Source organism: Pieris brassicae, chromosome 2 (genome assembly GCF_905147105.1).
Source record: "Pieris brassicae chromosome 2, ilPieBrab1.1, whole genome shotgun sequence".
NCBI lineage: Eukaryota > Metazoa > Arthropoda > Insecta > Lepidoptera > Pieridae > Pieris > Pieris brassicae.
Genome location: NC_059666.1, coordinates 15,248,287 through 15,478,038, shown reverse-complemented (window position 1 = coordinate 15,478,038; position 229,752 = coordinate 15,248,287). Strand labels below are relative to the sequence as shown.

The 229,752-nt window shown below is 34.8% G+C and overlaps 30 protein-coding genes, 1 long non-coding RNA gene and 2 other non-coding genes across 57 annotated transcripts; 16 read left to right on the top strand and 17 right to left on the bottom strand.

Annotated features, from left to right (window-relative positions):
• Positions 1-614: 614 nt before the first annotated feature.
• LOC123720561 (U4/U6.U5 tri-snRNP-associated protein 1) lies at positions 615-8,541 on the top strand. Its single transcript, XM_045677223.1, has 15 exons — positions 615-899; positions 1,707-1,812; positions 2,146-2,285; positions 2,619-2,754; positions 2,917-3,022; positions 3,262-3,396; positions 4,191-4,304; positions 4,760-4,960; positions 5,142-5,270; positions 5,490-5,577; positions 5,779-5,909; positions 6,591-6,755; positions 7,172-7,452; positions 7,624-7,855; positions 8,208-8,541. The coding sequence occupies exons 1-15, from the start codon at positions 761-763 to the stop codon at positions 8,328-8,330; spliced, it is 2,226 nt and encodes a 741-aa protein (XP_045533179.1). The 5' UTR covers positions 615-760; the 3' UTR covers positions 8,331-8,541.
• Positions 8,542-13,009: 4,468 nt separating this feature from the next.
• Positions 13,010-14,338, bottom strand: LOC123720692. The gene is made up of 2 exons (XR_006756075.1): positions 14,281-14,338; positions 13,010-13,276 (listed from the first exon to the last, which is right to left on the bottom strand). It is a non-coding gene; the product is annotated as an uncharacterized LOC123720692 (long non-coding RNA).
• Positions 14,339-15,326: 988 nt separating this feature from the next.
• On the top strand, positions 15,327-17,012 carry LOC123720617. The gene is made up of 2 exons (XM_045677307.1): positions 15,327-15,496; positions 15,571-17,012. The coding sequence occupies exons 1-2, from the start codon at positions 15,388-15,390 to the stop codon at positions 16,800-16,802; spliced, it is 1,341 nt and encodes a 446-aa protein (XP_045533263.1). The 5' UTR covers positions 15,327-15,387; the 3' UTR covers positions 16,803-17,012.
• Positions 16,925-25,008, bottom strand: LOC123720616 (WD repeat-containing protein on Y chromosome). 3 transcript variants are annotated; one of them, XM_045677304.1, is made up of 17 exons: positions 24,705-25,008; positions 24,333-24,636; positions 24,080-24,237; positions 23,831-24,007; positions 22,616-22,795; positions 22,093-22,326; positions 21,735-21,987; positions 21,347-21,483; positions 21,150-21,238; positions 20,559-20,753; positions 20,158-20,280; positions 19,220-19,386; positions 18,724-18,935; positions 18,158-18,339; positions 17,598-17,739; positions 17,276-17,473; positions 16,925-17,143 (listed from the first exon to the last, which is right to left on the bottom strand). In XM_045677304.1, the coding sequence occupies exons 1-17, from the start codon at positions 24,960-24,962 to the stop codon at positions 17,003-17,005; spliced, it is 3,150 nt and encodes a 1,049-aa protein (XP_045533260.1). In that variant the 5' UTR covers positions 24,963-25,008; the 3' UTR covers positions 16,925-17,002. The 3 variants fall into 3 exon arrangements, with proteins under 3 accessions (XP_045533260.1, XP_045533262.1, XP_045533261.1); XM_045677306.1 differs by lacking the exon at positions 24,705-25,008 and having other exon boundaries at positions 24,080-24,251; positions 24,333-24,398; XM_045677305.1 differs by lacking the exons at positions 16,925-17,143; positions 17,276-17,473; positions 17,598-17,739 and adding an exon at positions 17,884-17,938.
• A 599-nt stretch (positions 25,009-25,607) lies between these two features.
• LOC123720673 (28S ribosomal protein S21, mitochondrial) lies at positions 25,608-26,126 on the top strand. Its single transcript, XM_045677379.1, has 2 exons — positions 25,608-25,864; positions 25,933-26,126. Exons 1-2 carry the CDS (start codon positions 25,691-25,693, stop codon positions 26,047-26,049), a joined length of 291 nt encoding a protein of 96 aa, XP_045533335.1. The 5' UTR covers positions 25,608-25,690; the 3' UTR covers positions 26,050-26,126.
• Positions 26,127-26,306: 180 nt separating this feature from the next.
• Positions 26,307-28,088, bottom strand: LOC123720672 (out at first protein). Its single transcript, XM_045677378.1, has 6 exons — positions 27,870-28,088; positions 27,672-27,785; positions 27,461-27,595; positions 27,095-27,275; positions 26,860-27,002; positions 26,307-26,626 (listed from the first exon to the last, which is right to left on the bottom strand). The coding sequence occupies exons 1-6, from the start codon at positions 27,951-27,953 to the stop codon at positions 26,474-26,476; spliced, it is 810 nt and encodes a 269-aa protein (XP_045533334.1). The 5' UTR covers positions 27,954-28,088; the 3' UTR covers positions 26,307-26,473.
• A 290-nt stretch (positions 28,089-28,378) lies between these two features.
• LOC123718296 (WD repeat-containing protein 26) lies at positions 28,379-36,712 on the top strand. The gene is made up of 10 exons (XM_045674728.1): positions 28,379-28,943; positions 30,299-30,470; positions 30,974-31,402; positions 31,526-31,659; positions 32,357-32,474; positions 32,794-32,922; positions 33,350-33,483; positions 34,339-34,439; positions 35,134-35,249; positions 35,537-36,712. Exons 1-10 carry the CDS (start codon positions 28,801-28,803, stop codon positions 35,693-35,695), a joined length of 1,635 nt encoding a protein of 544 aa, XP_045530684.1. The 5' UTR covers positions 28,379-28,800; the 3' UTR covers positions 35,696-36,712.
• Positions 36,713-37,601: 889 nt separating this feature from the next.
• LOC123718305 (trafficking protein particle complex subunit 4) lies at positions 37,602-39,484 on the bottom strand. The gene is made up of 4 exons (XM_045674734.1): positions 39,153-39,484; positions 38,648-38,739; positions 38,390-38,576; positions 37,602-38,058 (listed from the first exon to the last, which is right to left on the bottom strand). The coding sequence occupies exons 1-4, from the start codon at positions 39,325-39,327 to the stop codon at positions 37,859-37,861; spliced, it is 654 nt and encodes a 217-aa protein (XP_045530690.1). The 5' UTR covers positions 39,328-39,484; the 3' UTR covers positions 37,602-37,858.
• A 610-nt stretch (positions 39,485-40,094) lies between these two features.
• Trnas-uga lies at positions 40,095-40,176 on the bottom strand. Its single transcript has one exon. It is a non-coding gene; the product is annotated as a tRNA-Ser (tRNA).
• Positions 40,177-43,650: 3,474 nt separating this feature from the next.
• Positions 43,651-55,553, top strand: LOC123720309 (DNA-binding protein D-ETS-6-like). The gene is made up of 6 exons (XM_045676863.1): positions 43,651-44,019; positions 46,176-46,318; positions 47,238-47,373; positions 54,707-54,810; positions 54,911-55,057; positions 55,162-55,553. Exons 1-6 carry the CDS (start codon positions 43,947-43,949, stop codon positions 55,282-55,284), a joined length of 726 nt encoding a protein of 241 aa, XP_045532819.1. The 5' UTR covers positions 43,651-43,946; the 3' UTR covers positions 55,285-55,553.
• An 881-nt stretch (positions 55,554-56,434) lies between these two features.
• On the top strand, positions 56,435-60,189 carry LOC123720476 (neuronal acetylcholine receptor subunit beta-3-like). Its single transcript, XM_045677095.1, has 6 exons — positions 56,435-56,525; positions 56,790-56,980; positions 57,512-57,826; positions 58,281-58,534; positions 58,946-59,153; positions 60,001-60,189. Exons 1-6 carry the CDS (start codon positions 56,477-56,479, stop codon positions 60,109-60,111), a joined length of 1,128 nt encoding a protein of 375 aa, XP_045533051.1. The 5' UTR covers positions 56,435-56,476; the 3' UTR covers positions 60,112-60,189.
• On the bottom strand, positions 60,009-67,026 carry LOC123720474 (ionotropic receptor 75a-like). 2 transcript variants are annotated; one of them, XM_045677091.1, is made up of 11 exons: positions 66,913-67,026; positions 66,424-66,587; positions 65,069-65,377; positions 64,806-64,921; positions 63,795-63,962; positions 63,088-63,317; positions 62,106-62,314; positions 61,767-61,889; positions 61,306-61,454; positions 60,563-60,790; positions 60,009-60,123 (listed from the first exon to the last, which is right to left on the bottom strand). In XM_045677091.1, exons 2-10 carry the CDS (start codon positions 66,499-66,501, stop codon positions 60,571-60,573), a joined length of 1,602 nt encoding a protein of 533 aa, XP_045533047.1. In that variant the 5' UTR covers positions 66,502-66,587; positions 66,913-67,026; the 3' UTR covers positions 60,009-60,123; positions 60,563-60,570. The 2 variants fall into 2 exon arrangements, with proteins under 2 accessions (XP_045533047.1, XP_045533048.1); XM_045677092.1 differs by lacking the exons at positions 60,009-60,123; positions 66,913-67,026 and adding an exon at positions 66,706-66,787 and having other exon boundaries at positions 60,715-60,790; positions 61,311-61,454.
• A 689-nt stretch (positions 67,027-67,715) lies between these two features.
• LOC123720475 (riboflavin transporter 2-like) lies at positions 67,716-70,047 on the bottom strand. The gene is made up of 2 exons (XM_045677094.1): positions 68,453-70,047; positions 67,716-68,177 (listed from the first exon to the last, which is right to left on the bottom strand). Exons 1-2 carry the CDS (start codon positions 69,515-69,517, stop codon positions 67,971-67,973), a joined length of 1,272 nt encoding a protein of 423 aa, XP_045533050.1. The 5' UTR covers positions 69,518-70,047; the 3' UTR covers positions 67,716-67,970.
• A 752-nt stretch (positions 70,048-70,799) lies between these two features.
• LOC123719961 (solute carrier family 52, riboflavin transporter, member 3-A-like) lies at positions 70,800-77,236 on the bottom strand. 4 transcript variants are annotated; one of them, XM_045676309.1, is made up of 3 exons: positions 76,769-77,236; positions 75,053-75,156; positions 70,800-73,880 (listed from the first exon to the last, which is right to left on the bottom strand). In XM_045676309.1, exons 2-3 carry the CDS (start codon positions 75,142-75,144, stop codon positions 72,575-72,577), a joined length of 1,398 nt encoding a protein of 465 aa, XP_045532265.1. In that variant the 5' UTR covers positions 75,145-75,156; positions 76,769-77,236; the 3' UTR covers positions 70,800-72,574. The 4 variants fall into 4 exon arrangements, with proteins under 4 accessions (XP_045532265.1, XP_045532267.1, XP_045532266.1 ...); XM_045676311.1 differs by having other exon boundaries at positions 75,053-75,134; positions 76,769-77,234; XM_045676310.1 differs by lacking the exon at positions 75,053-75,156 and having other exon boundaries at positions 76,769-77,234.
• A 1,441-nt stretch (positions 77,237-78,677) lies between these two features.
• On the bottom strand, positions 78,678-95,091 carry LOC123720708 (reticulon-3-B). 7 transcript variants are annotated; one of them, XM_045677426.1, is made up of 7 exons: positions 93,960-95,091; positions 89,504-89,539; positions 82,313-82,520; positions 81,828-81,929; positions 80,987-81,093; positions 79,507-79,612; positions 78,678-78,921 (listed from the first exon to the last, which is right to left on the bottom strand). In XM_045677426.1, the coding sequence occupies exons 1-7, from the start codon at positions 94,657-94,659 to the stop codon at positions 78,867-78,869; spliced, it is 1,314 nt and encodes a 437-aa protein (XP_045533382.1). In that variant the 5' UTR covers positions 94,660-95,091; the 3' UTR covers positions 78,678-78,866. The 7 variants fall into 7 exon arrangements, with proteins under 7 accessions (XP_045533382.1, XP_045533386.1, XP_045533384.1 ...); XM_045677430.1 differs by lacking the exon at positions 93,960-95,091 and adding an exon at positions 92,719-92,876; XM_045677428.1 differs by lacking the exon at positions 93,960-95,091 and adding an exon at positions 89,613-89,742.
• A 480-nt stretch (positions 95,092-95,571) lies between these two features.
• LOC123720237 (serine palmitoyltransferase 2) lies at positions 95,572-106,891 on the top strand. 2 transcript variants are annotated; one of them, XM_045676776.1, is made up of 7 exons: positions 95,572-95,802; positions 98,008-98,202; positions 104,558-104,712; positions 105,099-105,303; positions 105,377-105,604; positions 105,736-106,313; positions 106,451-106,891. In XM_045676776.1, the coding sequence occupies exons 1-7, from the start codon at positions 95,638-95,640 to the stop codon at positions 106,554-106,556; spliced, it is 1,632 nt and encodes a 543-aa protein (XP_045532732.1). In that variant the 5' UTR covers positions 95,572-95,637; the 3' UTR covers positions 106,557-106,891. The 2 variants fall into 2 exon arrangements, with proteins under 2 accessions (XP_045532732.1, XP_045532733.1); XM_045676777.1 differs by lacking the exon at positions 95,572-95,802 and adding an exon at positions 97,874-97,905.
• Positions 106,892-107,322: 431 nt separating this feature from the next.
• On the top strand, positions 107,323-119,165 carry LOC123720615 (SID1 transmembrane family member 2-like). Its single transcript, XM_045677302.1, has 17 exons — positions 107,323-107,491; positions 108,328-108,397; positions 108,503-108,602; positions 109,329-109,427; positions 109,548-109,678; positions 110,507-110,617; positions 111,469-111,555; positions 112,423-112,620; positions 113,868-114,033; positions 114,553-114,627; positions 114,714-114,835; positions 114,953-115,412; positions 115,839-115,961; positions 116,384-116,500; positions 116,939-117,059; positions 118,163-118,409; positions 118,931-119,165. The coding sequence occupies exons 1-17, from the start codon at positions 107,421-107,423 to the stop codon at positions 119,063-119,065; spliced, it is 2,433 nt and encodes an 810-aa protein (XP_045533258.1). The 5' UTR covers positions 107,323-107,420; the 3' UTR covers positions 119,066-119,165.
• Positions 119,166-121,105: 1,940 nt separating this feature from the next.
• LOC123720766 lies at positions 121,106-123,399 on the top strand. The gene has a single exon (XM_045677525.1). The coding sequence runs from the start codon at positions 121,240-121,242 to the stop codon at positions 121,750-121,752; it is 513 nt and encodes a 170-aa protein (XP_045533481.1). The 5' UTR covers positions 121,106-121,239; the 3' UTR covers positions 121,753-123,399.
• Positions 123,400-123,882: 483 nt separating this feature from the next.
• On the bottom strand, positions 123,883-126,209 carry LOC123720765 (chitinase-3-like protein 1). The gene has a single exon (XM_045677524.1). It carries the CDS (start codon positions 125,873-125,875, stop codon positions 124,520-124,522), a length of 1,356 nt encoding a protein of 451 aa, XP_045533480.1. The 5' UTR covers positions 125,876-126,209; the 3' UTR covers positions 123,883-124,519.
• Positions 124,121-133,134, top strand: LOC123720764 (blastoderm-specific protein 25D). Of its 3 annotated transcripts, XM_045677522.1 has the most exons (7): positions 124,121-124,406; positions 127,195-128,373; positions 128,760-129,038; positions 129,362-129,588; positions 129,955-130,243; positions 130,588-130,716; positions 131,772-133,134. In XM_045677522.1, exons 1-7 carry the CDS (start codon positions 124,356-124,358, stop codon positions 131,964-131,966), a joined length of 2,349 nt encoding a protein of 782 aa, XP_045533478.1. In that variant the 5' UTR covers positions 124,121-124,355; the 3' UTR covers positions 131,967-133,134. The 3 variants fall into 3 exon arrangements, with proteins under 3 accessions (XP_045533478.1, XP_045533479.1, XP_045533477.1); XM_045677521.1 differs by lacking the exon at positions 124,121-124,406 and having other exon boundaries at positions 126,789-128,373; XM_045677523.1 differs by lacking the exons at positions 124,121-124,406; positions 131,772-133,134 and having other exon boundaries at positions 126,787-128,373; positions 129,955-130,274; positions 130,588-130,673.
• Positions 133,135-136,092: 2,958 nt separating this feature from the next.
• Positions 136,093-139,503, bottom strand: LOC123718046. The gene is made up of 8 exons (XM_045674407.1): positions 139,158-139,503; positions 138,683-138,852; positions 138,237-138,525; positions 138,029-138,158; positions 137,689-137,936; positions 137,218-137,502; positions 136,886-137,102; positions 136,093-136,817 (listed from the first exon to the last, which is right to left on the bottom strand). Exons 1-8 carry the CDS (start codon positions 139,404-139,406, stop codon positions 136,690-136,692), a joined length of 1,716 nt encoding a protein of 571 aa, XP_045530363.1. The 5' UTR covers positions 139,407-139,503; the 3' UTR covers positions 136,093-136,689.
• Positions 139,504-140,084: 581 nt separating this feature from the next.
• Positions 140,085-149,479, top strand: LOC123718032 (protein phosphatase 1 regulatory subunit 14B). 2 transcript variants are annotated; one of them, XM_045674388.1, is made up of 6 exons: positions 140,085-140,169; positions 145,211-145,390; positions 145,811-145,942; positions 146,316-146,408; positions 147,121-147,162; positions 147,739-149,479. In XM_045674388.1, the coding sequence occupies exons 1-6, from the start codon at positions 140,143-140,145 to the stop codon at positions 147,778-147,780; spliced, it is 516 nt and encodes a 171-aa protein (XP_045530344.1). In that variant the 5' UTR covers positions 140,085-140,142; the 3' UTR covers positions 147,781-149,479. The 2 variants fall into 2 exon arrangements, with proteins under 2 accessions (XP_045530344.1, XP_045530352.1); XM_045674396.1 differs by lacking the exon at positions 140,085-140,169 and adding an exon at positions 142,457-142,692.
• A 191-nt stretch (positions 149,480-149,670) lies between these two features.
• Positions 149,671-154,576, bottom strand: LOC123718017 (serine/threonine-protein kinase grp). Of its 2 annotated transcripts, none has more exons than XM_045674367.1 (5): positions 154,496-154,576; positions 154,026-154,185; positions 152,735-153,279; positions 151,901-152,104; positions 149,671-150,717 (listed from the first exon to the last, which is right to left on the bottom strand). In XM_045674367.1, exons 2-5 carry the CDS (start codon positions 154,094-154,096, stop codon positions 150,179-150,181), a joined length of 1,359 nt encoding a protein of 452 aa, XP_045530323.1. In that variant the 5' UTR covers positions 154,097-154,185; positions 154,496-154,576; the 3' UTR covers positions 149,671-150,178. The 2 variants fall into 2 exon arrangements, with proteins under 2 accessions (XP_045530323.1, XP_045530332.1); XM_045674376.1 differs by lacking the exon at positions 154,496-154,576 and adding an exon at positions 154,273-154,468.
• A 1,201-nt stretch (positions 154,577-155,777) lies between these two features.
• Positions 155,778-157,751, top strand: LOC123720705 (myosin-2 essential light chain). Of its 2 annotated transcripts, XM_045677421.1 has the most exons (4): positions 155,778-155,991; positions 156,060-156,087; positions 156,611-156,792; positions 157,202-157,751. In XM_045677421.1, the coding sequence occupies exons 1-4, from the start codon at positions 155,989-155,991 to the stop codon at positions 157,430-157,432; spliced, it is 444 nt and encodes a 147-aa protein (XP_045533377.1). In that variant the 5' UTR covers positions 155,778-155,988; the 3' UTR covers positions 157,433-157,751. The 2 variants fall into 2 exon arrangements, with proteins under 2 accessions (XP_045533377.1, XP_045533376.1); XM_045677420.1 differs by lacking the exons at positions 155,778-155,991; positions 156,060-156,087 and adding an exon at positions 156,121-156,535.
• Positions 157,752-158,706: 955 nt separating this feature from the next.
• LOC123720701 (protein borderless) lies at positions 158,707-166,387 on the top strand. Its single transcript, XM_045677411.1, has 7 exons — positions 158,707-158,918; positions 161,702-161,960; positions 162,213-162,494; positions 163,464-163,654; positions 163,772-164,420; positions 164,963-165,226; positions 165,829-166,387. The coding sequence occupies exons 1-7, from the start codon at positions 158,748-158,750 to the stop codon at positions 166,044-166,046; spliced, it is 2,034 nt and encodes a 677-aa protein (XP_045533367.1). The 5' UTR covers positions 158,707-158,747; the 3' UTR covers positions 166,047-166,387.
• A 2,687-nt stretch (positions 166,388-169,074) lies between these two features.
• On the bottom strand, positions 169,075-176,579 carry LOC123720308. The gene is made up of 3 exons (XM_045676862.1): positions 176,517-176,579; positions 171,580-172,877; positions 169,075-169,528 (listed from the first exon to the last, which is right to left on the bottom strand). The coding sequence occupies exons 2-3, from the start codon at positions 172,870-172,872 to the stop codon at positions 169,319-169,321; spliced, it is 1,503 nt and encodes a 500-aa protein (XP_045532818.1). The 5' UTR covers positions 172,873-172,877; positions 176,517-176,579; the 3' UTR covers positions 169,075-169,318.
• Positions 176,580-178,071: 1,492 nt separating this feature from the next.
• Trnap-agg lies at positions 178,072-178,143 on the top strand. The gene has a single exon. It is a non-coding gene; the product is annotated as a tRNA-Pro (tRNA).
• Positions 178,144-178,275: 132 nt separating this feature from the next.
• On the bottom strand, positions 178,276-179,413 carry LOC123720177. Its single transcript, XM_045676704.1, has 2 exons — positions 179,349-179,413; positions 178,276-179,237 (listed from the first exon to the last, which is right to left on the bottom strand). The coding sequence occupies exon 2, from the start codon at positions 179,217-179,219 to the stop codon at positions 178,332-178,334; it is 888 nt and encodes a 295-aa protein (XP_045532660.1). The 5' UTR covers positions 179,220-179,237; positions 179,349-179,413; the 3' UTR covers positions 178,276-178,331.
• An 866-nt stretch (positions 179,414-180,279) lies between these two features.
• Positions 180,280-185,991, top strand: LOC123719930. Of its 3 annotated transcripts, none has more exons than XM_045676249.1 (2): positions 180,280-180,334; positions 184,056-185,991. In XM_045676249.1, exon 2 carries the CDS (start codon positions 184,060-184,062, stop codon positions 185,020-185,022), a length of 963 nt encoding a protein of 320 aa, XP_045532205.1. In that variant the 5' UTR covers positions 180,280-180,334; positions 184,056-184,059; the 3' UTR covers positions 185,023-185,991. The 3 variants fall into 3 exon arrangements, with proteins under 3 accessions (XP_045532205.1, XP_045532204.1, XP_045532206.1); XM_045676248.1 differs by lacking the exon at positions 180,280-180,334 and adding an exon at positions 183,185-183,234; XM_045676250.1 differs by lacking the exon at positions 180,280-180,334 and adding an exon at positions 183,463-183,500.
• LOC123719932 lies at positions 180,614-183,017 on the bottom strand. 2 transcript variants are annotated; one of them, XM_045676251.1, is made up of 3 exons: positions 182,684-183,017; positions 182,295-182,405; positions 180,614-181,463 (listed from the first exon to the last, which is right to left on the bottom strand). In XM_045676251.1, exon 3 carries the CDS (start codon positions 181,457-181,459, stop codon positions 180,638-180,640), a length of 822 nt encoding a protein of 273 aa, XP_045532207.1. In that variant the 5' UTR covers positions 181,460-181,463; positions 182,295-182,405; positions 182,684-183,017; the 3' UTR covers positions 180,614-180,637. The 2 variants fall into 2 exon arrangements, with proteins under 2 accessions (XP_045532207.1, XP_045532208.1); XM_045676252.1 differs by lacking the exon at positions 182,684-183,017 and having other exon boundaries at positions 182,295-182,562.
• Positions 185,124-187,180, bottom strand: LOC123719929. The gene is made up of 2 exons (XM_045676247.1): positions 187,093-187,180; positions 185,124-186,251 (listed from the first exon to the last, which is right to left on the bottom strand). The coding sequence occupies exons 1-2, from the start codon at positions 187,163-187,165 to the stop codon at positions 185,227-185,229; spliced, it is 1,098 nt and encodes a 365-aa protein (XP_045532203.1). The 5' UTR covers positions 187,166-187,180; the 3' UTR covers positions 185,124-185,226.
• Positions 187,181-189,282: 2,102 nt separating this feature from the next.
• On the bottom strand, positions 189,283-208,336 carry LOC123720044 (GTP cyclohydrolase 1). Of its 3 annotated transcripts, XM_045676483.1 has the most exons (7): positions 201,089-201,166; positions 194,763-195,017; positions 192,577-192,684; positions 192,225-192,326; positions 191,570-191,735; positions 190,775-190,891; positions 189,283-190,376 (listed from the first exon to the last, which is right to left on the bottom strand). In XM_045676483.1, exons 2-7 carry the CDS (start codon positions 194,998-195,000, stop codon positions 190,247-190,249), a joined length of 861 nt encoding a protein of 286 aa, XP_045532439.1. In that variant the 5' UTR covers positions 195,001-195,017; positions 201,089-201,166; the 3' UTR covers positions 189,283-190,246. The 3 variants fall into 3 exon arrangements, with proteins under 3 accessions (XP_045532439.1, XP_045532440.1, XP_045532438.1); XM_045676484.1 differs by lacking the exons at positions 194,763-195,017; positions 201,089-201,166 and adding an exon at positions 208,047-208,336; XM_045676482.1 differs by lacking the exon at positions 201,089-201,166 and having other exon boundaries at positions 194,763-195,104.
• Positions 207,358-224,966, top strand: LOC123720043 (probable beta-hexosaminidase fdl). 2 transcript variants are annotated; one of them, XM_045676481.1, is made up of 9 exons: positions 207,358-207,446; positions 214,110-214,285; positions 215,423-215,631; positions 216,560-216,716; positions 217,816-217,946; positions 218,236-218,347; positions 218,732-218,869; positions 219,240-219,427; positions 219,511-219,574. In XM_045676481.1, exons 1-9 carry the CDS (start codon positions 207,414-207,416, stop codon positions 219,540-219,542), a joined length of 1,176 nt encoding a protein of 391 aa, XP_045532437.1. In that variant the 5' UTR covers positions 207,358-207,413; the 3' UTR covers positions 219,543-219,574. The 2 variants fall into 2 exon arrangements, with proteins under 2 accessions (XP_045532437.1, XP_045532436.1); XM_045676480.1 differs by lacking the exons at positions 207,358-207,446; positions 214,110-214,285; positions 215,423-215,631; ... (2 more) ...; positions 218,236-218,347; positions 218,732-218,869 and adding exons at positions 221,387-221,487; positions 223,985-224,102; positions 224,867-224,966 and having other exon boundaries at positions 219,341-219,427; positions 219,511-220,580.
• Positions 224,967-229,752: the final 4,786 nt, after the last annotated feature.

Sequence of the window (229,752 nt, the reverse complement as noted above, 5' to 3'; positions counted from 1 at the left end):
ACACAAGTTCGTTCCGGCACTCATCGACAACAGCAAGAGAAATACCTGCCCGGCCCGTGTAAAAAGTATCTCCAGTGCTGTCGTCCGAATAGCAATGAATGTTGCTAAGTTGCAACATATCATTAATATGCAGAATAAACAGGGTCGGGGATAGGACACAGCCTTGTGGGACACCAGCATTGACGGGTTTAAGGTCGGAGCATGCTCCGTCGATGACGACCTTAATGCTCCGATCAGCGAGAAAGCTGGAAATCCAGTTGCATAATTTCTCGGGGAGCCCATAGGCTGGAAGCTTCGAGAGCAGTGCTCTGTGCCACACTCGATCGAACAATACAATTCATACGAACATACAATATTTACAGACTTTACAATAACTTACCGACTACAAGATGCCACTATACACAAATATGATATAAATATTACATATAATACAAAAATTAAAACTACCAACTTATCCTCGGCGTTTTACCTAGTAAAATTAAATTAAATTTTCACTTTTTTTCTTACTTTCTGTCTCCGGCCCCAATAATATAATCTGTTATTACCTGTTTAGTAAACATATATGGTCTGTGTTTGTTTAACTGTGAAATGTGTATCTGTTCAAGATTTACTCTTAGTTTTATCTATGAATTGCTGTGAATTGTGCGATAAGCGTGTTTTATTTATTAAAAGAATTGTGCCGTAATTTTCTACCAATATATAGAATATACAACCACAAGCGAAAGTAGGCTCAAGCTTGAATAGATTGCGAACGTACATTATGGGGTCTAAAAAACACAAAAAGGAGTCTAAAAAAAAGAAGCATAGGAGTAGGTCCCGATCGCCATTGGAGGGCGAGGAACGTGAACGAAAACGCCACAGAAAACACAAAGACCGCAAAAAGGATCGCTCTCCCGATGGTTAGTTTAAACTTTTAACAATTTTAGCAATACGCTGCGTTCCAAGAATGATGTTTATGGTACTATTTTAAAAAAATATAGCATTGAATACGTACACAGAATACAAACATGATTGCTGGAGACAGCGTTTTTCCAAGTTAACAAAATAATGGCAAACTTTGCTCATTTTCAGAGTGGTGGCATTCGAGATGAGAGTGCATCCCGAGTGCTTCGTCCTTAAGGTAGGTACAGTAGCCAGGCTGATAAAAAAAGTTCAAAACTGGATTTGTGTCTTAGATAAATTGAGAAGATAAATTCTCATGAAAAGTGGAATGATTACAATGTATTTTATTTTTAGAATATCTGTCATCCTTTCTGTTACCTATTTTAGATATGTACTTGTATATTATTACATTACTTGGATAAGAATATAAATTTTGTAAAATTTGGTTAGGTCTGTTGTTAACTTTAAACTGGCATGCCTCAAATTACATATAAACAGACATCTAGATTACACATCAGAATACATGGAGTCTTTTTCTTTACGACAACTATAATTACAACATTGTGAAATACAATAAATATCTTATTGTAATTCTAAATAGTCAACATTTTTCTTTTTGAAAAGAACAATTAAGTACATTAATGTAAGAGTAAAAGTTTTTAAATAATTTGTTTGTGCCTCGAAGAAAAAAATCTGTTTTTTTGTAAAATTTTAGCAAAGACTAAGTCATCAGATTTATCAAACAATTGTTTCTATATTTTTGAAATATGGATACACAATTATGTGTCCTGGCTCTATATAAATATTATATTAATTTGTTGTAGTGGAGGAAGTTCCGGTAGACTCACATTTACAACCAAAAGAAGTTCCAAGATCAAAAAGTCGCAGTAGCAGTGTCGAAGCTGTTCAGTTCCATGATGATAAACCAAGGTATTTTTGTATAAAGATTTCTCTTTTCTATATGTAATTAGTTGATCTTTTGAGTGTAGATTGTTTTTACAATATTCATACATAATATAAAAATTTGGTCACAGGCTATTAAGCAGTTTCTTTCTTTAATAACTCAGCAAAATGAAAAAAAATATAGTACTATTTTTATTAAAGCCTAATTCTCTTATAGACTACTATAGACCATATTGCTAAATGTAATTAAAATATATTCAAAGTATATTTCAAATTTTAAGTGTCTTTAATTAAACATGATGGCAATTTTCAATAAAATATAATGAATTCAATAAACACATAATGTTAACTGTATTTCAGTGAGAAGAAGCGCAAAGTGGAGAAGTCTAAATCACCCGTTGCTCCACCTGCTTCTGCTCAGGAGAGCCTCTCCATTGAAGATACAAATAAGTTGAGAGCTAAGTTAGGCCTCAAACCTCTTGAAGTTGCTGAAAAACCAGGTTAATCACTGCTCTGTTTTGTTTAAATTATTTTATAGAATTGGGATAAAGATATTTTCTATGTTGGTTGTAAATCTATAGATCTATCTATCATCTAGCATCAAATTCATTCCGTAGATTTATACTAATGAGTCTATGGTATTAGGTATTTCCATACCTAAACCATTGAAATGTTTGTAAACTTTTATGTTCTTCTAATTATTTATGTTTTTATTGAATTTGTTATGTAGTTATAAGCATTCAGTAGGTCCACAAAAGGACTGATTATTTTTCACATATTATGAACAGGAATTCATAAATTTTTAAACATAATTAAAATTTTTACTATAACAGCGGAAGATGGAATGTTAAAAGATGACTTGGGCGAATTCTATCATAAGCCTGCACCCAACATATCACAACAGAAAAAGTCAGACAAGATACGTGAAAAACTTGAAGAACGCAAAGAAAAAAGGAAGTTGGAGACAAAGTAAGAGAAATTCCAATTACTTTTAATATCTTATTTGGCTCTAATAAAGAATTGAATACTTTTGTAGAGTTTTGTTGATGCTAACAAAATTAAATGTTTTTGTTGGTGGTTCCTCTTTCCTAAAGCTTAAGAAGGGTTTAAGATGTCTTATATTTTTTTTAGATTAAAAACAAATCTCATAGCGGACGTTTCTGACGATGAAGATGCTTTGGCATGGATCAAGAAGTCTCGACAAATGGATAAACAGAAAAAAGAAGCGGAAAAGCGTGTAAGTAGCTAATAGTATTAGAACAGATAGGTTTGTAATTGATGTGATAGAGACTTTTAAATGTTAGATGCTCTCTTAAGCTATATTAAATACTCAATATTTTAATTTTTCTTGAAATCCTGTCTTGTCTACTGAAATTGTTAAACTACTACTATTCTTTTGCTAGAACTAGTATTGAGTCTAAAATGTATTCATATTTCTGCTAAGATGATAAATGATTCACTTTCGTGGTATTTCAGGCAGCAATGCTGGATGAGATGGATCAGGTGTTCGGTGTAGGTGCTCTGGTAGCTGAGCAGCAGCTGGAAGAACGACAGAATACCTATACAGACCGACATTTACGGGGACTTCGTGTCGCACATGATATAGAACAGGTTACAAACAAATATTTCTTTGCATGGAATTATACTTCATTATAATAATTTTACTAAATAAAGAAAAATAAACTAAATACCGAAATGATTTAATATGATTAGGGAATGCAATCTCGATCTCGCGAGATCCCGTGTAATTTTTCGGGGTCAATCCCGAAGCATAATATGACGAGATCCCGTTCGAGATTGACGGGATTGGGCTGCAATGGTCAGCGATTCTACACACATCCGCTCGGGACGCTTCACGCGACATTGCACATTACATAGGGTACATTGCAATGGACATTATATGCCGGTTAGCAGATAGCACTCTTGAGATACTTTAGAAGATACTCTTTTTTTAGAAGTTACTTTCAAAATAACCAATTTTAATCTCCTTGAGCTATACCTACTTTTGTTTTGATTATGTTCATGTAATTAAAATTGTTAGTTGTTTAGTTCGTAATATTAAAGGATAAAGGATTTGTTTTCTTTCAAATAATATTTTATTTTAATTAACCTCACTATCAAACAAACCTCACACAAACATGCAGTTTTCATCGTATTCAGTCATGTGAATTATTTTTTTAAACTATACGAGATCCCGAAAATTTCGGGATCCCGCCGGATTGATATTTCTAATCCCGCGGGATCTCGAATTCACGATCTCGAGTCGGGATTGCATTCCCTAAATATGATACACTTAACCAGATATAAACCTTTAAATTGACACAATTATATTGAGCTGTGTGATTAAACAAAAATTGCCATATAATTCTATATCTCAATGGATTTATAAAATGATAATATTTTAGCTGCCTGAGGAGCGCGAGACGATCCTGACGTTGGCGGACAAGGACGTGCTGGCCGAAGACAACGAAGATGTACTCGTCAATGTCAACGTACTGGACGATGAGCGTTATAAAAAGGTACTAAACAACACTTTGTGATAGAAGAACTTTCTAGGATTTGGTTAGAAAACAAAATCAAATATGTGTCATTTTACAGATGAACACAAAAATATCATAGTAAACATTTGCCATATATTAAAGTCAAAATCATTTATTCACATAGGTACATTTATGAACATCAAAAAAGAAATACATAATAAATGCTTCTAACTTTACATTTACTGTCAGTTCTCAAATCAAAGTCGTAAAACGGAAGAGAAGAACAGGCAAACTCTCAGCCACTCACTTTTTAATCGCCAAGTTTTTTTGTTTTAATGGGTGGTGCGTGCAGTAGCACGAGCAGTATGTCGAGAGCAGTTAATTTCAGTCACCCAAACATTGGAACCGTTGTTACAAAAGCATGTCCCTGATACAACGTACATTAATAAAACTTGAGACACATAATAGAAACTTAATCCATTAAATTACTTTAGAACATCGAGGAACGTCGCAAGGCCGCGGCAGGATACCAAGCGTATGACGAGGAGAGCGAAATGGCTGCGGCGTTGGGTTACAATAAGCCGCTTCTGTCCAAGTATGACGAGACAATTAATCCTGAACATAAGGCGCGTTCTGCTGGATTCCACCTTGGAGACGAGGCTGCACTTGAAGCTGGACGGTACCGGGAAATGATGGTCAGTATCTTTTTAACCGTTTTTATGTCAAATCTGAGCTAAAATTGTCAGTACCATTCTAATATATTTAATAATAGTAGTTGAACAACGTCTTTGGTAACAAATTTGACAAAATTGATATAAATCAACCTCAAAAAATGGATATATAGTAATTATTCTGTGTGTTTGTGTGATATTACAGAGAGCGGAACGCCTGGCAGGAGGTCCTGATAAGCGTCTGGAGTCACTTCAGCTGCCAGCTCTCCGTATTGCTTCTGACTACATGGATGAAGCTGAAATCAGTACCAAGTTTAAGAAGTTCAAAAAGAAGGTTAGTGTTTTTACAACTAATATTAACAATATCTGTATTCGAATAATAATTATTATATTAATCTTAAGATTATATGCAACTTATAATGCCAAAAAATATGTTCTATACATTTAAAATATAATAACGGCAGTTTGAGTCTATCCGATAGCGTTCATACAAGAAATAAAAATACTAACCCATTTTTTTAACTTTTGTGTAAGACGCCAATGAATGTTTCAGGGCAAGATCCGTAAGAAGCCGAAGCATGAACCCATTGACGTGGATGACTATGAGGCCGGCAACGCGCCGCTCGAAACTGACGATACAGGTGATTTACGTATTTCTATTTACTAGCAAATTCTTCCCCTATGAAATATAAGTAAAAACCTTTTAAGTATGGTATGCGATTTTTAATCTTAAGATTTCAGTGGCCTAGATTATTGTAATTAAGGATATGTATTTTGGAACCGGAACCGAAAAGCAATTATCTTATTACAGTGAATTCAATGTTTATTATGGCGTGTTGTAGATGTAAAGTTCGAGATACTAGAACCTGTGATGGATGAGGAGGAGGTGGAAGTGGACGGTGAGCTGCAGAGCGCCGTGGCACGGGCCAGGAGACTCAGGCTGGCAGAGAGACAGGAACCTGTTTTGCCCAAGGTATAGCCATTTATATAATTGATTTTGTATTTTTTTTAGTTTCCATTATATTTTGTTACAAAATAATATAATATAAATCAAGATATGTTACATTTAAAAACCACTCTCTTTTGTATTAATGTAACCATAGCAGTCTTGCTCATTAGGAGCGCGATAAATGCATATAAAACTAGTTTTTTTAACTTACTGTTTATGTTGGTTAGTGTTAGGCTATCTAATACCTGACCAGACCCGAATGGTAGACCATTTATTAGCCGCGGTAGCAAATACCTCAACGTTCTCTCGCCATATACTTAGTCATGCTCCACTCGTTTTTTTTATATCATCTCAAAAAAGTGTTCGACTACAAGGCATTTTTTTACTTTTTCTGTATTTTGCAGTATAATTATGGAGTCACAGTCTCCTCAAATGTTGTATTAACTACATGAGCCTGTGGTATATGTTCTTTAACATGTTTTGCTAATAAATTATTATTTTATTTTTATTTATTTACATATATGTGTATCAATTATTGTATTGAAAATACACACACATAATGCATGCCTATCTCATCCAACTTTCATTCCATCTGCTTGTGTTCCCTTGATCTCGTTCATGAAGCATTCCATCTAGGCCTCATATTCTAAAATGTAATTTAAAGTCAAATCCATGTTTAAGATACATTTAAACCTTGATTTTCAGGTGGAAGAAATATTAGAGAAGGTTAAGATGGAGGAGTCTGAAGAAGAAGATGCCGAAGGTGGCAGTCGCATGGTGTTAGACTCCACGGCTGAGTTCTGCCGAACTCTTGGAGATATACCAACATACGGGCTTGCCGGAAACCGGGACTCTACTACTGAAATCATGGTCAGCCTTTTCTATATATCCTTGTAATAATTGCGTTTGTTTATAATTGCGATTTTGTCTGTTAAAGAAAGATCATCAATTAATCCTAATTGGGGCCTAATCTATGTTGTTTTATTCTCAAAAGAAATTTTATAAAACTAAGGCTAGGCTTTTTATGTGATATTCATAGACTTTAATCCTGTAAGAGTATTAATATTGTTTTGATAGTGTATTATTATTATCAAATTACTGTAAAAAAAATTAGGATAATTGTAGCATATTAAAACATTTGTAATATTTTTCTCAACCAGGCTTAGCACATGAATCAAATCATGTAACCAAAGTTTATTTTCACACATTTTAAATATTATTTATCAAGCAAAGTACAGGAATTTATAAGTTTATATACATTGTAACAATCAATGTGATTTTTTTAGGATTTCGAGCAAGAAGGTCTCGAGACGGAAGCGGAATCAGCGAGTGGTTCTGGCGCATGGAGCCGTGTGGAATTAGGCAGCGAAGCGCCAGCGGAATTAGTAGCGGGATCCTCAGTTGGATTGGGGGCGGAACCAGCGTTGGGCACTGGTGTAGCGGGAGCGTTGCAGGTGGCTCTGAGTAAGGGGTACCTGGAGAGGGCAGGTGCTGCGCCGGCGCCGCGGTCCCGCCTTCATCATTTATTGCAGGCCCATCACTACTCTATAGAGGATAAGACATATGGGTAAATTATTTAGTTACACAATTAAAAAAAAGTGTAATTCGTTTTTTAATGCTAGATGGTATATTTATATAATTACTACGACTCACTCTATTAATGCGGTATTGAAAAAACTATGAAATGAATTTATTGTCATATTATCAAAGGCTATAATAACCTCTAAATGGTTCACAGAGAGGACGACAAGTATAGTAGACGTGAGCGCGGCCATCACGGCGGTGGCGCCCTCAGCGAATTTCGGGAGAAAAACAATTTCCGGCCCAACATCAAGTTGGAGTACGTCGATGACGATGGACACGCCCTTTGCCCTAAAGAGGCCTTCCGGTACCTCTCGCATAAGTTCCACGGCAAAGGGCCTGGAAAGAACAAACAGGAGAAGCGCATCAAGAAGGCCGTACAGGAGGGGGTCAGTTTATTTTTATTTTTCAAATACTATTTATAGTCACTATAAGTTTATGTGTACTTGCCTTTTTTATTATAATTTGTTATATCATCTATTCTTTTACATTTATTTTCCTATCCATGTTATTATATTATATATAAATCATTAGGTGATTTGGTGACTACGACACCAAAGTTAAAGTTACTATCGGACGCCTAATTGTTATTTAACTAAGTAAATTAAGAATCCTGACGTTGCTTTTCATAACCTTACAATGAATCGCTGACCACAATTGTAGAAAAACACAAGTTTATCTTATAATTATATTTTAATATGAAGTACCAAATTATTAAAATAAATTTTCTCTTTTTATCAGCTTATGAAGAAGATGAGCTCAACAGACACGCCACTGGGTACATTGCACATGCTGCAGCAAAAGCAGAAAGAGACTCACTCGCCATACATCGTGCTTAGCGGTGCCAAGAGGGACAAAAACTAACGTGTCGTTGAAAAATTTATTTCCTTTGTAGAAAAAAAATTATATACTTAATAAACATTAATCCAAAAACAAAAATTAGTTAATGATGGTGACACAATAACCATTTCCCAATAGACTTTTATTCCAGTTTCTAAGTCGAAAGAGTTACGAAAACATCAAATTTAACCTGTCTGTATTAAGAAAATATTCAATAAAAAGTTTGAAAAAAGAATCGTTGTTTTTATATATATATACACAGTTATATATAATGGACGCTGTAAAAATGTAGAGTTAAAAAGGATTTTTTATATTAAATTTAACAGATAAATATAAAATTAACTCTCCGATTTATAGATAGAGCCTCACATAGCTATTAAAATGTTTGGTGCTTACCACATGACTTACTTTTAGCATACATAACTTGTGTCTAATGCAGGATGGGTTCCACTAAGCTCTTATAACATACCCCTTTTTCAGTCCCTTATTCCGTAATATACCTTCTCTATAATCCCTAATAATGTGCATCAGCATTTTTTCATTTGAAATATGTTTTATAACGCTTTGTAATCCATTTAACTTGAGTAAGCATTGGAACGTTCAATTATTTCTACCCCTCGTAAGTAATTCTTGCTGATTGTTTAGAAACAGCTAGCTTTAGAAGCAGCTAAACAAAGAACACTGCATTCTGAAAATTGTTATGACAAATCCTTTTATGAGACACACCCACATTGATTTGTCATGCAAGCCCTTTATATCTTCATTTCAAGATTATACCCCTCAATGTGCTCATTAAGTATATAATAGGCAAACGGGAAGGAGGCTCACCTGATGTTAAGTCATACTGCCGCCCATGGACACTCAATGCCACAGTGCACGCGAGAGCGTTGCCGGCCTTTTAAAAATTGGTACGCTCTTTACTTAAAGGACCCTAAGTCGAATTGGTTCGGAAATACTTCAGTGGGCAGCTGGTACAACAAAGTGGTGGTGCGCGGCAAAAACTGCCTTGAAAAACGCTCAGTTTTGGAACGGCAGTTTATAAACAGTTTACAAACCCTGTGCGGTTTGTAACCTGTTCATAAAAAAACGGCTATATAGGCTAGCACAATCATCGTAATTTACAAGATCATCACTGCTCACTGTTGCGGCGCCATCCATGATTCACTATCCATGATCCAGGCAACAGACAACAAGAAATTTGCGGATTTTATTACCAAAGGCCATTCGACCCTGTTAGAAGCCTGAAAGTCATTAATGACTAATTCCATATTGTTAATCCAATAGACGATGCACCGTACCATTTATACCATTCGGTTAAAATATCATGGGAATATGGAAAGGTATAATAATAAGTTCTAAAATATACTTACTACAGTCCTTATCTAACATATTAATGTAAAATAATAAAGTAAAAGTGGCCCAAAACATATTTAGTTATCTGACGCTTTTAGTAGGTACGTTTATGAATAACAGTTCTAATTGCCAAGGGATCTTTAGTTTACCCATGCTATAATTCGAGTTCGCCACGACGTATGTAGTTACAACATACAAAGTTGTCATATATTATTAACCTCTTTTAAAACTTCTTTGTTTTTTGACAAGAATGAAAACATAACAATAGTGCTTATGAATATAATCTGATCACCACTTTATTTACATTTTTAATACGGCCATTGAACGTATTCCATAGTACATTGCACAGTGTTTTCATCTTTTGGTGTAACTGCAATTAATCAATATGACACAGGAATGTCCTCGGCCTAGTCCAGACGATATCATTGCCTTTTTACCGTATGCCTGTTATACAATGCAAGCACCTTTCGGTGTTCAATTAAAAACTCGTATTGTGGGCAAGTTCTATTACCGTTAAGCAAATAAAAAATCGAACTTAATAGATTTAGTTGTTTGCACATCAGACTGTTTTTATTAATATTTTGAATTTCCACAGAAGAATATGTGAGCGTGATTGAAAAGGCTAAAAAAGCTAAGAAAGACAAGTCCACTATCCACGCCCTTCGGCAGGATCTGGAGCCAGGACATACGTCAGCTTCGGATGTAGAAGAGGGCGGTGTGGGGCTAGTAGCGATTACGGCGCTATACAATGCAAACGGCCGTCTCGTCGAGCTGCTGTTTAACCGTTCACCCGTGCCCACGATGCTGATACGCGTACTGACGCTTTGCCTGCCTTTCCAGCCATATCTCAACCGCCTTACAGTGTGCCATGGGATTTTTGAAATTAAGACCCTCGCGGCGATCAGTCAGCTGTTAGTACAGTCCCAAATCACGGAGCTATACCTGAACGACTCTCCAGTGCCGAGCCACCGCTACGGCCAGTTGCTAGCATACCAGACTCGACTCCAGTGCCTAAGCCTCGATCGCTGCGGCCTGGACGACGATGACTGCGCCGAAATCGCGAGTCAGCTGACTCATCCGAATCCAGCCTCGCAGACTCTGCTCGTCCTTTCTATGGCCTCCAACAATATTTATAATCGCGGTGCCGTCTCGCTAGCCGTTATGTTACGCAGCAATCGCAAGTTACGCTACCTGAATCTCTTGGGAAACCAAATATCGAATACGGGGGCTATAGCCATCTTCGGTAGCCTAATGGAGTTTCCCCTAACCTACACAGATATCGTTTCGAAACGTTTGCGAGCAGTTCAATATATGAAACTGCGAAAAGAAGTTTACTCTAAATGCTACAACGATTTAATCACAACCGCGAGTGACAGTAAGTCTGAGGCGCGCAGAAAGCCGTCGACACGACGGAAGTCGGTGACGACTGTGGCATCTCTATCTCCGGACGAGCTAGCCGCCAAAGCTGACGTCATGACAACCCATCTTATTGGGCCCTACAAAGAGCCGTTTAACTGCGAGGCCACGTTTACAAAAGAGGGAGCCGTGTATTCGTATGGCAACTTGTGCCTGTCCTATCTGAACATGTCATATAATAATTTAAGCCATCCGAGCGCGGTTACGCTGGCAGAGGCAATACAGGCCCAACAGAGGATCAAGGCGCTATATGCCACGACTGAGGTGGGGCTCGTGCGCGTACAATTAGAAGGCAACCCACTGCCTGCAGACACCGATGAGCTGGACACTGTGCAAGCGATGCTTGATCGTGTCATGCTCAGCGGCAGTAAAGGGCGTAAAAGCGAGAAAATTTCAGTTAAATTGAACAGGCGTTGAATTCCTTATGATATAACACAACTAAAGCTAGATGACTACAAAACACTTGCTACAAGAACACAGATAAGGAATGTGATATTATTAGTTAAACCTACAGTAAATTAAGTTTCTCTTAGCTTTTATGAAACAGAATTTTAAAATATATAAATATTGTAGGTATGTGCTTAAAAATATATTTATAGTTTAATGTTTTTCTGTGCGTTTTTTCATAGCCTAATCCACAGAAGCCATGTGCTTGTAGGTATAGATTGTTTCGCAAGATTTAAAAATATCTATAGTATATCTTTATCCAACCAAGGGATCTTATCCGTGCCTGTAGCGTTATCTATATTTTTCCTTACACAATATAAGCATACATACGGTGTGATTTTGTAGTGTAACATGAAAGTCATTTCATAGAAAGAGTAGTGCAAGTGGTAGTTATTCCCGGGTTCTGGATCACTTTGAAGTTCCCCAACCTAACTCGCTCTTGGGGACAAAAGTTTGGACTCTTTCCCCACTAAACAGGTCATGCGGAGTCGATAGCATTCACTCCCGTTATCTTTAACCGTTTCAGAGATAGGTGTCCCAGCACCCTAGCTAATTACTTATCACCACCTTATCTGCTACTACTTCCTGCACCTAATTCCCGCTCCCTATCTAGTTAGTGACTCAGTACGAATGACTCAGACTCAGCTCGTTATAGTTATCTATTTTCCTACATTTCCTAACCTAAGATATGGCTCTAAATGAAAAATAATAAAAAAACTATACCTAACCTACATATCCATACAAACAAAATAACTGCCAGCGCCAAAAACGGACCGGTTAATTACTGACTCGATAGTTAAAAACCATTATCTATAATTATATATAATTAGAAGTAAGGGTTACATACTAAAATGAAACATTTTTATTCCATGTTCTTTTATTTGTATGTCCATTATATTTCTATACAAATTTACTAGAACCATATGATTATTCACTAAGTCCCATGTAAAATTTCTAAGGAAGTCTTCTAATCTCATCCCCTTGAACTTGTAATTTACGTATACCAAGCAGTATAGTCTCCACTCACAGCTAGATAATCATAGATAACCGTAACGCTATTGTAACCTCCACATGCAAAATTCCTCCTTAAAAATCCTTCTATTGCTTCAATAGGTTTACGTCTAAATGATATTCCCCAACTCTTTCGACGTTTATATGAATAACTCAATGAGATCCGGGCTGTGAGTCAGGCTCAAGATTACTTATGGTAAGTGCTGGTACCTGAGCATTCATCGGCAGTCGATTTTAAGCATATACGTTACTCTGGAGGCTGGAATGTATTCTACGAAGACTCATTTGCACTTCTAGCGTGTTCATACTTAAATACTACGCGTTCACTATTTGACTCTTTTACTGACTACATTTCCTAGTATCAATTCGAATGTACCAATGAATTTATTTAAACCCACATAATGTGATCTCAATATAAGTATTGAGTCTTTTAATATAAAATTAAAGTAATGAAGGTAAATAAAAATCATGTCGTATTCATTTCTTCTTCATTCTGTTCTTAATATTATAACAATTACATAAGTGATTGCTTAACTACTATAATCCACACATATATTTCTTATCTTATCTATTTCAAAAATGTTTTAAACATTTGATTATTTCAAAGAGTATTTGAGTGCCCTTTGTATTTATTATCCATATTTTATTAATAAGTACGGATATTTGCTCAACTTGCAAATGCACTCAACTTGAATATGGTAACTAGATAACGATATCAGTTACCAGTATATAAAACCGGATACCTGTAGAAAGATTTAGTATTGTGTTTTAAGTTCGACGTGAGTGAACTGGTTGGAAGTTTGAAATAATAATATTTACAACAATGGAGGTAAGTTATTATATTTAAACCATTTAAGGTTTGAATTCTTAATTGTGTATAAATTCGTTTAAATATTTATGTTTCACAAGGAACATACAATTGGAAAAATGTTGAATGCTGGTTTTTTTAACGTTCAAGCGATGGAAAATATCATACAAAAACAAAAATCACATAAGTAAATAGCTTCTTGACTTTAATTAGGGTAAATATTGTTTATTTTACCGAAGCGCTAAATGAAACGGGTGTTTAAAAATGTGAATTATTCTCAACTTCAGTTCAATGAATTCAGGTTTACTCATCCATGATTTAAAGCCCAAGGAATGTAACACTATTTATAGATCAAGAGAGAGTTTTTACTTAAATAGTTGTATAATTAACTATCTACCAAATTATTACAATATAAAAACTTAAGTATTTAGTGTCTATTTCATTCATACTTCAGTATTTAGTTTTTAAAACTATAATGCTTTACACTATATTTTCTTAGTGATTTATAAACAATACTCTCTATTTGATTATTCATATTTGAATTACTTTTTTATAGTATTTCGTTTGAATATCAGCATTTTACCAATGTTGCGATGTCGGAAATTCTATTACGTTTTTAAGGTCATTAACATCATTTTTTATGATGAGATCAGACTTCATCGTCATTTTTATTAGTTGAAATAATAATGAATAGTCCCTTCTTTTATGGATCGACCAGCAGTTGAATATAATATAACTTTTTTTCCTTTTCTGTTCTGATTCTTGAACTAACAAATCATCTAAAGTTCTTTCTCAAATAATAAAGTACAGTAATTATAAGGTTTAAAACAAATTTCAACATATATCAAATCGTATGTTCCTTGTGAAACATAAATATTTAAACAAATTTATACACAATTAATTTATCAAACCTTAAATAGTTTAAATATAATAACATACCTCAATTGTTGTATATTATTTCAAACTTCCAACCAGAAGTGGTTATGTCGAACTTAGAGCACAATACTAAATATTTCTACAAGTATCGGGTTTTATATACTGGTAACGGATATTGTTTATCTATTTTATTAGTTTACCATATTAAAGTCGACTGCATGTTTGAGCAAGTATCCGTAATTATCAGTAAAATGTGGACAATAAACACAAAGAACACTCAAATACCCTTTGGAATAATTGAATTTTTAAAATATTTATGAAATAGATAAGAAAAGACATGTATGTGTGTTAAGCAATCACTTATGTAATTATTATAATATTAAGAACAATAAAATAAAATATAAACGAATATGACATGGTTTTTATTTACCTTCATTACTTTTTGAAGTATATTTTAGGGCAGGTTCCTATGAGATGTATTATAGATTTTGTGAATCAGCATTCAACGGCAGTTATGTAAAAATCCTTTCAACCTTGAAAATTTTGGTATTTGATTTAAGTTATTGAGTTGTAATTACTAACATAGTTATGGAAACATGTTTTCCGAAATAAACAATTTTATTATTATTATTATTTAGCCTATACATAAATGGTTAACTGATACATTTAAAATCGTTACAACGATCATTTCAAAACGATGTATTTACTAGCGCATACCTCACTCTTTACATTTTCTTAACGAAGGTTATGGAATATCGAGAGAGCAATCTTCAAATGGATACTGTATACTAGCTTTTGATTTAAAACTTATCGGCTAACTCTAGTGTTCTTTGGAATCTCATTCGACATGGTAGTGTAAGAATGGAAGTAAGATTCGAGAGCACATTGACTGAAACAATTAACTGTGTAGTTTACGCAGAGTTTTGAAATGTTGTGTAAGTGTAGTACCGATCCATATCTTACACTTCTAAATCGTTACAATAACAAATATTAGACTTGGTGTTTTCAGGCGCTGACTCGCAATGTATATTCTCTTTGCGTCTATGCTTTGTGGTTTTGGACTTAACAAAGCATAAATTATAGTTTCTGATAACTGACATTTATTTGTCATTATTTTGCGATTATTGAAATATATTTATAAGTTTATTAAAATCATTAAGTTTTGAAGTTATGAGTGAGGACATCCGATGTAGTCCCCTCGATCTCGTAAACTTTTTACCTTATGCTTGTTATCAGCTCGAAGCGCCATTCAGTGTTGTTGTGTCTACTAGAATTCTAGGTAAATGGCTATTTTGTTTTTTATCACGAATAAGTCCGAAACTGCGTTTATATATCAAATTTTCCTTCTTTTAGAGGAATACGTGGGCGATAAGACAAAGAAAACAAAAGGAGAAAAGTCAACAGTAAACTTGGGGTCGCAAGCGCAAGTATCAACTACGGAAAAGAAGGAAACTCCTGTAAAATTGAGAAACAGCGGCAACAAAGATACTGTCCTTGTGACAGTCGTGTTGGATACACAAGGGCGAATCATCGAGCTCGAACTGATAAACACTATATTGCCAATATATTTTCTCAAAATTTTGGAGCTGTGTATTCCATTCCATCCCCATATTTATACAATTACCTTGCAATTGTGTCCTGTCAGTGATAAAACAATTTATGAACTTTCAAGTATATTATCCAAGTCTCAAGTAACCGAACTTTGCTTAGATAAATCCCCGCTAGCGCACTGCAACTGCGCCGCAGTTCTTCAACATCAAACGTATTTAACAAATCTAAGCTTAAACGGTTGCGATTTAACTGATGAAGACTGTGAGGCCATAGCTGTCTTGCTCAAGCATCGAAGGCCCCCTTGCCATCTGAAACTACTGTCATTGGCCTTCAACTTAATCAATGACCGAGGTGCTGTCGCCCTCGGCAGTATGTTACGGTCTAATCGTCATTTGCGGTATCTTAATCTCGCTAAGAATCAAGTAACAGACACCGGTGCTCTTGCCATCTTTAATAGTTTATTACAGTTTCCTATGACGCAAGATGAAATTTATTGTAAACGCTTACATAATTTCGAATATCTAAAGCTATATAGGAATGTGTACGCAAAATTCTACCTAGAAGCTGTCGCTTCAAACAACGTAAAAGTATTAGACGACCGCAGTGGTGGACGCAAAAAAGTTACAGGGAAACGTTCGAACGCATCATTGGCGGTTAATCAGATGCCAAATGTGGTCGAAATCGTCTCAGCTGCCACCGCAGCCACCCTGGACTCAATAGGCACCAACGATAATCCCTTCAATGAAACTCTCTACGAAGATGGCCAGGTGCACTCCGTCGGGAACACAAGTCTTGCTTACATCAACATTTCCCATAACAACATAAGCGTCATAAGTGTGTTAAAGTTAATAGAGGTCCTGCGCTACCAGGACCACCTCAGAGGGGGTTTAGTGCGCGTAACTGTGGAGGGAAACCCATTGCCCTCTATCTCGCCCGCTCTATTGCAGTTGGCGGAATTGCAGCACCGCGCTGTCGCCCGCGCGGGACTCGCTGGCGTCAGCAAGACAGACAGGAAGAACACGCGTAAACGATGACCGACAACTTCTAGTTTAGACATAGTTTTACAATATTTCAGATAATTTTTAAGTATTTAGATAGTTTACTTTTAGAATACTATTAATAATATGTTTAGTTTTATAGGAAATTAAATTGTATCTATAGATAATTTTAAACGTTTATTGTTCATAATAAAGAATAACAAACAGATTTATCATTACTATGTTTAAAAAGTAGTCTACTGTGGGGGTGCGGGTGGTTCGAAGTGTGGTCTTCGGGCAGGGGCACGCTTTAATCGTGTAGCTCGCACAAGCTCTGGGGTTGGAGGCCGCCGAACGGGCTGGGTTGATGCCATGCGTAGGTGCGCGTATAGTGGAATCTGTACAAACAACATCTAGACATATTCCGATCACGGAAACTCCCAACAGTAATAAGATTATATACTAAAAAAATAAATCTGAGTCACAAAGATATGTACAGCCTGGGCTTGTACAAAAATAATAATAGTGACCGTTTGCAGTGAATCGTCGAGACGAATAGTCTGGTGCGCATCTGGACGTTGCGGCAGCGCAAAGTAATCTCCTAGCAGCGGCGGCGGTGGAGGTTCACCGAAAGTGCGCGTGCGCAGCTCCAGTTCCGTGATATCGCGAAGCTTGTCTATCTCCACCTGCCCTGGCACGTAGCGAGACACCCATCCTCCTCGCCACACCTGTCAAAAATAGAATTATCACCATAAAAAAGCATTGGGAAGAAATAGTTGTTTGCTATTTTGTCGAATCTTTTTATTAAAGTAAGTACATCAGTAAACACAGTACAGTGTATGATGTCATTACCTTGAAAGTAGTAAAGCTGGCGACCTTTTGAACATCTGGAGGGAAGCGCGTGTCCGTGAGCGACCAAGGCACGAAGCTCCCTAACGTACCTACGTATTCACCTGACAGCCGCCATGCGCGAACGCTGTAGTCTGACGACCCACTGCAAAATATAATTACTATTAGAATAGAACTAATTTATATTTATAAAATCGACAGGACAAGAACTATGGACCATCAGGCTCTTCGAATGGATACCTCGACAGAACAGAAGAACGCGCGCAGACTAGGTGGACTGAGGACATCGTCAAGGAGGTTGCCCCCCAGTGGACGCCGAGAGGCCAGAGAAGGGTGTACTCTGTCTGTGAAAGGGAGGAAAATCGAGGAAGCCTACGTTCAGAAATATACCAAAAAAGCGGCTGAAGATGATGGTAGTTATTAATCGATGTCAAATTTAAAAAAGCTTCACTGAACTCAATTAAATTACATGTCTTCCTTTGAGAAGCACAGACTCATAATTTTCGGAAGGGGTAGCCAGCTAGTTTTCTACATTGTTAAGCTCGATTAGATGTCGGTTATACCTGAAGAGCAACTCCAAATGGTCGACGTAGGCGAGGCTAGTTACGCAGCGCAAATGTGCCTTGTAGCTGTTGAGTAGCAGAGGCAGCGGTTGATCTCTAACGCATCGCTTGGCGCGTCCTTCGATGCGATCCCGCCAAAGGAACGGAAACTTCAGCCGCAACTTTGGCATACAGATGTGCGTCTGTCAGTACATCAAGGCTGTCATTAATTAGTAGTCAACGTCTGTTTTAAATTATTTAAAACAAATACATCCTTTGTTCTTAGTATAAACAGTAATATTATAGTAGCTATAAATGTTTATACAAAAAACATAAGCTTAACCTATATAAAAATAAGCGGCAGGACAAGATTTTTATAGTATTCGTATAGTAACTATACGAACGTCCAAATGTATAGACAATATATGCGGTCGTGTTATCAAAAAAATATACTCTTAGGACAAATAAAATTGAATAATAAAATAATAGTAACGATAGTGTCGTTATATAAAAAACTTGGCTTGGCAATCATTCGAATTCGTGTAGTAAAACTATAGAATAGTTGCGCTAAGAATAATACTTATTACCTTATCAGTGGTGAGGTAGTTAGTCATGAGCCACACTTTGATATAGCCAACTGTGGTGCCAGTAAAAAGATAGTTATTGTCGACATCAGTCGCAAAGGCAGACACATAGTCTCCGGCAGTGTGGATGCCCTGAAAGGCGCCCTGGATCCCACCCGCTGGATGCTCTGACCAGCATTGCACTTGCCCATTTTCCAGCGATAGCATCAGAGTCGCTGATAACAGTGGTAACAAGTTTTCTTTACATAGCATAAAATAATTATATCATAGTAAAAATATACAGTAGTATATATAAATATACAGTACAATTTAAAGCTATGTATTATATTATAACATTTTTATCTTTTGCATTAGACTAAACGCTTGTACAAGTTTTTATTAAACAATTCTAAAATCACATAAAGTAATGTCAATATATTTATAAACGTTTGATGTATAATAAGTTAAACTTAACTTTAAAAACTGTATAAAATTACGTAAGACATATCGTGAGGCTAACCGACGTGCATGTGCACGGGACGACTCTGCAGAAAGACCATAGCGTGTACGGCTAGCTGACGCATCACTTGCGCACGGGCCGGTAAGCTCACCGCAGATACACGTCGAGCGCGAGCCTTCTCCATCGCAGACGCCGCATCGATTACCGAATCACGCGCACCACCCATGCTTGATATACAATTTTAAAATATTTAAACTAAATTTACTATAATATGGAAACTCGAAGCTAGCTAGATCAGTTTTTCCCAACCTTTTTTGTGCCAACGGTGCGGGAAAACATCGTGGGGAAACCGGCTTGCCCTAGACTCAAAAAGTCGACGGTGCGCGTCAGGCACAGAAGGCTGATCATCTGCTTCCCTATTAGATTAACCAATGATCACGAAACAGATACAGAAATCTGAGACCCAGACCTAAAAGGTTGTAGCGCCATCGATTTTTTAGTGCCATGCCCCAGCTTAATTTAATTTGATTTTTTAAGGAAATTAAAATTATAGGTTTAGGTAAAATTCCAATTCATTTTAATAGTTTTAGTTTTTCATTATATGTTTTGACAATCAAATTGCCCCCGGGGCGTCGGTCCCAAGTTGGAAAACCAGTATTTTCTATACCAGTGTCTAGATTATTACGATAGATCTAGATTATTAAGAAAAGTAATACTCATATTTTTCTTTAAAGAAATGTTTTTATATGACAAAGAAAGCCGATAAGGCTTCATTTTAGACAAATTGGTCGATTCTATCAATTCTAAAAATTGTAAATAAAAATTACTATAGCGGCCTTTCGCATTGATGAGTAGGTCTCGTAGAATTGGATAATATTTAGGAATACAATTCTTGAATGATAGATTTACCGTGTAGGATTCATGCTCTAGTACGGTTTGCACAATTTTCACTATATTTCGGTGATATGTGTTCGTGTTATTAGATTATGTATATAAACCTAGGTCGACGTAGTATAGAAGAGCCACGATGCGCAGAGGAACCGGCAGCGGCGTGAGGGGAGGCAGCGCGTTTGCTATACTGCATCTTTATACGCAGCATCGGTTCCGTGCATGAAAATCTCCTACAATATAGTACAAATTAATTTCTTTACATACAAGAAATATTTTTCCTGGCAGAAATAAAAAATTGTTTTTAGTGTTTGAAAAGTTGGTCCTCGACGAGACAATATTGCTTTCAGGTTACTATAGTGTTTATTACAGGTCCAAAGGTGGTTATGTCTAAGGTTTCCAGCTACACTGTTAAAGTATTACTCTGCGTCGCTTGTTAATATAATTTTCTGGTTTAAAGTACAAAATATGTTTGTTATTGTATACGTATTTAAGAGCTCAGTGTTATTACCGATACGGCTGTCCAGTCTCCAATTTCCAGAATATCAGCTCGGAATTGTATGAGGAAGTAGCAAGGGTAAGAGGGGGTCGCGCGGCAGCAGCTAACACGTCATCAGTGTGCCGCGTCTCCCACGACTTTCCTGTACGCTGGGTCCCACCTTCCTCGAATTCTGTTACGTGCCGGTTCCAACCCACGGCCAGGATTCTACCGAGAATCCATAGCTTTTAAAACTATTCAAAATATAGACTGTATATATGTGATAAAATTCTTGCAAATCCTACTCAAAAAGTATTCTGTTTTAGAACTCCTTACCTCTCGAAATCCGACAAGCTCAGTCAGCTTTTGAGCATTTCTATTCTTCCTCGTAAATATATAAATATATTTATTCACTTATTCATTTTTTTAAACTTTAGTTTAGTATTGTATAATTCTAGGGTTACATGTAGTTAGTTTTTTGGTAATTTAGTAAGGCACTTTTTGTACTTTAGCCTCAGTAGGTATTTCTTTTATTATTCTTTCCATACTAGGAATGCTGGGATAAACTAGTTTGTAAGCCACCCGTTACCTAAAAGTTTACGTAACGTATGTTAAAACACACACCGTCCTTCCACCCAGAAACAGTTGGTCACTTCACACATGTGCTCTATCGTCATCTCCTTCAAGCACACACCCGTATTGAAGTTCCACACCTGCAACACCAACTTATATTTATATACAAAAACTATTGATTGATACCCACGATAATTAAAACCAAAGCAACAGTGTACGCGTCTTGTGTAAGAAATGTAAATTCCCACCTTAAGCGTCCCATTCCTTGCACCGGTGAGGAGCAACTGGTCACCGGGATCGAAGCAGGCCGCCGTGATCTCCACCGGGATCAACTCACCGTGCAGAAGTCGTGTGTGCGCCTCTCGGATGAGCACGTTGCGCTTGCCTACAACACTTCTCATTCAAGAGTTACCTCGGCTCACGTTACTTCATTCGTCTTCAATTTAACACGTAAACAATATGATAACTACAGAAATAATAATGAAAATTACGATACCTAAATGTAGTTTGTGATAACACATTACCGAAATTAATTTGAAAATACCGCAAGAATAAGTAGGTATATTTTAATACTGTAATTGTAATTTGAATATGTATTTATACGAAAGCAAACGCAATCCAAAAGACAAGCCTAACCAGTGAGGGGGTCCCAGTTGATGATGATGCTGTCCATACCACAGGTAATGATAACCTTAAAGAGCGGATTGTAAAGAATGCGTGCTACAGCTCGAGAGTGGGTAAATCCGTCAGTGTGGTGCGGATTGATCTGTTCGTCCAGCACCAACACGGCTATTTTGACAGCAGCAAGAATCAACTCGCGTGTTGCGTCATTGTAAACGCATGAGATGGGCGTGCGCTCTCCCACTTGAGCCGGAATGTCGATGTACGTCTGTGTCAACATTAAGATTAAGTTAGTACAAGTAACTTAAACAGTTCACTATTTCAATATGCTGTTTTGTCGCACCGTCGGTGAAACCGTTTCTTAAATTTTTACCTGTACGCAATTCTGACCCTGGACATCCCAGACCTTGATCACTCGGTCGCGCGATAAAGAATATACGATGCTGGCACGGTTCTGCAACACGAGGGCGACAATCCCCGCGTGATGGCCGTGCAAGGCTGCGCTGGCCTTACTGGGCACGAAAGGGTTCCACACACGCACCGAGCAGTCTGGACCCCCCGTCACTAGAACGTGTGCTTCTTCATCAAAGGCGAAGCATTGAATACCCTGACAATATTGTAATCTCAGAATAATACCATTTATTCAAAGCACTACATTTTAAGCAAACAATTAACAAACATTGAGAAAAGTTACGAAAAGAACTGCGATAAAAGTTGTGTTCATAATAAAGCCTATCTTATATATACTTAATAGGATAATAAATACGTAGTGTTAAAATTATAAAATAGTCACTGTTGAAGACGAGTTTTTTCAATAAAATTAGTTATTTTATATCTAAACAGATTAGCTGTTTATATATAAAATTAACTCATTAAAAATTTAGATTTTTATTAACTTTGTCAAGATGGAACATGTTATGCGTCTTGGATCCGGCGAGGTCGCACATAAGCAGTGAGTCTGGACAAGTGGCGCATGATACAATGCAATGCAGGGAAGCGTAGTACGACACTTGTCGTACCCATTCACTGTGAACTCCACGTAACTCTATCAGCTTCATCTCTGCCAGCAGTTGGGGCTGCAAAACTTTTATGAATACAATAATGCAAATACTACGTATATCATTTAAATTTAGGGAATAATGGTTTATCAGTATACCAACTGCTTGTCTTTTTATTTCATAATGCCAGGCCAAGCAGTGTTGGCTTAGTGGCTTCAGCATGCGACTCTCAACCCTGAGGTCATGGGCTCGATTCTCGGCTGAGTACCAATGGACTTTATTTCTATGTACGTATTTAACAATTGCTCGAAAGATGAAGGAAAACATCGTGAGGTAACCGGCTTGCCAAAAAGTCGACGGCGTGCGTCAGGCTGATCACCTAATTGCCTATTTGATTAACAAATGCACATGAAACAGATACAGAAGTCTGAGGCCCAGACCTAAAAGGCCATTGATTTATTTTTTATGCCAGGCCGATGGCCACCGCAACGAATCTCTGTAGAGACTGCGTATACACAGAGAAGATACTAGTCGAGATACCTCTTAATCTGCAGTCGAACTCGTTAATCACTGTACAAACGAGGCACTTATTAAATACTATATACATATCAATCATCTATACCTTGTATTGTTTATAACGTAATGTTAAGTGTTTTATTTATTTATTTAATTACACTTCGTTACACTACAATAAAAAAAATTAATTGAACATAATTAAATCAAAAGGAGGGCAACTGGCGGCCTTATCGCTTTCGAGCGATCCCTTCCAGGCAACCACTAGGTAAAAATGTATTAAATTACATAAGATAGGCAAGGAGTGCAAAAATACATGTAATACACATTTATTACGACAAAACTAAATAGGAACCAAAAAAAAAACAAACTAAAATAAAAAGATGATACATTAAAGACACATAAATCACGATAATTTAAGATAAGTCTCACGTCAGTTAGTAAGAAAGTTAATTATTTATATTAAAGACCTTAAAGGAATCGCCAAGAAAGGAGGAGTTATGAGATGGGACTTCAAGGGTATATTTTATTTGATTTTTTTAGGAGAAATTATTTAATTTAATTAATTATTAAACAATGCATTTGGCATTGCATATGTACCCGCCGTTGCAAGTCGATGTGTCGCAACTGCACAAGCGCTCGACCAGCTTGGTTGCGAAAAGGCCCACGATCCACGGGTGAGAATTGCAGTACACGGACGTTGCCGCCTACGTCACCGCAAATCAACGTGCATTTCTCACTTATGTCTTGGTGAAAATGGTAATACATTGTGCAAATCTGAAATCCATCAATATTCCCGCTTCTAACAATGTCGATAAAAAAACCTATTTCCTCTTGTAACATACCTACCATAAACTCCCAACTGGTAATGACGATCTTCAATGTGAAGGTTTTGGCTGTACAATCGTAAAAGCGTAAATCCCGCTCCGTAGAACTCGTGACTATTATGTTTACGTCAGGCATGCATACCATATCCGTAACCCAAGTAGTGCGGACTTTCAGGTGAGCTACGATATGCAAACTTTAATTAAATAAATATATTTATTAGCCTAATATGGTAGACTACAAACTTTCAAGAATATAGAAATTAAGTAGAACTAACGACTTGATGAAAAAGCCGTGCGTAAAAGTGTCATGTCAAGCGACCACCAGTTAATCATGCCATCGCGGCTCGCCGTAATATAGTTCCCAGTTAGGTTGTTTGTGCTACGGTCCTTGGCAACATCGGGGCAAAAGCATATGCGAGAAATAGGATGACGATGTTGCGAACGCATCACGGTGGGAAGTCCCATTATAGGTAACTGCAGAGAAGCCCGCTCATTCTCCGGATCGTTGAGAAAGTAGCCCAGAAGTAAATGCGACACCAGCTCATCCCAATCTATTTCACCCTCTCGTGAAGTATTTATCTGAAGTTAACACAACAAATATGAATTGATAAGGCACGAAGTGTATTTCTATAACAAATCATTCTTACTTTTAAAAATAGTATTTTGAATTCATCATCATCGTACTCGACGTTTAGAAGCGTCCGTAGTAGGTTTCTAAATTCATTGGGCAACATTTTGTTTCTATACGCTGCTTGAAACAGTTCTTTAATCTTCACCATATCAGGTATAGCACATCTTTCGTGAAGTGGAGCGTTCTTCAACTTAGTTCGTGTAATAGGTGCAGTGCTACCCTCCGATTTGGATGATATCGACATTATTGATTTTACATCCACATCGTTCGCCATTTTTTGTCTTAAGCTATTTTTTCTACAAAAATAATTACAGACAACAACTACTATTCAAGTAAAACAAATATAATAAAGTCAATCTAATGATCGAACTTTTAAATATTTGTGTCATTAGTCAGCAAAGAGATTTTATATGACAATGAGCTTAATATAGTATTTTTTAACTAGACTCTGCATAAATATGTACATGTACACGTCTTCAGGTATTCAGTCCTGATAATAAGAAGTTTTTTCTGTGTGACTGCTCGTTAAAGCTTAAGAAATCAAAATATTTAGAAATACAAAGTACATTAACATTGTAATTGTATTATAATTTTTACACAATATTTCTCAACATATTATGTAGAAATACGTCTAAATAGATTTGATTAAAGAAGGCAATTTTTCCTAAAACATAGTGGGAATTTGTAAGTGACACACACACACTGACAAAGCACCACGCAGGCAGGCATACATAATCGAATCAATTATTATTAAACTTACTTATGAACCTTTTAAATTTTGATCCAAACAAGTAAAAAAGTTTTAGTGTATTTTAGAATTATCTGGCAGCACAAAAGCCTGTGTTCCGAGATAATATCTGTATTATTCTGTAATCTTAGTCTGTGCTATTTTAAAATGACAATTTACAAACATAACCAAGTCAAAACAACAATTCACGTAGTGATTGCCGATTACTTAAGTAGTTAGGAGTATAAAATCGCATTACTAACAATTCAGGAACTATGTTTTTGACTCTTAGATTATTAGGTAATCGACATCCATCCTTCATCGCCCGCACAGTGTTTGTAAAAAACAATAACGTTGACGATGCTTGCAGACTTCTTAACAGAATTCTTGGGAAAGAAGGGATTTTAGAACAATTTAGATTAACCCGACATTATGAGAAGCCGTTCCAGGTTAGATTGCGACGGTATGTTTATAAATCAATAGTATTTGTCCTCTACAAAAATCTTTTTATTTACAGACTCGTCGACGAGTTAACCACGAAAAATGTAAAGCCATATACAATGAAGATATGGAAAGAAAGATCCAGTTTGTTCTCCGCAAGAACAGACACGAGCCCTTCCCTGGTTGCCAATGATAGTAGCAAAATTTGTTCAACAATACATGTAGTGTCTATATATTTAAGATTAAAATAGAATAACTAGTTTTACTTTATCTCTAATGTTTGTTACCTAACCTTATATTTTAATGAATATAATTCTTTAAAGGAGGTGTATATGTGTATAAAGCTCATAATTACAACCATATTGTGCATGACACACAAGAACACATTATATATTTTTATTGTGTGGGAAATTTAAGGAAATTATCATTAACTGAAAGTAAGACACGGAAAACAATTAAATAGTAACATTTATACTTAAATACAGCCTCTAGCAAAATATTTACAAAAGTATTGTCTTATAAAGTCATAAAATTCTGAAAAATATGGAAGCTGTTGTGACTATAGCAAGAATTTCGGGAGCACCATATAGCCAATGGAGTATGACTTGAGCCTGGTGTCACATATATGTGAGGCATGTGTCTCGGTGCCGCACATAGAAATGATACCGATAACAGCGATGACATGTCTTGATGCCACACCTATAGCTCAAACCGCCTTGTGGTTTACCTTTGCAATATTTGAGTCCACAAGGATACCAATTTACACAAACCTGTAATAGTAAAAGTGCATTACTTAAAAAATAATCATAAGGTAATAAAATTATCAATATTTTCAATTTGAAAAAACTTCCATAATGCAAAGGTTGTATGTTATATAGTCCAATATGTTAATACTATAATTTAGAAATATAACTGATCAAATCTTTTCCTAATAATTACAGGCATTTGCAAGTTATGATATAAATTTTTAATCAATAGCCAAGTTAAAGCTATAGTTTGTTACCTCAAAGTGACAAATACACTCATGAGCAGAGTCTGTCTCAGCTACACAAGCAGGCACAAATGGTGAACCATCAGAAGTGTCAGATGCCAAAGCATGTTCTGGGAATGGACTGACTTCTGAGGCATATGATGAATGCTCCATTCCTGTGGGTGTTAAGATAAAATGTATTGTTATTTCACTTAAAAACCTTGAGTCAGTTCAACAAAGATGTGAAAACAATAAAAAATACATTAACCTGGTCTAGGAGCCCATCTGGTCAAATCTGCAGCTCGCAGGTACACATGATCTTTGGCAGATGCACAGTGCCTAGCAGCTGCTGGTGATAGTAGTCGTGTCACTCTACTAGCCCAGGCAGTTGCTGTAGTTTGTCTCCACCCTTTATCCTCCTCAGCAACTCGTACAGTCCCAGCATTTTTCTAGCCAATATATAAATCTCATTTAATAAACTACAAAAAATCAATTCAACTTTATAGCATTAATGCATTGATTATCATATAAATATATATTTTTATAAATTGAGAAAGTAGTTAAGTTTTTAGGTAATTGTCTAAAGCTATCAAATACCAATCACTTATTTCAACATATATTATTAGGTCTATACCTGTCGTAGTTTTGCCATAGCATCTGGTGCAATGAAGTCTGCCTGAGCAGCATGTGTAAGAAAGCATAATGTTTGGTAACCTGACTGTCCAAGCTCTTCTTCAGCTGGGATTATAACTTTCATTGCCTCAACTTCCTTAAATACAGAATAAAAAAGCTTAGTAGCCAGTATGTTACACATAACTTATATTATGTTAAGTTTTTTTACTTACATTTGTAAAGTCGACTAATTGTGATACGTAAGTACCATCCAAACGTAGAAAATCAAGGGTCACTGTATCTTCAGATACATTTGCAGTGATATTTTCTTGCAAAACATCACCTCCCTGAAAATGAGAATATACTGATTAAATTTTAAAACATACTTTCTCTTGTAATACTAAAACTATGAAATAACTGGTGAAATATACCTGATTCCTAACGTTTATCAGTAATTGTAAATTCGATGATCTTATTGAGCTTATCAAAAGAATAAATGAAACGATATAACGCATTTTAATGACCTAAGACTGAACTTAACATTAAAATTCTGCTATTTACCGGTATAACATAAAAATACGTTACTCTTTGGATATAAAACGATAATAATAACAAAATAATTTAAAAGTAAAACGGGAGTCATTGGCCATTTGACATATTGACTGTGAAAATTGAAATACTGAAATAATTGAAAACTGCCACAGACAATAATAATGATAATCTCACCGCTAACCGTATTAAAATTCATTCAATAACCATGTTTTTTATTAAATATAGGATTCAGATACTAGCTCCTTGCTTACATAGTATCTTATAATTTGGATGTAAATGTAACGGTCATTACAGTAGAAATTTCGACGTTACGAAAATTTCTCTTATTATATTTTTATATTCTGTGGATATATATTTTTTAAGTTACAGAATAAGATGCGTACCTAATGCACCTAGGCGCTTTCGTAGTTCGTCGTCCCTATTGTTTTCTATGTATAGACAGCTGTCGTTGATCGTTCATTTTCAGCTGATTTTTGTGTACGCTTTGTAGAAGCATTGGAGATTCACAATAATACCAAAATAAACCATTAGAAAAGTGTTTTCGATTAACTTAGATAGAAAGTCTCAGAAAGAAGTGTGTTGTTGGCACAAGGGAGAAAGCCTTTAGAAAAGAACAAAGAGTGATGTTGAATTGAGTGCGAGTGAAGAGCAGCGGGCGTGACGTCACGCGCGGACGAGGCCGATGCGGCGGGGATCGTGACCGGAGGCGCGCGGCGAGCACGCGCAGCCAGCCTGGCCTCCAGTGACTCGGGAGACGAGGGCCAACGGCCGCCGCGCAAGCGCTCGCGGAGGCAGTCGCCACCACCGAACATGCACCAACCGTGCACGAACGGGGCGCACCTCAACGGGGATTCTGTGCGAAATGGGGACCTGGCTCCCGCACTACAGATGCCCACTACTGACCAAGAAATTGTGCGACTCATTGGACAGCACCTGGTCTCTGTTGGACTTGAGTAAGTCAGATTTAATTAATTACACTATCAGCTACATATTTTCTTCAGACTTCACAGAACTTCTATGTCATGTAACAGCTTATCTATTTGAAGACATGGAAGATATTTTAATTCTATTGGGAATATTTGCTTTGTTAATGTAAAAAATCATTCTTTGTTCTTTTCTTACAAGTAAACAGACTTTACCTTCAAATCTAACAAAAACAAAACCAGGATTGGACAATACATTTAATGCATGTAAATTCTAAAAAAAAACTAAATTCCTAATAATATCTTCAAACTTTGTTTATGTGATGATTTGTTAATTTAAAAAATCATTCTTTGTTCTATTCTTTCAAGTAAACCAAGTTTAGCTTACAATCTATTATCTAACAAAAACAAAACCTGGATTGGACAATATATTTAATGCATGTCCATTCTAAGCAAAAATCTAAATTTCTATTAATATCTTTAAACATTTCCACATACAAATACAAGAAAACAACAACAGCAATTGTGTTATCTTTTCTTTTACTCACAATTTCAATCAAGGTGATAAGTGAGTCTACAACAAAGTCAGGAATTTTAAGATAATATGAATTGTACAGCTATAATTTTGTATCAAATAATAATTACATTTTCTTCTGATGTTTTTGGTTTATTAGATATTAATGGTTTTCTTTGTATAAGTAGTTTTCATTTATATTTTTTGACATAACTCATATAATATTTATATCTGTGAGAGTTGTTTGTTCATCATAAAGACACACAGAACATGAATGTTTTAACAAAACATGCATGACTTGTAGATATGAGAGCCGATACATGCCAAGATTAATAATGTAAGCTTTAATAATATATCGCCGTTTATATATAAATAATATAAGCTTCTTTGTGTTTTTTTTTTGAAGTAGCATACTGACTTTCTGTATGTTTGTTTAAATAATTTATTCAATTCAGTATGTATTGTTATATAGGTGTATTGATAATAAATTATGTTCACCATTAAGGTTGTTGAAGGCCATATCACAGTTTAGTTGTGTGAGTGTTACATTAAATAGCTTGTAGTTACTATTTATGCTGCATTTTAATAACATTATCATATTTCTAGGTTTTCCTAAAGTATTAAAAATAATTGCTTTTGCTTACATGCTGAGTACTGAAATTTGTTTTGCAATTTATTATCTCCATAATCAATACGTTTTTTCTGGGATATCAAAATTTGGTTTGATAGCGTTGTAAAACTGAACCACGGGAACGAGTTTAAGATAAAAGCCAGTCACTTACTAGTTCAGACACATTAATTGAAAATGGTATAAGAAAGGAGAGTTTACTGTTTTATGTGATTTGATACGATGATTATTATTTGACAACAGACGTAGCGCGGCCCTCCTGATGGAGGAGTCGGGGCTGCACCTGGAACACCCGGCGGCAGCCACCTTTCGACAGCACGTGCTGGCTGGTGACTGGGTCAAGGCCGACCATGATCTGCGCGCACTGCACGACCTGTTACGTGACTCCCCGCATCGTGATACACACAATCTCTCCGTAAGCTCAGCACTATTTGCTACTTCTGTTAGGGGCATGGAAATAGGTGAAGCGTTGTCCTAAATCTCTCATGACAAATTTAATTTTCTTAAACAATTCGTCATCACTTTGTATAAATCATATTATCTATACTATTATTTATTGGGCGACACACAGGTCCCAACAACAATTTATGGATAATACATAAATTGCGGCCGTTCAAGTAATACGTAAGAAAATTTCCGCAATGTATCCCCGTCCCTCTCTCTTGTCAGCAAAAGAAAATAAAGCTCTCAAATATTGGTACATAAACGGATTAATTCTTTGTAAAAATCCTCGAAAATGCATTTCGTTTTCAAGCATAGACAATGTGTGGATAATATGTGTTAAAAAGTAAATAGTCACTGATGACGTAATCACCAAATAAGAAAATCAAAGACCCCCTCCCCCTATAGTGCTTAAATAATACCTAAACGGCCCAATGATAAATGAATGAATGCGACTCATATAATGTTTTTGTGTAGGAGATGAAGTTCGTGGTGCTAGAGCAAAAGTATCTAGAGCATCTCGAGGCAGGGCGCGTGCTGGATGCGTTGCACGTGCTGCGGAATGAATTGACTCCGCTGCAGCACGACACGCCGCGCGTGCACAGATTGTCCGCGCTTATGATGTGTGCAGACGCAGGCGAGCTACGAGCGAGAGCGCAGTGGGCCGGCGGCTCCGCCTCACGGGCTGCAGTGTTGGCCCGCGTGCAGGCCGTCCTTCCGCCAGCGCTCATGATGCCCCCCGCCCGCCTTCGTGCGCTCCTCGCTCAGGCGGCCGCCCTACAATCACAGCGCTGCCGTTTCCACGCCGCCCCGCGACCCTCGCCGGACCAAACCGATCACATCCCCTTCTCTCTACTCGCCGACCACCAATGCTCGGCTGACCAGTTTCCGATACACTCTTTACAGGTATATTACTAATTAATATTGAATTACAATAATACTGGTAATACATAATAAAAATAAAAATCGGAAGAACTTCCTTTTAATATTTCCCAAATCAGTGTTTTAAAACTTTTATATGGTACATAGGTACTAAATGAGCACTGTGACGAAGTATGGTACTGCAAGTGGTCTCCAGATGGATCCAAATTGGCATCAGGTTCTAAGGACCACACTGTCATGATATGGGACTTTGATCCTGTAGCCAAGAGACTTTCCTTCAGGTAATAATGATTAATAATTTCATATTAATGAAATAAAACAATAAAATTAATAATTTTATTTGCCTATATTGCTATAATATATTTAGAGGAAAAACTATTTATCGCGGCCTGATTAAGTGTTTTCATGAATTTAGTCACACGGAAATATTATCTCTGCAAATTTATTATTATTAATATATAATGCCTATAAACGATATCACGGTTAAATCCATTATTTGTGTAATTGAGGTTATAACTAATTTTGAATAAAACATTAAATTAGTTAACTAATTAAAGTCGCCTATCATGTGTAACATATTCCAGAATTGCAATTCTTCCACAATCAGAATAATGAACTTGAGCGAACATATAAAATATTTTGGCCTGGCAATGTTGTTGTTCTATTAGTTTGGAAAGCAATGCAGATATTTGTGTAAAAAATTGCATTTGAAATAAGCATTAGCAAGAGAGGATCTAGAGCTCGCACCAGGACATCTTTTCGTGATTTACCACTTCTTGTCCAGACCCAGACATGGGGAAATCTTTTCGTAGAAATACTTTACAAAGATTTTAGCATTTTACTTTGTCAAACTGCATGATCGATATTGCCAATGGAATCTGTATGACAAAAGTTACTTTCCCAAATGTTACGATGTGTATGTCAAGTATACTTTTCCAAGACAGGAATATCTTAACATCATTGTTCTGTGTGGTATAGGAAATCCCTGGAGGGTCACTTGTACGGAGTGTCATATCTATCGTGGAGTCCCGATGGCCGCTACCTCATCGCCGTTGGACCAGAAGACTGCCCCGATTTATGGATATGGAATATGGAGGTAACATGTCTTCTATACGTAGTTTTAGTATATTCTCCGAAAACTAAATTGAACTTACGAAAATCGAAGTTTTCCTTTCCACAAAATATTATTTCTATAAAAAACATTTTGCAGGCTAAATATATAATATAGACAAACGGATTAACGAAATTTTTTTGCTTATTCACCATATTTTTCTGAACCGAAGCGAAGACCCCAACGACTGCCATGCCATCGTTGGGCAATATCATAAGTGTAAATACAAGACACCACTCAGACCTTTGCATTCTCTATGGACCGATGAATTTTCTCTATTAACACGCAAACAATCTTATTACAGACGGAACAGCTTCACTTGAAGATGACTCACTCCCAAGAGGATTCACTAACGGCGGTGGCATGGCACGCGACTTCTGACAAATTTGTATGCGGCGGTGCACGCGGCCAGTTCTACCATTGCACGCTCGATGTAATTATTTTTTCCAAACTATGCACATGCAGAGTGATTTTTCATGCCTTCTGCAGGAATAATCTTCTCATAATATATTTTTAATTGTTTACTTGCGTATTTAAATATGAGCCAACAGTTGGTTAAAAAATGTTTGATTTGGAATACTGATAATTTACTGAACCGTAAAAGTCACCAACAATTCTTCAGAGGATTACGTTGGCGTCCTTATATTTATATAATATATTTTTTACGTTTTTACTAAATTTATTATTTGTCAAACATTTCTTTTCATATGAAATGAATGAATACAACTAGGCATTGCTGTGTAACGTATTGAATTTGACATACAAATAACTTTAATGTTGCCATAACGCCACGAAGTTGCAAATTTTATTTGCGTTTATAACGTCGAAGAAGTGTTATCTAAACCAACACTATGTATCAGGGCACTTTGATAAACAACTGGGATGGCGTACGTGTAAACGCGCTAGCGTGTCGTGCAGATGGCGCTGTACTCGCAGCTGATACTCATCACCGCGTCAGGGCATACTATTTCGCAGACCTTACCGATAGGAACCTGTGAGTATACAACGTAAAAATACCATTTAAGATAATGGTGGAAACATAAAAATACCATTTAAGACAATGGTGGAAACAAAAACACCATTTAAGACAATAGTGGAAACATAAAAATACCATTTAAAACAATGGTGGAAACATAAAAATATCATTTAAGATAATTATGGGAACATAAATTAATGATCATATAAATGGTAATATTAATGTAATTGCTTGTGTCAAAGTCACTAAAGGTTACATTTATGGCTTTTATAATTTTTAAAGATCACAAATGGCATCATTTTTAATTTTCACCTATCTATTCTAACACCACTATTAGTTAGTATGAGCAAGATTGTTAGTAAAATACATATAACAAAGCAAAAATAAATTATCCACCATGACTACACTAATCAAAACTATGTTTTGTTTCATCTAACGCTACTTTGGTTTTCCTATCATGTATGATGATGTACGATTGTATTTAATTATTTATCCGCATTTCAATAGCCGTGGAAGAAGGATGGTGTACCCAAGTGTGGTTCCTCCAAAAGGATCCTCGACAAGTCTTAACCACTGACTGGCCCGAAGGCTTCAGTGGCTTAGGGCGAGATGTTGTATATATTCTTAGCGGTCGGAATAACTGTGAGCGCATTTCAGGGTATGACGTCATTGTTGTTCTTATGCACAGATTGTACGTGTCACTTCTAACCACTAAACGTATAAAAAACACGACCATAGCCACTAGAGCCTTAAGGGCCGGCCAGTACGTACTGGTCGAGGACCCTTTTACGTCAGAAAAACCGCATTCTGTCCTCTATATTCTACAATTTTAATTTATTCGTCTGTTCTGAAGCATGTGATGTGGATTTGCAGTATTCAAGAGGAACACGCGGTTATGGCGATGACCTTGAATGCGGCGGACACTCTGCTTTTGCTCAACGTCGCCAACCAGGGCGTGCATCTTTGGGACGTCCGTGAGTATATTCGAACCGCCTTATAATACTTGGACTAGTCATAACGGTATTTGTTACCGTGGTTATCATTATTTTGTTCCCGAGTGCATTCAACTAAATAAACTCTGCCTTTTTACTATAAATAACATCGTAATTATTTTTTATTAGAAACTTTAGTAGAAAAGGTAATTTAATAGCAATGGCCGTCTCATTCGCTAAATTTAACTCGATTATAGTGTAGTTTTACAGGTCTTTAATATTTTATGTATGCAACTTCTGGCGAAATAAGTAGTTATTGCTAAATTATTGAAAAATGTGCTAGGTTTTTGCCGCATTAATCTTACGCATAACCCAAAGTTTTATGGCTAGCAGATTATGAATACGCTCAAAAACTAAAGAAAATTTTCAAATTTTATAAACACAAATAATATTCGACTAAACCCCATTAAATCCCACCTCTGTTACCATGGTAACGATGTCTATTCAATGTATACTCATAATCACGGTAATTTAGTCTATAATATTATAGTCTAATGCGAAATAATAAGTAACTTTTTTGCCTGAATATAAACCGGGTTCTAAATCATTAATCATTTATTTTTTTATATTTATACTTGGTTTTTGTTAACATGTGTCAGCGGTCCAAATAATCACATTTAGTACTATGGCTGATTATGTTGTGATGAGCTGGGATTAAAAATATATGTATATCCAGGTGCGCGTGCGCTGGTACGTCGATTCCGTGGTCTGTCCCAGGGCCACTTTACCATCCACGCCTGCTTTGGCGGAGCTCACCAGGACTTCGTCGCCTCTGGCAGTGAAGACAATAAAGTAAGACAATTTTGTCAACGGTGTCATATAATAGAACCGGTGACGCGGCCGAACATTCTAGATGAAAAGTTTACTTAAAAATAATAAAAACTACGCTTAATATATACAAGCACAGAATGTATGGAAAAAAATAATTATATATAATATATAATTATTACTATAAAATATATCAAAAAGCTTTAACCTCCTCATCAAACAGGCCCATAAAAAATCCTGATTGGCATAATTATTTTGACGTAGTTAAATTAAACGGTTAATTTTAGGCATATTATGAATTTTCTTTCCAGGTTTACATCTGGCAGATAGAACACGAAGAACCGGTAGCGGTACTTGCAGGTCACACACGCTGCGTCAACGCCGTGGCTTGGAACCCTGTTCACCACGACGTGCTGGTGTCAGCTTCTGACGACTACTCACTGCGCCTATGGGGACCACGACCTCACTAATGCATCAGTCGCGTATTCTGGCTATTCCCCGTGATACCTTTATCATTATTATGACAATTTACAATAATGAATTGTTTGTTTAAATCTAATACTGTGTGGATATTTAAATATATTTGAAGCCGCATAGCCCTAGGCAGGAATCTATGAATATATGTCCTTTCCAAAATGGATGGAGCACTATTTCCGAAATATATAAAATTTATCAAATTATAAATGTGCTCCATGCTTTGCTGTCTATTTATACAGTAAGCAAAAATAATCTATGAACTTTTTTTCATGTGCATCTGCACAAGAAAAAGTTACATCGAGGATAATAGCAATCTTTATTATTGAATGTAAAGTCAAAAAATATATAAGCAACAATACAAAAATTATTTATTTTATATTTTAAAAGTTTAAAATGATTAAATGCAATCAAAAATTCTAGTGTCAAGTGCAATACTTCTTAAAAAAACACTTATTTTTTACTTTCACACATATAACATTTGCACTATTAATTGGATCTTCGTAGGTCATCCCTATAAACATAATCAAGAAACGTTTTAAAAGCCGAATTTTATCTTAATAAAATGTGATTATAATGTCAAAGGTTCACAGAGTGAAAAGGTTATAAATTGTGTTCGTTAACAAAATTTTACTATCATGTCGAAATTTTTAAAATAGTGATCGGTTACATTTCAATACGAAACTTTCACTATAATCTGTATTGGGATTGTCGCAAAGGGTAAGGGAATGCATCACGTGGCAACATCGAAGAATAACCTTACAAAATTTTTTTGAATTGTTCCTACATTATGTAGGCAACATTTATGACGTCATCAGTTGCTTCGTGTTGCCCTATTATATCTAGATTATAATTAGATTGGTAAAGAAATTAGATTTATTTAAGTTAAAAGTGTGGCGTAACAAAATTAGATGTATTTTATAAAGACTGTAATTTGGCACAATAATTGATTGCGGCTTATTGTTGGCTATTGATCGTGTGGTTAATAAAATAAAAATTAAATATCTATTGAATTATCAGTTTAAACCAAACCATGTCCAATCCAACGGGCCAGATTTCGCTAATGCCTTATATCATAATCTTAAGAGTTCTTCCTTTATCCTTTGCTGAATAGTAATAGATAATGTTAAATAAGACTTAACTATAGACAGAGATAACTTGTATTAGGACACTATTTTTATACCGACCACGGCGTCTCTACGGAGACGTTCATTTTGTTCAACAGAAAATAATTTCGAACAGGGTTCATATAAATCATGTAGTTTTAATTGAATGCTCGGCTCGCCACTCTAGCAAGCGGCTAATATTTTTATATATATGTAGTTTCTTTCTAATCAAAACATTTTCATTTCAAGTACAAGACACTATTCACCGCTCCGCTAGAGTGACAGCTCACTTTAGCTTTCCCGTTTATAAGTGTTGATTGTCACGCTAGGTTCATCCAAACTAATCTCAACAGATGAAATGATGACAACTCCAGGGTATCGATAATAAACTACCAACCAAGCTGTTCCTAAACAAATCTATTTTCTTACAGAATAATTATTTTATACTTTATCTCAAAAATAATTCATATGTACTTTATATCTTCCCTGGAGTTTCTATACCAAAAGAGCAGACAGCATGTGTATGTGTGTGTAGAAGTACAAAGAGAGAATGGTCCTATCGTGTAGGTAACATAGTTAAAATATGAATAACAATAGATATAGAGGTGGTGTGTGCAGGCTAATGCCTTTTTCAATTGTTATATAATAAATATTATATCAATAAATTTTTATTAAAATAAATCTATCTAATAAATACAATCTTAACCCTTATTTTAGCACTTCCTAGTCATATTCTAGATCAGGTGTAATTGAATATATACTAAATCATGTTTCTCACAAAATAAAACAATTTGTCTGAAAAGAATATGCATTTACATTAGGACATATTAACATCAGTTGAAAAATTATGAATCCCTATTTTTTTTAAACGCATATCTAATTGTTCTTATATAATAGATTTTTTATATTAAATTGCATGACTATCCAATTTAATAACAGTTGTCCTATCCTTAGGACAACCAGCCTTAATTAAAGTGTGTGCATACATATGTACTCATATTCTAATAAATATGAGCCTTATATAAAGACCATTCAGGGCTTGAAAATATTGATCTATAAATTTGCAGTGCCAGATTTTTCCACCAGCTCCAGCAAAGTGTGCAGAGATGTGTCAAATAGTTCACACCTAATTGGCATCTCTAAAGAGTAGAAGGGATTCTTAAGAGCATAGTCTGAATATAGTTCATAGATTCTTTTTAGTACAACTTCAGTGCCTTGCATGTTCTGATCAGTCACTAGAATGAACTTAACACCTGTGAACAATTGTTAATTTAAAGTATTATCAATCTGCATCTGCAAAGTAATGAAAATCTGCATCTTTGAATTTACAATCTAAAGGCAGAAAATCCTAAACTTATATTGACTTAGTTCTACAATTAATTTTCACTGTAAGTGAACAAGAAATATGCTGTTTTATGAACTCAGTCAAGATACAAACTAAGAATCCTTTTATGGGTAGAGAAACTTTGCATACACAAATATTTCAGACCAAAATTAATATGTCTCAGAAGAACATATAATATAAATTTTAAATGTCAATGAAGATCATAAAGATAATTAAAAAAAACAATATAGCAATCTCACCAGTTAAAGTCTGAAAGCAGGAAAGCTTGAATGTGTCAGCTGTGAGAGTCTCTATTCCTGAACTCTTGGGCACTGGACTCAGCTGACTGGCAAGGGCAAAAAGTGGATAGAACATACTTGCCAATACTATTTTCTCATTTGTTGTAGCTCTCATACGACCAAACTTTAAACTGAGAGGATAGTTTTCCTAAAACATACATTTTTACATAGAGAAATCGAAATTTTTATTTAGGAGTATTTCATTATTTATATACTTACTTTAGCTTCAATTAGTTCAAATACATCGCTTCCATCTTCTGTATTTCTTCCAATAACTGGAGACCCATTTACTGATAGTAAAACATGCCCCACTGTTAATAAAGGTTTAGTTAAATGACGAATTATTACCCATCCATAACTCTAAAGGTAAGGAAAGGAAATGAAACTTAGCGCAAGGTAAGACTGGTATGTCAAAAATTTGATTCATTTTAACATACTATGTCTCAATTCTGAATGCTACATGACATACTATTACATATCATAGTGTAATAGAGATAATACGAATTTTCATGTAAGTAGCTGTTAAATGGGTGGCTTTAAAAACTTTTTGTCAAATATGTTTAATTTATCATACCTTAAACTCATTATATATTAAGCGGAATTGATGGGAAGCAATTGCAATGACATCAAAATTACAGAAATCAGACCAAGACTATCATATTATATTGTTCTGGCTTCAATTATTAAAAGTACTACTTTATCTTCTAGTAAAAAATCTATTTACCGGTTATACCATCTCGTTGGCCAAACACAACAACAACCTTTTTATTTTCATACTGTAGCTTAATATCAAGAGGGAATCCAAATGTTTTTTCAGTCTCTACCCGGGGAATGTTGTGATCATAGTTATAAATTAGCCCTCCAGATTTGCTTACTACATAAACACTATAGATCACCATGATTACAAAATGTCTATATTACATTCCTGTACTAAAAATTTATTTTTAATTAAAATTCTTAATATATTCGTCTTAAATATCCGTTCCCTACAAATTATATACAATGATTTAAAAATTTATTGATGGGAGTCAGTTATGATGTACCAGTTACCACAGAAATACCAATATTAGATATGTGTCATTAACTGTTAAAGCGAAATTGTCATTTGTCTCCTTGAGTTACAATAAAATGCATTGTGAGAAGCAACATTTCAAAAAATTAAGTAGTCATTGACCTATTCTTAAGAATCTAATACATTAAGCCTCTGCCATGGAATAAAAAATAAAAGTCTTTTCGGAACTGAAAGTAATTTTTACAAATAGGATAAGATACTATACTTCAAAAAGTCTTAAGACAAAGTCCATTCTATAACCATATTCTATGATGAGGACATTCAGCGACCATTGAAATTGAAATTATGCTTTAATAAAATAATGTATGTTCACAAAAATAAATTCTTTGAATTCGGTTTACGTGTTTTTGTAAGATAAGGTATTTCAGATATCCAGCATGTTTTCAAAAATGAAAAAATACAAAAATCACTCTCAATTTAAAAAATGAAATATTTGAGTATAATATTATGTATGTTTTAGTTTATTTTGTTCTTTAATATCTTACTAAATTTCGCAACTAATATACGTACGATTGGAGTCTGTTCAGTCCTTGAAAAATGTTTCTGCTTATTTTTAATTCTACACCGTCGAAGTCTAAAAATTAAAATAAAGTTCGCTGAGGACAGGATTCGAACCTGCGCGGGTAGAACCCATTGGATTTCAAGTCCAACTCCTTAACCACTCGGACACCTCAGCTTTGATATTAATTTCGAAATTTCTTTACAACTTTCTGATAGCATTTAAAACAAAATATAACCCTAGTGATAAAATATAATACTACGAGTATACATATCATTATACATGACACGGATTTATCAAAATCGCACAGTAAGCATTTGTACTTGCATTTATGCTTAGGTGTTTAGCATTATGAATGTAAGAAGAATTAAAGTCAGGCTAACATCGACCGTTCTCGAGTTTTGTTCGTTATTAAATTAAAATAAGTTTTTAAAAACATATTCCTCCTCCGTCGCGCTGCGGATATCCTGTATCCGACGTAATCTTTGGCTTTTAAGCACCTAACATTGGTTCAAGTAACGGCATCACGTGTACCTTTTAAAGTACTAACGGATAACTTGGTTACAAATAAATTTTCAAAATAACTAAACAACCAACATAACTGAGTTATTTATTGTGGGATATATGCAACGTGTAATTGAGTATGCTGAAAATCTCGTTTATGTAAAATTAAACTGAGTACAACGTGACGATTTTTACTGATAAGGCCCCATCAAAAGAAATTGCCACGGGCCCCATATAGTACAGTTACGCCACTGTTGAGATATAAACTTTATTAACTTGAGAAATAAAGCTTATTAAATTGAGATATAAACTTTTTTTATAAACAGGGACCCTACATCCTAGCCTATCGGGCACTCAGTCAGGCAGATATGTGACCGACTACCTAAGCAGCAGGGGAGGGTCAAAGTCTCCCCTTTTCTTAAAAAAGGACATTATTAACTTAAAGGGTTGGCGTCTCCCGCCGGGCCCGAGCGACAACTATCCGGAATATCGTCATGATATTTATGGGTGAGTCGGAGCCCGGGGCTACCCACGTTACCTCTCGTGCTATTAATATTAGTGTCATGTTTGACAATATTGCCGCAGAATTTTTCGAGCTGCGATCTGTGCTTAAGCAACACCAAAATGACTTTAATTTTAATGCCATTTTCATGGCCCTCTTCCAGGTTCTGGCGAATCTCGGCAACTTGGGGATCGAGAGAGCGTCGAGAGTGAAGAGTCGCTGAACACAGCCGCGACCAGTCACCTCAAGTAGCACCCGTTCACGAGTATCACGCATAGCCAGCCATCGGTCCCCTCACCATATTTTAGGGAGAGAGACAACGCGACGCATGGACGCATGGAATTTTAACCATCATAGAGCACTTAAATTACCTCATACTAAAATATCAGTAATAAATACTATATTTATAGAACGTGTAAAAATCTCTAATTTTATTAATGGATTTGTTATTTCGGTGAAGGTGTAAGAACACCCTCTGCAATTGTAAAATACGAGCAGGGTTACGCAACATCGGTTATTCAAAATACTTCCAATAATCACTTTCAAATTTAAATTTACCAAACCATGTAAATGTAACAAATTACGATAATGAAGAAATTGAAAGAAATAATGCTGACGGTAATAAACAAAACTTATCAAAATTACGCCTTCAAAATATGGATGGGGAAGAGCGTACCAATATTTTTAAGATATGTTCTGAATATCGAGACGTTTTTTATAGTGAACACTTACCACTTCGTTTCTACAAAATAGGTAGGTTAAACACAAAATTCGTAAAATCAATAATGTTCCCATTTATGGAAAACCTTACCGTCAATCCCCGTCAGAAGCCACTTTAATAAGAAATGAAGTTAAAAAATTATTAAAATATAACGTAACACAAAAATCTCATTCGCTCTTTCGCGTATACGTCTTAATGCTCTAAGCAAAGATGACAAGGACAATCAATCAAGGCAGTTAATGTAGGTGACTCTGAAAATAATGAACTCGACAACTACTTATACATGAATTAACAAACAAAATCGTTCTTCTTCTCGCATCTCGTTCAGAAAATAATCTTTGTGAATACTCACACAGATCACTCTGCCGTAGATATGGATACGAATGGCATCCCTATACTTCATGAAGTTATAGATAAAAAGCTGAACCAAATATTAATACACACGTGGTTTAGATATGACTTTCAGTTAAAATTCGTTCACTTCCGAAACAATAGATTTTAGAAGTCCCCTTACCTTTAATACCGTATTAATCAAAGATTTCCTTAAATAATATATGAGACCCAAAATTAAATACTTTATCTATTACGAAAATAAAGTACACCGACAATTGTCCTGACACAGCTTTATGAATGCACTGAAAAGGTAATTAACGTCTCTGACAAAAGGGAACAAGAAGAAATAGTAATTAAGTATCGTATAGGGTAAACCGATGTATAAAGAAACAATTTCTCATTGAAAACGCGTTTACTTTTGAACAAATATGATAAATTCATGTGACACCTTGTAAACATATGAAATACGATCGAAGACCATTTAAACCTCAATTACAGCTCAATAGAAACCTTTTTAAGAGTTATTTATAGATTTATTTCCATACAAGGCAAATATTACTTAACTTTATTAGATGCATTTAGTAAATTAGGACAATCTTTTGAAATCCCAGACAAATCAATACCGGAAGTAGTTAGAGCTCATTTTATGGCGTACCTACCAAAATCAGTTTAGACCATGGATCTGAATTCAATAAAACCCATGAGAGAATTTGCGACACTGTATAAAATGGAGATTCATATAGAAACCCCCAATAATTTAAACTCGATGGGATTAGTAGAACATTTCCATTCCACAATTTTAGAAATATACCGACTTGCAAAATGTGAACATAAATTCACAGATACCACATCAGTAATGACATATGCAATAATGGCTAACAATCAGACAATCCATTCAGTGATCGGTCTTATTCCGTTTAAAGTGGTATTTGGTCACACGGAAAGTAACAATCAATTCAATTTAAACTTCGATAAAGAATATACTCAACAACTAAATAGGGATCATGAAAAAGACCACACTACTTATATAAATACTTAGCCGATAAAATAGGAACTAGGAATTCAACAGAATTCAACAAAGTAGAACAGGAGAGACTAGTTTCGATTTAAATGAAGATGATACTAATTTTATTAAAGGTGTAAATCAACGTAGAAGCAAGGGTACCAAAAAGCAAAAGTTAAAAATAATTTTAAAAGAAATTTAGTTTTAGTAGAAATTAACGTAAAAATATATAAAAATGTATCCAACGAAGAGCGGTTCGAATCGTCGATAACCAATCCCTCTCCGAGCGGCTCGATCCTTTGGCGTTGCGTAGAAATGTGGGGTCACTCTGCGTCTTGGGGTTCTTGGGAAATTGCAGTAAATTTGCTTACTTAATAATTGAATAGCCCTATAGTACTATTGAGTCATTCAAATAAATAAGCTTTTTATCTATAGTAAAAAAATCTCGCAGAGAGCTTCTGAGAATGCGTTTTCCTCGTCACAGAATGAATAATCGTGTGCTACGTCACAGATGACGCGAACATGAATAAAAACAGCGCGAGATTTGCGCGGCGCGCGCTAGTGCGCTCGCGCCTGCTGTCACGGCACCTCTGCCTTCAGCACTGCCTATGGATTTGCAGAACTAACGTAAAGTCGGCGGTGTTAACAAAATAGCAAAAGTTGCTAAGAAGTGAATTCCATTCTAGTCATTAATTAAGTGCCTTAATTTGATATACATTTTTGAAATAATTTTTTAAGAGCTTTCACAAAAGTTTTGTGTATCTATTATTTCATTGATTGAAATACGTGTACTACGTGCTAGTATAACAACAACAAAACAAGTGTTTAGAAGCTTCAACATAAATACATCCGGCTAGCGAAGGCTGGCGCCCCGCGATGCTTGCATGGAGCCTAGGCCTCCACCCTCTTCGCCCTCTGACACTGACTCCGACTCTGGAGATGAAACCGTACCCGCTGGTAATTTTTATCTGAATTGAATCGCAAATTTAAAATAATAATAACAAAAACCCAAAAGTACATTACAATCAGTAAATCATTTGTTGATTCAAGTGTAGAAAGTGTATTAAGACTCCTAATTTAAGGATATACATAATATAATGTCTGCCTTGCCAATGAACATTATTATATTTTTAATAATTGTAAAATTATAATAAAGTGGTGTATTAATTCGAAAAAAATCGCGCAATTTTTTGAGTTCCGACGGCCCGTTGCCGATACGCTTTAAAGTAACTTTTTAAATATAAATTCTGAACTCGACTACGGCCTTAAATTTGAATTAGTAAAAATATTAAATTTTACCTAGGTAATACTGAAAATGTTTAGCAAAAGAAAAACAGCTTAATGTAGAAAGTTGCCAATACTTTTATTGTTTATCAAAATGCTCTCCGTTCCTCTCTACATCGTCGCATTCGATGGAACCACTGAGAAAAGCAGTAGGCCCATTATTCCTTAGGGGTCTCTTCTATGGCATTGTCTTACGCTTTCACCGCATCTTCAGGACTCGTAAAGCGAATACCTCGAATTTTATCTTTAGTTCTTCGGAGTAAATGAAAGTAGCAGGGCGTCAGGTCAGGACTGTATGGCAGATGACTCATTATCTCGACACCTGCCATAGTCGAATATTCAACAGTCCGTTTTGCGGAGTGCGCTGAAGCATCGTCGTGTTGAAGAAGGAACCTGCTACGAGGGAGCTGCTGTAGATTTTTTCCCAAGTCAACAGGCAAACAGCAATTGACATACCAGTCTGCAGTAAATTTCCGACCAAAGAATGAGGCATCATCTATTTTCCTTGACTTCTTCCTTTCTTTACCTTAGTTGGCCGATCCTCGAAAGGAAACAACCACTGAGCTGATTGTCTTTTGGTTTCGGATTCGTAGCAATATATCCAGCTTTCAACACCTGTGACGACGTCAAATACAGCATTTGAGTCACTGCCGTTGAATTAATCTAACATTTGACGTCACCAGTCCATGCGAAGGTGTTTCTGGTCGTCGGTTAAAGTATGGGGAATCCATCTGGTACAAAGCTTCTTAACGCCTAAATGTTACTGTAATATTATTTGAACTTGACTTGATATTATTGTCAGTAGTCTCTGTTACAGGACGTCCCTCACGCGGATCATCATTGAGATTGTTACGTCCACGCTTTAACTCGTTAAACCAATTATTGTAAATAGTGGCACGAGATGGGGCTTCATTAAGAAATGCTAATCGCATCGTATCATAGCTTTGTTGTTGAGTAAGCCCACAATGAAAGTCATATTAAATCATTGACGAAAAATTTCTCGCGTTACATTTTCACGTGTAACAAGATTTGCCGCCAATTCACAAAAACAAATGACAAATGAATCCTAATCATGTCATCAATCATCAATGAAATCCTATTTCATACTTCGGTAAAGAATATACTATAGATAGCTTTAACAATAAAAGCCTTTATTATATATATAGAACGTTTATATGATGTGAAATATATATATATATATATATATATATATATATATATATATATATAAAGACGTTTAAATGTGTACATAGACCAATATGATTAAATAAATTTTGATTGATTGATTATATGGATAACAAATTACACGTGGAATTGATAACCCCCTGTTTCGGGTTCTTTTTCTAAAGTCATTTGAAAAGGTAATTTAGCAGCTGCGATATCAAATCTCTGGACGGACTTTATGCACAGATTAACTAGTTGCTGTGCTGGTGTATTTGAATATTGGCAGCGTATAGATCCAAACTTAATTTAAATGCGGCAAAGTTTCAATCTTATAACTGTTTTAGCAGTGACCGAGGGACTTCAGCGTGCGATTCTCATCCCTGAGGTGTCGTGGGTTCGATCCCCAGCATCTAACACTCGCTCGTACGGTAAAGGAAAACATCGTAAGAATACCGTGTTTCAAATTCAAAAATCAATGACACATGTCACACTGTCTACTTGTCTTTGAAATAAAAATGACGAAAAGACCCGTGTAGGATTGTAGCGCATAAATGCATAAACGAATTCACTGTAGAGATTTTCTTTACAATTACACACAAAAAGCAATCAAGTTTAAAAATTTACACGCTTTATTATAGATATACTAAAAAAACTTACCTTTGCAGACCCAGAAACATGGGTGCGACGCGACGTGGTGCGTTGCGTGCGTTGGGCGGCACGTACATTCCGCGTGCACGCGCCACGCCGACATCTTCTGCCTTCGTCAGGAGCTGCTCTGTTGCAGCTTACTGAGGAACATTGGCTCCAGGTCAGTCACCGAAATGATTCCTCTTTGGGGATACATCTTAAGGAACATTAAGACAGTCGGGAAAACAGAAGAAAGTCTAGACCTGTGTTCTGTCTACTGTATTACTTCCAATAGTTATCCCGATTGGACCCGTGATTCCAAGTAGCTGGTTATAGTAACCATTATGGATGTCGGGGGCGCTATCTCTATTGGAGGAGATGGAGACGGTATCTACCAACGCTGGTTATTTTTATATCATGCACCACAATAATAAATTATTTATAAGATGGCTCAAATATTTAATAATTCGTCTTCATACTTAATATCTTTCAAAACCTGCTGTTAATTATAAAAACTAGCGATGCATCCGATACCGATACCAACGCTTGTTGAACTAAAATTAAATTTAGGTAAAATATATCAAGATTGGTTAAAGTTTTTAATTTTTATTTAAAATACTAAACAGTCACACAACTTTGAATAAGATTAAAGGTAGAAATATTTCTATGAGAGTATCGTATCGGCTAAAAGGCGTATCGATGCATCCCTAATAAAAACTAACACGCGACTGGAGAATAAGTTGAACTTTGTTTTTAGTTCTTTCCATGACTAAATATGCAGTCGCTGTGATAAACAGAGAAATGGAAGAAGAATTACATTTAAATATTCTTGTCCTTTCCCTATTCAGTTTAATTAATAATAGTTATTAATGTATAAGCCATGAAAGTGGGTTCATATGATGAATGAATTGATGTCTTAAACGGCATGCATATATTATAAAGAAACAATTCAATAGTATCAAAAGCACTAAGCTTTTATAGTTTTTTTTCTCGAAGTGGAATCATATTTTGTATACATGTAAAGCTAATTCTGCTAAGATGCCTAAACAATCCTCTATTTATGTATGCTTTGTAAGAATCTGTAATACATGTGCCTACAGGTGTGCGAGGGCAAGACGGAAGCGGCGCGCATCTTCCACACATATGTGCAGCACGTGCATGCGGAGGCAAAGGGCCGGCCTCCACCAGAGCCGTTGCCAGAGCACCAGGCCTCGACCTCCGCTGCAACACACACAAGTATGCAATATTTCTTTTTTGTGGAAAAATTAATTTATTATTAAATCTATGTCTTTAATATAAATAGCATACTTATAATATTAACATATAAAATTGTGTAAATGATATCTTCTATCACATAAATATCTTTTCTCTATATATATAAAATTCTCGTGTAACAATGTTCGTTCCCATACTCCTTCGAAACGGCTCGACCGATACCTATGAATCTTTTATGCATATTCAGTAAGTCTGAGAATCAGCTACTATCTATCTTTCAAACCCCTAAGTGATAAGGGGTGTCCACCCAAAAAAAAAAATGATACAGCATACAAAAATACATATTTCCCTAAATTGTCACCCCTGTACGATCAACCCTTATTTTTTTATTATAGTAGATAGGTTATTTTATGATAGGTCAGCTAGTGATATATACAAAAAAATAACATTTGTGATTTGGCAAAGTATTAAATTATTGCTTTCGGTATATCCGCGCTCAATTCTCAAGTGCTCCAGCAATATCTCGGTTTTCTCCAGTCCTGTCAACTCAGCGTTATTTCGGACCAAAAAAGTATAAACGTCATAAGACAGTTTAAATAATTCAAGCAGCTCACTTCGTAAATCTATATGAGATGCTACTCCGCCTAAAATTGAATAAAAACCAGAATAGCAAGTGTACATTGTTAAAAGATTGTGGTAGAAAGTGTAATTTGACCTAATTATAGATTAACAGCGCCATCTAGTTCATACGATACTAGTTATAACTTTGCGCGCCAAAAAAACTCATGAATGAGTTGCTCATGATTCAATGTAAGGTAACGAGGCCGCGTTCCATTCATCTCACGCGCTGACTCAGGGAATTTCTTAGAAATCATCGCGAAAGCACCATGGTTTTTGAAAGCATTGTCTAATTAATAACGAAATACCCAAACACATTTCCTGTATTTATATGACGAATACTTGTGATATAATAGAGACCTTGACTATTATGGTAATTTCTGATGAATCCTAATGATCTCGAACTGGATATTCATAGTTTATTAAATATTAAGTATTTTTTTAAAGTTTAGTAATGTTAATGTGATAGATTTATTTTTCTTAGTTTAATGTCAATATTCATTATCGAGTGTAGTAATGGAATGCAATAAGAAAGAAAGAAGAAAAAACCTGTCTTCTCGTTTGACTGGAACGAGAAAGACAGGTAAAGTCGCAAAAAAATCCATCCAAATTGCCCTACGCAATTCCATTCCAGGAAGCTACATATATTTTCAGAAGTTTTCTAAAAAGAACTAACACAATATGAATATAATTAACAAAAGAGTATTATTTTTATTAACACTGTTGCATTATTAATACATATACAATCAGATAAGATAAGATAAGAAATATAAATTATTGAGGAGGCAACGGGCAGGCATATCGCTAACATGCGATCTGTTACAGGTAACTCTAGTATATTATACTAAAGAGCAAAAAGTGTACAACCAAATTTACTAAAATAAAATTAGAGTACAGTGTATAACATTATGCAATTTTAAAGCGAACATCTTAAATATTTAAAAAAATGTACTTAAATGTAAAGATAATATAGTAGTTTCTCTTTACTAAAGGCAAAATCAATGCAATTCATTAGTGTCCCCACCCACCCATAATGTCTTTATTTTTACAGAAAATTAGATTATTAATTTTTTTAAATATTTTTAATAGTAGCTTCGTCATCTACTGAATATTGTGAATGGAATAGTTCGAAATCGCTAGGGGGTAGTCCGCAGCTACATAGTATTTAAAGCTAGTATACAATATACAGGTGACCCTAGAGCTGGTAGGTACTTTCGTCGCTCAACGAATAAGTATCGTAATACAGGGAAATGCCGCCAAATTTTAAAATATATAACAGTTTTATATTTATTTTGAATATCATTATTATTAATATGTAGGTTATATTTGCAAGTAATCTAAAGCTTAAAATTTATTATAAAATCAATTAAACATATAGGTTATTAGAAATCCATTTTATATATTTGGGAGTTTCAGTATTAGGTGAAATGAAAATAAAATATCTTTGGAAAACTTTATATGTCTAGTTTTCGTAGAGAGAGATATGGTCAGTTAATCTATAACGAGATCAGAGGCCATTACGCCGTAATCAACAGTAGGGGACTTGGCGATAAAATCGTATAAAATTATCGTTTACTGTGATTGTTTTCTCTCTATCGAATATTAAAATAACGATGAGTGACGTGAGGGCATGTGTCGCGTGCCGAACGATGGTCGCGAGCCAAACATTTTCCGAATATTTTCCAAGTGACAGTGATTTTCGGTATGTAGTGATTAACATAAATTCCGAGCGATTCTTAATCATTATTTTTGTATGTAAATAGCATTTCAATAGTATTATGTTAATAATAGTTAGCGGATAAAACCATTGAACTTTTCAGTAAATAGTTGTGTGTTTATTACTATTTACCTAATATATTCAATTATTAAAAAAAAATTAAAATAGTGTCTTGTCATTTCCCTAAACTACAAAAAAATGGAATTGTCCTTTTGTTGTTATTTCTATAGCTCGTCATTTTATTAGTGTTAATAACATGATCTATCAAAATTCATACACCGAAACGTTCTAAAGTAATATGTAATTATAATCTCTATCTTATGGATTAATAGATATTATGACTGTGTACAGCCATTATCAAATTTGTATAATGTGGAAGTTACGACTCATTCAAGCGTAGTCTCCTTAGTCGAGGTCTTTGCGGAAGTGAGTCATTATTTACTAGGAAATGTGATTCATGTTCCGGATACTATTCATCTCAAAATATCTGACTTATATAAAACTTTGGCGCCAGCTGCTTAAAGTTTAAAAAAAACGATATGAATCGTGGGATAATTATTTGATGTGTCATCGATTAATTGTTCCATTTAAATTAGATTCAACGAGGTTTAGCCACTCGCTGTGACCATGAGAAAACAATATAGCTTTGTATATTATTACCTCAAGTATCGTATTTAAAAACAAATGAATTGATATCCTCTAACTTGATTGGTTGCGGACTGCTCCACCCACAGAAAATCATATCAGACTGAGACGCCATACATTTCGTGTTTTATTAACAGCGTCACAAATTTGAGTTAATCTTTTTATACTGCTGTTCCTATATGAGCCTGAAAATCATTCATTGTTCCAGGAATTCTGTCTGCTCTAAGTGGGGTGTGAGACATATGGTATTTTTCAGTTGTATTAATCATCGCAATATGAGTATTTACGTTATTATAATAAAAACACGATATATATTAGGAAATCTTACCAATCTTGATTATTTTTGAATTCATAATTAGTTTATAAATTCTCAATAAAGAAAATTACTTTGATTGGACTTGATACACTTTCAGAGTTGGCTGTGGTTTCCTCGAAATTTATGAGCCAATTTAAATAAATAAAATAATAATCAATGGCGCTACAACCTTTTTAGGTCTGGGCCTCCGATTTCTGTATCTATTTCATGATCATCTGTTAATCTAATAGGCAAGTCAGCCTTCTGTGCTTGACACATGCCTTTACTTTTTGGGTCTAAGACAAGCCGGTTTCCTCACGATGTTTTCCTTCACCGTTCGAGCGAATGTTTAATGCGCACATGGAAAGAAAGTCCACTGGTGCACAGCCGTGGATCGAACCTACGACCTCAGAGATGAGAGTCGCACGCTGAAGCCACTAGGCCAACACTGCTCGCTAAATAAATAAAATAGCTACATAATTATTATTTATTTCTTAATAAAATAAATTGTACTTACAAAAAAAACGTTACTATTTGAGCAAAATATACAGTAGGGGTCGGTATTATGGCAGACGCAGGATTCCCAATAAGGTGCATGGTAATAGCGTCGCTCGCTCGGCGGGAGCACATTAGCAAGTCAATGCGGTCCCGGGGCTCCGGGATCAAGTCGTCACGGCAAGTTGGGGTCGCCACTTGATGCCTGCTGATTTATTGCGCCCTCTATTTTCAATTTAGCTTCGTGATATTAAACGCATATTTAAATCATGTGATTATGACATATTTTATGTCTCACTTTAAACTTATTTAAAAATCATTTTTAAGGAATGACTGACCACAAAAAGCACTTATAGGTATGTAAATATTTATAAGAAATGCTGATACGAATAAAAAAAAAGTAAAAACCTGTGACCTTTCAGAGTTTTCAAGTGCTTAAAATTGACTTGTTAGTAACTTTAATAGTTTTAGATAGGTACTATTGGCGATTTGGTCTACTGATAGGTGAATGTTGGAAGCGTGGGAACGGGAGAGCGTGGACCGCTTTCACATACTCCTCAGATGAATCATTGGAATGCGGAGCCGGTACCTGTCGGTAGTGCCTGTGTAGTTTGACCGCCTCCCATGTCGACTGGCTAAATTAGTCTTCATACCAATTTGCGTAATTGTAATCTTACAAAATATAACAAATTATCATATAATTAATATATATTGTTTAATCAATTATAGGTATGACACCTATAATTGATTTATTTTTTAATAGGCTTAGTCGGAAATAAATATAATCTGCACTTTGTACAGTTTTCAAAATGACAAAAAACGTAGGCTACTTTTAATATTCTTTTTATTATTAAGCGTGTCACTTAGTGAGTGTTTTCTGTTACAACGGAACATTCTAATTCACGAAACATCGTCCTATTGCTCCGTAAATTATATAAATATCTGAACATCTTAAGATGGTGGAGGTGCAGCCGAGTGGGTCCGTGGCGGGGCGGAGCAAAGGCGGAGCCAGTACCGCTCCGCCCTCGGTCCTCTGCTACCTTTGAAAGTTCTGGTAGACATAAGTCTCAAGAGTACAGCGTCTAATATATATTTTCATTTTATAGAGATAGGAATAGTAGGGAGACAATGGAGATTCAATCACATCTCCGAAAACGATCGTAACGAGGATAAATTATATTTTTCTATACCAATCTGAGTAAGGCCTCTTGACACATCAACATCCTATATACCAAATTATTGTGCACACCATAACCTATAAAAACATTGTCTAATAGCTTAAGTCTTTAGTCTTCTTCTTAAGTCTTCTTTGTCAGTTTAAACAGAGAAACACCTGTGCACTTTACGAATGTACCTAAGGTATCTACTACAAAGCTACAAATCTTATATTTTAAATAATCTATATTTGAGTACAATGACGGTTTACCTGATGTCACCATCAGTTTATGACTTAAACTACGAGAATGTTTTTCCAAGAAGAGCTGTCTGCGGTTCAAATAATTTACATCCTGACCTTGAGCTTCTATTAACGACTCTTACTGAAAATCACGGCTTGTTATTAATTTATTTTATAATAATAGTTTAAGTTGTTTTTTGGAATCGGTATATATTACTAATACGGATTACTAGTTACAAATCTTTGCCACATTTAGATGTTTTCTTATTGTTAAAAAAATATTGACACTTTGTTTTGTACTATATTATTATATAGATTTTATTTCCAGTTTGAAAAATTTAAATTAAGGCACGAAGTGAAAACGTTGTCAGTGTATATCTAATATGAAGAGAACCCAGTGGCGTCAGTCACGATATTACTGAGTCAATAAAGCTACCACATGCTGAGAGATCACAGTTTTCTCCCTTCTTTGATTCTCTGATCCACCTATAAATAATCATAGTATATTTCATGAAATACAATTGCATAATAAGCACCACTTTGAAAGCAGGTAGGATTTTATATTATTAATATTATATTACTATGGGACAATGGTTGCGTTGCGCTATTCATTCTTACGTTATAATTTCTAGATGACCCAGTAAACTTAGTATCACCTACATATATTTGTCTAAAAACTTAATATAACATTTCTAAAAAGACAAAAGACGTCAAACATTTCCCATCTTATTATTACAAGTACACTCGCTGTATTTTTCTTTACTTATTATTTATGTTTTCCACCATTTAAACCTTCCTTGAACTTCTACAAAAGATCGATTTGATCCAGCCATTCCCGAATTTTAGCCAGACAAACGACAAAAAATTGTACAATACATGTTATTTGAAGTAAATAAATAGAATCTACTTAACTGATCGGTTTCTAAAAACTTGCTTACTTATGCGCTTAATCTTTTATTTATTCATAAAGTATCATACGTCATCGCAGCTGTGTTATAGGATTTAAATAAAAGTTTTCATTTAGATAACATCTTTCATTCACGAATACTCTTAAGATATCATTTAATACCCAGTGTTATGATAATCCTCTTAAGCTCTCAAGTCGTGTGAAAGTCCAAAAGTGTACGCGTTAATCTAGTGGGAGGGCGGTGGGGTGGTTGAGAGGCGGGCCTTGCGGAAACCATGAGACACTCACTCACTTCCGGTCCTCCATCCGGACGTAAGGCTCTACATCCGACTCTCAAATGACTTGCATACAAAAATAATAGTTTTTACGTGTTTTTGGCCTCAGTGATTTACTCTATTTTAATGACTTATTAATATTATTTGTTAAAATATGTGTATTGTTACAATAATAAATGCAACAGACATGTGGTTAAATAAAATGTGATGCTGTGGCTTAGCCCAAGTGAACATCGTCGTTTGCAGCAACTTTATCAAGGTACCATGTTTTATTACGATTAGAAATGTTTATTAATTAATGACAAATTTTGTTATATAAGTTAAATATGAAGAAATTACATATGATAATTGTAAAACATGAAATGTCCAGTCTTGCTATGTATGTATATATATAATTATGTGTTTATTTTCAATATTATTTATAATATATTTTCAATATAATTTTAAAAAAATCAATGGCGTTACAACCTTTTTAGGTCTGGGCCTCAGCTTCTGTATCTGTTTCATGATCATGATTTGTTAAACGAATAGGCAAGTAGGTGATCACCCTTCTGTGTCTGACGCACGCCGTCGACTTTTTGGGTCTAAGACAAGCCGGTTTCCTCACGATGTTTTCCTTAACCGTTCGAGCTAATTGTAAATGCGTACATAGAAAGAAAATCCATTGGTGCACAGCCTCAGGGATGAGAGTCGCATGCTGAAGCCACAAGGCTAACACTGCTAAATATAGTATGTCTATTACTACATTAAGTAATATTCGTATCTTACAATATTTCTATTTTTTATAGACCAAGGGCAAAGGGCAGAAGGCTCACCAGATGTTAAGTGATTCCGCCGGCCATGGACACACTCAATGCCAGAGGGCTCGCGATTGCGTTGCCGGCCTAGGCTGGCCAAAAAGGGACAATGTCATAATTGTCTAGTGTTATTTTTAAAGCATTACATTTGTTTATAATTTTTAAATGTATATCCTACTATTAAACTAAAGACAAATATTTATCAACAGATCCCTACGCGGCGCTAGGCGGGCGGGCTAGCGGCGGACAAGTGCAACTGTGGCAATTCTTACTTGAAGAATTGGCGGCGGGATCACCTGGTATTTGCTGGGAGGTATGTCTAAAAGTCACAGCACTTTCAAAATTAGTATATTGTTATCAATAAGAAGCGACAGTTTAATTTTCGATAATGACGTTATAACCTTGACACTCAGGGTCCCCCGGGTGAGGGAGAGTTTCGTCTGTCAGACCCCGAAGAAGTGGCCAGGCGCTGGGGACGCCGCAAACAGAAACCTAATATGAACTATGACAAGTTATCTCGCGCTCTACGCTACTATTACGACAAGAACATCATGGGGAAGGTAAAGAAAGCCCTTTTGCCCTTTATCTCATCTTCGTACTAAATCTTCTGTTTGTTATAAAAATAACTGGAATTACCTTGGCTAATTCAAAACATTATTACCAGGTCCCCGGTAAGAGATATGCGTACAAGTTTTGCTGGGCGGGCTTGGCTGCAGCCTGCCAGTCTCAGACGGATGCTCCCTATTGGCCTTACCTTCCTTCTCATCCACATCACTCTACAAACTGACAACATTTACCGAATTAAAAAGTTTTAAAGCACAATGCTCGTGCTGTTCCTATTTTAACTGGAAACTACGCACTTCCTGAGATCACCAAGTCGAAATGAATACAATAATTATAATTTTATAGATATTTTACTGCTTTACAATAAGTACACTTGCAGTATTATGATTTTGGTAGCTTTTCCTACCTACAATTAACTATTTGTTAATAAACAGAATAATTTTGTTATGCTCTTGTTTTGTTTTTATTATTATATTTTTATAGAATAATGTTAGTGACAATTATCGTTGATGTTGGAAGTGTTACTAAGTTCAAACTTATACCTATTGATACAAAATATAAATAAAGTTCCTCTTTGTCATAAAATGCATTTTACTTTATAAACATATTTACCCCCATATGCTGCAGGATAAAATGCGGTTAATACTTTGATTCGCCGGATATTTTAGACTCGGTAATCGAATCTTTTGTCTTCCCAAGGCAAACAAATAAAGAAAATAAGACATTTTTATACGAATTTAAAAAAAACTGTCTTCCTAACAAAAGTCGCACATTTTAATGCACTGTGAATAAATGTATAAACAGGTTTAAAATAACTTTATAAAACTGGACATTACAAAACACTGCACAATACTAAATGCTTTGTCACAATTTTTTGTCACACTATCTAATTGGAATTATTCAAGAAAGTATGAAGTTATAAACGAATACACTATATAGAACATGTGATGTGGATTTTGAGGCATTTATTTTTTGAAGGTATTATTAGTTCCTAATATGTTAAAGACCTGTATAATATTATGGGACTGTTTCTGAACTATTTTTTTAGTTGAAGGCCTGCGAAATGAGGAGCTTGTGTGCGGCCTTGCGGCGCCGGACGCTGCTTCTGATACTGCGCCCACGCAACGGTCATAATCGATGGTTCACAAACTTTTAATGCCATATTTTTAATTAAATTTATATTGCCTTGTGCCAAAAGTCAGTACAGTTGCAAAAAAAGATTTTATTGAGCGGACTTTTATAAAATACTACGTAGGTTATTTAAATTGTTACATTTATGACTGATTTTTTAAAGTGTACCCAAAGCCTGGCCACAGGCACTACTACTTATTATTATTAAAAAAGATAATATGGATACGCTGGACATGTTGAGAGCTTATGGTAAGCGCGAACATGAGGACCTCAGTTGGAACAAAATGTCCGCCGTGCACATTGCGTTACTAGTTGCAACCCTTCTGCTCTTTGGTAATTATAACTACATATTTTAGATGCTTAATTTTATAAACATACAGATTCATTTAACTAAATCGAATGATATATAACTTCCATTTTTATGGAATATAACTTTCATTCTTATGGAAGGGTTATTCCATTTCTAACCAACGCATGTGTAAAACGTGTATGCCCTACATATTTATTTCTTGTTTATTCAATATAACTCTATTTTTAAAAGACGTAAGCCTTTGACTTTTGTGGTGATCTTAGTTAAATTGAAATGAGTGTTTCTAGGAAGCAAGAGGGGTTGGTGTGGATGTACCAATATGACATCGTTTTCGTCCCAGTTGGACATACTACTTGCAGAATACGACCGGGAAGTAGCGCCAGAGGGGCAGGTCCTAGTTAAGACAGCGTTAGACGTGCGCCACGCGGCAGTCTACGAGCGTAGCGCCACCGTGCGGTTGCTAGCGGACTTACATTTGGTAAGCTATCCGACGGAGTGCTTACAGTTGCTATGGTTGAAATCATTCACAAAAATATACAAGAATACGATATTATCTAACTAATATAACTAAATATTACGCCTTACGCTGCATTGTTGACTCTTTTCACTGTTTTTTTTAATTAATTGTAAAAATTGTGTCTTAGTTACATACCTAATTTTATTTATTCTTTATACTTTTGACTACCAAAAATGATACTTGCTTTTATAATGTGAAGTACTCGCTAATCCCCACATTGTTATTCAGTGTATATGCTTTAACCATTGTTAGGAAGATTAATTCATTATGTCTTCAATTCTCATGGGTTTCAATATTTTGTAATGAGCCTTATATGTACAAGAACAATATGTACCAATTTTCCTTTCATAGTCATGCCGCCTCTCACATTTTAGTCTGATGTTTATCGGTATGTGCCTACAGCAAAGCAAGTGATACTATCTTATAGGTAGAGAGCCATGTTCAAAATAAAAATAAAAGTTTTTTTCAAGTCAATATTCGTACGTATTGTAGAATTGGGATGACAAGCGAATAAATTGGAACTCTTCGGATTGGGGATGTGACAACGCACTGGTTAGCGCTGATCGATTGTGGGTCCCTGATGTGGGGGTATTAAGCGTAGCCACACTGGGTACTGAGGGTGACACCAGCCTCCGTGCTCGTCTTTCCAGCGACGGCCATATCTATTGGATTCTACGCCTTGACATTATTGCCCCACTCACACTTCAACTCACGGACTGGCCCCAGGACCAGCAAGAAGTTGTCTTCAAATTCGGCTCCAGATCGCATTCTTCAGATGAGATGCTGCTTACCTTAAGTGACTTACAGGTCAGTTAATTTAGTATTGAAGCTAATTGACAATCTATAAAGCTGTTCAAATTGTAGCATTTCAGCGTTGGTTCCGTTGACCAATTATAGGATGTATGTTTGGCTTCACTTCACTTCACTTGCTCTTTCTATCTGAAATTTTATTTCGCTGGGAATTGGTCCTAGGACACCGCGTAAACACATTATGCGTTATATAAGCTGGGACCATGAACAACATTTTGATGAAGAATTTATATGATATATTTAAAAACCTTTATAATTGCCAATTGACTAATCTAATCTTCACACCCTTACTATAACAGAAGTGATTAAGGATTACACGTTGGCATTCTCGCAAATTGTTTCTACAGGATGTCTTTGCCCACCTGTAGGTACTTTTTACTACAGCGCAAGTGAGGAAACACTGTGACAAGAGTGCAAAGAATTTTTTAATGTTTTTGTCCACTGTTTTCAGCACGCGACTGTGTTCGAGTCTGGCACATGGGAGTTGATCCGTGTGAGGGGAGCGGAAATAGAATTGAACAACGGAGACTTCCAACGCCGCGTTGTCAAGTGGATAGTAGTGTTACGTCGAAGAGCAGCAGCACACGCGCTTGCAGTGGGCGTAGTTTTTGCCGGCTCGGCCGTATTATTACTTGTGGCCACGATATTGCCCCCTAATACACGACCACCATTATGCGCTGCTTCAGCGGCAATATCTTCACTTTGGTAAAATAATACTGTAACAAGACTAGCCTACTGATCCATCAGTTTATTTTATGTAAAGTACTGATTCGTAACCAGTCAAATTGTGTTAAAGCTACGATAAATCAGCGAAGTGAAGTCAATAATTAGATTGATTTTACAGAGATGGGGCAACATTGTTGACATAGAAAAATATTCAAATATACTCCGTTTTAACGATATTTCGTTGCGCGATATACGTATATGTTGTAGTTATTTAATTTAATTTCTAATCAATCATGTATAATGTAAACCAATCAATACTAGTATTCTGAAATTTTAGAAAAAGAACCATTTTCTCATCGTTATTCAATATCTTTGATGTATATTAAAACATACAACTATTTTACGTTCGAATGTCTATTATACTTTCTGTTCTATGAAAATAAATTGCAGGTTGATATCTGCCCTGGTGCGAATGCCAGGTGGGTCGTCGACCCCTCGCGCTATGTCTCTTTTGAGTGGTACATGCATCTGTGGCGCTATAGCGGCAGCTAGCGCGGCTCTTGTTTTACGTGTTTCGCGCTGCGTCACACCACCCCCACACATTCTAAGGACCCTTGTCACGACTGCCTCTACTTTTATCACACTCACACCACCTGAGGTATGCATGGTACTTTTAGTAGTAGCGTTTACTGGATCTACAATTTATTTTATAGAAAGTTTTAATAATAACTAGCGGACCCGGCAGACGTTGTCCTGTCTTAACTATGAATATTGATTTCGAAGTGGTATAATTAACTAAAAATGCTTTATGATATAAAAAATTCTTTGTTTATTTTTCTGGCGCGTATATAATAGTTTTGTTGGTATTCCGACATGGGAACAGGTGATATAACTGGCCATGTGAAAAGCATGGGTTTTTAAGATTAATGCCACAAACAATTAGCGACTGTAATTATTTTATATGTCATTATCATTATCATAATATAATAATATAATAATAACTCCGATCGGAGCATTTATTTTAAACGATATTAATTTTTCTTACATCCTCTTTGACGATATTTGCAGCACGCATTCTGTCAATGTTATGTCAAACGCCATAAGGTTACATGAAAAAAGATTGAATTGTAAAAATGCTATCGTAACAAAAGTATTCTTAAATTTTCTAATTTTCCGTGCAATTTTCTTAAATTTTTTTTAAGAACCTTCTCTTGACAATAACAAACCAAACGAAATAGGGATTCATTTTTATATATTTAATTTACATTAAGTATTTGCTGAGGTTCAGAGCCGAATTAGACATTTTATGATGCAGACTGTGATGTTCTACAGGTTTGACTATGGACACTGTTTTACTAAAGGAGGCAAGAAATATTGACATGCTGTATAAACCTTTATTCAAACTCCTTTGTTTTTACAAATAGCTATGTTATAATTGCATTTGTGCTAAAGTCATAAGCAAATTTTTGTTAAAAAATAGTGTAAATAATAAATATGTCACGCAGGGGGGAGAGGCAGAATGCAGCGCATGGGCGGCGGCCGCGCGGCTCTTGGACCTGTTGATACAGGCTTTGCTGATCTTCACTCTCTTCGTGCTGCTATGTGTCTTTATCTAATGCTGCTCTAATCTGTATGGATATTTTTGGGATCAATATTGTTAGCATGTATTGTAAATATAAACAGTTATGTTAACTCTTTCTAGTTTAACTAATTTTAATGACCCTTTGAAATTCATTTCAATTTGATAAAATTTGCATTAACGAAATATAATAAAAACGGCGAAAGAGTTTTCTTTCACAACCAAATTACAACTATTTTTCTTTATTGCTTAAAAATTATCATTTTTTTTTTCATTTTTTTAATTTAGAATAAGTTTAGGATGTTATGCCGCCCCAGTGATTGTTCTTTACTCGTGCACGCCAATAGAATTTTCTTTCTCGTCGCAATTAAGACTTGCTTAAGTTGTTTACTAGTTGAATAAAATTGTAAATTAAACACAAGTAGAAATGTAAAGGACTTATCCTTAGGGTTAAAGCGCCATTGGATTTATTTAAAGTAAGCACCTACGTGTTAAGTTAAAAGTGGTGTCGCCGTTGGATAAAGCTTGTAAGTATTTCAGCGAGCAGCAGTAATAGTGCAGCACCGGCACCAGTGAGTAGTGCGTGAAGCGCGGGCAACACGTCACCGAGGCCGACGCTAACGAATCCGCTTCCGCCCGCTTCGCAACGTACACGTCGGGCCATCCAAATACGCCGCGCTCTTTCTATTAGGCCCGCCTCACGTTGCCACCTCAGTCTGATATATCAACATTAATATTTATTTTATTGTTTTCTCTTTAATTAACCGTAAATTCCATCGCGGTGCAGTTAAGTCTAGTTCGGGGTTTAATACGCAAAAATTGTATTTACTTGGAGTACCATACATTTTATGTTAATAGGGATTATGAGAAAATTTTAATTGGAAATAAATAAAGCGTACAGAAACTTTTTATACATATATCGATGTGTTCTGTGTCCAACGCTGAATAAAATTTAATAAATATTTGACAAAGCTTTGTAAAGAATTGAAGGTCTTCGTGGCGTCTTACTTACTACAAAGTCCCAAGGACCATTGGTAGAACGTATTTAGGCTGATCAGCTCATTGAGACGACGAAAAAAACGAAAAATGTGTTTCTCTGCAAATTGGACAGTTGCCTTCTGGACCATTAGTATTTACGAGATCTTTTTTTTAATGTTATGGCAATAGTAGATCTTCATCGTAAGTATAAGTATTTTTTTTAGCAGCCAGTATATAGAAAGACATTGGTAACCTCACAGCAAAGAGGTCTCGATAGCCTGAGTGTTTACGAATTGGCACGGAAACCATGGGCAGCTTGAAGGCTTGGATCTCCTTTAGGCCACATTTTTCGCCCTCCGTGTATGTGCGGCTGATGACGTCGTATCCCGAATTCAGCTCAACCTTAGAACACAATTTCTATTCTTAGGTACGACTCTTTACTAAATTGTATTTTTTTAAAATTAATAGCTGTTTATTAATACTTAGTTGTTATTACTTAATAATAATTGTTTGGGCTCAGTGGCAGTAAAAGTAATTTACTGCTACTGAGCCCAAACATTTACATGATTCGACAATTTACATGAATTATGTATTAACATAAACATTTTGCAAAATACTGAGTGTAAGTCACATTCTATTACTACTTCTTTAACATCCTTGCCGAACTACAGATTGTCCGCTTACATTACAGTAGGCTAAGCTCGTGTAGCGTACCTGGAAGGCGAATAAGCCAGTCCGTACACGTGCAATACCATCCCACACACTGAGATAGGCATGTTCGCCTTGTGGCTGCAATTTGCGCTTGTAAAGCCGTTGGGTTGCCGGGTCCGTGCTCTCCTGGAATATATCATATTTTCGATTCATCAACTGGGACCTTAACTTTATACAAATATACTTTATCTCACTTTTTAATTAATTAATTAATTAATGAAAATAGCATTTATTTTGTCTAATAATATTTCTTTACGCCTGAACTAATTTCATAGCAAATTTGATTTTAAACAGTTACCAGTATTTTTTATACTTATTGACGACGATAAATAAATAACTTACCGCGAAGTAAACCTGTTTATATGTTGTGTCTTGGACCCCTAGAATCATTGGCGAGTATGTGAGATCATCAATGGTCTGTATGGCATCGCTGGGCGCCTGTAGGATTGACACGATCTTGGCCGAGTATGATGTAAACGCAAACACAGAAGATAACAGCATGAAGAGCATTAGAATACGTGCAGATACTATCTCTGGAGATATGTCTGAACCTGGAGGTAAAGCATTTTTGCAATAAATGGCTCGTACGTTTATTTAGTACAAAAAATATTAGATAATTCAAATTCAAAATCATTTAGTCATAGGTAACACAATGTACACTTATGAACGTCAAAAACAGAAATGTATATAAAATACATTTACTGCTAGTTCCCAAATCAAGGGCGTAGAACAGAAGAGAAGAATCGGCAATAAACCCTCCGCCACTATTTTTAATCGCCAAGATTTTGTTTTTCACAACGTTTGTAAGGAGCTGTAACCATTACACCATGTTCCACATGACATCTTAAGTAATTAATAATAATAAAATGAATTAGAAACAAAGATTTGTCTTCTATCAGCAGGAGGCATGGTGAAATAGGAGCACGCACTTACATTCTCGTGGGAACAAAACGCAAATACGTAGTCGAAATAACTCATATCACCGCACACACGAATTCAAGTACGACCAGTCATCACAAGTAGCACCCGTTCAAAAGTATGTATATAAAATTTATATTTCGAGTTAAAATTTTAGATTGCTAAAAAATATCCCATAGTCGATTATGATTGCCATGATTTTCGAGTTCTGAACTGGAATCATTGAAGACCTTAAATATATATTCTACAATTATATCAAACGTAATCAAATGAGACATTAAACAAGTATATTATGTATTTTAATACTAACTTTTATTGAAAAAATTGATTGCTTTCTAGATGTTCCTAATATTTATTTCAAAACATGACAAACGCAGCTACCTCAGTTTGAAAAATGTTATTGTACCCTGTTGACAAGCAGCTCCAATAGCGAATGTGAAGGTTTCTGATAGAGTAAGCCGTTCTGCAGTATCATCAGGAAGCTGACGACGCCGTGCTACGTATCCCAATACCGCTAAAAGTACACCACCACCGGCAAAAGCCACGCCTACCGCTGCCCATACGCCACCACTAAATGGAAGCAGGAACACGTTAGATACGGCTGACTGCGAAGGTTGACGGAATATGAAGGCACCGCTGAAAAGCATATGATATACAAAAAAATCGCGCCTGGCTGAAAAGTATTTAAAATAGATATTCAGGCGCTATCTTTTTGAGTGATCAGCGCTATCATTTTAATTAGCTTTATTAGATAATCCATGACGGGTTATAGGTTTTGACAATTGCATACTAATATACAAAATAAATTTTAATTGATAGTAATATAGAAAATCAAAGACTTATACAGTAAAGTGACGATAAATCTTCGAAAAATGTTCTGCATGCAGTGTTTATGCTATTCGTAACTAAGTAAAGTTATGGGATATTCAAATACAAATGAGCAAAGGAAATGCACATCTTTATTTATATCGTGTTTTTAAGAGCCAACACAGCATAGTCGGTCGGAGGTCCCCATAAAGTATTCATTTCTCTATTTATTAAATGCAAAAAGCCAAAACTATCACTGTTTTTGATAAAGATAAACTCACTCCAGTCTTGAATAAATTTACTTACACAAGTTCTACCGTCTCAGAACAATAGTGCAGCACGTCCCATCGATCGCGCCGCAGAAACATGGAAGCTACACCCATCTCCACCTCCTCTCTCTGCAATAGTCCAGCCAGACCATTGAACGACCCGTTCTGCTGTTCCCCGTACAACTCAATTTGTTTCATATTGTATCTGTAAACGATGCATTTTCAACATCATTTCATCGGAGGTCAAAGAGACATACAGACTTACAATACCAGAGGGTGTTTTAAGGAATCGGTACGCTCTTTAAGGAGTAAAAAAATTAAGTCATAACCGAAGTATATGGACGTAATAAATATTATTGGTTAATAATATTATTGATGGATTATTTTATCTGAACAAATAAATAATAACACCGTGAATCACCTACGACACGCTTGGGCCAAGAAAACTTGTATTTATAAATAAACTTTTTAAAAATCTCCTCTCCTAGGTATGTCCAAAAAATATAAACGATTTTAAAACAAATGGTATTTTCACCAGTATAATACTCGAAACAGAACTAATTTAAGCATACGACCAACCAGGCTCCAGAAGGTAAACACTCCGTATATGGAAATCGTGTTTGTTTTTACAACAAACTCCTAATCGAAATTAGTGAATTATCTCTAAATAAATTCAAAGATATCGTTAAACGTAAATTAATCAATAAAGATTTTTTATAAATTTGACAAATATTTAAATGATTCTTATCCTTGAAATTGGTTTGCTCCAGTTCAAACAATTTTTATGACTCAACATTTAAAAAGAGCGATTAAAAAGAGTGGCGGAGAGTTTCTTGCAAGTTCTCCTTGCCCGCTCTACGCCCTTGACTTGTGCGAACTGTTAGTAAATGTAAAGATAGAATTAATTTAACTTATTTTCTGACGTTCTTACGTGTACTTGTTTATTAATAAAGTTATTTTGAGTTTGAATCTCATCTGCCGGGGAAACGAATATAATCTTTGAAAACACTCATTAGTTGAATTAAAATAAAATAATTTAAATATGTACCTGAAATTGAGATCCTCAGCTAACAGCATCATTAGAGGATAACTAAGTTTTGGAAACGTATCAATTTGACGATCATTGAGATCTGACCAACCTTTAAAATATTGCGGCTGACTTACCTATTGAAGGAAATAAAACTAATTAACATTTGTGCGCCCTACGAGTGTGATTCATACCTAAAACACATCTAAATATTGTTTTTGTGGCCATTTATTTAGTCTTTAAAGAAGAACCTTAATTGAATAGTTATAAAGAATTACACTTACAATAGTTGCTGATTTAAGATACACGTGGCCCAAATTCTTTCTCCTGGTTACGGCTGTGGGGATCGTGGCCCATAACCTATTTAAGTTTTCCGAATTGGTATAGCCGCCACCAATATCCAACATTGCGATAGGTTGTTCAATCTTTACCCGGTACACATCGAACATTTTCTCTGGAAAAGCTACCACGACATCTGCATCTGGCAGGATGACCGTGTCTTGGAGGAAATCAACTATGTCAGTATCGTTGGAGAGAATATTGGGCAATAAGAGCCATGAATGCCGGAGATTAAAAGCGCGACTAACCGACGCCTGAAAGAATGAATCAGCGTTTATTATTAATGAGCAGTGTTGGCCTAGTGGCTTCAGCGTCCGACGCTCATCCTTGAAGTCGTAGGTTCGATCCCCGGCTATGTACCAATGGATTTTCTTTCTATGTGCGCATTTAACATTAGCTCGAACGGTGAAGAAAAACATCGCGAGAACACCGACTTGCCTTAGACCCAAAAAGTCGACGGCATCAACACAGAAGGCTGACCAACTACTTACTGATTCAATTTACAAACGATCATGTAACAGATGCAGAAATCTGAGGCCCAGGCCTAAAAAGTTTTAAGTGCCATTGATTTTTATTAATTAATTATTATAAAAAATGAATTACATGAAAATTTACTAGCAATTCACTATATTTGTTCTCAGTCTAGATTTATATTATTATTTAGCAAACAACTTTACGGTAGCTGTATGTAAATATTAAATATTAATACATTTCAATGTACCTAATACTGTTTTGTAGACTATAAATGTATTAATTTATCCATTCATATTTACATTTCTGTTAATAAGAAACTATAATTTATTTAAATCTGAGACGTAGTACAAACAATTATGAATTACTGTAACAGATTATTAAATATCTACTTAGCTCTTTAATACATATATCATTAAAATAATGAATAACTATAATAGTTAGGTGTTTCCTAAAAGTCAAAGTTATCCAGCAAATCACATAATATGATATATAACATGCGTTGGCAGATGTCAAATAATGTAATCAACGTGAACGAAAAGGTATAAAAATTGTTTTGTCATAACAAGAGCTGTTAGGATAGGATATGGAATTTCTGTCAGGAAAAACTGAACAAAAATTAGTCATATTTACAGGGGTTCTTGACTGTGGTAATATTGAAAGGCGTCATGTCTTGGCAAAGCCAGTGACAAGGTTTATGTAGTCATTTTGTTTCAATTTGGGTTTTTTTTTATTATTAAATTAACTGTTTTCCTTCTTTAGATATGAACTCTTTCCTATAAAACTTCTAGTTACATTACTCATGAATAAGAGACTTATGGATACAAACCTTGTTAAGAATCAGATGTGCATCAGGGCAGCTCAGGTCCAGCACGACGCCCTCGCGGAAGATGCGGTAAGCCGGCATCTCAGGTATCACGGAACCTTTGCTAATGTATACTCGCAGACGAAGTCCCGTAGACCTTGTGCGAAATTGTAGATTACGTATGTCATCTACAAAAAATTTAAATTCATCAAAAAAAAACACGACATCATGATGACTGATATCTTTACTGAGTTTAGTGTTTCGGTATTTGATTTATATATATTTATTCATCGTCATAGTGACTACCTAGGCTCCAACACAAGAACGCGGTAATTAAAGACACATTTTTTGACGAAAAATATGCTAATATAAACGAAGAGAGATCCATTTCTCAACCGGTAAGTGAATGAACAGTTGCGTTAACTGTAAGAGCGCAACTAGATAAGTAACACTTTATACTTTTTAATGATATTTAATAATGAAATGCAAAGTGTTTGTTAAGCAATTTCTTACCCTCATTAAATGCACCATAATTACGGCAGGCAATGCAGCCACTATAATCAACTATTTGTCCAATTTAACCATTATGTTATTACTTACAAATCACATTGATTTTTTCCGATCATGAGAAAACTAAACGCTAATCATTTCAGCAAGCAATAACGCTAACTGATGATATCAGTGATTAATCATTCATAGGACTCTTTGCCGGCAAAATTTCTCGTTAGGTTTTGTGTTCCAAATCATCTTACGTCGCGACGCGTACGGTTGGTTACGCGGCATAAATACGTCATGCGTCATGGCGTAAGGTTACCCGTGTTACGCCACTCAGCCAGCTCAAAACCTAATAATGATTCTTTTAAATTCATCTAAATTTCAACATTTAATAACTAAGATGTTGTCAAAAAAATCTTGAAAAGGCTAACATGCGCCGAAGAATAATATACGTACTTTATACTTAGTAGACATATCAATTAAATAATAATTAAAAAGCCTTAAGACAGATAATTACGATATACGCGGTTGTTTATTGTGGTATATGTCATATTGGTTTGACTATAAATAAAACGAAGTTTTACACGTTACTTTTATACTTCATAAGTAGATCATTACAGTTTTTTAGACCTATGATCTTGTTAATAAAGATTTATGTATGTTATAAAGTGTTTCAATTGCCAAGATTTATTCTTAGATAAATCATACAAATTACACATAAGCTTATACGAAAAGTAATCTACAGAGAACAAAATATATTATTAAATAACACTACGAATTTTATAATATACTTAATATTAACATTGTGTTTACTTGTGGTGGACTTTTCCTATTTAAATTTCTACTTGATATGACAGTAAAAATCCTATTACAACAAATTATAATTACTCAAATGTATCATAAATAATATTTGTCTAGGTATTCATGTAGTTATTATAAATATACTTATTGAAATATATTACACAGATCATTAAAATCCTATAATGGCATAGAATTACAGACCTTTCTAACAAACTAATTAATAGAAAAGTCTTGACAGCTAAACGTAGATTATATTCTCGCGATACGTGGGAATGTTATGTTGGCATGGGACAGTCCTGTGCCTGCTCGAAGAAGTTGCCAAAGTTGACGACCCAAAACAGAGTGAAGGAGCCCAACGCTGATCCGAGCTGGCCAATAGTACCAAGGACCCGCATAGGCTTGGTGCCACCCTCCCGGGCCTTGCTATATATCCACATACGCGAGTACGAAATCAGCGCGTTGGCAACCACCCATACGATTACCTGTTAAATAATTTTTATAGTTGTACAGTAGTAATATAAATAGATTTTTAATATTTGTTTAATATAATGAAATTACTAAACGGATTAATTATTATGACTGAAGACCTATTTATGGTATGAATACAATTAAATTATATTAATGTTTAATCTATAAGCCGTCTTGATTATTTCAGACATAATATTGAACAGGATAAAAAAAAATAAGTTGTACGTATGGATATATTTCCAACGCATAAAACAAAATAATAGAGTAGAACTAGGTATGCATTACTCACAATAATTACAGCACCACTAGTCTCCTGGTAGAGAGGCGGTGTAGGGGACATGACGGCGGTAGCAGTTATGTAGGCAGTCAGCCCTGCGCTGACCACCAGCATTGCTGCAATGTAACGTCCACCCGCCATCTTAAACCACACTCCCGCAAGACATGCAACCGGATTTGCTATGGTACCCAGGGTCACGGCCAGGTGAAACGCACGTCTCCCGTACGGCAAACACGAATATGTTTGCAGCGATGGCATCAAACCGTTAAAGAACATGTTTATAACAGCCATCAGAATAAACAACCCCATCCAGTACGAGTTCAGCATAGACTCTTGCGATACTTGTATTTGAGCTTCTTCAGCGACTTCAGTGTTTTCCTTAGCCAGTTCTTTTTTTTCATCCTGGGATACTCTTTCGTCGTCAAAACCAGAATAATTGTTAAGGAAGAAGAAACTGATAATACTTGTGGCACATATAGACGCCACTATACACAAGAACACTGTTGAATCAAAACGGGCAGATGGGTAAATGGCCTCCATCGAGTTGCCATCCGGTGACAGTCGGCATTCTGGTGGCCCTCCAATACCCTGTATGAGCGAAAGAATCGCCGGGAGCAGCCCACCGAAGCCCTCACCAACCAGGTACGTAGATAGGTACATTTCACGAAAGTTTCTCATGTACGGATAAAACACCACGGAACTGGTGGTTCCCACCATAGCAGTGAAAACAGTAAGAACTATAAATGTCACTGATCTCTCTGTAGAACCGACGTAGGCAGTTTCTGTATATAGAAACGCGTTCAGGAAGAGAGCTGTTGTGCCGACGGTCAGCAGCCCGTAGATAAACATAGCGTCAGTGATCTTCGGCAGAAATCTCCTTACTAAGGCATAGATGAGAATACCGCTGTTTGCGATTTGCACTGCCACCGTGACTGATGATCCTAGGGCCCATTGTTCAGGCAATCTCTGGACGAGCTGCGGCAATTGCACAAAGATACCATTGACTCCGAGCCACGATCCCCAGCCCCATATCAGAAGTGCCAGGTCCAAGGATACGCGCCGACCAAACATGAACATTTTGACCTAAATTAAAGTCACTGACCGCGTCGTGCTTTACACTCTATAATTGTCTAGATGACTATCAAAAACGTAACATAATATATAGCTACTTGAAACAAATGGATTACTTACGGCTTTCAATCCAATGGTCTTATCGATAATTCGAATTATCTGTCTTATTTGATAACCATTCATCTTTGTGTTCCAAAGTTGGATATATATATGTTTACTTAAATATATTTAGAAAAACAGTTGGAACTAATGTATTGCTAATTTATTATGTACATGTGCGAGCATAGATATATTCTATTACTTTATACATTATTTATATTATACCGTCTTTATACATAATTTAATACAAAAGGTCAATTTCTACTATACAAAGACATGTAATTCTCCAAGCCTGTCGTGTAGATAATCAGCTAGGAACAAATTACATGGTTCCTACCAGTCTTTGGAACTAATCACTAATTACACAATTTGGAGCACACTACTAAGACACTAAATCACGCAGAAACGGATGTAATTTAAACATGTAACTTATCATTATGATAATTTATCACAATTAATATATTTCGTTATATATTTTTCATTTTTCACCTAGCAGTTGTATCGTACACTCGGCACAATTACTTGTAAGTATTGTAATATATTATACCCAATAAAACCTATTCCTATTTATTATCAGTGCGGTTTAATATTATCAGAGAAAATTGACACTTTCAGTATTATCAGAAATTCTTTACTAATAAGATATATTAATCTACTCGTATTAAAATTTACACGAACATACAACCTAAAATAAAAAATACGAAAAGTACAGAAATCATTACAATAACGTTGAGGCGTTCGGGCAAGTATTTCAACTACGTCACATTCTCATATAAAAACACCTTTTCTTAGGAAAATGCAGCAGTATTTAAGGCTGAAGTACGGTCACCTAGCCTACTCTCGGAGGAGATAAAATTAAAATAAAAAGCTACAATCTGCAGAAAACTTAGTGATTGAAGCGGTAGTCAAATTAGGAAATTAAACTAGCATATTTTCATTTGTTACTGAAATGAGTATCATTTTCCTAAAACAAGCATAAAGGACAGGAAAGCCACGGCATCCAAACTAAATATGGGCAATACAAATACTTCAATAATGCCATTTACTTTATTTATTTAATATAACACTCCTATCTATGCTATAACGTATTAGTTAATATTCCTATGGTAAGTTATCTATGAATAATTACATCCTTATTAACATATTTGATAGAGAATTTAAGATAGGAATTAATAAAACCACATAATTTGAAATAAATATATTCTATTTGCATAGTTTCTGAAATAAAATAACAATTGTATATCATCCGGCTTACTTCTACTCTCACTGTATTAATGTTACTTTGGAACATTATTACCATAGATATAATTAAATAAACATTGACTGTGTATTATTATCGCCAATTGGAATGTACTTATACCCTATGTATAAGTATGGCATTTTTATTAAGACGCTTAACGTTGTTATAGTAAATTACATTTCATATTAAATTTCCAATAAGAACAAAAACGCATTTACCGCGTCTTAATTAATTCTTATGAATTATATTTAACTCGCTGATAAGTTCTCCCAATTGGCATGACAATATTTCAACAGACAATTTGGAGGACAGATATAACGAAAGATACAAGTAAAAAAATTATGCGTAATCACAATACATTAAAATTAAAGATTTATGCTGCGCTACTACTTTATTCCTGTCACATCATTGGAGACATTTCGGTCAAGGTCATACAGTATCAACTGTTAAGTACAAATTTGTTTACATAATCAAAAAGTTATATCAATGTAAACGTATTAGATCTATAGTATTAATCAGACATTCAACGCGTACTGTGACTCCCGTATGACATAACGGAATCATGTTGAGCGCTAAAACTCTATCCTAATTCTATCATATAATAAAAAAAAGTTTGTCTTTACTTGAGTCTATTAATTTCTATTCGACTAATAGCTAATAAGTCAATCGCTGAGTTATAAAATTTTTTTTTAGGACTTGGTCAACAGGCTTTGTCCAAATTCTTATATAAACAATGGTAACAATTTAAACGTAGATGATTTTAAAGTTGAGTTATTATAATAATAAATTAAACGTACAAGTGTTAAACGACATAGTAATAATAATTAAAAATTAATTAAAATATTTTTGTAGTCTCTAGCAACGCTGACACTGTTAAGAAAATGGAAACAATATACACAAACATGTATACAATAAATGTCTCACTCACGCGACATATTTTCGAGACAAACTTAAAAAATATTGAATACTGCTTCATCTTCCTCAATGTGAATGCTCTGTCAGTACTGGACCAACACTATCATATCCACAATAACCACATAACATTAGTCTACTCCGAATAATCAGTAATTAAAACATAATCCTTAAATAACTTAAATTCGTGATACCGACGGAGTCGGCAAGTCTTTAAAAGAATATTTTTCACCATCCCAGCTTTGAGATTTTATTAGCTAATTTGTATCACTGTTAACTATATTCGACCATGAATGAGAACCATGCACCGAACGAGAGAAAAGGCACAATTATCGCTCTAAATTACATAGATAGCCTATCTTTTAAATAAAATACAATTTTTATAATAACAAAGAATTTAGTAATATGAAATAAATAACATCGAAAAAGAATTTCTTGCAAAAAAAAATTAGAACGTATAACAACTTTTAAAGGCTATAAGGCTAGGCTTTAATGCATACATACTTTTAATGCTATAGACAGTATTCGATACGTTTAATGTTTAAATTACGATAGAAGCGGTGTTAGCCGCAGTCATAAGGCAGTATCATTTTAATAATATACTACAAAGATCAACTCATTTCGTTATAAATTTAATTTCCTACTTACAACTAAGTCTTCGAGCTCACGTTACATTATATTTGACAAAACTCATTTGAGCATTATATAAAAGACCGCACTTTTAAACAATCATAAAATTATCATAAAGATATAACAATATCGAAGAAAGTTATCTTTCCAGGACCACTGCTTTAAGCATTTGAGATGACCCGCTATATCGGCTGCGCGGGGCAGTCGGGCGTCTGTTGAAAAAAGGTGGTGTAGTTTATGAGAGCATAAAACGTGAGCGATCCTAAAGCCGAGCCCACCTGTCCCAACGCCCCACATACCCGCATGCCGCGAGCTCCTCCGCGTCGCGACCACCCATATACCCACATACGGCCATACGACACTAGACCACTGCACAACACCCAACAACATATCACTATTACCGCGCCCCCTTTGCTACCCGCCATCGGCGGAGTCGGGCTCTGCACCGCCGTCAATAGGATATAGCCGAAAAGTGCCGCGCTCAACCCCAAAAGCGGCGCCAGGAAACGACCCGCCAAAGGTCGCAGCCACACCCCAGCGAGGCACGCCATCGGGTTAGCCATTGAACCCAATGTCGCAGCCAAGTGGTAGGCGCGCTTGCCGTACGGCATGCACGAATATGACTGCACCGATGGCATTATGCCGTTATTGACCGCGTTTAAGATAAGCACTAAAACCATCACCCCGACCCATTGCGGTTGCAGCAGCGACTCTCTTGGCGCTGCTTCGTCCTCTTTAGCCACAGCGCCCTCCTTTACGCGTTCCGATGCAAACCCAGGATAGTTGTGTAGAATGCAGAAGCTGATGAGACTGATGGTCGACAGCAGGCCAAGTAGCGTGATGTAGACGGTGGAGTCGAAGCGTGGAGATGGGCGCACCGCAATGTAACTAGAGTTATCAGGTTTCAACACACACTCCACCTCGCCGCCGACGCCCTGTATAAGTGCCAGAACGGATGGCGTGAACCCGCCAAGCCCCTCGCCTATGAGGTACGTAGCTAGGTACATGTCGCGGTAGTGCCGCAGGTACGGGTAGAACAGCACCGAGCTCGTGCAGCCGACAAGGGCGACAAAAAACGTTAAAGCCAAAAAAGCTATTGATCTCTCGGCGCCTCCGAGGTAAACGGTCTTCGAGTAGAGAAGTGAGTTAAGGAATAGGGCGATTGTACCGATAGCGAGCAAACCGTAGATACAATGGGTATCAGAGATCCGCGAGAAGTTGCGCAGCGATGCGTAGATAAGTAAACCGACGTTAGCAGATTGCACAGCAAGAACCATGGCAGAAGGCAACGTCCAGCCTTCGGGTAGCACCGCTATGAGCACCGGTAACTCCACAAAAAGGCCATTGACACCGAGCCAAGTGCCTAGCCCCCAGCATACCAAGAGCACATCAAGCGCCACACGGCGGCGCGTTGCCCACATCATGCTGCTGCTACTGCTATCGCTTGACTCCGCCAGACACGGCGCACGCTCTTTCTCCTCGCTCAACCTACGAAAAAAATCAAGCTTTACTTTCTTCAAATTTTTCTTCGATTGGATTTAAAATTAAGAACAAATGACGCATACTCACACCCATACAAAAAAATGGTTCTTAAAATCAGGAGACAGACACACAAGTATAATTGTATTCGACTTTTATGGTATTATTAGATACGCAATAAATAAATTAATAGTCAATATATTACACAATAATATACCAGTAAAACTTATGTTCCATGGTCATAGAGTACAATTGATTTAAAAGTGGAGCATTTTATTGATTTATAATTGACATCACGTTAACATGAAGAATTCCGTTCTCTATACGAGGAAATTTTGAGAAAGAAATAATTTTGTTTATGCGCATTTCGTTTTGAAACCTTTTTAAATTAAGTATTAATATCATAAATAACAATTAATTACTGATCTATTAAAATAATTTAGATCTAAACAATACTAAAATAACTAAAAGATTCCTTGATAACTTTACCAGCTTACAGTGAATATTTAAAGACTGAGACTGCAGAATTAAAAAAAATATTATTTATGTTTCATATTCAGAATATCATTGATTTTTAATAACGTAAGAGATTTGGTAGAATAAGTCAAATCAAATAATAACCAGTTCGCGACTGGTTCTCCCTCAAATACATGAATGCCTACGTTTTTCCAAGAACATTAGTTATAAACAATGGCTTTAATGATATACTTTTTGCAAGAATTCCTATACTTGGTATTGCTTAACAACCTAAATAAAGGACGTCTGAAAGCAACAAAATTTAATCATGAAACAAAATGTTGTTATTCTTTGATTGTGTGCATTGTAATCTGCTATGGATTCTACATCCGCAATAACGGAAAACATAAATCATGTTTTAATTGAAAATGTAAAATCCGTATGAATTAAGAAATGTTAGTAAAAGCATATATAAGAAACACTTAAAACTTGCTTTATGTTGTATTCTGTTTTACACATTTCATTTATTGTGTAAATTAATTTCCTTACCACACAAATTATGCCAACTCAAACAAACTCCAATATAACTTTGATGACAGCTTTCTGTTTCTTTAACACTTAAACACATTAAAGTTTCATGTAAAAACCTGGTAGTCCGGAGCAACAAAGCATTAATTACCAAATGGAATTACCAAAAGTATATGTGAAAACTATTTTCAGCATACCTGGCGACGCCAAGCGATACAGTACGACGGAGGACGAGGAGCACCTGGGCGTCTTCACTGCCCGCGGCGGCTGTCGTTTCAGCTGATGACATGCCACAAATACACTACACACACTAAGTGCCACTATCCCGGTCAGTATGCACCGTGACTCCTCACCACTCAGCTGAATGTATAACAGTTTACTACTAGAAGATGGTATGCCTCAATATGATACCATTCCGAGAATTCTCCAAGACATTAAATTTGTATATCAAATAACAAAATTATGTATTTGAATTCTAAACCATGTTTTTCTTAACATTACACTAAATAATTTATTTAAATATTATTAGGAATTTAATTTGAATGACATTTGGATTTAGTCTAAGTCATTGATATTGGAACGAAAGATTAAAATAGTAGATAACTTGTAATAAAATTATATCTAAGAGTCACGGCACATCATCTGGTGAATAATTTTAGATAAGCACTGCTGATATTGTACAAAATGGAACCAGCTGATAAATAAATCAATATGAATGACATTGCAAATATCCAATTAAATAATTGAAATATATTTAAACTATTAAAAAAATCAACATTCTCATTATTAATAAGTAATGTCTTATTCCTTCGTAAATTGATATGATAAGTAAAAGCCTTTAGATAAATGTTAGCCTGTCCAATCATGCACAAGCAAATGAAATTAAAACCTTTTAAGTCATTAGATTAATTCGTTTTGAAGCCTCAAAATATAATATTAGAATAAGTGAGAGAGCACTATCAAGAATAGTGAGATTTGACTAAGTTAATTAAATATTTAGTTAGTAGGTTATTTATTACTGAGCAAGACTAGACAGTAAAGATTACAATTCATGACAAGATTAAGATTATTTGCTTAAAGTGGTGCAACCAGTATTTATTATATTTGTGTAGTAAGATTATATAAAGATTTTTTTCATTCTTTAACTGATAATGAAGAACAGTATTTATACTATACAGGCTGATCATTTGTAAAAATATCAACTGTGTTAACTGTGTCTGCATTACTTAAGATTATCTCTATGATATTGTATTAATTAAACATTAGCCTATATATTAGTTGGTACAGTTTAAACTATGCAGAATAACCTATGCTATTCCTAGGAGCAAATGTGAATAAGGTTTAATTTGAAGATAGTTGATGTAATAAGAAACAAATATTGAGAATTCAGTGTTTATTTTATTTTTTTGTAATGTCTAGAACAAAGTACAGGTGACTACGTTCGGAAAGTCAGAATTATAAATGATATGTGTTGGCTTTTGTTACAGTTATAACTTAACTATATAATGCAAAATAAAAGAACTCGTAAATCTTGTTTGACTTGAATGAAACTAAATAAGTATAGATGTTTAAGGTAAAACCTTATTATTTTAGTATTAATGACCATCAGGCAGCTCATCACAAGGTTAATTTTAGTTAATACATTTTAAACAAAAGCGGCATAAATACATAATTCTAGAAGAAAGATGAATTAATTAATGGAGGATAAAGATGAATTAATTAATGGAGGATATAGTTGAAGTAATCACGAGTATTATCAAAATTTAATGTTTAAAAACTTCATGATATTTACAACAACATGTTAATTTACAAACTTAGTTTTATTTATGCAATTACAAAGCAAATTATGAAATAACTTGTAAGATTATGCTACCAATCCTTAGATATTACATTGATAATCGGTATTTTCTTACCTTGTTAAACTCATCAGAAATTATTATTTTCAATTGGTATTTCGACTTTGTACTTTTATTTCGCCTTATTGAATACTCTTGTCCTTCAGCATACACATTGGTACGATACTCCAGTAGAGGCGTTAGAGATTATATAAACACGTCTTGGACTTGTTTAGAAGGGTCAAAGGTGCGCGAAATTTTCAAATAAAACTACAAAAATTCAATAGAAAACAGAGAAGTGGTCGACAGACGTCTAAACACCATGGGGTCACAGATGACGTCTTACAAATGTTTAACGATTCACGATTGACTAAAGCTGATGCACTGAAGTGTGAATATTGTAATTTGTAGTTGGTACCTATAATATTTGTTATTGGACATAAAAATTAAACAACTGACAGCTTCTTCAGTGGCATTGCCAATTGCCATCTTTGACACTCTCATGACATCTTTGAATCATTACAGTTTATGTCAGTCACTGTCAAGTATACAATATTAAAAAACTAATACTTTGTTCGCAGATAATAAAAGACTTATTTAAAAAATATTCGTTAAAGTGAGATAATCAAAAGTAAGCAGTAAACAACGTTTAGATAATTTAAAATAAATAAAAGCAGTTATTTATATAAGTAATAACTATGCATGGCAATATTAAAAACAATATGAAAGGTTCTAATTTAACTACTTACTATGAGTTCCCAAATCAATGCGCGGTTATTTCGAAATTGCTTTATAGATATGGTGCCCAGTAAATAGTATTTATTGTTTCTTATTCAATTCGTCGTCACTATTTTGCTCTTATAGACTACCTTCAGTCATTGAAATTTACTGAAAGCATTGCATTTTTTACAAAACAATCTTAGTCGGCCAGTTGGCGTTGGGATAAGATATTGTATGGTAAAACGTAATGGATTCGGTCCAATACATTATTGGCATCAAAGGTAGGAGTTATTCTAACTGCTAAAATATCTATATTATAAATTTTTAAAAGGGATTTTATATAAAAGCACTTTACGACACGTGTAATCCATTTATGACAAAATAAATTATAACAACATTAGCTGACGCTTGGTCACCTAACCATTATTGGGTCACGCCTGGCACATTCTGGTGACATATGCAATTGGGATCCGTCGTTGAGCTTGGCCAGCTCGAAGTCTAGACCTCAACCCAATTGAGTATATCTGGGATGTACATGTAAGATGCGTGCAACCTACACAACATCAGATAACTAAAAAGAGTCCTTGGAGAAGAGTGGGATGGTATTATTCGAAACGATAGTAAAAATCTCGTGAATTGCATGCCCAGAATTCAGGCTGTTATTTAGGCTAGGTCACACTCGGTTTTAGGTTTCTTCATTTGTAACTTTATCAAAGAGGGAAAATAACTTATCTTCATTGCCAACCACTTCTTATTGTTTGGCCGTGTAAATCGGTTGTGAATAAATCATTAGAAAACCAGTAAATTTCCTTAGGTATAGTTTATTATCCTAGTGCTTTACATCCTTCGAGTATTAACGTAATCAGACAACTAAATAAAAAAAATCGTTATATTATATTAGAAGCAATTAAGTGATATTAAAAACTAATGAAATTATATGTTTGAACATAGAGATTATCATTGTACCAACAAACTGTAGCTGCTATCCGCCCCTACCGCCATAGGATATTTGTATGAGAATGATCTTATGTCCATTTTTATTCAAACTCGTTTGGCGATAGTAGGTCACGCCTGACGCAAATTTTGTCTCAGAGTGGGGCTCAGTACATAGTGGATAATTGATAGGACATAAATGCAGATTTTATTGGACTTAATTCTCCAACACTTATAATGAGAGAACAAAAATATAGACACAGAAACATAACTTGTTGATTTCCTAGGGCCTTCACTTTTTTTTATATTTACAATAATAACAATAAAACAACAATTGGTTCGACAATTATTTTAATTTAAAATTTCAAAAAGCAAATACAATAATAATCTCCGCATGACTCGTCTCATAAAGCTTTACACGTAAAGTAGGTATTTAATAGTAGATAATAAATATAACAAACAGTGAAACTCCGGCGCTACTCTGAGCGTAGTGCTCACTCACTCACACGCACACTTCCCCGCTCTACTTTTCCTTGTCACTCTCTGTCTTCCTGCCCAAGGGTACAGCTGCGCGGACCCTAAAACATTAAATGTACACGTTAGTCAATGAAAACTAGCGCCGCATAATTTATTTGCCAGCTCAGGGTAAGATTCAATATCGAAAACAGTGAGTAGGGCTCCTGCGAGACAACTCCAATAAGTTTTTGACGACCGGGACAATTCACCATCTATTTAAGCTCATGTCCCCAAACGCTTGTTATATGTTTTGAAGTGATCTCTTTTAATTTTTCATTTTTTTGTAAAAATCGTTTCTTTAAATATCACATCGATATACATATTTGTATGATTTAAAAAATTAAACTTAATTTAAATATAGCATAGAAAAATATAATACAAAAAAAGTAATTTAAAAAGTTAAACTAACTTCGAATTCTCGTCAGCTAAAAAGGAAAAATGCTTGAATAATCATGTATTATGTTCAACTTGGAATGTTTCTTTAGTTGAAATATAACCGTTTTGAATCATTTATAAAGTATTATCTCGATGTAACTTTTCGTTTCCGAGAATTTGTGGACTTAACCAACATTATATCAAACATCCTGAATGTTTTAAAAGTCGGAGTAAAAGATAATCAAGTACATAAGGGGATTAAAAACCCTTACTTAGCGGTAATCTCGTTGATCTTTGCGCGCGCTAGTTCCAGATTAGCGTCAACTTGCGCCTTGTTCATCTCATAAGCCTTAGGCAGCGTGAAAAGCGCTATCCAGCCTGAAAAAAAATCGCATACATTTTATAAAAAAATAGTATAATTTTATATTATTGTAAGTATAAATTAGTAGATAAAATTACTGATCGTTATGTAATTAAGTTGTCAATGTGAACAGCCTGTGTGTTCAAAAGCGCCTAAAATGATAGAGGATAATTATTAACCATTCACGTACAACAGTTTCATAATTAATTCGATTCTAGTATTGAATGCTTTTTACGTTAAGTAATCGCCACGCTTACAAAACTAAGAAAACCTTAATGAGGGAAATAGCCTTGGCTCGTAGTAAAATATTCGTAATTTTAATTAAAAAACTTCTGTATAATAAATAAGTGTAATTTATGGCCTAATAGTGTGTATAAAAAGCATGACAAATGATAATCCAGTTGTGCTACTCTACAAGTTAATTGCGCGAGGAGAATGACAAATCTGGGATTTGAAGGACCCCAGAGCCTAGTTGCACTTTTAAACCACGACCAACACTGCTAAATTTTCGGGTTCAGGTGATAGTGATTTGCGATAATTTTAGGTCCTATATGAACCATTTTAACTTATCATGTATTTCAGCTTTTTTTCAAAATAACTCAAATCATTTATTTTAAAAATGTATCAATTTTTTGTATATCAATTTGTGTTTTATGTTTTATTTACGATATCACAACACTGGTTATTGATTTTAATTAATTTTTAAAGAACCTTAAGTTTAGTTCCAATACTAATTTCCGCCCGCTTCCTTTATGATCAATTTATTCTTTGCCATAAGTTCTTAGTTGTAATGCAATGTGAGAAGGCTAAGAAATTAGGTTATGTTTTTAAAATAATTTACAAAGCAATTAAGTGAAAAAAATATTGAAAGAATGATAAACAATTACTATTTAATAGTTTTTATAAATCAGAAAACTTTTCTTGTTCCCAATATGGCACATGCTTTCTGAATTCCTTACAATTACTACATGTTCCGTTTCTAACTTTAATTGATTGCCATTTTCTTTATCCTTTATTTTATTATAATGTATTATTTTCTTTCATAATCAATAATAATATTAAGATGTAATATTTTTATGTATATTTTGTTTTTAACTAGCTTATCCATTTGTTTCCTTTTGATTCTTTATTTTTTTCCTGCGTGTAGTTTCCCTACCTTTTACTTGAATCTGGCATAAAGTTAAAACTACTGTCATAAAAAAATTAGAGAAAAATGAGTCTTAAATTAATACTTTTTTTTTAATTTTTGATGTTGCATTTTTGGCTTATGTTGAAAAAATCAATAAAACATGATAACAACGGTTCATAATGCGTATTTGTTAACGTCAAACGGGTATACGTCAAATCGTCAATAACGTATATAATAAGTTTGTAAAAATAGTTTTACTTACCGAGTATGACGAGCGTGATGCCGTTAAAGCATGCCCCGAGGTATGTGAGGCACCACAGCAGAACTCCAAACTTCAGAGAGTCCACCAGATCCTCTACCAGGAACAACCTAAAACCAAAATTTTATTAGAAAGCTATATAGCATTTGATACCAGAGGTATTTTGTATAAAACTGCGAAAGTAAGAGGGTGCTGATCTCAAGTCAGAGGGACTTAAAGAGAAGCTCTTCGACAAGTCAAGAACCTAAAACGACTTGCTGACCTTACTTAAAAAATAATTATTTTTCTATATTCCATAACAGTATAATAGCTGTAATATATTATAATAGCTTTACCGTCATTGTCGAAAATGTCATTACAAAGCATAACTCCCAAATTGGACATATTTCAAATTGCGCCGACTCTTATAATATCCTACAATCACTTGATCTTAATATATCATTTTTTAAAAATCAATGGCGCTAAGACCTTTTAGGTCTGGGCCTCAGATTTCTGTATCTGTTTCATGATCGTTTGTGAATTGAATAGGCAAGTAGGTGATCAGTCTTCTGTGCCTGACGCACACCGGCGACTTTTTGGGTCTAAGCAAGCCGGTTTCCTCGCGATGTTTTCCTTCACCGTTCGAGCTAATGTTAAATGCGCACATAGGAAGAAAATCCATCAGCCGGGGTTCGAACATACGACCTCGGGGATGAGAGTTGCACGCTGAAGCCACTAGGCCAGCACTACTATATAATAATATTTATAGAATAATTTATAGAACATTTAAACATCCGTAAATTAGAGATAATTTTTTTTTTTTTAATTGATTTCGTGGAAAACAATGGTTAATGAATGTTATCACCTGCGAAGCTCGTGCAGGGCGGCGTTAAGGTGTGCCGTAGCGGAGGCGGCCAGCGCCTGTGCTCGCTCCGCGCTCACGCTCACGTCCCGTTCCAGCAGCCATCTGAAATTTTAAGCATCCAATGTAATCATAAGAAAGAAAAACTGTTATACTTAGACCAATATTGGCTGAAGGTGGTAAAAATTTTAGCGGTTGACGGTCATATAATCTAATATTATTTTGCATTTCCAACAAAATCTATTATAATGTTAATATGTAGTAACAAAAAATAGTAATAAAATACTCTTGTAACCCGATCCTTGTGTCATATAAGAAACTTCCTATAAAGCTATATCGTCAAGTCTCGAGTCCATAACGATTTCAGGTGAATGACCCGAAGCAAGCTGTCTATTGTGCTAACCTAAATTCTATACATTTTAATAATTACCGAGTGTGATATTTTACGAATGTACTTCAATACTAAGAATTATGTGTCATATACTCACTTGAAGGGGTGTCCTTCATTGGTCTTCTGAACGGCCTGAAGAACATTTTTGTATATACGGAAAGCGACAGCGGCAGAAAGTGCCAGCAGTGAGCAGTAAGCAAATACGGACACCACGGAGCAACAGGCCAGTGCCACCAGCAGGACTAATCCAGCACCCAGTGCTGCACCCGATCGTGCTGCATTGCGCCAGTATACCAGCGCCTCCACTGTAACACACCAAGCCACGTTTCTTAATGAAAGCCCAAAAAAAATCCATGTTTAACAAAATGCAGTAATTCAAATCGTCTTAGACTGCCATGACTAAGAAGTAATGAAATCTCCAGTAACCAAAAATGAGATGCATATGCAAATTTAAAAGTGTTTTGAATATAAGGCTTTGTTACGTGAGCTCGTCTAATGTCTGCGACCGGGGTACGGACTTCCTGTGAAGCCTTAGACATGCTCGTAGCTTCCAGCCGCCACCGATGACTACTGAGCTGCTAATCGCTCATAACACGCGATGCCTTGCTAATAAGAATGTGCTAACACTATTACACACTCGTGATAATTGGAGTCCTGAGACATAATATTGACTTTATATTATTTTCGATCCGGAGAAGTTTACCGAGTAAAAAATTATAACTTAAAAATACACGTTTACAGAAAATAAAAAAAACAGTAAAAACAATTTTAGAAAACAATAGTATCCCGTAAAATGCGGCGATATTTTGTAAATCATAATTTACTTACTTACTCGTCACAGTGTGTACAGGTGTTACGTTTTTTAATTATTTATAAAATACACGTGTAAAAGTTCGATCATGGAGTTTTTAACATATTATAAAAGCGATCTATGAAACTTTGAGTATCAGATTATTAATTACCTTAATTAATCATCACGGATAAATATTGTTTAAACATAATTTGGGTTAAATTTAAACGCTGTATATATGAATCAAGCAGAATAACTTTTATCAATGGAATTTACAGTTTTAAGTTATTGAGGGACAGGTTCAAGAACGCCGATAACAACATTTAGGAAACCGGTCATATATGGACGGGAACTCGCCTACGTGGTTCACATACGCTTATATACAATGCATATAAGAATGATAATCCCCATTAAGTTAAAATACCCATATGGTTATTAAAAAGACAATCTAAGGGAGCTTTCCGGCGTTTTTAAATGTATCCATCATTATTTCTTGAATACATATACTAGTAGATAGTTTTATAGAAAGTAAAAGTAAAACGTTCCAAGTAAACTAGTGAGAACGACTCGCTTCATCGCACGTGACGGACACTCGCAAATATAAATAGGAAAACTAAAAAATATGACAGAAACTGACCAAACGATAAGATAAAACCGAACACGGATGATCTGGATTACGAAATAAAGCCATGTTTTATGTGAAACGCACAATGGAATCAATGGTATCCCTACAATATGGTGTACACGTAATCATCGCGATTATCGCAACTCAATAAAATACGTAGCACAAAAGCACTTCACTGTCCCTTGCTATGGACGTGATGACGACGTTTCTTATAACAAGGATTAAGGATTCTACCTGGTCCTCGCGGTGGGAGTTCAACGTACTGCGCGGCGTGGCGAGGCGACTGCTTCGGGCGCGCCATGTCGGCTAAGTGGTTGGTCGAAGTGCCGCGTACTGCCACGCTGCTGACTTTCTACGCACACGTCACCCGCACTACTGACTCCACGCGCGCCCGCGCAACCGGATATCTCGTCAATACCTTGCTATCTAGACGTCTGGTATTGTTGGATATATCGCTATACTTGGGTTTCATCTCCAAAAAAATATTGATATTCGAGAATTGATCATAAGAGTACAATAAAAGCTTTTGCAATATTAATTCCGCAGACACTATCATATATTGTCACTCTACAGATAACCCGGGATAACTATTTTATACTTATTGATGTCAATAAAATGCTGATTCCTTTCGTGATTAATTTTATAGGAATAGCTATAAATTATTATTGTACAAGACGATAATGTATCACTTCTGTAGACGGAAAAAACCCACCATAAGAACTAAAATATTAATATGAGGTTAAAGACGTAAACGATCTAGGATGAAACTAATCTTTTTGAAATTGCAGATACAATTTCAGTTTTTACGTAAGTAGCGAGCTCTGTGATATGCAATGAACAACTTGTTCCAGCCTCCCTGACACTCAAACTGCAAATAGTAGTTGCGTATAACCAGTTCTTAATCAGACTGTGTGCGTAAAAAGCTTTGCTGTAGGTCAAGTTTGCGTTTTTTTAAAGACAAGTAAAAGCGAAAACAAGTGCAGTATATATGTCAAAAGTTAAAGGGCTCTAAACCATTTGAACATTGTCGTTATGCAAAAATTTATTTGGATACACCCAGAATTTTAATTATAACCAAGGAGTGCATTTTCTTAAGAAGCGTATTAAAGTCACAAGGGTCGTAATTCAAGCGTGCTCTAAACATTGATGGCAACAATCGATCAGAGATGTGTTGCGAAAATAAACATAAATTGCTAACGATTGCGCGTGAGGAACGACCAAGTGAGGAAAAGGGTGAGGGGACGATGCCGATGTCAATGCTACGTTTTCAGGACAGTTTATATGAATTAACTATCTACATACATGCTTAGTATGTCAAAACGAAACAATAAACAGTAATTTTAATTAACTGTCAATTGTAAGTCAATAAAAAATAACAAGATAATCGAGAGTGAAATACCTCAAAACGTGAAGAGAAGTAAAGTTCATTCGACAACTATTAGCACCATCATTGTGAGACGAGATTTCGTCGACACTGGTAAGTGATACAAGCAATAATGCAACTTAATACAATAACGATAAGGTATGAACTGATATGAAGATCGTTATCGATCGGTTGCCAATTTGATAATTATCTTAATTATACATAGTAGTTAAAGGTAGGTTAATATTTTGTAATTCTCTTTAAAATTATTATGTAAGACAAAAGCGAAAAACCAAACAATTATCTTAAAAAATATCGGTGTGAGTGGAAAAAAACCTAGGCGCTTAGTCAAAATGACAATTCGCGTCGACAAATTTTCATACAAATTTAGATTTCGCCGTTTCACATACACTTTTAAGGCATCTTGACTAAGCCCCCTTGTGTTGGATAGTCCATTTGTGTAAGAAGGCTTCACGCTAGATAACGGGAAACCTCGGAGCCCAGCTAACAAATAATGTAGGTATATAACGAAACTAAGAATACATGAAGAAGCATATTGCATTGTCTTATTCGAACGTTCGTTTTCTAGATTATCATAACGACTAATCAAGTTCCATAATAAAAAGTAATGCCAAGATAAGTATATGTCGTCGAGCAGAATGGCAATATAACAACGATAATACATTTATTTTTACGAACTGACAATTTGAATAACATGATTTTTTCAAAACGTATTTTTAAAATGTTTATGACTTACTTTGATACACTTTAATTTAAAATATTCTTCGTTCGAAGAGTTCTTCTCATCCGTTCTACGCCCTCAATTTAAGAACTGGTAAATGTAAAATTAGAAACATTTAATACTTATTTATTTTTTGACGTTCATAAGTGTAATCTACACATACTATATGAATAAATGATATTGATTTTTTGTTTTTCAAGTCGAGCTCGGCCAATGAGCTGCAGTAATATTCATTCGGAAAACTGCAAATTATCTTGAATAGAGTTGCCTCTTTCTATATTTCCTTATTATATGAATTATAACTTGTGTTTGTTTTATTAATATAATATATAGAGAGAGTTTATGTAGCTTGAAATTTTATTATTGCATTTGTTTTAGCAAGGTTGTTTCAGTGATCGTGATAAAAAATGATGTGTGTATACTTTAGAATTTATATTAAATTCTTTGATGCTACGGAAATTCGATACAACAATGCGTCGGCGCTGGTATCTGTGTCGCATCGCCTTGTCCTTGGCGCACGCATGCTGCTGATCGCAGATAAGATATTTTTATAAAAACGAGTTTTTATATTCCAATTGCCTGCCTGCCTTTTTAGAGTTGAAACGACTATTTTTTTTTCTCAATATTTATAATAAAAATAAATATATTCCCTATGACTGGAGAGAGGTCATGTCATGATAACAATAAGGATGTAAAAGTGGATGTTTAATTAATAAATGAGTTGCGCCCGCTCTCACTTTGTTAACGCCAGGAAACATAAACCACAGCCGGTGCCTCGACTTATTCTTCAAATTACCAATGCCATGGGCATTGCAATTATTGCTTTGCTTTTATTATAATTACGTTGTGATGAACAGATTATTGAATTACTAAGTTGATACAATGATCTGCTAGTGAAGGTCAAGGCAAATAGTTTTCTACGCCACATCTATGCTCGTCGCTGATGACGGCCATAATGTCAATAAAACTGACCTTCCTACACATCAACGACTCGGTCGTTACACATATAATAATATATACATCATATAAAAAATTTATACGCTTATGCATAAATCAGTATGTCAAAAATCAGTGACAGCACACTATCGGTAAATATGTAGAATCTTTCTCTAGACCAGTATCGTTACCAGGCCATAAAATCCGAATTTGATTACAGGTACAGAAGACACTCACTCATTAAAAGCATACAAAGGAAGGAACGCAAAAATTAGACTGAGGATTATTTTGTCTATGTTAGAGTTGAAGCAATATAGGCCTTAATACGAGTTCAGTACGCAGTACAATACTAATAAGCACCGTTATATTTAATTGGAACGCCGAAACCATGTCTAATAACTGAGGATTAGAATACCGTCAGGCATCAAGTTAAAACATAAACAAGCAGCTAACTTATCGATCGTCGTTTGGCGAAGATCCAACATCAAGTGGACAGGCTTTGTCTGACCTCCTACACTTTCATGATTTGCAAACTCATGCAATATCCCGCCTTTGTAAACGAACAGTTTATTGCCTTTTATTTAATACACGAAAACTATGCCCTATTTTTATGGAAAATCACTGGAATGTTTCAGACATTACAATAGTGACGTTTATACTTGTTCCGAATAATAAGCAATTTTATATAATTGATTACAAATGGTTTATAGATAAATGAGAATATGATATAGACATAGATTCGCAGACAAAGACGAACAACGAGCTAGATGTTACGTTCACGTACTGTATGATGAATGGTGCGAACTGAGACACATTGAGACCGCATGTTCTACGATGGATTCTTAACGTGTCAACTGTGTAATGTATTATTTATAGAACTTGGACTATCTAGCCGGTACTGTAACAAAGATAGACTACATTGTACGAAATTTTTTCGATTATATAGAGGCGAAAAATGAAACCACACAATTTCAATAAGGCACGGTTAACAAAATATTTCACAAGAAATAATCCATTCCAATAACCCTTAAATTATGTCGTTCGATTTCAAACTAGTTGTTTTAATACTGTTGTAAATCTTCTTTAAGATGAGTGAGCGGCTCATAAGGCGATAGACGACACGGCTTTGGAAGCATTAGGAACAGAAATACAATGCTCGGCGGCCACGGCGTTAAAAATACCGCTCAACTAGACTGACTGGGAAGTACCGGCACACGTAGATTACCATATTATATCGTTCGTTCTCTGATCAGCTATTGCCATATAACTTATATTGCTAAAACGACAAAATAAAAGACGTAATTAGAGCAACGGACCAACATGCACTCAAACGACTAGATAAAATATATAGTCCTATTCACTGGGGACGACCTCATCCGCAATTTATTGTGCGCCTAGAACAAAGTATCTACATTTATCAACAATAAAATACGATCCATAATATGTTTCAGTCATTATTAAAGCAGCAATGTTAATAATGCATTCTTCAAGTGCGTGTAACATCGTATGGTTTGCGAAAAAGTTACTATAAATGAAAAAATCAAGGAATTCAGCTAATATAGAATAATTATTAGTGTGATATATAATAATTATATGGGCAAACACCCGTCTTAACAATTAAAGATGATTAATTTTAGAAATCTGCTTTTAGTCAACCCCCAAAGTGTAAAGATGTCCGGCTTCTTTTTGGTACATAATAAAATTTTTTAGACTTTATAAATTGAGCTTGATAAACACTTACAGAAATCGCTAGGAGCCTCTTCGAAATATAATAAACTTATAAATATGTAATAATCTGCAAAATCGTTGCGATATTATATGCATATAATATTACATATGTGTAAGTTAATAATCTGTAATAATTACAGTCCAATTCTTTTGAAAGTACGCTCTTTCTTCGTTACGATGGAATAAAACTAAAACCTTTTATCAATTTTTGATAACATCAAATTGAAATATGACGACAGTAGACACTCTGACACAGATTTTATAATCAATAGCAATGATAAACTTTCATAGTTTAGATATAGGTAGACCAACCAATAAAATACGTGAAGTAATCCTTATTCCGGATTTATAACCCAACTATAACCTACTTCAATATTAACAATAAATGCCTGTAGGCTGGTAACTGTAGACTCTAGGCAGTAGTCACATGCCAGATCATGTTACATCCGACTCGCCAGGGAACACCGAACAATACAACCTTTCTACCATTAGCAACCATAAAACCACACCGTATACAAACTCAGCATCTCATCACAACTTTAATTAAGGCCAAATTAATTAGCACTGTTAAAGTTTGGAAAGTATTTGGTAAAAATATTGAAATGCGATAGAACGAATTAGTATCTTTTACCTTGAAGTACAAATAATTTCGTGAATTTAGTACGTGATCAAACTTTTCCACGCAGTTTTGCGTGTACTTTTTGTTATGTTAGTTCAAAAATTAAATTTGACGCCGAATTCACGTCAAAATTAGGACAACATTACCAGATTCTAGATCAACAATATTTGGGGAACAAAATTATTAGCAAATGGAAGTGTGCCATATCTAGTAATAAAATCAGTATTGGTGGCCAGGACTGGCTAGAAGTTGTTAGTTGTTAGTTAGTGACAGAAGTGAGGCTGCACATGTGACGGTTGGTTGTCAAAGTGGTGTCAAGTAGCTCGGCGCCGGACGTATCGGCCCGGACTCACCGACTCGATCGATTGTTACTTCTTTATTTGTGACATCGTTACACTGAAAGCACACTCAACACGGGAACCCGTTAGCGTCGGCGGCGCTCGGAATGTCCTCGTCACCCGTCGCGCGTGCCCTCCTTCACTCACCTTCAGGGTGTAGTCTCTGCGGGTCGAACCAAGCATCTGCAATAGAAGGCTGCGCGTTAGCGGGTTAGTCGCGATAGAGAGAAAGCGAAGCGAAGCCCGCGACACTTACGCGGGTCGAGTACGCTGCAGAGAGAGGGTCCCGAGCTCGCCATCCTGACACTTTACGTAATTACTAAAGCCGATAACGGCTGTACAGGCGCGCGCCGCGCTTTACACTCGCGTCGATACTGGCGGTCGCGGCGCAGCGCCCCGCTCACCGCACCCTCACTCGACCCGCGCATGCGCACAGACAATGCGCACCCTCTACTTCTGGCATGCTGCATTACATATTTTGCCCGTACTTTACGAGATAGATATGCCGTACACTAGACCCACTACCCGTAATACACTCTTACCGCTTACCAAGATAGAGATACTTTTAAGTTAGGTTAGTAACAGCAATAAGCGTTGTCTATGTACAGTCACCACCACCCGATTTCGTGTTTCAATAAATGAATGTAATACATAGATATTAGATACACAGTACATATATGTTAGAAATTAATTGTAAAAATAACAACACAAATGGTAAACGAACCAGGAAACACTGTAATAAAATTGTTAAAATTAAATAAGTAATAGGTAGGTACAAAGGAAGGTATGTACGAATCTCCGTAGATATTTTCGTTCGAACTAGGAATTAAGAATGAGTCACAAGTAAGCACTTAGGTAGATCCAGCCTACAGATGTCCAAACTTTAATGAGCCAAACAAAAATTGAGATTGTGCGTTGTTATATGAAAATAATCGTTTTGTAATTGCTAAGATGTAGTTTGTGTATGAGTGAATAATTGTACATTGCAGTTTTAAACTTACGAAATGTGTAACGGCGCCGGCCCATGGAGACATTACCGAACTCACTCTCGACCACAAGTATTACGTCACAAGGACAACAGACTGACAAGTTCAAGGCAAAAGACAATGTCTCATCCGAACCAGGATAGGTCGCCCAATAAAATATACACCAAAACGCGATGTAACACGTTCAATTTATCTGACCACCAAAAGTTTTTACGACAAATATTTACAATAACATAATAATAATAATGTTAAAATTCCGTGGAAAATTTAACTCTTAAATAAACAATGCATTGAACGATTGCAGCGACATCGAGTGATATACGTCATAGTGCCAGTTAAAAATATCATTCGGCCGGTGACTGACTGCTGACGACACCTGCACCTGCCCATTAAACAATATCACAGAAATACGACCAATCCTTAACGCCCTATACACAATACATTATCAAGAAACCTTGTATATGATGTACTAAACAACTTAGCATAGTATAGCTTAACGATTGGAGACATTAATCAACGAACACACAGTCATGCATGAGTCAGCTATGATTTACCTTGCACGAGCGCACCAAATAGAGCCTCCTTGCTATGATATCATACATTATCATACAGAAGCCGATTATATCTACAATTTTCATGTATAACTCTAGAAAGAAATCAGACTGAAAAGAAATATAAATAGATATGATGGCGAAACGGTTGCGTCCGCTTATGCAATATATTTATCATTATCAGTATCATAGACGAAGTCGCGACTTTATGACGCCAAACGATCGAAACGATCCCTTCACAATTGTCTACCAAATCACACCAAAAATTAAGAAAATTAACAGAATTTTTTTTAATGCCATTTCCCGAAGAGGTAGGATACCAAGGATATCCACTTGCTCTCTCAAGCCACTGTCCTGACATACCATTCTCACTAAATAAACATATTTTAATAAAGTCATAAATATGAATTGTGGGTCAGATCCCAGGTCATGTGAAGTTGTATTTTATAAAATGGCCGTTTTGCACTGAAATTAAGTAGTTTACTAGCAACCCCTATTTACGTCCCGTTAGTTATCTAGTAGGGAGAAAATAATAAAATTTCCCCATGAGTCATCCGCTTATTCACCAATATAATTGTTGGTTATCTTCTATTTCTCGTACGTTGCTGAATAATTTGAAACTATGGGTCATATAACTATAGAACAATATAAAATTTTCAGTAACAATCTTCGATCACCATCACCATTTGTACTAGCGTGTTCCAAATGGTAGATCAATAGTTTGGTTGTTGGTTTTAAACTGAATCCGAATCATGCGTATAAGATTTCCGAAAAGAGCTACTGACCTTAAACGCCTAAACAGAACTTCATATATTGTAGCTAAGAACCATACTGATCACGTCAGTTTTCTAACAAAAAGACCGCATAATAATAATAATTGGTCAATTCGTTTGGTGTTTCTATGCAACACACAAAAAAACACATACCTCAAACTTAGAACACCCATTCTTTGAGTCATGTTAAAAATCTATGATTTAGTCCCCAATAAACTTCAATTTTTAGTCACGTCGTCTTTAGGACATACTTTTAACGCATGGACTGTGAATAGTCTCACAAATGTTCATGTTAATTTTAATAAATAATTTAGAATTTCAACAAGGATTTTTTCTAATTTTGATTTTATTCGAGGTGAACTCGGACTATATGCTAAATAAAAGTGCACATTAAGTAATGTCTTTATCATAGGCAGTTCGTCTGTTTCGTCGCGTGTGCGGTCTATCGATCGAGTCGGCGCGCCGCCGCCGTCCCCTAGACCTAGCCTTTATAGCACCAACGAACCGTCTACCTCTTTCCGGAAAATCCATACAATCCGAAGCTCTGCCAACATATTTATAATTCACAGCCAAAGAAAAGCTAAGAGAAAATCGATAAATACCAACTTACTCATCTATACCCACAGATCGTTCCGCTTGAACTGGATGATAAAGTTAACCTTTTTATTTATATTTTCTCTAATCAGTTAATGAATACACAAGGCATTATCTATATGAGGTTTGGCCTTCAAGCAATGTTGGCAAAGTTCATTTTCTCTTTGTTGTATAATTAAGCGCAAGTAAACAAAGTAGGGCGCCGGTAAATGTCGCCGATACGGAAAGCCTTGTCTGTTATGACTCAGTAATTTACAATAACTTGTTCCGTAGGTGCTGAGCGGAAGGATAGCATTTTCAACAATAAGTAAAATAAAACTGATAATAGAACACTAAACAAAATATATGAAAGAAAATCGTTTCAATTATGAAACTAGATCTGAAAGTATAAAAAAAATAATTAGGAATAGGAAGAAAATTCCACCACCAAATGATAAGGCAAAACAAACGACACTTACGTGTAACTGCATCATCTCCTGGTCCCATGATTGTCCAGTCACTAATAGTTCACAAAAAATATGAATAGGTATCCAAAAGAATGCGTTACGTATTTTATTCTTTGAAGTGATCAACGTTGGACGTTAGCTCACCGCTAAGGATTCTCCACTTATGAGCGAGCTGCGTTTCTGAACTGCTAAAATTAGCACTCTACATACAAGACGCATTTAACATGTTATATGTATCTGAAAATGACGTAGCAGATTGCTCTCTGCTCTTTCTAGCTCTTTTAATTCAGCTGATCCCGAGATCTTTTCATACCAAATCAATTGCCAAACCAAACCAAAATCAACTCTGGGTTCCAGTGGAAACATGTACCGTAATATTATGTTGGCATATATACGCGCATGACATACGAAGATAAGATAGTGCAGATATCTGAAATATGTTTGCACTTTTTGCAATACCTAAATTAGATAATGGTGTGAATATACGTTTCTTTTTCGTTTTGTAAGTAAGGCATTAAATTACCCATGGTATCGTTTATATAAATATTGCTGAGTCACATTGTACGCAATACGAACGCATCGATTTTTAATTAACACAAAAAATATATTTTTATACATAGCTATGCAGTTGAATCATGGGTAAACTCCCAAGAGTTTATCTGACATTAGCATTCAAATGATTATTATAATGAGTAAAGCACATTTATTTCATGAATAGTATTATAACATACCATTTAATAATTTGAAAATGCAGAGTAACCTAAAAGGCTTAATATTTAATTTAATATTGAACAAAGCCGAGATCGCGACAGGTCAGACAACGCTTCCTTCCGCGTGCAGTGAGAGGCGTGGGTTTCAGCGGGTGCCGTTAGCCCGTCGCTGCACCGGTCAATGCTCTTATCGCTTCGTCAGTTCCGCCACCTAAGTAAACCTACCTGCCTAACTTAAATCTTACTTCAAAGTCCCTACCCGGAGGCCAATACACTAATCAGGCTAGGGACATGGAAAAGGATCCAGAATACGTCTTTTCCATAAATTTATACTTTTGAACGAAATGACTAACAGTTTTAGAAATTTAGAAATCGTCATCATACATTTAGTTAATACAAGACATTCATAAATTGGACGCTTCTGCACTAAAATATAGAAAAATCTGCGATCAGAATTTCAGTAGTGACGTAATTCCCAAACTTACGAACATGATGATAAATTTCTAATTTTAGGCTTTTTAATAATATGAAATTAAGTCTTACCCAGTCCCATTTGGCAGAAAATAACCTCTGCCTCGATGATGTGTGCAGTGGGGCCTCGAGGCGCCTCGGGCTTCGGTTTAACTGAAACTACGGGAGCAGGTGCGGAAGCTGGCTGCGCTGGTGCAGGTTTTGGCTCCACTACCGTTGATATCGTTTCAGTCTTAGATTCTGAAGGCTTCAGTAAAACGTCAGGGGAAGACATAGGCTTGAAATCAGACTTCACTTCGTTTATAATGGGGGCAACGTCAGAGATTAATTTCGGCTCAGGTTCTTCCTTCTCTTGCGAAGGAGCTGGGATCGTCACAGTAGCTGGAGTCAGCACAGGCGTTGGGTCTATAGGAGCGGCGGGTTCGGGATCTCGTGCTTTAGGTGGAACTGGGCGGTGCATAGGTGACTCGCCGGCATCTGATTCACTGTCTGTAAATTTGTCAGCGATGTGTTCCAATTTTTCTGTGACGGAAGGAGCACGAGGTGTGTCTAGAAACACATCTCTTTCCATGTCAAGGAAACTTTGAGTTGTATTCCGTGCGCCATGCAACGGCGAGTCACTAATATCATCCTTCTTGCCCTCACCCTCTAGGTGCTCAAAATCATCCACGGAGTCCTGATCTCGCTTCATACTTGCCTCTGGAACCACAGCATCCGCGGGCGCTCGGTCCCCGCTGGCAAGCCCAGTCAAAAAAGTGTCAGCACCGTCCATAGTGAAGTTCAGACAATTAAACTTTACAGGTAATAAAAGGGTGCGGTGTCGCGGTTTTTGTATGAGTGGAAAGGTCTAGACGTGCCTCCTTGCAATATTGTACTGACTACTAAGGTCTGCGCGCCGCTTGCCGGTTGCCGATGCACGACGTCACTCAGCTGTCAGCACGAGAGACGGTATTAGTCATCGCACAAGACCCGGCCCTAGTGTTGCAAAAAACGAACGATATGTAATATGCCGTATCGATTAAATGAAATATTACTCGATCTGTATGGTAGGCGTTAAAAATATCGTTAAACTATAAATTAATAGTGACAGAAAATTGTTTTAATAAAATGATACTATCTGCTTCACTAAATACGTAGCAAATTCACTATACAGTATACAGAAAAGTAATGTAAAAATTATTGACTTAATTTCAACGGATTTCAGCTGACAGCCTGTAACACTGCTTTGCCGACAGTTAGAGATACCGACTATCGACCAATGACCACAAATTATTCTGTCAAACCTAAATCGTTCCTAAACGATAAAACGTCATGACTAACTAACTTTTATAAGGTAATTATTTCATTGTACGTTTACAATATCTGCTGAAAAAATTGCTCGATAAATTAAATTATGATATGTTATTAATGATAACTCATAATTTTTATACTACTGGACAAATTGTTGAACGATTATTGATCAATGTCAAAGTCATGGTCAAGTCATGTCAAACATATATTTTGACAACAGACATACATTGACTATTTGAAACTTGTTAATTACTTACAGCTAAAGTAAAAATTATAACAATTTCTCTAATCGTTTTCCCTGATTACATTTTATAACTAATCTTAAATCAATAAAAATAAAATATTGACGCCTAAATTGAATAATGACATATTTCCAAATGTCAAATTACTAAATTCGTGCTTGTGTGACACTTCTAGATAATCTGAATTGTGATTTCTTACTCTTAGTTCTGACATAAGGATGGCGGCGTTTAAAAGAAATGGTTGTGTTCCTCCTATTACCTTTAACCATTCCATAAAATCTCAACGCACTACAAATGATACAAATAGTAAATTAATCAATGGAAATGTGAATCAGCCTTCAAATGGTTACACTAAAATTGCTCAACAGAGCAATGGCGTTACGGTATGTTTCATTAATAACATATTAAACTCTTGGTCATAATCCACCGGCGATTAATAATCTTGAGCACTTTCACCCTATAAACTGAACTTCTAAAAAGGATAATAATTATTATTTGTTTTTTAATTACATAGTTTGTCACAATATTCGCGTTAATAATATTTTCAAGGCCAAATGTAATTTCAGCTAAATTAGAATCAACCAATCTCGATGTCACCACGCTCTTATTTGATAAAAGCCTTGTTTCAATAAGAGGTGGTATGTTAAAAATACGTTAGTTTCGCTTTATATGTTCATATTCGTTTTACAAAATTTGCAGTGATTATTACTTCAACAGAATTTTTCAATTTAAATCATCTCTAATAAAGAAATTTATTTTAATATAGCCTACGAAGACTACATAGATTAATGATTAATAAATAGTGGTTACGAAAATTAAATTCATTGTATACATAAAGAAAGGTAAACCAATGTTCTCATATTTATTAACTTGACCAAATAATTAGTTCAAATATGTAGTTCTGTAAAATTAAACCTGTGAAATGAAGCATGGACTAGGTGGCATGTTAACAGGTACAGTTGTATGGTTAGATGATTATTATTTTAATGAACCATATCCATATACTATGTTAATGACTGCTTTGTTTAGTACATACTACTCAATGCATTACATTTTAAATATCTTTATCTATTATGCTCTAACTATGCTATTAATTTATATTTGTTATATTATTTAGGATAAATAATAATCAGACTATCTAATTTTTAGGTAAATGGGAAATTGTAATTAAAAAATGAATACTGATTACTACTTAATAGTAAATTTTTTTTAATAATTTAGAGATGTGAAAGTATGAATTTATTTATTTACATAGAATTTGTTGCATAAACATGAACACTAGTATTATCTATTATAATATTATCTCTAACAGAGTTGGTTAAAAAGGAACCAAGAAACTTAGTAGTTACGCTATTTTCTAATTTTGTCCACAAAATTTTTGTTTCCAGATATAATTTGTATTAATTTCTAGGCCATGATAGTATTGATTATATCATGAAATGATTGGCGACTTTAGGTTCTGATACTGAATTGTTTTAGTTAAAATTGATGTTTACAAGATGAATAAAAAAGTAATTATGAGCCAAGATCTCACATAAATAAGTAAAGTATAGTTTTTTTTGATAGTATGTAGATTTTTGCTGAGATACTACTGGGTTAACATTTGGCAATAATGTTCTAGAATTGGTTAAGCATGTTCTGAATTTAGTTTTAATATTTGGTAAAAATATTATATTGGCTAATAAGATTGTCGGATAGTGTTGTTATAGTTTTAAACACTTTTATATTAAGTGTATATTTGTTTAAATCAGTACAATACGGTATAATAGTTTCTACTTTCTATTACTTCCTACTTGCTTTCATGTAATAGGCTATTTGACAGTATGAAAAATATAGTTTTATGTAGAGTAAAACATAGCATTAAAAAGATTAGAAAGTATAGACTAAAATAACTGGTAAATAATAATTATTTAATCACAGAATCCGTAATTAAAAATTTAAACTTATGTGTTAATAACATGACACAAGAAGGTCCCACATTAGTCGAATCGACGATGACGTAGTATGCTTGTAAATATGCCTCCACCTATCGAATAATAATACCGACTTGGTGTTTGATTTCATTGCAGACGGATTTTGATCGAAATATGATAAATGTTTGTATATAATTTAAGAATAGTAATTTAAAAATTTGAAGGTTGGTAACATGTTTACAGGCATGGTCATAGAGAATGGTGGGACGCCATCTTGCCTTACTTGTTTTGGCGGGTTATGTTTTATTTGAATCATTATTAATACTTAATTTTGAATAATAAATAATCTAAAATATTTTTTAAAATTTTGTCACTTGGCCCAAAATCAATTTATGTATACGATTTACGTTACTTTACTAATTCTTGTATACAAGTATGGATGTAGCGGGTTATAAGGCAGTTGTATGTTGTTTTCCTGTATTCATGTATCAGTGATAAAATGTAGGAAACTTTTCAAAAATTACTTTAGTTGTGTGTGAGATTCTCAGCAGAGCAGTCTATTACTTATACACTGTAATAAATATTTGTTATGGCGTAATTGTGGTTAATTTTATTGCTTTGTAACAACTTAAAATTTTCTAAATACTTTAATAATTTTAACATATATAATTTCAGAAAATGTCTAGAGGGAAAAGTAATGAGGCGCCATGGATCGATTGGTCAAAGGAAGAGACCTACTCGGGCTCCTTTGAGAAGTCCTCACTGCTCACCGCAGCGCTTACGCACGCTGGCCTCTACATACTCATGTTCCTTGGCTTCATAAACCAATTGTTCTTCAAACCCAAGGTCGCCACCGAAAGAAATCGAGAGGTAACTTCATAATTTTTAAAAATCAAATATCCATTATTTAAATTTAATGTCGTTTGAAGGCTTAAATTTATTGACTATTGAAAAGTGTGAGTGTAGATAGCCACAGTAATATTTTTACGAGCAGTGCGTCTATAAGTTTTTGATTACTGATTTGCGCAAAATATCTTTAAAATTAATTGTTACACATAGTATGGAGAACACTCCGAACATGTTTTAAATAATTTTACATAGCCACAAGACAAATTTCCTTATAAATTAACACATAATAAATGTTACTCCTGTGGAATGTATTCGTGACATAGAAATGTTAATTAATTGTTATATATTTATAACCAGTCATATAAAGTTCTCATATGACTACTGCAGTGTCGTTAATTACGTGAATATTTCAAGAAGATAAATAATTTACGAAACGATGAACTTTCTTTAAAAAATAATATCTAAAATTCCGTAATGCAGGTGACAGATTAGGTGTTTTCGGCTTTTCATATAAAAAATCATATTAAAACGCACCTACTAGACTAGGAGTGCTATCAAATCATCCAAATTTAATTATAATCTATGTTATTATAGTTTGTATATGAAATGCAGCTAGAAGATTAATAGATGGTAAAGACATCTGAAAAGTCAATATTTTTAACAAATCTAGGTCAGTCGGTTGAATGGAACGTCAAATCTCTCGGCATTCCGCTTCTTGCGCGTGCCCGCAGCTGTCGCATACTGCACTGCGTCGTTTGAATGTTTGCTCTAGGTTCCGTTTTGTTAGGAATACATAGGAATTAATGGGTCTGTACAGGCAGGAACTTTACATTTTAGACAGCACTGTTTGACGTCATTGCTGCTCCAAGAGTACTGCACTCGCCACGCTCTAATTAGGTCTAAATGATATTTCGGGTTAATTAGCGAAGCACGAATGGAGCGTGTCCGTAACTACCTGTTGTTGCTACTTGAAAATTTTATAAACGAGGCTATAATACAAAACGACTTCGAAATTAAAATTATTTTTATTATATTCACTTAGTAAACATAATATTGATGGATGCAATTATGTTTATGATAAAGTCCTGCAACGGAAATTAAATTATACCGCAAATCTTGTCGAGGAAGGAAAATGTATGTTATGCTATTGACGCACAATATGAAACCCTTAGCGTAAACAAAAGACGCATTGGAATGTCTGAACTGTGAATATACCATGGTTATGGTTTTGTGCCTAACATTAATAAATAAAGGCAATGTACAGCAAACTAATTATTTATTTATTTATTGACGTACACCATATATTATTCATTTTCTATTGTATGTTACAAGCTATCTATTCTAAAATACGTTACATTATGCCGAACATAATTTTTACAAAGAATATTAAAATATAAAAGAAATATTTTACACTTCCAATTTAAGGTTTTCCTAGTAATTTTTTGCTTATGAATGCGGATTAGGTACAAGATAGGCGCTAATAACCCTTTTTTAAAATTGTTCAGCCCACCACCGAATATATCAAGCTCTGGATAAGTAGTGTTTATTCTGTTATATTCGCTTTAACGATATGTTCCTGGGTACGATATCTGGCGAAACTAATAATTTGGGGTTGGAACAAACATGCACTTACCATCATTCCGGTGATCGCATTAAAGTAAAATGGTCGATGAATCAAAGACAGAAAAAGTCCGCTCCATGTTTCATCCGGTTACGAGCTTCGGACTTAACAAGCGTAACATATTAAAACATTTACGTAAATTGAAAATGGCAAGCCAAGCCCATAGAAGAATTGCTTATTATTAATAGTAGTTATATTGTTCATATTATAAGAAACATACATCACACACATGATACATATACAAACAACACACAACACATCGTGCGACATCTGTTTCGACTCACACACTTCTGTCGTACATAATCCATTGACATACGCACAACACAAGCTAGTTAAGAGTGACTCCCCTTTAATCTACAAAGACCGTAAGACCTATGAGTGAAATAGACACATACTTAGTGATACGTAAAAACTTGTATTTTTCCGTCGTAGTAAAACAAAATGCGAAACATGTTAATATTAGGTCCTTACATATGAAATTGGCGTTTTGTCGTACTGGCCACTTTGACCTCAAATACCTCCTCTTTGGTTAGGAATTTCAAATTCAAATTTGTACAGCTATTTACTCATGTATTTGTGCTTCGATGATCGTCATTCATTTGTTTTTTCTGTTTGCGTCACTCATTTTACAAAATGGAAAACTTAAAGTATCGCATTATTTACGAGTACGAGTACCGCCGTGGCACTAGTGCTGCGGAAACGACTCGAAGAGTGAATGATATGTATGGCGATCATGTTGCAAAAGAAAACACAGTTCGTTTTTGGTTCCAACGTTTTCGTTCTGGAAATTTCGACCTGCAGAACAAGCCCCGTGGACGGCCTGAGACCCAAGTTGATAATGAAGTATTGAAGGCTAATGTGGAAGCGGATCCATCGCAAACCACGTCCGAGTTAGCTGCAGGCTGCTTTGTTAGTAAAACTGTTCTAATTCACTTGAAGCAAATTGGGAAGATTAAAAAGCTTGAAAGGTGGGTACCTCACGAATTGACTGAAGCAAACCGGCAAACGCGCGTCGACTGCAGCGTTACATTACTGAACCGGCACAATAATGAAGGTATTTTAAACCGAATCATTACCTGTGATGAAAAATGGATTTTTTACGATAATCGGAAGCGCTCAGCGCAATGGTTGGATCCTGGCCAGCCAGCCAAATCCTGCCCCAAGCGAAAATTAACCCCAAAAAAGTAACTTGTACGCGTTTGGTGGACTAGTGCCGGTATTGTTCATTGCAGTTTTCTCAAATCTGGCCAGACTATTACGGCTTATGTCTATTGTCAGCAATTGCAAACCATGATGGAAAAGCTAGCGGTTAAACAACCTAGGCTGGTCAATCGCTCCACGCCACTGCTACTTCACGACAACGCTAGACTACACACTGCACAACAGACGGCTACCAAATTAGAAGAGCTTCAATTGGAATGTCTAAGACATCCTCCGTACTCCCCGGACCTTGCTCCAACAGATTACCATTTTTTTCGAAATTTGGACAACTTCTTGCAAGGGAAAAAATTTAACTCTGATGGGGCAGTCTAAATCGCCTTCACAGATTTTATCGATTCCCGTCCGACTGGTTTTTTTAGTAAAGGGATCAATGAACTACCTATGAGATGGCAAAAGTGGTTTGTTTTCTATGCACTGAACCATCATACTTTGATTAATTAAATATATTATATTTCAAAATATTCGACTTTTTGTTCCTCCCATACAAAACGCCAATTTCATATGTAAGACGTACCAATGCTTAACGATGCTAATTATTTTTGTTTATGCTCATTATGCTAGAAAGTTCTTACGTAGAGGAAAATTTTTTATGTTTCTACGATTGGTCCATAGATCATAAAACCTTACCCTTACTAAATAAAATCTAAGGAAGAAAAGTACATACAGAGATACATGAAAAGTGCACAGCGCACTTTTATATAGCCATTAGCGTAAATAAACGCTCCATAAACCACCAATATAGTTATAACGGTTAACATATTAACAGTTATATAATAGATGGAATCTCATTTGATCATTATCAGCCGTTCTTTTAGGTCGATCTTTGGACGTAGGCCTCCTTCATACTCTTCCAATTCGATATGCGCATTTTGAATCCATTTGCAGCCTGCATGCTTTGTGATGTCGTCAGTCCAACCCAGGCTAGGCGGTCTTTTGTTCTGCTGAGGTCGCAATTAGAAGCCATCGCGTTTTGTCCCGCCCGCCTCCATTTTTAGGTCACACTACTACATCGTTTAGGCATACGCGTCCTTTCTCGAATGGCTTCATTCAAAATCATTTATTCATCATTTAGGTAACACAATGTACACTTATGAACGTCAAAAACAGAAATTTATATAAAATGCTTCTGATTTTATATTTACTGCCAGTTCTCAAATCAAGGGCGTATCCCTAAATGGAAGAGAGATTTTAATCGCCTACAGTCGACATTACGACTACAGTCGCGTTTTTATAACAGAGAGTCACATAAATATGATTTTAATTATTAAAAAAAAATCAGTGGCACTACAACCTTTTTAGGTCTGGGCCTCAGATTTCTGTATCTGTTTCATAATCAATTTTTAATCGAATAGGTAAAGTAGGTCATCAGCCTTCTGTGCCTGACATACGCCGTCGACTTTTTTTGATCTAAGGCAAGCCGGTTTCCTCACGATGTTTTCGTTCACCGTCGGAGCTAATGTTAAATGCGCACATAGAAAGAAAATCCCAGCCGGGGTCGAACCTACGACCTCAGGGATGAGAGTCGTACGCTGAAGCCACTAGGCCAACACTGCTCAATGCTCGATTTTAATTATTACATTTTTTAATATCTGTTACCTATATTAATGATAGCCTATACTTAGTTTCTATTAAGATAATACAAGTAATATGAGTGTTTAATTTCTCAAATAAAACATTATGATTATACCTATTTGAAAGCATCGCATCTTAAAAAGTCATGTTATTTTTAATGAATAATACTTACTATAAATTCTTGATTATTAATTATCAAATCACAGCACATAAGTGGTATGACTCAATATAAGCTGTAAGTTATCGCGATAGCAGAGGAAAATGTAAAATATGTATTACTTTTTATTGTTCTAATATGATTGTTTTCTTTATCACTCCTTGAAACACGCTTGGACGTAATCTAATCGGTATTCTGTTCTTTTGCTAGTTACAGTAACATAAGTGTTTTTTAAATGTAAACAACTTCATAGTGTCCAAATTACTTCGAAAATTATGTATACAGTCTAGTTACCGACTTAACATGAACTTTGAGATACATATTACGTTTTAACTGCTGAAATTTCGACTTACAAAGGCCCGATTTCTAAGTGTATTTTCGATTTGTCGCATCGTAGTATGCATTTTTTACATATTTAAACAAATTACATATTAATGAAGTAAACTGTACATACATTGCAAATAATCCGTTATTTTCTTTTGATTTAAACAATTGGCAGATTTTTTATAAACATATTTTATGAATGTACATATTCATTACACGTGTACAAGGCAATCACAATAGATAAAATTATATTTTACTAACTACGACTTCTGGAGTCTCCGTTTTGAAATTCGAGTTATAGAGTATAAATATGTATTATCAATACTTCGTAGGGAAGTAACATTTTATTCGAGTTACAAAGTCCAAATAATTCCAGATACCGCGTATTTGGCGTTCAGCGGAAGTGAATGGCAATTTTTTTCGACTTATTGAGAATTTCGACATAACGAGGTTCATATAATAGAGATTCCTGTATTTTCTATCGTTTTTCGTCTTCGCAATAGCTATGCTAGTTATTGAAATAATAATATTATTATTATTCAAAATTTTGTTATTATAATAAACTGTTGAGTAACATTAAGGAAAATAGCTGTATGGTTCTTGGTTCAACGGGATGCTTTAAATAACATTGGATAAAATTAATAATTTAAATAATAAGAATATCGTTGAAAGAAAACACTTTTTACCGGATTGAAGCTATGTATTATTATAAACTTATAATTATTTTACATAATTTTAAACTTTCACGACGTTTCGCGCGCTTTACAGCGTGCGTCACGGTATAAATTTGTAACAATTTTTTATTATTTATCTTTATCTTTGACAAGGGATATGCGATATGTACAACCCGTTTGAACAATTTAAAATTATGTAAAATAATATATATAAATATAATGTATAATACATAGCTTTAATCCGGTAAAAAAAGTGTTTTCTTTCATTGTGTAAAAGCTATGTTAACAAAAGACAACGATGTTGTTGCTAAACTAAATGCTATGCTAAATTCTGAGGAAGGCGCCTATGTATGGCTATACTCTCGGGGCATAACTCCAACGATTTAGGTAATTGCCACGCTTAAAAATCTAAAATCACCTGTTATTATTGTAATTGTCGATGATCTAGACAGCATTCAACCATATTTCTTTAGTCGCGTCCTTCATCGCTAGTTCAATTTCCATGTTTTTCGGGTAGATTCTACAATGCCCATAGTATTGTCTTTTCTTAAAATAGGTTTTACACATTAAGAAAAACACTTTTTGAACGGATCAAAGCTATGTATTATTATTAAAAACTTATAATTATTTACATAATTTTAAATTTTTTCCGACGTTTCGCGTGCTTTTCAGCGTGCGTGACAAAAGGTGTTAAATGTCAAAAGAATCACAGCTGCAGAGAAAGTTATTTTATTTAAGTGTTTTTCTTCTACTATGCCCGGCATAATGTAAATTTGTAACATATTTTTTTTATTTACGTTTGACAAGGGATATGCGCCATTGTACAACCCGTTTGAGCAATTCTTCTCGCGCTACCTGTACCGTCGAGTGAGACACTGCTTCAACTTGCCCGTCACATCGACACCCGCCGCTGAGGTCACGCTAAAGGAACGTGCTACTGATGATTACAACTGGACCTTCAGGTTTGTTCGATTGCTGTATTTATGAATTGCTAATTTCTGTGTTATTAATCGATTTGTACGTTTTCTTTTTTGAAATTAAGGTGCAGAATTTTAAGCTTTCTTTTCCAAGGAAATTAAAGAATTTGTGACCCAAAAGTGTATTGTATTAAATAATTGTTGTGTGGGTTGGTTTAATTTGTGAGGCCGATTTCATTCGCTGGGACGCATCACCTAGAACTTCTTCAAAACAAGTAGTACTAGTAACGCTCACTAATATAACATATTATGCATCAACGGGTGCATTGTGTGATTTGTCAACAAAATGGATATTTGTGTTCATTTTTCAAAATCACCTCCGAGGCCCTTAGAGTAAAATCCCGCAAAAAATAAGTGACATAATGTTCCAGATTCACCGGGGAGGAAAAGACATATATAAACCTGGGTTCCTACAACTACTTAGGTTTTGCGGAACCGCGCGGCGAATGTGCGGATGCCGCTGAAGAGGCTGCAAAACGATATGGCCTCGCGCTTGCTTCATCGCGTGCGGAGTTGGGCACCTGTAACCTGCATCGCGAGCTTGAGAAGACCACTGCAGACTTCCTCGGCGTGGAGGTACTTTACTCCATCCTACGGTTGTATCCACAAATTAATGAAGACTATACAAATATATGTTATCCTATTGCAGGACGCGATCGTGTTCGGGATGGGTTTCGCGACCAACTCAATGGGAGTGCCTGGACTGATCGGGGAGGGGTCATTGGTGATAAGTGACGAGAATAATCACGCCTCCCTCATCCTGGGTTTGCGTTTAGCACGTGTCACTGTGCGAGTCTTCAAACACAACGACATGAAACATCTTGAAACACTCGTGCGTCGCGCTATTGTTGAGGGGAAATGGAAGCGGATCGTTGTGGTTAGTATATATTTTTACTAAGAAGTTCTAGCCTTAATTAATATTATGTAATTTAACTTGCTGATAGTAAAGGCTTACTATAAAGCGTGGACTAAAGATAGTAGTCATGTAAATCTGGTGTTGTTTTACAGGTGGTGGAAGGTGTTTACAGTATGGAGGGGTCCCTTGTTCCCCTACGCGCCTTAGTAGCGTTAAAGAAGCGTTACGGGCTTTATCTGTACCTAGACGAGGCGCACTCGGTTGGCGCTATGGGCCCCCGCGGCCGTGGAGTCACGGACTACAGCGGAGTGGATCCACGAGACATCGATATACTTATGGGGACCTTCACGAAGAGTTTTGGCGCTGCCGGCGGGTATATAGCCGGTTCCCGTCGACTAATCGACAGTGTGCGTGCCCGCGGCCATGGCCACACGTACGCACATTCTATGTCGCCACCTGTAGCCGCGCAGGTGGTGGCCGCCATGCGCGCCATCGCCTCACCAGCTGGTGCGGCACGCGTGGCCGTTCTACGCGATAACACACGCTACTTCCGCGAAAAGTTACGCTCCCTGGGGGTTATAACATTCGGACATATTGACTCTCCCGTTGTGCCAATGTTGGTGTACACATTTAGCAAGATGGCGGCCACAGTCGAGAGGCTGCAAGAGCGCCGTGTCGCTACTGTTGGTGTCGGCTTTCCTGCTACTCCTCTGAATAAGGCGCGCATACGGTATGGCTTCTTCTACTTATTTCTCCTATTAAGAGATAATAGTTTTAATAAATTTAATTTCTTGTAAAAGCCCGTACACAGTATGACATAAATATAGTATATATAAATTACAGTTTAGTAATATTTTTTTTGTGCAGGTTTTGCTTATCAGCTGCGCATAATCGAGCACAGCTAGACGAATGCCTAGCAGCAATAGAAGCCGTTGCGGACGAGATAGGTCTTCGATACTCGCGCAAAGCCTAGAACCTTACCCTAATTGTTAAACTACGTGCTCTATCACGTGAGTCATCATGTTCAGTTCACAAAAATCGCGTTACATAAGTCTCGCTGCACTGCTGCGTGTTCATTCATATATATATATATATATGCGGGTTTTGCCGCCTTGTTAAACCAGTGATAAAAGTATTACAGCAATATGTTAAGGAAACCTAGTACGTTTTGATAAGCGTAGTGCGGCCTATGAGTAATATTTGTTTGAATGTCAGTACGAATGTCAGAAGTCAGTGCAGCGATTGACAGTGTTATCTTAGATAGTTAATTATTGTATAAGTTATACGTAATAAATTATTTTCGTATTATATTCTTTTTTTATACCACCCAAACTTAATTTAAAATGACTTGACTTTGACTTAATGTCCTTTACCTGCAACAGTACTGGCCAGCCAATCCTTGCCGGTTCCAACCAAGCGCCTGCGTTTGACTCATACACGATAATATTTTATAAATATATTTTTTTATCCAACAACCTATTTTAAACGCACGGGAAGATACACATTTTATATTAAATTTCGTAACTTGAATGCGTTAGAATTTTATGAAAGTGAAGTGATTTTCAATGAAATTCAACCTAAAACCCTTAAAATAAAGAGATTAGTTGGATTTATATTACCTTATTTGTATGACCCATTAACGTTTTTTAAAATTATCAGATAAGTATTGATCGCTGGAATTGTCTGCGGTATCTGATAAGTGTCCGGTTGGGTTGTTATCAACGGGCGGTATTCGCACTCAGTGCTATTTGATTTGTGTCACTACAATTACTCATATATATCTTGTTTAGAATATGTAGTGTAGATTTGCTTAACTCTCGAATAAATTTAAGTGGTAATGTATTTATTGTGTGTGTTAGTGTGCATCGGTTATGCGCACGCGCAAAGCGTCACCGTAGTGCAACTTAAGTAAGTATTGAATGTTTGAAAGTGGAGATTTAAATAATATTTTGTGATATTTGTTTTTAATTGGGAACAGTCTCGATTTAATGAGCTCTTTCGCTGTCTTAGATGAATTATGTATATTATTAGTAAATTATTCGCATATCTCAAAGCTGCTAGTTAGAGATAATTTAATACGGACGTCAGATTAGAAATAGTTACAGCGGCTTAGGTAGTTGTTAAAAACTACCCAAACACGTGTATAAAAACGAACATCAACACTTAAATTTACCTTATAACATAAAGACAACATGTATATACTATTAACACAATAAACTAGACGTCAGTTTAACGATGGTTATTCCAAAGTGTCCAGAAAAGGTTATGCTGTATAACTGTCTTATTATTTTTAAAAACACAATTCAAACCATACGTATAACTTGTTATTTGAACTAGATTGAGTACTGAACACATTTGGGCGCATGTTATCAGTTCAAATATTTTCAACGAATTATATTTAATAGGGGTCAAGGGCTGCGTCTAATTGGCATATTTTTCGAATTGTTAATATTTGTTAATACGCGTTTAAAAGTTACGTTGATTTAAGGGAGTTAAACGAATTAAGAATATTGAATTTAATAATGAAATTAAGGGATTGAAGATTAAGCTAGCTAAATTAGCTTTAACGTAAATATTTTCTTATTATATTTTCTTACTTGCATATCGACTCCTGTGGGCTTGCTTCTTTAAATATTTTAATAGCAATCTTATGACAGATAACAATTAGTGTCTACATCTTTGAATTGCACCTTCATTGTTATAGCTGTATGTATCAAGGGACGAAAATATTCTTAATATTACAGCCTCCCATACGATGAGATCTACTCGCTGGAGCTTAATAGTACAGTGGAGTACATTCTAGACTTTACACCAGTAAGTAGCGCATTCTGAAATATTTACCACACCCTTTACTTTCGTATAAAGTTAGTTAATATTTTTTTTATTTACAAATATATTTATCGGTATGGGTTTCTTAAGGGGGCAGGTGTTAGTCGTGATGCTCCACGTGTCGTATGGGCGCGCGTCGAGGGCGGAGATGGTTCACGACCCGTGCTCGTTACTGCCCGGCAGCGCGCAGGTATGTTTGGGTCATTAAGGATATTTCCGAACATCAAAACCATTCAGTTGATAAATTAATTATAACGTAAATAATTGTTTACGACGTCATTTTTTTATTTCATACACATAATGTTTCCGAGAAAATCGATGTATGTTTATTATACCGAACTCAAACTCAACATATCTTTATTCATATAGGTAAACAAGTAACACTCAACAAAACAAGTCACTTATAAACGTCAAAAAGAAGTTAAATTAATTGTAAATTCACATTTACTACCAGTTCTCATGTCAAGGGCGTAGAGCGGGTAAGAAGAACTGGCAAGAAACTTTCCGCCACTCTTTAATCGCCAAGCATTGAGTCATTCAAATTGTTTGAACTAGTGCAAATCAATCCCAAGGATTAGGATCATTCAAGTATTCGTCAAATTTATAAAAAGCCTTATTGTTTAACGAGGGTTTTGAATTTATTTAGTGATAATTCTCTAATTTCCCTTGGGAGTTTGTTGCAAAAACGAATACAATTTCCATATAAGGAGTCGTTTATCTTCTGGAGCCTGGTTGGTCGTAGACTCAAATTAGTTCTATTTCGCGTATTATACTGGTGAAAGTTACCATTTGTTTTAAAATTTGTTTTTATATTTTTTTGTACATAAAGCTACAAGAATATGATCTATAATCATTTCCACAAATAGGCGCCCATTCAAGCTATGAATATCATATATAGTTTTTTTAATATGCATAGGTGCTGAGACATGGCAACTACCATACGAGGTGAATCGACGCAAATTGTTCGAGCTGGAACGTACACTTTGTCCTGATGACGCACATCTAGACTCGGCAGGTAAGGAAAATATTATATGTACCCAGGTGTCTGTTAAACTAACTATAACAATATTGCTTTGTTTTAATTAGGTACGTATATATTTTGTTTTTTTTTTACGAAAAATGTAATCTGTTTCAGTGATCGAGCAACGCAGCTCTTACTCGTTGCACGTGTCGACATCTAGTTCCACGAGCGTAGCATTTCACGTACGCGTATATATAGCTCAGACGTGGCGTCTCGACGCACCTACCGCGCTCTATGCCACACAGGTAGGTTCCTTCATGTCCCAAAAAAAAAACTTATGCCTCCCGTATGTGTTAAAACTAAATCTCGCTTCTGAATCTTACCCTGAGACCACACTGGATTTGATTTATGATACCGTGATTACAGGCGCAATCGATCTTATTACAAAAATAAACGAAAGGTAGTACGGTATACGTAACTATGTTTCCCATTGATTTTATATAAATTATTCGTTAACCAAACGTTTTATAAAAAAATTTATACACTTTCTACATTAAATCTCGTATTACAATCTACCTTAGATAATTATTTATTTTGATTCTTTAATTTCAAAATACTTTATGTAACTTAACTGATGTAACCTAACATAAGTTACATATATATCTTTATATATATATATACATATGTATATTAACTAATATATATATATATATTAGTTAATATTTAAAAGCGTAAAACAAATATAAACAATAATCACACCTTTGAAGCCAATATGAATCCTTTCGTTCTTACAACTCTCATAAATTGTAATTCTCGTTTCCGATAATGTCCAATAACATAAGATTTACAAACTCTTAAATCTTATAAGATCATGTTTTAAACAATTAAAGCCAGTTGTTACCCAGCTTCAAACAAAGTGTTTCATTTATCTAAAGTATTGACATATCTGAACATCCATACAAGAAAACCGCCACCAAAATTAATTCGTGCTATACAGCAATTATGGACTTTAGACAATTACGATGAGTTATCTTTGGTTAAAGAGTTAGCACATTATAACCGAATAAAGAGTATTTTCTAAAATATGTTTAATACTCGCTAAATATAACATTTTAATCTCATATGTTTTTTAGTTTGCTCCCCGCGTGCTCTCATACCAGTTCAAAGGCGAAGAGAATCGCGTGCGGCTTGTCGTTAATTCTGAGAGCGAGCTGTGTGCGACATTATCCCTTCAGAACTATTCGGTAAGTATCATGATAATAATTGAAGACATACTAAAAAAATCTTACTTAAGCTACGTATCTTCGAATAAAAAGGGTGTTTGCGGTGGCAGTGATTGTTAGAAGGCTGTCCTTATCGAGATAATGACGATCGCCATACCCGAAAATTAAAAAACGCAAATGTATAAAACTAATTTATTTAAAATTAATATTACGGCAAAACAATCCGATGTTAGAAATTTGAATGCCAAGACAATATATTAAAATGAGGTTCCACGAGGTAATAAATGTTGATTGCGTAGTGTTCTCACGAGAATGTAAGTGCGTGCTCCTATTTCACCATGCCTCCTGCTGATAGAGGATAAATCTTTGTTTTTAATTTATTTTATTAATTAAGATGTCATGTGGAACATGGTGTAATGGTTGCAGCTTCTTACAGACGTTGTGTAAAACAAAAAAAATTAGCGATTAATTACGAGTTTATTGCCAGTTCTTCTCTTCCGTTCTACGCCCTTGATTGGAGAACTGGCAGTAAATGTAAAATTAGAAGCATTTAATGTATATTTCATTTTTTGACGTTCATAGGTGTACATTGGGTTACCTACATGAATAAATGATTTTTGGCTTTGACATCGTGCACCGTGCGTGAGGCACGTGTAATTCCAGTCAATTGCGAAATGGTCACTGGACTGCAGATTCTGTGATATACTGCTACGTAATAAAATAGTTCTTTGCTACAATCTATTGTTTTCCCTAGAACAGTATAATATGGGTTCATTTAAGCGGCGATTATATAGGTATCTCCTGGATTGTGGCCAAACATCGGTCCGGATCAGTATAAAAAAATCTAATATTATTATTGTTTGGGTTTCCAGTGTCCTATTGCGCAGACGATAGACTCGACAGGATTGACTGGTGAGCCGCGGTTAACAATGATGCTTTCAGGAGCTATGTCGATTGCGGTATAAATACTTTTTATTTCAAATTGTTGAGGAAGTAAATAAAACTGGTTTCGTAGAAGATCGGTGTCACGAGAATTATATATATATATATGGTTTTAGTTATATATGCAGTGTAAACTCTATATAACGACACTGAAGGGACTATATACTTTATGGCGTTATTGACAGTTGGCGTTAAATGGTGAAAAGAGAAACGTATAGATCCATGACTCCTACTTAGTTATGGTCAACTACAGTCTACACTTGCAACCAATCCCAATTCGTAAACAAAAGTACGAATTTCTTAGAAAGTTCGTATGCATGGTGCTGACAGTCGAGTTTATTGCTGGCTAGGATAATAAAGCGACAAAAGAACGTACACAGCTGTGCAGTTACTAATTTTAGTACCTTAAAAAGTACTTTATCACTCAATAGTTGTCGTTATTGAGAGGTTGTCGTTAAGGGGAATCGTCGAGGGACGTTACATATAGTGTACACAGTATGTCGTGACTTAATTAGCCGTTCAATCAACAGCCTCTTTACTATACAGCGCTGTTTAACAAGCGGCCTGAATGAGATCCAGCCGTAGCATTTGATACATCATTTCCATTCGTACAAATTGTGAAATAAGAAAGTTAAAATATCTGACATGAAATAATCTTTATTTAACATATTATTGTTTTTGCAAATTAAGAGCGAAGCCATATTCACAGATTGGAAAGTTTCGGCGCTAGGAGGCAAAAAGTAAAAAATGCTTATTTGTAATGGAGCTTGTTATACGGCGCTGTTTAGTAAAGTGGCTAGGCTGTTAGGCCGGCTAGGTTGATTGAACGGCTAATTAAGCTGGTTGACTGCGACATGTACACAGATTATTGATAAATTATACAGCGATCGCAATACCCCAACGGATTTTACGTGGTGTTAGTGGTACATGCAACAGATGAGGCGTGTTTGAGCGAAGTACCCATAGAAGCACGGGCTGAGAAAATGTGGGAGGCTTCGCTGGCCGGAGAACTGCCATCTTACTTGCTGCCTCACGCCCCAGACCCTATTGAAAGACGGAAGGACTTTCTGGTCTCTATACAGGTAGTAGTCACATTACTTAACTTCTACGATATGAATAATATTGACATTACAAATTCTTTTAAAGAAAACAATTTTTTTTCCGGATTAAAGCTATTTGTATTATTATAAACTTATAATTATTTTACATAATTTTAAATTTTCCGACGTTTCGCGTGCTTTACAGCGTGCGTGGTCACGGTGATTTCTTTCTATGTGTAAAAGCTGTGTTAACCAAAGACAATAATATATTGTCATTTATATTATTAATGAGGTCACTTATGTCAAACTGTCTAATCGTGAATCTAATTTTTAACCAGTGCCACTACAACCTTTGGTCTTTAGGCTGTATTTGATTAGTTTTTTTTAATAGACAAGGAGGTAGCATTCTACACAAACACGATGTCGGTTTTTAGTTTTTTTATTTACAGAGCTAGTTTTAAAAGCGCTCATAGTAAGAGCGCTCACCTCAGGGTTGAGAGTACGCTCAGGCCATGTGCCCAACACGGCTCATAATGTCTGGATTGCCCATATTATTGGTTACGGTAAATACCGTATCTGTTTCGTGATCATTTGCTTTTTCTAATATTCACCCTTCTTTGCCTGACACACTGTCACTCTTCTCCGTACGAGTGTTAAACGCATATAGAAAGTCTATTTGTCATATCCGGGATGACAGTCGCACATTGAAAACAAAAAACACTGCACATAAACCTAAAGTTGTCTAATAATAATCTAAAATATGGCTAAAGTTGAAAGAAAACACTTTTTCAACGGATTGAAATTATGTATTATTATAAACTTATAATTTTTTTACATAATTTTTTTTTTCCGACGTTTCGCGTGCTTTACAGCGTGCGTGGTCACGGTGACTGAAGACAAAGGGTGTTGAATGTCAAAAAGTATCACACCTTTCTCTACAGCCGGGTTTTTTTTAATGAAACAGGGGGGAAAACGGGCAGGAGGCTCATCTGATGTTAAGTGATACCTCCGCCCATGGACACTCAATGTCAGAGGGCTCGCGAGTGCATTGCCGGCCTTTTAAGAATTGGTACGCTCTTTTCTGGAAGGACCCTAAGTCGAATTGGTTCGGAAATACTTCAGTGGATGATTTAAAATTATGTAAAACAAAATAAGTTTATAATAGTACATAACTTCAATCCGTTGAAAAAGTGTTTTATTTAAATGTGTAAAAGTTATTTTAATAAAAGACAATACTGTGGCTAACGTTACTGAGTTATAAACATATACACTGCATTGTTTGTTTTCAGAGTGCACTGAGTCGACAGCAATACGTAATAGCTGCGACGGTGACGTTAGCAATATTCCTCTCATTTTACGTGGCATTCGGGGTTCTGGTGGCGGCCCAGCGCTGGTCACCTTTCGCGAAGCTCGTCGCGCCCCAAGCGGTGCTGGCAGACACCACTTCACGGTCTGGTTGGTGAAATAATGAAAATATATTTTTAAGGCTTTTAACTTTTCTCAACCTTTTCTAAGACTCTGTAGAGCACAATACTTGAATAGTAATAAAAAACGTTTGCATAGTAATATTGGCCTTATGGATGAGATTCTCTTCTAAGCATTTTGGATTTTTGGCATAGTTTGCGCTAAATTTCCTAACCAAGGTAGGGTTTGGGACACAACTATGTTTAACCTCATACATTATCTAATCTAACTAATTGGGATATTTTGTTTTGTTAAAAAACCATTTTTTGGACTTATAACATATTACAAATAGGTATGTTTTGTCTTGTCCACGATTGCACGAAACTTACACTACATACTTACCTGTTCAAAATGTTTGTTTATGAATTGCCGGTATCACCTACCAAAACTATACTTTTGAATATGTAACAAAACGGGTATAAATCTCCTAATTTGTTCTTAACAACGAAATCAGGGGAAAGCCTACTGAATATTTAAATAAATGTCATTTTTTGTTCACTATTTTTTCAGGCATCGAATCCCAAAACGAGCAAACATTGACTGACCCAGCTACATCGCCCCAAGAAACGTCTCGAAGACTCTCAAGTAGGCAGTTATTTCAATTTAATATAATATAACATATTCGGCGGGTATTAAACATAAATCATTTTAAACATATTGTATCTTTCCAGCGAACACGTACGACCGAAATGATGATAGCGACTCCGAAGATGACGAGCCTGCTGCTACGACGACGGCTGTACCCGCTCCCGGTGCAGGCCCTGAACCTGCTTCAGTAACCGCTGGAGTACAGGTTCGATTATTTCAGACATAAATATAACTAGGTCCTAGGTCACACTTGATCTAGATATATGATAAAATTGGTTTTATTTAAGATTTAATTGGTCACTTTACGAATACCGGTTTACAGGGTCCCTTCGGTTTACCGGCAAGATTGCGCGTGGCAGCACTAGCACGGCAGCGCGAGCGCACGATAAGGGCGCGGTCGGACCGCTATCTGTACACATTATACACAGTGGCCGTATTCTACGCACTGCCCGTGATCCAATTCGTGATCGCGTTTCAAGTTGTCATGAACGTATCCGGCTCGCTAGATATCTGCTACTATAATTTCCTTTGCGCACATCCAGCTGGTGCTCTTGGCGATTTTAACCACGTCTTCTCAAATCTTGGTTATTTATTGCTCGGAGCCCTGTTTATGTTGCAAGTACGACGTCGTAGGGCACGCCGTCGACGCCTTCCACGTGACCCGAATTATGGTATACCGGCTCACTATGGGCTTTTATCAGCTCTGGGCGCGGGAATGATGGTGGTGGCGATCCTCTCCGCTTCGTACCACGTCTGCCCCAATCGCCTTAACTTCCAATTTGGTAAGTTGTTACGTTATAACGAGATATTTATAGTGTTGGCAAAACAGCATTTACTCGAGTATTTTTGTAAACCGCTTATTTCGGAAGTCCCTTGAAAGTGTCTTTGCTCAATTATTATCTACAATGACACTGTAACTAAATTTCAATATAAATATTTTATTTATTTATTAACACTTCGTTACATTACAATATTAAAAAATTGAACATAATTAAATCAAAAAGAGGGAAACTGGCGGCCTTATCGCTTTCGAGCGATCTCTTCCAGGCAACCACTAACTATTATACGAAGTTAATAATATAGTTAATCACAAGAGTGTAAACTTGTCCTCTATGCACTATTCTTATCTATATTCCGTGCTCAGACGTATATTTTAAGATACTTTCATTGACTGGTTATAAAAAAATATTGGCAAATAATGTTCGCAGATACGGCATTCATGTACGTGCTAGCAGTTCTGAGCACGATAAAGATATATCAAGCAAGACATCCTGATATCAACGCGAGGGCACATGCAACCTTTGGAGTGTTGGCAGTCATCATTGCCTTTGGTAAGTTGGATGATCCTAATTTTCTTTGTCCTGTAAATAGTTAGACGAAACGATGACGCGTTTACTTTGATTTCGATTGGTCAAAGGGGAATAGTGATCGTGTCGTGTGTTTGCGATTGGACTAGAGATTGTTGATTTCTCTCTGTCGTGCCCAGACTCTTGAACGTCAATCAAACTGAAATCTAGTTTCAACAGCTGTCAAATATGTTTTTTCTGTATGAAGTTTGACATATATGACAGCTACGAATTAGAATGTAGACTTTAAAGCCATTAATTTTATAGCAACATATTTTTGTTTTCTCTGTGAAGACCATATTGATTAATTCATAAGAATTTATCATAGCATAACATTATTTTACGAAAACAAAAAAAGAAAGAACTGTAAAAAACACTTGATAATTATTTCCTTCAATACGTTGTAGTGGTTTGGGGCGTATTGGGCGGAGGCAGAGTTTTCTGGGGCGTATTCACGGTGTTACACGTCTTCACGTTTCTACTACTCTCGCTACGAATATACTACGTGGGACAACTGCGTTTTGGTGGGTATTTTATAGTTCTACTAATCTTTAAAGAATTATTTCTTCGGCTTTTTATATTCTGGAACTAATATTGATTGTGTGTATGTATGTCTAAGTCGTTGTAAAAACTCTAGGGTCACATTTAACCCTAAGTCTCGCCTGTGAAAATTACCCTCAATATCGAGCCTTAATGAGCAGTGTTGGCCTAGTGGCTTCAGCGTGCGACTCTCATCCCTGAGGTCGTAAGTTCGATCCCCGGCTGTGCACCTTTCTTTCTATGCTCTTTAACATTCGCTCGAACGGTGAAGGAAAATATCGTGAGGAAACCGACGTGTTTCAGACCCAAAAAGTCCACGACTTTGAAATACTTTCCTATTAGTTTCAAAAATGATCATTAAATCATATCTAGAAAAACAATAAAGAGCATTAAAATTTTAGTTATTTAATGTGAAATCTCAGAAAAGCAGTCCCTGGCAATGGCGGCAAGCGAGCTGCGGAGTGGCGCCAGGCCTTTGTATGGGGCCCGGCTTCTGCTGCTTCTCATAGCAAATGCTGTAAACTGGCTCTTCGCCATATATGGGTAGGTTTAATTTTCCATCTCCCGAAAGTAAAAGATTTTTTAATTGTGTTAAATAATCATAATTGTATTTATTGAATAACGGGTTATATAAAAGTTACGTATCCCAGACTCCTATTGTAGTGAGAACTTTCCAGTTATGTGTATTATGTATCAATATCGTGAATTAATTGCAATAATTTATTTTAAAAAGAATGTGTGCGTGTACTTGTAGACACACGTAAGATGTGAAATTTCTGTATGACCTTATTTTTCGAAAAATGATCTACTAAGTATATGCAACGTTACAGAAATTAGTTAAATAAAGTTAAATTAGATAAGGTTTAACAGAAGGCTGTTATTATCATAGAAATGAATACAAATAATACAATATTTCATTTTACCTTATTACTACTAAGATTATTACAGAATTTCATTAATTGTTATCGTTATTATATATTTTTGTTATTCGATTATCTTCGAATCAACTATGGTAGGCACAAGAAAACAATGGCGCGTACCGGAAAAATGCGGTAAATTTTTTTCCAACGCCGGTAAAGACGTTTGACTTCAAAAATCAATTAATTTACGAAAAGGCAAGTTAAAAAAAATTAACAATATTTCATTTTACTTATTCCATATAATTTAGTAAATTTTTCACGTCGTCACACTTAAATGCTGAAGCCAGTTCCCGATTATTGTAAAGCTTTGGCACGCTCGCTCCACAGTAATGAGTTATGTTAGCAATAATAATTATAAGTGTCCAACTATTTAAACTTTGCAGTGTATTGGCAATGCTATCAGCTGAGATAATATCTAATATAAAGGCTATCTGCCCTGTTCTGTGGCTTTAAATCTGTCATTTGAAATTAAAAGTTCAAAGACTATTTTCTGTTTTACGTATAGAATTCCTTGGGTATATTAGAAGTACATTCTGTACTCGATCCTAGGGCCTATTTAATTTAAAACGGTACGTTAGGGTCAAGCGTGCGACTCTCAAACCTGAAAGGACGTTATGAATGGAATTGTCATGGAAAGAAAAATGGGCGAAAAAAAGGTATCTGAGGCAAAGACACAAAAGATCTTAGCGCCACTGGATTATTATTGAATTAGATTTATTATTGCAGACTGATCCGGCAGGGTAGTGACTTTGCGTCCCATATGCTGCAAGTACTTCTTGGGAACACGCTGTTGTACATGATTTGCTATCTCGCTATGAAGTTAGTGGTAGGAGAACGCGTACGTTGGTACGTGTGGGTGTTGTTAGCGGGCGCGACAGCCGCCTGGATGCCGGCACTGTTCTTCTTCTTGTCTGGAAGTACCAATTGGGCTGCCACACCTGCCGCTTCTAGACACAGCAACCACGAATGCAAGGTAGCTATCGTTTTGACAATATAGCATGATAAATTCCGTTCCACGATCCACAGCGCGTTACAAGAGCACTCGGGAAAGGAAAACCGGTAGTCTATCGAAGTATTTCCGAAACAGTCTTCCGAAAAAGAGAGTCCTACACCCTTATGGCTTATCTGGTCTTGCGGAGATGGCAATCAGCACCTGTTTAGTCTATTGGTAATAAAAAACAAAAACCTCATCATTCAAGTAAAAAAATCTTAGCTTCCATAATTATGTTACACTTTCGACCTAAATATTTAAAATTTTGAAGTAGATGTGCATAATCTTTATACTTAATGCATAAATAACAGAGAGCTTCTGTTATCTGTAACGTAAATAAGAGTAAAAAATAATGAAGCCCTAGCAGCCAACAAGCAAACGTGTTTACTTTGATAAAAATCGGTTGTAGTAGGAAGATAAACGTTCGATATGGTAGAAAAAATATAAACGCAGGATCTAGGCTTTTATAATTATTAAATTATTTACATAATCCTATGGCACAGGTACTAGAGTTCTACGACTTTCACGACTTGTGGCACCTTCTATCAGCAGTGGCGCTGTACCTTTCTTTCAACACCATGCTCACGTGGGATGATGGCTTATCCGCTGTCAAGAGAACTGAGATCGCAGTGTTTTGACACTTTAATAAAAGGAATATTTTAAATACTTGTATTTTACTATAGTTATAGAGCTACATGAAACATTTTATATGTACTATATAAAGTTGGATTTACCTCGTATCATTCATTTATTCGTCGCCTTTTATTTCATGGAGGAAACAGGGTGTTTTTGACGTATTCGTATAGACTCATGACAAAATCATGTCTCTACAAAGTCTGTATTCTTTAATAAATCCTGGTTCAGATTCGATGTTTTTTAAACGGTGTCACTTAGCGTACAATAATCAAGGTAAAGAACTGGTGGCAATTTAATATGTTGGAAGTTTAAGCCCTTTATACACAAAAACAAGATACACAACACAAAAGCAGGCTTACTTGGCTAAAACCGCCGTCATCATAGACTTATCGCTGAAATATTGCAAAACGTCTTCTAATTTGTTAGGCACAACATCGGCGTACCGGAAACTGGTCTGCCGGTCTTCGTCTCCAACTTTCATATTTCACTTTTCACGAAACGTTGACGGCCTGTCCAAAGATGGTCTGCAGATAGAAAGGAAGCGCTCGAACAAGCTTTGATCAGCTACCTGATGTCATCCCCTTATTTGTGCTGCGTATTTATGCTCCTGAGTTGGCTCCGGTCCTAACGCGTCTTTTCCGATACCTGTACTCACACGGCACACACACGGCTGGAAGACCGCTTCGATACACCTGATCCCTAAAAAAGGTGATCGCTCCGATCCGTCCAACTATCGCCCAGTAGCTATAAACTCCTTGTTCTTCAAAATTATGGGATCTATTATCAATGGCCATCTCTTGAGGTGTCTAGAGGGTCACCAGCTGATTAGTGATTATCAGTACTTCGATCGGGTGTGGCACAGAGCACTGCTCACGAAGCTTTGATTCTATGAGCTTCCCGAAAAATTATGCAACTGGATTTCCAGCTTTCTCGCTGATCGGAGCATCAAGGTAGTCATCGACGGAGTACGTTCCGACCTTAAACCCGTGAATCCCACAAGGCTGTGTCCTATCCCTGACCCAGTTTATTGTGCATATCAATGATATGTTGTACCTTAGTAACATTCATTGCCATCGGACAACAGCCGTGGGGATACTCTTTACACTGGCCGGGCAGGTATTAGTTGGGCAGTTGTCGATGAATACCGGAACAAACTTATATCTGAAGTCTGAAGTCGAAACTCTGGTACGTGGAGTTTTGGACTGGGATAGACTAAATCTAGTCCAATTTAACCCCAAGAAGACACAAGTTTGCGCTTTTTCCGCTAAAAAATGATCAGCAAAGTGAAACGGTACTTCACCCCGAGCAACCGCTTCCAACTCTTGCACTTTGTAGTGCAAATTCGGCCCCACATGGAGTACTGTTCTCACCTTTGGGCAGGAGCTCCACAGTACCAACTCATTCCGCTTGACCCTATTCAACGAAAAGCGATTCGAATCGTCGACGAGCATTCACTATTCGAGCGGCTTGATCCCTTAGCGTTGCGTAGAGATGTGGGATCTATCTGCATCTTCTATCGCATTTGCCATGGAGAGCGTTCAAAGGAATTGTTAGGATAAATACCTGCAACTCAGTTTTACCATCGGATGTGAAGGCAGAGTACAAACTGCCGTATCATTTTGTCGTCCGTCGTTTCACAACTGAGTGTTTCTTAAGGCAATCTCCACCGTATTTCTGAACTAATTCGATTCAGGATCCTTAAAGAAAAGAGCGTACCAATTCTTAAAAGGCCGGCAGTGCGATTGCGAGCCTTCTGGCAGTGCGAGTGTCCACGGGCGGCGGTATCACTTAACATCAGATGAGCCTCCTGTAACTTAAACAAACAAAAATGATTTTCTGGGATAGGTATTTTGTGTTGGTTTAGGATTAGAAAATATACTCTATGGCTCTTACGAAGCAGTGTCGACAAATTTTCATACAAAATTTTCGACTTCCTGCATGTACACTACTGTTAAGGCATCTTGTCTAATCCCCCACGGATACAGGGACATTTGACAAAAGGAAAAAGTCAAAATTTCAATGTTGATTGTCGGTGACGTCACGTCAGCAAATGTCATCACTCGCGTTCTCAATTCTCACTATTTTTATTTCGCAATTTCTAGAAATTTACAGTTCTATACAATTCTCTGGTGTTTTTTTTTTCTTTAAAAAGTAGCTTATGTTATTTGGTTAAACGATGGACAATCAATACTATTACAAGCTGATGGCGAGTTATCTTTCTAAACGAAACTGCGACGAGTCATTTATGAGGTATTTCTTCGGTAAGAATGCAACAAAGAAGACCCCTGAAGAGTTGGAACGGGCCGATGAAAGAAAAAGACGTTTGCAGAGGGAGAGGTCGAGACGGTATCGCGCCTTGAAAAATGCTCGGCGACAAAACGAAAACAGTCGAGACAGTAATGAAAATGAATCTGCAAGGAGCAAGTCACGAACTCTTTCCGTGGACGAAGAGGTGAGCGATTGCGATGAGTCGCCAACACTGTGCGATCTGCGTGAGTTAAACTATGGTGAAGCATGGCGAGAGCCAGCTTCCTCTGACTGCGCTTCAGATGATAACTCTGCGCATTCCGTGCTCGATCACACGCCTCCAGCCAACCTCTCACTTGACTTAAAAGAGTTTCTCAGTTCCAACACTGAGTTAGATTATCCTACTGTACACAGCCTTATGTTTCACTGGCTTCAGACGTAGCATCTTGGCATTAACACCAATAAGGCTATTTTGGCCAATATGCCTATGCAATTTGGGATAAAGTCACAAATTAGAAATTGTTTCAATCTGGCTTCTATCAGTAGAATCACACAAAGTATTATTATTGAGCTACCATAAGGTAAAACAGTAGATACTCACATATCAATACATAGGATTGCTTGTTAATGTGAAGCTGTCACTTGAGATTACCGTCCTGCTCTAGATTATATTCATATGTTCTGATGTTAATGGTTACTATATACTGTTTATAATATGCTTTAAAGAAAGTAGTCTAAAAATTCTGGTTAATAACCGGTTCCCTTAATTTCATATAAAACTAAAGATTATAATGGTAGTTATAATTTGTACTACATTTTCCATTGTAAAGAAAAATTTACTCACTGGTTAACTTGCAATATAATTGCTATATTATTGTTTTGTATAAAATCAGTGTACTGATAATTATCAGTGATAAAGTATCAGGCTCAATAGACATTGAGCTCCTTACTTAAAAAATGAATTCCACTAGACAATAAGTTGTTGTTAATTTGCCATATCCTAATGTTTAGAAACTCTACTAATATACATTATTATATATCCCTATAGAGACATAGAGTATATATACCTATAGTTTGTGATACAAGGCGTTTACATTTTGTGTGAAATCTACAATATTAGGTGTAATATAGGCTAGGTTATGAGTCAGTAAGTTTGCGCCACACTCAATTGCTGGTCATATGCTCTAATCTGGTGTAACATTTAAACAAAGCATTCCACAATATTTTTAATGGCTTTTTAATATTTTTGTAAGCTACTTTATAAATTACTTTAACTTTCTTCTAGGGCTTAGGTCTTGAACTAAAACATCTGAATTAAGTGTTTATGCTATAAATGCATTTACCTAAAAATACTCAATTATTGCTCTCTTATGATTTTATGTTAAATTGGTTTTTATGAAATTTATTTAAATTTTAATGTAGAAATAAGTTAATTTTAAAATAAGTTGATAAAATTTCAGTTTGTGATATTTACTAGATCTTGAATTGTATTGATTATTTATAACATTTTTATTTTATTTTAAACAAGCATTATAATATGTATTAAGAAAATTGCATGATAAAATAAGTTGTGTCTTAATGCTATTCAGATTTCATTCATAATTCCATTGTATTGCTCATGTGCCATTTAATTTTGAATTAATTCACAAAGTTTTTTTTTAAATTCATTTAAATGAACCAGCACAAACCTGTTATAGTACATAGTTTTTAAATATGAAAAAGTTAAGCTGATTTCTATGTAAGATGGTTTATTATAGAACTTAGAGTGCATTTCAATAACACATTATGTGGCATATAATTTCAATTTATTGTTAAAAACAGCATTTTCAGCTTATAACATAAAGCCTAAACTAGGCCTAAACTTGTATTGTTATAGTCAAGATTATGTTATATCTTTATTATTACCTAATAATAATGTTTGCTTTGCTGTATTAGCGTTAATTGCGTCAAATTAGGGAATTGTTCCCAAGGGTGCTGAAGGAGTGGTGCAGTGGAGTGCCCAAGAGAGCTAGTTATATCCTTGGCATATCTTTAAATATATATGTAGGTACTGTAAGGTAGTGCCATATTAAAGAGCTTCCTATTTTTATATATTGTTTATATTATTTTGTTGGACCTAAAAACACACTTTAATCGATGTTCTTGACTGACAGTTTTAAAAGATGACAAGCAGATTCCCAATGATTGCATTGTTTGCATATTTTTAACATCCATTCCGTACCTTCTCATGTAAGTATGACCTTATCAATATAAAAAGCATGGTAAGATTCTGTACAAGTTTATACATTTTTGTGAACTGCTTTCCTACTTTGGTAGATGATGGGCTCTCTAGAAATACTGTATTTTGAATTTTGTCATGTTATAACATGGAACATTTACATACTATTGATTTATTACTTATTCCATAAAAGGTCTTATGCGCACGATCAAACTGTTTAGGCGATTTTATGTTCTTCCCACCTATTACACCTACACCATTGACGTTATCATCAAGTAGTTCCGGTTTTATGTTAAGATATAACGTCAGCGCCACCTTTACCATGCGCAAGTAAATATAAAATGAACTTTAATATTAACATTTCAGGTACTTTTATTACACCAGACTCATATACACTATACAGGCTTAAGATAGGTAAAAAAAAGAAAGAAACTATCATTAAGAAATATACAATACAGGAATTCTATAATACAAGCTTACGATACATTTTTATGTTTAACTGATGTGGTCAATGAAGTGGAAGAATATAAGTTGCAAAATCGGGTGCTTTTTTCAGAATCTGTATAAACCGTACGTGGAACGGGTGGTGTCTACGGCTATTGCGGGCGCTCAAGTGGAAATCCCCACTGCAACCTAACTAGTTCTAGTTTTCTTTGGCTTTTTCACTAGCAAGATGACCTGTTTGCGATGCGTGCTGTTCTAGGCCGCTGAGCCGCGGCCACTGAATTCACCTTGGGCAGTCGCGCTGCGCGTGGGCCGACGCCCGCGCCTCTGCCGCGGCTCGCATAATTGCTTTTAATATTTATTTTGTGGTACTAATATTGTGAATGATGAAATCCTGTACAATGTACAAAATTACTTATGTGTCTCGGAAGAAGGTAATTTTTTTTATGAACCTAATTATTGTAGATGTCTTGGTAACTGCATGCTTTGTATTGCATTACAAAAATAACTTATTGAACCATATACATAATATCATGCAATCACAAATTCATGTTAGGATAATATTTCTAATAGAAGCCGATAGGGGAAAGTTATAACTGACATTACTGAATAGTATTTTCCCACAGAGTCCTTTATAGTCATCGGAGTTCAGTGCATAGATCATGGCTCCTCTCAGCTTGAGCTTTTTTATGTATTCAGCTTTACTTGTAACACTTTGAGGGCTGTCAAAGGAAATCCATTCTGATTGTTTATGTAAATATGAAACTCGTGCATTTTTCTCTTCTACTATACTCACATTGCTATTCACTTTTAAAAAATTACAAACCTCAGGATAACTTACAAACCCCGAACTTCCAACATGCCCATATCCTGATGCCGGGCTCCCAATGCCTGCATTATCTTCATTTACTAGAGTAAAGCTGTGGCCATAAGTTGGTATACCCACAACAATCTTACTTTCATTTAAACCTTTACTTAGATACATTTGTATTGTATAGTTAATATTAAGAGTCCCCATGTAGAAATACTCAGAATTTCTAGCATATAATGGTGAATTCAGTCCTGTAAATGGTGTATACTGTGTATAATAATGAAAGTCATAGGTCATTATGTTTGCATAATCCACATACAAATTGATTTGATCAACATCATATGCCACATCAACAATTATCTGAGGTGCAGCTAAAGCAACTGTGAGCATGTAATTCTTTTTCTCTCTAATATACTCCATCCTTATTTCTCTCAGCAACTGTGAGAAGTGCTGCCTTTCCCTCTTGCCTGCATCTCTGCTATATTGATGAAGGGCAGGAAATTCCCAGTCTAAGTCTATGCCATCTAGAGAATAATTTCTTAATGTGTATTTTATAGATTTTATAAACTCTTTTCTAGCTATGTGATTTACTACCATATCTGAAAATCCTTCATTATTACCAGCTCCTCCCACAGACAGCAATACTTTTAAATTTGGATTTTTGTTTTTTATTTGTAGGACATCTGCTATAGTTTTAATTTGCAATTCAGTTAAATAAATTTGTTTATTTTTCACCTGTGCAAAGGCAACATTGATGTGAGTACACAGGTGAGGGTTGATGTTGGAGGGTAGCAACTGAGAGACATCATCATTAGCAGGAGTATTATAGTAGCATGATACCACTTTATCACTATTTATATCATTATTTCCATTATCAACATACACAATATCAATCAGTGGGCTTTGTTTCTTTAGAACAACTAAAGCTATTAGTGAGAAAATTATTAACCATAGAATTATACTCACATATCTATAATACCTAAAACTTATCCTATTTTTGTTATCTTCTTTCTCCAATTCTTTATACGTACTTAGTACTATTAAATTCCCATCTGTCTTGTAGTCAAAGATTTTGTTCCACGTCTCTTTCATAGCTGACTGCGAAAATGTTAGCTTAATATTGATAAAAACACCACACACATTACAATGAATTAATATTAGATGCACAAAGATATCTACATAAACTTAATTGCGTCATCTGACGTCAATTAATATTGATAAACAAATACTCAATTGCAATATAGACAGCATACACTGGAAACTGAAAAGATAATTATGTTCCTAATTCTTATTCGCAAGGACACGTGAACACGTTTGTCCGAGTCTCTCAAGTCTTGCAATTAAGTCAGTATTTTTAGGTACTTCTTTCTAACTAGCATGATTTCGTTAATGTTTATCAATATATTCATATAGATTGCGGGATTCATATCATATCCATAAATACAGATTGCTATAGAAGTTAAGCCACAGAACGCTTATTGCCTGTTGCATTCAATTTCAATAAGACTCAACAAAATAATATTATTATTCTAATGTAATAAATTATACAACACCATTCTATTGCGTAAAAATTGTATGAAATAATGTTTTGTTTTATATACGTTGGTAGTTTTTCGAAATAGTACAGTTTTTTACATAATTAGATATTTAAATTTTGTGTGAAATCGAGTATAGTTGATGTCAGTTTATATAATGAAGCTACTTAGCTAAGCTAAGATGATATTTTTTTTGCTTTCAATATTATCGATAAAAAAGATAGGTCACTACAGCACAATCATACCCAATAAAATTTAAAAATATATATATTTTATTGCTACTAAAACCAGTATGAAATTGAACAAAATTGACATCAAACATTTTTTATGTTATGTTTATTTTATGTTTTTATGTATATGTTGCAGTCAACTAGCTTAATAAGCAATTAACTGCCTAGCCTTTTAACAAAACAGTTCAATTAACAACCTAACCTAACTAAACAGCGGCGTTTAACTAGCGGCCTGAAAGATTTTTTTTTATTTTTAAACGGTTTCTATGTTTTAATTTTTGTTCTCATATCTAAAAACCGAAAACACATCAATCAGTTTAATGTCAATGTCAGTCGCCAATTGTCATGTAATTACCAACTAAGTAACAAATTGAATTGTTGAGGTTGTGAAAAATTTCTAAATATTAATATAAGATTTTAATTAGAACAGAACATAAATAACACTAAATATTATGTTCCCATATATCCTATAAATACTTTAACAAAACTTAGATGTTATTTTTACTATAATATATTGTTCGTTATGGATGGTGTCTCCATGAATCACTATGAAAAACAGCTGTACAGTGTGTTCAAAACCTTCGACATAAATAACGAAGAAGCCTTAGATAGACCTGCTGTTCTTGAGCTTTGTGACGCGTTACAGCTTGAGGATCGAGGGGCTACACTAGTTGACACGCTATTTGACGGGCGGCCTGACCGTGTCACCTTCACTCACTTTCGCAACGGGCTACTCTCTGTACTCGGCGGTGAGGGTCCTTCACCAGCAGCTAGCATTCGACCAGCTGTATCGACACCACCACAAAGTGACGACGATTCTTCAGGCCGAGAAGTTGCTCCGAAATTTACCTTTGGATTGAAAAAATATGGTCGTCGATCGCGACCACAACGAATAGATTCAAACGTGTCTCCGCGACATCGTGTGGCTTCCGAGTCACGTTTAGATGTCGAACGTTGTAAACAACGTATGAAGTGTAAGCGAAGCTCTTCAGCTATGGAAAGTCGCATTGACTTACGTCTCGAAGATGAAGACGCTTCAAAGCTAGACCATGAGCAGCGTGTTGACACAGACCGAGCTTTAAAGCTTTGCCAAAGCTTGGAAATGCATGGTGTCAATAGAAAACTCATCCAACAAGTATTTGATTCATCAAAAACTGATGAAATGAGTTTAGGTGAATTTTTTGATAGACTTAATGTATCTCTCCAGTCTACAATTGATAGTAGTCTTGATGAAAGTATTTCTGATGTAAGCACATGTATAGATAATGATACTGTCCCTAGTGATGTAATTGTAGAGGCCTGGGAGCGAGCAGGAGTTCAGAAGCCTAGAAGACTACTTCAAGAATTAGGCTTCACAATAGTTGCTATTGAACCCCGAGATCTTGAACAATCACTTGATGAAGAATTACAAGCTTTGGGATTCCCATCAGAGATTTCAGAACCACGATCATTATTGTTATTAGCTGCCAATACGTTGAGCAGACTACAAATAGAAAGAATTCGGAGTAAATTTGAAATGGTTGTTGCTGAACGCAACAAACTGAGATCTGACCTTTCGGAAGCTAATCGGCGAGCAAGGATGTTAGCACAGGATGTTGATGAGAACCATGCGCAGATAGAAGCAGAGCTAAAAAATAGAATGAAGGCAATGGAATTGAAACACGCAGAAATGGCGCGATTGGCTGGCGATGAAGCTGCAGCGGAGCGCGAACGCGCATCTCGCGAGTCCAGCCGTCTGGCTGCAGATATAGCGCGCCGCGCTGATATCGAGGCCCAGCTGCGGATAGATCTAGCAACCCGCACACAACGTTGTCATGATCTGGAGGTTGGTAGCTTCTTTATTTTATTGTAGCAAATTAGGAGCTTATCACTGCCTCTGTTACCTTTGAACCTGAAATGGTTCAAGCCATATAAACAGACACAGAGCTTTCAGAGGTATCTACACTTATATAAAGAAGGTTTTTGTCTGTGAAGACTTTAAGCAATATGATTCTTTGTTTTCAATAGTAACAAAGTTTTATTGATTGATTTTAAAAATATAATAAATGATAACAATTTAAAGCTTAGTAATGTTTATTAAAATAGTTTCACTCTCATTCATTTAAATTAACCATTATATAACATACATAAATGTTATTTAATAAAGTATGCATATCTATGTTATCAAGTTAAATTGCTGAACCATTTTCAATGTATGCCCATATATTTCAGGAACGAATCAATGAGTGTGAAAATCGTCATAATGAAATCGAACGTGAAGGAGCCCGTGCTTTGGAAGAGGCCCGACTTGCCGCGCAACGCGAAGCGGAACGTGCCGAGAGAGAACACGCCGCCGCCGAACACTGTGCCGAACGTCTTGCTGAACTGCGTGCCGACAACGCGCGCCTTCGGGACCGTGTCGACGAGCTGGCTGCCGCGCTTGAGGCTGCTGCCCGCGCTCCCCGTCCATTATCACCTCCTACCAGTCCTTTAACGCTCAATACGCTTCAGGTACCTATGGCGTTTTTAAAACTATTTATTCTACTTCTCTTTTCTTAACCTTTATTTTTAAATGGAGTGTGGATTGGAGGTCTTCTCTAAAGACCCCTTTATTCAAAAAACGGGGCTTACTTCTTCCTCAAAGAGCTGTCCCATAGGCTATCTCTCATAGGAATGTTACATTATTGTATGATTACCTTATGGTATGAACTTTAATTATGTGGTAGTGAACAAAAGATGACTCTGAGACCTTCTTATATTGGCCTTTCTTTAGTATATATTTATAAAAGTTTAGCGGTCCTATTATTTACATAGTTTATATGATATATTTTCAGAGTGAATGCTCAGTTGAGGATGGACACATAGAAATGTGTAGGCCATCTCAAGAGCTACTTAGCGAACTCAAGATGTTATCTGCTGAAAATGCAAGCTGTGAGTGTTGTGGTGGGAAGTGGGAGAGAGTGGGAGCACTGTGCGCGGTCCCAAGTGCCCCAGATGATGAACAGGCCCGACTGAGGGCATCACATGAGGCCGAAATATCGAATCTCAACACAATTATCACGTTAGTGCCAGTTAAATAGATGAAATACGACATTTAGATGTCTCATAATAATAATAATACATGTAATGTAGAGTTACATTCAGTTCTAGATTCTTTGTTTAGGTTAAAACTTGGAACGTACTGAAATCTGACCGTACCTGGAAATTTCTTTGTCAAGCCCAACTGGTGTAATGGGAAATAAGAACTTATATATAACACAATAAGGTGTTTGTTTGTGTATCTGTAAAAAACTTTAGCAGAGTTTGGTTGGCATATTTTTAACTTAATAGAAACCTTCCAAATTTGTTTGGAATTCATGCATTCAAGTAATTCATTAATATTGGCATATATATATATATTTACAAAGGAAAATTGATAATTTTGTAGGGAGCTGGAAGGTAGCTTGGATGCGTTGCGTGGTGAGTACGAGCGCTGCGAAGAGTATTGGGCAGCGAGGCTGCAGCGCGAACGGGACGAACAGCGCGCTGCCGATGAACTGCTAGCAGAGTTGGCCGATAAGGTGGCGGCCTATGAGCGGCAGTTCGCGTCTTCGTCGCGCGTAGCGCCCCCAGCTCTGCCGTCGCTGCCAGAGACAGCACTGGAAGACCAGTATGCCCAGCTGGAGGCCGAGATGCACCAGCTGCGGGAGGAGACCGATGCTCGCCTTGCGCGACAGGTACCCTACAGACCGCCTTAGCGACATGCGTGTGGGTGCTTTTATGTTTTATAACCGACTACAAAAAAGGAGGTTATCAGTTTGATCTGTGTATGTGATATGGTTGGTGATGCAAAACAATTGAATTTCATGATCTATTAACTATTTGCTATATTTTCCTAAAAAAAAATCGAAAGCTAAAAGTCAAGATACTATGATCATGTATAGGTTCACGTTTTATCAATATCAGTTTAGTCCTTTTTGAGATATGGGTGTATTTCTGTAGTTATGTATTGTCAAAGGTAAATAATGTTGACAGTAGAAATTTTCTAAATTTCTAAACTTTCCCCGTGCTGTTTGCACAGGCAAAAGATCTATCGCAGAAATCCCAGCGCATAGAGGAGTTGCAGCAGTATGCTGATCAGCTCCAACAGCAGCTGCAGAGGCCACGCCCCAGACCCTGCACTGACCTTGACGTGCAGCGGTTTCAGCCGGTAAGTCTGATATTTTACTTTGGTCTGGTTCTTCTGAAACTTTTTATAGATGTTTGCCTGTATGGTAAGCAGCCCCCCCTAAAATGGACATTTGTTTTGGGCAAACGGGCAGAAGGCTTAGGGAGCGTTCAAGTATTACGTAACGAAGTTTAATGGGGGGCGGGGCTTGTAAAACGTTACGATGCGGGGCGGGGATTGAATTACGTGTTATTGATAATATTTAGACTTTACTCCACATAATAGTAAGATTTAGGTATAAAGAGTCACTGGGGTTGGTCGCGAAACGTTTTACTATTGGGTACAGAAAACGTTACGGTGCGTTTCATGTAGTCAAGTATCTCCCCATGAAGTCAAGTATCTCCAAAAATTGCGTGACGTAATTCTTGAACGCTCCCTTATCTGATTATAAGTGATACCACCGCCCATGTTCACGATTCTGATAATACTCTCGGTTATTACCAAAAATATTTATTTATTCACAAAACATACACTATCCTTACAGTACTAAATCAATACGATAATGTCGTTTTTTTTTTAACGATATACAGTTGAGTCCTTTTATAATGACATCGAACGGATTTGACAAACATGACATACAAAGCGTTTTGTGAAAAGAAAAGAAAAGTCCGTGCGTACAAAGTACTCATGTCAGAAGTAACACTTCGTTGGCAAACTAATTTTTAAGACTCGTTCATATGTATCTAACATCTAAAACTTTAGATTTCCGAGACTTAGAGGGAGGGGATAGAAAGAAAGATACTATGTTAGGAATTTAATTATTATTAATATAAATAAATAATAATGAATTAATGCAAATAATAAAGTAAATTTTATAAATTTACTTCATCAATATTTGCATTATTCGTTGTATTTCGTTACAACAAATGTGATTCTTCTCTCAGTTTGTATATTTATTAACTTAACTTAGTTTTCATATTCTTTTGAATGTGTGTAAACCAATATTAGAATGCCAACGGCGGACTGTCTGTATCAAATATGGGAAAGTAATAAATGTTAGTGGAAAATTTATACAGTTCGGTGTTTGTATGTGGTAGGCGTGTGGATGCGGTGGAGCAACGGCAGGAGCGGCTTTACGGGCGCGAGCAGCACGGGCAGAACGGGCAGCGCAGAGGCTCCACGCGCGTCTCGCCGCCGCCGACCTACTCGTCAAAGACCTATACATCGAAAACTGCCGCCTGGCGCATCTACCCCACCTGCCACCCCTTCCTCCCCTGCCCCGCTTGCCCTGACCCTCTTGGCTGGCTTCATGCAACAGTTCCTGCGAGACCTCGCTCCCACCCGTGTCACTTACGACGCGTGCCTCGTACCACACGTGTCCCTCGTTTGTCACGTGATATTTTTTTGTTTACTTAAGTTTTTTCCAGGAAGAAATCGGAAGAATACTGAAAGTAATCGGTGGGCTCTGTGTATTGTAATGTATTATATGCAATTTTTTTACATAATCGTATGTATATATTTACAAACGTTCAATGGTTAACTAATGCAGTGTTTCGCTCAGATCACTCAAAGACTGAATCTTAGAGAATTGTTTTATAATTGAAAACTATATCGCCTGACATTCTTAACACCATGATGATTTTGTTATTTATAATAATGGTTATTCCTATGACATGTAAATAAATGACAAGTGCCTTTTAAATAATATTTTTTTTTGTATATAAAATATATAAGTCGCCGTTGGCGCCGGGGGGAGTGAGATGATAATGTCCGTAATTAATTCCTTGGTTCGTTTTTAGAACTTCGATAATCGAGCTTTTCGTTATCCTATTTTTAGTGATTACAATACATTAGCAGTTAGTTTAATGAAATATGTGATCATATATTAAATACATTTGATTAAGAAATTATCACGTTTTTGATGATAGACGACTTAGGTTTAGGTAGAAATGGAGTCATGTAGAAATGTTTTTAAACTCTTCACGACTCAATATATAACCCCGTTAAGCATTTACGTTAAGAATAAAAGAATTACCAGTGCGACATATTTTTCTTATATAATTGTCAAATAACTTTAGTTTTAAGAATTTCTGTGTATACACTCCAATCTGTCAAGTAGTCATGCGTGTTGATACAGAATTGTTACTTCGCGCTTAAACGTGTCTCTGGATCTTAGTCTATGCGTCAGAGACACGTTTAAGCCTTAAGCCGTATTCTTTATCTGTCAAAAGCATGTGAATATTTGACAGATAAGACTCAAACTTGTCTCTGCATAAGATAGATAATTTTGGCTCTCTTATAATCAATTTGACATAATAATAAATAAATTGTTTCGTTTATTTAAAATTTTCTTTCTACTGTCGGCGATACTTTCGTTAACTAATAAATTCCAATGTCATTCCCTCGAGTGATTTTCTTGTGATCGATAAATATATAAAATTCTCCCAATAAATATGTTGATTGTATAAAATCCAAGTTTTATTTAAATTTCGACCTATTTCCTAGTGACTTATCGTAATTAATACACTGCACGTAAGACCTAAGAGAAATGATTAAAAATTGATATAAATTCAATCTAAAAAATTTATATCGAAGCTTGATTGTTGGTCATCAACAGCGTCTCAAGATCAATCTAAAATTAACTTAAGAAAATTGAGCAAAGTTTCTTGCTAGTTTTTCTCGTCCATTAATAGCCCTTGGTTTATGTCCGAGAGGTAGCGTTGTGTTTTAGGTAGTGTTTTAACACAAATTGATTGAACTATTCGTGAAAAAAGTTTCACCTAAACTAAAAATTTTCTCACCACTTTCGAAACCTTCCACAGCCACACTCGCTACTTGAGCAGCTGATGGTCGGGCCGAGGGCAGAGGCAGAGGGCCGTTTAAGTATTACGTAAGCACTATAGGGGAGTGGTATTTTCTTTTTGGTGATTACGTCAACAGTATTTGTTTACTATTCTACACATATTACCCACACATTGTCTATGGTTGAAAACGAAATGCGAAAGGATTCCTACAAAGAAATTAATACGTTTACAGATACCGGCAAACATAAATTTTATACTTAATGAAAACACCATGCCACGATAAAATAAAAGGTTTTTAAAAGGCAAGCTAGAAAAATGGTATACGACGTCTATTGCTTTATGATGTAAGAAGGAAAGAGTGACATGGAGACAGCTAGACAAAATAGTAGCTGAACACAATCATTCAGTGATCAACCTATCCCCACACCATCCTGATCTCAACCCCATTGAGATGGCTTGTGTAGCCATTAAAGGCTATGTCGGTAGCAAAAACGTCAACTGGAACATCAGCAAAGCTATACATCTAGTAAAAGAGAAGGTTGTGATGATGGGATCTAGCGAATAGGACAATTTATGCCTAAAAGTGAAAGAAATTGAAAGAGAATACATGAAAAGTGACCATGTGGTAGATTTAGTTACCGACCAATTCGTTATTTAGGCTGACGATGATATTGAGGCCGAGGATGATGATGATGATGATGATGATCAGCATCATGATAACTCCATCTCCCCTGAACCTAGACCAAGCACTAGCTCTGCTAATAACCTAATCCTAATGGAAGGAATATCTTTTTAAATGATGATTAATTTATTTAAATACTTTTTCCACAATCATTATTAATAAGAACTATATTTACAAACGTTCAATTGGTTTCACTCAGATCACTCAAAGACTGAATGTTAGTGAATTGTTTTATAATTATATTTTAGTTTAATAATAAAAACGGTGCGTGTGAAGTTCCCAATCCGCACTGGCCCCTCGCGGGCATCTTGTTCTGAGAGGAGGCCTGTGCCCAGCAGTGGGACATATATAGACTGGGATGTATTATATATATACACATAAATAAATATATTCTTTCATTTTTTTCCTGGTATGGCTTGAATCGCACTTGGTCGGTTTTCATTTCTTGTTATCATATTTTAGAAGGTAGTAAAAATTACATTTAACAACTCACAAGCATATCTAATACCTAGGTAACACTGAAAATGTTTAGAAAATGAAAATCGTGGTGAAGGAGGATCGAGGGTGCTGCAGTCAATTTTTTTCCATCTTTTAGCATAACTGTCGCGAAATGACCTTTCCGACCAAAGAATGAGGCAATCATCTTTTTTCCTTTCGTTGACTTCTTCCTTTCTTTACCTTAGTTGGCCAATCCTCGAAAGGAATCACCCACTGAGCTGATTGTCTTTTGGTTTTGGGTTCGTAGGAATCATCATCACCTGTCACGATCAAATAAAGCATTTGAGTCACCGCCGTTGAACTTATCTAACATAACCAGTCCATGCGAAGGTGTTTCCGGTCGTCGGTAAAAGAATGGGGAATCCATCTGGTACAAAGCCTCCTAACGCCTAAATGTTCTTGTAATGTTTTTTGAACTTGACTCATAGCAATGCCTAGGCTTGCCCGTATCTGCTGATAGGTCACTCTCTTATCTTTCTCTATCATGCATCGCACAGCACTGATGTTACCTTCAGTAGTCGCTGTTAAAAGACGTCCCTCACGCGGATCATCATTGAGATTGTTGCGTCCACGCTTAAACCAATTGTAAATAATGGCACGAGATGGGGCTTTATTAAGAAATGCTAATCGAGCTTTGTTGTCGAGTAAGCCCAAAACAAAATTTTCTCACGTTAGGTTCATTTTCACGTGTAACAAGAGTTTTAGATTTGCCGCCAATTCACAAAAACACATGACAAATAAATGCAATATACTATATTAGGTTACCAAAGAGTTTTAAAATTGAAATTCAAAAAAGATTTATTTAGCAATGTTTCGAACTGGCCAGTTCTAAACATTTTCAGTGTTACCCACGTATTCACTAACAATCTACAAAAAATAAAACTAACTATATTAAAAAGTTATCCACAAAGTATGTTACAGTTAAATAAAATAGTTAAGACTGTTTTTTTGCTTGTATGTGTACGACGAACATTCCCCCACTCCCTTGTTTAATGCTGTGTAAATTGCAGTAAATCTGCTTACGTAACACATGAACGGCCCCAGTACGCTAATTATTATTATTCATATGTTCAGTCGGTAAGATCAAGGGCCCATATCAAAAGACTATTATATATTTTTTTTATTTACAGCGTCCTACTATTTAAGAACTGGCAGTAAATGTAAATTTGGATTTGTTTCGTTATTTTTAATGTTTACAAGTCACCGAAATTAATTAATATACTAATTCTTCAATCGTCTGCTATGTTGTATGTTTCTATACCCGAGCTCTTTATCACCTGTTTTTTCACCATATTAAAAATAAGAAGCTATTTGTGTTTTCTCCATGTGTGTAAGGCAAGTTGGCCAGTTAGTTAAATAAAACTTATGCTAAATTAAATACAGTGCGAGAAACAAAATAATGGTTTAATAGTCTCTTAAAAAAAACTCACCGTTAATATAGTTTTAGGCAATCCTAAAATACATAATTTACTTTAGTATTGATATTTTTTATAAATTTTTAAATCTCTAGAACAGGTCACTTCGTACGCGTTTCCTATTTATTTCAAAAGTTAGGTCCACCGTAACCACGCATTGTGGGGAGGCTTACGACCCTCCGTCCTATTAAAATGTTATCAAGTATCTACACATATACAGGATAACCTAGTTTAAGAATTGTTTTTACATTATTTACATAATCTTATAACAATTAATTACAACAGAGGTATAAAACAGACATCTTCGTTTTTCAGTTCAATAACACTACAGTGTGCAATAGGATTACATCAATAATAGTAAATAATTAATTACTGTTTAGTATTTACATTGAATTCACAATTTCGACGTATGCGTGTTAACATTGCAACATTACTTAACTAGCAATATTAAAAAAGCATATGCAACTCCATAATTTAAATGTTCTGAGTAATGTTTATACAAATTGTATACGCGCTTAACAAAACTGGCAAAGAGTGCATGCTCTAAAGAGACCTGATGATTATTTGGTTTCCCTTTCCACACATTAAACTGATATGTGGGCATGATATTAGGTGGCTAAAGGTACATGCCGTTGACGAGGTAATCAGCATCGAGCGCATACCGTTTGTGATGGCGACGCCGGCGTGATGCAGCACGCAGCCGGCAGCCTGCCAACGCGCCCAACGCAGCGGTTAGCAGGGTGCCTGTGTATACACAACTGGTCAGAACTGTATAAAAACTTTTAACTATCAATCTACGGTCAACCACTTACCGAGAACAAGTAACATCAGCGCAGCAGGCGGGTGTTCGCTGAGACCTTCGTGCTCATCACTGGCCCAATGCTCGTGCTGCCCCAATTCAACCCGCCCGATATCTTCATGCTGCTCAATTGAAGCCCGCTGTTTAACCTGCTTTGATAGCCCTTGCTCATTTGGTAGCACAGCTAGCTTCCCATTTTGATTCGGAGCCGCAATCGTGTTATCTAACTCCTGGTAATCATTAATTATGTTTTTATGATAGTGTTCGACTGTTTAAATAATTTTTACAAAATTTCGGTCATGAATTTATCTTAATAACATTTGGTAAACTTTCTAAAATGCTTACTGGTTGTTTGTCTTTTTTCTTGGTGGTGTTTTCAAGTGGTGTAGACGAATGTTCTATTGGTATGGTCTGCAGGGGATGTGCTGCGTTTGGCAGCAGCACAGCGTTTGGAATCATCGCTCTGGGTGGTAGCGAAGGCGGCGGCGTAAACGGTACGCGATCGGCGGCCGCCATCAGCTCAAAACCTTTCTTGGGCGAGTCCCGCAGCACCGCGCCACGGTCTCCTCCATATATTAGTGGGAGCTCAGGCATTGTGTTGTCGATTACACTGTCTCTATGCTCCATTACCTACGATTACATAAATATAATTAAGGTTATTCGAAGAAGACTTAGGATGACAGAACAAGAATTAATATTTAGGATGCTTTAGCATTTATGTATCTACGCACATATGTGTTGAAGAACACGATAGTAATAGGTAATGCATCTACCTTACGAAACAAGTTTAATTAATTAATAATAAATTAATCATACTCTCTGTGCTGGGGCGGGTGGAAGGCGATGCGGAGACCAAATGCGTTCGGTGTCGGGCCAATAGCCAGGAGGTGCAGCCGGCTGCTGCGGGGGCCATTCAGGTTCAGCACGATGTGGTTGAGGCCAAGAGTGACGTGCCCAGCTGAGCGCTGGCGCCACTGGCTCGCTTAACTGCTGCACCAAGCCGCCTGTGTGGCTAAAAATATGTGGGCCTGTTGCTGCATCGCCTGTCACCGGGCCAGGTACTGCTGTTAAACAGAAATAAAATCTAATAATTTCGATTTTATATTTACCAAACAACACCAAAGTAGTAGCAGTATAACATATCTTGGCTGCTTACCGTCGTTATAGTGATGTTGTGGCTGAGCTTGAGTTAGACGATGAGGCCAGAGCTCAGCCGCTTCTGCTACCGCCGCCGCTTCTGCAACGCTGAGTTCACCGCCGGTGTCTATTTCGGATTCGAGTCGGACCTGATAGGTGATATAAAATAAAACAAAATAAGACGAAGTGAGCATTTGGTTAAGAGCCCGACTGCAAGGCAGACTTACTTGCGTGAGTGTGGGTGGTGGTGAGGCTGTGGTTGCAAGAACTGGGGGACCTGGCGCCGGTGGGCAAGCGAGCTCGGGTGCTTCATCACTGCCATCTGCGCATTGTGGCACACCATCACAGGCATTGTATACTGCAACGCATTCACCGCCAGTGGCGCATGCGAACTGGTAACGGCTGCAGTGCGTGGAGCTAGCAGCAACTCGTAAGGATGAATGCGTTGGAGTAGGACGAGGAGGTGTGTGAGGCGCCAGTGGTGGTGTAGGAGTGGTAGACGTGCTACGCCCGCGGCTTTAAAAATACAAAACATTTTAAGAATTATTAAATTGTCATATAGGTCTTACCATTCAAATAAAGACCTTCACACCATTCTCAACAATATTTCCTTAACAGACTCGGTACGAATAGGGGTTTACCGTAAGGAGATCTGGTGAAGTGAACGAAGTACCTTAAGTCGGCAAGTTGGTGCCTCAATGGCGCTAGACGCTCCTGGTCCTGTAGCTCTGCGAGGCGGCGACTGATTGCCAGCACGCCGCTGCTGAAGTTGCCATGCGCCGTGAACTTGCACCGAAAGTCTTCGGGCGGTCCACACGCGAATAAATAACAGCTGCCCGGGCTCTGAGGATATTTATTTATTATACAACCTTGTTCACCAATTCCTAAATATGTAAAGTTTATTAAACACTAATATGGTGTGGGCAGGAGAACAAAAATACAACGATCGGTTATTTACTCTTTTTCTTTTATGTTAAATCAAAACATTTCATTAATATAAAAGCAGTAGATCTCGTTCGTAGATAACAACCCACGTTATTGTCTACAGTAGGTAGAACTTGATACCTAAATCAGTATATTTGTTTATCATTTGTAACATATATATATTAGTGTGCTAATTTCGTAAATATTCATGACAGTGTATTTGCCTTTTCCTCAAACACGAAGACATCGCAGCTGTCAGTCTCGCAGCAGAGACGCAAGCACTCTGGGCGTGCTCCCACGTCTAGCTCAGCGAGGTAGCGCGCGCCCATCTCTCGCGACTCCTCCGTGCGGATGATTTTATCGCGCTGCACGTCAAAGCGCGCCGCGCACGCGCTTGGATCTAGCGACCGCGCACTCGCGCCCGCCCACCACCACGTGCACAAGCTTAAAAACACCCCAAACCACATCACCATCTTGCCACTTTAACACTCCGCCACTCTATCACCAACGACACTGCAAAGATTTTTAGGTTTACACTAGCGTTGATTGCGTAGTGTACCGACTTCAACGATGTCCCCGTGACTGATGGCTCGCGGGTCGATATAACCGCGCAGAAGCGGCAGCAACTTGTCGTATGTTTTCAGTCCCATAGGGGTTAGATAAGAAATGAATATATTAATTTGCCTGTAGGATTGTTTTCTTACTATTTTATGGTATTAAATAATGTAAATTTACTGTTTAATATATTTTTTTTTGTATTTATATTTTGAGAAGGTTCGAAATTTTTAAACTACCAGTCCATATAATTTAAACCCTATAAACATCCCCGGTTACAATAATACCGATCAAGTGATAAGACAGCATGTCACTGGTCTCTTGACGAGAAAAATATATTTACATACAAGTTTCTAATATCGTATTAATATTCTATTCCAATATTCTATAATATTAAAAATACTTAATTCCAGCATATAAAATAATTTAGGCATGCATAGATTATGAGCATTTTATAGCAAGCTTTCTTGAGGCATTGGTAGACAAAAGAATTAAGAAACTTATAATATCGCAGCAACGCACACGTGTGCCCATCAGGTTTTGGAGAATGCGTCGCGCAGCCCGGGCAGCGTAAAGAAATCGCTCCGAGGCCAGCGGCGCCGTTGTTGGGCGGGCGGCGGCAGTGTAGAGGCGGGCGCGGCCGCAGTACCGCACATGTCGCTCTTCTTCAAGTTTCGAACCGTGAGTATAGCTGACGCTATAAGAATAAGACTGCTTGGTATTTTACATAAAAATAGCGAACTTACGACGTTAAAAAGATCAAAACCAACATTATATTATCATTTGATTATTTAACTACACGGTTATGGCCGGCGTTAGCGCTAACAAAGGCCGAGCAGTCATCGCGATTATAAAATAAATTAGTTAGTTAGTGTTAATGATAATTAGTGGTTAAATATGCCTAGGACTGTTGATCAATGTACAGATCAAAAAATACTTTGCTATTATAGGCAGTGGTAATGGATGTGGCGTTCCTAAATTACAAATAAATAACTATAAATTCAGATATATTTTATATAACGGATAGTACCTATCAAAACTTGTATTATACATCTTAATAGCTGCTGTTGCATTTAACTGTGAATAATTTAATCTTAAGGTTGGTACTAATTAAGTGTACATTTTAAGTCAAAACTTTGATGCATCTTAGAATATACATAATGCATAGCTCATTTTAAACTATCTATTTAAAATTTTAAATATTTATCTCTCAAAGGATAAGGCGGAGTGCACATATCTCCACTCGTTATGATCCTGACATACCTCTTTTGTTTCGTTTACTCTCATAATTTTACCGTACTCGTACTCACTTGTTAGACGTGTGAATATAAATAAAATAGGAATGCAAAAAAACATTCACTACAATTGATGCAAAAATTAATTACTCAACAAATAATAATAGCAATATTCATTATTTTTATATTACGTAAAAAACATGCTTTCAAACAACAAAAGGAACGATCATAAACAACCTAAATAACCAATTAGGTTTTTTACCTGTGAAGTTTAATTACATTCATTTTATGTAATTATAAGCTGTATCAGACATAAGTTACAATTTCTAAATTAAAAATACATATAATAGAAACATCATCACGAACCTAGGTTTACATTCGTGCTGATATACATATAATCATGATAAAAGAAACCCGAACGTGTAATTATTTAACTAGTAATAATGTGACAGTATGTACAAATAAAATTTATGTAAATAAATTAACGATTCTTAAGGTAATCAAACCATTATATACTAATAAAATATGACAGCGCTCAAACGGCTGAGACGTATCTGAACGTTTTGAATTAGAGACTACAACTTCTAATAGAAAATACACGTTACAGGATGACGCGGTTATTTTATGAAGGTTAATGCGGTTAATTAAGTATTTGGCAAGTTTGGCATAATATCACTTGGAATATGTTACGCGGGCTTAGAATGTAAAAACGAAAACCGATCGCTCAGTCGTGATTGGCTTACAGCTTCTCTATTCCAATGACAGATAAGCGGCACGATCCGTCGTTCCATTTTAGTGTTTCAATACTTTATAAGTGTTGTTCATAAATTGCAATTTTTGTTTGATTACTTTTCTTTTATAATCTTTATTAAGAATTTAGCAACTTTATTGAACACGGCAGTATAAATATGAAAATGCTTTTAGTTTATTTTCATTAAGGTAGTTTAGGGTCGTAATATACTATATTCGTATGAGGTGGCCTTTGCCTAAACAGATATCTATAATTAATGAGATGATAGAAAACTAAATGTAAAGTATCCGAAATAAAAGGCTTTTATTATTATTATATTATATATATCCAAATAATAATTTTTATCCTTTTTATTTTATTGAAAATAAATATATTATTATTACAAGTCACCCTAATGCAACAAGCATATAAACCGATTTAATAGTGCTCTTTTAAGATGTAAGTTTCATAATTTTTAAAGAGGCCTTATCAAATCTATTGAAAATTGAGTATACCGCTTATTTTCCTATCTACACTAACCGCCTTATTCAAAAACATTATAAGTCTGATTCCGTTAAATTACGTTTAGCCACGTTGCTTAAGGTGTTAGTAAATGACACGAGAGTGATAACGACAAAACAATAAATATAACATTATGTATCAGAGGTGATCAATCGCAGAAAAACACTTGTGAATTCAAAAAAAATATTTTATCACAGGAAGGTGATTCTAGATGATGACACAAAGGACCGATCACTTGAAACATATTCAAAAAACTATACCCTATGCTATATCTGTATATCTGATGTCATGCAACAGAGCTAATCCTAAAAAAAATATTTAATTGCTGATTATTTTGTTTGAGCGCTTTCGGCGAGGTTCGAGGGGTGTGCGGGCTTGCCTATTCGCGGTTGACGCAAGTGAGTCGCGATTCGTGCCTCGTGACCGACGTCTGTGAGTGATCCACGATCATTGCATTCATGTTCATTACGGTCTACTCACACTTCACAGTTCGCCACTCGCCAGTAACGACTCACGAGAGCTCGCGCGATCACGTCTTTTGTAATCAGTGGTTCTCTATAGCTCGTTTGCGTCTCGACGGCTTTGTTGTGTGTGCTGTGTTTACGGATAGTGCAAACATTGCGAAGGTGTGACTTTATTAGCAAGTAAGCGGAGGGAACTAAAGAGCCTGGGCTGGCGAGTGGGCGCAGCCTCTCGGGAGCAACGACCGCGCGTTCGGTACGCCACTACTTATTTATTTATTATAAACGTTTTGCTTGAAAAGATATTTGCGTACGAAATATACTTTATTAAAATAACGTAATCCTTTCGCCCGCCTTTTAATTTTTTTTTAACAATTGTAAAGGCTATTTTAAGTTTTGGAACTATCAAATTACAGTTTTGCGCAATATTCGAAAAATAGCAACCAATGACATCATCCAATATCTAACGTAATTTGGTCTAATATATCTTCCCAGTTTTCAGTTCAGCGTATTTAATACATGTATATTAATTAAGTCTTGTTGACGGGACCGAAAACCCCATACCGTTGTGTTATCTTTCGAGGTCCGAGGTCATGAACTTCTGAGTATCGTAATGTGGGGTCAATCATTTATGCCGTATATTTATAGTCTTAATTTATTATAAGTTCCTTAAACATAATGTAAACACACTAAGGCCTACAACCAATTTAGTTTGAATTTTTAATTATATTTACAGGAGCAGACAAAAATCAGAAATAATTTTAGCATTTGTCCGGCATTTACCACAAACTTCAGTAGTAGATTGTAGATGTAGGTTGTAGATTTGTAAAATAGTTTGAGGCAATGAATTACGCGACGCGGTAAATACGTGAGTGGGAAATGGCAATTAGCGAATAATGCCGCTGCTCCATCATCACCTCTCGACTGTCACTCGTCACGACTACTATTTGTACCTGATCACGATTAGAAAACAAACAAGCTTCCACATTACATGTATTTTTCCTACATTAGATTTATATACAGATTTTACTTATAATCTAATTTTAACACCTATAATAACTTCTACACATTTTGCCACATAGTGTCACGTGATAGACGTTACATCGTTCCAGTAAGGAATGCCGTAGAGGCGAGCTATAATCGGCTTATCCGGTATATAAATATAGGTCACGCAGCATTCTGTTAGCATATTCCCTGACTGGTGCCAATTGCCGTGGCTCAATAAGATTAAGGAGCTTGAAGGTCGGGGGTGCTTTCGACGCTGCTGAGTGCGTCACGACTCTTATTAAATTGTCACCTAAGATTATCCTCTGAGTCGCAGTGTCGGGTGTTCAGCACCGAGCGGCCCCTATACTGACTCACACGTAGCCATGGGTCAGTCACCTTTGTTGTTCGATACGCAATTTAGCCTTCTTTAAGATGTCATTAATTAATAAATTACTAAATCAGTTATATAACATACAGTCAACACAAATTAATAAAAATTGATAGAAATATTTAATTTGGAAGATTTTTTTCACGTTAATTTTAGAATTATAAAAGGTCAACGGTTGCTGTTTCGATATGTTTCTAGATACTCTGAGAAGCGAGTAAACAATTCTTCGAACTTTGTCTAAAACGCCCAAACATTTCAAATTTTTATATTTTCTCATATAGTGTCACCACGTTATTCCTAGTTATGAGTCGACTAGTGGAGGGCCGTCACGCGGTGCTAGTCTCCAAGCAATGCAACAGGAACGTAGCATCTTAGGTGTTGTATGGATATTATGTTATACGGCATGGGAAGTGATTAAGATGATGATAATATATCTCCACTACTGAATATATGTAATGTAATATAAAATAAATATCTTTATAATGACATTCTTATCAATTATCAACAAGTATAGAGTGACTGAGCAAGATGATAAAATGATAAACGTCGAACGATTCCGATAGGATGTTCGGCCCCCTTCTAAGTATCTAAAAAGTAATGTTTAACAGAACTATAACGCAAACAAAACACGGATAAACGCATGCAAAAAATGTATTATTTTAAACCAGTTTTAACAATCTTATGCCTTGCTAGTTCATGTCACCATAGCATCTTAATTGTTAAAATATCTTTTCATACTTTTAATACTAGGAGAGAAATGGTCCCCGTCTATTATGAGTGTGCCGCAAACGCAGTACTTCCTCCCTCGGCAGATACCCGTGACCTCACTTCGTTCCACTTGAAAGACTTTCTTGCTACTGATGTAATTTTTTATATGCTCTAGGCTACGCATAGCTGAAGGTTGGTTAAACCGCGATTGTACGATTCCCGCGCGCATAACCAGTAATTAACAAACATAAATCTAGTGTTGATAATGTGTTACTTTAATCATACATATATCTCCTTTTTTAACAGACGCAGACAGGTATTGACTATGCATTATGCTATCACCCTTCCCTCCCTCCACCCCAAAGTCTAGACTGCCGCCACTTCGAAAGCCAACCTAGTGTTAGCTAAGTACGAAATAAAATCTACACCACATTTTCGCTGTACTCGTTCCTGTTATTTTGCAGTTCCATCTAAGATAATCAACAAAATAACATTAGGTCTGTTAGTAAACTGAATCATAATTTTCAGAGAAAAAAATTAATAGGTTTATGCCCAACATACATACTGAAGTTCAATGACTTTTCATTTTCTACCTTTCGCGTTTATTGTCACTTTAATTTAGTAGTAGGAAAGGTGATGGCTAGTAAATAAAATATGTACCTAGAATGTAGCGTTCGCTTTCATTTTCTAGGGGCGCAGCGGCGGGGCAGGAGGCGGCATGGAGTGTGGCGTAGCGGGGGCCTTTCCGGCCCGGACCCCACATGGGGCTCATCCAGCACCACGAGGACACGCCCCGCATGGGGCGCTCTCACCCACCGAACGCTCGCCCGCTAAGGCGGGCCTACATGTTAATTTCAGTGATAAAGGCGAGGTAAGTATTTCAACACGTTGAGGTTTTTATAAAAGAGCTAGTCGCCTGGTTGAATTGATAACAATTAAAAACTTATTAGTTTTTACATAGTCTATATTATATTATAATGTACCCTACATTACACACCTAGATCAGCCTTCTTTCTGTGCCTGACCTCCGCCATCGGTGTCTTTTTGGTTCAAAAGCATAATGTTTTGGTTTCCTCACGATGTTTTACGAGCGAGTGTTGAATGCGCACTTAGACAGAACTGGCTATTGGTGCACAGCGGCAGAAACCACGAGGCCAACTGGGCGTTGCGTATCAACTACATGTAATTAAGCACAGCGGCAAAATTAATAACTGTTCATGGAAACTTCATGGCACAGGTTTTTGGGATTGGATTTTGCTACCCGGGGTTTAATTATGGCACAACATATTAGGTGAAGGAGCGTCGTGAGAAGTTTCTTACGGCGAAATATGGCAGTCACCAGATGGCTCTGATCCGCAAACGGCTCGCCGTCGAAATGTGGCTGTACGACGAGCTGCAGAAGTTGTATGAGGCACCTGCGCCGGTCAGTATATCATAACAATATCTATAATGTGACTGTGTTTGGATTAATGTCTTTGTTGAGATCGAATATTGTTTGAAATGGCAGTTTTGTTTTTTCAATATACCTATCTCCTCCATACTTTGAGTACATACATGTGTTGAAATTAATAAGTGTCAACATTGCAACTACAAATGCGGAAGACACTTGATAGACATAAGAACTTAATGTTATTTTTCGTTGATTTTTAATGAGTACACTTAAAATCAGTCTAAATAAGTCTCACAAGCTTTACAAGTTATTTTTCAAATATTCTTTAATTACCTACCTCCTTAATCATGTAAGAATTTTACATTAAATAAATATTACGAACTTTTTCAAGCAATCATATTTACAGAGTGAGAGCGGCGCAGTAACACAAGAAGTCGATGTAGATATTGATGAGTTACTGGATATGGACAGTGACGAACAACGTTGGAGACATCTCACGGTAAGTGTGGATTCGAAGTTTTTTTTTATGTAATAGGAGGCAAGCGGGCAAGAGGCTCACCTGATGCTAAGCGATACCGCTGCCCATGGACACTCACATTGCCAGAAGGCTCGCAAGTGCGTTGCCGGCCTTTAAAAGACTAACTTCTTAAAAATAAAAATTGTTAGCCTCTAAATTTATATCAGTGTTGATTGGATGCTATATCAGATAAGAAAGCATTACAACATATACAAACTGCGATGTTTTATAATAAGAAATACTATTGAAGACTAAAACTATTTAAAATAGCATATAATTTCAAGTTATTTAAGAAAATTTGATCGATTTTTTATATTGATATGACATTTTTTTATCTTATCTATCACACATTTTAACGCGCCAATATAATTAAAATATTTTTTTTAATATTCCATAGTGCCTATTTTAGTGTGTTTTTTAAGTTGTATAAGTAATGTTCGCTCTATGAGACATAAAATTAGTTATCACATTTTTGTAATGTGTGTCTACGTCAAGGTCGTCTGGATAAAGAGTTCATTGATATAAACGTTTTTATCGTACTATGAGTCGAACTGATTATTCATCTATTATCTGGCCATCACCAATAAATAAATTATCGATTATTAACCAGTAAAACCAATCCCTATTTTGCAAAACTGTACTGATAACGAAACTGATTTTTAAAAAAATATAATTTGCTATTTTTTTGTTCTAGGTGCTGTTGGCCGATGCGAAAAAACCTCAGAAAGATGTACATGTAAGTTGAATCCATAAGATTTTGGGTAAGATTCAGAAACGAGAGTTAATCCTAAGCATATCCGTACGTCAAATATACATAGAGGATTTTGACATCTGGGAGTCATAATTTTAACCATTATACTGGAATATAAATATCGTGACCTTCTCAACAAATTTGATTGTATTTACTATTATTGGAACAAGAAATGTTTAAAAAATATAGTGACTACGAACAAGACTAACAAAGGTGACCCCCGAGTTGAATGTGATTCGAGTCTCAGTAAACGAATTAGGAAATGTTAATAAGACAATAGGCAGTCTCTTTATATTGTCAGTCGCAAAGAATATACAATTATGTTTATACCAAGGAACCGGAAAGAATAAAATTTGCCTACTAGGGCATGCTCTAGTTACAAGTATTTTTTTAATCCCTTAGGCTCAAACTGACATGTTCAGGCATGTCTATTATATAGTGTAAATATACATTTCCACCTACTAGAATTAGAAATATTTTTACTTTTTATAAAAAAGTCAAAAGTATCAAACACAATTCGCACTCGATTTTAAGTAATAGTTGCATGTTTGCTTGTTTCAGAGATTTATAAACGATCTTTTAGAAAAAGCAAAGACGTTGTAAATATCGAGAAACCCAGTAATGCCAGGCGATCCTCAGCTGTATACGGCCAACAACTTGGATAGCAAAGGAGCTATCTGTAAGGTTTTATAGTTGGACTGATTCATCATTACTTTGAATTCTCATGAATTGTACTAGCGTTTTATATCTATGCGTGATGGTGTATTTCAATATACATATATAATGTTAAATCAGACTTGCATTAAAGCCTTGAGGTTGCACATACTACCTCGGGCGACGGGTCGCTGTAATTATAAGTAAGCTCAATATATTCCATGTCACGTGTCGTGCAGTGCTTCCAGGCTCAGTCATTTTAAAAATATTTTAACAGTCCTATAATACAAAACCAAAACAAATTGAGTTTATTTAAAAGATTACTTAAAAATCTACTAAATTGTATTCTTGTATATTTTCAATCTAGCAGCAGCATTTGTTGTTCTGGAAGTACTGTGTGGGAGCATACCTAGTGCCTTTATGGCGCGGTAGTGTGAGAAAACGAAATTACTGCTCACACGGGTGCATTACTCGATTCTTAGCTAAATTTAGTTGTACTCATTAGAATTAAATATTGAGGATGTTATATTAAAACAGTTCCGACTCCCGTTACGTTTTGATATAATTTGCACCCTTCTAAACAAATATACAATGAAAACATATCAGCAAAATTAAAGAGTCAAAGGTACGCTATAGAAGATATTGGACATGTTTTAATCACTTTGAATTTTATTAAAGTTATTATTTAATATTTAAATAATATTTTATGGATGGTACTAGACGTGATAGCAATAGCTATAATAAAAACTGTCAACTTACTGATTTTAATTCTCAGTCGGTAAAATTTTTTTTCGTTCTAACCCCATTAGAATGTTTTAAATACTTAATTTAATAACGTTTGTCTATATTCAGCATATATGTTTGCTCATAAAGTTACAGACGGATTATATAAGACATTTGACATCTACCTTATATCATTGTAAACATACATTTTATAAGCTTATTTTATTAATTATCAATATAACATAAATTATATAGTAGACAAGTAGTTCTACATAGGCCTGCTGGTACTTATTTTGGACATCACGTTCCTAAGATTATGTATGAATTGCATGCCTCTAGATGGCGCTTGAGTAACTAACATTGTACCCACCACACGTCCAATGATTGTCCTTGAAGTTAAATTCTGCGTTTTAAGCCATAACTTAACAGGGCTCAATCCAGTGTTTTTCGTGACTTGCTTGTTCGCATTTTGTATAACCTAATTTATTTTGCAAGCGCTGAGCGCAATAAGTACGTAATTTATTGCTTTAATAATCAAGTATATTGAGTTGGTTATTGCAAAAATGACAACAAATTAATGTGCTTAGTTTGTATTGGTGGACTTTAGATTTACTTAAACTAATTATTGTGGCCACAGTTCAAGTGTAGCGTAGTATGGTGGTAAAGTAGGTAAGAGCTCAAGCAGATGGACTGCAGTAAAAAAACTGTATGAAGTGGTAACAGCCTCGCTTATAACCGTCAGTACAAATACAGTAACTATTTCGAAAACAATTAAAAAGTTGGTGAACCAAATCGGCAGTCGAATAAGTTTTTTCAAGCAGTCCGTGTGGTGAGAGCGCTTAGGTAGTAGGTATATGATTAATTTTAGGTAGTAATAAGTGTCAAGTGATGATACATTTTGTAATAAATCAGTTGATACAAAATATCTCTTATTTCTATTCTTTTTATATTTGTTTGCTATATTCCAGTCTTCTCTAGATATTGAGAAATTTCTAATGTACTTTGTCATTTATCAACAATCAACTGGAAAAATATACGTAAGTAAAGTAAAATATTTATTTCTTCATGTCTTATCCGCTTTTTTTACTGTTTAACAATAAAATTCAAACCACCCAAAACTGCTGACATTTTATTTTACATCATATTAATTACAAAACGTTTAGAAAAATAATTTTACATAAAAAATACATGCATATTTACTATCTGCTACAGTTTTTCACTAAAATCTCACACAAATAAGTAGATATAAAGAATATTACTTGGTCCACGTAATGTTATTAGAAATGTTCCAAAGATCAATTTTCATACAAGGGTAAAATTCTTACAAAGGTATCTATCATTATATACTGTTACAACAGAAATATCAAAAATAAAGCCATTTCATCACATTTGCATCACATATAAGGCAGTAATGGCGTTATATGTGAAATATTACAATACTTATATTACATGACATTGTTGATATTTGCACCATGATTTAACGGAACATTGTATGTGTACAACGACGTCACCTTCTTAAAAACACTCAATTCAAATAAGGTAGTTTAGCTTTTATTAACAAATCAACAAATAGCACTATAACAGATAAAACTTCACATGCGCATCTTAGTTATTATACGCGTTCTTAGGCGGTGTCCATGCGGCATGTTTCTGTAGTAACTGGGGTAAGTGGTGCTAGTAAGTCGCGTTGCGGCGGCGCAGGCGCAGCTAGCGGACGTAGTAGCTCACTCAGCTCGCGAAACCTGCGCTTGAAGGCAAGACCACACCCACGGGCACGCCGAAACTCAATCATAACGCAGCCACCGGCGGCAGGTGTTTCCCGCACGCGTACGGCCCATGCTCGCATGCGTACTTCACCGCATTCAACGGCCATGACACGCGGATGTAAATAGCGGTACGTGTGACCGCGGGTGGTCAGCTGTTCAGCCAGCGCAGGTAGAGCGTCACGTTCGGCGCAGCGCAGGAATAAGCGTGTGAGACGTGGCGCCAGGCGCTGTAGCGGAGCACCTGCCTCAGCTAGCAAATCGTCGCTATGTGCCGGTTGCGAGTGGCAAAGAAGCTCGTCCATGTCCCGCGCGCTTAGCTCAGATTCGTTGCCGCCCGCCACACCACACGGCTGCGAACTCCAGGGACGACCGCCAGCTAAGCCCGCGTCCACCTCGTCTGTTCAGTGAGAGATAATAAATCTAACCATCATCAAATTAAATCAAAATTAAAAATACTTACTTCCAAAACAAATGATACACAATGGCAATATACATTGAGATATCATAAATGAAACTACTAATAAATAATATTTTCTAGATTAAAATGTATGCAATGCTAACATTTATTAAAAGATGTGGATGAAGTTAACAAGAATCAAATAATTTAATAATTGGCCAACTAAAGTGGATCTAGCGAGCATTGAACAAAACTTTTAACATAATCAATTATCATCCAGAATTTTACATATGTGTGTCGATTATAGATTAAATTATATTTGAAAAAAAAAAAGGTTTATTCACAAAACTCAATATATACTTAACACAGCTGTTACATATATATTATAAAAATAATATAGTTTCAAGATTTCGTATTGTTACCGCATATGATGGTAACATCCTAGAAAATTACATGTTTCGCTCAGTTGGCAATTTTTCCTTCAAGTGGCATCGAGACGTAAGTGCTGGCGCGGTGCTTTGGTAATCTAGCTTTATGAGCACTGCACGTCATGAGCTAAATAACCAAAGCGCCGAACCGAGCTGGTGGCTTTCGGCAGGTCACTTGTCGCTTGCTGTAGTTCTGGTGATGGCAATCAGCACCTGGCTGAGGCACGAGGCATCTCTGAGGTCGGATTCACTCAGAGTCACCTAGTACCTGACCGGGCGTAGCGCGGCTAGACGCTTAGTGCGGAAAGAGAACCAGCGTGGCAGTTACGCGAAATAATATAACCCTTTAAAAATATTATACATTTCCTTTTTTCCTCATTAGATAATGATCGTTCTAATAATTAAATAATGACGTCACAGTTTTGTCAAGATAAAATAAGGTAATATAGCACTGCAGTGATCTAAAATACCACAATGGCTTTCTTTCTGCACTATACTGTAAGCTCTGGTATGACTTGGGACGCTTTAATATTCTAGATTTTTTATATAATTGGTAAGTAGTTAAACAATTGTATATGTGTAATGTGTTGAATAAATTGTGACTGTCTAGTTTAGAACATTATATGTTTATAGTTTTTTCTTCTTCATTTCATGGTTAGTTTTATTAATAGGTTCTATAATTGATTGTAAAAATAAATATCAGCTGTACTTGTACAATGACCCAAAAAGAAGGTGTATTAATTGTTAAAGCTCACCAGAATCTCGAAGCCATCGGTGCGCAGATAGCGCGTCTAGAGATGGTCGACGAGTAGAATCGGGTCGCAGTGCGCGACGGAGTAAGTCCAATGCAGGCAGTGAAACCTTGCTCCAGGGACCGCTAGGTGCAATGCCGCCAGCTGACCATGCAGACCATGCTGCATACCGAGCGTCCGACTCGTCAGCCCGCTCCCAAGCTAATTCTGTAATATATAATGCAGTATGTAGCATTTAACATTAAGCAACAATAAATTTAAAAAAAATTGTTACCCTATCAGCAGATTTTATTTTTGATCAGAAAAATTATATAAATCAATTTTCTTTTTAAAAATTAGCCATTAATAATAGTCTTGTCCTATAAATTAGATCAGATAATAAGATAGCTCAAAGAATTCTTCTTGACTATAAAAGCATAGTATAGGACGCGTTATTAATGCTACATGAAACTAACTAATACAATACTCTGCATATAGTATAAACATTTTATCGTAGTTCATCGAAATATCCAAATTATTTTGATTATTAATTCATAGTCCATGCATGTACATCAGTGGTTCTATTACAATAAAATTATGATTGCTGTATTAACACGAGAGATATTAAGAAAAACTACATCCATGTTAGGTTTTTTCATAGACTTGGTGAATATAAAACGACTTCATCCTTGTGAATAAGACATCCTCTGACAACACGTCGAGTGACAGCGACTCGTAACTTCGGTACCGTAACTTTAGGGAATAAAAACGCCTACAGCTAGGATACCAAAGAAACGAGAGGCGGCGGGTGACGCCTAGAATACAGGAAGGAATGGAAAAGCATAGGGCGACACTTACCTCCGGCTAGCATGGCTAACAGCACTAGTGCAGCAGCCCAGAGATCAGCAGGCGGCGCCCGATAAGGCCGCGTCGGTGCTGTCAAGACTTCAGGCGCAGCGTACGGCGGCGTACCACACACACGCGACAGAAGGCGCTCACGGCCGCCCTGCCGAAACAACGTGGCCATTCCAAAATCAGATATCTTCAGAGTGTCGTGGTTGTCGAGCAATAAGTTCTCGGGTTTAATGTCACGATGAGCCACGCCGCGTGAGTGCAAGTAGCGCAGACCGTCCAGCAACTGCCGCCAGTAACGACGCGCTGCCGCTTCACCAGTGCCAGCGTCGGGTTCTATACGATCGAAGAGCTCGCCGCCCTGCGCATACTCCAGGAAGAGATAGTGGACGTCACCGTGCTGGCGCGCTCCCAGACAGCGTAACACGTGTGGATGTCGTAAGGCGCGATGTAGACCGGCTTCACGAGCTCCAGCTCCTTGTTCTGCGCCACCGCGGACCGCCTTCAAAGCCACGCTCGCGTTCGTACGCGCGTGAACCAAGAGGCGTACCCTACAAGCAATACAGTTACAATCCATCCCAGTCTTCAATTAAAATAAGATCTCATAGCCCATTTTTATTATTCAACTGTTAGTACAGATATTCTTTATTATACTTAAACATACCAAATAGTCTTGTTTACTTACTAACATTCAGTAGTTGAAGTTGTAGTCAGTTTAAATCAAGTTTTAGGCAAGTGTAAACCTTCAAATTATCGAAAAATTATTAAAGTTCAGTCTTCACAGGTGCAGCAATTTATTGCACTGAAGATTGTACTTCATCACTATGTATTTTATATGCTTTTATAACATAAGTTAATAGTCTCTTGTTACATTATTACTCTTTTGAATAAAAAGAGTAATAATGTAACAAAATTCATTTTCATAGGTAGTATTCTATTTAGATATCTAAAATTTTGTGTTGTAAGACTGACCTAATACTGATTTGGTAACAGTACGCTGTTAAGATTATCAATAATATTTATTCCATAATAAACATTGTGTTCTGTATAACATGTATAATAATTATACTAAACTGTTATCACAAAATATTGATAAAAACAACACAATCTGTATGATATAATACTAAAAACAAAATATGTCAGTCATTTCATCCTCTTAAAATTGTGTTGCTATGAAGTTATAAGTAAAACCACACAAATCCTTTAAAAAATGAATCCACTAAACACTATTATTACCTTTCTGGGGTAATCTATAAAGACAAAACTAAGGTAATTGAACTGAACAAATTATGCATACTCGCCATAGGCGCCCTCGCCCAGCACCTGTGCCACAAGCCAACCTTCCACAAACTCTCCGCCGGAGCTCATGACACCTCGCTCAGCTGAGCGGCCGCCGCCACACGGCTGCAGTATTGGGCCCCGGCGGATTATATCGTCGACCACGCCGACGACTTTCTCTATAAGAGTACCTATTACATTAAATAACTTGTTAAAATAGGAAACATTTTGAATAAATAGTAATACTTTAGAGGCTTTCAAGGTACCTCAAGTAAAGCAAGCAAATGTTTAAAACTAAATGGCGGAAGGCACGTGGAGTTTAGCGAACAAAGCCTTTGACGAACATCGACATCGCCCTCGTCCTGTCGGCTATCTTGCTAGATATCGTTAACTACGAATTATTACACAATATACAACAATAAACCGCTCAAAATTCGTATACAAGAGGGACCATCAACAATATTGTACAACTTTTATTTAAATACTAACCTTTTGAAGTATCTACACCATTTTGCCATTTTTCCTGCTTTCAAGTTTCAACAAATCAGCATTCAGGCGGTGAACTGCAAACAAGTGTGACCATCTGAACAATACAGAATCTGCCAAATTCTTTCCTATAGAGTGTTGATAAGCTCAAATACTAATAATTGCCTTTGCTGATCCATACAAAAATAGGTAGTTTAATAATTAACCATAATATTAATTATTTTATTTAATACTTGTATAGTAAGACTATCTAGTAAAAGAAGGTAGTAAAATAGTATTAAGAAAAAGTAAGACGAGAAATTTTAGAAACATCGGCCATTACTAAAACTTTTATAGATGGACTCCTGGGGGGCCGAAAACCATGCCCTTATATTATAACCTAATCGAATGTGACTGGCCCCTTCCTGAATGAATGATTTAGTTATTTAGTAGCCGTATACGAGATGACGCTTATAGACGCTTTTAGATAGCTAACCACTTGACCATATTAGGAATCTCATAGATCATATATTATCATGAATAACTAAAGAAAAGTATACTGAATTACTGATAAAATTTAGGAAGAAGGGTTGGCGAATATCTGTTGTTAATAGTAACTATAAAACAATTTCTTATTATTATTTATCCATCTGACATAGTAGCGGAATAGAATGACTTTTTCGTGGTAAGATAAGGTATGCCAAGTCCATTTTTGTTTTTTCTGTTGTCGCTGCTGGAAACAAATTACCAAAATAAAAGGATTCTACAAAAATGGTCACAATGTTACGAATCCGACGATCGTTGCCGAGGTCGACTTCGTTTAGGATCGGCTTTCATTCGGAATCTTGAGCAAATCACGGTTTGCTCAATCAACGGTACGATCAATGGCTGGAAGCGTTCGGAAACGATAAAATTTTGCAAACATAGGATTAATAATAAAATGATTCGCTAAAATAAAATCAATAGTATTCAGAGTGCAAAGGAACTGCAAATAAATGGATGGGAAGATTCATATTTTTTATTTTTTTAAATTTAAAAAATAAACATTGTTTTTTTTTTTATTGAATACGATGGTTTTATAGTCTATAGATAGATTAAATACAGGTTAGGTATTTTGCCTTTTTGCAACAGATTGCGTTCTAAATGTCTCTCATCTATATTAAACATAATAACGTACACAGAACATCACAAAAATTTCATAAGTACTGATTTTCATCAAAAATCTTCTCTGCTTTCAAATTATTCAATTAAACGACGTAGAGACTGATGACATGAGATTTTTAGTATCATTTTTATTCTTGCCGTCTAAAAGCTATGGACTTCCATAATCCATGGGTGATTTTAGAATTTTGTATCTATATCTATGGTTACCTTTTGTAGAATTTGGTATAATAGACATTTCGTTAGGTGTTATCTTCGTAGCAGAAAAAAATATTCATATAATAAAAACCTTCAGTTAGGTTTGTTGTGAATATTCAAATTACAATCATAAATAGAGAATATTTGAACAGCAAATCATGGTAAGTATCTATTAAATATATTTTTATAGAATTTGTATAATGATAATTAAGCGTTTATTACATTTTAGGCTGGATATTCAGAAGATCAATTGGCAGGTGAGTGAGTCATCATAATATAGGAAAATTTCGATATTTAAATAATTATCGAAACCAAATTGGAACAAAATGACAACAATATAGGGTTACATACACGTTAATACCTTAACTGTTGGTTGCGAACCAGTAAATTGTTTATACGTACAATGTAAAAAAAAATGTTTATACGTATAAACTTAAGACTTGGGCGTAATGCGTGTCGCACTGTTGTGAGTTGGCCCATGACTCACGTCAATCAACAATCTCAACGAAAGCGTCACCTATTGCAAGCGCCCTACATTCCATATAAGGTTGGTATTATATACAATATGGACGTCGGAGGCCGACCGCCGTGTGGCGTGTGCAACAACTGCTCAGCCTGCAGCCACTCAGTGCGTTGGCGGCTTCTCTCAGTGCAACATGTTTATGTTCAATCCACCCACTAAGCTAAAACTTAACTCAGTTGAAGGTAAAGGGTAACTTTCTGGTCAGGAGGGGGATTTCACTGTAAAACATGAGTATTATCATGATGATCATATTGCAGAGTTCCAAGAAGCATTTCAGCTGTTTGACTCTCGCGGCGATGGCAAGATACATGTGGCACAAATTGGCGATGCTCTGAGGGCTCTTGGCCAAAACCCTACTGAATCCGATGTGAAAAAGTGCACATTACATTTGAAGCCAGATGAGAGGATATCTTTTGAAGTATTCTTACCAATATATCAGGTAAATGTTTCTTTCAACATAGTCAAATTGTTGTAGTTGTCGTCCTCACCTTGAAACACAGTGTTAACTGTTTTGAGCTAAGGTCACATTACCAATTTAATTATTTCATGTACTCAGTTATGAGTTCCACATAGCGAAGTAGTCTTCTTAAAATATTAAGCTTTGTACAGATCTGTATGCATTACATAGAGCACAATATATTTGTATTGTATTCAAAGTTTAATAAATTTAAATGTGAATTTATACATTATTTTCTGCTTTAAAATTTTGAATTTTAAAATATTCATATGTTAAACCCATTTTATTGAAGACAATATTAATTAATAATTACATTAATAAATTTGGAGTACTCATGAAGCCTAAGCATGATAAGTAATATTTTTTTAATACCATTTATGATGCTTTGCAGGCAATATCAAAAGCACGTAGTGGTGATACAGCGAATGATTTCATTGAGGGTCTCAGACACTTCGATAAGGATGGCAATGGATTCATATCATCCGCTGAGCTTCGCCACCTACTGTCAACATTGGGTGAAAAACTGAGTGATGATGAAGTGGAACAGTTGCTGCAAGGCCAGGAGGATTCACATGGCAACATCAACTATGAGAACTTTGTGCACCTTATCATGCAAGGCTGAGCTCTTATTTAACTAATTCTATTGTATTAAAATTGGAGTGACTAGTATTTTTAACTGGTTTCAACCTTACTCCTTACAAATATTTAATTTTATGGACCAAATTAGTTATAGTGTTTTTATTAAACTTTAAATAAACCATTTCCATTTATTATAATATTATGTTTGGCATTCTCTCTATCTAGCCTCATGTATGATCTAAAATTTATTATTTTCAGTAAAGCATATTCCAAAATGTACTGCTTTAATTCTAAGTGACATTTATTGTGTATTACAATTGTATGTAAAATGTTATAAACATAATATAATAAGTAATATTATTTATAATAAGTTTTATTTATCCATTTTACTCTTGTCTGTTATTATAGTGTTGCAACTAAAATTATATGGAGTGAAATTAAAGATAACTTGTATAAGCATAATATCAGAGAAGGGCCGTTGCAGTATTACGTTAGGACTATATGTGGTAGTCTTTGATTTTATTTTTTGGTGATTACGTTAACAGTAATCAAACAGGGGAATAAATTGCAGTAAATCTGCTTACATAATTCACTATGACTGCAGATTAAATGTAGTCCATGTCTTAACAAATATCGAATCTAGGCCTTTTTTAATTCCTTTAATATTGTATAGTTTGACGCGTGTGCTCCTAAAAAATAAATTTTCAAGTTTACCTGCAATTATGATAATCATTAGGTAGTAAGTAGGTGACTAGGCGCAAATAAGTTTCAGCACAGTTCCGTTATTTCGAAGTCTATATAATGAAGATACTGTGCATAAAAGTTTTTCTAAGGATTAGGTTTTTGTTGATAGAAAACCACTGCGTATGTTCAATAAACGCCTGCCACATTTTGCATTGCTATGTTGCCTAAAGATATTCTACTTTATGGAGTATTTTTAATTCAGGACTAGGAGTTATCTCTGTTCTTTTATGTATGAAAAATTTAAATTGGGTGTAAATTGTTGGTGACTAGCATCCAGTCATATAATTTTAGTTATAGTAGTACTAAGAAATTATAGTAAGCAGAAAGGAATTTCTGTGTCTACAAATTATGTACAAATTCCGTGGTATCAGCGCATCACCTGCTACTCATCAAGGCTGAATGACATGAGGGTCGAGGGCGAGGTGCAGTAATCGTTTGCACAGATCACCGGGAACAAGGAGCCTAAAGGAGAGATAAACGATGCAGCCATTAGTGCTGCTTCCTGCTCGTGCGCCGAGGAGTGGGGGTGAAGGGGGGGCAGGGTAGTCGTCACTTGTCAACGGTCAACGGGCGGTCAGCCCTGTCGTGGTCAGTCGGCGGTCAAACGGCGTGCGATGTGGCGTTTGTGGGCGCTATGTACAGCGTTTATGTGCGCGCGCAGCGCGCTGTTGCCTCTGGAGGCTGAGCGGCTGCGCGCCTCAGTCGGCGGGTACGCTGTTATGAACTGCCACCTTGACTTCCCCTTTGGCAACGAGATACCGTACCATTTGCAGTGGGATAAAGATGTAAGTCTATTCTTTAGATTTCTGTAATATTCTTCTAAATAATCGGAAAAATACTTTACGAGGAAGAGTGACGGAGAGAAAATCGTCTATCCTGACTATTAAAATTGATTTAACAATGACAAAGGAGTGGGAGTATATTAACATGTCCTCGTTTGTACTATTGCGTAGCACCTACATTCAAATTTGATCGATTATCCTTTATATGACAAATAATCTTAATTTTAAATTCAGGCTAAGATTATTAAAAGATAATTGTTTTGCATAGGTAACACCCTGCTCGTATTTTCTTTTGAACCCAAATGATTTGAGCAATGTAGAATTGTTAACAAATATATTTTATATGTCAAGAGTAATTTTTATTCTGTTTAATATATAAAATGTGTTTTATACGCATTGGTCGTTTGATTGTTTTATATTATTTACCGGGATGCCAAATTTCTGGATTAAAAGTCACTGAAAATTAGTATGAAAATACTTGCACGAGCGCGTTTTCTCTTCTGATTTATTGCAAGGTGGCTGTCGCTTGCGTGAGTTTGTTCTTAAGTTGAGAAATCATAAATAAATGTATTTTATTATCGGTTCAGAATCTCCATAGATTATTTCTCAAATAATATCATAAACTCTTCAATTTAAGTATACATTACACACATGAACATTGACATTTCCAGATAATTATCGGAAATGTTAGAAAGTGAAAGAAGTGTTGCTTTTTCATCAATTATTATGTAATTTTTAATTGAACAGATAAACATATATGTCTTCTACTGAACGAGTACCTGTCTAGTCGAAGGCGAAACGCGACCACAGCCACCACTGCGGCGTGCGGTCACTACAGCTCCCTAGTATGCAAATCTGATTAACTTTCAAACTAAAATATTAACGAAGTTTTTTTTAACCTTATCAATTGCTAACACAGTGCAATGACTCGAGGCCACGATTGACTTGAATCCTGTGCGTAATGCGGGTTGCTGTAATAAGTGCTTATTAATGAGCGCTACACCTGCTCGAGTTCCTATTTTTCAATGGGCTAGAGCATCCGCGAAGATGTAAATGCAGTGCCTCTGTGAGTCACGAATTATTAATTTATTTAATTGAAACTTGTCGTTAAAAATGTCTTGTCGTGTCACTATAATTAATGTTTCTAAAGTTAAAGTTTTTATCAAGGGATGGATATAAAATATTGCTTTACAACTAAACAAATTCAAACGGCTAATCGGTTCTCAACTAATACGTAATTTTTTTATTGATACGATTTTATTACAACGTATGGTAACAGTATAAGAGTCTTTGAGTTAAGTAATAATCTAGACTGAAGATTTAAACGTGAAATAACATTAAGGGTAAGCGTATCTAATGATATTTAAAAAGGTTTCGCCCGCCCTGTGCAACGTACGTATCGTGGCATCTAAACAACAGCGTGAAGAACATAATTGAATAAAAAATTGGAACGTTTCATCGGAATTATTTTTCTAAGAAAAGGAAGGCGAGGAATTTAATGAACAATCAAGAACAGCTATATGTAAAATGTATATACCAGAACCTTAGATTTCTCGAGGTGCCTTGTGATCTCCCCAATAGCTTAATGTAAATGTTATTGTAGGTTTGTAGTTACCAAGGTATACCATGGCATTCATACCTATATGGCAGACGGCCCCCCGGCGGCTAGGGCCTCAGGGAGTGCCGTTGAACCGTTAACACCCACAATGAGGACGCAGCCATACATTTTACCGTGACCGCTTTCGGGACAAAACGAATTCTGTACACAAAGCCCTATTGTAATGCGATCTTTAATCTGGTTAAACTAAATTCTATTTAAGTATGACTTAATATAATTTCTTATATAAAATTTAGTTAATTGAGATTCAAATATGTCCTGGATACTGATGATACATACCTAATGATATTTCGGCTCTTTCGTAGAATAATGAATAAAACCGAATCTTTTGTTGCCGTGACTGTTGAACAGTTACAAAAGGGGCCGTTATCTGCGGGCTGTAGATCCGAGTCTATTTACGAGCTCCCTAGCTTGTCTAGTTGCCGTAGTGTATGATGATGCAAGAAAGGTAAGGCGCGTGGGAGACGCCGCGGCCGTGATAATTGTGCAGTTAGCAGATAGCGGGCAGCGCGCCGTGATGTCACAAACAATTATCCTGTTGGCAGTACCCATGCCCTCGCTGCCGCCACGCGCCGCTCCCTGCGTACTTCCACATTTATTACCGGTGCCGAGATGCAATTTATAAAATCAAAACACACAACTAATAGGCATCCTTGAAATACTTCTTAAATTTACAAATCTAAGGTAGGCAACCTCACGTCAAACTATCAAGCCTCTGGGCAAAAAAATTCTGATTTCATCTTGAACAACGTACCTACTTAAAATTTAATATTTATTTCAACAATTAAAAAGTTTGAATCAAAGATTCCCTTACAAATCGGATTATCTATAAACCATTGCAAATAATTTGCAAAAGTAAAGATGACAAACTTTATTATAATCGTAAATGTAATGGCCTTTAAGGGCTAATGAAAGGGAATTCTCACTCTGCTGGTATTTATTGGCTTTATGAAACCATGAAGCAACAGGAAGTGACCTACTCCGCAGTGGGTACGGACACGTATGTTTGAGCTAATCATATCTTGCTTTAAGACATCTCTAAGTAGTATTCGTCACCGCTATTATACTCTAGTGGCGACATCCTGCTGCATATTATTTAGACATTAATATATAGTTAGTACTTCTGTCACTGTCGAGCAAGGAAAAAATATGGTATTTCTGTTTTCAGGGCGAAACCATATTCTCGTGGTACAGTGGTGACGCGTCGCCGCGTGTGGCGGATCGCTGGGGCGGGCGGGTGCGTCGTGTGGGACCCGGCGCGCCCACAGAAGACGGTGAAGCGGCCCCCAGCGCTTTAGGCGGAGGTTCGGTTAACGTGAGCTCCGTGCGCGAGACCGACGCCGGTCTCTATCGTTGCCTGGTCACCTTCCCTAACCGCACACCACCCTCGCGCAACAATGGCACCTATTATTATTTAGATGTTGAAGGTAAACTTTACTTTATACCAGCTGTTGCGTCTTATATTAATAATAAAATACGACATAAGGTTGCTTTGAAGGAATTGTTACGATGATTTCGTTTCGCTACTTAGTTTTTAGCTAGGATATATTTATCTGAGAAAACTGTGTGAACATAGGTTCAGCAGTTTGTTAGTAGTTAATTACTCTTCTTGTAATAAACAGTATTTTATAGTTTTTTCAATTTTCATAAGATTGATTTGTTACCTTATGTGGTTCCAGGTGGTAACTTAATAGTGACGCCACCTGTCAACGTGACCGTGATAGAAGGTGACAGCGCTGAACTCGAGTGCTTAGTGAAAAGTCCAGAATGGAGTGTTCAGTGGTACCGCGAGGACGTTAGCGTGAGCGCGCTGCCCGAGTTAGCAGCGCGAACGTCGCTGGCGCCTAATGGTTCGCTGCTGCTGCGACGCGCTATCAGCTCAGACCTGGGCCGCTATGAATGTCGCGTCAGTGCACCTGACGGACGCCGCCAAGCCGCCGCGGCTCACCTTGACGTGCATTGTTCGTAAATCACCTATCTGCTCACCTTACATACACTGATTAATAATTATTCTATGTAGGTACTGTTCTACAATTCGTAATATTACAATATTACTAAGTAGACTACAACACTAACAGATATAATTAAATATTACTGCTAGTAACTCGGTACCTACCCTATATAATATTGAAAATACTACAAACGAAAATTCAGAAATATTTATAACTCAAGTTATAAGTTTAGATAGAACATCTCTATATATATAAAATTCTCGTGTCACAATGTTTGTTCCCATACTCCTCCGAAACGGCTCGACCGATGCTTATGATTTTTTATGCATATTCAGTAAGTCTGAGAATCGGCTACTATCTCTCTTTCAAACTCCTAAGTGATAAGGGGAGTCCACCCCAAAATTGTTTTTTTAGTTTTTTTTTGTTTTTATTGTTTTATAATACAACATACATACAACCCTTAATTGTCACCCCTCTACGATCAACCCCTATTTTATTACAGAAGATAGGTAATTTATAATATAATTTACAATAATGTATAAATGGGAAAACGACGTTTGCCGGCTCAGCTAGTATAAATATAAATGTATGTAGTCGTGCAGACCAGAGATATTGCAATACCAAAATAAATTCGGATTAAATTCACCACCTACAATTTGCGGTTTCCAATATATCCCTCTAGAAGAGCATCTTTTCAGCGATGCAATGATCGGATATTACTAGAGCTACATTCTTGAATACTTTACGTTGTATTTTTTATTAACGTTCACATGTGGACGTGTTACCCCAACAAACTTCATTTTTTTTTCATATGGTAGATAATTCTTTATGAAACAAGAAATTATAATAATACCTAATTAAGATAACATTAGTCGAAATGAGACAAATAAAAGTGTTACGAATAATTAGAATTTTTGTAAAAATTTTGTTAGCGTCTTTAACACAAAAAAAATATAATAGTTACATTGCGATTTTCAGATAAAGCTAAAGTAGTGTACTCGCCCGCCGAGCGTCATCTCGGCTATGGTAAGCCGGCGAGTCTCGACTGTCACTTTAGTGCTAATCCACCGCTCACCAACCTGCGCTGGGAAAAAGATGGCTTCCTCTTCGACCCTTACAACGTTCCTGGTGTATTCTACAGTAGGAATGGGAGTCTACTCTTCAATAAGGTAAAGGAAGGATTAGAAAACGGAGTTTGTATTTCTTTTGCGAGGTTTGGAATACTGAACGCACGAGGTAAATTCTGTGTATATAGTTTTTTGATAACAGTCTGCTTTCTGTTACAGGTGGACGAGTCTCACGAGGGCGTGTACTCTTGTACGCCGTACAATACCTTAGGGTCCGCTGGCCCAAGTGCGGGAGTGCGCGTTCGTGTTCAGCGTCCGCCCGCCTTAGCAATACGTCCGCGCCCGCTTTATCTGGCGCGCCTCGCTGGTCATATCACGTTGCCCTGCGTTTCTGAGCCACAGCTGGCTGCCGTTCCGCCTTCTCTTTCTTGGGCACGAAAAGACGGCCACCCTCTACCAGCAGGCCGCCACACGCTCGACGGTGGCAATCTTACCATCACCGGCGTTCGTGAGGAGGATCGCGGCTCATACGTGTGCACGCTAACAAACGAAGCGGCCGCTGTCAGTGCTGAGACGGAACTCGTCGTTGAAAATGTGGCTCCACGTGCGCCTCACGACCTGCGGGCGCGCGCCGAATCGAGCGCCGTTCACGTCCAATGGGCGGCAGATCGTGCTGATCTGGAATACCAGGTGTGGTGGCGTGAACGTTCGCGTGGCGAATGGCGCACCATGAAACTACTGACACGTGGCGATACGCACGCAACGGTACGTGGGTTACGTCCGGCCACACCCTACGAGCTGCGTGTCCTCGCTCAGGATCAGCTCGGTGATGGCCTATTCAGCCAGCCACTTTTCGTCACCACTCCGGGTATGTGTAATAATAAATTGATTTTACAATTTGTATCGGACAGAAATCATAGTATTGGAGACAACTCTTTTTCCCTTTTGGATAAGTGCATAATATGTATGGCTGTCAATAATTTTATAGCAAACTATAAATAACGGATGCCGTTATTAACAACATAAACTTATTTTGGACGTTTTAACAAAATATTATTATAATTAAAGTAGCTGACACGGCAAACGTTGTTTTGCCATGTAAATAATTAAATTAAAAAAAAGTGGTTATAGAAGAGTGAACATTTAGTTTTGTATGTATTTTTTAATGCCAGATAATAATAAAAAAATATCCAAAAAAATTTTTTGGGCCAGGCGGTACCCTTTATCACTTAGGGGTTAGAAAGATAGATAGTAGCTGATTCTTAGACTTACTACATATGCAAAAAAAAATCATAAAAATCGGTCGAGCTGTTTTGGAGGATTATGGGAACGTACATATGACACGAGGATTTTATATATTAGATGAAATCTTTCGTTTGCTATTTTTTCTTCTAATTTAATATGGGACAGATTTCGAAGCGAGTGGAATGTTGGAGGCGAGTGAGGAAGTGGCAACGGCGCTCCCAGTCAGCGAAGTGACTGAAGAGATGGAAGAGGCTTTGGAGGTGGAAGGTGTGGCAGAGTTAGAAGTTCGCGTGTCGATCGTAGAAGAGGGCGCTTTAGTGCGTTGGGAGCCACACATCACCGCCGAACGCTGTACCGTGCGCTGGTTCCGCGACGAACATCCGCGCCGCCTACTTGCGCTTGCGCACACCACGCACGATCATCTGCTCGGTGAGTTTTATAACTTTTTTTATATATCTTGTCAGTTATTTATATATATGTCTTTTTTATATGTAATGTTTAATGAACTTTATTTTCTCATTACAAAATTGTATTTTCTTTACATGAGAAACATTATGTATATACGAGCGAGATACACGTCCCAATTTCATTTCAAACATGTATTTTTAAATTATATATTCTCGAACGGAGCCACATCCTGAATTCGATTCACAAAAAAACAAATGGCAACTTTCAGTACAAATTATTTTACAAAATACTTTATCATATTAACTCTAAAGTTCAAATTGCAAATATAATGCCCTCATTTAAAAACTATAATGGAGAAATCTTTATTTTTTAAAATATTGTTAAAATACTGGGAAGCGATCGTGACATCGTATTTCATAAACTTAACATATTTAGAATAAGGAGGTCTGGTCTCCCTTCATTCTATTCGGCATATACCATGCCATAAAGTTGTTTGTGACGAGCTTAAATCAACAGTTAACGTTTTGGTCTTAACATAGACAAAAGAAATGAAATCCAAATTATGGAGGCCACAAAATTTGCAACACAACATATGGCGATAAATATAGCAATGTGTATTACAGTGGGCGCTGTAGAGGAGGGCGGCGCATACTGGGCCCAAGTACATTGCGGTGCGGCATGGGGTGGTGCGTCTGCGCATGTCCCGCACTATGGCCGACTGCGCGCCGCTGCTCTTGGGGTCGGCGTGGCAGCTTTGCTGCTCGGCGCAGCCGCTGCAACCGCCTGGCTACTACGACGACGCTTCATACGCCGCCCAGTTCGCGATAAGCGCTCGCGTTGAACTTATACACCTTGTGGACAGACTTGTGAAGTGATTGTGCATTTTTAATCAGTTTCAGATTCGTCGGAGCTGGAAAACAATTATACTTTTCTCAATTAAAAAATAAAAAATATCCCTGGAGCACAATTTTTATCATAAAGAATTGGACATCTAAATCAAAAGTGATTATATCACAAAACTTTGGTCACTAAACCCCTTTGGTAGCGCATGCTTCTTCAATTGTCTTCTTGATACGAAAATATTTGAGTGATAAGTAATAATGATCATTACATTAGTTTAGTGTTTTGAAAGCAAGTTACTTTCGTGTTACAACTCAATTAATTTATTATGAAAATGTAAATAAAAATATAAAGAAAAAGATATGTTTTTTTTATTTAACCTAACCTAGAAACAACCAATCTTAATTTCAGAATCACGGATGAATCGAAAAGTATTGGTTCTGCTGGGGCTTCGAATACGCTTTTGTAATATAAAACGCGTCGCTTGATTGTGAAGGTAGGTAGAATATTTAATCTATTAGTTTTGAGATGGACAAAAGCGGTGACCACATGGGCGGGTCCACAGGGAAAAAGAAAGAGGAGTAATCCTGTGGCTAGCTGGGAAGACGACATCAAAAAACAGCTGGTTTCAAGTAGCCCAATCTAGAGAGGACTGGCTATCTTTGGAGGAGGCCTTCACCTACAGAGGAGTTCTTACAGAATGAAGGTTAAGGAAAAACTAACACAAGTAAATTTAGGATACAAACTTAATTACTAACAAAACTATATAAGTAAACTAACTTCTTGTTTTATAAGCTGCAAGAATTATAAGAACTAAATCTTTTTATTTATTAAGTTTTGACAACGATTATAAAAATCTTCACACACCTTATTATAACATTATAATAATTGATATGAGATTTGCATGCATATTTTTTATGGTTTTCTTTTATAAATTATCATTACATTCAGTATCACTTTCTTTGCGATGTCTTTTTTAAAAGCTCGTTGCAACCCCATAGACACGTTGCAGACGACACATTAAACCTATTACCGGAAAAAAGGTGACTACTTATAAGTTCAAGTATTACGTCATGTAATTTTTGGAGATTCTTGACGATCTCCCCATGAAACGTAACATTTTCTTTACACATTAGTAAAACGTTTCGTGATGACACAGTGACTATTTATACCTAAAAGTTTACTATTATGTGGTGTAAAGTATTGGAAAGAAAAAATTATCGAAAATTATTAACATTCATTGAAACCCCGACCGCTTCGTAACGTTCTACAAGAGGAAACACCCCCCCCCCAAATTCGTTTCGTAATACTTAAACGCTCCCTTATTATGTAAAATGCATAAAATATGTAAAAACAGCACTATCTGCGGAGAGACGAAGGAACACATACAGATACATATCTTTATGGAAGTTAATAAAACTAATACAGTAATTGGCACTTTTATTACACAAAATTCATAGTATATTATAATTTATTGCACAAGTAATTTCATCACATACAAATATTGCACACACCCAATAATTTAAGTGCTCATAACTTTTTATTATTAAGTTAAATCTTAATCTAGAACTTATTATCATTGTATTATTAAATAACTTACATTAAAACTAATAGTTTACTCATATTAAAATTTTATGGGTCAATCAATGACATCTATTTATCATTGCGTCCTTTTACGGCTGTTGTAGCCAAAAACGTGTTAACCCCTTTTTCCAAGATGGCGGCCGGGGGACAATGTCGCCAACCCCACAAACTTGAGTTTAAGCTTGTATTGATACTCCTACATGTCCCATAAATAAAATTGCTTCCTCTAAAATATGTTCAGCCCATGTAACATTTCAATGGACTATATGATAAACAATACAAACCAATAATTGGTTGGCAATTATTGGTTTGTATGCCGTGACAGGGAAGAAAAATTTATATTAGTCCATGTATATACTTTAAAATGTGCAGGTACACAAGAACGTTATGTCTAAGTTTAAGTCTTGTATAACGTGTCATATATTATAATATATGTTCTAAGCTATCAATACATAATATTTATACAATATGTTGTTTATATCTAAGACAATTGTGAAATATTTCAAATATCAATTTGACGTGACTTCCAGAAAATGAGTGTGTAAAATTAACATAGACAAATAACCGCTACACTCAACGCTCAATTTTCTCAATATTTCATTAACTTAAATCGGTATATACCTAATCTAAAAACTAAACACGACAAATGGTTAATGTAATGGTAATTCTATAATAATCTTTTCACTATTGCATCATAATGACAGCCAAAAACTTTCGCTTTTGACAAGTAACTTTTAAACAGAGTATAATTATTAGTAGCTACTTTGTGTTTATGTAATACAGGAAGCAACATAATGTCAGTCTTCGAAAATTAGATTTTATAAGGCTCTTATCACATAGACTTAACAGTTTTACTGTTATCATAATCCACGCTAAGATATTTTGTAGTTTGCAATAAGGAATACCAGTATATTAAAGAATTTATTATTATTATTAATTCATAGATATTGATTTTTCAACGATTTCCCCAAAAGCCTTCTAAAAGGGTCAAAATCATGCAGATATTTTAGAATTCATATGAATTTGAGACGGATGATACACGACAAAAATATATAAATACAATATAAAATTCCCTCTGAAGAAACTTACTAAAATTGGCAATACTGATATGTATGCATGAATTTGTCAGTATACATACAGCCTTAAAATGACAGCTTTCTAGAGTTTTCACATTTGGCGGGAAACTTTGGCACATAAATATTTTGGCATCTAAGTTCTGTTGCCATTTTCGTGGTGTAGTTCGTTAAGATTCAGTTTTTTTTATAATAACGTATTAACTGTGAAAAAAATACCTTAGCGTTAACTTAATTAACTTAGCGTCCTTATATAAATGTAATTTTATCATTGTTATTATACATATATAAATTGCATTTTATTTACGTTTAAAAATAAATATTGTTCTAGATTTAAGCCTAAATAAAAAAAATGTATTGCTTTTATTTTTTTTTCCAGTGTCAATGCCGTATTAGTGCATCTATGACGCAAAGAAATAACTTAATTGTTGAATATCCTATAATCAAAACAGTTTTACATTATGTATTGTTGGTTAGGTTAGTCGCTATCAATGTTTTGGCGTATCTTTACCTATACCATATTGAATTTCAAGTTATAGAAATATCTATGCGATTTCTAACGACTAGATTGAGATGTTGTTTGAACCGAATTAATATTAGAAAAAAATCCTGTGACTTAGCTTGCCAAGTGATCGTAACTTATGTCTGCGTGGTAACCGCTCGGTCCCGCGGAGTACTGCACCTTCTGCATTCTTCCATCGGGAAGCAATACATGATAATGTCCACTGGTTTTCTCGCCTGCCTTTGTTTCGTATTGGCCGAAGTAGTTACCACTGGCTGGGTCTCTTACCCTATAACCGAACTCGTAGTTCGCTGCGTAGTGCAACTGTAAAATTATTTAATCATAGGTAAATGTATAAAGCAAATTGATAATAGAAGAATAGGAGGAAGCTGCAATGATTACGATGTTCCGTTAATTTGCTAATTAAAAATTGCGGAATGTAAAATTATTGTAAACTTATATTTGAATTGGTGTTATTTTAACTGCAATAATTTACTTCGATTCAATATTAAGAAATATGTAATTGTGTATAAAAAAATCACGAATCCAAAGACAATTATTGAAAAAAACAAAGTACAATTATTCTTAATTGTCTTTGGTCTGTTGTTTTGATACAACTTTAAAGCGTAAATTATTTTTCCTAATGAAATTAAGCGCTATTTAATGAATGTAAAACATCCATAAATACAAAAATGTTATTGAATAATTACAATCAGCCTGACCTTGACATCTTAGATTGGCATCATGTCTTTGTTTATTTTTCGCAACTTAATCATATTTTTTCACACAGTTTATATTGTCTTTGTTTCTACTAGTATCATACATTAAAAGAAAATACAGTGTTAACGTTTTTAATTATCTTCATTCTACAAACATATAATAATTGTTAAACGTAATTAGTATATATATATAAACTGTCCCGACGTTTCTGATGTTTATAATATTTATAATACAGTGTCATGAAAAAAATTCTTAATAATAAATAAAGATACAATCAAAGGCAACTAGCAAAGATACTGTTTAGCAATCATAACATTATATTAGTGACTAGCAAAGTAGTACTGATATTGCTTGTACAAATTTTTAATTTGTCTAACTCGATATCTTGTGCTTATGACAAAACTTGTACGTAAAATTTGGTAATCATTTAAAAGCGTTTCAAGAAATACATTATATTTTTAGAAAAATATTATCTTTTTTAAAATAAATAGATTGCATACCAGTAATATTTGCATTTTAGTTCGTTACCTAACTATAAAAAAACCTACTTGCGTTAAAAGTTACTTTTATAAATACAATTATCGTACTTAATAATTATAATTATGAATAGCTAATTTAAGTGTCTTGCGTATCAATGTCCAATCTACTACAAATAAACCCTAATGGTCTTACTAGACCATTAAGGTTTATTTAGTTTTAATAAATATGTTTTTCTATATTTATTATTTTTTTATTGTTGTGCAAATAATAATTTAATATTAATACAAAATCTAATCGAAACGCTTCAACAATATTTTAAAATGGTCTTTATAAAATACTCGATGTTCAAGAATAACTATCACCATTTTTGTCTGTTGTAAGTAACATTTTTTAAAACAGGCTTTCAATTATTTAGTTTTTAATTCTTATACTAATTTCAACTTGTGTAGTTTGTGTAATTTATTTCTAACGTTTCTATGTTTGTACGGATACCGCTTCCTAAATTTCCGGGGGTAATGCACTTTCTTTTTATCTTTAGAAACTTGATATACATCTAAATGTTCAATATTAAGGTTTGGTTGGCCAATTAATTGTCTTAATTGTGACTGTGTCAACATGTAAACTGGCTCCAACACGTTTGGTACTAGCGAATTGACTGGTGATAGGTACGGAGAAGGATTGAATGTCTGTGGTTCATACAGAGAGGGGACACCGTAAGATGTAGTTGGAGGAGGGCCATACACAGGACCGGGGCTTGGGCGTCTAAATTCTCCATATCTATGCGAGAAGCTTCCCTTTATGTCACTTGGGTAAGAGACATGAGTATTTTGCAATGGCTGTTCTGCTAGGCTGATAGGCCTTGGTTCATCATACTCATTACCAAAATCATCATAATAATCATCATCATAGAAAGATTCATATTTTGGAGTAGGACGGCGTTTCGGAGTGTCGTCGTAATCGTAGTCGTCTGATGCTTCACCGATTTGAAAGTCAGGTGTTAAGAAAATATCAAAATCATTACGTTTTTTGTGAAATGGACGTCGCAAAGATTCAGCAACAGGGTTGTCAGTGGTATTTGAAAGGGTTTGTGTTACAGTTGTTGTTTCATTAGATACAGGTAGAAGGAAAGGTTCAGTGTCCAGTTCAGATCGTTTAAACCTTAATTTATTACTTACATTTTCATCACCATACGCTGATACACCAGTCCCATCTTCTGCTAAATGTTGAATACCGTCAGGGTAATTAATATAACTTTCACCAATATTGTCATGATTACTATCTTCATCTTGATTAAGAGTTAATTCTTCATTGAACTTGTTTGGGTTTAAAGTGCTACCAATAGTTTGACTAGCTACTTCAATTTTGTAATAACTCTTAGTGACCGTTGATTGAGGTGCTATAGTAGTTACTTGAGGTATTACAAAGGTGTTTTGGTATGGCGTAGGGTTTTCAATATCATCAATTTCTTCTGTAATAGGAGTGTGATCTCTTACATTAAAATCACTGGCATATGTGCTTGGAGTCTGCTCAACTGGAGCAGACTCCACAACTGCTGGATCATTGTAACTTCTTGGATCGTGGTACTCAGATGGATCTTTTAATGAATATTGAAAGTTATCTTGACTTTTGTCTCCATTAAGCAATGTTTGAAATTCAGTTAATTGATCTTTAGGTTCTTTTTTAAGTATCAATTCTAGTGCATTTATTCCTTTCACGGAATGATAGGCTTTTGGAAGATATTTACTTGAGCTCGTTGTAGGTAGGTTACTCGACTCTGTGTTTTGTTCTTTTGTTATTCCAGCATTCCCATTTGATGTTATTGTTACACTTTGATCCAGACCGGTTGCTGTCACATAAGCAAGTGGAAGTTTCGATTGTAAGTATTGTTCATATTCCATAGAGCTATACGATCTATGGTTTCTACTTCTTTCGTTTACACCTCTAGTTAGTTTTTCTGGCTCTACACTTATTGTCCTGCTTTTAAATTCTTGTCTCTGAATTCCACTTCTGTCAGGATTGCTCGTTCTTTGCCTATTTTGTGAAGGCCTACCTCTAATTCTATGGCTAGTTACTGGAGTTGTTGTTTCTACGTCTTGTACTGTAGCTTGCTGTTCTTCTAATGCTTGTTGATGACTTTCTTGTGATTCATGATAGGCTTTCATATAGCTATCTATTAGTGGTGGACCTTGTGTTAGTCTTTGAAGTTGTGCTTTATGTTGCCGTATTCTTTCTGCGTTGAACATGGCTTGCTGGTTGCTAGCATGTAGTCTTGCATTTTGCGCAGAATTACCAGCTAAAGGATTGCCATAAGGAAGAATAGCAGGGGCACTAGACAATCGTATGTCATCCATTCTAGCTTGTTCATTTATTACTTCGTAGACAGGTCTGGCATTATTTTTAGCCGGCGTGGCAATTTGTAATGTGAATAAAATCAAGGCTGAGGCCAAATTGCCTCGTGAATGCGCCATTGTATCTGTAAATAAAGAATAATTAAGTAAAGATTTCAAGTCAAAGTTTAAGTCAAAAATCTACACAATTAGAATCAAGATTACAAGATTTATTATGTAAATTAATTTTTAATGGACTTTACTATATAATGATATCGTGACCTCCAGTGGCAAATATATTGAGTTCTAAACAGGTATCGATAAAAATAGGAAGAAAATATTATTTCTGTAATGTTGAGAGTAAGTTGTAAATTCAAAAAAAGAAAAAAACTCTGATAGAAAACCTGGGTTCAGACAATTTTTCTATGATTACTAGTAGAATCAGAATTTAGGATAAAATAAAGGCTTTATAGCTTTATTACTTATTTACCATTAGGTATAATTGTGTAGATATTATGTATGTATTTCGTAATGCATTGCAAATAATAAATTGTTCAAACTTTCTCTATGCGTATGTTGTGGGTCAGGTTGAAGATCATTATGTAATGATTTTTTATTATCTTCCATCTCTGAATGAATTACTTTCTTAGAAACCGGTAGTTTCAATGTAGTTCGTAAAATTTTAATAAAAAATCCATGCTTTTACATAGGTACTTAGCTTAACGAACAAGCGAATCGGTGATTTTCACCTTATCCCGGAAAACGTCAGTAAAAACGTGGTAATTAATATTCAATTAAAATCAAGTTTAACATGAAACTAATAAGAAACTCATGGGTAGCTTTTTGCCATCCCAACACTCGGTACTTTCACTGTCCATATTAAACAAGTTTTAGGACCGTGATTTAGACATAAAGGATATCCTAGTTCGGTTTTATCAAAGATCCGCACCAAAGTAGATAAAAGACGGATGTTTGCTAATTCCGTAATATGTAGTGGGTTCTTTAATCACCATTCTGTATTTGTTTCGCTTTATTTTTTTAGTAGAAGCCTATAAAAAGACTATAAAATTTAAACCCGGGACTTGTAAGTAAGATTGAGGTTGTCGAAATTATCGTAGCATTACTATTATATTGTCATTAGTTATCAGAAGTCTGACTATTGTACTCTAAACTGTAAAAGTATTTCATGTAATGGTAACGAACCGCCATGAAACGTCCGTGATCTTGAGAAAATATACGAAATTGTCACAAGTCCAATCAATTATTGTTTTTTATTACGATACGTAAAACATATGTAGATCGACAACAGAACTCCAAGATGTCCTATTCTTGACCTAGGAGCGTAAATTATTTGGCAAATCAAACACTTTTTGTAGCGAAAAAAGCCATAAACGCGTGAGAATACACACAATGTTGTCGGTGATCAAAGGTTCTCACAAACTTTCTGTTCTAACCGATCACTGATAGTCCCTTATCGGATGAGAAATTTTTAACGAATTCAAAGTATTAACAAAACAAACAAAACGAATTCATATACTTGTATACCATATACAGTTTGTTTCATTTATAACATATACATAGACATATAAAATACTTCAAAATTAAAATATGAAAGAGAACATAACTTAAAGGTACTTATAGAGCGGTTACAGCTAGTGTAGTAATGCACAAAACCATTAATGGCAATGTCAGTACGAAAAAGATTTCACAATTTTACGTTGTATCATCGTACTTTTTGAGTATTTCCCGATAAAATTGCTGGTGGCGGCGAAGTTAGTGATGTTCTTATGTTTAATGGGATAAGGATTCGATAAAGACATTGAGGTAAGATAATTGATATTTTGACAGTTAAAATAGTGAAGTAAGTCAAAGAAGTATTTTTTCATTACCCTGTAAAGGTGAAAGTAATTTTAATTTTGGAAATCAAGTTGTTTTAAAATAACTTGGTAATTAAAGGCATTTATATTTAGACTGGCAATTCCGCTATCACTATTTCATAATTAGGAATTCTGTGAAATATCAAGTACCATATATCACGTGGATATTTAAAATGCTTTTAAAGTATGTTAATCTTTGCAATCGATTTCCTAACTAAATTGCGGGAAAGTAAATATTTTATATCAATATATAGATTAGTTAGCTAGAGCCGGATTTTAGGGAGAACAACCGGGGCTGCCGCCCTGGAACAGCCACAAAAGCGGGGCGCCCACAATAGACTTCGGCAAAAAAAATGTTTTAAATTCCGCTAGTAAACAAGTTGGTTTCACAATAAATTATTAATTAAAAAAGTCGACTAAAAATTTGTTCAATTTATTTGGAAAATAATTTGGGGCCAGGAGGCCTAAAGCTTGTGGAAAAGGTACCTTCGTGCAAAACTATTTATAAATATTTTGCTGTGTTTTACGCTTAGTAATTTCGTATAATAAACAAGACAAAAGTTTATTTAATTACTTAACTTGGACGTAGCTTGCAAGTTATAAATGGTAGACACTGTAGCTATTATTAGGATAAAATAATTTAGTGTTTACCAAAATTAGCAATAAAAACTTAGTTTTTGGTATATTAGACTACAGTTTTATTCATACCTACGCACTTTTACTAATCGTTAGTTCAATATTGAAATACATAATTCACGTCATGTCACGTACGAAATCTCGGCTACATGTATACTTCCTCGTAAGTTGGTTCCGATATTATGTAATGTATTAGGTAATTATGTATGGAGGCCAGAAGTTCGGTGATTTACCATTCTTATAAGTTCTACGTGTAGGTATTTAGCCTTAATTTAACTACAACTATTTGCAACTCGATTTACTAACTTTATTTAAATCGAAAAATTAGTATTATTATTATGTATCAAAAATACGTTGAATTGTAAATCTTCTCCATGGGCTGTTTCTTATTTGGTTTATTGTAGAGATTGACTGTGATTTGTTGTTTTATTTACATAAAATGTTGCATATTAATACATTAGGAACCAGGTCACGAATCGTAATTTCGTAAAATAACTAAAAACGCACATTACACAATTATTTATTTAAATTAATTTATTCTATAGAAAATTCATAGACAACTTTTTCCGTAATATATCTTTGTTGCGTTAGTTTAGTTTCGCAAAATTTATATCGGTATAATTATATGTACTTAGCATACTAAACTTACATGAACTACATCACGAGAGAAATTCCCATAACCCTCCAAGGCATCATCAGTCTTCTAACTGAGTCAAAATAACTATTGTTTCGCTGGGAATCGAAGCCAGGACCATGACATGTTATTAAACCACAGAGGAACAAAATTTCAATTATGGTTGTTAAGTATTAAGACTTAATAATCTTTATACATTTATTTAATATATTATTTAAATGACATGAAGCAACCATTGACCAGTAAAGTTCACCGGTTAAAGTTTACGAACGAAAGTTGAACTCCTTGAGAGCTTGTGACAAAGGAATGCATTATTATAAGTTAACCATACGATTTAAGTTTTGTATCGGTTATGGTTTTTCTATAATTTAAGAAAATATTTTTAATTACGTATTTAAATTTTTAAAAATATGTTTTTTTTTAAATATTTATTGTTATTGTTTCTATGATTCCCGTTGATATACTAGATACTGTAAACATGTCACATACTAATTTAGTTTTGTTTTATAAGCGCATAATAATAATCAATTAATTTTTAAGTTTAATTTCATTATTATCGTAACAGGTATATCAATATATTGTTTATGTAATTAATCGTATTTTCATTTTATATTTAAACAAATAATACCATAACTTACGTTTTTCTCAATCCAAATTCATGCAGAGATAGAATACAAACTTAATTAATTACTTCATTGACACACATTTCACAGATTACAAAATTATAATATTGGTCTGTGGATTAAAAACAATAATTCAAAATGGCGTCCGCGCGTCAAAACGGCTTCTTGTAACTGGTTGATTGGAGAATCTGAGTTACTTTAAATTCTGACTGCCACCTTAAGTGGGGGCGTTATACATAATTAGGGTATTTAAATATATTTTAAAAGACTTAACTAGGTTTATAAAGTAATAAGATTATGCATATTAGTACTGTATTACAGATACATATCCAAATCGTTTTTTTTTATAAGTAAAAAATCTAAATTTGGTATAAGAGATATATATATATATATATATATATATATATATATATATATATATATATTTATTTATTTATTTAACAGACATACAACAGATTAAAGTAATAAAAATAAACTATAATGTGTATAACTGAAGTTGTCCTTCGCCAAACACCTTTTGGACCCTTAATCACTTGGCATTGCCATCAGCCTCCTAGGAGTGCTCATAAGTGACCCTGTGGCTTTGAAGCCTTGGACACTATGGCCTCCATTGCCTAAAGAGTCGCCACGTCGCCCTCTTGCCTCCGTCAATGCTCCAACCATTTTGGAGCCAATAAGCATCGCTAAAGGCCAACGGAAAGCTGCCGGATGCGATTTGCGTTGATCCCTTGGAGGATGGGACGGGCTTTGGTATGGGATGCTACTTGTGTGGACACGTTAGCCCCGTCTCATCTTCCTCGGACAAGCACAAAAGCTGGACGGACGCAGAGCAGCGAAAAATAATAAAAGGCTAAAAAGTCTCAAAATTGACACTCTTGGGCCGTGGTGTTAAGGTTTCAAGTACATTGCCACAGGGACCAAACTTTTTAAATTTGTTTTAATTTTCTATTTATTAATTATTATTATTATATAGATATTATTATTAACAAAATATGTTTATACATATATATATACATCTTTGTAGCTTATTTTTATAAAGTATATTATATACTAGGTAAATTTCCGAGCCTTGAATTTCATACGTAAAATTCAAAACGCCTTATCAATTTTGGTTATTTAAATCACTACACGTTTGTGCATGTACGATGGATAAAGTTACTGTTACGCCACAGTTATTGTTTTATATTATTTGAACTATCTTTCTCTTTCTCCCCTCTATACTATGGCAGAGCTATGCGTGTAAGAAGTTTCGATTAAAAATTTGTATTCACAAATGAATAGAGTACATGTTTTGCAAACAAATTAGTCTTACAATAGATTATGTCATGTGAACCGCTTGCCCTTAATTAGCTAATTACCTTTAACGCAACGTTGTCGATAAAACAGTATTCGGAATTTAGTTATCTAGAACGATGAGGTTATGCAAAACTTATATCAGAGGGCGTCACATACTTCTTAGGATTGAGGCAACAACGGGCTTATAAAAAATTAACAAGCTATGTGTTCACATTAAAAAACTATAATTGTTTATATTTAGGTTACTTAGTAAAATTTCGTTATCTTAATAACTGGCTCGTTGGTCTAGGGGTATGATTTTCGCTTAGGGTGCGAGAGGTCCCGGGTTCAAATCCCGGACGAGCCCAGATGTCATTTTGCTTTTTTAAATTTATTTATTGATTAAGTTAATTTTTGTTGATAGATTTATTGAAACATTTTTGACATTAAATGCCTTGAAAGTTTTGGGTTCAAAAATATTAAATAAAATAAAACACTCTTTATGCCAAAGATTATTTATTAGGTTCTAAACATTTATTTATTTTACATGAAAAGTTATATACTGGTCATAAAATAGTCATCAGGAGGACATGGGTCATTAGTATCTATAGGTTTGTATCTGTAAATCTTTCCTCTTGTGCCTATAATGATATTATTTTTGTTATCAAAAGCTAAACCTGTAATTTTGAAGCCCAATTGTCCTATCTTGACTGGTAAAATACTTCTGGTAAACAATCTAAATAAAGATCCCTTTACTGCTACAATGGCTTCGTCGTGGTTATTTAGTTTCAATATATATTTCAGCTCCCTAGAGAAACCTTTGTACTGTATTGGTTCATACAAATCTATTGGAAAGAAATACAATCTCCCGTCAACGTATTCGTAAAAATCATTCCCTTTACCGTCTAATACAAAGTTGTAAGCTTTCGGAATCTTATCGTATCTTTTAACAGCGGCCGAGCCATTAACAAACTTGAATATTTCATGATTATGGCCCGTTGTAATATACATCTGATTATCTGTTTTGTCTATAAATATACTCCTGATGTCGTCATCACCGATTGGTCGTTCCACACTTATATCCGGCCTTGAATAGTCATAAGTAACTAAACCTTGATTCGTTCCTATATAAATTATATTGTTAGCCACATCTATACCAATACATTGACCAATATAATCATCGGCCACTGGAAGCTCTTTGATTCCTAAAGATCCGTGTTTCAAAATGTGAATTCCTTTTGTGTAGTTCCGTTTATGAAGTAGGAAGAATATATTATCTGTTCTTGGATCTATGACCATCCCTGTGGGGTAGCCGTCAATGGCTGCAATAAGGTGACGTTTATAATATTCATTACCAATCTTGATCCTTTCACATTTTTCAGCATAAATTGAAGCCAATAGAGCAAACAATACGATTGATAGTCCATATTTTAACAATTTCATGATTCAACATGTCAATCCCTGAAAAAAAATTAAAACATAAAAAATAATATTCGTATAAAGTTTATTTACGGTAATTAAGTTATTCAATATTTTCTTTAAATAAATTTGAATTAATATATTAATCCTTACTGATCGCTTAAGCAGTGATCTGAGTTTGCAATTATGTGGTCGACATCCGACTCTTTTAAAACAACCATTGTTATGTCACCGAACACCAGTTTGTAAATATCGTCTTGGGGATATAATATAGCGGGTGAATTATATAATTTGGTATAAATTGTAATGTTATAAGCAGATAATGGGTAGAAGTAACAGTCTGGTTAAAAATTAAGACTTATAATCAGAGGCGGCCTTACCCATTGCGAGGCTCCGGCCGGCAGGTCTTTACGAGGCCCTTGGTCCTTCGTGAAAAGTATGTGATGCGAAAGTAAGTCTGGTTGTTTGGTTTAGGAGAAATGCTCAAGTTATACTAATAAATGAATTTTTAGTTTTAAAATATTTTACATTGTAAGGTCTACAAAATTAAAAAATACAAACTGATTTGATGACGACATTTTAAAATTCGTGATTGCGGCCTTTCCTAATCTTTAATTAAAGCACAATAATCTAATGATTGAGCTACATCATTATTGATTGAAATAATAGCAAGGGCTAAAAACCGGTCTTGTGCCATCGAATTCCTCAGATATGTTTTATATTAAGCCTCAAAAAACTCATTACAGCAGACGCAACTGTAACAAGTGTGGTAGCAACTTGAGAATTTCAACTATTACGATAGTGGGGTAAACTTCAGATAATTTTTTTCTATAATGTATTTTAGCACACAATTGTAATTAGCAACTTGAGATATAAACTTTATTTAAATGTTTTTATTCTTGAAGTAAGGTGATATAACTCGTTTCATAAGGTACATTTCGAGGAAAATGATTTTTAAACTAAAGCAGTTTAATATGTTAAGGTGAACATCATGTATAATAGGATCGCTAGAAAAATAGTGATGTAATAGTTTTAAAACAATCAATCTATTCTTAGATACAGAAAAAGTTATAATAACATATCAGTCTGCCGGAACCCTACGTTGCTGTAGTATTTGGCAAGAAGAAAAATTTATAAAGGTAAACCTTGAGTCTTTCATATTCGTATATTATTATTTTTAATTTAATGTTCAAATTGAACTATAGCAAAAAAAAATATTTAGGTAACCTATCTAACATATGTAACCTCCATAACGTTTATATTTTCTTCAAATTATTATCATTGGCGTATAGCTAACTTTTGAAGCGCCTGTCTCAATTTTTAGGCAAAGTAATGTTATTCAATGTCTTCATAATTTGATTTTTATAAGTAAATTTGTATATCACAATGAATTAGATGAAATAAAACTACGATTTAGAATCACAATATTATGTTGTATTTAATTATTGGCACATTTCATATTTATAAATCACGTCAGTCGTTGATATATAAAAGGTGTCACCGTTAAAGGCTATACCAGCCGGAATGTAGTCTAAATCCATCATTTTCTTAGGAATTATATTATCCGCTCTTAACCAATACAATCCATCGTTTGCTGCTAACACGACATCGCTGTCATCGTTAGTAGTTATTGCCCGAGCAGAGTTCTTTGGTATGCCCATGAATTCTATAGATTCTTGAAAACCTTTCAACAAAACTCTCACGTACTTAGACTCACATTCATAGTAAATATTATCGTCACCATCTACTGCTAATATGTAAGCACATGGGACATTTTCAACCCTTTCCTTTTCGTTACTAGTTAAGTTAAACTTGAAAACTTCGTTGTTAGGGTAGAACACCGCATAGATATTATCTGAATGTCGTGGTTTAAACAGCTGGACAATGTCCTCATCTTTCATCGCTACAAAGTGGGCTCTACCCGTTTTGTTTAAAATATGCAGTCCATCATCACTAGCAATGTATACTTTGTCGTTATCGTAATCTACAGCTGCGGCTTGACCGTTGACATTTTCAATTTTTATTGGTTCACCATTTCGTAAAATATATTGATCCATTTTGGTCTGTACTTCATCGTTTTGTAGAGTTTCCATATCAATTAACGTGAAATATAGATCTTTTGTTTGAGAATTAAATTCAAGGTTTGTAGGTAAACCTTTTATCGTTAGTATTGCCGATCTGGAATAGTTCATTCGATGAAATTTATGTGAGCAGTCATCGGCTAGTGTTGATGTGACAAACAGGAACATAAGTAGAGGCAGCATTTTTCTGAAAACAAAAGAATTGTGTCGTTACAGCGTTGTATCAATTATATTGTCATGGATAATTCCAATAGTTGTTGTTGGTGTTCTTCATTAGATTAAGTAGGTATACTTTTAGCTCAGGTCAAAATGTTATGCTGTAAAGTATGTCAATAGAGATAAACAACATAGCTTTATAATGTTTAACTATTAAAAGGTAGAATTCTTATTCTTCCGAAAACAAATGCTGCCTGCAATTGGACCTCAAAGTAGTGGTACCTGAGTTCCATATTCTACATACACTAGGGGCACCAAATTTTTAAATTCATTATTTTTATATAATTTATAGTGTTTTTTTTAATTAATTAGTTAAAAATACTTTTTTATTTAATAAATAATATTATAATTATTATATAAGAAGGTAGTAGAAACATAAGAGTGTTTTAGAGGAATATTTTAAAATAGTACTTATTAGGCGATGACGAGACCGGTACGAGATCAGTAATTTATCAAATAATAGTTATTTTTACTGTGAGTATTAGTTAAAGTGTATAGACTATTATTATTGCGCCAAAATAAAAAAATAAACATTAATTAGACGACACAATTTTTTTTCTCATATCGAAAAGGTACAGTTAATACGACCAGCTTTTAAGTGAATACAGGCGTCTTAAAATAATACGCTTTAACCGCATTTTTAGTTTGTAAAATAATTTTAAACACGTTAAATCTGATATGGAAATTACTTAAATTTTCATGCTATTAAATGCATACAAAAGGAGGGATAATATTGTTGTACTGATTGTAAATTGTACTGATTTGTCTCGTTGCATATTTATTTAATTTATAAAGTACTTACTTGTTTAGTGGGACACAAACACCAATCACAGGGCCACAATTTACACTGATATCGTAACGATTTTGCTGTCACAGGCTAACGTAGTTCAATGCACTACGAATTGAGGTCGATCTAAAAAAAATCGCGCAAAATATGAACGATTTATCGTTTGTCAATACATTTTCACTTTTAAAATAAGATTAACATTGCAAGTTCAATATATCTAGTTTTATAGGAAGGAAGGAAATGCGAAAGACTATTTCCACTATACTGCGAGAAAAATATAATTTCCCTTTAAAACTCGGTAATATAGATCCATCTAAATGTCGAACTAATTGTCTCGATTTTTTTCTCTCTTCCAAACTTTATTATTATTCAGTTAGACATATGTATGTATGCTTATCACTTACATTTTGCTAGTCACACCTCTGATACCCTGTTCCCTTGTTTTTTGATAATACTCAATATCATCATCCCATCTTATCAGTGACATTACTGCCCTCAATTACTGTCACAATTTTGCTCTATTTGTCAGCTCACTCTTGTGTTAAACGGATATTTCCATTTAAATCATCAAGTTTTATTGAACCTGGTTATTTATTTCTAAGTACATGCTATTTCATTTAATCCAATTTCTTAACAAACCGCGGCAAGATAAATTTAACTCGTACAATATGATATAATTTTCAATAGGCAAAAGTGGGTTCTTCGAAAAACTTCTACTCTTTTGAATTTCGAATTTTGTGATCTTCAGTACCTACAAATACTTTTTATTTTTATAAATTAACTATCTAACTCGGCAAACGTTGTTGTGCCATGTACATATATTATTTCTATCAAACATTTTAGTAGTTCAACAAAAATTACTATCTACTATAGTAAAAAATATACTGTATCATAAAAACCTCTTAACGTTTCGGGGGATGAACAATAGATGTTGTCCAATTCGCAGACTTAACAGGTATGCACACAACATTTCACGAAAATCAGTCGTGCTATTTCGGAGGAGTTAGTTTAATTTACAACCACCGTCACACGAGAATTTTATATATATGATAGATATTGAACCTAATATCCTAATACTCGTGAAGCTGATCCAGCCAATTGAAAATAGTCTCCAAGACATACTACATAATACTATAATATTAATGCTTCATACAGTCCGGTGAAATTGTCGGTTTACAATGAAACCATGTAGGAACTAATTCTCTTCACGCATAAATGGATGTGCGTGTCGTATTCCTAGGTTTATTTTACGATTATATAACATCATTTCAATTTCAAATAAGATATTCAATATTTATTATACTAATGACAAATAAAGAGTGACAAAAAAAAATTTACTTTCTTATAATATAGGAAACTAATAATATGAAAACTAAAGGAATAATAGTTAATAATTTTTATAAATATTATGTAGACTTAGTATTCAGTAGTTACTTAGTATTTATTTATTTTCTTATGTGGTTAGTATGTATGAGATAAGGAAGATGACACTAAGGATCTATTTTTACACTATTTAACATTGCAGATACAATCGTGGAATTAACAAAATAAAATTATATAAAAATCCTTATAATATTTTAAAAATAAGTTGTTTTATTATTGCAGTTTAGAAAGAATTATATAGGTTATTCCTATACACATAAGTAAATAAGTTGTCTTTAACTGGGTTATGACCACTGAACTTTTTTCTATGAATAATTAGTTTAATTTTTAATTTTAAATATTATAGGGATTTTGTTATTAAAAATTTATTGTGTTATTATTTCTTTGTTCCAGAGATATGTGGGCATTTATAACGGCTGTATCTTATTTGGTAACAACAGCAGATTCCATACACGTTGTTTCAGGACAGAAAAGATATAACTCAATATTTAGACCTGAAAGTATTATCTTTAAATCAAATTACACAATTACAAAACTCTTAGTACCTGCCGATGGCGGATCTTACATTGATCACACTGATATACCAACGATTTTCTTTACCGTGTACGATCGAAATATAGATGGAGAACATTGTATATACGTGCTCGAAGACTTTGCTGCATATGAGATCCTTGAAGGAGGCAGAGATTCAACTTCGGATTATGGACTTGATAAAACAGTATATTTTGGTGCGAAAGACGGAGTTTATAAGTATGACCCAGATACGTTATCGGCTAAGAAGTTTGGTGAGTTCCATGATGATATTATTCAGATTCAAAAGGCAAATGGAACTGATCTAATCTACTTTCTTACATCGCAATACAAATTATATAAACTAGAAAATAATGGTACTAAAAAAACAAAAGTAAATTCTATACTTTGTGCTTTAGAATTTGTATTAGATACGTCTAACAATATCTATTATTTATCTTGCGATGATCATATGCCACGAATTGTACAAAGTGATGGAATTCTACAATCATATCTTTCTAGTGTAACCGAAGACTTACAAAGTGTGAAATTTATACGACCTGCTTTTATTATGGAAAATGGTGTTCCATTTTTTGGCGACGGAACATTGTATATGTTGTATTCTAATGGAACAACTATAAAAAAAGATTTTTATATAAAAGAAACACCTACGGCCTTTAGTATTGATGCCGCTTTATATTTTGTAGCTGCTATTGACGGAAAAATTTATGAGTTCAACGTAATGGAAGTTCTTTTAAGAAATATGTTTGGGGTTTCTCTTCAATGGCCTTCAGACTTAACCAAAATTATTATGTCGGTTATAGATACAACAAAAGAGGCCTCTCATTAAAATAAATAAGACTTAGGCTTAAAGTTCTCCTTTCTATGTTAACGCAAAATAATGAAATTCATAATATTATGTATATTTTGGGTTAAAAATAAAAGATGAGATTTTAGTAATTTACTCAGTTATTTATATAATCTTGCTGTTTCTTGAAGATTTAAAGGTAAAACACTAGCACAGCACAGCACAGCACTAGATCATATATCCTATTCACTTACTTCGCAGACTTGCTCTTCTGTTTGCAGCTAAACTCTGTATGTCGCTAGTTTTATTGCTTAAAAAGTTTTTCAATTCATCTAAAATCTCGCCCAGGACTAAAACTAAAACATTGTATTCGTATATTTTCTTATCATAAGCATAGTATTGAATTAAAGCAGCTTCCATGCCAAAAGCTGATGGGATAGCATCAACTTTGAAATCAAAGTCAGAATTTTCACTGGTACCGTTTGAGTAAACAATGTAAGCAACATTATCAACCAAAACAGGAATGCTATCTTCTAGAATAAATGGTGGTTTAATAAGAGTGATTTTTGTAGAATTTTCTGGCAAACCTACTATCTCTTTTATGCCTTCTGTTGTCTTTACATAAACCTTCTTATCCGAAGTATAGAAGTAAAGATTATTTGCGTAATCCAATATTATCTGTTGCGCATCAAGTATATCTTCAAGTTTACTTTTATCATTACCATTATTTTGGACTTCGTAAACTGTATGATCATCAGTTAAAATGTATAAAGTATTACCCTCGGCTATGTGAGCAATGCCAATGATGCTGTCAGTTAAAGAACCATATTTTACAGCTATTTGCTCATCCTCTTTGTATGTGTAGAGACCATCACTAGCTGCTAAGTATACAGTTCTGCTACTGTCGCCAGAGGAAGCTGCATCTCTTCCATTTTCTAAAATCTTCTTGACATTTCCATCTTTTAAGGTAAACAAACCCTGATACGTGGGTTTTCCATCTTCATCAATATCTGCTTCAACGAAAAATACTGTAATGTTACTTTCATCTTCATTAGAATTGGATTCGCCAGATTCGTTTTCGTCAAAATTAAGTGAATTTAAGGGTACAACTATGCTTATAATATCATGGCTTCCTTCGTATTTAACGAAGTCCCGTGGATAGTAGTCTTTATCGATTGTTATTTTCTCATCGTTATCTACAGAGGTAGGAGCGCCTGAAATGAGGCCTACCAACAACAAAGCCGTGAATATTTTTATTGCCATCGTAGTTTCTGTAAATAAAATTGCAAAATTAATTTATACAATTCAAGTTTTTACAAACGTAGATGACATTAATAATACGCTCCATTTTATACTAATTAGGGGATCAGCTAGTTTATGTTTTAATGGATAAAAATATTTGTCATAAGAATTTATATTTGAGAACATTTTTGTTTTGAATGATCAATTATATACAAAGGTGAAATGTCAGTCTGATAAGAGTGCAATGGAGATATTTTATATTAATACAATGATTTTTATTCAGCAAAAGGCCATGTTTAACAATAGTTATTATAATTGTATATATATGGGTATGGGATGTAAATAAATAACGTAATAGTAAGTACTTTGTTTATATTTAGTTAGTTAGTAGTAAATGTTAAATAGAAACCGTTGGTTTTCTTTATTCTTTTTGTTTGTTTGTTTCTGTATCAATACAGCGCACTATCAATAAAGTACTAGATAATGTAATGAATAGTAGAAGCTTCTGTCATTATAATTCAACGCATACGAAATCATCTCCGATGTAAACATAATAAACATTAAATGTCCACTGAAATTGTTAAAAAACTCTTAATTATAAATTATGTTAAATCAACAATATAAATAATATCTTAATCCAGTGTTGCTACAATTCTATATCGGTTCGGCAGGGTGGTATCCTCGGCACAGCAGACCAAAGGTTAGGTATTTCCCAAAGCCCCTGGAACTTGAGACCCATGACCCTAAAGCGAATTCTAAATGACAACATAGTTGGTAAAATCCTTTTAATATAGTATATAAAATACTTAATATAAAATCTAAGCCATTGGTACCCTGTATTTAGTTATTAAAAAATATGTACGAACTTACCCACGATCACTGATGAAATGGCAATTATAAAGCAAACATAATAAATAAATTGTAGTTGCTTAAGTCTAATCATTTGTTTATAATACGGTGTTAATAAGGTCAATTATAACTGATAATATAATTCCTTATAAGTAAGGAATTGCTTTGCGGGAAATATTTTTTGCAGTTTTCAATACAATACTCAAATACTAGATTTGCGATTGACAAAACGTATAAAGCGGTTTTCTCAAAAAGAAAAGATCTCGTATCATTAAATTGCAAATTACAGTTGCCATATTATCGTTGAACACCTTAAAAGTTGCATTCATATCTACCAAGGGATCCAATACAGCCGTTGGTCCCATCAGTCTTTATTTTTTGCATCTTACGTACCTACTGCAATCATAGCAAATTACTAAGTTTATTCTTCTTCTAACTTTTTTCATCAATTTCTGTTTGTAGCTAATCTGCGCCGTCATTATGCGTTACCAAAACAAGGCTAGTAATTCCACATACTATGAGTATTACGATTTGGTTACTAATAATTGTGTATTATGTACATTTTCATGATTTAAATTTTAGATTGCTCGTATTATATTTGTTTAATAGTACATGCATTGCACTTGTAAAATTTCCATTAGACATTTCATCTTTAACAATTTATCCCAATATCTCAAATTATAAAAAGCAGAATAAGTTAGCATGCGGAAGTAAATTTTTAAATAATAAACTTTTAACTTAATATATGATTATATATTATTATTAACATATTTTATGTTGTTGTGTGAATTTATTAAGTTTATCTGACTCATGACCTTTGAATAATGTCAGAGTGAATTTCATAGCTAGTTAGTACACTTTTAGGTATTTCCTCAAAAATGTCATCCTAGCTTAAATTAATGATATCGTATTCATAAATTCCCTTAGAGTATTCACAGTATTGTATTACCGTAGGTTTCATGCAAAAAGCATTTAGGATGCCATCATTTTCTTTATTACAACCTCAAAACATACTTGTTCTATTTGAATGAATGTACACCGTTCAATTGTAAAAATTGCGGATTTCTTTATTCTTTTTCTTTGGGGCTTTTGAATTACTGGAGCCATCAGTCTTGTGAAGCGTCTGTCATGTGCAAGATGGAGCATCTCTTCATTCCCTAACGCTACGAAGCTATTATTGTTTCCTTCAGCCTACACGCCGTTAACACTGGATTTTACGCATGATAATTAATTAAAGCAGTTGGTAGCGGTTTTATTACAGTCTCTTAAGTGGATTCTGGCAGGGACTATATTTTACATCCTGTGCCGTCTTTACATTATTATCAGGGGTATACTTACAGGGGCACTTTCTTTAAGGTCAAACACAATATTATCTTCAGTTAAAATGTAAAGCCATTTATGATTTTATTTTAATATTCATATTTAGTTAAATAACCACAAAATACGCCGTAGTGGCATGATGAGTGGAAGACGTTTTCCGTTTTCTAAAAACTTTTTGCATTTTATCATTTATAATATAATAGAACACTAATGTGTTCCATTTCCATAATATCGGTTTCGACAAAGAGGGCTTAGATTCAATTGAGTTATCATTGCATTGCATTGAAGCCGTCCAGTCGTAAAAGGATAAATATCTTCACGATTATGGTCCCCTTTATAAATTACGTCTCTTTTCGAGTATAAATTCCGTTTTTGTTAGTATACTAACCTCTGCTTTAAAGGTGGGAGCGGCAATAACTCGACCCACCAGCAATAATACCATGAAGACTTTTGATTTCATTGGAATTTCTGAAAATTAAAAATAAACAACATTTACTTTTATTAGTAAATCAATTTTATATGCCTTTAAGGCATAGCACAGATTAACAAGCTTTTGGAGTTATAGTGTCAATAATAGTAAAGGTTATCATGATAACGTTTTGTTGATTATTTAAAACCGGGTATAAACATTTGAACTTACCGATGTGTAATGATGAAAATATTATTATCAATATTAGATATTATCTGTCTATCTTTGACCTTTTACTAAGAAATATATATATATATAACTTTGTAATTGGATTTGCATCGGCTTGATTTATTGCCGACAACAAAATATTGGCGCGTAAGATGCTCAGGTTTATTTTAATATAGAAATAAATACAAATAATAACTAAAAAAAACTTTATTTATAAAATAAAAATATCTCAATTATACATTTTCATATAATTCAACATATAAAAATTCGTATATTCATTTTAAGGCAACGTCATGGGTTTATCATAGATTTTATTTTTAAAATAATATTATGTAAAAATGTCAAGCGTCAGCCATTAACAGCTTGAGATTTTTACAAAGAAAGCAAAGTTGTATTTTACACAGATTTGAAAAATACGATTTTGGGCAATTTTAAATCGTAATTTTCAAAATATATATGGAGCATTTACATATAATGTGCCATAGCCAAGCGGTGTCTCTTAAACAATTAAAAAAATTAACTAACTTATATTACTGAAGGCAGTTTTAATTTCCTAATCGTAAAATCGTATCTAGCCACAAAACTGCGTCGATCATATAATTTGGCATCGATTATTTAGGAATTATTGTCGTATGTGCCCTCAATCAGCTAACAAAATCTGAGTAATGTTTTTAACAAATTTTACTATTTTTAAGTAAATATAAAAGAAAATAAGCAGCTTAAAAAGGGCAACACTTATTTAAACTTGATCCAAAAACAAAAAAAAAAACAAAGGACTGTTGCGTATAACAACAATTTAGAATAATCAATTCACAGCAACACTTGAGCAAATGAAACAGAAAAACTATATTAGAATTATTTTTTTACGAATGTTCATTCGAACGAATTTTCATTAACTATTAAAATTATCTAGAAACCGATATGAGATATGATTTCTAATGAAAATAACTTCCAAGGTAATAAAAGAAAAGAAAACGAAAACTCAACGACTGTGTCCGTAAAACCACTATACTAATTCGGCAATCTATATACTTTATGAATGTAAACACGTCAAGACAAACGACAATCCAAACGGAATCTATTCAAATACACAACAAAATGAAGTTCAAATTAAAATAATTTTAGGCATCTTCAAGATGGAATTATAGAACGATTTGATTTTGTCGTTCAGACTAAAGGACTAAGGTAATAAAGAAATAGAAAAAGGCAACGTCCCGCTCACTTGGAGTGAACAAGGTTGAGGAACTCCTCACGAGTCTTAGGGTCGTCACGGAACACGCCCAACATCGTTGAGGTCACTGTCTTACTGTTTATTTTCTGGACACCACGCATCACCATGCACATGTGCCTGAAAGACAATATAACGAAATTAATTAAAGCAGTTATTGTACATGATTTTTTAATGTGTAGTTTGTTTTTCATACCTAGTGGGGCTTGATTTCAGTACGAGTGACATTTGTTAAATTATAGGGTTGATATTCGATATAACATATAACATATATAGGAATACTAAAAATAAAATAGCGACAGATAACGAAATAATAATTATTATGTTAAAATCAGTTACTTCGATAGGCTAGCATTGGTTAGCTGAACACAGCAAAATTCCATAATGTTATTGTGTTGGAAACTTCAATTGAACCACATATTTAAAAAATGTCTAAATCAAACTATAATATACGCTACGAGTTCTAGGACCCAACCTGGACCAATCCGACCAATATGAATTTATATTAGACTACTTACACTCCTTCGATGACGACTGCTACACCAGCAGGTCTCACTGCTTGAGTGACGGCCTTCGCTATCTGTTTAGTAAGACGCTCCTGTACTTGAAGCCGTCTGGAGTAGATCTCCACAATTCTGTGGATAACACGTTTTATGTGAGTGGAGTATTCAGATTTCATTTGAACATTGAGCAACTGCTGATACTGCTCACGTGGTTGTTCTAATTTTAACAGTTCACAAGAATAATATGACGTATGTCTGTATATTTGTAATTAGTATTTAAGATGTTGTTTTAACAACAACAATAAATGAGATTTGAATATTGCTTTCGCTCACAGCGAAGTCTTCTTCAAGCCCTTAATTATCGTGGTGAGCCTGCCCGATAACTTTGAGTTATACACTGTATTTGTGTTAAGGTACATCTGTTGGACTTTTAGGGTTAGGTTAGTTAGGATAGGGTTATTAGGTTTTTACATCTCACCCTCTCATGTATTTAGTTATCTAGTGCAGCTGACTAATACATATACTATACAGATACTTCTGACATTTAATACATATAAATTTAACCACAGATTTCAGTAACTCAGAAGCTGTACAGAGAGATTTCTAAAACGACGTCACTAAAAAGTGTTAAAGAAAGTATGTTTACTTTATATTCCTTATATAAAATATTCCTAATAACAAAAGTTAACAAACATTACAAAGAAATCAACACATAATTCTATTTTTTTTGTTTATTTTTACGTTTTAGATTTTTTTAGGAAAAGCTATGAAGCCTTCTAGAGTTTTTTTCTAAGAATCTTAATAACTCACCTTGCTAGCTTGCTAAGTCCAAGAATCTTGCCCTGCGGCAGGTATCCGATAGAGACTTTTCCGTAGAAGGGCACCAAATGATGTTCACACATAGAGAACATCTCAATGTCCTTTACTACAACCATCTCGTCTGTGTCTTCGTCGAAGATGGCATTGTTTAACACCTCTGAAATCGTGCAATGAATACATAGTAACTGTTTTATTTTTCTATAGAGGAAAGGTTTGTATAAAAAAAAAAAACCCGCTGGAATGTTACATTATCCGATACGTTACGATTTTCTAGGTTATGTTTTCGTTACTATGTAATATAGGTAATGACAAATCATTGAGTGGGAGCTGATTCATATTATTTTAGAGTAATAACTGTGTTATTTATATTAATAAAAACCACTTCTCTAGTTTTATGTGGTTGTTCGATCAGAGATGTGCCAATTGTTGACATACTCAAGTCGCATTTAGCACAATACGTATTGATCAAAGACCTAGAAAATTAGAAAGTCCTAATATATTAATTTACTATTTGTTTAAGAATAATCTTTTTCATCATCATTGAAAAATGCTGCTTAAAAAATCATTTTTAAACGTCACAATTCAGTATTGCTACTTTTACTTTTTTTTAATACTGAATTTTTTTTGTAAAACAAGTTACTCATACCTTCTAAACTTTGGTCGTATCCTTTAGTGAAGAATAACATGGCTTTGGCAGCTCTTTCAGGAGTCTTGAGAAGACCATCTCTTTCTGGGTCTTCTCCCAGCCCTGTAAATTATTATTATTATAATAAAGGCACTAAAATAGTTATTTTAAAGATATATATAACATAGGTATCAATACAACTTATGTAATTTTAGCGAATTTATTATACTCGTCGTTCCACATCTCGCTGCCGTAAATCACTTGTAACTTCAAGTAAATAATGTAAAAAATTGCTTTAATATCAGTAAAAGAAGATTAAGTATAATTTACCTTTCTCGTAAAATACAATATTATAATATATATATCAAATTACCCGTGAGTAAGAGCCTGTAGGAGTTAGCCATGTCGGGGAGGAGAGCCTCCCGGGTGGGCGGTCGGTGGTCCAGCTCCAAATCATGGTGAAATGTGCACTTTTCGTGACCTGGAACAATTTGACATAATTTTTAATGAACACAACACAGTCTATAAAGTGTCTCCTAATATTCTATTTCACCGATCATAAAACAAATGACAACCAACGACGATCCGTAGTTTGTTGTACACAATGCAATTATGAGACCAAACCATAGCAAATCTTATAAACCAATGACGCCTTGCAATAAGAGAATAGCATAAATAGATTATTGTGGGTTGATTTTGGCACTAAAATCTGAGCCCAAGTGTACCAGTGCTCAACTTCGCGTAAATAACTAATGGCTAATGGCAGAACTGGGCGAATATATTCGTTAAATAATATAAACGGAATACGCGTTCAAATATTCAATCACGGAGAATACTAACATTGATTACGTCTTAATGTATATTTGCTGTAAATTAATATCAGGCGAGAAAATTGTTACTGGCTTAATAAAATGTAATACATTACGAATTGGTGTTTATGCAGCAGGAAACTGAATAATGAAATGCTTATCCTTTTAATTTGTATGAAATACAAACCCACACTATCAAATATTAATTAATTTTATGAAATATATTGTCTTGAGCCTTTCAAAAACAAGGGGTGACCAATCAGTTAAGTTAGTCTAGTGGCTTCAATAAGCAATTCTCATCCCTGAGGTCATAGGTTTCAGCCCCGTGCACCAGTGAAATGAAAAAAAAAACTGACTATGCGAAAACACTCGCTATCGTATGGTGAAGGAAAAGATCGTGAGGAAACTGGCATACCATTGAGCAATAGTCGACGGCATGTGTCAGACATGTGACACAGAACGTGTCAGTCGTGCCTCTTAGAAAAAACAAATGATCACAAAACAGATACAGAAATCTGAGGCCCAGAACTGAAAGGTTGTAGCGTCATTGGCTTTTTATAATCACTGGCTTACAAAACACTTTTGAGTGATGACAGACGCAATTTACATATTAAAATAAATGAAAAAAACAAAAATCGCAAAACAATAAATAAATATAAGTTGTTGTTTAGACATATAATTCGCCTATATATAATACTACGGTTTCACCTGCCTTGCTCATGATAAACGCGTAGTACTTGAACATAATTTGTTGCAGATTTATTTGAAAACTACAACATTTACATTGATTTCAATTGTCATTCCTCAAAAGTTAAATACTTGTAATTAAAACATATTTGTGTATTAATATCCAATTGGTAATAACACATACTCAAATTTAAATAATAAAATTTTTGGCAACAAATGACAAAAAATATTTTTCTAATTCATACTACGAGTAGTAGTTTCCGAGACTATCCTGTTCATCGAAATATACAAATTTCAACTGTATAAAATTAGCTTTATATTGTTAATAAATTCAACGTGTAATACGGCGTAAAAAATTTAAAGATGACTGTAGCATATACAAAATGTTTATTGAACCACACTTGAGTAATTTCCACCGATACATAACAATTGTCTTTGAATGAAGTAATAAAAATAAATTACTCGTAGAATATACACGTACACACTTTTAATGATACACTCTTTACATATCTAAGACCGTGTACTAAATCAACTAAGAGTAAAATGTAGTCTAGATTTTTCTTCTTTATGCTGACAACATGATCGTAGCGAACCACGGTCCAAGAAAATTAACCTAATATCTGTATATAGTATATATAATTTAATTTTTTTAACTCAACATATTATTGTAATGTATTTTTTCTTATCGTAATAAATATAAATCTTGATATCATATTTCAGAAATACTTATTTACTTATCAGAGTTATAAGTAAAATACTCTTAGTTATATATTGAGAAGCGATAAGTAGCTTGCACCCTTTTATAATTCTGCAAGGAAAACATAAATCTTTTATCTTTTGCTTATAATTACAAATTAAAATTATAAAAACTTTCACGTCAATGATAGAGGTTATCATTCCTTCGGTATTTTTGGAAGACTTCAAGATTAGATCAACTTCAACACTGTACGTATCCGCCTAAGTTAAAGAACATATGACCAAAAACATTTTTCAACAATGCATTAAACTAGTGTTAAAATAAAATGTAGTTAAATATATAATAAGAATAAGCAGAATAACGAACCAGGTGTAGTCGATGTTCGTGGCGTCGCCGGTGTTCCAGGAACCTCCAAATTTTCTTCAGGATCATTTAAATGAAAATTTTTAAGTGCCTCCGGTACCTTCTTGTATTTACTAACAAATGATCCCTTACAAACATCACCGTTTTCTTTATCCTCGGTTTTTATTGTTCGCGAACTAATTCTTCGAATTAGAGACGATGGTGGTACGTCGTTGGTGTCTTTTCCGTTAACGGTCGTCATTTTAGTACATACAAAGTCTACAATGTGAACAATATGTTAATTTATTTTTCGAGTATGTTATATACGTGTGGATTGCGCCGCGTTTCTTTTGAAGTGATTATGTCCATTGGCCTATCCACTAAGGTTATCTTGGGACATGTTTCGCCAATATGTTGATAGCCTTAAATTTGCTTCCGAGTTTCAATTACTATGTTATTTATTGTATAGATAAAGTGTTAATGGAACCGAAAATCGGACATAAATCAATTATAAGCATCTGACATTTCTCTAAATTTCATCAATTGACAGACCATTTCTAATTGCAACTGTGTTGTAATGTTTTTAAAATCACTTCCCTTGCATGTTTATTTTCTATAGATTTGAATGCTTTTAGAATAAATTTATTTCAAATCAAATATTACACAGATATTTATTGTTTGAGACTCTTGATCTTTTTATTCGCATTTATAATAATAAAGAATGTTAAAAGTATTAAATTAAATCGCGATAATTGTTGTAAACTGTAGAAATTTTATGTAAATGTTACTTAAACAATTAATTAGCCGATATAATTATGGAATCATACACATGTCAGTGAGGGGTCCAGTCTTTGTACCCTTATCTATTATATATTGACATAATAGGTCGATCGATTCCGCACTTATGTTATTGCGTTTTACTCGAGAAAGGATTATACAGAATGTAAGAAATTTATAAATTATAGTTGATAGGTCGATAAAGACAACGGAGGTATCGACACGAATCTTATACTTCTTTTATCAACCGGCAACAATTCAAATTCTTTGTAATAATGAACTCCAAAAAGTAAACGGGGATCAAAGTTGGTTCGGAAACAGTGTCCACAAATATGTATTGTATCACTTTTCACAACATTATTGTTCTTTATAAATATGCAAGTATTTAAATTAATTATAATAAGAAGCTGATGGATTTTTAATTGCATAATTTATGCAAATCTTTGTTCTAATTGTAGTTTTACATTAAACAAAAAGTCCGATGATCATAATTTTATGTTATCGAAAATAACTGAATTAATTACCGATTTGTTACAAAACCGGTTCCCGGACGAGAGGAAATATTTAATTCAATGTAAACACATTTTACAAACGTCGATTAAAACGGTTTAAGTTATTATATAAAGGGATATAAATTCGATACATTAGTAAATAAATGTTAATTGCCAGTTGTTGAAGCTTTTTAAGTTTAATTATTTACTGACCAATTATTTAAGAATTCTAATGGTTTGAGGGTTAATGATGGTTAATAAAAGCTACATAGAAAAAATACATTATTAATACAAATTTTTAGTGTGTTTAATATTATTAAAATAATGTAATTATTTATTTATTCGATTTTGTATCCGGACAGTCGATTAAGGACAAATATTTTTACATTTTCATATTGTATTAGTAATTTATATACCAACGACGCAAGTATAAACTAGTATATTAAGTATCAAGAGAGGAATGTTAAGCGTGAAGTTTTTGACCTCAAGGGTATCTGGGTCAAGTTAACTTAGGTATTAAAACTAAAACATATTGACAATGTAATACAAAGTCAATGTAGTATTGAAATTGAAAGATTGTGAGTTGACTGGAACAGGGAATTACAGTGTTACGAAATAATGGTGATATATACTATACAGACACGTAATTTGCATATGGCATTATGGCTAAGTGGAATTAAGATAATTTAAAAATTTAATGGTATAATAATACATGTAAAAATATTCGATTATTCAAATTTTGGTGTCGTATCTGTTATCTTTATTAAGCGTTTACATTTGTGACGATAATGTTTATGGTATTATTCGAGATTACCATGTCATAAAATTAAAAAAAAATGGAGATTTTAAACAAATGATCATATTCAATATTTGAATCGGTGGTATTCGCGGCAAAACAAAAATTGGCAAATGCTAAAAACGTTACAATTTATTGGTAACCAGTAGGTAAAAAGCTTGATATGAATAGGTAACACTCAGTAAGCATGACTGTAACAGGCAATAAGATGGGTAGCAAAAAATACATGTTGAAATGATAACCTACTCCTACGATTTTTTGAAGTCGGTTATAACCTCGATGCGAAATAATGTTTAGATTCTGGAACTTCACTGAGTTTTACTTGACTGAGTCAAATCTTTTACGTCAAGAAAAGCGGATTTGGCATTTAACTCTAATAATAATTGTAATACGAATAAAATAGGGCTAAATACTGTGCTATTTTCAAAAGACTCAGAGGTTTAAGAAAACCACCTAAACAACATTTGTGAGTTACAACTTGTGTGATTGAGTAAAGGTATTATTTACAAAAGCATTGATCGTATTACAGGCAAATTGTGAAAATTCGTGAAAAGTATCAACGTTATCCCTGTACGCAATCGTTTACGTTAGTTCGAAAGCCGCGCACCGCCTTTATCGTTTTACTATCTATTTATTTATTATGATGAAAATGCACACTGCACTAATATTATTTGTTAACCGTTTGCTATATGTCATCAGGATTCTTTTAGTTTTTTGTTAGTAGTGTTCAAACGTCCAAACTTTATAATAATCTTAAATTATACAATTAATTATATATAATAACATAATCGTAATTGCGTAGTTAGTAACAATATTATTTTCAACTCTTTAGTCTTTAATTATTATGCAGGCTTGCTTAATTTTTACGTGGGATGTATATATTGCTCGTATATACATAATATTTAGTTTGTCATGGAAATTAAATATAATTTTGTAATGAGAAATAAAGTTCTTTAAACATAATTTTTAAACAAAATCCCCCTCAATTCCAACGCTTTGTAGCCATTGATTTATTATATATTTATGTATGCCTGTTTAATAATCTATGATGTATAATGAACTTGCAAATCATACTAGAACTCAACAAAATCACAAGGTGGTGTTATAAAAACGAGGTTAAGAAATATTGCAAGTACATAACAATTAATTCAAGAACTTTACAAGAGTCCTAGTCAGCGAAGTGTTGAACATTATGAAATATGAAAGGCTTTAAATAAATATTATTATTATGCACGTCAACCAATAAAAATATTATTATAAATTATAATATATACTACCTGTACAGGAATGCTTCTACATACTAAAAGCTACAATAAAATACTTTCCAGGAACTTTCTGTCGAACTCACATTCGGGATCTCTAGAGAAATATACCCAACGTTTAAGTAGATGGCTGGTTATTTTTTATCCCTTTCTAAATTAGAAAGAGTACTGCATTTATTCCACTTAAACTCGACTCGACATTCAGAATTTTAAATCATAGATTTGTATTCAGAAATCGTTTAAAACTTCTCAGCTAAAATCACTTTCGATTTCTTTTTATTCTGATTATTACTTGTTGATGTTTCTATTGAGTAACTATAGCTAGTTATTTTGTTTATGAATAAGGATAAAAGAGATGATGACCTTGATGACCTTTCGAAACACATTTGGATACCAGAAAAGAATGATCGGTTGTTGACCTTACATCGTGATGTTTAAAATACAAAACATTTGAAATAAAAATCGAAAACTAATGAAAAGTAGATTTATATGTATAACTTCAACTGAAATTTTTTTATTTGGTTACGTTTATTTGTAAATTCTTGATACTAAGAAAAAAACTTAAGGATCAGACCATTATTATCAACTTTAATTTAAGTGAATTCAATTCAATTGAAAGATATTGTTATTTATTGAATAAGTATTTACATTTAAACGTTAAAACTAGGTACGAAACATAATGTAACCAAACAATAATATTGTTATTTATTAACAATATTTTTCTGTAATACGTAATATGCATAATATGCCAACATTTATTTGCAAATATATGATGTACTAAAGGAAATAAACTAAATTATAGGAAAAACGTTAATAGCTTGTTGCTAATTGAACAGAAACCTGTTGTTCTCACGCACATTGAAGGATCCTATATACTAGTTACGCGTTCATCATAACATAAATTGTCAAAAGTGATATATAATGAATTCAAATAAATATACCGGGATCTGTAATATTCGTATTCCGGGATTGTAGCCATTGATTTTTTTAAAGATATATCTGTCGAGGGCGTGAGTGTAAATCATTTTTTTACTAACGGTTTTTACTTTATATGAGCACATTTGCTAACAATGTTCGTAATCGAATATTGTTAAGGAACCAGCATGTCTTTGAACCAAATGATCACAGAAGTAGATGAAATCCGATCCTAGTCAAATAGTGTAGGTTACTAAGAACTTTACAAATCGAACAAAACATTAAATACTCTATATCCTAAGTAGTTGCAGTGTTTTTAAGTACATAACTGTTTTAATTCATAAAATGTCCTTGTTTAAAAGTGAATGTTTTGTCCTTAGTAACTTTAACTTTGAAACCAAAATGGCCGCAAACACGAACTATTTAAATGGCATTCCTATTAAAAACTCAGATTTATGTACATAGTACGTTTTTATGTAATACAACGCAACGTATGGAATAAACCTTTTCAAAAATGTATGGAAAGTCTTAATATCTTTTTATTGTCTTAGATATTTTGATTACTTCGCAATAATTGTCCGAGTGTACAATTGTTGGTGTTGGTTGGTGGGATCCAGTCCCAAACCACATACCTCATAGTCCCAACCCACCTCAATTAAGAATAGTCAAACGTTGTTAATTGGGTCAATCAAAAAGTCTTGACTCTCAATTCTACCCAAGTCATACCGGTATCCTTCATATTATACCTACATTATGTATGGGACCGGGTTGATTGGTACAGGGTCAACGGTGGCGAAAAGAACGCTTTAGTGACGATGGAAAACGTTAAAAAACGCTGACAATATCGGCTTAAAAGTTGCGATCTTATTCCCGGTCTCCCCTACGAATAAGTGTTTATTATGAATAGAAAAAGTATATAGCCTGTTAGAATATAGGCTTAGAGCCGGGAATTCTCGATTGAAAATTAAGTTAAAATCCTGATATCGTCAAAAATATTCAAAATACAAAACTACAAAACAAATTATGATATAGAAAATTGTATAGAACTTCTATATACAAACTAATTTCTATCTCAAATATATAAGATGTTATAAATAAAATTCTTAATTAAACATCAAATAGAACCTTGATTTAAAGCTTGATCCTGTCAAAATTTATAGTCAAAATTTGTTATAACGACGTCGAAGGGACTACTCATATTTGGTCGTAAAAACCGATAGTCGTAACAGCCGATGTCTTACCTACATATGACTTAAGTACCTAATATATAGAATTCAGCCAGGACCTTTGATTTTAGTCAATATAACCGGTATGTTGTTCTAAACGATGTCGTCGTAAACGATTTTGACTGTACGCTGCACTGTGACAAGACTGAAGTTAAACTAATTCGCTAGGTGAGTATATCATGATTACATTTTTCTCTGTATATAATGCATTAAAATTGATTTGTTTTTCCAATAAATAATCTTGGAGCTAAGATAAGCCTCTGCTCCTTTACGGATTTACTAAATGATTTTGATAAAATTAAGCTTTTAAAAAGCATTTGAATGCAAAAATTGGATTGGCTATCCACAATGTTATAATGTGACGCAATGCCCTGTTTAGTTATAAGCCTATAAATAATTATTGTTCCATAATATAATAAAATATATAATCAATAATATAAGACTATGATGTGTTAATTGATGTACGATAACTTATTTCATAACAATACGTAATAACAAAGGCGGAAGCAAAATTGATCAATCAATTTATGACACGAAATTATTAAAACGAAAGCTTTTTTCGTTTAAATTATATTTAATTTGAAGAGGAAGTAACTAAACTGTCAAAATCCATAAAAAATTATAAAAATGTAATGCGTCTGGTATTGCGTGGAAGGAATAAAATGTAGGCTTTTAGTTGCTTAGTTAAAACGAATTTTAAATAAAAATAGGTGTTTTGATACAGACGTTCAGTTAAAAAATAATTTTAATTGTGTTTAATTTATGGAATGTTTAAGAAGTTTTGTATTTTCATAAAGTTTTGACGTTAACTCACGCTGTGGCACAAGTCACTGACACATAAGAAATTGGCGCGCAATCCACACAGATTATATAAACTACTTACGAGCTACGAGCCGTTATAAAAATGAATTAAATAAAAAGTTGCGTTTGGAAACGCGTGTTCGCGTTCCTTGCTTATGGCTGACTGTGGATAAAGTTGGGCACAGATCATTTTTGTAGTTTGTACGACTGCGCCAAATGCCTGGGAAATCGATATCGTGACGTAGGTGACCTGTTGAGTTTCGCGCGTTTTTTTAGATATATTTTCTTCATTTGACCTCTATACTACTAAAGTTACTTGGAAGTAACTAATCAACTAGGTTTTTTTTATAAACGTTCCTGGTATATAATTAATATTTTGATTTTCCTTCAAGACTTTGTTGAATGCGAACGATAATTTACTCAATAATCCTGCTTATTTAAAACAATAAGTATTTTCCTCGATCCTAATGTATTCTGTGATAAAATTATCACTCTCTCTTACTTTCTCTCACTAGAGAATATGTCTATGAGCGCGTTAGTCCAATTTCTAAGCTTTACTATTTTGAATACAAATGAAAATACGAACTCAAAAGTATTATTTAAAAAAATACTTATCAAAATGTTTTAATATTACATTATATAATTCTCATGAAGTAAAGTTTTTGTGTTAATTAATTATTTGTTTGACGTAACAAAATGAGAACTGTTTGCGCGGGATTTACCTCTACCAAGTGCGAAATGCGTGAATCATGTTTGTAAATTCCGTTTAGAAAATTATTCGTAAATATACAAGTGCTAATAAATCGTTAAAAATATAATCTCGGAAATAGTGTTTACGACAAATATATCTATCAACGGCATTATTCATTTTAACTAAATCATTAATAATGTTACGTTATGTTGTTATGTTTTACATAAAGATTTTGATATATTTAAATAGATTCCATTCACTGGTTACATAAATTTTAACAGGAAAAGCTTCGAGACTAATATTTTTTTAACATAATTTTATATCTTATTATTTTTTTTCTAATTTACCAAATTTTAAATTATTCAGGTAACCTGTATAAATTGCAATCTTGGGTGTAACATTGATGGGACTTTTAACTAAAAAAGTTAAGAAAAAAGCTTTTATCAGTATTTATTTCTGGGTGTGTACGATTAGAGACTAAATGAACGCAAAACGATATATTGTTAATTTAATTTCCACACCAACATCCATTGGACCTTAAAACCTCTATTTTACGTTATATTATTTTTTAATCACTATTTAAAACAGATCTCTTTTTTTAAAGTTCATTTTAATTTAAGTCGGAGTATTGTAATAAACAACAGATATTGCGTGTAATTAACAAATAGGTAACCGGTGTAACCTAAACACTTAACCTGTGTGTTTTTACTTAATTGTTTTGTGTTAACGTATAATCGCAAAAAAACAATGCAAAAAATTTATCGCTACATATTTTCAAAGCACGGTCTATTAAACAGCGCAGTGTTTTGTTTATTGTTTCTTAATGAAAGTAATTATATAATATTGCTGAATTGTTAATTATAATATTACCGGAATTAAAAATGTGTAGTTATTTAAACCAATTACTTCAATAAAATTAGTATTTCGAGGTCTTGCGTTAGTATCGTTGTATCAATTTTAACTCTTATAAATCCATATTTAACTGTTATTATTTTTTAATGGTTACACAGGACCTTCGTTTTAATTAAGTTTGGACATTAAACCTTGACCAAGAAATTGAGTAATATGGTGTTTATAAATCCCCGTCTTCACTTAAGTCGCACTGCACCGCACATATGTTGCTGGGGAATACCTGGGATAATTCTGAGGTAAGCCCAGACGCATACCAGTTTCGTATATTTAGATTAAATACATAGCTAATGAACAGTTGAATAAACTTTGGTTAAAACAAAAACCAATCGTAACGCTTTTATAACTTAAAATATAATTTAAAAACATAGTTGTGATAGTCATATGTTTCATGGAAACTAAGTAATGTGGGATACAATGAGTAAAGTATTAATAATATAATTAATAAACTAACATTAAGTTTATTGTTATTTTTTGACGGATAACTACACTATTGGTAGAAAAAAAGAAAAAGAAAACGTAAAGAAAACGAAATAAGATATACGTCTTTAATGCAGGAGAGTGCTTTTTGCTTTGCTTTTTAAGATCTCTGTAAAAACCCCAAAATATTTACTTATATGTATTACGACCTACAATCTGTGTTGTTATTATTCAATAAATTTTCCTCTTACTCCGATATTATTTATTATGTAATCGAACTTAGGATCTCTGATTGTCGACATTTTCGTAGTAATCAATATATTTTTTTTATCATAAACACATACTCGGTAAATTAAAAAATCATCTGTTTCATTACGAAGTACTAGTAAGATTTAATGTTGGGTAAAAGTGCTCTGAATTTAATCCTAAGATGCGTATTAAATTACATCTCAAGTTCCCTTTTAACTCCTACGAAGCCTTAAGCTTTTAACCACTTGAGTACGAATGAGTCACACAAAAACTAACACGATTCGTATTCCTTTTGTATCCTAGGAAAGAAGATTATATGTTATATATTATTCCTATTTATTACCAGATACTGTCAAGAATCCAAAGAATTAGTCTCTATGTATTTACAGTAATATCTGTCTTTAAATTTAGATCTTAAATAGTACACAACAGAGTACTTTATCAAAAAATATAGCTGTAGAATATGTATTATAAACAAATCTTTTACAAAAGGAAAGTAGGTCATAAAATAAACTCTTTTGGCTTTTCCCACTCTGCACTGACACCACAGATCGGGTCGTAGGAATATAAAAATAATGTCTACACTGAATCTTCCCATTATAAGTTCAATGATATTAAGAGATTCAATGTTCTTTATTTAAAATTAGCAAGCCAATAAAATTTTTATAACCACAATTCTTATGAAACACAGCACTATTTACCGACGCAGGGTTTCGCACGCATGACCTCAGTGTTAAAACTGATTTTGTCCTTATACTATAATTAGGCATTTGATGATAGCCAACCAGACCGTGTACACATCTAAGCGACCAAGAAGTTGCAAATCATTGTCTATTGTTTAATTTCTATAGCCTATTAATAGAGTCCCGGCTAATTACACCAAGAGAAGGTCGTTCTTAAATAAGCCAAATATTTATAAAATCTAATTGTAATGCTACATTATCTTTATATGAGCAATACTATCGAATTTGAAAAACTATAGAATTTGAATTTCAATTTTTTTTAGGTTACACTCTGCATTTCATTTTTTAATCACCCTAAACGAAGGAACGACTTTCTAAAGCAAGGCTATCTTGCCTTCGTTACTTCAAAAGTGATTTCAATTGAGTCAATATTAAGTTAGAAACTTAGTATTGTCCATAAAATCTATTATCAATTTCTGCTACTCAATTGTAACTGAAACTTCAAAGTTCACTGAAGACAGTTGACAAGGAGTCAAAAATGATTTAAATCAGTACAAAAGTGCGAGTTTCAATACAGTTATGATTTTAATGGCACTTTCGTAAATAAAACCATAATTATAATAATGTATTGGTAATATTACTTGCAAATTACGTGTCATGTGCCGGATATAAGTCATTTACATGTATAAATTCTTTAACGAGGTCCTATCTAATGAGTTACACTTTGATAAATGACATTGCGCAAAGAACAATTCCGGTTTAAGAAAATTATTAGATTACAGTAATGTCTATGTATAAAATAATCGAAGACGAAATGTGTTTTTTAAGAACTGATGGATATGATGGAAATCGTAAGAGGTTTTTTTTTACATCCGACACACGCTTATATATGGCCCTACAACGTTGTAGAACTTGGCCTCAGATCTTCTCCTTGATCATTTCTAAAAGTCAACTTTTGGGTCTAAGGCATGTCCGATTTCCTCTCGATGTTTATCTTCACCGAGTGAGTGTAACATACGCACATAGACAGAAAGTCCATTCATGCACAGCCGGGGTTCGTGTCACCCCAGTGATGACAGTCACACATTAAAACCACTAGGCCAAAGTGGTCCCGACAAACGCATAGCAAAAAGTGAAATTGCGTAAAACCACGCCAGTCATGCTATAACAAACGTATTAGATTCTGCTTAGTAATATAATATTTTGGGTCAAACTAGCCTGCGAAATCGGATAAATTTCTTTCCACAAAATGCTATACAAATCATTCTGAATCAACTGCATCTGGATTTTTTTATCTATAGATAGATTTCCAAAATTATTTTTAGCTGATTTCACAAAAAGAAATTTACCAGTTTACCAGTTGATATTCGTATTTGAGTAAATTAATAAATGTAGGCTTTGAAGCATGTTTCCTAAATGTGTATGTAAGTTTGATCACAAATATCTCGGTAACTAAAAGTCATATCAGCATTATCACTTGATTTAAATGAACTTATGAACAGTCGAAATTTCATCAACCTTGGTTCGTACGCATTTCTGAAGGGAATTATATTCGTAAATTGATTGAAGTTATGTATTATTATAACGTGTTTTCTTTTAATGAGTAAAAGCTATGCTAAGCTATTAACCAAACTCAAAATTATATTGTTGATTTTTTCAGTTTATAGATATTTGAAGTTAGGTATTTTTTTTAATTATTTCAACTAAATGTTAACTCATTCACGAGGTATAGAAATACGTGCGTTACTAGTGTTGAATGAATACCATAAAAATATTGCAAAGAAAGTCTTGTTAAACCGATAGAAAATCAAGTTGTTCATTTACCCTTCTTTGTACTTTAAACAGATCCCAAAATCGTATATTCAATCGATCCACATACATCCAAGCTTGCAGCCGTTCAGGCCTCAATGGTAAAAACTCACCACGGTCCAGAGCCTTGTTTAGAGTCAGATCGAATATAGAAGTAATATATTACTTAGCCCTTATCGGATGTGACGAAACCTCATTCTAGTAAGTCTTGTAGTGAAAATGTTTGATTCCTATCAGTAAATGTCTAAATAAGTTACTTAAGTCAAAAAATATATAACGAATTTGGAACCTATGTTGTTTTTTTTTTTAAATTGACTTGTGGTGCGGGACCTTATCTTTTCTATATTCATAGGCGGGTGGGAGCCCGTCGTCTCGCCTACGCTCTTATTTCAGTTAGTGACGCATTTCACTATTTTAAAGCAGAAACCTTCCAGTGGCGTTCAAGTAGTTGGTTAAAATAGTAAGTGAAACATACACGCGAGTAGTGTGAAAATATGTCCAGTGACATAAGACGCCCTTTACTTTTTTAAACCACGCATTTTTTTATTTGAACATGGGGCAAACGTGCAGGAGCCTCATCTGATGTTACCTGCGTGACACTCTCAATGCCAGAGGTGTGTGCACGTGCGTGTGTGTGTGTGTTGGCCTTTTAAGAATTGGTATGCTCTTTTCTTGAAGCCTTAAGTCGAATTGGATCGGAAATACTTCTGTATTCTGATGATATAACTCAGCTGCAAGTGTTTATCAGAACAACTCCTCCAAACACTCTCCATGATTAATGCGGTAGAAGATGCGGAGAGACATTTCTACGCAACACCAAGTGATCAAGCGTTTAAGAGAAAGGAGGTGGGCTGGGTTTGCGAAGCTGAACGTCATTCGTTATGTCAACGACTAGTATTCATATTCATATTATGACCACGACTAAATGCTATGAATATAATAATATCGTGATTTTTTATTTAATCCTTTTGAATGAATCCCCTACATTGGACCCCGTAAAACGGAAAATTTTCAAACAAATAACGCTTCTGCGAATTAAATGAATTTCGCATTTAGAGCTCGAATGTTTGTTCTCTGTTTAAACTATTATATTTCTTAATTCAATTCTTACTAAGCAATACTATTTGTTTTAATGTAATAGGAGGAAAACGGGTAAGAAGCTCATCTGGTATTAAGTGATACGCCCACGGACACTCACATTGCCAGAAGGCTCGAAAGAGCGTTGCCAGCCTGTTTAAAATTCTTACGCTAAAATTGTGAAGGACTCTAAGTCGAATTGGTACGGAAATAGTTCAGTATTTCAACTAACGCCGACTCACTTTCTTTAACTAAAACTATTATATACTGGATGTACCTAATGCTAAATAAAGAAGTTATTACTATTAACCCAACCTTTAAATAAATCATTAGATATATATAAAGTCGTTAAATATAACGATAGTAACAACCTTTTCCTGATATGACTGATCTCATATAAATTAAAAATAATCGAAAAATATGTTTCTAGGTGCCAAACTCGAAGACGGATGGACACGGATGGATGGATTCAAGTATTTTTTGGTCGATCTCTGAGGAAGGTTTTTATGGAAAGAAAAAATTGTTTTATTTAGTACTTAGGAATTATTTCGAAAAATCTAACAGTCTCCATGCAAAATGTTCCATATGCTGGTATGTTAAAGGTAGGCTAAGTAAAAATATATATATTAAGGCAAAAGGAAGTTCGCGATAATAGAAATACACGACTACACACAAAAAAATATTTAAAAATGTGAGATCTCATTATACACTTCTGTACTTATGCGATACAAAGACCGTAGTTTCTAATACAACTTTGACATACATAAATTCTTAACTGCGTTATTCCCACGTTCAATAATTCAATACTACGTTACTAGAAATCCAATTATGCATTATTACAAGGTTATAGGAAAACGAATAAAATTTGTCTCTGTGCTCTATGGTTAATAAGATATGGTTTGATACTAGGTGATAAAAATGTAATATATTCCAATGAAGACCATCATAAACATATAATTAAGGCTTCGTTTAGATTCCTTAAAATAATATACCTTATATGCCAGTTCAAATAAGCCAATGAGCAAAACTTTAACATTTTCAAATATTACAGGAAGAAAACATCATTATATAATACCCATTTTATTTATAAGTTAAGGTAAACTCCCTAAAACCAATTCAAAATGAACTTATGTATCATCATAAATACGCACGCAGCGCTATGACATGCATATCTAAGTAAAGTATATTAAATATGTACTTACTGTCTTTGTTTTTCCCATTCTTGGCAACAATAGTAGCTCCGTTCTTTTCTACGCACTGGCTGGTTGAAACCACTAGCTCCTTCATTATCGAAATTTAAAAAATAAATTTGACAAGATAAAGTTCGCGCGCTTTTTTACGTCACTTCTACATGCACTTCCAATAGCAATGGTAAGTTATTGGAGCCTTATTGGAGCAGGCAAGATACGGTCAAGGTTAGCGTTATTAAAAAGAGTTGACAGTAGAAAAAAAGATGTGTATCTGACCACCGACTGCCGAGAAGTGCGTGTAATTGTGTTACACAGCATTTATATAGACACAATACTGTTCTATACCAATTCTCTAATTATTTGAAGATTAGAGTTAATAAAACTGTAATTAAAGGTTAAAAAAAATTAACTCCAAATTGTTTAATATTGCACAATAATTGTTACAATTTCTTGTAATGTTTATCGTACATCGATTTTGAGGGTCTGGGGTCAGTAGATTAATAATGTTTTGGATCTAATTTTTTATATTATTAATTTGAGATAAATAAAACTTACTTATTTTCAAGTGCGAGTGTACAGTGTACAAAAATAATGTACATGTACATTATGTATTGATTCCTACTAACAAATAATTCTAAAAAAATCGATTTAAAAAACCTTATTGTTTGAGCGTATTCCACAGCTTAATGATGCTTAAAATATGTATGAAATCGGAGATATATATGTAAAGTGACAGATGTAAACTAAGCACTCAAGAAATATGATATACTATACATACGACAACTATAAAAATTAAATTAGTATTCGATCGATAAAAATTATCCTGTATTAGTATTTCCATATACATTTAACGACTATAAAGAACTAAGCGTGATTATCAAATCAATGTGTATTTTTTTTCATTAGTATAGCCGTCCAAACGCTGATAATTAATGTATGAACGGGTTCATTTATTAGGTGAGATTTGTCACGCTACAGATGAATGAAAACAATTATTATCGGCCAACAAAATTTGTTGCTACCTGCTATTTGTATAAATCGAAGATGATACTTCTGCCAATTGCGCCGAAAACCACAAAGTTTGTGTTGTGAATTAGCACGAACGTAAAGACGAAATCATAAATTGGATCAACGGCTAGAATGCACCGGTAAATGAATAAATAAATTTAATATTTAGACGTAATTAAAGTGCAATCAAAAGAAAAATATTTTTTGTATTTATAAAGTTAAAAGTCAAGAATAATATCGATCAGGTTTAAGACAAAATCTCTTTAAAATATAAAGTCTTTTTATTCATGTTGACTAAAATAGCAACAATAATTTTTAAAGTTCTAAAAAACATTACGCTGCGATGAGACTTATCAGTCTTATGGATTCATGATCTATATTGTATAATATAAAAGGCCCGATACAAAGTAATTCTTCTGTGTATTTGAATTACAACTGTCACAGTTTTACTTCTTCTCTGTAGAAGCGTTACCTGTCCACATCGTTACCCTAACATTCGTACTAACTAAACTGAAATCGTCGTAATTCATGTGCGTTTTCCAGTGGTTTACATATGATATAATTGTCCATTCTTTATGTCTAAGTTATGGTATATATTATGCAGTTATGGGTTATACAATGGGTTTCTGGAAGAGAATGGCTGCCCGTTGACCTCCTTATTATTTAATCTAGCAACGAAGCGTAAATATATAAATAAGAAAAAAATATTTAATTTAAGTTTTTTTCCAATGTGGTTGCCAAAATAATTGTTTTTGGATGGGCCGACAACGCACCAATCGACTACTTAACACAAGCATAGAATTTATTTCCATCTTATACCAGTTAGGACTAACTTTAAATTGCATAGTAAAACTTAGAGTACGTTATTTTTAATCACGGAAGTGCGGAAAAAATTTCGATATGAAGAAAATACAAATCATTATAGGCAATGACATCTTATGTCACGTGTTTGACATAATAAATATACAGTAGATCTAATCTCGTCTTCTGCCCAACATTTTAATCTTTATCTGATCCATGAAGACTAGTTTTTCGATATGTTTCGTGCGATTAGTAGCAAAAATTTATCTTCAATTTTTTTATACGACAGGACTTTTCAAATACTTACTTTTTTTAATTATTTAGGTGTCTAGGTTTTCTATACTAGGAAACAAAATTCAAAATTTATTCAGCGTAATAGTGATTTATAATCAAGGTTTTTGCATAATAACTTCTTTTAAATCAACACGCCTAAAAGTCCTTGGTTGAGATCGATTGACAAAGAATTACTTTCAGTTTGAAGAATTGTCCTGTTCTAAGAAAATACCATATCCTCGTAGAAACCCTATTTAAATTTTATTCTTACTTTAAGGTCATTATCGGCTGCGTTTGGTATGTTGGTCATATAGATTTTTCATCTTTATTTCAATTATCTTTAATATCAATACCCTAACCAATAACTTAATTACATTTCATATTAGTGAGTTTATACACAATAAATGGTTTATGAATGTGAAAAAAAACATGCTAATAATAATTAAACAATTGAAACAGATTTTTGTTTAATCTGTCAAGTCAAAATTGTCGCCAGAGATTAAATATATTCGTAACAACGATAAAATACAGTTGTCGTTCAAAAATCGAATGTATTTAAAAAAGGTTTTATAACATATTTAAGTTTCAACAAATTGGCTATTTTGGACAAATTTGGCTCCTGAGGAAGATTTGCATGTACTTTAAGTAGAAAAAATATTTTTCGGGAACTATAATCTAGGATACCATCCTTATAAAAGACGTACAATTGAATTGAAAGGCGTGTTCGCGAAAGGTATATTAAGTGACATTGAAATAAAATCTTGACCGAGATCTTTTGATTACTGGTTACATAACGTTATGCTTTGGGGCGAGAGAGGTCATTATTATTGACTGATAACACGCTCTAGTTTACATCATAATCGGTTTAGCTGTTTACAAGTGGCGAATATTTTTTTGCTTGAGGTCATATATATTAATATAGATTTTGTGTTACTGAAAAATTTATTTTAGTTTTTTTTTCAATTCAAATAATATTCAAATTCAGATGTTTTAGGTGAGCTTTGTAATGCTGATAAATTGTAGACCTGTAGGCCAATTCTTAATTGAACACAGACGGATTTCCACTCTTTCTTACTTCACCAAACTGTTCTTTAAGGTTCGCAGGTGAATTCGATATCTGATATTTACATAATAGGGGAACTGATCGTTTCCTAATCTTACGATAAGTTAACATGTTCTTAACATAGAAAACTTTTCGGACTCTGTCCGCCTTGTACTGATAGTTGTCAGTCGGAGAGTTCTCCACGCTTACTTGAGGAAATAGCAGTGATGGTTTTATGACGGAAACAGTATATACTGTTCCTTATTAATGGTGTACTCCTAAACTACAAAACCAAAAAAAACATTTTCGGCTTTGACTTTCGCTTGAAATGAATAAATGGGGATAATACAGCATAAGACAAATATTAATTTTTTTTAAAAAAAATTGTTGTTTAAAATAATGGCTTAGCTTTCCAGACACCACTATAAAAATTTAAAATAATTTCAGCCAATAGCCAAATAATGTTCTTGGTCTTCGGTTTACACGAGTATATTATAATTAGAACATTCAAATTTAAAAAAAATCGCGTTTGCATAAGTCACAGAATTTATTTAAATGATACCTGGCTATTAAACAGTAAAAATCTATATCACTTTAAAAACATTATCCGCCACATTTATTACGATAATAACAAATCTTTGATAATGTGTCATTCCGCCAACAGTTCTTCAATCCTGGATCATAAAAATTGTATAAACTAACGACAAACTTTAACGACAAAAAATATATAAAGTATCACGTTTTGCTTAAATTAAAAATTAAAAATACTAGTACTCGCAGCAACGTAAACTGATTCATGGCCTCCGAAACAAGACAATTGATACAAATATATTATTAATATAGAAGTTACTTGGGACCTGTATTAAATTAAACTATCTGCAACTGTAATGATTATTTCAAAATATCATTCACGCAACCACATACTCTATATTTTTCTAGAAGATTAATTAATTAAATGAGAATTGGACAGACGCAGTCATTGTCATTTTATAATGGTTTGTTAGTCTATTTAATAATACTAATAATTAAGTCTGGATATTTAAATATACAAATATTTCTAAAGATTATCACCTGATACCGGTTATTACAGTAGAAACATTATAATGATTATCAAAATTGTCTAGTATTGAATTAATTTACTATATAAAAACCAGTTATGTAGGTATAATAAATAAATATTTTGTGCAAATTAAAAAAATTATGTCCGATAAATAACTTTATTTTACATTAAATATATACGTGGAATATATAATAGTTATTTGAAGTCAGAATATTATGTTTATTAAATAAATTAAATTACAACAATAAGAAGTTTTATCTCATCAAGCAATCCAAGAATTGATTAAATTGTATACATATTTTATAAACTAAACTTGTATGAAAATGACAGTTTGTGTCGTCAAGTTGACGTATAGTTTTCAACTTTCTACATACACTACTGTTAAGGCATCTTGTCTAAGCCCCCTTTTTCATTAAAAGTTCAACATTTTGCTTAATTAAGAAGTTTGTCACATAAAATAGAAAAGAGATTCGAATTCTAATAAATTCTAATTGACATCATGTTAATGAGGTTGGTACTATAACATTCCAAATAGATATGAAAACATTACAAAATATTGAGCAATACATTGTTGCGTAATAATTTTCTGTTAATTAATAAAACTATTGCTCTTGATTCTACTTACGACTTCCGCTTTGATTATTTAAAGACAAAGATATAAGAATAATCTATGTTTTTTGTCAATTAATAGTATAAAGGGAAGCTTACATCCATTGATATCTTTTAACTCGACTGAGATACATTGCTCAGTTGCTTATAGATTTTTTTAAAAGTTGTAAGACAGAATTACAAACGTAATGTACGAGTATATATAATATATTATAAAAATATAAAATATGATTATATATTATAACATTTAAATCAAACTATATATACAGGACTCATGTCTACCATGTGCTAAGTATATTATCAAACACAGCAACGAGATCAATAATAATTTCTCATTACTAGTGCACAAATGCATAGTTGGTATAAATAAATTCTTTTCATCACCAATTTCGCCAGGAAAATGTTGACCACATATGTTGTGTTTCAACACACTAAAACTTAATTAGCAGAGCACGTAAGGAATAAAATACTTGTTGTCCGCCACATATTCACATCTCGACATTTTTATTTCCGCTAAAGGGTAATAAATAACAAATGCTGCGATGAAACCGAGTCGAATATCCATAGATTATTATCGTATGTATTTTAAGAAAACAAAATGACGAATTTTTAATAATAATAAATGAAATTTTCGTAATATACGCAATATTTTAAGTAAAGCTCCACTATATAAATGTCTATATAAAGAAAAGTGACCATCCTATATAAATTAGTTTATTTTGGGAAATACAGAAGGTATATATATAGAATATTATTTATAAATTCACTCGTACTTAACTGTTGCAATTGTTACATTTAATCTTCAATTTATCTCTGGATCTGTCAACTAGACCTTCATAGAAACAAGACTACCATATCATCCTCGTAATAAATTGTCTTTGATTTTCAAAGACTATGTATAATAAGTTAGAGTTGTATGGTTTTGTCTACAATCTTATAGAAAACTTTATAATAAATGTGTCTATGGTTCCTGACACTTTGACGCGCAAATTGTTTATTTACAAAATGTTTTCCGATGACCCTTCGTGTTCCGACTGTAAATTAGAAATTATAGAACGAAATTGGACTCAGTTATTATTAGATTGGGTATTTGCTTAATTAATCTCTAACATCTCTCTATAAGAAAAATATTATAATATGTAGATTGAAATATTTTTTTAATAGAAGCTTGAAGTCAAATTATTAATTTATTATTGTTCAACAGTATAAAACATATGTAGACTGAATAGAGAGACCATACAAATTTAATAGGGACTTTAAAATCAATCATTATTGATTGCAGCTGAATAGATGTGTGTATCAGTCGAAAGCAGTCACTCAACTAAGCTTTCGGAGTCTGGTGGACATTATAGATAAATACAAGAATGACATTTGTGCCGACGATTTTAATAAAGCATTACTATGTACAGATGATTTGGAGCCATATATAGCATATAAATATCCTATATTGCGACTAAGGTAAATTTCAATATTTTTTGTTACTAACTCGGAAGTATAGGACATTTAATGTGTTCTTATTATATAAACATTCATTTAGAAATATCGCATTTGTCCGGGGTTTGAGGTCGCATCCGCTTTAAAAAACCGTTGGTTCGCTAAGGCCTTGTTGGTTTACTTCGTCCAGATAAAGGAGTCAGATTTTCTATAGACACAAGGCGATACTGCAAAAGGCCTGTATTTGGCGATACTAGACCTACGCTAGCGTACTCTTCGCGCATTGTGCCTCCTCACTTCCTGAGAATCGCCACTGTACGCCCTTCTAAGTGAGGAATGTCAATCGCCACTATGACCTGGAGCTCGGTGCCATAGCCCAAACAACCGGTGGTGGTGGTGGACAAAACACCACCTCAACCCGATGGTGCCCAACAGCATCAACTCTTCCCGACAAAAAATGTCGGCATCGTCACGTTCTAAGGGATCCGGATCATCCAATCACTATACCTAATAACAAGTTGACAGCCGCCTTCGCGGCTAAGCCAATAGAATTTAAGCCAAGGAAGGGTGGGGTCGATTACTTCGAGCTTCGCTCACTCCAGTGAGCTTCCGTCCTGCCCTCGGCCACCGCGCCACTGCCCAAGCCCATATCTGGGTCTCGGGTCTCCGGGAGGAGCTCTCAAGGCTCTTCATGTCAATAACAAGAACCCATTTCCAAAAAAAAAACTGAGGTCGCATCAGTGTTAAATTACATTTTTCTGCTGTTGACAACACCGAAGCTTGGCCGGCAGTGGCTTGAGCGTGTGCCTGATTCAAAAATTTATTGGAAAGTTTAAGAACTGTAACTGTAGAAATGATAAATGCTAACTTTTAATTACATGGCTGTATGTTTGGTAGTGCCAGAGTGTCGCTGATTTCCGTCACTTGGCGTAAACTAAGCACAAGTGTGACTTCGAGCTATTCTTATTATATATAGTAAGAAGGATTTTGATTAATAGGAGTTCGTGCTCTCTCTCTCGACGTGAAGTCTCGTTTCTGAATCTTATCTAAACCTCTATAAAAATATAAAATTGATTAAAAAGTAAACAAATAGTTAGTAATGTTTTGTTAAATTATAATGAACTAAAAAGTTTAAATAAGCTTTTATCTAATATGTCACAGGGATCTATACGAAGAGGCTGAGTTACCAAAAAAGATCTACATCATGACGTCAATACTCCTCTTCCACTGCTGCACTAACTCCCAGGGGCAAGTAGAGAGTGACATTTGCAAGGAGATGAGAGATGATGAGCAGGAGATAATATTAAAATTCTGCGAGGAGTTGAGTGACATGGAAGTGACTGTTAATAATATAAATACAGCTATAAAAGGTATTTTAACTATTGCCAGAACTAGTCATGGTTTAAATAACTCCTGTAATAAAAAAAGTATTAACCATAACATTTTGTTCAAAAATGTTTACTGATTTCATTCCCTGGATTTACAAATCTAACAACATTTTACTTAGATAAATTACAAGAATTTAAAACCTCTTGACAAATTTTGTAGTAGTTTTAGAAGAATTTAGAACCGTAATGATGACTGGTTGGCTTTGAATATTGTTTCCGAGATACAAATATATTGTTTGGATTAAAGCATTATTGTTTAAATATTAAACTTACATTTAAACTTAATTAAATCGATAAAACATCTTCTTTAGCTATATTATTGTCTTTTTTTAACATAGCTTTTACACATTGAAAGAAAACACTTTTTTGCTGGATTGAAGCCATATATTATAAACTTATAATTATTTTACATATTTTTTTTCCGAGGCGTGCTTTACAACATGCGTTGTCACGGTGACAATTATAAGTTTATAATAATAGCTACAATCCGCTAAAAAGTGTTTTCTTTCTTTAGCTATGTTTATGATAAGTTTCCTGACTGAGAGTTTGTAACTAAACTCCCCCTTTCTTTTTGATTTTTTAGATATTTTATTTAAGATTTAGCTTTAGAAAAAAAACTAGCCGTATGTGATAAACATTTTCGCCAACCTCCCTTTTTGAATAGACACAATAGTACTGAAATAATCTATATATAGCAACACAACGTTTTTTCGGGTCAGTGATGAGCTTGGAAAAAAAGTAACAAATATATAAATATATATATCTTGTCACACCCGGCTTAGTTCGTAACAATAGTTTACTGCTTGGATAGTGAACTAATACTCAAACCTATAAATGTAATTCAGCGTTAAGGTATTTGATCTCTGGCCCATTTATCACGCGTACGTATTGTCACTTAATGTCTTTACAGAAGCCTTTGAAGTGAGAAATAGAAATGCGACAGAATCGAGGATTGAGACACCAAACTCATCGATGCAAGTGATGATATCACAAAAGAAACCAAAGCTCACCTTCAAGTCTTCTATCACTGTTCTGCCTTCCGTAGTTACAGAGACTTCGATGTCGAGGTTACTAAAACATTGTGAATAATGTACATGATTAATTTCCAAGTGTAAAAATAAAGTCTCTTTATTTCAACATGATTTCTATGGACAAAAAGAGCCTGCGTATAAAGTACACGTGTCAGAAGTGAAACTTCTTTGTAAATTATATATTACTAAGGTAAAGGCGCCAATAGATGATCATGACCAGTATATGATCACTCTATGTATTTGTATATCCATATTCACACTGGACACGTTATGCGATAGAATTGCAATCTAAAGCTATAATATGTAACTACTAAGCGAATACATCTCTCTCTCAATCTTTCTCACTATAGCTCTCTCCAACCTCTCGCTCCATGGCACTGTGCGTGATGCGACGTTCACTCTATCTCACTCTCTCTCTCGATCTTTTTCACTTGCTCCCTACTCTCGCTCCATGGCTATTTTCTTCATGCTACGTCCGCCCTTTCTCACTCCGTCTCAATAGCTCGCTTTCTTTTTTCAACAAAAACGCTGCACATCTTCGTGACGCTAAAATTATTATTATTATTGCGTTTCTTCCGTAAAAAAATTACCCTCATGTGCCTAAAGAAGTTTCACTTCAAAAATCATCCCACTTTATCACATCTCTTGCAAACTGCTGGACCACATCTTTGTGCGAATCTATTCACCTGCTCTTTGGTCTACCTTGGCGTGTGTGAGCTCTCCATTTCAGCTGTTTAGCACATCTCTACTCTATTTAATTCAATTGCGTTTCCACAATCATATGTCCTTCCTTTGGCACTCTGCTAGTCTTTTATCTTCTGTTCGAAGCCCAAATCTGGCATCCACAGGTAAGGCAGGGAAGTATCGCTTTGTATATTGGCGAATTAGAGAAATCCGAACTATAGGAAATATTGTAATCAAACTCTTACAAATATACGGATAAAGTATGAACTGTCAATTGTAATGTTAAAGCAAAAAGTTAGTATATTTATAGCGTTTCATGTATTTTTATAAGACCGCCAGTTGCCTAACGTAACCAATAAAATAATAATATAGGCAATTCAATATTTTATTTAACAACACTTAAAATTCACTCATCCACGTAAAAAATACTTAAACTGTCTATTTTTTTCAGATCTTCGTTAGACGGATTTTCTGACATTTCCTGTTATCCGATAACGTACGAAAAGTTTAACACTAACCAAATAGTGATGTCTTCCGATTCCAAAGATACCGATGTATCGAATTATGATTTAGGCATACAAAGTAAGTGTAACTTTAATTTGCAAGTCGAAGTTTATAAGATCGCTATATTAACTATGATTATAGCAACATTTAATAGACCTACAAATCATGTTGACAACAAGTGGATATTTAGAGTCCATTAAATAGCTTTTAATAGTTCTCGACATATTATAGGTTGTTGTAATTTGAAGAAATACGTTTTTTACTCTACCACTAAAATACTCACGACCATTTAAAAAAACGTCAATAATGTAATAAATAAACCAAGGACTATATTATCAATTAAATTAATTAATAAATACATTTTTAGATTCAAAATGTCAAGAAGACTGTTCATGCACGAAATGCCTTACATCAACAACGTGTTGTGGTGATCCTGGTCAGTCTATGGTTGAATGCGATCAGCCCATGAAAAAGATCATGTCAGTGTAAATTTTACCTCAAACTGTAGTTAAGGTTATTTTTGTTAACATTTTATTTATAATTTCTCTGCCTCTGCACAGACACATAATTTTATATTACGATCTAATGAAACTAAAAAGGATTTTGAACATAAGAAAGTGTCCAATAACACACTACTTGCCTACTCTGTTCTCGTGTAGTATTTTTTTCACTTAACACTGATAGAAATTAAGACTAACGTGCACCTACACTAATTCACTGATTCTAATAGTTTTGGGTTACTCATAGTGATAAGAAGAAAATCAATAAGTTTTTAAATATCGCCTATGACAAAAAAAATATTTTTACTTGCAAATAAATGGAATAGCAATAATTTCAATGAATAATTTCAATTTGACTTACAGCTCTCGATGGAACTGGAAAATATGTATTATAGTTTCAAGTGCTTTTTTATTATTAACTCTTGTGATTATTCTTAGTACTATACCATTATGGAAGATCAGTAAAAAACCGAAAGTTGTAAAATTAACAGAACAACGAGGGTGAGTTTTTTTTGCCAATGAATAACAGACGCCTTAAAGTTATGGTAGAAATAATTTCAAATAAAATATTTTCTACTATACTATTTACTGTCAGGGGCAATTTTTTGTAAAAAAAAAATTGTAAAGTAAACATATCTGAGAATAAATCAAAAACTTGAAGTACTTTAATAGCTGGAGTTACTATGGGTGACTTAAATTGACATTAAAAATTGTAACTAAATAAAAATGAAAAATTGGCAAAAAATGCCATAACGGTCAGATGTGGAACGACGGACGTCAAGGTGATTCGGGTGGAATTTCGTAATCTACCTCGACGTCCTATGATGAAACATACGTATTATTATTAGTCTTTTCCAACTTCTTATTTCAGAACTGTAATCCCAGACTGGATGTGGCATTGTGATAATGGTTTTTGTAATAAAGTTTTTCGCCCCACTACCAACATAAGCATGTATTCTTCTATGAGCCGTTGCAAATTGCTATGTTCTGGACCCCAACTTTGGCCGCAACCTATTGGGTATACATACTTTAGCAAAACAATAGTGTCTTTAGCAACAAGTAAGCTGGAATATAAATTTCAATCCATACCTTCCGATTCAGTTAACCAGTATTTAGCAGAAGCATTTAAACTTTTCTTAAAGGATTTAGCAAGACTCGAAAAAATAGATACTAAATCGCGAGATCCACTTAAAGAACCGGTCAAAAAGATGATTATACAATTGGACATTGAAAGTGACTCTGATCCAAGACTTAGGACTAATACAGATGAAACATACACGGTAAAAGTAGATACAGAAAAACACCAGGTTTTTATTCAAATCAGTGCGGTTTCCTTTTGTGGAGTTCGACATGGCCTGGAAACATTAAGTCAACTGATCTTACTTGATCAAAGTACTGGTACTCTAATAACACTATCTCATGCAGTTATAAAGGATACACCAAGTTATAAATACAGAGGCGTAATGATAGATACTGGAAGGAATTATATACCCGTTATTGACTTAATGAGAACATTGGATGGAATGGCAATGTGCAAACTCAATACCTTTCATTGGAGGATATCGGATGTTACAAGCTTTCCTTTGAAGTTGTCAAAAGTACCTGAACTGTTTGAGCATGGAGGCTATGATAGAAGCATGGTTTACACAAGAGAAGATGTCAAAGCGTTGGTAAAAAGAGCTGGTGTTCGCGGTATAAGAGTTTTGATAGAAGTGGCTTTACCTGGCCCAGTAGGGCAACCCTGGTCTTGGCTGTCAGATACAAGTTGTCCAACTAAAACCGAGAACTTTACGTGCAACAATCCTTTGTGTCTAAGATTACTGATGACAGAATCGGTTTTTGATGTTATACAAAATATTTATGCTGAAATTATTGAATTAACGAAAGTTGATGACATTTTTCATTTAAGCGATGGAATATTTTCAGTTATGCGTTGTCATCATTTAATTGAAGATAGAGATGGATATCTAGATAAAGCATTATTTCGTTTAAGAATGGCAAATAAAGGATTCTTGCCGAAGCTACCGATAATTTGGTATTCACCACATTTGTCACGAGATTTCGAAGCTAAAGTTTGGGAGAAATTAGGTGTCCAACTCTTAGATTGGACCCAAAATCCTTCTGAATTTTATTTGAGTCAATTTAAAGTGATACATTCCACGAAATGGGATTTATCTTGCGAGATGAAAAAGCAACGATGTACTAGATATAGGTAGGATTATGCATAATAACTAACTTTCTTTTTTAATACATTGCGTGTTCACTAAGACATTATGGAAAATTACGATCTAGCCTTACGACTAATTAGTAGTTTAAGGCTAACCTAATTTGCTTAAAAGGATTTTTAACATAAGGAAGTGTCCAGAACACTACTTACAGTCTCTGTTAAGGGGAAGACACTGTGTTCTGAGACACTAATTTACTAATTCAAATATTTTTGTCCTTTTCATGATAATAACTAGTAATAATATTCTTTTTCCTAGGCAAAGATGATATTAATAACACCTCAAACGCGAACTATGGAATAATACGCGAATAACAATAGATTTTGATATACACTGGTATTAAAATCTATTTTTATTCTGTGTATTTATGTTATATTAGCGGACCCGACGGACGTTGTCCTGTATGATATTTCAAGCGACTATGATGTTAAATATAGTATGAAAGTGCCGACAGCAGTGCTATCTGTCGGGCTGACTTGTGAATCTAAACTGTCCAGGGCGCCACCCAAACGCATACAAAAAAGTAATTCAAACGGGTCTAGCAGGTTTAGGGGAGTTCAGTAACATATACATGTACAGTAGAATTATATATATAAAGATATATTATTATAAATAAGGATCATAGCTTGGAGCTTAAGTCTCAACTCTGACTCTTAATCTGAATCTATTAGTCTGTCATAGTCAGATATCAAAGGGCTTGTATTCGAGCAAATATTAACAACAGATTGTGCGTGTTTGCTTAGTCTAGAAAAGTATTTTTTACGTAAGTAATTCAATTAAATATGTTTTTTAGAACTTGGCAAGAAATGTACTCATGGAAGTCGTGGAGGAATATTGAAGTTTTTACGATAGAAGGTGGTGAAGCCGTCTTGTGGACTGATGTTGTTGATACCGGTATATAGTTTGCAATTAAATAATCAAGGATTCTGTTGGGTCACAATTACCAAGATGACGAATGAAGATTCCCGTAATATTACCAATTTTGCTCTACTTTATCCATTCTATTTTGCCTGTATGAAGCCGTAGAACTTATGTTCCAGTTTGATTATTATTTTTAATATTCTATAAAATATGATTTAATGCTTACATTTCAGTTAGAACATAAACACAAAAAAGTCCGATTTATTTCTTAACATGTTAAATGGTATGATTATATAGCGCAATTACTGCATATTAAACTTATTACATTACCGGTTTATTAGTGCGTATCTCATTGTGTACACATATCGTGTGTTAATTATTCTTTAATCGGTTGTCAAGTAACGCTAAACTTGCCGTTTAAGTAAATAGTAAGTTGTTTGCATCATTATTGAATAATTTTATTTAACGCTTAGAGTGAATAGTTTGGCAATATTTCAGTGTCTAATACTAGATTAAGAAGTCTGGAGGCCAGCGTCAACAAAGGAGTGGAGGTCTGGCCTGGCCCAAATTATTTAGTCGACTTTTCCATTACGTAAATTATCGTGAAACCAAGTATAGATTATTATTAAAACCTTTATTGGAGGCTGCAGCTCGGGGTGCCCTAAATCCGGCGATGAGAGTGTCTACGTAAAATGTTTGCATGAAAAATCTTACAAATTGAAGGTGTGAATGCAGAACGAAAGAAAAGTTCAAAAATAAGGATCAAGCTTTCGTTTCACCATTCACAGTTAAACAAAGCACGCCATCGTTTTACATTCTCACTTCTCATCAGTCATATTTTATGCAAATATCTCTAATCTCGAAAAAGAGTTGCTAACATACGAAACCAGGCTATCGCATGTTGTTATTGGACAATCGTAGAAAATCATTTGCGATTAAGATATTTAAGTATCGGATTGATAGTTAGATATCTAACTATATTTCGTGAACCCTTTAGATACTCCAGGCATCATATCGTCCCATATGTCTCTACTTTAAAAAATACGGATTTTGACAAAACTGATCGATATCCAGATTGAGGATTCTGATAAACGAGTTAGGTCTGAATATCCATAGCTTCCTTCACACTTTGAAATATTTTTTTTAGTTCCTATAATGTAATTTTGTTGTTTTAATATAATTAAATCTTGTATTTAATTTTCTTGTACCAATGTATCAGTACCGAGCGTTGGCAAGCTTTTGTATTTTGTTTGTATTGTATATCAAAGTTTTCATGCTATCACTAAACATATTATGATGATCGTGTCATTTGACTTCTAGCACTTTTCGAAAGTTAAATAAAATATTTGTCGGTAAAACCCAGGTTACCCGGTGAACAGCTCAAGGAAACAAATTGAATAAACCTGACATTTACGATATATTCGTTTGAAATATAAACGAAATCTAGTTACCTATAAACCCTTGCTAAATGTACTTAATCGACGCACTATATACGTCTTGTATTGTGATATACACCTTGACCTGTGACACATTAGCCTGGAATTTATGAAGCTGTATAAATGCGAATTTAAGACAGTGTATCTAATTAAATATCTTAGATTTACTATTTCACGATTAGGGTGAACAATTTTCACTAACGTTATGGCCGTAAACGGTTATTTGGTGATTTGGGTTTCATGTTTTTGAATGATGCATTTTACATTTTAATAAAAATTTAAAAGTTTTTAATTTTTATATAAAGAACTTTAATAATTTGATTTTTTTTTCATGAAAACAATAAATCATTGTCTATGCAATAATGATCATATGTAAATTGCGATAATACTGTATTTTGTAAATAAAATAGGCCACTATTGTGGCACACGGAAGCGTTCTTCGTCTATGACCTGCACCAGGTACAGATAACTATTTACTTGACTTTCTATAAAAGCCACTTTAGTTCCATATTATTCAATAATACATTTGAAATGGGTGTTAATTTTTGTTTTATACACTTCGTCTACGTTAGTTATCGTTATTTCCATTACTTCGTGTTCTGCAGTTTGGAGTCGATTAGGGAAAAGACCTCCTCAAAAACTTTCCATTTGGACTGTGTCGTCAGCCCATCGCTTTTGTGGTCTTCTCAAGTTTCTTTTTCTCGGGGACCCTCCAGCCACCAGCCACTCGCTGGCTTCAGCGATCCATCATTTATTTCAGCTGTAAGACATGGGTTAGCGCGTCGGTGTTCTTAGTTTTCGCCTTGCGCGGTCACTTCCTATTTTGTGAATCTTTTTGATTTTTAAGTTGTAAAATATTTACTTATTGTAAATATAACATATTTAACATCAAGTTAACTGTGTTAATGTAAATTTAAAACTATAACAAGCTATGTCAAATCACAAATCTACGTTGGAAGAACTTGCACTTTAAACCTTTAAAAATGTCCGACCTTCCACACCATTATATGGTTTGTATTTGTTAGTTCTGGGAAGGATCTAGCTTAACATTGTTGAGTTTCGAAACAAAATGATTGTAGGTGTCAAATTTACAGGTAACATAGACGAACATTTGTGGCCGCGAGCAGCAGCTGTGGCCGAGAGGCTGTGGTCAGATATGGTTGCAAACTCTAGCGCAACCAAATTTGTCTACCTAAGGCTTGATACACATCGGTATGCCTTTTACATTTATTAATAGAAAAGTTATGCTGTCATACAGTATGTTTAACATATTGTAGACAATGTTATCTGGAATGAATATTGTAAAATTCGGTCAAAAATGATCCTCATTAAATTGTGAATCAAAAGCATAAACTTGATATTTACGTTTTACGCAGAGCCGTGTTGGCCTAGTGGCTTCAACATGCGACTCTCATCACTGAGGTCGTAGGTTATAGGCTGTGCACAAATGGACTTTCTTTTTATGTGCGCATTTAACATTCGCTCGAACGGTGACGGAAAACATCGTGAGGAAACCGGCTTGCCTTAGACACAAAAAGTCGACGGCGTGCGTCAGGCACAGAAGGCTGATCACCAACTTGCCTTTTAGATTAGCAAATAATCATGAAACAGAAACAGAAGTCTGAGGCCCACACCTAAAAAGATTGTAGCACCACTAACTTATATATTTTTTTGCGCAAATGTAATACAAAAATAAATACGCAAGACAATTTTACAATTATTAACTATTTTAAACTGACCCGACGCAATATATAGATATTGGTGGACAATTGTATTATGTATTTAAATAAATACAAATTTGTATAATTGGGATAATGATATTTAGATGAATGATATTTTTCCTCAAGGCAATAATCAGTTATAATATCAGTGTCTTTACAAATCACTAATAAAAGCTGGAGTCTATACCTCGTTGATGACAGGTACGAAAGGTCATAATAGGACCTTGATTCAAAGTATGCCTCGAAATGTTGCAGGTGGCGCATGCTACTTCGCGGTGTGAAAGTTAAACCAATTTGGCCGGCCTGGTGTAGCTTCAACCCTGGCATATGTTTAGAAAGAATTCCTTAATAAAACAGCGTTTTTACTTATTCATTTGCTTACTATATAATAAGTTATTAAAGATGGGTTGCCATGGAGGAAACATAATCTACTATAAAATAAAAACAAAGTAGGTTAAACAGTTTAATGTGAGCGGTGTGGTAAAACTAAAACGAAACGTTAAAATATGAGTCTAACCTTGATTCCAACACAAACAATTAATACGTATATTGCCTTACTTATATAATGAAAAGTCTAGAGTTTTTGGTAGTGCAGGAAAGTAGATTCGAATTGAATAAAATGAACAATAATCGCCAGGTATATTAAGAAAATGACAAATTATCCCGATGTACAGCAAATATAAAACCGAAAATTGACTGGTACCAAAAAAACCTTTTGTATAACGGTTTCATAACAGGTGACTGTTCAGAGGAGCTCTTCTGATCTGCAGCTGAGTTTCTTCATTGGACGAAGACAGCTGACGCAAATTACACAACTGAGGGTTTAAGGCAGTTTTTGCTGCGTCCCACCAGTATATGGGACCAGCTGCCTCGGAATACTTCAGTTATTCCGAAACAATTCGACATAAGGTCCTAAAAGAAAAGAGTCAACCAATTCTTTTTTCGGCAACGTACTTGCGAGCCCTCTGGCAATGTGTATCGGGCGGCGGTATCATTTAGGTGAGCCTCCTGCCCGTTTGCCCCCTGTTTTATAAAAAGGTAACAATAGTTAAATTGATTTACGATTAGCGAATGAATGAATGAACCCTTTATTTCAAACAGCCGAGTTCTTACACCTAATAACTAATCTTATGAATTTACGTAGTTTTTATATTTCATATTATATATACCTAGTCTTGCCATAAATACTGAAACAAAGAAAAATATTTTTTTCTATTGAAATTAACGTTTATTACTTTTACAGTGTGTTAGTTTAATATATAAATATAAAACAATTTAAAATATTTAAAGCTTCTTCGAAGTGGTCTCCATTGGCTGCAAAATAGTGCTTTAAACGTTGAGGTTATCAATAAAAGCTCGTACTCTTCCCATGGGAAAATTCTTCATTGCCAATCGTACGGATTGTGTTAGGGAGTCCAAATTATCATGGCGTTATATATATAGTGCTCACGTTGCACTCTGTCGACTTATTGGAAAGCTTCTTTAGGGCTTTGAGCATAAATAAGGACATATTGTTTTAAAATGTGACTCAATTGTAAAAAAATCTAATCAATCTAATCTAATAAAAAAAATCTGTGACCTCCCTTTGCGAACTGATTTAGTATTTGTTTCGATTTTACTGCCCTATTATTTTTTAAATTATCAGTTAAGAAATGACTAGTACGTCTCTTATACTATATATACTTTGACATTATTTTATGTTCTTAATAAGACATTGTAATTTTTTTATGACATTTGCATGCCTATATATAAGGCTGATTTTGCGGATTTTGCGGTATTTGATTGATGTACCACTGTACTTCTCTATCTCTATCTTGGCAAATAAACGATTATTATTATTATTATAAGCTACAAGTCCTAAGGAATCTTTTAAAATACGTGACATGGCTCTAGGTGTTATCTTCATCTCCCGAGAAAAATCTTATGCTTTCGGACAGGATTTCTTTGAATTCTTTCCTTTACTGCTTTGACCACCTTTTTCGTATAAACACTACGTGGACGGCCAGATCTTTTCTGTCGCAAACAGAGGTGTCGTTGTACCTTATTAATAGCCCGGTATACAAACATTTTACTAATCACTACTACCAAGCGTACCTACATTGTGTAATGCAATCATAGCGATTCGGTTTTCTGTTTCACCACACTCCATTTTAATATCGCAAAATATTGTACAATGTATTGGCGCTAAAATGAGAAAGCTCAATGAACAATCATATAAAAATGACAGATTCCATATTCAAATGTAATATTTTCAATTGTTGCAGTATACTTATATAAGCTACTCAATCTTCCTCGGTGTTTGCATATCTTTAGACATAGGCCTCCTTCCAGATTTTTCCACTGTAGTCTGTCCTGGGCTGTCCTTATGTGGGCTGCTACTTTAGTCCATTTACCTTACAATTAGCAATTACTGGCATTAAAGTGTTATGAAAAATCTTTCATCAGTCAAGATTATTTTAGTAGCCATATTATATAACAGTGATACGAAAAAAATTAGGATAAAAACGGGTCTGCAGTATCTGAAATATAAAATCAGAAATATATCTGCAGTATTTTTAGAAACTGGCTGTTTATCTCTTCTTGTATTAAAAGCTGTGAGTGTTTTTTGTTGAACGCACTAATTTCAAAAACGTTATTTGAATATTTTGAAGTGAAAATATTTTCGTGTAGTCCACTCCGAGAAAGATCCTATATAGAGTATAGAACAGCACGCTCCTGCGGCTTTTACACGGGGATCAATAAGTAATGAGAAAGACTTAGGAGTAAAAACCATTTAATTCCCTGCAATATTGTTCACAATTACTGGAACTATAAAAATAACAATTACCAAGTATATAATGTACATCATCATGAATGCGAAGATTGTCATCTTTTTAATTTCGCTTAAATCCAATTAATTTACGGTTAACCAAGCATTTGTACACAAAATAAAATAATAAACACATTTTAATTTTGCTAAATATGGCGCTAGAATTTTTGACGGCTAACGCGTGACATTTTTTGAAGTAAAAAAAGGTTGGCCTTATGTCGTAAATTGTTTGTCATCGTTAAAGTATTAAAAATACCGGTGAAACGTGTTAAGAGTGTTTTATAAGACAACTTGTTTATAACTTTGTTTTGTTTTAAATTTTGTAGATAATATGACAAGTTTTATATTTATTGATTCTTGATTATGGCTTTTATTTGCCAACTGGGCACAAGGTACTTCGCCAGTGTCGTGTAGATGGAGAAGGCACGAAGGAGATTGATCGGTGAAAATAATGATTAAGTTATATGCATCTTAAAATATATAGTTGAAATTCGATTGTTAGTTTTAAGACAGCACAGACAAGTATTGTCTTTTGTTAAAATAGCTTTTACACATTAAGAAAAACACTTTTTGAACGGATTAAAGCTGTGTATTATTATAAAAAACTTTTAATTATTTACATAATTCTAAATTTTAAATTCAGCACAGACAACACAAATATAAGTTACAATATTATTAAATACTATTTCCTATTTATGAATAATTTATATATATTTTATGTACATTTTAATTTTATTGCTTTCTATATATTTACATAAAAATCTACAATAACAAGTTGTATATTATTCACATGGTATGAAAATTGTGGCTGACTTTGACACAAATTCTTGCCAAACCACCTCTACTATCTATTCTATACCTATCAACTTTATATAGCATCCCTAGCTGACCACGATTCATATTAGTACACTCTGCTACTGCTACAATTGAACATAAATCGGAACGTCGAGTTATGTATGAGTGAGTTATGTAATAAATTGATTTATTTACAAAAAATACAATCCTGTCGTAACAGGTGACCCTAAATCAACAAGAATGCCAGCCAATAAAAAAATATACACACTGTACAAAAGCAAAATGTGTGCGTGTACTAGTGTACACACGTAAGAAGTGAAACTTCTTTATGACCTTATTTTTCGATATCTACTAAATGCTACTTTACAGAAATTGCTTAAGTAAAGTTAAATCAGATAAAGTTTAACAAAAGGCTTTTATTATCATAGACATGAATACAAATAATACCATTATCTCATTTTACTAAGATTAGTACAGAATTTCATTAATTATAATAGAATTATTAATATCATTATTATATATTTTTGTTATTAATGGCTTCTCTTCAAATCAACCATGGTAGGGACAAGAAAAAGATGGCGTGTAATGGTAAAATGTGATGTGTAACCCAAAAATGTGACGGTATTTTTTTTCCAATGCCGATAAAGAAGTTTCACTTGCAAAACAAACATAGTAAATTAATTAGATGATGCAAAAGATAACAGTTACTTACTGACTAATCGTAGAACTTTTGTCAGTTCACTCAACGAACAATAAAAAAGGTCAGTTATCTATGTAGTTCTTTATCTAATGTAATACAGAGAATCATATGTGACCTTTTCAGAAGGTTAGTTCTATTTGTGGGCATATGACCTAACGGCGAAAGTCGCTTTTTGACATTGCATCTGACGCACTGTAGCTCTGCCGAATTGTTGTCCTTGCCATGTAATATTTATATTGAGTACATCGCAAGCGCGAGGGTGGGCGTACTCTAAGTTCGCTGTAGTACATAGATCATAGGTCGGATTCATGAGTGGGTAAAAAGGATACACACCGTATATCCTAAGATGTGCCTCAAAAGTTTGTTTTGTACCCGCTCCAACATCACTAATTATTTAGTTTCATAGGGATAAGGGATAGCCCAAATCACGAAATTCACCTATACGTTACTTCTTACCAGCGCATCAGGTAACACTCTCACAGTTGTGATATTTGTGAAATCCAATAGTATCAGTACAAAACCCGAGATTTTATTGGATTTTCGACAAATATGACTTATGTATTCACGAAACTTTAAGTCCGGCGTAAGTACAACGCCAAGATCTTTTAGTTTATATCTGAAGTAATGAGAACCCCGTACCCATTGAAATATTTACGAACAAATTCGACTTAGGGTCCTACATAAATGAGCGTACCAATTCTTAAAAAGCAGGTAACAAACTTTCGAGCCTTCTGGCAATGTGAGTGCCCATGGGCGGCGGTATCACTAAACATCAGGTGAGCCTCCTTTGCCTCCTATAACAAATTCAAGTCAGAAATCGCAATCATTATAAACAGA

Coding starts and splice junctions, on each gene's coding strand:
- LOC123720561 (XM_045677223.1), top strand. CDS start 761: ATGGGGTCTAAAAAACACAAAAAGGAGTCTAAAAAAAAGAAGCATAGG. Junction 2,286..2,618: donor TGAAGTTGCTGAAAAACCAG/GTTAATCACTGC, acceptor TTACTATAACAG/CGGAAGATGGAATGTTAAAA. Junction 7,856..8,207: donor AGAAGGCCGTACAGGAGGGG/GTCAGTTTATTT, acceptor TCTTTTTATCAG/CTTATGAAGAAGATGAGCTC.
- LOC123720617 (XM_045677307.1), top strand. CDS start 15,388: ATGAGTGAGGACATCCGATGTAGTCCCCTCGATCTCGTAAACTTTTTA. Junction 15,497..15,570: donor TGTGTCTACTAGAATTCTAG/GTAAATGGCTAT, acceptor TCCTTCTTTTAG/AGGAATACGTGGGCGATAAG.
- LOC123720616 (XM_045677304.1), bottom strand. CDS start 24,962: ATGGCGAACGATGTGGATGTAAAATCAATAATGTCGATATCATCCAAA. Junction 22,796..23,830: donor ACATCGACTTGCAACGGCGG/GTACATATGCAA, acceptor AAAGTTTTGCAG/CCCCAACTGCTGGCAGAGAT. Junction 18,936..19,219: donor TCCCGTGCACATGCACGTCG/GTTAGCCTCACG, acceptor CACTGTTATCAG/CGACTCTGATGCTATCGCTG.
- LOC123720673 (XM_045677379.1), top strand. CDS start 25,691: ATGTTTTTGACTCTTAGATTATTAGGTAATCGACATCCATCCTTCATC. Junction 25,865..25,932: donor ATTATGAGAAGCCGTTCCAG/GTTAGATTGCGA, acceptor TTTTATTTACAG/ACTCGTCGACGAGTTAACCA.
- LOC123720672 (XM_045677378.1), bottom strand. CDS start 27,953: ATGCGTTATATCGTTTCATTTATTCTTTTGATAAGCTCAATAAGATCA. Junction 27,003..27,094: donor CAGATGGGCTCCTAGACCAG/GTTAATGTATTT, acceptor TAACACCCACAG/GAATGGAGCATTCATCATAT. Junction 26,627..26,859: donor AGTGTATTTGTCACTTTGAG/GTAACAAACTAT, acceptor TTACTATTACAG/GTTTGTGTAAATTGGTATCC.
- LOC123718296 (XM_045674728.1), top strand. CDS start 28,801: ATGCACCAACCGTGCACGAACGGGGCGCACCTCAACGGGGATTCTGTG. Junction 28,944..30,298: donor CTGGTCTCTGTTGGACTTGA/GTAAGTCAGATT, acceptor ATTTGACAACAG/ACGTAGCGCGGCCCTCCTGA. Junction 35,250..35,536: donor CTGGCAGTGAAGACAATAAA/GTAAGACAATTT, acceptor TTTTCTTTCCAG/GTTTACATCTGGCAGATAGA.
- LOC123718305 (XM_045674734.1), bottom strand. CDS start 39,327: ATGGTGATCTATAGTGTTTATGTAGTAAGCAAATCTGGAGGGCTAATT. Junction 38,740..39,152: donor CCAACGAGATGGTATAACCG/GTAAATAGATTT, acceptor CTTTATTAACAG/TGGGGCATGTTTTACTATCA. Junction 38,059..38,389: donor CTGCTTTCAGACTTTAACTG/GTGAGATTGCTA, acceptor AATTGTTCACAG/GTGTTAAGTTCATTCTAGTG.
- LOC123720309 (XM_045676863.1), top strand. CDS start 43,947: ATGGAGCCTAGGCCTCCACCCTCTTCGCCCTCTGACACTGACTCCGAC. Junction 54,811..54,910: donor CACCTGGTATTTGCTGGGAG/GTATGTCTAAAA, acceptor CTTGACACTCAG/GGTCCCCCGGGTGAGGGAGA. Junction 55,058..55,161: donor ACAAGAACATCATGGGGAAG/GTAAAGAAAGCC, acceptor CATTATTACCAG/GTCCCCGGTAAGAGATATGC.
- LOC123720476 (XM_045677095.1), top strand. CDS start 56,477: ATGTCCGCCGTGCACATTGCGTTACTAGTTGCAACCCTTCTGCTCTTT. Junction 56,526..56,789: donor TGCAACCCTTCTGCTCTTTG/GTAATTATAACT, acceptor GAGTGTTTCTAG/GAAGCAAGAGGGGTTGGTGT. Junction 56,981..57,511: donor TGCTAGCGGACTTACATTTG/GTAAGCTATCCG, acceptor TACGTATTGTAG/AATTGGGATGACAAGCGAAT.
- LOC123720474 (XM_045677091.1), bottom strand. CDS start 66,501: ATGCCGGCTTACCGCATCTTCCGCGAGGGCGTCGTGCTGGACCTGAGC. Junction 63,318..63,794: donor TCTGAGACGGTAGAACTTGT/GTAAGTAAATTT, acceptor TATGCTTTTCAG/CGGTGCCTTCATATTCCGTC. Junction 60,791..61,305: donor CGAGACCTCTTTGCTGTGAG/GTTACCAATGTC, acceptor TTGATATATCAG/ACTGAGGTGGCAACGTGAGG.
- LOC123720475 (XM_045677094.1), bottom strand. CDS start 69,517: ATGTTCATGTTTGGTCGGCGCGTATCCTTGGACCTGGCACTTCTGATA. Junction 68,178..68,452: donor CTAGTGGTGCTGTAATTATT/GTGAGTAATGCA, acceptor ATTATTTAACAG/GTAATCGTATGGGTGGTTGC.
- LOC123719961 (XM_045676309.1), bottom strand. CDS start 75,144: ATGTCATCAGCTGAAACGACAGCCGCCGCGGGCAGTGAAGACGCCCAG. Junction 73,881..75,052: donor GTATCGCTTGGCGTCGCCAG/GTATGCTGAAAA, acceptor TTTTTTTCGTAG/GTTGAGCGAGGAGAAAGAGC.
- LOC123720708 (XM_045677426.1), bottom strand. CDS start 94,659: ATGGACGGTGCTGACACTTTTTTGACTGGGCTTGCCAGCGGGGACCGA. Junction 82,521..89,503: donor GCAGAGACTACACCCTGAAG/GTGAGTGAAGGA, acceptor GGTGTGTTACAG/TGGAGGCGCTGGTATACTGG. Junction 79,613..80,986: donor CATCACGCTCGTCATACTCG/GTAAGTAAAACT, acceptor ATTTTTTTTCAG/GCTGGATAGCGCTTTTCACG.
- LOC123720237 (XM_045676776.1), top strand. CDS start 95,638: ATGGCGGCGTTTAAAAGAAATGGTTGTGTTCCTCCTATTACCTTTAAC. Junction 98,203..104,557: donor CCACCGAAAGAAATCGAGAG/GTAACTTCATAA, acceptor ACGTTTGACAAG/GGATATGCGCCATTGTACAA. Junction 105,304..105,376: donor CAGACTTCCTCGGCGTGGAG/GTACTTTACTCC, acceptor ATCCTATTGCAG/GACGCGATCGTGTTCGGGAT.
- LOC123720615 (XM_045677302.1), top strand. CDS start 107,421: ATGTATTTATTGTGTGTGTTAGTGTGCATCGGTTATGCGCACGCGCAA. Junction 112,621..113,867: donor ACTTTCTGGTCTCTATACAG/GTAGTAGTCACA, acceptor GTTTGTTTTCAG/AGTGCACTGAGTCGACAGCA. Junction 114,628..114,713: donor AACGTCTCGAAGACTCTCAA/GTAGGCAGTTAT, acceptor GTATCTTTCCAG/CGAACACGTACGACCGAAAT.
- LOC123720766 (XM_045677525.1), top strand. CDS start 121,240: ATGGACAATCAATACTATTACAAGCTGATGGCGAGTTATCTTTCTAAA.
- LOC123720765 (XM_045677524.1), bottom strand. CDS start 125,875: ATGAAAGAGACGTGGAACAAAATCTTTGACTACAAGACAGATGGGAAT.
- LOC123720764 (XM_045677521.1), top strand. CDS start 127,072: ATGGATGGTGTCTCCATGAATCACTATGAAAAACAGCTGTACAGTGTG. Junction 129,039..129,361: donor TAACGCTCAATACGCTTCAG/GTACCTATGGCG, acceptor ATATATTTTCAG/AGTGAATGCTCAGTTGAGGA. Junction 130,717..131,771: donor ACGTGCAGCGGTTTCAGCCG/GTAAGTCTGATA, acceptor TGTATGTGGTAG/GCGTGTGGATGCGGTGGAGC.
- LOC123718046 (XM_045674407.1), bottom strand. CDS start 139,406: ATGGTGATGTGGTTTGGGGTGTTTTTAAGCTTGTGCACGTGGTGGTGG. Junction 138,159..138,236: donor CACCACCCACACTCACGCAA/GTAAGTCTGCCT, acceptor ATCACCTATCAG/GTCCGACTCGAATCCGAAAT. Junction 137,103..137,217: donor AGAAAAAAGACAAACAACCA/GTAAGCATTTTA, acceptor AATGATTACCAG/GAGTTAGATAACACGATTGC.
- LOC123718032 (XM_045674388.1), top strand. CDS start 140,143: ATGTCGCTCTTCTTCAAGTTTCGAACC. Junction 140,170..145,210: donor TCTTCTTCAAGTTTCGAACC/GTGAGTATAGCT, acceptor TTCATTTTCTAG/GGGCGCAGCGGCGGGGCAGG. Junction 146,409..147,120: donor AACGTTGGAGACATCTCACG/GTAAGTGTGGAT, acceptor TTTTTGTTCTAG/GTGCTGTTGGCCGATGCGAA.
- LOC123718017 (XM_045674367.1), bottom strand. CDS start 154,096: ATGAGCTCCGGCGGAGAGTTTGTGGAAGGTTGGCTTGTGGCACAGGTG. Junction 153,280..154,025: donor GGCGAGGGCGCCTATGGCGA/GTATGCATAATT, acceptor TATTGCTTGTAG/GGTACGCCTCTTGGTTCACG. Junction 152,105..152,734: donor GTTAGCCATGCTAGCCGGAG/GTAAGTGTCGCC, acceptor TATATATTACAG/AATTAGCTTGGGAGCGGGCT.
- LOC123720705 (XM_045677420.1), top strand. CDS start 156,487: ATGTTTATGTTCAATCCACCCACTAAGCTAAAACTTAACTCAGTTGAA. Junction 156,536..156,610: donor AAAACTTAACTCAGTTGAAG/GTAAAGGGTAAC, acceptor ATCATATTGCAG/AGTTCCAAGAAGCATTTCAG. Junction 156,793..157,201: donor TATTCTTACCAATATATCAG/GTAAATGTTTCT, acceptor GATGCTTTGCAG/GCAATATCAAAAGCACGTAG.
- LOC123720701 (XM_045677411.1), top strand. CDS start 158,748: ATGTGGCGTTTGTGGGCGCTATGTACAGCGTTTATGTGCGCGCGCAGC. Junction 161,961..162,212: donor TTATTATTTAGATGTTGAAG/GTAAACTTTACT, acceptor ATGTGGTTCCAG/GTGGTAACTTAATAGTGACG. Junction 164,421..164,962: donor ACTTTTCGTCACCACTCCGG/GTATGTGTAATA, acceptor AATATGGGACAG/ATTTCGAAGCGAGTGGAATG.
- LOC123720308 (XM_045676862.1), bottom strand. CDS start 172,872: ATGGCGCATTCACGAGGCAATTTGGCCTCAGCCTTGATTTTATTCACA. Junction 169,529..171,579: donor CAGCGTATGGTGATGAAAAT/GTAAGTAATAAA, acceptor ATAATTTTACAG/TTGCACTACGCAGCGAACTA.
- LOC123720177 (XM_045676704.1), bottom strand. CDS start 179,219: ATGAAATTGTTAAAATATGGACTATCAATCGTATTGTTTGCTCTATTG.
- LOC123719932 (XM_045676251.1), bottom strand. CDS start 181,459: ATGCTGCCTCTACTTATGTTCCTGTTTGTCACATCAACACTAGCCGAT.
- LOC123719930 (XM_045676248.1), top strand. CDS start 183,197: ATGAACAATAGATGTTGTCCAATTCGCAGACTTAACAG. Junction 183,235..184,055: donor CCAATTCGCAGACTTAACAG/GTATGCACACAA, acceptor TCTTTGTTCCAG/AGATATGTGGGCATTTATAA.
- LOC123719929 (XM_045676247.1), bottom strand. CDS start 187,165: ATGATTAGACTTAAGCAACTACAATTTATTTATTATGTTTGCTTTATA. Junction 186,252..187,092: donor CATTTCATCAGTGATCGTGG/GTAAGTTCGTAC, acceptor TTTTATTTACAG/AAACTACGATGGCAATAAAA.
- LOC123720044 (XM_045676483.1), bottom strand. CDS start 195,000: ATGACGACCGTTAACGGAAAAGACACCAACGACGTACCACCATCGTCT. Junction 191,736..192,224: donor ATACGACCAAAGTTTAGAAG/GTATGAGTAACT, acceptor GCACGATTTCAG/AGGTGTTAAACAATGCCATC. Junction 190,892..191,569: donor GGACTTAGCAAGCTAGCAAG/GTGAGTTATTAA, acceptor TGTTATCCACAG/AATTGTGGAGATCTACTCCA.
- LOC123720043 (XM_045676480.1), top strand. CDS start 219,577: ATGATTATACAATTGGACATTGAAAGTGACTCTGATCCAAGACTTAGG. Junction 221,488..223,984: donor GACTGATGTTGTTGATACCG/GTATATAGTTTG, acceptor TCAAATTTACAG/GTAACATAGACGAACATTTG. Junction 224,103..224,866: donor CTAAGGCTTGATACACATCG/GTATGCCTTTTA, acceptor GAAATGTTGCAG/GTGGCGCATGCTACTTCGCG.